We start from the raw sequence: 231,310 nt of genomic DNA on the forward strand, positions 1-231,310 counted from the left end.
TTTTAAGCCCTGTTTGTTTAGCCATAATAATAGAATAAGAATAGAAATTGAATTACATTAATTAACTATTTCATAATGGAATGACTTTTAACTTTCCATTCTAATATTTGGAATGGAAATTGAAAACCGGTTTACAATTCACATCCAACGTTTGATAACAATTGGAATGAATTAAAGAATTGAACTTCTTTTCAATTTTACCCTTGAATTAATATAGTCTTTTAATATGAATATCAGTCTGGGACTAGTTCATCCTTAATAAAAGAACAATCATTTTTTCTCATTCGCTTCCAAGGAATAAAATTTCGGGTTTCAAGGAAATTTCGATGAAAATTTCGACGGAAATTTCGAAGATTTTTAAATTTCGACAAAAATTCGACGGAAACGATGGAAATTATTATCAAAATACGGAAATTTTGAATGAAACTTCACAATATGTTTATTTAACATATTATCTACTACATTGATAAAAAATATTGAAAAAAACCAAATTATATGGTAGGTTTCATGTGATATGTGATGAATATAATGCGCGCTGGAGGCAAATACTGTTAAAAAAATGCTTCACTAATTAATAATTACTTCAATAACACCTTAATTTTATTTTTACTATAATATTGCCACATGAATTACAAAAGTAATCAATACCACATAGAGTTTCTAGGAGGTTCAAAATTTCCGCTGTCTTCAGTATCATCATGTCCAGAGTAGGTGTAATGTGAAGAATAATCATCCCAAGATACTTCTCCAGCATAATTTTGCATGTAATTGCCAACATGCCAACCATATGGATCAGGAACCTGTTGTGGTTGAATTTGCCCATAAGCATACTCATTTGAAGAGTTTGTCTCTTGTTGTGCCAATGAGTTACTATCAGACTCAACCAAGTAAGGCAGATGTGGTGGGTAGAATATTGGAGGGTTTTGCCCATAATTGTAATTGTCACTTCCTACCCCCATAGAGCCAAAAGTGGTGGATAATGAATCATCTTCTTCTTGTGCCAAACTCTCATGACCTCTTTGTCTGCGACTATAGTCTTTTCCTATGGCACCAATTCCTAGTCCGGCACGCCTACTCCCATGATCCTCATCTTGTGTTGCATGTGTATAGTGTGCTTCGACAGAAAATGGGCTTATATACTCTTGAGAATGTCCAGTGACATCTTCATTTCCACCACCACCACCACCACTACCTCTACCACCACCACTACCTCTACCTTCACTGTTGGTAGGAGTGCCCGATCTTGTGCTAGAGTTGCCTGATCGGGAAGGATTAGTGGGAACTGGCTCAGTACGATGTGTCGACCTTGGTTGCATAAGTTCATTCAAACTTGTAGTAGGGCTCACCTCCTCATTTAGAACTCTGTCCACATTGATACCTTCCTGACGTGCTTGAGCTGCAATATCAGGGTCTGGATTGCCTGCATCATCATCTAAATGGAGGGGCCTAATCCACTGATAAAGCTGGTTTTCCTTCACATCATCATCCCCTATAGCAGCATCATATATATCCAGCGGATCATATTCATCAACGCGATCCTCCTCTGCTTTCTTATCTCGAAGTGCAAGCCTCATATTATAGTAGCAATATACCATTTTTTCTAACCTACTATATGAGAGCCTGTTTCGTTGTTTGGTGTGTATGAGTGCGAAAGTGCTCCAGTTTCTTTCACAAGCTGATGATGACGCCGTTTGTGATAAAACTTTGATGGCTAACTTCCTCACAGTAGGCGCATCACTCCCATACATGATCCACCATTCACCTGAAATGAAAAATTTGTTTGTGTAAGTGTAACTATAAAAATAAATAATTAAGTTAATCTAACTAATACAAGTAAGATGTATACTCACTAGGAGACATTCGTGATCTAGCGGCCTTTGCAGCTCGCTCTCCGAACATTTTCCGGGCATCTTTAAAATATGTTAACTAGATACAAATACAATACAAATTATACAATATCAATCAAATATATAATTTAAGAAAATCAAATTCTATAAAGTATTAATATTTTTCGTAAGGATTCTTATGGGCCTTATGGCAAATTATTTTTACCTCATTTCCAAATTGGCCAACTTCTGGTGAATAGGGATCCAATTTGGAGAATACGTTGTGCACAGCCTGAATAAGTTCACCATCATCTCCAACGCCAGGTCTATATTGATAGCGATGATTCAAATAATAGGCTGCAATCATGCATCAAGTAAATATATAAATATATAATTAGTAATTTAGTTCATTAATTGAAAGCTAAATCAATTAAAAAAAATGCGGAACCAAAATAACAAATAAATTATTGGGTTACCTGCTGCGTGCAAATCGTGTTGTAACGTTTTAAACCATCGATCATTGATGATTTTTATTACCCACCGTGCACCCTGTTTTTTTTCTAGTTCTTCCTTCACGACACGCATTAACTCATAAATTGATCTCATTGTAGGATACACTTATGTGTCGACAATACGTAAAACTACGTAGAGAGGTTCAAACAGACCGCACACCTTATGCACCTGTTGCCAAAAAGAGTGATCAAGAATTATATTTTCAACGGTGATGCCTGCATCTGAACGCCGGAAATTGCTACGACCCCAATCATCACTGGTGAACAATTGCTTCAGCCCCATCATCTTACCATACAAACTATCCAATGCAATATAGTTTGTAGCAAATCGGGTGGCACTAGGACGAACAATATCTCCCTTCGTGATCTCTCGCATCTTTGCCAACAACCAGTTATGGTTGTAAATATAATTCGTGATCATTCTGGCTTTTTTAATCACATTAGCAACCTGCTCTTTCTTCCCCATCTCTTCAAACATTAGATCAATGCAATGTGCTGCACACGACGTCCAGTACACATTGTATTTGTTCATTAACTTCTTACCTGCTTTGACAAATGCGGAACCATTGTCGGTCACAACTTGAACAACATTCTCCTCTCCAACCTCCGTGATTACATCCTTCAGTAGCCCATAAATATATTTATGATCCTTTATGCAATCTGAAGAATCAACGGACTTAAGGAATATCGACTTCCCTCTTGAGTAGGCCATCAAGTTAATGATAGACAGTTTGATTGGACCTGTCCAACCATCGCACATGATTGTGCAACCATAAGTTGCCAAATCAGTCTTCAATTTGTTAACATGTTCTTGCATTTCTTGAAACTTCTGGTTCAAAAATCCGGTGCGTATCTGATAGGGTGTTGGAGGTTCCACTCCTACTCCTGCCTGTTGACATCTTATCACCAAATTTTTGAAATGATGAGATGCTGCTTTTGAAGGAGGAACATTTTCATATATGAAGAACTTGCTGATCAAGCGTTGCATCCCATCTTTGATTGACCCTCCAGAAAAGAGATTTTTAACACTCTTTTGGCGTGCTTGAGCTGCCTTGTACAAGCTTGGTGCCACTGGAGGTGTTGGTCGTGAATCTCGTGATTCCCTCATGCTTGATGCTCTTTGCATCTGTGCACCACTACTAGACCCAGAACCTTGTCCCCTATTTGGGACTTTATGTGAGTGTTCCTTCTCCCATTCTGCTGCTCTAGAGGCTCGAAGTGCAGATCGAAATTCTCTTCGCTCTTGAGGCCCCATATCATCATTATGATCTTCATCATCATCATCTTCATCATCATCACTCAGCTCAATCTGACCTTGTTCTCGAAGCTCTTCTCTGAGCTCTTCCATCCTTTGTATTTTTTTGCTTTTTTGGGGTTGTTTGTGTTGCATCCTTGCAATGATGAATTGTCTCACTTCTGGTGGGACACTATTACATCGTTGCACATTGTGTCAAGGATCTAAACCACTAAGGTGGTATTTTAATCGTGTCACTCCAACACCCTTCATTACAAGGCCACAATATTTGCATATTGAACCTTGTCTGCTACCTGGTAATGGATCGGCATAATCCCAAGCTGGATCACGTGATCTCCCTCCACTGGCCATTGAATCCTAAATTCCTAATAACAAAAAGACATACACAGTAACACAATAACAATAACAATTAAATTCCATGTTAATATCATATCAGTATATCACCAAGAAATTAATATCATATTAATTATTAACTTATTACTAATTAGTAATTTCTTATCATATTCATATTATCAATTGGCAATTCCATATTTCCATATTACTAATTTGTAATTTCATATCATATTACCAATTTCATTTCCATATTACTAATTTCATATTAATTATTAATTTATTACCAACTCCATATTAATTTCACTAATTTTAAATTACCAATTCGGCAAATCCCATACATGATACATATTAGATGCTATTAACAAATCATACAAATTCCATATTAATTATTAACAAATCATACCAATTCCAATTCCATATCATATCATATCATATCACCACTTTCAACTTCCATATCAATATTTATATATCATACAAATTACACAAATCATACAAATCAAAATCAACCTAAAATTATACAATCAATTCCAAAATTATACGATTAAAGATTCAAAATTAACCCAAAATCATATAATTATACAAATCAAAATCAACCCAAAATTATACAATTAATTCCAAATCTATATAAATCAACCCAAGATCAATATAATTTACATATAAACCCAAAATATGATATTGATCAATTGATGTTAGATAATATTTAAAAGTGGGTAAATCAGTAAATGATATACTTAGATATACTCAGATCAATTTAGATATACTCAGATATAATCATATAGATCAATTTAGACATTTTGACTGTCTAATGTCTATTACTCAAATAGACAAGTACTCACACACTTGAGACTTCGCACAAAGCTGTCAAAGACTTGAGACTTAGCCACAAGCCCACAAACTGATTTCAGAAATTTCAAGGGGGCTAAGCTTCGAGAAACGCCGGGGGCTTCGTGGTGGCCGGAGGCTTCGAGGGGGCCGACGTCGAGAACGGCGCTGCAAGCCGAGAAGACAGAGACCTCCGAGAACGGCGCTGCAAGCCGAGACGACGGAGGAGAGAGGCGAGAGAGAAAGAAGAGAGAGAGCCGAGAAGACGGAGGATGCGGCAGATCGGGTTTGAGATCGAAGGTGTGCGCCGACGACTGTGCAGGTGAGATTGTGAATTTGTGATTTGTGAGAATGTGAGGCAGTGAGGGACTTAGGGTTAGGCTGGGTATTTGAGCGAGGGTTAGACTGGGTATTTGAGATTTTGAGCTCGGGTTACTGTTACAGTGTTAGGCTGGGTTTTGAGCGAAATTTCGCTCAAATTCAAAAAAACTTGCTGTTGGGGCATTCGAAATTTCGAATATTTCGCCGAAATTTTCCGAAATTTAGTCGAATTCGTGTTAAAATTTTGGAACCCCTAAAAAACGAAATTTTCGGCGAAATTTCTCCGAAAACTTTGAAATTTAAACCCTTGTTCGCTTCTCATATTTTATGCATTTCTCATCATTTCCTCATCCAAGAAAATAAAAATTTACCCAAAAAATGTTTATTTGAGAATTTTGTTAACAGAGCTAGACAAATAATAGTTTCTAGTAAAATTTTCATGAAATCAACATATAAGAAGAAAAAGCAAGTGGCCGAACAAAAAAAACAAATGAATGTGGTCTGCAAAGCCATTAAACATTCAAGGCGCCCTACAAAACTCTTTAGAATCGACGAGCTCGACTGTGGCGCTTATGGGCACCTCATCCAGCACTGCACGGACCGCCGCCTGGTCCGCCAGGGCAAGCAGCTCCACGCGCGCCTCGTCCTCTTCTCAGTCAACCCCGGAAATTTGCTGGCCTTAAAGCTCATCACTTTCTATTCCAAAACCAACCACCCCAACCAAGCCCGCAAGGTGTTCGACCAAATTCCCGAGAAAATCGCTTTCTCCTGGAACGCTCTGCTCATTGGGTATTCCCTTAACAACATGCACGCCGACACCCTGAAGCTGTTTTCAGCTATGGTATGGTGTCTTCGTGTTCGGCTCAGGTGAAACTCGATAATTTTACTGCTACGTGTGTGTTGAAGGCGCTTGGGGCTTTGCTTTCTGGTTCGAGATTGGCTAAGGAGGCTCATTGTTTTGTTCTGTGCCACGGGTTTGATTCAGATGTCTTTGTTGCGAACTCTTTGATTACTTACTACTCGAGATGTGATGAGGTTGGGTTGGCAAGAGCTTTGTTTGATAGGATGCCGAACAGAGATATTGTGTCGTGGAATGCGATGATTGCCAGGTCTCAGGCGGGGTATTATGAAGAGTGTAAAGAATTGTATAGGGAGATGTTAGGCTTTGAGAGGTTGAGGCCCGATAAGTTGACAGTAGTTAGTGTCTTGCAGGCATGTACACAATCCAATGATCTTATACTTGGTATGGAGGTTCATCAGTTTGTGAATGAGAGTCAGATTGAGTTGGATGTTTTGCTTTGTAATGCTATCATAGGGTTATATGCAAGATGTGGTAGCTTCGATTATGCTGAAGAGTTATTTCGTTAAATGAGTGAAAAGGATGAGATTACTTTGGCTCATTAATTTCGGGGTATATGTTTTGCAGATTTGTTAACAAAGCGGAGGATATTTTTCGAGAACATAAGAGCCCAAGATTAAGTGCTTGGAATTCTGTGATTTTGGGTCTGGTTCAGAACAACCGGCATGAAGATGCCTTAGAATTAGTTCATGAAATGCACGCATGTGGTTTCAAGACAAATACAGTGACATTGTCAAGTGTTCTTCCTGCAATATCATATTTCTCAAATATGAAAGTAGGGAAAGAAATTCATGCTTACACTGTTCGAAACAATTTTGATTGGAATATATATGTTGCAACTGCTACTATTGATACTTATGCAAAGTCAGGGTTTCTTCATGGGGCACAACGGGTTTTTGATCATTCTAAAGGTAAGAGCTTGATCATTTGGACAGCAATAATCTCAGCTTATGCAGTTCATGGAGATGCTGATATGTCTCTTGGCCTTTTTTATGAGATGCTGAATAGTGGGATTCAGCCAGACCAAGTAACATTTACAGCAGTGTTAACTGCTTGTGCTCATTCAGGAGTGGTAGATGAAGCTTGGAAAATCTTTGATTCCTTGTTTCTGAAATATGGCATTCAGCCCTCGGTTGAGCATTATGTGTGCATGGTAGGCGTTCTTAGCCGAGCTGGGAGACTCACTGAGGCTGCAGAATTTATTCATAAAATGCCAATGGAGCCAAGTGCTAAAGTTTGGGGTGCATTACTTAATGGGGCTTCAGTTTCTCGGGATGTTGAATTGGGAGTTTGTCTGTGATCGTTTATTTCAGATTGAGCCTGATAATACAGGGAACTATATCATTATGGCAAATTTATATTCACTAGCTGGGAGATGGGAAGAAGCTGATAAGGTCAGGGAAAGAATGAAATATGTTGGGTTGAAGAAGATACCTGGCACTAGCTAGATTGAAACAACTGATGGATTGCAAAGTTTTATAGCAAGGGATGCATCAAATGGAAGAGCTGAAGAGATTTACGAAATACTGGAAGGATTGCTGGGGTTGATGAAAGAAAAAGGGTATGTTTTGCAGGATGAAATAGATGAGGAGAGTGTTAATGGTTGAGCCAAGATCATTTCTGGAGGATTTATACAAAAATGGAATTGGATAAGGGCATTTAGTTTTACCATTGTGGCTTCCATTGTTTTGCTGAGACTCCAAGAAATAGCCTGTTTATTGAAAATGCCCCTAAATTGAAGTGACAAGCTTCATTCATCTGAAGTGTTAACTGAACTATTATGCCTTGCAATTTAATTTATTAATTGGGTGTTTCAAATTACACCCAATTTATTGTTTTTCACATCTTTGAATAAAATTTTCATTACTATTTTATCATTAATGTGATATGATCACAAAGAAACAAAGAAAGACACTTTCTGTTGGAGAAATATTCCACATATAAGCTTTTTGAGGTCCAAATAGTTGTAAATAGCTTTGGGAATGCACCTGCTTTACTTTATTAAAGCCAGCTGCAAATCCTTTCTCGCTGTTAAAGAATCCAATGTTATGTACAATATTTTTCCAGCCTTTAGTCGGTCCCCAATCCTGTGATTCATGTTCATGGTTTGGTTGCTACAAGATTATCACTGTGCTCCCCTTTAAAAGGCATTCTATACTTATTAGACTTCACTGTGGTGACCCTGATTGTGGGGATCAGGATACCCATGCACTATGGAATTTACCACCATGCCCTATATACCACTGTTTGGGAACCATGTAGTTAGGGACTGTGACATTATTCAATTATACCAAATATTGGATAACATTATACACAATTCAATTCCAAATCTTGTTAGTCCAAATTAATGAGAAATTATTCTGTATAACTGATAAATTGACACGTGGTATAACCAGTCTATGTGTTATAATATGAGTGAATGTTATTAATACTATATCCTACTAATATAAACTCATCGTCTAATAATACCCTTATACGTTTGATTGGTTATATCACGTGACGGTATATCGATTATACCCTATAATTTTTCCAAATTAATAGTGCAATTTAGTGTTGTGTTTCAAAATATCCAAACGTTTTTGGAATTAAACTATTTATAACATCTCAACTGACAATCTTATATACATTTTTCTCATAAAGATCGATGAAACTTATTTGATCATGTAGGTTGATTCTCTATTAGAAATAGAATATACAAATTAGTCCATCAAGATAGTAAAAATAACATTACTCAAAGCTATTGTGGAAGTACGCGAGAGAATGATACGTCCACCACACTTAGGCTCAACAATTTTCTCAAGTTCCAAAGAGGATTAGTCGGAGTTGAAGGTGGTGGATGTAAGTGTGAAGGGTGACACAAATGCCTTGATAAGAGAAGAATATAAGGTATGGGTGCTATTTGCTAAGTTCCACCAGCTTTCCAATTGCATTATTGGTGGTTCAGGGGACAAGGAGAATGAGCCATGGATGGGCCATTATATTAGTTATATAGACAATGAAAGAGGAGTGATAAATGAGCTTGACCTGGACACAAACTTGTGGACAAAAAAACCTACATGCCCAGCCACTTTAATAGTCAATTCTACCCCACAGGCCACAGCCTCCTCACCCATATGGCTAAGTGCAAACTAACCAAAACTCCCTAGTAGCAAGTTTGTGTTATTTTGTAGAAGGGTTGAACCGCGGAAGTAGAACAAATAAAATCGACACAAAATCAACAGATCAAGTGATCAACACATGCTATGACTTGAGAATGACAAAAGGACATACATAACATGTCCAAAACAAGGTGTGATCAAGATTTCAAATCAATGTGATTGTAATGAGGTCCTTCACAAGATTTTGACCCATTAATTACAAGTGTCCATCATGGCTACATAATGATATAGCATTTATGGGAAATTCTAGCAAAGTCTGTTATAGACGAGACATTTATATGCATCAATATTTAATAGCTAGTCCACATGCATATGATAATTTATTTTTAATGGCTATTCACACGCGCGCGTATGGAGGATTGTTGAATGCAAACCTCATGCATGCATTCGGTAATGACTCACTAACATGAAAAGGTAGGTGCCTGTATGAAATTTTGGTCCCGATTCCTAATTTATGCAAGCAAAACAAAGCCATTCATGCATTTGCTAATGAGGCACTTAACATGAAAGGTAGGTACCTGCATGAAATTTTGGTCCCCGTTAATAATTTATTTGCAAGCAAACAAACCTATCGATAAATGCATAGTGATATATAGATGTGCGGAGAAAATGGTTTAAAACTTAAAATTAAACTACTTCTTCCATGTTTATTGATGACATTAGTGATAGAAATATAATTGCTGATAATATCTCACGTAAATGACTAAATATGATCCCCATGAGAATATGAGATTACCTATGTAAACATATCTTAATTAATTATGAAAAATGTGATCAACAATGTAATAAACAATGATTTCAATAATATTAAAGACACTAACAATTATTCTAATTTTAATTTGTTTATTAAGATGACATGATAGTTTTTTTTTTTTTGTGAAAATGAATCAAACTATTTCATTATTCTTGCAAAATAATTACATAAAAGTCTTTAGCTACACAGTTCATAAGCCAATTCGAATCATTCTCTAACCACAAAGAAACACTTTCAGTTCTTATACTAAAACGCGCATGCTAACAAATGATACATTATAAATAACAATTTTTACTTTTTGTAAATAAAAGAGGCCAAAAATGAGTTTAATTATTGAACAAATAAAATAATGATACAGTAATTGAATACGAAAAATTGGAATAATAGTTGGTGTGCAACATTATTCTTACACTAACTTGTAAAAAAGGTGTTAGACACAAGTCACACAACATAAATTAATTAATTTGAAGGGATAGGGTGGTCATTGAAAGAGACCAACATGGGCAATTTAGTGAAGCCAAAACTCACATAAAAAGCCACAACATTCCTCAAACTTTTCCACACTATATATAAATAAAAGTGGCAAAGTGAAAGTCAGTCGTCCAAGCAAGCACGCACACGATCCCATAATGGAAGAAACAACAACAACAACAATAATCATGGCTGCTTTGGCCACCCTCAGCCCACCCCAAGTCTCAGATCTCACCCACTCCGCCTTCTCCCACATCCACCACCACCGCCGTCGCCTCTCCACCCTCCTCTCCTCCCCCACCATCTTCTCTCTCACCCTCCGCCGCCTCAACTCCCTCTCTCTCCCCCACAAGACCCTCCTCATCGCCCGCCACCTCCTCCCCTCCCTCCGCCACCTCACCCTCCACTTCCAACCCCACCTCACCAACCCCCCACCGCCACCTCAGCGAGACCTCGACTCCGCCCTCCTCCTTCTCCTGCTCTGCGAAGTAAACCAACACAGTCCAGAAGCCCTCGAAGCCCCCACCACAAAATGGCGCGAAATACTAAGTAACTTGTACTCCGACACCATGTTGACAGTCTCCGGTATTGGGGCCCACAATGGGTCAGCTCTGGTTTCTTACATCGAGGTGCTCGCAAGGTGTCTGAGGTTTGTCCGTGCGATGATGGGTAGTAGTAGTAGTAGTTATGGCGGGAAGGTGGAGAGAGAGGCGGCGGCGTCTCCGGCGGTGGTGGTGGCGCTGCCGTCGGTGAAGGTGAGAGGATCGAGTGAGTGTGTGATATGTAAGGAGGAGATGGGATATCAAAACAGAGATGTCTGTGAGTTGCCGTGTAAGCATTTGTTCCATTGGATTTGTATCTTGGGGTGGCTCAGGAAGAGGAACACGTGTCCCTGCTGCAGATTTGGGCTCCCCACTGATGATGTGTTTGGGGAGATCCAACGGCTGTGGGAGGTTTTGGTTAAGATGGCTGAGAGAGAGGTTTAGTTTAGTCTATGGTGATTGATTAATCATTTAATCCTGATGATATGATGATCGATCAAGATGTACACGTGGTGCGATCAGAAGGGGGTTTGGATCTTCTGGCTGTGAATTGGTTTGTTTACGATTGGGGCCTTGGGGGTTTGCATGGATGTGACGAATGGGTTGTAGAGGATCACACACATAATTCTTGATATTGACACGTGTGGTTTAGGTTATGGGCATATGTGGAGTTGTATGTAGCTAAATAAATGAGGTTATGAGAGGGATAAACAGATATTTATAGAATTGTATGTGTCATCCATTGTCACACAATTCATTCAGATAATTTTCTATGGATCTGGATCCTTTTTTATAGACTTTTTTTTTTTCTAAAAAAGATGTACTATATTTAGCTAGCAATAGATACAAGTACTTCAGATAATTAAGTCGGATCACAAGTTTAACTCATACTTAAAATTCAGAAAATATAAGCACATGCGAGCAAAAGAGAAAGTAGATACGTGGTTAGAGTTTGATTGCACAATAAACCCAGTAATAAGCAACAACAAAATAGAAGACTGTCATTTCCCATTGAACATAATCACCCTCACTTGTGAAGATTCCTAGAGTTTGCTTTTTCTCTTTTCTTTTGTAACTTTTTTTTCTTTTTTGAAAATGGGGTATTATTTATAAGTTCACTTAAAGGACAAATTTTGATGCAAGTGGTGGTGGCATTGTTAATTTTTCATGGATTGTTTGCTGATGATCACCAGGACATGCATGTTAGTGGTTGCCTTATTTTACAGATACTGCAGGATGGATGATGTTGTCTTCTGATTCAATAATACTGAGGCACATGTTGGAAATCAGTGAAGGGACTAGCAAGTGTATACTAAGAATCAAGCAATATATATGCATTTTGCACCTTGTACATAATATTTCCTGTTGTATCTATCCATAGGGCCCTTTTTTATGGTACTATAGAGACCAAAGCCCAAAAGCTAAGAACCAACCGACCTTCGTCTGGTAAAACCAGCCCGACGAGTATCTAAAGACCCGGGCTAATTCGGATCACTCTAAATTCCTGAGTTGATCACCCTATTTTTAAATTTTAATTTTATCTTTAAATAAAAAAATTCTAATTTTATTCGTTGGGTCATTCGACACTTGTCTGTCAAAATGTCTGTAATTATTCAGCATCTAACTACCGAACATTGACGGAATTTTCGATAAGTAACCACCGAATGAAAATGAAAAAGGCATTCGGCAGTATTTTGTCGAACATTGTCATTTTATTCAGCTGTAAGTTGCTGAACTCCTTATTATATATTTCGGTGACATGCTACCGAATAAGTTTGGGTGATTCTCTAATTTTTGACAAAAAATGGTAAAATAAAAAAAAAATTGTTCAAAATATATTAGGGTGATTAGAATAGTCTCTGCCATATCTAAATAGTTCATAAGACAGCCATGCAGGTCCAACAAGACCTGACAACCTGGCCCACTATTTAGGCCCGAATTCACAAGGCAGTCAGCAAGCCCATTATGCATAGGGCTCTTATTTATAATACATTTTTTTGCAATTTTTTTTTCCCCTATTTAAACAAAAACAAGCTCAAGGGACATGAAAGAATTTTTTAGCTATGGAAATTCTTTTCCAAACATTTATTGATTATTGACCCCTCTTAATTACCCTTCCAATTAGGTTTATACGATGAAAATCTTGGTGGGATAATCCAGTACACTCCCTTGTGTGCCAAACACATGTCCCACTCACAATAATGGAACTGGTCCAGTTAATGATAATGAGTGTGCTTAAAGCTCTTGCATTCATCTACATATTCCATAGGGAACTGTAGTTGGGTAAGTAGCTAGATGCATGTATTGATGGCTCATGATCAATTAAAGAGTTGCTTAGTCATTTCTTTGAGTGCAGAGCAAGCCAATTTTGAAACCCTTAAAAACAGTAATAATGTTCCATTGTTATTTTCTATCAATTTATGTTTAAAATACAATGATTTCAATTTTCACACCAAAGCATACACAAGTAGGGATGATAATGGCGACTTGGCCACGCTTACTGAAATGGTAGTATGGTACTCTGCCTAGCTAGCTTGCACCCCACACCACATTGAATGCTTTCTCAATTATTTTAGTAACATATGCCTGCAAATTTTACTTTCAAATGAACAAATTCATCTGGCCAAAAGTCTAAAGGAGAAAGGAAATAAATGTATGTCCAACATACTACCCAAAAAAATGGTGCTACTATCAACTTTTTTCAAGGATATCCCATTTTGAAAACAAATCAAGAATAGAGGTTATGCAACGAAGACAGGTTGTTAATGTACCTGAGATTCACATACATCAACGAATGAATTACTCGTCCACGTGCACGTAGACCATTGTCATTAACATTCACCTAATTGGTTTGGTGCTTCCATAGTATGTGAGTAATTACTCAAGGATCTGTCATGAAGCCCAAAAGGAGGAAAAGGAAACAAGGAAGCAAGGATTCATCTACAATTGTATTGTTTAATATGCACTAAAGTCCAATTCATGAGCACCTATTTTTTTCTCACATGCACACACATTCTTTTCGTACTTGTGTCATTGTTGAGTCAGCATGCAATTGGAAGCTATGACAGATAATGTGACCAAAATATGAGCAAGGTGCGGGAGGAGGAAGACAATTCAGGAACATCACGTGACAGTAACAGCCAGAGGTAGCTGCATCAAAACATTTACTTCTGTGATGATGTCTTTCAAATTTCAAATTTTAAATCTATGCATATATAATACTACTACCTGCAATCAACAAATGTGTGCAATGTCATTTGAATGATTCAAAATCTCTGCTTATTAGAAAACCATTTTAACAATCTAAACACCTTAATTTTTTTTAAATCAAATAACCCAAAAACACTTTAACTTAATTACAAGTTTTCAGTGCTAGAAATATGAGTTCAAGTTTGTAGTACTGATGAACCCTGTCTTATCAAAGAGAGCCTCAGGGCAAAAAGGGAAAGTGACCTATTGTAAAGGAGTAAGGACCAAGAATGAGGTATAGTTTAGGTTTAACTTTATCAAAAGTGGTCAAGTGCTTAATACCAAGCAAACAAAATGAATGATTATGTGTACAAAATAACTTTGGCTGATGGGATAAATCAACATGGTAAAACTTTGGCAGTAACAAAAGGAGCTCGATCACAGTTACCAACATACTTTTAAGTAATGAGGCAGTGTCTCTCTTGTCAATGGATATATCATTTAAGGCTTTAAGCCCACCTGGTATGAGCAGAGAGAGTCCAAGCTCTGTCCTTGGTTTTCTAAACATTGACAGTAGCAACTTTGTTTTTGCACAGGTGTAGATTCTCCACCTAAAAAAAGAAAAACTTCCCATTTTCTTTGTTTCTCAGAAATTCTGTGCAGTATATGTATAGTTTATAGTTCTGATCTGAAAAGGGTGGTAGCTGGGGAAGAGGTGGCTCTTGAGTACAGTTGTATACTGAAGATTAGGATCAAGAAATTGCTGCTGTGAAAGACAAGTTGGAGAAAGACAATGATAGCTACTACCAAGGAAGATGGAAAATGGAGGTGGGTTCTCTCTCTCTCTCTCTCACACACACACACACACACACACACTCACACAGAGATCATTATTGACAATGTGATATGGGTTTTTGTGTCAGTGATAGGAAGATGATTGGAGATGATGGTTTGAGGACTGTAGAGTGCCTAAGAGGAAGACTACTGGCAGAGAGACAAGCTTCAAGGGTTGCAAAAGAGGATGCAGAACTCATGGGCAATAAGGTAACTTTCAACTACACTTGAAGGCTCTGAGTACTGTTCTTTTGAATTATACTACTAATTAATTGGTAAGTTAAATCTAGAGTATGTGTGTGTATGTGGACATTCACATTGTAATGCTTTAAATGTTGGGGGTAGGACAGTTGATAGAACTAAAGAATAGGCTCAAAGAAGAGATCAAGCTGAAAGACAGAGCAGAAAAGAAGCTTAAATTCTTGAAGAGTAAGCTTGAATCTTTGAAAATTTGTTCCATATCAGTGGAATCAGTGCAGTCAAGTTCATCAGAAAATAGTGAAATATCCTGCAGGCCATCCATGGCCAGTAGTACTTCATCAGGCTCCAATGACCCAGAAGCCCATGAGCCCAAGCCCAAAGTCACAGATTCAGAAATCTCAGAAGAATTAAGTCAAAATGTAGCAGATTTCACGGTTTCCACCACATCTGAGCAAAGCCATGAAAGTCTTTTCACTGAAGAAAACACAAGTACTGCTCAAAGTACTATTACTGCTTCCACTTCTAGTTCTAGCCTTGAATGCCCTTCCCCTGAAGGGTTTAGCCTCAATCCAAGCCATAAATCTGAAGATTCAAACAGGTATGTAATTCCAATTAACCTGAACAGTTCTATCAAGTTAAAGGCTTGTACTTAGAAACAATCTTGATATTCCATGTGGGATTTGTTTAATAAAGCTAATAAAGATAAAATTTGGGAATTGTTTCAGTTATTCAACCTTAAAACCTTCAATGGCAGAGATTGAGAATGAGAATGGTCGCTTGGATCATTATGTTGATAACACACTTGCATTAGTTCCAGCAAGTATGCCTGTAACCTCTCACACCAATACTGACCTGAAGCCAGTCAGTGAAAGTGTTAGACAAGTACTTGATGCTCTAAGGAATATTAGAGAAGAGCTTCAAAGCTCAATGGAGAAAAGACATGTGATTAGAGTTGGCCCAAATCAAACTCAAACATGCAAATAGTAACAAATAATGATGATGTCAAATTCCTTTTAGATGACATAATTATAGATTATTATACATTGGGGTAGGATGAAGCAGAGCATATGTATATGGATGGATTAATATGTGTGGATGGGTAATAAAGTTGTTTCCACTGTGGTTATTCACTCACAGAGAGCATGTGAATTGTGGGGTTTGCTTACCAATTGATGCTTTGGTCTGGGTCCCATAATTTCTCTTTTGGGTTTTCTCTGCTCGTGTTGTGTAGCTCGAGTGAAATTGAATTTTGGGAGGTGGTTGGATATGGTAGCTTGATTCTTGTGACCTGCATGTATCTAAGATTTTGTTGTTGAGATTTGGCCAAAGCTTTGGTCTCTGGTCTGCTAGCAAATCAATTTGAGACATGTATAAGAGCATAGCATACATGATTTGGACAGAATTGGTTCTAAATTTCCTGTATTTCTTTTTTTTTTTTTTTTTCTTTAGTCCAAGTTCTTAAAATTTGAAGCTAGATTTTTTTAATAGCTTTTGTTGGGTGCATAGCCTCGTAAACTCAAACATGCTTAATATGCACAAGATTTCTGAAACATGGAGTGAAAATTTCCCATAAAAAAATAAGGATTGCTCAACCCTAGACATGAATTCTCATAGTGTAGGCTTGCAGACTTGCAGTTGAGTCAGTGCTTTGGATTTACATGCAGCCTATCACATGTTTTAGTGCACACATGCAATACAACTTTGTATATAGTAATCTCTCAAGACGGCATCGTTTTTCTATTCTGAAGCAATATGGCATTCAGAGTTGAGAGCCACTCTCCCCATGAGAGGACCAATGGTAACTGACATATAGAGTGAACTCAAATACTCAATACTCAATCCAGCAATTGGAGGTTCTAAACAGAAATGGTCTTTAACTGACTTATTTGCACTTAATTTTGACCTATAAAAATCCAGGTAAACCTTATATCACAGTAAATAAAATCAAGCATCTCTTCATTCCTTGTTCACTAATTTTGCATTGTATGCTCCAAATTTAACATAAAATTAGAACACACACTTCATCCACACTTGTGAAGGGGTCTTGAATTGAATGCTTCACTTTAATTAACAAATACCACATAAACAATCAAATGTAGTTTTTTATTTACTCTTTACATATATAATTCGGTAAATTGCTGGGTCAAGTCAAAAAAAAATTTTCTCAACTTTCACCATTAAAAGAGAATTTTCACAATGCTTGGAAAGTCCTTATCAAAGGCCATATGGTTGAGCAAAAGGACCAGGAGCAGAGCTTTCCTCTAAAGAAAGTCACACATTTCAGACATCCATAAAAGTGCAGAGCTCAGTAATCTGCATAGAAGAGAAAAAAAAAAGGGTAACCAATACCTGAATGCCACCTACTTTGGTTGAAGTTAAATTGAAAATGTGACTCATCCACTACTAACTTTGGGGTTGCCATATATGGTTGAGCAATGAGCCGCCGTTATCAAATTCTTGTAAAGTTGTAATCAGAGTTGAATTGGGTACACACCGTAGACCCAACCATTTATGGGCGGCAACCAATTTGGTATTTTAGGCAGTGGACATGAATTAATGAGAAATTATTTTATGCGACTCCAACACCACGGTCATATATTGATATTGTGTTATGAATTACCTCAAATTATGACAAGTGTTGACATTATTAATATCTAAATCCTAAATTCTAAACTCTATTTTCAATAATTTTACATGTAGTATAGTTTTTTTAATTTTATTAAAACATGTAGTATAGTTAAAATGAATTTGTAATACCATTACCACACGATAATTTTTCGAATTAAACCAATTAATTAGAAGCAAGTCAATGTTGCCAAACATGCATGCGTACGTAGTAGCTCCATTATTGGTGTATAGACTACGTGTACCATATTATTTGGGCCAGACATCCTCGTGAGCACACAAGCTAGTCCGCTTCCTCGTGATGCAAGAAAATGATCCCAATCTTTACATGGAAGTGGGAGGTTGGAAATGCAATGAAATGAAACCATTTTTAAGGAGGTGACTTGAGAACTAGTTTATTTATTAGTTGCTAAACATCCAATCTTAGCAGGGAGTGAGGAGGTTTTAACTGGTGTGTCAAAGGTATAATGAATTGAACACAATTTGACAGGCAACAGTAACTTTTTCTTAATGGAAACAGGTGGATTGTAATCAATGAATGGTATTCTTTTGAAGTAGAACCTGAGCCTCTCCATGCATGTAGGGGCCTCCTCCATACACAAAACAGGGTGTCTCATATTGATGTGCCAACAGCCAACCTAGCTAGCATTAGCATGGGCATGGACCACAGGGTTTGCATAAATTTCTTCTCACTGCATTCAATACTACCATGACCCTCCATTAACAAACATTTACACATTACTTCAAGTCAACACACCAACTTCATAACAGCAATGCTTATGCAATAGAAATTATACTATTAAAAAGTAGATGGGGTTTCATAATGGTATTGGTCGCAATATAAAATTATATATGTGCGTGTCAATGTACATATTTAGAGTTTACTTTATCGTCTTGTATCGGCGAGATGGTGAGACATGGAGGTTTTTCCTCACTTATCCAAAAAGGAAAAAGAAATGAGCAAAAGTTGCCTAAAACGGTGGTTTAATGCTAATAAAGGTCATGGAACTCAAAATCTCAACCATGGAATGGGAAAGTCCTCACAAACCCACTAAGCCACAAAAAACATGAGAAAAACAAAAAAGAGACAAAGGAGAGAACAACAATGTCAGAGTTTGTAGTCTGAATCTCTCCCATTTCCCATCTTAGATCTCATCTGACAACAATCTGATGATCTTCTGCCAGAAAAATCCAAACCCTTCTCCTATCCATTGCTCCCTTTGATCACTCTGATCTCAGACCAACCTCTGCCATTTCAAGTCTCTATGTGCTTTTCCAGCTAAGTCTGCTCCTGAAATATGGCACACATGGAACAACCAAACGTATTTAACCCCAATTCAAGATACACAGAACCAGCAGACCTCCATATTCTCTGAACTCACATTTAAACAATTGCCTTTTTCGGTCCCAAAAGATTACATTTTTCCAGTTGACTTAGCCCATACCCCTTTTGGCCTTTCTTTATCTGAAATTTTGTTCATATTAATGGTGTCTGGGTTTGAAGGCTATAAACTTGAACATGGGGTTGTGGCTTTGAAACATAAGCAGAAACTGGAGGTGGGATTGAGTCCAAGTCTTGCTCTTGATCTGGATTTAATGAAATTTCTGATTTCTGGGTCATTTGGATGATGATGATGATGATGATGATAAGCACATTCTAGTATGATACAAAGGGGTTGCTTGAAAATGATTAAGTCCTGTTGGAGACCCTCGAGGGCTGATGATGATGGACCTCGCGACTCCAGTGGGCGTGTTGAAGGGTTGTTGTGGTACAAGGACTTGGGGCACCATGCTTGGGGAGTCTTCTCAATGGCTGTGGTTCAAGCCAATGCAAATTTGGAGGATCAAACCCAGCTCGAATCCGGGCCTCTGAGTTCAACCAAAGGTGGCCCTCAGGGCACCTTTGTTGGAGTCTATGATGGGCATGGAGGGCCTGAGGCTTCAAGATATGTCAATGAAAATCTCTTCATCAATCTTCAGAGTATGTTTCTTCAATCACTGAGAAAACAATTTCATTTTGCATTCTCTAGCATCTCTAGCATACGTTATGTTTCTTCAATTCACTAAGAAAACAATTTCATTTTGCATTCTCTAGCATCTCTAGCATATGTTGTGTCGTTAGACTGCCAATCTGAATCATTGATCGGGTAGAATCTTGTTTGAATGTGCGGTTCAGATTCACAGTTTGTGATAATAATATAGAAATGCTCATCAAGATTACTAATTTGAAACTGTTTGGGAAGCAGGAATTGCATCCGAGCATAAAGGCATGTCGGAACAAGTTATGAGGAAGGCTTTCTTGGCCACAGAAGAGAATTTTCTTTCTGTTGTCAAGAAACAGTGGCTAGGTAAGCCACAGATTGCATCTGTAGGAACATGCTGTCTGGTGGGGATAGTGTGCAATGGACTGTTATACACAGCAAATGTTGGGGACTCTCGGCTGGTTTTAGGGAGTGAAGAAAGGGCCACTGGGGAAGTCATAGCTATTCAATTATCCACAGAGCACAATGCAAATATAGAATCAGTGAGGCAGGAACTCCGGGCAATGCATCCGCATGATCCACACATTGTGGTGTTGAGGCAAAGATGTTGGCGCGTGAAGGGCCTTATTCAGGTACTAACCCAGACAATCTAATATGTTATATTGTCGTATTATCGATTTGAACTATTAATCAGGTGAATTTTTTATTTCAATGTGTGATGTCAAATTGACAGTTTAAATGCTTAATAACATAACATACCAGATATCCAGCGATCCTTCAGTAACTATAGATTCGAACCTCCTTTTGCAGGTTTCAAGATCCATTGGTGATGCCTATTTAAAGAAGCAAGAGTTCAACAGAGAACCTCTGCACCACAAATTTAGACTACCTGAGATTTTCCTCAAGCCAATTCTTTGCCCAGAACCATCAGTATCGGTACACAAACTGCGACCAGAAGATCAGTTTCTTATATTTGCTTCTGATGGACTGTGGGAGCATCTCAGCAACCAGGAGGCTGTCGACATTGTCAATAATTACCCACGCAAAGTAAATATTCCACTCTTACTGTATTATAAATGTACAGTAATAGCTAATGGCCAGTTGGTAGAGAATTTCCCAGCGAAAATGCTTTAAAAACCAGCTTTTTTTCTCCACTCTCTTACAAAGTGTGGCACCAATAAAAAACCAAATCTCAAAATTTTGATCCAACTAATGTAACTGTGTTTTCATTTGTTTTCGTTAGAGGCTATTATGAACTTGATTTGTTATTAACAAGTAGATTCTTTGAAGTTAAGTGGCTGACTTAAACAAGTAGATTCTATTACATCACTTAATAAAATTTGAGAAAACTCTTGGGTGAGTCTTGTATTATTGTCGTGGGAGAGTTGATGAACATTTTCATTGTCTTAAAATGCAGGGAATCGCCAGGAGACTTGTTGAAGATGCACTCGAGAGAGCAGCCAAGAAAAGAGAAGTTAGGTACTCGGACCTGAAAAAGATTGAGCGAGGAGTGAGACGACATTTTCACGATGACATCACAGTTGTGGTGGTGTTTCTAGACCCAAACAAGTTGAAAAATACAAGCTTCCCTCAGATACGTCCTTTCTCAATAAAACCCAGCTTCTCCTAGAAAGGGATTCTTCATCTCCTACATCCTGGTAGACTTGTAGTGAAGAAGATCAATCTTAACAGCTAGCCAGTCGGCGCAAAGGTAGATGCTTTGCGAAATGGGAGGAAAACCTGTTTCCAAAACATTTTCTGTAACCGGCACATACAACTCATAGTCACAGGTTTTTTTATTCTTCGTTACAAAGGAGGCCTAAGACGTGGAGCATGCGAGAATCAAACTTGTAATCATAGGCTTATTTCATTCTTGTAAATTGTAATCTATAATTTGAATATTAGGGTTTCTATTGTAGTCTAGGAATATTGCAGCCCCCTATATCAGACTTCAAAGCCCATACATAATTTTAATCATATGTGATTTGAGTGTGTAAAATGAATCTTCATTCATTTTGATGCAAAAGTAGACTACAAATTCCTTGCGCTTCACCATTAAGATTTGACACATCATCAAACAATATCTGGAATTTCTTCAAAAAATAACTCTGTTAAAATAATCAACACCCTAACTCCCCAGCCTTTTTTCTCCAAGGAGTAACCAAAAAGTGAATGCTAAAGTGGATCAAGGAATTAAACAACAAACGACCAGGAAAAACTAGTTTACTTGATCCATAAGTATTTTGCCAAAGACTTGCACGTAGATGCATATCTTCCGATGGCAAATCATAATTTTCTACATTCAGCTCAAAAGTGAGTCTTAGTTTTGGTAAAGAAACTGGAGGGTTCGGCTTGAGCTTAAGGATCTAGCTTCATTTATAATAACAATTCTTTATAATATATACATGCACTACACCAACAGAACAAAAAATATATACTTGTCCAACTTAAATTGGAAATCTCAGAAGCACCCATCATAACAACCATAACAGAAAAACAAATCAACACAATTGGAGAATGTAAACTAACATATTCTGATTCCCTTCAAAATAAGTAAACAGATCCTTCATCCACAATGTGCTAATAGAAAACATGAATTTCCACATAAGGTGGATGTCCTTACATTTTTCCAATGAAAGCTACATGTACATAATGCCAAAATTACAAAGCTAAAACTGAACAAAATATCAATGAGTACAGTCCATTCCCAGTATCCTACCTGTAGATTGCACAATTCACCCAGTAAGGCTTAAGAAAATCAACCACTACCTCCAAAGAGTTCACTTACCCCAAATCCTCAACCAAGAATATCAGAAATTCTAAAAATACAATCCAGGGAAGAATTTAAGTTTTCAGATCTCTGTTGAGCAAATCTGAATAATTATTACATATAATGATTTCCATCTAACAAATTTACCTTCAACTCAATTGAACCGATTTTGGACATGCTTCTCATGACACAGTGTTGGACAACAGTACTCAGTAGCATCTCATCTGATTGATAATTAACATCTAATTTGAATGAGCGGATAGTATCTGACTAATTGTTTGTGTACTAGATAAGTAGTCATGTGCTATTATCAAATAAGACTCCCCTCACCAAAAACAAAAATAATAATAATGACAACCAAAGCATAAACCGGAAAAAATAAAACACCCTTCACTTAAGCTAGTGCACACATACAAAAATTATATAAATATTCCATAACAAACTAGAGATCTTACTCCCTAATAAATGCCATGATTCGACTCTTCTGCTTTCATATATATTTTCACCATTCATCCCTACCATTGGCCACAAATAACCCAATATTGCAAAGATCAATTGATTAAGAAGCTAGGTATGATGTGGGTTCATTCTCAGAAATGAGTATGGTGGGTCCCCAGAGCACATCTCAGCATAACTAATAAAGGATCAGACAATTTAGAATTAACAGACCAACTTGGTACTACTGTTCAACACTGCATCATGAGTATGTAACCGTAAGCATTTATGAGGTGTTGTCCTTGTGTCGATAAGCAAATGGAAGAGTAACCACCTAACAGTCTCCACAAAAGCCTGATAGAGTACTAAAATTTTCCTAGGATGTTATTTCTGAATTTCTGACATTCTTAGTAGATTACAAGGTAAGTTAACACGAAGCAGGTGGTTGTTGATTGGTCAAAAGCCTCACCAGGTAAATTGAAATGAGACCAAATCAAGAATGAAAGAAAGCTCCTCCATGCCGCCAAATTTTGTTCAGTGACTTGTAGAAGATATCTAAACAGAAATGGAAAAATGCTGCACCTGATAATCCATACAATCAGAAGTAGATATGGGTATGGAAGCCTCTGGGGGAACCACAAAATGTTAGAACTCTAAACCTGCCAAAGAGATAAAAACAAAACCAAAAGACAAGATAAATTAGAACAGCTCACAGTAAAAACATTAAAAACAAATTTAAATCTTTAGGCAAGGGGAGGAGAATGGAAATAGATTTAAACTGGTTTCATAACTCCTAAATAACATACAAACATTAACTTACTACTAAGAAAGGATGCTTCCTTTCAAACGCCTCCTCCAGCACTGCCTGCGATCGCTGCCTTCTAAATTAGAAGGAAAGAAAAAAGATCAGCACTGCAAGAAGCTAATGACAAGAAAATATACTGTAATTCAAAGGGTTCTCAGAAGCAGTCTGAGGTCTTACTGGCTCAATATTTGCCTTCTCATTCACTTGAGAAAGAGAACCTGATGGGGCGTTCGAAAACCTAGGAAGAGAACATTAAGGATTAAAAGAAAAGAAACGAAACAGAATAGAACCTCAAGAAAAGATACGCATCATGCCTTGAATAATTTACTAGAGACATTTACATGATCTTTTTTTATGGCCTTTAAATTTAAATGATCTATTAACAAAATAAATCCAATAGCTTGCACTGATACATACCTGAGTGCCCTTGCCTTCCTTTTCTCTTCTTCCAGAGGATCAGGTTTAGAATCAGTTTTAGGATCAGGTTTAGAATCAGTTTTAGGATCAGTTTTGGAAATAGGTGCAAATCGGGCAAGACGAGCTTTCTTCCTCACATCCTCATCACTTGCTACAGATGGACCAGCAAGCCCAAACCTGATTAACAAGAAACAGATTGAGAACAATTTGCAACATAAATCAAACAAAATAACTGGAGATTTTCTATATTCAAATTCTTGAAAACTATTCAAGCACTGAATTAAAAGAGGCATGACTGCATGAGACATACCTCTCTGCTCTAGCCTTTCTCTTCTGCTCCTCTGATTTTTTAGATGCTTCTGATCCATGAGATGTGGAAACAGTACCAAATCTGCCAGAAGATCAGCCAACACTTTCAGAAACTCAATTCCCAGAAGAAAAGAAAAATAAGAGAAGTGGGAAAAAGAATAAAGATTAAGTCAACTCCTCTTGCATTTCAAACAAACAAATTTTCTTTAGTGCAGTAAAAAAAATTGCAACCATGAAATTTGGCCGCAACTGAAGCTTGGCCTTGCCACTCCATTCCTCAACAAACACCAAAAAATTGATTACAAGATTTTGTAACCCAGGAATCTAATTTCATGAAAAATTGATTTGATGGTGAGTCTTGTGTGATTATGTTACCACTCCCATGTGGTGAGACTTCAGACTTCACAGGACATAACTTAGTAGACAAGCAACTCAATTAAGATGCAACAACACAACATTGAATATAATAAAACCTCAAAGATGCAAGAACAACACAATCTTATATTACTTGATAATTAAAGCATTTTCATCCTTCACTTCGCATCATGACACATTAAACGAAAATTGAAACAAGAAAACAAAGAAAACAGAAAATGTAAAAACCCTAACCCTACAAATCCACCAAAAGAATCAATTTCAAATACCTCTCAGCCCGAGAGTTGCGCTTCTCCTCTTCGGTGAGCTGCACGGATATCCCGAACCGCTCGGCTCGGCGGATCTTCTTCTCAATAGCAGTAGCCGGAGCAGCACCATCAGCTGCGGCCGCGCCCACGGTGGCCTTCGGATCCTCGGGGTCCGATTTGGACCCGTTTTCAGCTGAGCCAACCGCGGCTGACGGAGGCGGAGAGGAGGGAGTGTTAACGGGTGGGTCTTCGGGGCGATCCGGGTTGGCGGTGGGTCGGACCGGGGAGTCTAGGGTTTTCTTAGGGTTTTCCAGGGCGGGGATGCCGTCGGTGGGTTTCTGTGTGTCGGTGGCCATTGGAGGACTGGAGGTTGGAGGTGGGAATCGGATGCTGCGTGAGAAATACGGCCAAGAGAGAGAAAGAGAGAGAGAGGGAGTGGGAGGTGGTGTCGGTGTGGCTTAGGTTGTGTGATTTTTAAGAGTCAAATAGTGAGTACCAACAAGAAGCGGTTGATGTTTGGGATAATTTGCCTGTTTATTATCCCATTTTCCTTTTTTTTTTTCTTTTCCCAAATTATAGGGTTTATTATTATTTTTGGTCGGGGCCCTTATTATGGGTCACTTTTTTCCGTGCAGTAATAAAATCGAGCCATTTTTAAGTTTATTTGTTGTCAAGGAGTAAAATTTTAAATTTTACATAAATTTCGATTAATTTTAATTTTGACAAAAATTAAACAGAAATTGTTATCAAAATATAAAAATTTTAAATGAAATTTTACCATATATTTATTTAAAATATTATATACTATATTGATAAAAAATATTAAAGAAATAAAATTATATAGTAGGTTTTATGTGATATAAGATTAATATAATGCGTGCTAGAGACAAATACTGTTAAATAAAAACTGTTCACTAATTAATAATTACAAAAATTTTATTGAACAAACATCTCAATTTTTTTTATACTACAATATTGCATCATGAATTACATAAATAATCAGTACCACATAAAGCTTCTATGAGGTTCAAAATATTCACTGTCTTCAATATTCTCATGTGCATAGTATGTGTACTGTGAAGAATAATCATCTCATGATACTTTTCCATAATAACTATATAATTGTATAATTGTATAATTGTTTAATTGTTCATTTGCTCATGGACTAATTGTATAATTTGTAAATTGTATTACATATTTACATTAATATTAAGAAGGCATATTTGTATAGTTTGTCCATATTATATAATTTGCATAATTTTCAAAGACATACATAATTAATAACAAATTATGTTTAATTCTTCATGGTGACATGGACTAATTGTATAATTTGCAAAGACATACATATTACATAATTTGCCCATATTCTAAATTATAATTTGTCCATACTCTATCCATACATAATTTGTATAATTTGTCCTTACGGATCATACTCTATTCATATTCAATTTCGCTCAATTAAATGATTTAAAGGGGAATTTGGAGAACTAGTAAATTTTTCAAAATTATACTCAAAATTTTTCGAGATTTCGGCTAAATTATCAACATTTTGTCAAAAAATTGATGAATTTGTGTTAAAATTTACATACCCCCAAAAAACGAAATTGTACTCATTACTTGTTGTTGAGTGTCTGAATGCTTGACTTTAAAATTTTGGTAACTCAAATGTATGTGAGTTAAAACTTACAACTTACAACCTATTGTTCATTAGTTTTAGAAATTAGAATAATACAAATGCAATTACTTAAAAAAAATATATATTAATATACAATCATAAGAAAATAATACACAACAGATCAAAGAAAAACAAATCTTAAACAATAGAAAATATGATTGTTATTGTTAGTTAGTTACAACCACATATACTTGTAATTGACAAACATTATTGTTGATCAGTTAAAACTACAAGTCCATGTGTTTTTTTTCTTGTGGTGGAGCAGGGCCTCTATGGTAAGAGTGTAAGACATACAAAATATTGACGATCAAATAATCCTAGAGCACTAGTGTGATGTTGACTAAACACTATTTAATTATTTATCATAGTATCTTACCAAAGGACATATGTTAGTACCTATTAATGGTGATAATTGCCCTTATTTACATGGGCATCTATTATTTAGGAAAATATAGATTTTCCATGTAGGATAACTAGAAGATTTTAAAGATTATATGTACAAAAAATCTACTAAATTGAAAAAATTTGATCAAGTAACTATTATCAAATAAATTGATAATAAATCTAATTATTACTAACAATTATTAAAATTATTTATTTATTTGTTAATAATTACGAGATCAAATGATTTATAATTTGGTTGATTTTTTTTACAAAAATAATGTGAGACTATATTATAAAATAAAATAAAAAATATAAAGATTTAAAGTTTAGTCTATTTTATGAGTTTTTTTAAAATTAAGATCGGTAATAATTTATAATTTATAATTAATTAATTTTTTTTTTTTGACGACTTTATGTTAAATAACAGTTTTTATTTTTGGCAAAGGAAAAGATAGCTACCTTTGAAAAAAAAAAGAAAATAGCAATAGTTGTTAAATTCTGTTTCCTTTTGTGCAGATATTTAAATTCGCACATTCAGCAAAATGGTAAAACAACGTGAGGCCACGGCTGTAGCTGAGGCGTTGAAGGCGACTGTGGAGTGTGGAGAGTGGTGAATAGCTGTATGCAGCCATTTATTCAGAAAGGATAAGATACCATCCAATACAAAATCCTTCTCTCTCTCTCTCTCTCTCTCTCTCTCTCTCTCTCTCTCTCTATATTTGAATTTGGCACCAACTCTCTCTCCCTCACAGTCATGGGCGTGGCTTCGGTCATCCATACTCCTCTGAAGTTCAATTCACTCCTGCCTAGGGTTTCATCACCATCTCCATCCCCAAAGTGGACTAGGCCTCACTTCATTTACCACCATATCCCTCGCCTTCGTACAGGTCTTTCCCTCTCTCTTTATCCATTTGCTATGTGTAACAATGTAGTAACAGTCTAACAGTCATAGCCGAGTTTACATATTTGTATACGTTGAATTTGGATTGCAGGTGTTCATCATAGTCGTCACGGCCAATCCGTCCCAATTGCATGTTCTCGAGCAACTGAGCAGGACGATGGCTTATCCACTTCAGGTGACTATGAGCTTCTACGAATTGAATGCAAAATTGAGATTCATGAACGAAATGGAGTCGAATTTTGAAGGGTTCAATTTGAAAGTACCAATCATATATTGCTTTGCTGGGGTCATGTTAATTGTAGCTCCAATGGACTGGCAATTGTAACAATTTTATTCAAATCATGTTAAATTTATGGATATTTTTTTCTGTGGGTTATTTGAATATTTGAATCTGCAGAAGACAAGAGAGTTGATTCTCGGCCACATGATGGCATTAGTAATGCAGACACCTCTCACACTTCCTGTCCAGAGAAAATTGACGGAGGCGAAGCTTATGTTTCCTCCGTGAGAACTGTCGCCTTGTGGGTGAGCACTGCTCACCTCTCAGCATAATATGAATTGTATACTTCAACAATGCTGATAAGTCTAGGGATTAATTCCTTTAGGTGTGCGCTGCGGTAGCATTTGGCGTTGGTTTGGGTTACAAAGAAGGAGTTGAAAAGGCAACAGAGTTTTTTGCCGGGTATGCAGAAATTTGCATTGTGAAAGCTTTCCAACAGTGGATAGAAAGTTGAACTATATTTTCCCAAGCATTAGTCATTTCTTTATAAATGTGAAGACATTTCTGGTGTCTAAATCAAAATAATAGGGAACAAATCTTTTAAATTGGTGATATTTTTCGTCTGACTGCACGGTTTTTACATGACATTTGTTTTGACTCTACATGCTTATATTTGTGCTGCATCTACTGAATTCTGGGACTTTACAGGTACCTTTTGGAGCAAAGCTTGTCAGTGGACAATCTGTTTGTCTTTGTTCTGATTTTCAAGTACTTCAAAGTGCCAATTATGTATCAGGTCTTTTATAAACCTTTTTAGCATTTTAATTTATGGTCGATAGTGTTCTCAAATTTTTACATAGAGATTTTTTTTTTTAAAGGATCAAAGCTGTATGGTAAATCATGGTTATGAAAAGTTTGCTCTGTCTTAACTATAGAATCGGGTGCTTTCATATGGTATTGCTGGTGCAGTCGTCCTTCGTTTAACAATAATACTCCTTGGAACAGCCACACTTCAGGTGACTTTATAGTTCTGTGTGCGTGTGTGTTTGTGAATCTACACTGCTTTCATGTTTGTATGTGCTCTTTCTGAAATTTTTGTGCTGTGTTTTTGTTTTAGAGGTTTGAGGCGGTTAATCTTTTCCTGGCCGCAATACTCCTTTACTCGTCTTTCAAGGTGAATCTTCTCTCTGAAATTGGTGTGGTAACTATCATCTCGTATTGACTTCTCAATGGATTGTTGACTGAGATTAGTCTTTGAGTTAACGATGGATTAACGTACTTAGAGACTATGATGTGTCTGAAAAACTGAATAAGAAGATGGTAATTGGCTCAGGTGGCTCTATTGGAACGGTACTGTAAAACCAGTTTCAATCTCTGCTTGAACTTGAAAGTCATTTTCACCTTCTTGCCTATATAAATAAGGACAATGAGATAGGGAACTGATTCACAATTTCTGATACTTTAGGTGCTTCAATCTGTCCCTATATGACAGTAGTGTTTTTTTCCCCCCATATCCCTGATTATTTTTTTTCACTTGTATATTTTCTTTTCTTTGTTTTTTACTTAACTCAGGTGTATTGCCACTCTAAATGTATATTTTATTGTTCTAGCTATTTTCCAGTGAGGAAGATGAAACTGATTTATCCAACAATTTTGTTGTGAAGACATGCCAGAGATTTATCCCTGTCACATGTAAGGTTTCACCTCTAAATTAGCTTGCAGAAATATTTTTTTGGTAGATTGTGGATTGAGCTAGCATTTGTTTGCATAGTTTGATCTCACTTTGCACTAACTTCTACTTCTGGTATATGATTTAATGTATACTTTTTTCTTTTTGGGTGTGTGTGTGAATTCTTGCAGCTAATTACGATGGAAATCAATTTATTACAGTTCAAGATGGTGTGCGGAAGGTAAGTTGTTGATGATATATTTTTAATGCACAAAATTTGTTGCACAGCAAAGATATGAAAGCCTTAAACTGCATAGAATAATTTAAAACTTTCTCTGGATCAACATGCAACATTTTCTGTTTCAGAAACTTGAAAATCACTTATTGTGTTAAATTAATGGCGACTTGATCTCTAACAGGTGTCAAACATTTTGGGCAGGCCACACCTTTACTTCTCACGGTAGCAGTTATTGAGCTCAGTGATATAGCATTCGCTGTAGGTTTTCCCCACCAACTAATAATGTCAGACATACATAGATATATAATGTACATCTATAAAATTATATATCTTAGCTTTGCCACTTAATGTTGTAGTGGAAATGATGATATGATGCTTCATTTTTCTTTAGGTTGATTCAATACCAGCAGTTTTTGGCGTTACTCGGGATCCTTTCATAGTTTTCACTTCTAACTTTTTTGCCATCGTAGGTAATTCTTGTTTAATGCAGGCAGGCTTAAATTGATCATTTTCTGTAAAAATAGGTCTAACTGCATGTCATACAGTTGCAATCTTATTTCTGAATGTGTGTGCATTTCTGCAAAAGATGATATTGACCCTTTTTCCATTGAATATAGGTTTGAGGTCGCTTTACACACTCATATCTGAGGGTATGTCAGACTTGGAGTATTTACAGGTACAAAGTTGACTTTCTCTACTTGAATTTGTAGTGCTGTCTGCACAATTTGTGCCAAATAATGATCATCTACCCAAAGAAGACCGTCATGACAGACTGTGTTTCCATTTGCACCTACTTGAAATGAGGCAATATGAACATGTGATTGGAATGGATCAAACTTGTAGTTGAATATTGAATGGCATCCTAATTTAAGGTTCTTTGTTTCCTATAAAAAAAAGACTAAAATAACCTAAGGTTCTTTGTTGTTCTGATTCTCTCATTTCAGCCATCAATCGCTGTTGTTCTGGGCTTTATCGGTTGTAAGATGATCCTGGATTTTTTTGGTGGGTATTTCAAATACTATTGTTTTTACACAAAATCTTCAATGCATCATAAATTCACATTTTCTCAACTCTTCCACAGGGTTCCACATATCAACGGAGGTGTCTCTTGGTTTTGTAGCTACAAGTCTTAGTACTGGGGTGCTGTTAAGTCTATTGAAGAAATCTGACTAGCTTCAGAAGCAATATAAGCTCAGGGCAGGTGAAATATCTATATTTTATCTTTACCTTTATTATTTCGTGGGAAATTAATTGTTGCCTTTTTCTATTGAACATAGCAATGACAGTTTTGCAATGGCTATCATTGACATTCAATGAGAACAAAATTTTCAGATAAACTTTGTTGGCACAAAATGCTTACTGAAATTACTGATAAACCATCACTAGGTAAGGAAAAACGTATTTTGAGTTGAAAGTCAATGATGGATTTAATCAGAAAGTGGGAAAACCATATCAACATTTTGATATTAAGTGGATAATATTCATTTGTAAAGGTTACTTTCTTTGCTAGATTAATATATTGTACAATAGGGGGAATAATGTGGCAGCAATCTTTCTTCTATTGGTCAAACAAAATCTTTGGATTTCTTCCCTTAAGTTTGAGAATGCTTGTCATTCATGAACTCATGCATGACATATGATTTTGTTGTTATTGTAATGGTGAGGAATGCAGTGCTGGAATCTTGTAAGGTTGAAAGAAGAAAGGGAATCTTGTTAGGTTGAAAGAAGGAAGGGTTTTATGTCTTGCAAAGCGTTTGACCATGGGTTATTGAAGACTGTCAATTTCTCTTAATCCAACAATGATAAACCAGCAAGGGCATCTCATCATCAATGATTATCTTTTGAGATTTGGGTGAGAATCAACTCGGCCATTTCTGTAAGAGAGCTTTCATTTGGTTGTGATATGAGAAACAGAGGGATGAGAAGAAAATCTGTAAAATTCATATATAGCCATATAGGATATACTATAGTTCTTTTTAACCAAATTATTTATTTATTTTTTCCTTTTGTTTAAGCTGGTTTGCTCTAATTGAAGTTATCCAATATATACTCAGAAATATCTTATGCCTTTGGTAGACTCATGGGTTCAAAATTCACTCTTCAGTGTTCATTGATTTAACATTTTAACATGCCCTGATCTTGATTCCAAAAATCAACTAGACCACATTAAACACTAACAGGTTAACAGCATCTTCCCAAGCTGTCCTGCATTTTTCTCTGTTCCAATTTATAAATTTTTTCAGGTTAAGTATTTCCATCAGTTAAAACTATGGAAAATCCATCATATGCTAGCAGACACTACAAAAAAACATTTCTTATTCTTCAAGAAATGTACAGTATTATATCAAGAAATTAAACTTAAAAATATTATTTTCTTCATATAATATCAGTAGAACATGTTTGTTGTATGAAAATAAAAAAGATTTTTCAAAATAGAGAAGTGGATGTCTGTGTACATAATCTTAGGAAAAAACAAACATGGAGTTAAACATGTTAATTAATGGGAGGAATGAGATTATTAGATCCTCAACCACCCAAAAAAGAAACTACACCACCCAAAAGTCTGGACTCTATGCGGTTGACATGTTGGATGGTTACGTTTTTATGTTTGGACTGAGACTGGTGGATGAAGAAAGCATACATCCTCGGCTCTCTTTGACCTTATGATGAATATCGAAATTCAAATCTACGAGGTATTCAAATCGGACGGCTAAAAAAGCAGAACTACGAAAACTAAACATCGCCTCACCACCAGTGCGACGTAAGTAGCCACGCATACATTTCGTCACTGCTTGCGCTTCACAAAATCATACTCTATCTCAGACGGTCCCCTATAAAACGATCACCAACTTTGTACATAGACATCATTGTGCACCAAATACTCACTGCCAAGAAAGCTCACTAAACTCTCTGCAAACCACCGCTAATGGCTTATACGTATGATTGGATTTTGATTTTCCATCTTTAATGTTCATCTGAATTTGTGCTTTTTTGTTACTAAAACTAGAGCTGGTTTTCTGGGTTTTACAGGCAGGAGGTTCTTCCACCACCGTTGGATTCCACTTCCAGCCCACCTGCTCTCTTTGATGGCACTACAAGGTTTATCTCTTTTATCTGCTTTGTCTTTGCTGGGTTGTAGTTTTAGTTTCGTTTGCTATGTGTTTGTTTTGATGTTTACATGCCCTGATGCCCTTGTGTTAATTGGTTACTTTGTATGTTTTGAAGGTTGTACACATATTATTCTTGTCCATTTGCACAGAGGGTGTGGATCACTAGGAATTATAAGGTTGTTTAACTTCTCTCTTTCACTCCTCTTTGTTTGGAATTTTTGACAAAGACCCTTAAAGGCATCAATTTGTCTTCTTTGTATCTTTCCGTAAATTGTTTTCATTTACTTTTTAGCAAGTACCCATATCCAATATTTTTTTCTTACTATTTGTTTTGTTGAATTTTTGAGTTGCAGGGTTTGCAAGATAAGATTAAATTGGTCCCTATAGATCTTTTCAACAGGCCTGCTTGGTACAAAGAAAAGGTCTACCCTGAGAATAAGGTGATTTGTTTGAACAAAATTATGTTCTTGGTTATCTTTGTGTATCTGTAGCAAATTTGGTGGAGTTGTTTACATTTCTTGATTGATTCATAGGTGCCAGCGCTGGAGCACAATGGAAAAATCATTGGAGAGAGTCTTGATCTGATCAAATATGTGGATAGCAACTTTGAAGGGCCTTCACTTTTCCCCAATGTAAGATATCCAGAATTCAATTGTGCCTCTGCTAACCTGTGTTTGTCTTTTAGAGATTTGACCAAAGTGATGCTGTGAAATCATTTTAGGACCCTGAAAAAGCAAAGTTTGGTGAAGAATTAATATCCTATGCTGGTACCTTTACTGGGGCTGTTTTCACTTCATTCAAAGGAGACGCAGTAAAAGAAGCTGGTAAGGCTTTGAAGGTTCTCCCATTAGGGACTGCTTTTGTTATTAAATTTACACTGACCAAAATTGGCTTTCTGCATCAGGTGCTCAGTTTGATTACTTGGAAAATGCTCTTAAAAAGTTTGATGATGGGCCATTTTTTCTGGGTCAGTTCAGTTTGGTAAGTTGAATATACCATTATTTACATGCCCATTGCTGATTTCATACGAATAACATTAACTAGAGGAATTTTTTGTTTCTTCTTCTTTTCCTTGAGCAATATGATAATAACCAATAAAGTGGTTAAGCTGTGGTTTGAGTATGAATTTTTGTTTATTGATCTCTGATTTATGATAGAAATATTTGATCTTCAGGTGGACATAGCCTATATTCCGTTTGTTGAGAGATTCCAAACCTTCTTATCCGAGGCGTTTAAGTATGACATCACAGCAGGCAGGCCTAAATTAGCAACATGGTTGGAGGTACACTAAAACACCATATCTATAGAGAGTTATGAATTCCGGTGACTAAGTAGTGCCTGTTGAAAATTTTTTCAACTAATTGAATAGTTTCTTTGGCATACAGTAAGGTAGACAATAATAGTTCTTGGTGGTATAGTATAGCAGGGATGCAGTAACATCTCATGAGACTAAGCTAGCTTACCGGCAATAATTATAGTTGTTTCCCAGCAAGCATTCTATGAAAACATCATTCAGTTATCTATTATCTTAAACATGGATTTGATTAGAGAGACACGTTCTATGTATCATAGTTTTTGGTTACAGATGGTGATTATTCTGGTTATTATATCCTTGTGCAGGAAATCAACAAGATTGATGCTTATAAGGTGACCAAAACTGATCCAAAGGAGCTTGTTGGATTCTACAAGAAGCGCTTCTTGGTACAATCTCTTTGGCATACCCAAATATGAAAGTCATGGACTCATGGTTTTTCTTTCTTTCTTTCGTTCTAAATTGGTCAAGCTGTTTGGTAACCTCCAAAATTTGTTTGCATTGCAGGAGCAACAGTGAATGTGGGAATGAGTAGTGCTTTGGATATGGTATAAATAAGTGGCTCACTCTAGAGAGTGTTTGCCAGATTTTATGTTTATGTATGCATATGTAAGGTAGTGTTATAGTCTTACAGATATGCACTTGTCTGGAGGTGGATGTATAAGGGTGTCTTGGTTATACATAATACATTACATCAATAAAATTCAGGTCATTTGGTGCTGTGTTAGTACGTTTAATGTAAATTATTGTTATTCTTTTGTGAAAACTAAAGGGGAGAGAGCTCCGATTTCTGGTAATTCTTTACTTAGCAAAGTACTGGAAATGGGAAGACATTCTCCTACATACAAATTGCATTATCAGATAAATTTGAGTGTTTTTGCGCCGTGAAGGTCAAATTTTGGATGTTTAATTTACAGTTCACTTCATGCTCTTCATCGGTAGCCACCTATAGCCATCTACAGTTAGAAGAGATGCGACAATGACAGTTGAACTTAACATTTGAGTTTATTACTTTCTCTAAGTTTGTTCCTTTACCACTAGCCATGTAGAGTTGGAGATACATAAAAGAAAGTAAGGCTTATTGGATGAGAATGATTGATTAACTATAATTGGTTAACCAACGCCAGATAATATGAATGACTAAACACAACAGTTGAAATTAATAAATATTAACAAATATTGACGTGAATTAGATACATTGTCTCTTATCAAAGAAATAAAAGTATACTAGAAACTTCTTATATGATGGGTGTCAATGTGAGATATAGATTCTAGAGTTAAACCAAGCATTTTACATTTATGTAGAAAATAAATATTTATTGGAGTTAATTTCATAAATACTCCCTGAGATTTTAAAAATTACAACGAGACCTCTTGAGATTTTAAATCGTTTTCACATATCCTCTTCCGTTAAAATTTCATCTAAAAATATTTCTAAATGACAAATTTAACCTTATCGTTCATTTACACTAACATCTTTTGAGGTTTATAATATTTTTACATAACCTTGAGATTTTAGCCTTTTTTATGTTACCCCTTAATTACTAACATAAATAGCATAATCTTGTAATTACTAAAATAACATTTATGAAGTTAAAATAATGTTTCTCAATAGTTATATTTCTTTTTTATATATTAAAAGATATTATTTTTGGAGATTCAACTATTGCATTTTATTTGTCTTAAAATATATATCTATGAACCAATATATGAATTATTTTTCTAGAATATCACAATGAAAGAAATGAGTTATTTTTTCGACAAGAATTCTTTATACAATGAAAGAAATGGATTATTTAGCAAATAATTGAATTGCATAAAAAGAAACACTTATTTGGTTTAACAATATTTTCATACAAGAAAAATAAGATTAACAATATTTTAAAATTTCAAAATCGGAATATTTTTTCAACATATAAGGAAGATATATTATATTAGCCACTTTTTCTTTTTAATCAAAATAATATTTTTAAAGCCAATAACCAAACATTTTAGGAAACTTAATGATACTGAGAATACTCCCTCCAAATAAATAAAAAATATTCCCTAAAAAAAAAAAATGATATTGAGAATACTTGTACAAATATAAGGTGGCGTTATGTTTGTCAGGAATTAATTAAGTAGTTATTTTCTAGTAAATAATTTATTTATTTGACTTTCTATCAGTTATTTATAGTGGAAAACACAATCTGACTTTGCAATTAGTACACATCATAATTTTCTGTACGTTTGACCCCAAAAGGGGTCCACGTCAATAAACAACTGTAACGTGTCCCCTCAAAAGCGTCCCCAAGATTCCATACGAAGAGGTGCACCCGACTAACGTGGGCCGCAGCTGCAGCATATCTCCTTCCCTCCAATGCCCGCTAAAAGCTCACGTGGCCATCAAAACTGGCAGTTTCAACGTCTAGAAGTAGCACAAAGCTTTGAAACTTGCAAATGGCGGAACTCTGAGAGCTCACAGAGTGACACAAAGACCGAGAAAAAAGAGGGAAAACGTTTCCGTTCCGAATCAAACGCCCCAAACACCAAATTACCAATCTCTCTCTCTGAGCTATGATGGCAGAGAAGAGCTTGACTGACCTCCACGCTCGCAAGCTCAGGAGGTAAAGCGTACACCCTCATACAGTTTTTGAATTTCGTCGTTTTCTCTACGTGTCCTCAAACCCTACGTTTTCGCGTTTTCTCTAACGAATTATATGTATTGGACTCACTCTAATCCTTTATCTCGCTGATACTTCGGAACAGAGAGTGACTCAGTCATGTCACACTCGAATTCTTCTCTTCCATTCCACTCGTAGATCATCGATTATCTATTGCTTTTGTTTCTTGAATTTAAGCTATAGAATTAAATTCGTTTTCTTTCTTTTCAAAAATTTAGATTCTGCTTCAGGATTGGTTGGTCTTGAATTTGATGAGGTTCAGGATTGGCTAGTCTTGAATTTGATGGAGGTTGTGTGGTAACCTCTGGTATTGAGGGGAATTAGGGTTAGGATTCGTGTTCGAATGCGTAATGTGCAAGGTTGATCTCTGTCTTTGCTTCGAGTGTGTAATGTGGCGGGAGGTTTAGAATTCTTAGTTTTGGTTGTAAAGAAAATGAGAACTATGGGAAGTAGAATTGAAACTCTTTGTGAAGCATGTTGTTGTCCTTGTTGAGTAAGCGCTCGTTGGAGGCTGATTGCAGGTCTGTAAAATTTCCGAAAATTATTTCATATTGGGTTCGTCCAATTTAAGCTTTTTCCTTCTCAATGCTGGTAGAGTGCAGCCTTCATATTTGGTCCTTATATTCCCCCATTACGGTTTCATGTTTCATATATGTTAAATGCACGGTGTATTCGTTCATGATGCTGTCTTAGATTAATCGTTTCTGTGGTGGAATCTTAACTTCTAATTTTTTTTTTTTCATCATTATGATTGTTATATTTTGCATTTAAAAAATCCTTAGATAATTTGGTTTCAACAGGGACGCCTATGGATTTGCTTTGAGACCTCAACATCTACAAAGATATAGGGAGTACGCTAGTATCTACAAGGTACTTTTTTTAATCTAGGTTTTCTCCTTTCAGTCCTGAGTAGAATAGGCAAATGTTATACGCATTTTTGTGAGATTAGAATGACTTTGTAACTATTTTAAATATGTTCAACCTCTGTCTTGTATGATCAACTAGGTCTGAATTCAATATGTAGAGACGTGGTAAAGCCATTATTTTGATTTAAACTGGTATTATCTGTTTTATTGTTATAGGAGGTTTTATCTGCTGAAACTTTTGCAAGAGAGGAAAATTTGATTTTAAATCAACATTAAGCTTCATTGAAAACTAAAGTGAAATGATAATTTATCCTTGGGTTCCAGTTTTGTAAAAGTTCTAAATAAATGGAGGCTTTACAAATGTCTTTTTCTGAGACTTTTTTGTTTCTTTTCAAAAAAGTATTTCCATCAAAATTAACAGAGCCAAAGGACTAAAGTAAGAAAATTTGATTGTTCAGTTTAGTGACATATTTATGGTATCAGGAGGAGGAAGAGGAAAGATCACTTAAATGGAAGAACTTTCTTGAACACATAGAGCAATCTTCTGAATCATGCTCTCCTGAGAAGAAATATAAAGAGGAATTGCAGACTGAAGCTATTGAGCAGAAAACAGAGACAGTTTCCGAGAGTGGTGAGGAAGGGAATAATACAAGTTGTAGGAAATCTGTTTCTGATGGTGCATCAGAAAGAGATCCCGAAAAAGAGGTTCAACTGTCAAAAGAAACAGAAAAATGTAAGGTCCAAACATGGACTCTCATTAGATCATCTCTTGGTTCCATTGAGAATGTGATGAGCTTTCGTGTTAGGAAGGGAAAAAGTATGAAACAGGAGCATATAAATGCGGATAAAGACCATCTTTCATCAGTAGAAGAAGCAACCTCTTCACGAGGGGCTTCTGAGGATGATGTTGATGTTGGGGGAGACAATTGTCTTCACGATGCTTTGAACAACAGTATGAATGCCTCCACTGCAGAAAGTTCTGTAACTGATGGGCTCTCTGATGGTGTGAAATTTGCTGGGGCAGAAGAGGCTGTGGGTGATGGTGTCTCTAACAGTGTGGATGTTATTGGGACAGAAGAATCTGTGGCTAATGGGGTCTCTCAGGAGCCTTTCTTTCCTTGGAAACAAGAACTGGAGTCCCTTGTTCATGGGGGAGTCCCAAAGGACCTCAGGGGAGAGGTAAAACCGATATTTCCAACTTGACTGATTCGACCAAAATAACTTGTTTGAGTGGAAGTGCATGTTTTCTAAATCTTGGCATTGCAGTTATGGCAAGCTTTTGTAGGTGTGAAGGCTCGTTGGGTGGAGAGATATTACCATGACTTGCTAGCTCAAGAAACAAATGCTGGTGAAAGCATGGATAATGACAATTCATCTGGTGTTCCGAGAAAATGGAGAAGGCAGATTGAGAAGGTCATTAGATGCATGTGCCTTGGACTTTATCGTTTCAATTCGTAGGTGCTACTTCTTTTGCTTTGTATTGCAATCTGGGTTTCTCCCTAGACTAACTTTGTTTGCATTCTATTTCAGGACATACCACGTACATTTCCAGGGCATCCTGCATTAGATGAGGATGGTCGGAATTCACTGAGGCGTTTGCTTTTAGCTTATGCTCGTCATAACCCCTCTGTTGGGTACTGCCAGGTAATTGGAGCAATTCATCTGACATTTTGTTTTGTATTTGCTTCAATGGAGTCTTACTTTTGATCTTGCATGGAAAGTCCTTTTTTTAATTTTGGGCTAATGACAACCCAGGAAAAATGATCCCTTAAATCCCAATTGCCATTGCATTAACCAAGCTTTGAAGAACGTTTGCAAAAGATCATTCCTGGCTTGTGTTTGACCTTAGATTCTTTGTTGTTCTCTTGATACTTCTATGTAGACTCTCTCTCTCTCTCTCTATTTTCTTCTTTACTCGTTCAACATGAACTCTTAAAAATCCTACATAGGAATACATCAGTTTAATTCTCATTTCCCTGGCTTTTTTACTTTAAAAATAAACATTTCTAAGTTTTCAAAGGATTGTATATTTGTCTAATTAGAAAAATTTGATGTTGGGCTTCTGTTAACTACAACTCTAGCAACTACTACATCACATGCACCAACCTACAATGAGTTTTTTTTTTAATCAAAATCTAACATGATAAATATCTTATTTCTAATTATTTTTGTCAATATTATTATTACTTTGGTATGAAAATATATGCAGGCAATGAATTTCTTTGCAGGGTTATTGCTGCTTCTGATGCCCGAGGAAAATGCCTTTTGGTAGGTTTTAAGAGCTCGTATCCCCCTATCTCTTCTGATGGTATTTTATTTCTAAAACAAAATAGACGCTCTCTAATAACTTCTGTAGAGAAATGGTTTTCTGTGGAGCTGAATATGTTTTTATTTCTTTTTTAGATTGCACAAATTTATATTGTATTTGTTTCAGTAATTGAGATGAAAGAGTGGTCTAGATTTGCTAAAGATAGTTGTCTCTTTGAACATTACAGCATCTAAATTTTTACCAATCTGTACACATGCTCTATTGTAACCTGGCTCATTTTATACATGTCTCCTTTTTATGAAATTTCTTATAGGACCTTGGTGGGTATGATTGATGACTATTTTGATGGCTACTATACTGAGGAAATGATAGAATCTCAGGTCTGATTTCAAGGTTTAGAGTTCTTGAGCATAAACATTTTTCATTGCATTTTGATTCACCATTTTATATTGATTACACTTCCAAGATTTCTAATTCTTATAAAGATTCTGTTATGTTTAATCTTTATGCAAATTAATTTTTCTGTTTTATCAGGTGGACCAACTTGTATTTGAGGAGTTGGTGCGAGAAAATTTTCCAAAATTGGGTTTGTATACTTCTAATACCTGCTACGTTAATCATTTTATTTTGTGGTTCCTTACATTACATTAAGAGGTGCAGCAATTTTTTTGTTTCTTTCATTCCTTCTATGCTTATTATGGCAGTGAATCATTTGGATTACTTGGGAGTCCAGGTGGCATGGATCATTGGACCTTGGTTCCTTTCCATTTTTGTAAATATGATTCCTTGGGAAAGTGGTGAGATTTACATGCCTTGTGCTTTCTGTTATTTAAATAACCATTTTCTTTAGTTGAGTTTCAAGATTGACTTTGATTTTTGTTATAAAATATCTACGAGATTTACGTGCCTTGTGCTTTCTGTTATTTAAATAACCATTTTCTTTAGTTGAGTTTCAAGATTGACTTTGATTTTTGTTATAAAATATCTACCTTCTTATTACTTCGTTGATCTTTAGTTATTAGAGTATGGGATGTGCTCCTGTTTGAAGGAAATCGTGTTATGCTATTTCGAACAGCACTAGCATTGATGGAGCTATATGGTATGCTGTAGTGTTACTAAATCACAAGTTCATAACAGACATGATTTTATCCTTTTTTCAATTGCATCCAAAGAATTGTAATTTTATTATTTATATGTTCCTGCAGGTCCTGCATTAATTACCACTAAAGATGCAGGGGATGCTATTACTTTGTTTCAGTCCCTTGTTGGCTCAACATTTGATAGCAGCCAGCTTGTTTTGACTGCTTGTATGGGTTTTTTGGCTATAAATGAAACTAGATTGCAAGAGTTGAGGGATAAGCATCGGCCAGCTGTATTAGCAGTAGTTGAGGAAAGATCTAAAAGTGGTCAGGTTTGGAAGGATTCCAAAGGGATTGCATCTAAGCTGTATAGTTTTAAGCATGATTCTGCTACAATAGAAGAACAAAGTACTATTAAAGAAAGCAGTGCAGATGGAGATATATCTCACTCGAAATCTCGCTCCTGTAATCTGGATGAATTAGTTAATGGCATATCTGCTGATCCAGAAGTAGATTCTTTACAGGATCTTCAGGAAAAGGTTGCTTTCTTACCACTATGATGTGCCATTATAATTTTTTGAGATAATGTAATCTGTGAAGTAAATTTTTTGATAAATTTGGAAATTTCATTTAATACTGTGGAATTTTAAAGGGGGGGGGGGGGTTATGGATGTGCTGTTTCTCTGTGGCTTTAGGCCTGATCAAAATTTTTCTCATTTGGAGGTGTGTTCTCTTTTTCATTTTATAGCCTAATTGGCGTGGATGAATTTTCTGGTTATAGGTAATCATAATATAATTTCACTTGTAATTAGTTGGAAGATATAAGCAACCCCCGTGCAACTCCTTTTAAATTTCAATCATTAACAGCTTTTGTGCAGGTGGTTTGGTTGAAGGTTGAGTTATGCAGGGTGCTGGAGGAGAAAAGATCTTCTGTACTCAGGTTACTAGCTACTAACTTTAGAGGTTTAAAATTCTGCACTTCTGGGACCTGCTTTGTTTGTCCCTTGATAAAAGTGAAAATCTTTTTAGATAAACTAACTCATTTGAGAATGTTAGTTTTTGGGCCTGAATCCCTTGCAGTTGGAATCCTGCCATGCATTGTCTACTTCATCCACACTGCACTTTTTGACGTTAATGTACATCCATGAGACTACTTAAACATTTCCTTTTCTGGAAGCACACATCTTGTTTAGCTTTTTTAATGCTGCTGTCTTCTGTCACATATTGCATTTCTTTCCTTTTACCTTCATCATTGTGAAACTTCAAAGGATTACTCTCCATGACCAAACTCCTAATTAGACCTGTTTGATAATGGCCTCAGTTAGGGATTTGATTCAAAGATCAAAAGGTGCACACAAACATCCATAGATGGCCTTCAATATTTGTGCATGTAATTACTCATGTAATGAAATTCTCAATTGCCCTTTTGCCTGGATTATTACTATATTATCTTTATGCCTTGTGAAAATAATCATTAAAACTCTGTTTGCGGTGCCTATTCTTTTCCAGAGCTGAGGAGTTGGAGACAGCACTTATGGAGATGGTCATGCTTGATAATCGACGACAATTAAGTGCAAGGGTAATTGTACTGTTGATTTAGCTGACTGTTCTTGCTGTCTTATGTTTGCCTATTATGCTGTGTTGAATAATAAATATGTTATGTTTGCCTATTATGTCATTTTGAAGAAATTTGTACTATGTTTGTTTGAAAGATGGTAATGTTCACAGTTTCCTCAGTGCAACACCCTCCCCAGAAGTTCAAAGATTATTGAAGAAATAGGCATTTGGGATCAGTCGACACAATATATCCCTCAAGTTGTTGCATTATGTTCAATCATCTACTCTAATTTATTGTTCTGACATCAATGCTATGGTCTACTGATTGATATTTTGGAGTGAAGGATGAATTCTAGGGTTATCTTCAATAATATGATTTATATTAATCAAAAGGGTTAGGATCCATGACCCCTTTTAATAACACAATTTGCGACACAATTTTGAGGCCCTTGTCAATGGTTAGGATGAATTGTGACATTTATTCCTTTTGTTACCAAGGTGAGAGAGGAGTTGTATATATTTTTCTTCTCACCTCACCTCAAATTTTTCCTAACCGTAGTAAGTGATTGCATCCAACGGCCTCAAAATTGTCACAATTTGTAACCAAAAAAAGAGATGGATCCTAATCCTAATGAAAATGCTTTACAAGTTTGTCTTAGTCTCCTCTCCAGTGTATCTAGTTGAACCAATTCACGTAATTTAGTTGGGTAGCCATCATCTGGTCATCTAACAACGTAAAAATTGTATTATCTTCTCTTTGAGATAGTATTTAGCATTGCCAATACAAAATTCTCCCGTCCCTTCTTAAATTCATATCCTTGCAGGTTTACACATTTACTCATGGTCCTGCAGGTGGAGCAGTTGGAGAAAGAGGTGGCTGAGCTACGGCAAGCCCTTTCTGATAAGACAGAGCAAGAGGCTGCAATGCTTAAGGTTTAAATTTTCTTGTTGTTTTCTCCTTTGTTTGGGGACGGAGGGGAGGGAAGATGATCTCTATTTTTTGTTATGTTTAGGTCTTGATGTTGGTAGAGAAAGAGCAAAAGGTAACTGAAGATGCCCGAATAAGTGCTGAGCAAGAAGCAGCAGCTCAGAAACAAGCAGTTCATGTGCTTCAGGTCCCTTTTTTCTCTTTGATGTCCTGGTATATTAATGTGCTCATGGGATGTATCTTATCTATTTTTTGAATCCCTCTCCTAACATTTTGGAAATCAAATGAGGCCTATTGAAAATTCAGTTTTTATTGGGATGCATATGCTTGACCAAGGAATCATGTAATATGATTAAATTGTGCTCTGTCATTTTCTCCTGGATATAGTATTCTATATCAATATTTTGTATTTTTAACAACATTTGGTCTTTCTTCAATTCAACACTTAGTTGCCTAACTTGCCTTTTGGTGCCAGATGCCAGAAACATCTCAAGCACTCTCTACACTTCCACTTATAGTGGGAGTTTCTCCTATATTCTTTTTGATAGCTCAATTACTTTTCTTTTTCCTGATTTTGACATCTTGATCTTGGTTATTTTATAATTCACACAGTAGTTCCTTATCTTTTTCTGACTTTCCTTGCAGTTATTAATTAAAGGATATTGTTCCCCATTTCTAATAATTTTTGGAACATGCACCATTTCCTTATATTATTAGTTTTCTAAGAAACCCACATCTTTATGGAAAATTGCATGACTGTGAAAATATGCTTACCTGAGGCAAGCTGAATCTATTTTCTTGGCAGGTTGTTTCATTTCCTTGTCTTGGTATTGGGGCCTCATCAAACTCCAGATCTCACAATCTGGATGTCACTTTTTCAATCTTTGTACAACATGAATAAATCTATTTCTCAACAGAATAGCATATATGCAGGAAAAGTATGACAAAGCTATGTCTTCACTTACTGAGATGGAAAAGAAGGTAAAAGTGGCAGAATCAATGTTGGAGGCTACATTGCAATATGAATCTGGCCAAGCTAAAGCGCTATCTTCTCCACGGTACATGAAAATCTGCATCTCTGCTTCCAGAATGAGCTCTTGATGGCTTTCTGTACAATACACAGTCCCAAATATTTGTATCTATTTGTGCATAATCCCATTTAGGTTTAACGATGAGATTCTCAATCACAATCATCTCTCCTGTATACATTTGTCTGTGATAAATAATATAACTGCTCTTTCATTGTTGTGTTAGTGACCATGTGCTTCTGTGGTAGTACCTTATCAAAGTGGTCTGCTTTGTAGGGCTGTGCTGGGCCCAACACAGGCAAACTCCACAAGAAAGGGTCTTCTACCGTTTGGACTTGGTTGGCGTGACAGAAATAAGGTATATATAATTGTACATTTTCTGCTTGTTGATTGCTAAGTGACCGTCATGTTTAGACCAATAGTCCAGTTGAGTCGATGGTTATCAGGCTTCCTGATCTACTCCTAAGCAGTAACCAGTGCATTGAGAACAGTTTGAAGTGCATTTCCTGCTATTCTCTAACCCATGCATGCTTCTAAACCTATTCTGATTTTTGTTTGCAAACCTTTCTCTTTTAACAGGGATCCAATGAACACAGAGAGACGACGATTCTAAAGGAGAAAACTGGTGAGAAAGAGCAGGACTTGTAGTGTGAATATTTGATTGACACTGATGCCACCCCAATTTTTACTAGATGTCTTCGCTCTGCCCACTTTCTTCTTTGTATTTATACACTGGTGGTTGAGGGAGCCATCAATTAGTAAACTTGTTAGTTTTAATGGTGGGCTCGGTTCACCCCTAGACAGTCAAATTGTAAAGCATATTATTAGTTTTTATTGTTTATTAGTCATTTATTTACAATAACCAGTCACTTTATTTATTTTTATTTTTTTTGAGAAAAAGTCGAGCACACTCCAAATGGCCTGTCACATCAAACTCTTATTAACAGCTCAATCTAATTCATTCAAATTTTTTACCTCTTGGAAAGAAATGGAGTGAAACTATGTCAGATGTGTTAAAAGTTTAATGATTGGGAAATAAAATTTAACCTTATGTATACAGACGGAGATATTTAATGGTAGTTGTTTGCTGTCACTTGTAGGCGACCAAGCTTTGGAACATGTCATGACTATATATGGTTGAGTTACTTGAGTATTATGATCTTTGAAGGGAAAAGATTAGAGTTGCTCCAACATTTTCTTATCTGGTTCTAGCTATTTCTTTTAGAAAATCTTAAATTGTTAGTTGTGATAATTATTGTAGACAAATGGCCAAGAGGCAAGTCAGGCAACTGCAAGAAAGGAACTGAGTTTTTAGAATAAATATAGATATATTACCAATTTTTGTGCTTGTTTTTGTGTTGGGAATTTGGCTATTCTTGAGTAGGAGGCAGATAAGCATCATTTTGCCTGCTTAGAGTTGGAGATGTGAACTTGGATAATATACTGATTTTTAATGCTTCATAAATTTAAAGGCGATAGCTTTATATTTCACTTTGATAATCAGTCTCATGGAATTTGCAAAAAAGTTTAAAGAAATGGATCTTCACGAAAACCACTACATTCTTTATTAAACAATGGCCAATTTTAAAGAAAACTTGAAAATGACATTTCAGAGACCAGATGTGTATTCAGGAAATAATATTGGTTATTCCCAAATCTGTTCAATCATTGTTGCTGTTTGTTTTTCTCTAAATGTGAGTGCTTTGGTGTTCTGGCTAGTTGTTAGCACATAATCTGGTTTATGTCAATTTGTAGGTAATGATAACAAAAACCCGAGCAGAGGGACTTTTCTGAGACCATTGTCTAATTACACAAAACCAAATCCCAAATGCAGCCTAAGGCTCACTTTGTCAGGATTGATATTTGATAATGAATGCATAAAGCCAAAGTGTTATCTTTCAATGTGTGTGTTTTAATAGTAATTTGCTCTTCTTCCCTCTTGTCATTTTATTATTTTATGTTAATATTTCTATATAATCCGGTATTATGCAGATTTGAAGAAGATTGTGCTTTGCAAAGGTGGAACCAACACTGGCATAGCAGCTCCTCAGGCATTCGTTAATTATCAATCCATATCAAGCTCATCTCCCGAAAACTTTGTAATTTTTTATTCCTCTCTGGAGAGAGATATACTGAGTATTCCATGCATAAGATGATTGGACTTCTATGTTTTTCTTTATCTCACGCTGGTATGGTTTGCATAAAAAATATCTTGATTGGAACACAAGAAAATCATTGGAAATATGGTCAGTAGCTAGATATTGTGTGTTTGTAATTTGACTGAACCTTTATTTTCTAGTACAAATGTGGGTTTTTAAGTATTCCATACTAGCTGCTCATGAACCTATGGCTTATCAATAAATGTGCAAAGACACGGACTTGGAAATGTGGAGAAATATTTGAAACCTCAAATTTGAAATAACTCTTTTTTATTTTTTACCAGGGAAGCTTCAATACCAGTTATCAACAAACACAATCATCAGTTGAGGCTGGAGTTGTACATCCAAACCAAGATAAATGCTTTAGATCCCAAATTAGCTCAAATCTGCACCAGAATAATCCATCATGTGCTGAGACATATAGGACAATAGAGCCTTTAAATATAGCATCACAAAACATAGAAGAGGATTCAAAAACTATACCATCCACAGCCAATAGTGCTAAGCCTCCTTATGATGGATATAATTGGAGAATATATGGACAGAAGCAAGACAAAGGAAGTGAGTACCCACGAAGTTATTTTAAGTGCACACATCCAAATTGTCCTGTGAAAAAGAAAGTCGAGAGATCTTTGGATGGACAGATTGCTGAGATTGTCTACAAGGGTGAACACAAGTACACAATCACTCAAAGCCTCAGCCTCCAAAGCGCAGCTCATCAGGGGCACAAGGGTTAGGACTTGTACCTGATGGAACTGCTCAAAATACCACCAACAGGTTATGGAATAATCATCTTAATGAAAGAAATGAAGGCTCTCAAGGTAGAGTAGAAGATTGCAATGAAGTTGGACTACCTGTGCATTCTTATCAAAGCAAAGCTCCACTGCCTTATGATCCCGTTGCAACTGGAGCAATAAATGCTGGTGGTGGAACTCCTGATAATTCATGTGAGGATGGAAGCAAGGGACTTGAAGCAGAAGATTATGTGCCTAGAAGTAAGAGAAGGTAAGATCATTATCAGAGACCTATCAGTTTTAGCTTAGAAAGTTGGTGCACCTAAATTCAAACTTTTATGTGGTACGTGTAGAAAATTAGTGTATGAAGAGAATATAAGTAGAAGAAAGTAGAAAGTAGCATATTGTCCTTGCATTTGAAATCAATTATTAATACCCTATTTTGATATTTATGCAGTTCCATTAATAACAAATATAAATTAATTTATCCATGTTTAACATTTTTTGCTTTGGTTGCGTTAAAGATAATTGAACCATGGTCTCGTCCTAACTTTTTTTCCTACTCACTCTCACTACTTGAGCTAACCCTAAGGACATCCATGTTTTAACATTTCATCTTCTATAAAGCCTCCATATGTTTGTATTATTTCAAACAAGTTTACTATTTTATCCCATTTGACAATTTAATTAACTAAGGGCATTTCTTGGGTTTTTGAAAATTTCATCTAGATTATGATAGGAAACACTCCAACAACGCAGGAAGAATCAAATTGTAACCGCATGCATCTAGTATCTACTTTCAACTAGATTATCCTTTCCTGGAGATTAATGAACATTTTATTTGAGATATTAACTAAAAGGACCTAGACAATCGAACCAAATGGAAGTCAATTGATCTCATTCATCAAACATTCAAACCCAACCAGTCCCATATATAGATGTCAAGGGAAAGCAATCCATTTAAAGAAACGGCATTCAAACTTGTTCATCCACACAAAATTTACAATTCATCCATTCTTGACCAAATCAAACAGACCTATGAAGAAAAAAGCACCGTTTGCATAACTCCTGAAATCCTAGAGTTCACACTAACCTCGGCAGGTTCAGCCAGCCTTGCTGTTTCGACATCAAGTTCAGATACAGTTTGAGGTGCATTTCCTGCTATTCTCTAACCCATGCATGCTTCTAAACCTATTTTCATTTTTGTTTGAAAACTGGTGAGAAAGAGCAGGACATGTAGTGTAAATATTTTGATTCACACTGATGCCACCCCAATATTCACTAATGTCTTCGCTCTGCCCATTTTCCTCTTTGTATTTACATACTGGTGGTTGAAGCAGAATTGCTAGGGTCATCAAATATGTTCAAAGAATTTTGTTCGTCAAACAATATGGTAGGTTACCATCTGATCCATGTACTAATAGATCATTTGATAAAACAAATTTGATGATCATATTAAAGGTGGTGGCTATTATGGGAGTAGGAATAAATCAAGTACTACCTAAATAAATAGAAGCAAATTGAAACATTAATTAACCAGCTGCAGAAACGAGTGGTTATACTGGTAAGGCGTAAGAAAATAAAACAATTAAGTCAATAGTCAAGCACACTCCAAATGGCGTGTCACATTGAGAAATTACAACAGTGCACATTCCAATTTAATATTGACACGATTTGAACAACTTCCCATTCTACACAGTTTTCATAAGTTCAATACAAAGCAGAACTATACATCAGTATTAAAGGAAACCAAAGAAACCCACGGTTATTTAAACAATGCAAAGGAAAAATTCAAGCGAAAAACCACTGCATGAAGGTATACAAGTATTTTATACAGCCTTCTGGCACTATAAATTTTCAGAAAAAAGGAGGTAAAAATTTTTCTGATGAGACACAACTGGGAGATGGGAATTGGCCTTTTTATGTGTGTGATGGTACAAAATTTAAGAACTGACAGCAAATAAACTGCAGCCCTGAGGCATTGTTATCATCAGCTGTAAAAACCAGTCCATTACCGAAGGAGCATCTATCAGGCAGTATCACAGCAGCACTATGGCCGGCCCGTCTCAAAACAGCCACCAGCATCCAGAGGGAACCCAACAACTTACAACCAAGAACCAAGTAGCCAAAATTTAATCTTTTAGTCTCATGTCCACTACCGCCATTGGGCTTTCCTTTCACTCTCCCTCTTGTTTCTAGGGGGAGTACAAGGGGCAAGACGGGAGCTTTGAGCTGGCTGTGTTTCAGGGTCGTACATTTGTGCAGCAAGGTAAGTCAAAGCAGTGACAACATCAGCTATAACCGGCCGCATATTAGGCTGCTCCTGAACACACATTGCTGCAACAGCAAGAGCTTGGTACAATCCCCTTGGGGGATATTGACCCTGGAGCATTGGGTCTGCCATTTGTGAAAATTTCTTTCGGTCTTTAAACAAGGGTCTTGCCTGAAAACAAGAGATATGTGTTCTTTATCAAAACACGAGTCAAAAAAAGTAATATGTCTATCACACAGATGTGTGCTTGCAAATTACTTCAACAAGACCTAAAAGCCTCTTTATTTATTTATTTTAACTGAAAGGCCACATTACTTGAAGAATTTGAAAGAATGGACCAAACAGGATTTCTTACCCATGCAACCAAATTCTGCTCTCCTGTAGCTCTTGAATTGTCAATTGCTTTCCTGCCTGTTATAATTTCCAAAAGAACTACCCCAAAGCTATAAACATCTGATTTAAGAGTCAATTGACCTGTCATTGCATACTCTGGGGCACAATATCCATAGGTTCCCATAACCCTTGTAGATACATGGGTGTTATCCCCAACAGGCCCAAGTTTGGCTAAGCCAAAATCAGACAGCTTTGGATGATACCCTTCACTAAGCAATATGTTGGAGCATTTCAAATCTCTGTATATAACAGGAGGACTTGCTTTGTCATGTAAATACTCCAAACCCTTTGCTGCCCCAGCGGCTATTTTCATTCTCGTATTCCAATCAAGTCGTTTCTTGCCTGGTGAAATATCTGCAAAACAAGCTTATGAAACCAATGTGCACTGAAGAACTATTTACATCAATATTAAAGATTAAGAAGCATGTGGAACTAATGTAATATATACCATGTAGATGGTCCTCCAAAGATCCTAGGGGCATATATTCATAAACAAGCAGCCTCTGATCTCCATCAGCACAGTAACCAATAAGATTAACCAGGTTGGGGTGGTGAAGCAGGCTTAACATCAACACTTCAACCAGGAATTCCCTGTTCCCTTGCAACCCATTACGATCAAGTTGCTTGATAGCTACAACCTACACCAGACATAAGAAGTTTCAAATTCCATGACCAACTACATCGAACACATATTAGAAACACAATCTCCTGGTAAGCTAGAATCTTCATCCAATAGCTATGAAGAAATTTCTGAACACACAATATTTTTGTAATGCGCATGTGAAACTATTTCTAGCTGCTTGGATTTGTTTCTCCTGTTCAATCAAAATAATAAGATAGCCATGACTAACCTGATTAATACATTCTAAGTGTCCTTTATATACTCGACCGAAGCCTCCCTCACCCAAAAGACATTCTGCTCTAAAATTTCTAGTTGCAGCTGCCAACTCACGGAACACAAAAGTTTGTGCTGCAATGTGATCAGACCCTCCATCTTTGGAAGCCTCCTCGACACTCAAGGAGAAGTTCATCTTTAAATTTTCTACAATCAAACATGGAAAGAAAAAAAAAAAAAAAAAAAAAACGTAAGAGTCTTTGAAAGAGGAAAAGTAAGAATTTAAATAATGTACCAAGAATGTAAAAGACACTTTAAATTGCAAGAAAGATGGAGCAGGATTTTTCTGATGATGCCAAGCAAACCAAAAATGATATATGCATTAACAGGAGTAGTATGTCGCATTGCCTGTAAAGTGATTTGAATACTAGTTCATGCCTGTAAAGTGATTTGACATCAGAGATACATTGTATATGTGCCATCATAATTCAATTCTGTGTGCAATACGTTCAAGCAGAAACACTCTGTTCTGAACTGTAAGGGGATTTTGCTATTTTTTTAGTCATCATATTTAAACTCCAAAAACAGTTCATAGTGTAGGAAATCTAAAAGTAGATGCAAAACCATAACATGAAAACTTCCCAAGTCAATTCAGCTGATGGAGAACAAAACAAAAATCTAATCACAGAGTAATCTCAAAATATGCACATAACTTATCCTGAAAGACACTTAAATCCATTCTAAAAACTGATCAAGATAACCAACCAAGCAATCAAATCCCCAAATTTTCCCTCTTGGACCTTAAACTTCATAAAATATCTAATTTCTGCTCATATTAAAACAAACCCAGATGAGGAATCAAGAAAACTTAATATAAAAAAAACAATCAACCCGACAACTACATCTGTTCATCATCAGCATATCATAACAAAGATTGAGCCCAAGTTAGATTCAAACAAAAAGGATCACAATGTTATGTTATGGCCCTGCAACTAGTAAGTACCTGAAGTGGGTTTGATCTGATCAAGTGGCTTTCCCTGAAACTCTATCTTATTCTTCTTTTTCTTCTTGGTCTTTGCTTTACTGTTGGAGTCTCCAGAACAAGGAATCCAACCCATGTTGTTTTTAAGACACACTCTTATTACTCTGTGAAAAAGCCAAAGACTTTAGAGAGAAAGCAGCAGACTAGCAGAGCACTATCCAGAGAGACTATAAAGATAAAGAATCAACCATCCCCAACTCCCAAACAAACCAAAAGAAACTACGATCGACAGACTGATAGCGAGAGCTACAAGCCCTTCGTAAACTTAAAACTATGTATATTGAAAATTCAGCAAACGCAGACAAACTCTCTCACTTTATTATGGATTCATTTGTGTGACGTTTTCCCAAAAGTCGTGATCGACGCTACCGATAACATTTTCAATAAGCTGAAAAAATATGGGAGCCCAAATGGACGGACCAGATTGAACCTTTTTGTGGGTTCTTCTAGGGCTCACCAGTCCAACGGTGTAGATCAGATTTTCAGTCACAGTCACAGCCACAGCCTCTCAGCCTCACAGAGTCACAGGCTCACAGGTGGACACAAATGGCTCGTTTTGGACCCTCCATTTGGTTCACTCTTTTTGTCCAAAATATAAAACCCAATCACAGAGTTTTTTTTTTTTTTTTTTTTTTTTTCTTTCAAAGGTGACTTTGATTTGATGGTAGGGATCACGTTCGAATATTATAGAAGTTCTTTTAGAACTTAGAAGTAAGCACATTTTCGATTCCACCCACCCTAAGTTTTTCTGTGATGATATATTATTAATATTATATATTATATAGTTAAGACTTCGACCCCAAGTTTAGGTAAAAGATTCGGCCACTACTAATATTGTTTTTTTTTTTAATCAAAGGAAGCACAAATTCACAATGTATGTATATATTGTGTGAATGTGGGCTCTGATTTGTCTCATCCTTCCTCAACTTATAGCTATCATAGTGTGCAACATAAGGAAAGAAACTAATGCTTATGTTTAATAGGTTATAGGCTTATAGCTCATACTAATACATTATAGAAAGACGGGTATGGAAAAGTAGGACTCTAGGAGTACGTTTTTACCACATGGAATCAAATTATTTAGGGATAAATGTTTTACTACTGTAAAAGGAATGTGACTATTTAGATCTAGTATTATTTTTCTCTATTTTTTTCAAAACAAGTAGCAAGTTCAAACCTCTCCGTCAAATAAAAAAAGTAAAAAACACGAAATCATGTAAGAAATAAGTTTACAATTGAGTTTAGAATAGAGGGTATAATTATAAAAAGTATTTTTATAATTATAATATATATTATTTATTAGAAAATAATTAGACTTAAGTCTTTTAGAAAAATAGTTTTTGAATTTAGATCGGGGGTATTTTAAAATTTATAAGTAAATTCTTTTAATTCATAATAATTTATAAGAAAATTATTTTAATTCAAAATAAAGTATTTCTCCGATTTGAAGGGTATTTCTCTTTATTTGAAAAATATTTCTTCTCTTAGGGTGTAGAGTGGGCATTGTACAGGCTGCTAAAAAAAAAAAAAATTAACTTAAAACCTTAAATCACTACCGATATTAGTATAAAATGAATTAAGCTCTGAATCTCCTTATTTATTATTATGTGTGTTGGTTATTTGGGCTGTAAAATATAATGACTTTAGGATCAAGACACGCATTATATTTGCATATGGCATAATCAGGCATATGGTGTGTTGCGCTAATGTGAGGATTGTTGTTCTCAATGAATTTGTTTATGCCTCAAAATTCATTAATCTTTTGACCTTGGTCGGCCCCTGTCCAGACTCCGCCCACAAATTATGGCTTGGCAACCGCTTCTGAATATTTTGGGGGAAGTAATACCAGCAATGCCAAGAAATGGTCAGGACAACAGAAAACTTCCAAATTTGTGAGCTCAATGTGGAGAAATATCAACAAATTACAAGAACCCACGTCAAATCCAGAAGTCGTATATTTGGCTAAATTCAAGAGTGAGAGATCGTCTTAGTCAAACGACTTCTGAATTGTTTCCTCAAACATTCATCTCTCTATTGTGCTTCCCTGAACAACGGGGACATATTTTCCCACTTCGGAGTAGTTTCTGCTTCATTTTCGTATTTCAGGGGTGCAGTGTATATAAATTTATAAAGATTTTTGTAGATTTTTTTTAAGTGATAAATTTTTGTATAATTTACAAATTTTCACAGAGTTTTATAGAATTATACAGAGTTTATAAAAATTCTTAAAAATCTTTAAAAATCCACAAAAAAGAGGTCAGATTTATAATAACTTTGAAATACATATAAAAATCTTTCAAAGTCTATTAAAATTCATTATTAAATGAATTTCATAAAAGTCAATGACTTTTTAAATACACATAGATTTTTACAGACTTTTTAAAAGTCTTTAAAAATCTTAATTAAATACCACATAATTTTTATAAACTCATTAAAATTTATAATTGAATACGAACTTTTTAAAAATCTTTAAAAGTCTATATGAATATAGTAAATAATTAATAACCCCCAATTAGTAGTATAGTTATTTTAAAACCTCCAGTGTTTTTAGAATTTATTGATACCCCTAAATCTTAGTTGCCGCCCCCTAAATCTCTGATCAATATGAAAACAATATTATGCTGTTTAATCTTAGTTGCCCATGCGTGCCTTGGTCCACGCGCTGCTCACTAGCCCATGCATTACTTCTCCATCCTAGCCCACATGCTACATAGCCTACATTGCAGTAAAAATTAACTAAAGAAAATAAAGCAGTTATGGAGAATCGAACACAAGACAAGTGGAATAAACATACAACTCCTAACCAACCCAACTACACAACAAGTTGTACAAATAAATGGATTAGTTTAATTTATAGAGTTTAACAAATATTAAATAATTACAATAAAAAAAGTCTATATACTATCATATATTTATAATAAAGATTGTACACAATTACTAAACAATAACATGCAATTAAATCCCATAAGCCTAATAAAACCTAAAACTAAAATTCAGAAAAAAAAAAAACAAAACAAAAAAAACAAAACAAAACGAAAAAGCCGAACATACAATATACAAGCTTGTTACAAAACAATTACGATTTTTAAAATTTCAACATTTTCACTTTCCCAAATTTCAATTTCACACATATCATAATCAATAATAATGAAATTGGATTGATCACAATGAAACTGAATCAATCACATTGAAACTGAATCTCACACTGAAACGGAATCGATCACACTGAAACTGAATCGACCACACTGACATTGAATTGATCACACTGAAACGGAATCGATCACATTGAGATTGAATCAATCACACTGAAACTGAATCGATCATACTGAGACTGAGACTGAATCGATCACACTGAAACTGAATCGGTCACATTGAGATTGAATTGATGACACTGAAACTGAATCGATCACACTAAAACTGAATCGGTCACACTGAGATTGAATTGATGACACTAAAACTGAATCGATCACACTGAAACTGAATCTCACACTGAAACGGAATCGATCACACTGAGATTGAATCAATCACACTGAAACTGAATCGACCACACTGACATTGAATTGATCACACACTGAAACGGAATCGATCACATTGAGATTGAATCGATCACACTGAGATTGAATCAATCACACTGAAACTGAATCGATCATACTGAGACTGAATCGATCACACTGAAACTGAATCTCACACTGAAACTGAATCAGTCATATTGAGATTGAATTGATGACACTGAAACTGAATCGATCACACTGAAACTGAATCGGTCACACTGAGATTGAATTGATGACACTGAAACTGAATCGATCACACTGAAACTGAATCAATCACACTACTATATAACATGCCTTTATATGTGAAAAAAATTATAATAATTTGCACACAATTAAAGGTGACTCAAACCCAAGTCAAGCACGAGCAAAAAATAGTTACACTAATTTTCAATAATAAATTAATTACACTAATTTGCAATAAAAAATAGTTACATTAAATTTGCAATAAAAAATTAATTAAACTAAATTTGAAACAAAAAAAATTACACTAAATTAGCAATAAAAAAATAATCACACAATTTTTAAAATTAAAATAGAAATAAGAAAGATTTCTTATCTTTTAAAATGTGTATAAATATCATTAAATAACTATCTTGGCACATCAAAGTCTTCGGTCCAGGTGGTAAGGTGTTTGGGTAATCTCTTGAAACCTTTGTGTCTTGGGTTCGAATCCCCTTTGAAGCCAAATATTTACTTTTTACTGAATTAAAATAGTGGGTGGGTGGGCTGCATCGTATGTTAAGGTCAATTTGGCATTATGTTATAGGGGTTAAAAAGGAAATTGTAAGTATTAGGGGGTTTTAAAAGAGTTTTTAAATGGGTGGAGGTTTAGGCAAATTTTGTATGTAGTTAGGGGGTTTAAAATTAGGTACTACAGACTCGGCTTTTTTTTTTTTCAAGCATCAAAAAGCTTTAATTACATAGATTTCTTGCGAGTATCAAGCTGTTCCTGCAGTAACTTCAACCTTGACTCGAGCAAAAACTTATTTGATACAGCTTGGTTATTATATAGCTCTTCCACATTCTGAAAATCAATAATAAGTATGAAAATGAAATTTTAGATCAATAAATACATAATAAAATACGAAATGGTAGGGCGGTGTCAAGAAGTTGGCATGACATGAAAATGACAAGACACAGAATTTATCTGATTGTCTTGGCCTACCCTTGTCTTAGAAGAAAGCTCTAGAACTTACAGTTCAGATATGGTGAAATTAGTCTTGGACTGCGAAACAATAAACTTACTGTTCCCATATTTTTTTCAGCTTATTGAAAATGTTATCGCTAGCTAGCCCATGACTTTGGGGAAAACGTTACACAAATGAATCCATAATACAGTGAGAGAGATTGTGTCTGTGTTTTCTGATTTTTCAATATACAAAGTTTGCAAAGGGATTGAAGCTCTCGCCATCACTTATCAGTGTGTAGCTGGTGTTGTGTTAGCTCCTTTTGGTTCGTTTGGGAGTTGGGGATGGCAGCTGATTCTTTATCTTTATAGTCAGCCTCTCTGGATGGTGCTCTGCTAGTCTGCTGCTTTCTCTCTCTAAGTCTTTGGCTTTCTCACAGAGTAATAAGAGTGCGCCTAAAAAAACATGGGTTGGATTCCCTGTTCTGGAGACTCCAGCAGTAAAGCAAAGACCAAGAAGAAAAAGAAGAATAAGATAGAGTTTCAGGGAAAGCCACTTGATCAGATCAAACCCACTTCGATCAGGTACTTACTAGTTGCAGGTCCATAACATAACAGTGTGACCCTTTTTGTTTGAATCTAACTTGGGCTCAATCTTTGTTATGATATGCTGATGATGAACAGATCGATGTAGTTGTTGGGTTCATTGTTTTTTTATTGGGTTTTCTTGGTTCTTCATCTGGGTTTGTTTTAATATGAGCAGAAATGAGATATTTTTATGAAGTTCATCTGGCTTGGAAGTTGTTCTGGTTATGGTTTTGCATCAACTTTTAGATTTTCTACATTAAGAACTGTTGTTGGAGTTTAAATATGATAAATAAAAAATGGCCAAATCCCCTAACAGTACGGAATTGAATTATGATGGCACATATACAATATATGTATCTCTGATGTCGAAGCACTTCACAGGCTTGCATTAGTATTCAAAGTATTTTATTAACATTGTAATGGCAATGCAGCATACTACTACTGTTAAATTGCTTGGAGAAAAATATATCCAAGCAGCTATATAAGTTTCACATATGCATTACAAATATATGTGTTGAGAAATCTCTTCATAGAGACTACAATACAGACTGCAAGCTATGGGATGAAGATTCTAGCTTTCCCGGAGGTTGAGCTCTTAATAAGCGTTTGATGTGACTGGTCGTGGAATTTGAACCTTCTTGTTGTGTGTGGTGTAGGTTGTAGCTATCAAGCAACTTGATCACAATGTTGGAAGTGTTGATCGGAGACAATTCGCATCCGAATTGGGCAGAAATTGATCAGCATTTAGAGAATTTAAGAGCACAAGTGGAGGCTTGTGGTTATGTGCCTATTACAAGTTGTTGTTCTTAGTGATGTAGATGAGTATATATAAGGTATCTATGGGGGCCATAGTGAAAGATTTGCCATTGCATTTGGGCTTCTAAGCACACCTGCTGGAAGCTTGATTAGGATGGATTTGATGAATTTGTTTGAATGAGATTAATTGACTTCCATTTGGATTACTTTCTCTCTGTCATTCCCTCATAAAAAGGGGGAGAATGGATTACAGGATTAACTGACCAGTTCAATTGTCTAGGTCCTTTTTAGTTTATATCTCAAATTAAATGTTCATTAATCTCCCAGGAAAGGATTATCTAGTTCAAAGTTTATACTAGATGCATGCCATTACGGTGTTACCTGGTACTACTAAATTGTTACTGGTTTGGAAAAATAATTTGATTCTTGCTGCGTAGTTGGGAGTGTTTCCTATCATAATTTGAGAAAATACAAACATAGGAAGATTTGAAAGAAGATGAAATGTTAAACATGGATAAATTAATTATTCATTGAGCAACTGAAATATGGCCACATTATTTGATGAGCTAGCAATACTCTTGATTTCATAGTTCATAAGACAAATAACTTTGGATGCTAGATATGGAACTAGAGATTTTAAAAGATTTGAGCAGGGAATCATCGTTTCTCAATTCATGAGATAAGCAATTTTTGTTTCTGATTTAAGACTAGATTTACAATTTATTGGCATAAGAGTGAAGAAAACTAGCATGACATACTACAAGTATAGTTCATGAAACTCATTGGAAGGATGAACATAGCTTAATTTTACATGTTGAATCCTGTGGCATCTAATAAAGAACCTGGATTTATCAAGGTATCCAAAATTTCAATGCTGAAAGAAAATCATAATCAAAATCTAAGATATTACAGTGTAATTGTTCTTCTAAAAACTGATAACACAACCATTCCCCACTGGGAATTGAATCCTTAAACTTAATCTCTATCCTTATATTTTAGTGGGAGGAGTGCTATCAAGTTATCAACCTAACTGCCATTAACATGTGTAAGAAGTTTTATTAATTAAAAAGTGAAAAAATGCACTACTCATGAGCTAAATGAAGGCAGCAGCAATAGGGAAAATTAGTCAAAACATTTTCACCCATTCTATGTATCCAAAAACCCACATAAAACTGTCTCCATCAAGCAGCCTTCAAAGAGATTCCCATTGCAGCACACCATTCAAGGTGGCCATCAGAACCACTGCAGTTCTTTGGTGTCTGATATGAATTAACACGGGTGTATACATTATATATGTCTATCTCTCATCATGTGACCTACCACAGGATGAGATAGATAGACACGAGTCACATGAGGAGGTGCATAAACCTGTGACATGGGAGTTTGTTTGATCCCAAAGTGTGAGTGTGATGGATTCATGGCTTTTCTTTACTTGTAGGGGCCTGTGTGTCCTTTTCGGATGCTCCTGGATTTGTGTTCTTGAGTGGCATGTCATGGTTGTGCTTTCCCTCGTATGTTGTGATGAAAGCTTTGGGATCATCCGAGACTCTCTCTACATGCTTACGCACACTGCATTTGAGACTGGTGCATCTGTAGTAACTTCTGCAAGATAGAGAAATCCAGAGTGTAAGGAACATTCAATCATTCTTGGCAGCAAGTAATATGCAACACATACTAGCCAAAGAGAATCTTGTGTGGACAAACTATTTCACATACTAGCCATTGTAAATGTCTTGAATGTACTTTAAGACGATGGCATATTCTAGATAGTACCAAGGAACTTTTTCCCTTGAGTGGACAAACTATTTCAGCACTTAATGAACATCTTAGTCAACTAGCTGTATCTTAACCTAATCCAAAGGGGTTAGTTTAATGGTTGGAAGCTTATTCTAATGCCAATCACTTTGGACCAATCCTTGTTGGAGGAGGTGGCTAGATTAAGGCCATATATGTAATCCCGTGGAGGAGTCATTAGTTGATGCATAAAGAAGGAAAAAACACCACAGTAATGACAAGGCCTTCTTTATCACAACCCCAAACTCAATTGACAGAGCGGGTGGTTAAATTGGGGACAATATCTACATATGTGGTGTGTGTGGGTCTGTGAAGGTGCATGATCGGACTCATCAATCAGCTACCGCACAATAATCATTACATATGAATATATGATTATTATGAGACACATGCAAGATGATTATTAGCCAATTGTTCTAAGAGGTCCAGAGACATTGACCAAAAAAGAAACAAGAGTCTTTCTAACCTGGGATATGGATTTCCCTTAACAACCTTCTGCCCATATTTCCTCCAGCGAAATCCATCACCTGTAGTATCAGATTCTGCAGAATTTTGCACCACAACACGGGGCTCTTGCACACCTTCCCCTGATATGCCTGCTTCATTGGATTGATTCTCACTTTTTCTGAAGGAAAAAGCATAGTTCAACAAAGATCAATGACATTAACCTTGAATGGAGAGAATGATTAAAGTAGAAATGCTCATTTAGAACGAAAGAATCAAGATATTTTTAAAGCATATATTATCCATACGATCATGGTCAAGGAAGGAGAAGGGAAGAGCAAAGAAAATGGATAAGAAACAATCATTTGTTTTTTTAAAATATCAAGGTGCACCAACTTTCTAAACTAAAACTGGTAGGTCTCTGATAATGATCTTACCTTCTCTTACTTCTAGGCTCATAATCTTCTGCTTCAAGTCCCTTGCTTCCATCCTCACATTCGCCGCTAAGACCACAAGAATTATCAGGAGTTCCCACACCAGCATTTAATGCTCCAGTTGCAACAGGATCACAAGGCAGTGGAGCTTTGCTTTGATAAGAATGCACAGGTAGTCCAACTTCATTACGATCTTCTACTCTACCTTCAGAGCCTTCATTCCTTTCATTAAGATGACTATTCCATAACCGGTTGGTGGTATCTTGAGCAGCTCCATCAGGTACAAGTCCTAACCCTTGTGCCCCTGATGAGCTGCGCTTTGGAGGCTGAGGCTTTGAGTGGTTGTGTTCACCCTTGTAGACAATCTCAGCAATCTGTCCATCCAAAGATCTCTCGACTTTCTTTTTCACAGGACAATTTGGATGTGTGCACTTATAATAACTTCGCGGGTACTCACTTCCTTTGACTTGCTTCTGTCCATATTTTCTCCAATTATATCCATCATAAGAAGGCCTATCACTATTGGCCGTGGATGGTATAGTTTTTGATTCCTCTTCTATGTTTTGTGATGCTATCTTTAAAGGCTCTATTGTCCTATTTGTCTCAGCACATGATGGATTATTCTGGTGCAAATTTGAGCTAAGTTGGGGTCTAAAACATTTATCTTGGTTTGGATGTAGAACTCCAGCCTCAACTGATGATTGTGTTTGTTGATGGCTGGTATTGAAGTTTCCCTGGTAAAAAATAAAAAAGAGTGATTTCAAATTTAAGGTTTCAAATATTTCACCACATTTCCAAGTCCATGTCTTTGCACATTTATTGAATAGGCCACAGGCTCATGAGCAGATAGTATTGAATGCTTAAAAATCCACATTTAAACCAGAAAAGAAAGGTTCAGTCAAATCACAAACAAGCAATATCTAGCTACTGACCATATTTGCCAAGGCAGAAACAGTTGCCCTTGATACAACTTTTGCCAATGGTTTGTATAGCACAGATGATTTGCTATCTGATTTTGAGACCTTCTCTGATGAATTACTAAGTGCAGCACCAGAGACCTCTGCCTGAAATTTTGGGCACCAACAATCAGAAGAAAAGAACTTTCAAAAAGAGGAGCACTTATTAGAATTAAGGTCACCTGGGAAGAAACCAAGCCAGTGACAGCATGATTCACCATTGGCTTGAACCTCACAGTCTTTGGTCTGATGGCAGGAACAGCAGTTTCAGAAGATACATTAGAGGGTGAGGAATCGATAGCACCTGCAAGAAGCTCCGTGAAGGACCTAAAGTTGGAACAGGTAGGCCTTGAAGCAACAGGTTTAGCTATAACGACCCGCTCTGCCTCCTTGACATCCATTTCCAATGATTTTCTTATGTTCCAATTAGGTATTTTTGATGCAAACCATACCAGCATGAGATAAAGAAAAACATAGAAGTCCAATCATCTTATGCATGGAATACTCAGTATATCTCTCTCCAGAGAGGAATAAAAAATTACAAAGTTTTCTGGAGATGAGCTTGATATGGATTGATAATTAACGAATGCCTGACGAGCTGCTATGCCAGTGTTGGTTCCACCTGCGCAAAGCTCAATCTTCTTCAAATCTGCATAATACTGGATTATATAGAAATATTAACATAAAATAGTATAATGACAAGAGGGAACAAGGGCAAATTACTACTAAAACGCACACATTGAAAGATAACACTTTGGCTTTATGCATTCATTATCAAATCAATCCAGACAAAGTGAGCCTTAGGCTGCATTTGGGATTTGGTTTTGTAGAATTAGAAAATGGTCTCAGAAAAGTCCCTCTGCTCAGGTTTTTGTTATCATTACCTACAAATTGACATAAACAAGATTATGTGCCAACAACTAGCCAGAATACCAAAGCACTCACATTTAGAGAAAAACAAACAGCAATGATTGAACAGATTTGGCACTAACCAATATTATTTCCTGAATGACCCATCTGGTCTCTGAAATGTCATTTCAAGTTTTCTTTAAAATTGGGCTATTGTTTAATAAAGAATGTAGTGGTTTTCGTGAAGATCCCTTTCTTTAAAGTTGTTTGCAAATTCCATGATACTGATTATCAAAATGAAATATAAAGCTATCACATTTAAATTTATGAAGTATTAAAAAATCTGTATATTATCCAAGTTCACGTCTCCAACTCCAAGCAAGCAAAATGATGCTTATCTGCCTCCCACTTAAGAATAGTCAAATTCCCAAAAACAAGCACAAACTTGGTAATATCTCTATATTTATCCTAAAAACTCAGTTCCTTTCTCGCAGTTGCCTCTTGGCATTTGTCTACAATAATTATCACAACTAACAATTTATGATTTTCTAAAAGAAATTGCCAGAACCAGATAATAAAATGTTGGAGCAACTCTAAACTTTTCTCTTCAAAAATCATAATACTCAAGTAACTCAACCATATAGTCATGACATGTTCAAAAGCTTGGTAGCCTACAAGTGACAACAACTACCATTAAATATCTCCATCTGTGTACATAAGGTTAATCTTATTTCCCAATCATTAAAACTTTTTACACATCTGACATAGTTTTACTCCATTTCTTTCCAAGAGGTAAAAAATTGAATGAATTAGAAAAGAAGTAGAAAAAACACGCAAAAAATTTTGTGAACTGCAAATGAAATGGCAAGAGCACATAACCAAAAACCAACATATTTTCTTCCAATAGACAGAAAAGAAAAAATAAATTAGTCCAAAGAAAAGAAGTAACAGATTTGAAAAAATCAACAAAAGATGCAAAATAGCATAGAACTTCAGACTTATAAGACATTAAAAAAAATAAAAATTCAACACAAACCCCACAAAATTTAAGAATCAAAAGAAGAGAAAAAGAACTAGCAACTGACCAGAATGGCTTCAACTCACAAACTCAGAAATTTGGTGGTTCCACTGAATCTTATATGCCAAGTATATAACACTTAGCTAGGTCTGCATTACAGAACCACCAAATTCATAAGAAAACAAAATTAAAACAATAACTTTAATTTTATGAATACAAAATTAACAACACAAACATAAACGTGGCATTAAAACAAGAGCTTTACCTTGGAGAATGGAGAGAAACAGAGAAAGAGAAACCTTAAGCAGCTTTGCACATGAACACCAGGATTATCTAAACAAAGAGAGTACTGGGTTTGTCTTTTTTTTAACCAAGTACGTCCAGCTGCAGCACAAAAATCAAAACGAGTCGTTTTTGCTGGTCTCCTTGAGTTTCCCAGAGAGTTTTGAACAGTACCCTTTTAATGGAGAAAGAGAGAGAGATATCCAGAGTTCTGAAACTAAATTCTAGCACCCAGTTCACACTTGGACACAAGGAAAAGTTGCCAAGAAAAAGAAAAATGAGGGAACCCAACTATTTTTTTAACTATATTTTATTGTTTTGCATTATAAAGTTTTCGTTTTTTTTTTTTTTTTTTTCAAAATCTTGCTCTTTTGGTTTACTGTTTAGCAGCTGCAAATTGGGTTCTATAAGCCAAAAATAAATAAAATTAAAAACTGCAAATTGGGTTCTTTTCTTTTATATATTTATTGTTTTGGGTCTCAAAAACTGGGATTAGTGGCTTGAACAATGAGCCCTAATGCTACGTCCAACTAACTGTCTCTATTTCTCTTTTGACTCTCCGATCCTCTATGTATAGGCCGATACATAGCGCGTGTACTGCACTCGAGAGTCCTCTGGGACCAACTGATGCTTGACAGATACATGGGAAACGGTCATCAACAAGGAGACACGTGGCCAAGCGGGATTTGCTGGGTTTCAAAGCCCTATTAAAGCTTTGAGGTCCCACTCTGGTTGTACTTATTGGTGAGGGGAAGAGACATGATTGCCCATAAATCTTGAATGTGGGTGAGGGAAATGGTAGGGTGAAAGAGTAAAAATGCCACCTAAAGAATCATATTGTGCAATTAAAAATGGTATACATGTCATGAATGGGTTACCATTTTTAGATTTTCCCTACATTTTAAATTTTTAAGTGTATCTAATATATGGGAAATTGGTAGATGGGTTGGGGTAGGAAAACAGTGAGGCAAAGAGGGAGTTAGGTGAGGCTTTGATGGGTGTGAAGTTTGTGAAAACTTCTAAGAGATTTGTTTTTATTAAAAAGTTCAGAAAAGTGGATAAGATTTTTTTTTTTTTTTTGGTATATGTAGAGTCTTTAGTGGAGGTTAGTAACACACTAACAATAGATAGATCTTTCAAAAAAGTGTGGATCTCAAAACAAAAAAACAAAAAATGTTTGTTTTTTTTTGCTTAAAAAAACGTTTGTTATTTGATTGTTAATAAGAGAAGTGTGGTTGGCTTCAAAATTGTAGAAATGGAGAAATTATTATGTATAACCGATTTACTGTTATTTGTTAAAATCAACTTATGTGTTATAATATAGGTAAATGTTATTAATATTATAACTTACAAATATAAACATGTTGTCCAACAATACTCTTACACGTTAAATTGGTTATACCACATGACGGTATATCGGTTATGCCCAATAATTTTTTGTAAAAGTGTTACTGGTAGTAAGTAAATTACCAAAAATAACCTTTTTTTGAAACTTTATTAAAATAGCATTGCATAAGAGCCATCTTTATTAGTAATTATGTAGTAAAAGTATTATTGTTATTATTATTTGCTTACTGAATTACAAAATACAAGAGCCATTACTATGGTTCGGACTTTGAAGTACTAAACCTAGACTGAGAGAAAAATTGACTCTTAAGCTTATAACCATTTGGATGTGCCAAGGAACTATTATCTACAATCTATAGTATTATTAAGAGAATCAAATTTGTCAATATCTTATACATATACATGCACAAATGTTGATTACTATATATTTATTGCATCAAAAAGATTTTCTTATTTTTTTTTTTATTAATCAACTATCGTACATGAGATTTAAATTTAGGATCTACTCCAACAAAGGGGGATTTGATGTCATCAACTAAACTAAATGGTCATTATCAAATTATTTTCTTATTTGAATTTTAGTAATTTATAAATTTTTTAGTAAATACACATTATCTCTTTTTCTTGTTGAATCATTATCTCATTGTCTATGTGCGCATTATTGATGCTAAATGCACAATTGCACATTAACTTCTAGATTGAGGTGAACACTTGGGTCAATCAGGGAAAATATTATTGGAGGTTAATCCTTCATGATTAACTAATCAAATTGTGTAATTAAGCAGTGATCTTGAACCATTTCGTCTTTTACTTGTTCTAATTAATATATCTCTAGTGAGTTAATTAATGAAAACTCAATACGTACTTTGTAGGCACTTTTTTTTTTGGCCATTATTTTGGAGGCACTTAATTATTTACAATTCTCTTATTTTTTGGGTGCACCGTGCACTTATCATTTCCATATAATGCAGAGACGCCCAATTGATTACCTTTTTGAAGTACAAAAAGTTTCCATCTGTACAACCATAATTTTCATGGAGACCATAGACTTGGCAATGATGCCTTACCAAGAAAGTACTTTCTTTTAAATATTAGTAAAAAAAAAAGTACCCTTTTTTAAGTATTGGTAATTAATTAATAATAACATACTTAAAAACAATAAAGAAAATGAAAAACGCTATTTTTTCTAATTTATGTGATATTACATCATTGTATGCATATTACGTCATTGTATGCATATTACGTCATTGTAGTAGAACCCAATGTGAGAATAAAAGGCTGATAACAAAAAGGTGGACTATAAATACAATTTTATAAGAAATTAAAATACATATAGTAATTAAATTGGTTCTGCTGGATGAGGATCATTGTAAACCAGGTGTTTAATTATATTGTTTATTGAGAGCTATTGGTTCTAACAAACTTCTCTTAGCTAGATTATATATTGTCATCTAATTAAGAAGAGCAAATCCCTATGGCCTATATAGTATATACCAATTGAGAAGATTGGGTACACATGTACATGCATCATGCATGTACGTAAAAGTCACCCTTAATTTATTGTGGGGGATGTGATCGAATGCATGAAAACCAAGTGTGGAGGTTTTGAATTGAATGAATGTTGTTGTTGTTGCTGAGTCCACAGCCACATTGTTTGTCATGTAGCGAGCAACAAGCATTATAGCCTTATTCGGCTTTTGACAGTTTGAAGATCAATTTCTAGCCTTTGGAAAGTTAGTTGGGAAGAGATGAGATTTGAGGACACGTGGGGGTTTTCTTCCTCATTCGATTTCCCAATCACTAAACTAAAATTCTCAGCCCCTGACTGGTAGTTGTGATTGCACCGCACGTGCCAATTAATGCATGCATTTCATTATGTTTATTTTTAATTAAATATTGTTTTTTTTATTTGTTGATACAGGTGCCCAGTGGATTTATTCCTTGCGTACATTATATATTTATATATATAGTTTGAGCATAATGAATATTATGCAAGAATAAATATTTATATAGTTGGCTGTGACAGTGACCTCAAACTTCACCAAATTTTGCCTGCTTATCGATGTTGGACAGTTGCATTTTACAATGATCTAGATGAGTCACGTGCACTGCATGTGACTAGTGATCTAGCAACCCTGCAACATTCGATGACTTTGTCATTGTAAGGTAGTTTTCATCAGCTTACAGAGCATCTCCAAGGGTGTGAGGTGCTATGTATAAAATATAAATTACTAATGCCATATTTTAGCATATACGTAATAAAAGCAACTTCAATGTATGATCATCATTTTTTTTCTCTAACTAATTATTGAAAAAAAATGTTTCAAGTTCAGATCTCTTATTTTCTAGATAAAAAAAGTATATTTCGATCATGACATACTTAAATATGATAAAAACAAAATATAAGACCTGTTTGGTAATGTTTTCGTTTTAATTTTTAGTTAAAAGAGATAGAAGGAAAATATGTGAGACAAATCAAGGAAAAAAAGAAAGGAGGAAAAAAAAAAACAATTTAAAATTATATTTAGTTTTCATTTTATGTACATTTTCTCCTATTTCCCCTTGTACTTATCACCTATCAAACGGATGATCGGCAAATGCACTCCAATGATGATGTGTCGTATTAGCAGTGGGGACTCCAACTTTCTTATGCATTGAATAATTGTCCAAAGATTCAAACCATTTTTTCAACATTAGTACTTTTCTTTAATTTAGTAAAATAATTGTTCGACAAAAGGTCAAATTTTTCTATAGGGGGAGTTGACATTTTTGTTGTTGTTATTATTACAATGAGGTTTCAATATGAACTTCTACCCTCACCCTATTCATCCTATACCACTTGAACTAAGGTACATGAACAAATCCACATATTTTTTAAATCATCAAATACTAAAATTTAACAGAAATCTTTACGTCAAATATGACATAACTTTTGACATTGTCAAGATATGACACACACAATATTAACCCATTAAAGAACACAAAATTCAATTTCTTTTGACATTAACAGCTCATTTCACACCTATTAGAAATGCTAATTCTAGCTATATAAATAATAATAATAATAATAATCTGAATATCTCGTAATTAATAATATAAGACAAGCCATGACAAATATATATTGTCGTCTAGAAACTTTTCTGTCCAAAAATAAAAGGGAAACATTCTATTGGTGTTTAGGACAACATTGCATGCACATCTCTCTCTCTCTCTCTCTCTCTCTCTCTCTCTCTCTCTCTCTCTCTCTCTCTCGCATTTTAGACATGACACCTTTTGCAGAAAACTTTAGATTGTGATAGATATACTTCTTATTGCAGAAGAATATATATTATTATTATTAATTTCTAGTTAAATTCTCAAAGGCCACGTACATTTAATTTTTAGAAAATTAAAATTAAATATTAAATTTTAATAATTTTTTAGAATAGCATGAACACCATATAATATTTCAATTGAATTACCAAATTTAAATGTAATTTTTTAGATTATGTCACAAACATATTGGCCTCATTGATTTGGGCATTTTCATTTGAAATTTTTGTCCTTTGACTTATATCTTACGAGTGTTAGTTAAAATTTATAAGGTTTTGACAAAATTGCCCTTGAGGCTTTTATATTGTTTTAAAAGTTTGCTAATATAGTCTCAACTTCAGATTTAGTTATAACTGTACGACACTCATAACTTTAAATTTAGTTGTGACTGAATGACAGTCACAGCTAAATTGTGAGACAGTCACAGTTAAATTGTGACTGAATTGAATTTTTATTTAGAGAAATTGTACTACAATATAGTATAAATAGATGTCAAAACAATACTTTTTCTCCAATTATAACCAACTTTGGTGTCCTAGGATGCCACTGCCACCATGGAATCATTGCAAGCTCTCATTACTCCAATTATGAACCCTTTCCCAATCCAATTCTTCCACCAATAACGCTGGCTTTCATTTATTGAAATTAAAAGCAGGGTAGAAAGAAAAGAAAAGGAAAATAAAATAAAAAACAGAGGTCTGTTGATCAAAGAGATGGCTGTCACACAGATCATATATATTAGATGTCGTACAAGCTCCACATACGAGTGAAATAATAATCTTAGAGTTATTAAATTTATTTTACCAAATTAATTTGTTCATCAATAATGTGTCAATATATATATATTAGTACATATTTTATTTGTTAGAAAATTAAATAAATTTAAATTAAGTTATATCATGTCGTTTCTGAATTGATAGTCTCTTCTTGTGTGCTTCATAAAATATTTGTGGGGGTGCAACTAACATGGGCCTAATACCCTTTAGCGCTTGGTAGAGAGCACACTCGGATGAGTAGTGTGGCCTCAGCTGGATGAGGTGATAGTTCTGACATTGGAAAACAATGCATAGTTGTAAGGTGATGAGACTCGTTGGGAGTAGTTTGTTGGCAAACCTCGAGCAACATATACATGATCGATTTAGATCACAAACACATTAAATCCGAGTGATAGTAAGGCTGGACTTGACTTGGTGAAGTCTTGGTGTGGCAATCTTATCCTCAGACAATCTCTTGAAACATGAATAATAATATCATATTAAACAATTATTAAATTTTAAAAGTTTAAGTTATTAAAAAATGAACCAACAATGTATATCAAATTAATATATAACACGAATAAGCATTAAAATTAAATTATTTAGAAATATAAGCTAGCTAAGATTACCAATCTAATAATAACAAGTAGTTAATTCGAGTAATAACATTTTAACCTCTAGATAAAACATGGACAGTCAAATGCAATTGGATTCATCTTAGATTCTTAATGGTCTACATATGATTTAAGGACCGAGATAGTATTTAAAATCATACAAATTTTCTGGTTTGCATTCAAAAACTCAGATTGTCATAAAATTCTTAGTGGAGCATCCGAATTTCCACTCTTTAGTGCTTTATAAATCTGTTGAACTTTGTGCACTTAACTACTTTTACTTTCTTTCTTTCTGCAAGGCCCACGATGTTGTTGTTGTTCTTGTTGTTAGTGTTTCGTCCTTTCTTTCTTTCTGACTTTGTTTTTTAGCTGTTAGGTTTTGCTAGGTTGTTTGTTTGTAGGTGTTGGCTTGCATTTTGCACTCGTTCTCTTTTAAGATCGAGTTTGATTGATTTGGTGGAAGTGTGGAACAAACAAATTAATGTTATACATATGATATATCCTCATTTGTTAATTTCAAAAAGATTCTTAATACCACCAATGAGCAGTGAGCTGGCCTTGTAAGCTCTGCTATCTGTCTTGTTTTGCGATTTGGATTTTTTATTAATGTGGCACAGGAACAGTGCACATTCATTCCTGGTCATTCCGACCAATGAATAGAAACTTTAAGACATTCCCACATACAAGGAAGAAAAAAACAAGCAAACATCTTATTTTGTCACTCACGAGTGCTCAATTAACAACCTACTTTCCTGAAACCCCAAAACTCACATTCCTTCAAGTTCAAGCAACCCAAAAAAGAAAAAGAAAAAGATGGACTAGGTAGCTCAAAACTATGGCAATGGCAACATGTATGAGAAAAATTCAATGGCCGTATTGCTCTGCGAGTATGCTTATGTAGGCATTTTTCCCAAACATAACATGATAAATTTCAAGCTAAGCCTTATATGTCGGGTTTATATCTTTAGTGATAGAACATTTACCACCCACATCCATATGTGGGTTCTACTTTCTTTACCCACTTCCCGAGAATTTCGCTTCAATGCTGGGACAGTTATTGTGTGAGGTCTACCCAATACTAGATGTAGAAGCACATAATAAATTGATATGAACATTATGAGTTGGGACATAAAAAAACTGGTTATTGCTGATACTTTCTTCTTGGTTGTGCTACTTCCTCCATAACGTGAGCTCTCCGAGAAGGAAGAAATATGAGGACCCCATCGAGAATGCGGTAAAAAATTCATAATACATAATAGAGGCTCGTATCTTTATGATAAATTGTCTTTATATATATATATATATGTTAAGTGAACACTGCACACCATTAATTTCCACAGATTCATGTAAATTTCTGTTCAATTGAAGAAAGAGCTTTCTAGGACTACCCCGCAGAAGGAAATGAAAAGGAATTTTGAAGATCTGATCATTGCCAGGGTCATCAAGTAAATCACACACCAAATCAAAAAGATTCTGATCGCATAAAGCTTATGGTTTCTTTTCTAAAACAAGAGATTGAAATCCGCAACAATGGAATACAGTTCAAGGTGTCTGTCTACAGTTCTCACACAGTCCTACACCTCCAGTTCTCTACATGAATATTTACGTAGCACTCACTACAAGCACCTTGCTCATAAGAGTTGCAAGAATTGTACATATACATTAACCGGTCACAAGCACAACAAACTTCCAGGCAAGGTTATGGAGAGTGTTGAATTAGCTAACTGTGGTCCATTAGCTATCTGTAGTCCTGCTTGTGTTCTCGCTCACTGTCTGCCGCACAAACTGTCCCCGAACACGAGGTCGTTGTTCTGCCAGTTTCTTTCTGCTTTGATATCGAACCTGGAAAACCAACCAAAAACTAAATTCAGTAAGGTTGGTCTTAATTTATTTTCGGTTTTTTTCTTCCTTTTTTTTTATGAATGCCGTTCAAATTTTCCAAGGGAAATCAAGCATGCAAGAAAGGAAGTATTTGAACTTACTCATTTCATATCAATGTTGCACATACAGAAGAAAGGGAAGGACTCATTTTACAAACCTTTTATGGAAAGCCAAATAGGGAGAAGAAATGTGTAGAAGTGAATGAAAAACAATAAAGAAAAGAAGGAACACCTCAATTATTCTTAAACCACTTATTAAGACCTAGCATTAGGATGCAAACAACTGAATGTTAGTTACCTTTTTCCGGAAGCATCTCTCCTTTCTTTTCCGACGAAACTTGGTCAAGGCAGCTTCTCTCTGAGTGAACTTGTTTTCATCTCCTCTATTTCCACTCCGGCTTCCACTACCATCACCACTTCCACTTTTCCCAGCAACTCCATGATCACTTTCCATGTTTGTCCCAACATTTATTGCAGTGCTGCTTCCATTTGGCCCATTACTCCCATAGTTACTGCCCGAAGTACTTCCATTGACACTGTAATTTCCAGGATTACCTTCAACAGGCCCACCCACAACATTGGATGATCCACAATGTGGAGCAGCTGCAGCCAATTTCTTTAAAGATAAATCATTATAGTCAGATAGCTGCTGTTGTTGCATGGTGTGGACAACGTGGTGATAGACAACATGGTGTTGGACCTGCTGGTGATCATAATCATGATGGAGGTTCTGAATTTGGAGCTGCTTCTGTGCACCTCTTGCCTGTGCCCGTACTGTAGTTGTTGCTACACCATCAGCATTATCTGTTAAAACTTGCTGAGTAGCACTCGTAAGGTCCTTTTTCACAGGATGGAAAGCAGACGATGGATGCAAACGTTGGACTGTGGATGCTGCTTTTGACTTGCTTATAACTAAAGACTTGGAAACAGCATTAATAGTTGTGGAGCCCATATCAATGTTATTGCTGCCTCCATTTGAGCATTGATTGGGAGGATTGTCAATTGACTGAGATCGAAGAATATCACAGAACAATTCCTTTTTGGGAACTTCTCCACTATTATCATGTGGAGAATTGCTTCCAACATGCCCAGAAGGAGCCCGGTTAGCATTTGAGGCTGCATTGTACCTGCAAAGGAAATAATATAATATACAAATGGAAACTATATAAAAAGCTCAAGAGAATGTAAGACAACAATGATTTCCACCTTCCACCTTATCAATAGAAAATAATACTTTCCAGGCCCTTATGTTCCTCATACCTTGAAAAGGCTGAAGAGTCTGAACGTCTCAAGACATTGCGGTCATCTTGTACTGTTGTCTCAGTGTCTTTAACTCCTCTAAGTCTTTTCAAACTGAGCTCCAGGGCTGGTAGTTCATCAGTATTATTATTGGCTTTATTGCTAATGTCTGAGGCCTTAAAATGTCTGTTAGAAGCTTCAAACTGTGTGCTGTCCATCTGGGGATCAGTGGGATTAGTGACAACACCTGTTAGAGTAGCACCATCATACTTTAGCTTGCTGGAAGGACTCTCACAATTGAAGTTCATCTGCCCCTTATTAATTTGCTCGTCAAATTTACTGGAACCTATATCAAGCAGTTTATTCTGTCTTGTGCCAGCTGGTTTGGTTGGAAACTCATAAGGGTGCTCAAGCTGTAACTCTATATTACTGGTCATGCCTATCTCCAGATCATTTCCCATTGAAAAGTTGTCTGAAAAAAAGGAAAATGCGGCCTCACCATGAAAGTAAAATAAGTATATATACATCACACATGCACACGGCACACGCATGTCTGCATATTAGGAAATTACATAAAAGTATTTGAATTTAGCACAAACAGAACCACACAGGTTTAGATAATTTCAGGGATGGGATACCATGTTGTCCCTTCTCTTGTTGGCACTCCCTTGTTGCAGTTGCAGGAACCAATTTATTACCAAATGTTTCAGCGGTTGAGTGAACTACTTGGGCACAAGTACTATCAGGACACTCAGCTAAATGATGCCATGAAAATACTTTTCGTGGACTGTCAACTTCTATAGCTTGTTTTGTCCAAGAACTCTGGAAATGAAACAATGAGACTACATTATACATATCTATGAGTCTAGGTCATTTTATGAATTTATTTTCTTATTTTTTTCCTTTAAGGAGATGAGCATTTATTTGATTTTGGCATACTGTAACAAAAAGTGTATCAATTAAACCCAAGTGTTATTTCATAATTACTTGGGTAGATCTGCAAATGCTTTTGATTGCCCAGACACAGATTCAGGTAATGTGCATAATCGATAATCTGATACTATCTCTACATGAGCATACGTAAGTGCATCCATGCATATATTGGAATTTGGTAACAGCTAGAGGGGAAAAACAATACAACTCTCAAGATGATTGGTGGTTGGCTATATATTCTCTGTAATAGGTTCACCACAAGATCTAAAGTTCAGGTTTAGTTCTGCCCCTAATGGTGCTTCTATATACATATAATATGTATATATGTGTACATACATATCTTGATCCATCAAAAAGAAAAATGTGTATTTACATATCTTGGTCAGTTAATCAGTGCCTGTATATGCAAAAACGTATGTACATTGTGGTGGATATATCCAGGTTATTAAGATAACAGAAATAAGCATGTAATATTTTTTTTTTCCATCAGTAATATTTAATACTATGTCAAACATATGCTCTATAGCAAAAGAATGGGCTAATCCTTGAATTGATTAACAACACTTGCTCCTTTACTGGTTGAGGACCCATTCGCAATTTGAAAGACACGAGACTTGAAACTTCCGTAGATTATCCATTGGCTATGTTTAGAGGTTGACTTAACTAGATGCAAGAATAGTAATCGGTACTTTCAAGGTTTTGTAATAATTAAGTATGGACTTTTACGAGTTAAGAGGCAAAACAAGCTAAAGGCCATTACAAGTGATCTTACAAGCTAATAAACCCTTCATCACTTCCTTAAAACCTAAAATCACAGATCACAAATGCAATTAAAAAGGATTGATTCATATGCCATTCACAGGATCAGCATCATCAATCCATCTAGTAAGTGAAGATAATATCACAGCTGCAAAACCAGAGTAGTAAATGCACAGATCTGAAAGGAAGTAAAGCTGCAAAGTACGAGCTTAATCTTTTGAGAAGAATATATTTTCTGCCCTTCTCCAAACTAATGTGATATTTTTTTAATTAATTAATAGGTATGCACCATCCAAGATCTTGTTATTATATAATAACTGCCGTACCTGCGTGCCACTCCCATTGTCACTTCCACCTCCAACATTCAAACCCATGCTCCCATTATCTTCCTCATCATTGCTTCCGCTGTTGTTCTCAGACTTATCAACACTTTTTGATCTTACCGACTTTTGAGTCTGTGTGCCACTTTCACTTCCAGTTCCACTAGCACTAGACTGAGAGAAAAACTAGATAATAGTCATAAAAAAATAAAAAAAAAACAAAAAAAAAACAATGTATTAACCATTAATGAGAATAATACAATAATGTATGTATTAACCATTGAGAAACCATATTTAATATCACAGTAACTCACACTATGGCATCTCCTCCAAACGTGCTGCCAGAGGTTCTTAAGCTCATTCTTTCGTATGGGCTTCACTAAAAAGTCAACAGCACCCTTTGACAAACACTTAAAGACGACACCCATTGAATCATGAGATGACATCACTGCACACAATTCCCATCAGAGGGCATAGTTAAACATTGTTACTTGCTAAGCTGTCATAACAGAGCATTGCTACTCAGTACAACTGTTAATGATGGGTATGTGAAAAAACTTACTAATCACAGGAACATTTTTCCGTGTCTTATGGCTCATAATCTTACATAAAAGACCAATGCCTGATAAGCATGGCAGGACTACCTCAGTCAATACCAGATCAACATGATTAGTCAAATCTTCAAGAATCTTCCAGGCTTGTAATCCATTTGCTGCTTCTATCACTGAAAATACAAAGATTAGTTTTATAATAATCAAGGATCAATCCTGGATTTAACAAATGAAACAAAAAGAAAAAAAGAAGCAAGTGCTATACACGCACCAAGTAGATATATAATGTGTGCAAGTGCGTGTGAAATTCAAAGAGACACTTGGATGCAAATATAAGATAGTAGTAATTTGATGTAAGGACAGAAAGCTTTGCCAACTTTATTATTTTTCCAAATGTAACAACATAATATGCAAATTACAATATGCATAATATTATTACAAGTTGGTTTATGCATGATTTTGAAAATATTGAATAGAATGATCTAGGTATTCTGTTTTCTTGTTTTTTTTTTTTTTTGTTTGGGTACAAGTTGGTTTCTATTTCTGGAAGTTTAAACAGGAATTTTAATTCCAGATCAGTTTCAAGGCTATAACAAAGTCAAATGGGAATGTAAGCCAGGAGAATTCGCTCTGGTTTGAACTCATCTTGTAATGGTTGAGGTCTTGAAAAATTAGTTGGGTATCGAGATTTTGCTCATGGTCATACATATGAAGCATTTGGTGTTTCAGAAGCAAAGTCACTACTAACCTTCATAACTGCAATTATGAAGCAGTGCAGTCACAACATGGCGAGTAGAATCATCATACTCCACCAGCAAAACCTTGAGAGATCTAACATGTAGAAACCTCTCCCAGCGAACCGATGACCCTAGAGGCGGTTGCATAACAACCTGGGATTGAACAGCCCCTCCTTGCCCACCTTTTACATCTTCGGCTGTTCCATTGTTTTTCACCTCATCTTCCTTGACTAACCTCTGTTCCCTATCCACCACTCCATCCTTAACCCTCTTCTTCTCATCCCACGAACGGTGATTCAGCTGCAGTAGTTGTTTGTCCTCATCACTAACAACACTCATCGGAACACTCCCTGTCAATCAGACAAAAGACTAATAATAGTAAAGACGGCCCAAGTTCACGAAAAATCCTCTTGAATCGGCTAAAAGAATAGCGCATAGCGTAGTCCTCGAAAACCAAACCTCTGCAACTACAAACCTTTCTCAGCCTAATACAAAGTGTATTAACCGAGTACAACGCGATGCCAAAAGCAAATCCATAACTGATACAAGTGATGCCAAATTTAGGCCGAATTGTTGTCAACTAGCTAAAAATGGCTTGAAACCCAACAAATTGCAAACACCCTGTAAGACCAGAGCATTATGTCAGACAAAGAATCCGCGCTAAAACATTGACATCAATTCTTCCTTCAAAGAAAACTTGCTTCCCCAGAAATAAAATTACCATTATGCAGAAAATATAAAACATTTCCAAAAAGATTGTTATTCCAAATCCCAAGTTAAGCAAGAGCATAGGTTGATAGCTTTGCAACATTACACACAAATTTATCCAAACGAATAATTGAAATATGTACAAAATTAACAGTAAAGCATAAGTTAGATTACAAAACATGCCACAAACCATTCTTCAACAGCTAAAAATGATTTAGAATTATTCAAATGAGCTTGCAATTATAGAAATCAAAGTAGACAAACAAAAATTCCAAATAAACACAGTAGTATAAAATCAAACAAATAACATGAAAGAAATCACCTGCAGAGCTTCATCAACCGCCATAACTGACCTAGATCCGGCGGTAAGTTACCAAGAAAAACATTGTACTAAAAAAATCGTACTTCCAAAAAAGATTAATTTTCACGTCTCAGTTTCGATCTTCAATAAAAATCTTAATTTATATTTTTTTGAGATTTTTTTGTTCTTTTTGGATTTTGATTCTTGCTTGACTGGACCGAGAAAACGTTCACTAAAACAGTTATAAGACAGATAATCGGCGATGCTTTCGTTGAGGGAAGTAATGGAAGGAGGAAAAAGATGTGAGATATGAGATGAATCCAACGCTGCTGACGTGGGGAAATGGAGGGTGTGGATTTAGTTTAATTAGAACGTTCCAGAACGCCACGTCGGATGAGATATTTACAACTCGACAACAACTTGGGCCCGGGGATTGCTGAGCTGGACGAAATCTAAAGCAGTGAGCTCAGGGACTCGCTTGGGCTCTCTGGAGATCTTGGAGATCTGGTTGGCGACACGTGGTGGTGTTGGATGGCGGGTACGGGGAGGAGAAATGTCGTTGTCGCGGATCAACTACTCGCCCGGCTTTCCACTATTTGGTTGGGTATTGATTGAAGAGGCGGTGGTGACGTGTTGAAGTTTTTTTTGCGAATTGACAATAGTATCCTTTCACATGCTATTGGAAACTTGGTTTCATTTGCCGTCGCATGTCATTTTGGTAAATATCTCATAAAATATCTAAGTGAGTGCGGATTGGGTGTTGCAAGTTTGCAACTTGCAAGGAACCCCTAAAACCGGTTTAAGATTTTTTTAGGTTTCTAAAGTTTTAACGTGATTAGATAATACGACTCGAATCTAACACAAATCTTAATTATCATATAATATGTTACTATCAAATTAGTCACAATTACGATAACTCAATTTAGACAACAACAAACTTATTTACAAATATTATATAGAGAATATGAGAATAAATTATCTATTTCTGTTATAGGGACATGTATTATCATAATCAGAGAGAAAGAAAAAGAATAAAAGTAAGAGAGAGATACTAATAAATAATAGAATGATACTACATGTCCTTATGTCATTGAGACATGTAAGTTCCTCTTTAGAGAGGATAATTAGTTTTCCCCATTTCTTAACATGCGTTATATTTTCATAATTTTGCTAGTAATGAGATTAAGTAGATTTTTATTTTAGGAATAATGTAATGTAGAAGTCATGATTAAATTTACACTAAAAGCTACTTACAGGTTAACCACCCACTCTATAATTGTTGTTTTTAAATTTTCGATTTTGGATTGCATTTTGCTCTATTTTACTACCCCGTACAAACAGCGCGAGAGTTCACAATGCAATTAACTGTTTTAAAGCTGGTTCTATGAAATTATTTAAAAGACTACTTAAGTAAAAGAAAAATAAACATTGAGAGGAGCTACCAAATTATCTCTATCAAAAAAAGCAATTAGCAATGGTTAGAGTTAAGGGAAATGTGGAAATATTATTAAGTGGATTCAGTAATAATATTTCTTTTGGCCGTCTACTGCTCACACTCTAAATTTAATATATTATTATTTTATAATACACATAATGAGTATGGGATGCTAAACTGAAATTTGAATAGCATTGCCCTTCTTTTAAAAGGAAAATTTTGAGACGAGAAAAGCATATTAATGTGAAGCAAAGTTTAGGCAAAAGTTAGGATCAAGTCTAAATCAAAGTAAATCTAAAGTCTACTCCAAATGCTCAATGTAAAATATATATATATATATATATAGAGGAGTGCTTTAAAACTAACTGGTTAGCAAGTTAATACGAAACTAACCATGTTTTTGGAATCATCACATAATTAATCTCATAATCTGAACCGTCAATTATTTAGGTCATACTTCAAAGATCATCATTGCAAAAAATCAACTAAATTGGAAATTATTTAGTCATCTAATTGAGATCAAATAAATAGACGATCAGTGTTTTCGATAAAAGTATATAAATAGTTGTTGTTATAATCAAATGACTAAATGACTTCTGTTTTTAGAAATTTTTTACAAGGATGATCTTTGAAGTAGGGCTTAAAAAATAGACGGTTCGGATTTTGAGATTACATTGTGCGGTGGGCTCAACAAGGTAGTTAGCTTTATATTAACTTACTAACCAGTTAGTTTTAGAGCATTATTGTGTATATATAAAAAACTAATTGGTTAGTAAGTTAATACAAAGCTAATCTCTATATTGGGCCCACTTCACAATATAATCTCAAAATTTGAACCGTCTATTTTTTAGGTCCTACGTCAAAGATCATTTTTATAAAAAAATCTCCAAAATCGGAAGTCATTTAGCCATTTGATTATAATAATAACTATTTATATACTTTTATCGAAAATATTGATCGTCTATTTATTTGATCTCAATTAGATGACTGTATGATTTTCAATTTAGTTAATTTTTTGCAATGATGATCTTTGATGTTGGGCCTAAATAATTGATGGCTCAGATTATGAGATTAGTTATGTAATGGGCTCAAAAGAATGGTTTGTTTCGTATTAACTTGCTAACTGGTTTTAGAGCAACAATTAATATACTGTTTTTTCTTTTTTATTTACAACTTTAACAAAAACCTAAAATTAAAGCAATTATACACGCATTATAATTTGAATGGATCTATAATACATTTTATGTTAGAAACAAATACATTTTAGGCAATTAGAATGGGCTGAACTTAAAGCTCAAGTAAAGTTAGAGTCCGGTTTCTTTTTAGGATGCTTTAATTAGAAGAACAAAAAATGTGATTTCAATAACCACAAGGTAGAAGAACAAAAAATTATTGTAGCTTAACTGCAAATGCAGCTGTCGAGTGCTTGGCAAAAACACTGATTGCGCAGAGGTCTAATTTACGTGACGAACGCGCTTTACGCATATAAATTGTCCTTTAGTTTAATTTTTCTATTAACTGCATTTATGGTTGATGTAAATATGTTTTTATCCTTAATAATTAATTCTTTTTTTATTCCAAAATAAAAGTACTTTATCATTAGAGTTATAAACTCCAAATTACAATGGTTTTTTCTTTAAATATATTACTCTCATGTTCAGTTTTTGAAATATTTTTAACAGGAAATTCAGTCAAATAAAAAATAAAATTAAAGCCCAATTTATCCGTGTACGGGCGCGCGGAAGGGAAAAACACACTACTGAGAACTTGGTGGATGCAGATGCATCCTCCATCTGCATCTACACATTTTTTGGTTGAGGATGCATCTTTCAGGTTGCAGATACATTTTTTTAGGTTGCAGATGCATTTTTTGAAGTTGCAAATAACATATTTTAAGTTGTAAATAAAAGTTTTAGGTTGCAAATACATTTGCCAAGTACTTGACAAGAATTGTCTAGCGCTCGATTTTAGATGGTAGACAATTTAAACTTTTACTTAATTTTTGGAGCGGTTAAAATATGGGTTAAATTTTTGTCACATTTTGGGTTCTACTTAAAAGTACCGTTTTTCTTTTTCACCATCCCACTTATTTATTTAATATTCTGGATAATAGAGATAGCTTCTTTGTCTTATCCGTAAATAATAACACCAAAAAAAATAAAAAAACTTTCAGGTGGGCACGCTCCTCTTCAAAATGTCATAATATGGTTTTGAACTTTTGACAAAATGACAGATAGCATGAATTGACTTCTGGATTTGCATACGCAGCATACCTTTACGAGAATATTATTTGCAAACGTCATATATCTTCTTTTGGGAGCTGGGCCTACTACATTCAAATCTTGTCCAACATTAAAGATGCTAAAAGCCTAAAAGATAAAGGAAAAGTAAAAATATACGGACCAAAGAGAGCTGTATTCTGATAATTCATGCGATGCGAAGTATGAAGTATATTCTTGCTGTTCCATGTACACAATTTTTCTCCACACTAGCTTCTATAGGAACCTTGCAATGCATGAATGTGGAAGAGGAGGAATATGCATTCTTTGTGACACAGAATTCAGGGTTTACCAGCCTTTGATATTCTTTAATCTTTATGAGCAATGTCAAGTATCAACTCTAAATTTTAACTTCACTTTTAATGTGTAAAATTGTTTAAAATCCATCAATATCAACCTCAAACTTTGAATTTGTTGTTAATAACTCGTTCGATCTGATCGAACGAGAAGACTTTCTCGTTCTTCATCCACCACATCACCTAGTCCTACTTCATCATTCACCTTCAAGTACAAGTGCAGCAATTGTGAGAGAGGCGGAGAGGTGGGTGAATAAAACCAGAAATTCAGAATATAATGGCTGGAATTATGACGATGAACAAACATAATTTAACAGACCCAGTTGCCAAAACTGAAACTATCTAATCGAATAATTGGAGCTGGGGTATAGCAAAATATAGATGGCGTGTGTGTGTGTGGTGGTGGCAGAAAGGCCTTTAATTTTCTTTGATAAGAGATTGAGAAAAGTCAGCAACATTTGCAGCTTTCAGCTTTAGTCCTCAAATATTCCAGAAAGTTGTTTAAGCTTCATATGAATCTTATCATGTTTGGATTATAGCGAAGATTACCAGGGAAAAAAAAAAAAAAAAAATTGGAATAGAGGAGGGAGCCTGAAGAAAGACAAGATAATTTTGGAATGAGGAAGAAAGAAAGAATTAATTAATCTATTTTTTGATAGCCAGAAAGATACGATGGTTTATAATTTCATAATTTACAATGTGACTCCAAGGACATGTACATTGTCTGCAATGGACACATTGGCAGTGCTTAAGCACTGAAAAGTCCATGCAACGCAGCTATCAACATGTTAGAATGGAACAATAGCTAGTCACAACCAAAATCCAAAGAGTGCCCCAATAATTAAACACTAATCTTCTGCAAAATGTGATTTTTTTCAAGCTAAATTAGTTAATAAATGCAAACACGCACAATCATTCACCATACCTAATAGACCCCATAAATTCTAACTACATGGATTTACAATAAAATCACTATAATTTAATGTACAAGATCATGAAAGTGTGAAACAAATTTAGTTAAGTAAAATGTACTGCACATTCTATCTTGCACGGCTCAAACTTCTGCGGTCAAGAGCTGGTATTGTGCCGCAACTCAATATCTGCAGCTGATAACTTGCTGATTGGCAGTACAAGAGCCAGCCAGCTCAGCCAGCTGAATAGTTGACACCATAAATTCTAACTACATGGATTTACAATAAAATCGCTATAATTTTATGTACAAGATTATGAAAGTGTAAAAAGAATTTAATTAGGTGAAATGTACTGCACATTCTATCTTGCACCGCTCAAACTTCTGCGGCAAAGAGCTGGTATTGTGCCGCAATTCAATATCTGCAGCTGTTAACTTGCTGATTGGCAGTACTAGAGCCAACCAGCTCGGCCAGCTGCATAAGAAATCTGATAAAGAATAGGTTTAACGCATGTGCATAACAACCAACGACCCTGCCATAATGGGCCTGTATCCTGCATGACTAGTTCATCTTATACTAAAATACAATAGAGAGGAAGTACCACGTTTCAAAAACTGATCTGAAAGAAATCTTATAAAGTCACAGGGGACAGAAATGAAAATCATAGGAGCAAGTTTCAATTGAGGGGCATCAAAAAATTCTCAGTCAAAACCTTTAGAATATTTTTGAAGCCCCACAAGATGCAATTTGATATATTAAATTATTAATCAATCATAAGTTATTAAGTTACAACAATAGAGTGTCATTAGCTTCCACTAATGAAGCTTATTGCTGCCACAAAATTGTTAGTAAATGAATCATCCCTCAACCAAACAATACAAATAGAAATACTCTCCCAATACAAATATAACAGAATTCTCAACCAGACCAAAAAATCGAAAGAGTCCAAGTCCCCAGCACGCACCTTACATGTCCAGAGAGTGGCATATTCACCTTTAAAGGTGAATTATAATAAATTATGCTGCAGCAGACTGCTTCTCCTTGTAGTCATCAAGATTAAGAACTTCAAGCAACTTTGGCCAAGATTCCGGGATCCCTCCTGGTAAATCAAACTCCAACAGTTTCCCTCGACTACAGTAGAATTCCTCTACAGGCCGACTCTGCAAGAACCATTAGGAATACAAATCATCAAAAATGAACAATTAAAGAGAACATGGAAATGAGATCTTTTCTTCTTTTCCCAAAGAAACCAAATATACCAACACCAGAAAATAATGACAGGCACTGCTCTTGTGAAACTTTTTGTATTTACATATGTTATTCAAATGTTTCCAAGATCAATCACGATAGGAGTATAGGGCAATACCTTTTCATTGTATACATGCATCCGATGTTTAACCACTTCTTCAGTATCATCCGACCTAGTAACGAGCTTTGACATACAATGCGGAGGGGGAAGAAGCGGAGCCATGCTAATTGCAGGACTCCCATTCGCGCCCTTGACATTAATGGAGGCCACATTGAAATTCCCCCCACACTGACTACAGATTCTTCTACCTAGGCATTTCTCAAGCAACACATCTTCCCGGAGCTTCAGATTGAGCACCAAGTCAATCTCTGTCACCCCTTCCAATATTTCCTATGACAAATACAGAGCAATCAACCCTTGAGCACATTTTCACCAATTCTGTATCATGCAATAGTAATAAATCCACGATTTTCGACTCACAATTACTCATTTGGTTCATACCCACATAGAATTTAGGCATTTAAGAGCTTCACCTTACTTTCTATCACATCATACGACCTGAACCTGCTATATGATACAAGTCTACAAGACTACAACAACAGCTAAGACACTCACCGCTTGTCTTATGGTTCTCGGAAACCCGTCGAGAATGAAACCCAATTCGCCTTTAGCTTCCCCAGCCTCCAATCTCTTCGACAACAAGCTTATTATAATCTCATCAGAGACCAACTGCCCCTGGTTCACAATCTCCGATAGCTGCAAACAGTAGCGAACAACCGAACACGATGAATACAAGTGACGATCATAAAAAAAACGACAAAGTTTTAGATCTGAGAAAAAAACAGTGAGCAATTAAAACAAGTCAAAACCTCTTGAGAGAGGGGACCGGAGGAAGCGAGCTCTTCGCGGACGAGATCTCCGGTGGCGATGTGAGGGACGCCGAGGAGGTTACAGAGGCGGCTAGCGTAGGTGCCTTTGCCGACGCCTGGCGAGCCCAAGAAGACCCACTGCACGTTCCGGTCCTTGGGGTCCTTGGGCGCGAGATTGGGCTTGGGCCCCATGTGTGGGCTGTAAGACGAAGCTCCATGAGAATTGGGCTCCGATGCTATGCCTGAATACAAGCACCGCCTTAGATATGTGAAGGAGGAGTGTGATGCAAACGAGGGTTTTGATAGGCGGGTTAAGGCCGCCATTGGAGAAAGGTTTCAGTTTGCAGAGAGAGTTCGTTAAGAAGTTGCCAACGACTGAAAGCATTGAATGGAAGAAGTGTTTCGTTTTATGCCGCGCAACCCTAACGTCGTTTTTTCAGTTGACTACGAACGACGTGTCGTTTCAACAGTTTTGTCGGACGGATTGCTCAGCGAGTGCCACGTGTGGTCTCGTTTCCCACAAATAAACTAACGGTCATAAACGTCGCCACTAAATGCACACGGCGTCCAACGAACTCGACAGCTTCTCTCTGCTGAGAAAGCATGGCGGTTACTCTCTCTGCTGCAACACTCTGGTACAATAAACTCCAAGTTAACAGGAACACCGATAGCAATTCGACACGTGTACTCTTCTCCAACCCATCTCCGAATCGCAATCTCAGTAGCTGCAACGGACTTGTCAAGTTCTCACCACGGCATAGCCAAAGCCACGTCGTAGCATCTGCAGTGTCTGGCTCCCCAGGCAAGTTTTTCTTTTCTAATAACCTGTTTGGTTTCCTAGAAAATGACGGAAAAGAAAATAATTACATTTCTTATATATCTTGTCGTAATCCTGTGCAACAGGGATCGAGTCTACTTTGAACGGTGGAGATACAGCAAATTTATTAGACGCAGTGAAAGTGTTTGATTTGAATGGAAAAGAAATTCCAATTTCTGATTTGTGGAAAGATAGGAAAGCTGTCGTCGCATTTGCACGCCACTTCGGGTCATTTTCTATTTCTGTAATTAAATTTCGATTAGCAATTTGTTCTATATTCCTTCAAGATTGTTAATTTTTTATTTATTTCAGATGCGTCTTTTGCCGCAAACGGGCTGACTATCTTGCCTCAAAGAAGGTAATTACCTATTACATAAAAATTGATATGCCACAACTTGTTTAACATAAATTTTATGAAATATTTCTAGTAAATATCTTTTTTTTTCATCATAATATAAAGATGCAAATTTATATGTCTTACAAATTTTAGTATGTGTAAATTATTGGATGGGATCTTTGTCAATTCCACAAGGCATACTGAAGCCTTTCCCAGAAATAGGAGATGCCTAATGACCTTATTACCAGCAAAAGGCTACTGGCTCTCTAGCTTGTTCATCTTGGGAAATTTTTCAGCAGACTTTTTTTATTTTTTATTACATGCCTCTTTGGGAACACAGTTCTAACTTCTAACACATTTCATATGTTGACAGGATGTAATGGATGCATCTGGTGTGGCACTTATTTTGATTGGACCTGGTAGCATTGACCAGGTTTGCCCTGAGAAAGCACATACAATTAACTGATACATAGCATTGACCATTTACACTTTGTAGTTTATACTAGCTAGATTGTGAATTGAACTTTGCTAAGGCTCACTAGCCAACGCTTCTTTATCTATTTCTAATTTTGATATACTGTTTGATGCAAATCCAATAAATCTTTGTTGTAACCATGAGCAGTAATTTGGTGCAGGCTAGAGCATTCTCTGAGCAAACAAAATTCAAAGGAGGTAAATTTCAAAAGAGCTTTTAGTACTCTGTAAGTTCAATTCTCTCCTCCCTCTTAAGGCATCACAGTCATAAAACTTTCTCTTGTTGTTTCAGAAGTTTATGCAGATACCAGCCACTCATCATATGAGGCATTGAGATTTGTTTCTGGGGTCTCAACCACATTTACTCCCAAAGTAAGTATGAAACATTGTATGTCCTTTATTAATGTGACAATGCATAGTAGTGTTTTATAGCTAGAAGTGGTGCTTCTGAAGTTTTTTGTATTTTCTTACAGCAAGTAGGATTTCTCATTTAAATTGCTTCCATGACACTCTAGGCAGGTCTTAAGATAATTCAGTTGTACATGGAGGGTTATCGACAGGACTGGAAGCTTTCTTTTGAACAGGACACCGTGGCCAGAGGTGGCTGGTATATCCGTATATCCATCTTGCTACAAGTAGTGTGTGTATATCTACATATATATATGTGGAAGATTTACAAGTTGTCACCTGCTGACCTGCTGTTAACATTTTGTTGTTTAGCAGTAATTAGCACTGTTTTTATAGATGTGAAATTGTTTGTTTGACAGGCAGCAAGGTGGAATCTTAGTTGCAGGTCCTGGTAAAAGTAACATCTTGTACATTCACAGGGTAAGTCTCCCATCTTTATGTGTCTGAATGAGAATTGATAACCTTTTTGCTTCATCATGTGTGAGTAACCAGTTCAGATTGAAAAATCAAACCCACCAGATAACATAAGGCCATCCAATTTTATTTTGATTAGGAGAACAGAATAGAGGAAAGCGCATATGGTTTTCAAAGCATACAAATGACTCAATATAGCACAAGTAGAGCCATTGAGAGATTCTCTATTTCCCATTAAGACAGGAACTTACTCATGAGTTTTGCTAATCTGTAGATTCTCATGCTAGTGAATTGTGGCTACTTTGTAATTTCATGCTATTTATGATTAAATTTTTCTCGTTGGAGCAGGATAAAGAAGCCGGGGATGATCCAGATATCGAAGACATTCTAAAAGCATGTTGTTCGTGAAAGAAAGACACCAGTCATCTGACTCATCTCTCCAATTCTTTTTAGTGTTTACCTTTGCCAAGTGGTTTTAAATTTACTCATAAAGTCACATACAAAGAACCTTTTCAGAACCCAGGAGGGAGTTCATCCAAGTTGAGAGGTGGTACATGTTCCAATCACATTGTATTGCAATACAGAAGTACTCATTACTCGTACGCAGTTCATAAAATAAAAATTCACTTATTCAGCTCAAAATCTATAATTCCATTCAAGCTGTGTAACTCGTGTTATTATCTAGTTGAAGATGTGGTGTGACAATTACCACACCAAGAAAAGAATAAGTGTTGTGTGAATACTCATAGGTCAGTTTATTTTGGATACTCATTCATAGGTGGCTAGGCCCAACTTGTTGTGGAAACCTTTGTTTTGGGCCTTGGGCCTCCACTGAGCCCAGAAAAGTGTGACCCGGAAGAAAAGAGTAAAACGACCAAAGAGTCAAAGACCTCAAACAGACTTGTGTTCCCGCGGCTCACCCTACTTTCTCATTTTCCCTCCAATGGCCACCGACAAGAAGAAACGCCGGCGACCCGACCCGAGCTCCGACGACGAAAGCGGGCTCCACTTCAAGCGCCTCCTGAAACCCGACTCCACCATCCTCCAAATCATGCAGGACCTTACCAACTCACTACGCTCGACCTCCACCTCCACCACCTCCTCATCCTCCTCCTCCTCCGCCGCCGTCAAAACCCTAGCTGACCTCTCCATCTCCTCCTGCCGCGAGGTCCGAGACCTCTCCCTCTCGTCCGTACAGTCCGAGATCGAAACCCTAATGGTCAAGGTCGCCAAGTCCATTCTAGCCGGCGACGGCTTCGCCTTCGACGTTCCCTCACGCGCCGCCGCCAACCAGCTCTACGTCCCCGAACTCGACCGCATCGTGTTGAAAGACAAGTCTTCACTCCGCCCCTACGCTAACGTCTCCACCGTCCGTAAGGCCACTATCACTGCTCGTCTTCTTCAGCTGATTCACCAGCTCTGCTTGAAAAGCATTCATGTCACCAAGCGTGACTTGTTTTACACCGATGTGAAGCTGTTCCAAGACCAGTCGCAGTCTGATTCGGTCCTCGACGACATGGCGTGTATGGTTGGATGCACTCGGTCTAGTCTTAATGTTATTGCCGCCGAGAAAGGTGTGGTTGTGGGTCGCCTTCTTTTTAGCGACAACGGTGATATGATCGATTGTACTAAAATGGGCATGGGAGGAAAAGCCATTCCACCCAATATTGATAGAGTTGGTGATATGCAGAGTGATGCTCTGTTTATACTGTTGGTTGAGAAGGATGCTGCATATATTAGATTGGCTGAGGATAGATTCTACAATCGTTTTCCGTGTATTATTGTGACTGCAAAGGGACAGCCGGATGTGGCGACCAGGTTGTTCTTGAGGAAAATGAAAATGGAATTGAAGCTTCCGGTGCTTGCCCTTGTGGACAGTGATCCATATGGGCTGAAGATTTTATCAGTTTATGGTTGTGGGTCGAAGAACATGTCCTATGACAGTGCCAATTTGACTACCCCGGATATAAAATGGTTGGGGATCAGGCCGAGTGACTTGGACAAGTATAAAATACCGGAGCAGTGCAGGTTGCCCATGACTGAGCAGGATATTAAGACTGGAAAAGATATGTTGGAGGAAGAATTCGTGAAGAAGAATCCGGCATGGGTTGAGGAGCTGACTCTGATGGTGAAAACCAAGCAGAAGGCAGAAATTCAGGCTTTGAGCTCGTTTGGTTTCCAATACTTATCTGAGGTATATTTGCCACTAAAGCTACAGGAGCAGGATTGGATATGAGTAGTGGCTTGAGTTTTCAGGCAGTATGGTAAGTCATGAATTGATTTGTTTGTTGATGTTAAAGTTGTGTCCATCGTTTCACTTCACCAAGATATTGACATAATTAGGCTATAAGTGCTGTTATATCTTTCAAATTCTTCATTTGAACAGAAAAGGAATGAAAGGAATGGGCAATGATCTTATGACCTTGTTTTTGTGTGGATTATTAATCTTTAGAGCATATTCAAATCCCATTTGTTGTAATTTTGGTAGGTTGATCAATCCTGTTGTTCTAAAAGTAAAAAACGAAATTTTGCATATTTCGAAAACTAAGTCCTCTGTGGACCCTAATGCTTTAACCTCTCACATAGAAGCAGTCAAAGTTTGTAGGTGGGAGAACATCCTTCTGGTATCAATGTTCTACATGTTGCATCAATCTCCAATAAAAAATAAACTTTTTTTTCTAGAAAAAAAAAAAAAAAAAGGCAATCCAGGTCATCAGCTGCAACCACAAAGGGGAAAGGCTCAGCTAGATTGGTGTAGTTGAGGTACAAAAAGAAAACTCAAAGAAGATAGTTGGGATGAAGGACGAGCTATTTTTATTGCTTCTGCAGATTGCATTTGCCCTTTGTATATAATTTACATTTGGCATCAGTACAATTCAGGTTTATTCCTCGTCAATAAAATATACACGGGGAAAATAATTATTGTTCATTTAATAGCATGTACAAGGTCCTGCATACTTACATATGAAGCTTCACCTTCTAAAGGCGCTTCTTTTCCGCAGCCAATGTTGCAATGATTTCCTGGGTACCTTTAGCCTTTCCAGAAGCATGGGTCTTCTGGAATATATCAGCTCCGTGGGTAATTCATTCCTGCCTAACATTTCTTCTAAGTTTTGATCTGAATCAATAGTGTTCTCTGGTTCTATTGTAGTATCATGTGCAATTTTAGGTCCTGTTGTGAGGACCTTGAGCCGCAATTCATCCTGCAGAAGTTTGGTTATTGCATCTTTCACCTCTAAGTTGTGTGTGGTTGAACCTCCATCAACCTCGTGGACTCCTATGATGATCAGCATGTCATCTTTTACTGAATGTCCTGTAACCATAAATAAGTTTTAAACATCAATATGCTGAAAGTTAGAAACTTCAAAGTTGGGTTCTGGATTCTAAGTTCTTCCTTATCTCATCTGCTTATGTACTTTGAGTCTGACTTTTACCCTATCTAAATTCTGTTTGAATGAATGGCTTCTCAAGTAAAATAAAGGCATTTGAAATGCAATGCCCTTGTAAAGCATCATGTTCATACCTAAGGCATAGTTCTCTTTGATCATCCGCAGAACTGCAAGAACTACGATTCGAGCTTCAACCTGTTAACAAATATTGCGGCGAATTGAAAATATATTAGCACGAGAACAAAGAGATGATTCCTTTTAGAAGGAGTACACCCAAACACAATCACATGTTAGCCGAGACTTGTCGGCAGTAGCTATTCTTAGAGCATGTATAATATAATCATTGCTTTACAACATTCTTTCACCCATAAATGTAGCAAAAATGCGTTCAGACTCATTGGCTGGTATAAGCATACCTTTGTAAGTCCTTGGAGGTCAACTGCCAAGGTTTCAGCAATATGCTTTTGCAAGTGTTCTGCCACTTTTTCTAGCAGCAGGCTTTCAGGTCTCCCTATGTCATTTTTGTTGCAGGAAGTGAACTCTCCTTGTTTGGCATCGCTGTCTTGTATAACTCCTTCGCACCACTCCTCAATTAGTTGCTCAAGATAATAATCATTGGCTTTGTAACTGCAAAGTAAAATTCTTAATTAGTAAAATGTTGATGTTCATGAGAAATTGAATGCGTGCTGCTGATATACCCTGCTTTCCGCATATCCTGATAGATAGCCAGGCATTGTTGTACTTCACCTACAGAACCATATCTGCTACGAGCCCTCAGAAGTGTATTATATGTTACCTGAAATAAAACAGTCCAACATTTACATGTTGAATTGAGACTTTTACAACAATGATATAAAAGGAAAAGAAGAAAAAACCCCAAAAATTGAACTGAAGTTATTTATTGACTTGATTGTAAATTCATGCTTATTCATGGTAATACTTTTCTCAGTATGTGTGAGGATATATGATTTGAAATTAGAACCTTCAATTCTTAGAACTCACCAAATTTGGGTATATCTGATATCTTTTCATTTCTGCAAACAGTGATAATGCTAGGTCCAAATTTTTATTTTCCACGCAGACCTATGAACAAAGGGCATGATGCATCAACATATAGGTCAAAAAGAATGCTAATTAAGCATACATGGGATGGGAAGAACAGTGGTTACAAAACAAGCTAAGATAGTGTGACAACAAGGCTTTCAAACCTTGATGGCTATTGTATATGCAACAACATCAGGTTTGATCCCAGCTGCGCGCATATTTTTCAAAATCTGCACTGAAATAAAAATTTGTTATTGTTATCAATGAACTTATATCCTAATTAAGATTTTAAACAATGACAATGAAGGCAAGAAAACGTGGAGCCAAAAACACAAGAAAAGAATATTAATACTATTATAGTATATATTTCACTTCTTCTGATAATAATTGGAAATATATAAATTCATATTGTTGGTATAGATATCGGATTCATAGTTACATTTATATGGGACATTAAGGTATAGAATAGTTATCAAAAGAGGGGAAAAAAAAAAAAGATCCTCAGTACATTTCTCTGACCCTTAATGGCTTACAGCTTTACATGACAACACAAATACACAAGTAACTAATTTCAGTGGTAGATGATAAACATCATGAGAAAATTTCCTGTTGTATGAAGAGCAAGGTATTATTACAAACTTGTAATGTAGCCTTATCCTAATTTAACCAGGAATAACCATGACATTTTAAAGTGCATGAGCTGAAGTTTTGAGTCTGAAAACTATGCAGATCGCACAAAAATATGAAGAATATTGCAAACAGAACGAGCAATATTAATGAACTTATATGTTACCTGTAAAGCACCCTCAACATTTCCTGTACCTCCACAGATATCAGCCAAAATTGACCAGCTTATTTGATTAGGAAAAAGACCTACTTCTTTCATCTCATCCATCAATGTTTTTGCATGGTAGTAGTCAGTACCACAGGCCTTCATCAAAATATTGTATGTTGAAGTTGTGGGTTTAAAAGAAAGCCCTTTAGCAAAGTTTAGATGAAGTCAAATTAGAGGTGTGGTAATGCATACTAGTAATCCAATGTACATAAGTATGCTCTGCTCGAACTGCTATCAGTATTACCTTTGTATTGTTTTCCAAAAGTCTCCTGGACTTTATTACTCTTCAGAGACTGGAAAAGGCGAAAAGCCCTATCATACTGGGAAGCCTCAACACAAGCATGTAGAAGGATGTTAAAACACTGTGAATTAGGTTCGGAGCCAGCCAAAAGCATCTCTTCAAACAATTGGATTGCCTTCTCAACAAGACCTGCATTTGCACAGGCATTGATCAATGATGACCATGTAACTGTATTAGGCGTAACACCTGCTGATAGCATGTCTTCTTTGACTTTTAGAGCCATGTGCCACAATTTTGCATCTGCAAATACCTGGAAAATTGTTCATTAGTTGTGGAGATAGTAAACTGTCTCCCTATATGGAAATCTATTGCTACGAAGTAGTAAATGAAGCAAAACAGTATTTTTGTGCGTACACATACTTCCCATTAAAAGCAAAAATATAGCAACTCATAAGCAGATTCATATGTACCTTTACAATAGTGCTGTATGTGAAGACATCCAATTTCAACACTCCTGTTGATTCCAAATGCTGTACTTCCGTGTAAATATCTTGTGCCAGATCAACTCTTCCAGCAAGACAGCATGCCTTCAAAAGGATATTATAACATGCCATATCTGCTCTGACACCAAGATTCTGGATATGGAAAATAAATAGATTTAGATAATTGTAGCAAAACCAATTATGCATTGCAGCCAATTGCACACAGATAAAGCAAAATGTAATATCAATTCATCTATTGAGTAATTCATTTGATGCTATTACAAAATTTCAGTGGGAGAAAGACATAGCAAACTATGATCTTGGCATTTTACAATAAGGAAAAGGAAAGAAAAGATAAGATAAGAGAAAAAAGGATAAAGCCTAAAAATTTGCCCACTAATTGTAGCTTCTTGATAATAAAAAGGAACTCTGTGAACTGATTTAAGAATAGCCACTCTGAGGTTTTACCAAGAATGCATATTTCCGAACCTGAGGAACTAAAAAATGGATCTTCAATGGAAATCCACCATAAAGGAGAAAAATTCATGTGGGTGAATTATCTGTCTGCGCGCATGCTTGAGTGAACGAGTGAGAGAGAGAGAGAGAATTACTTGCATACTCTTGTACACATGAAATGTGTAGCTCAAATCATGCGCATTCACATTCATGAGACTGTTGAAAACATAAATATTCGGAGTGACCTTCTGCTTCATCAAGTCCTGCAGCAAAAATCATGGGTGAAGAATGATAATTACAAAATAACATCGCATAAAATACAAGTAATGAAATTATTGAAGGAAAATTTCCCAGTAGCCAGTAGCCACATACCCCAATAGAGCTCAATCATTAAAAAAGAGGTATTTAAAAACTCAGTTCTGAGCCATAGGAATAGAAAGTTATTGCTATTTAAAAATCCAACCAAGCAAACCACTTCCAAACAAACAAGAGAGTCAGCATGGTATTTACCTCATAAATGTACCTAGATTTCATGTAGTCTTTGCAGAGACCACATACATCAATTATTGTGCGGTAGACGTACATATTTGAACCACTCAAGTTCTCCTTGGATGCTTCATATGCTGTCAAAGCAGACGCCAACTTCCTTCTCTTCCCAAATTCATTTATAATGTTACAGAATAAAATGTGCGCATGTGGAAAAATACAAGCATACCTGCAAAATGTGATAACCAAAGCATAAATAGTGACTAACACAGAAAAGAGTGAAGATTCAATGTGACCCAAGAACCAAACATTAATTGAGACTACAGTCAACAAAAACCATAGGAAGAGTATATAAGTCTGTTTAAAACTCATTTAAAAAACATGTCTGAATAATGCAGATAAAATAGAGAAACCCCCAGAGCAACTCATAAGAGAATAGTCAATTATACCTTATGGCCAATTTCGGGCTATGCTTATCAACACACATTGTGATAACATCAGATGGCTCCAGCAGTTCTTTGATTGGGAAACGAAAACCTGAACCAAGTATTATCTGTTACCAATGCGAAGAGTCTCAACCATGGCTGATTATATGCTTATTCTTCCAAGACTGAAATTCTCATTTGGCTCTTCCCTCCCATTCACATGACAACTAATGATCACATTTTTTTAATATTTCAACAGCTTTTTCTCTAAAAACCAGGTAGTCTTTCAAGTTGCATTACTAGACTGTAAATCTAAACCACACACACACACACACACACACACACACACACACATATATATATACATATATATATATATAATCCAATTGCTCATGTATTGTAAAATGTATATTATGGATGCAACTTACAATGCTAAAGTGTTATATTCCAATTAATGCACTCCAAAAGTTGGGTTCCACTTCACCATTTCTATGACAAATTGACATCTTTGAACATAAACTATGACTGGACCAAATATTAGTCCAATTCAGGTTTATACTACAAGAAGTTCAAGAACTTGAACAAATTAATCAAGAAATTATTGGAGCATTACCAGCAAGAATCTCCATTAGCTCAACAAGTTCCTGCACTTGCCCACATTCCAAAAGGCTGCTACAATGTCTTCCCAGCAACACCATAGCGTACGCATCAAACAGCTTCAACGGCGGAACCCCAAGCTCTTGAACTTTTTCCAAGACCTCGACGACACTCCGGACCTTCCCCTCCTTCAGAAACCCGGAAATCCCCTTCGCCACCAGCTCAACCCTGAGCGCCGCGGCGAACTGCGAGCCTTGGACGCCCGAAACGACGACGCTCTCCACAATCATTGCGAAATCCTGGAGCTTTCCGTCTCGGGCGAGCTTGGAGGCGAGGTCGGCGAAGTAGCCGAGGTGGGTTTTACTGGCCGGGTCCCATCGGACGGCGAAGAGGGGAGGGGGGCGGGAATGGAGAGTGGAGATTGGAGGAGAGGAGGAGGGTTTGGAGGGAGAGAGCTTGGGAAGTAAGGTCTTGTGGGGTTTGGTGGAATGGCTGTTGCCATGGGGATTTGGAGGAGTGGAAATGGAGGAAGAAGAAGAAGAGTAGCCATGGATGATGAACACTCTCATTTCCTTGGGCTACCGTTGGGTTCTGTTTTGATGTTGGGTTTGAGGGAGAAGGTGGGGTTGGGGTTTTATATGGGTTTTGAGGATTGGATTTGGAAGGCGGGTATTTTTGTGGGTATTTTCTTCATTTTAAACGGTTTTTCAAAGGTGAGGCGCTATAAGATACTTCTATAATTCTATTTGGACCTTTTAATTTGCTAAAATAGCCTCTTACCACCAATGCTATATTGCTATATTCCCCAAATCTGGTTTACTAAATTTTTATCATTCAGATGATGTGAAAGTGTTTTATTTATTCAAGTATGGATCTACTCTGGATATTATTTAATTCAAATTAGACATGTATCCTTATACATTATTTGGTGAACAGATTTGAAAAATAAATTTTAGTGTTTCTAATATTATTGTTATTGTTCTCAATATAAACACATCACGAAGATTCTTGTACAATTAGATCAATTACATGACAATGCAAGGTGTTAAATATCTTATCCAACGGGATATCTCATAATTACACCATTTGAACTTAATATTTAAATGTTGTAATACATACTATAAAATGGATCTTGTTTTCGAAGTTTTATACCTTTGTATATTTATAAAGCTTCTCAAACGGTGCATTGAAATTTTGTTAATGACTAATGAGTTTTTAAAGTGAACATACGCAATTTTTGCACATTAGATCATATCAAAAAGGCTTTGGTTTAGCTCAAATGTGTTTTGGTTTCGAATACATTCATTAATTTCAGAATATTCAAATGTCATTTGAGAAAAACCATTAAACTTCACCTCACAATCATAATTCTTCAAAGTAAATCGAAGGGATTTCAAATTGGTTCATAAATTTATAATCTTCTTAGAAATTCACTTTTGAGCTTGCCTAAAAGATCTTAAATCGAAACTTTCACAAACATAAAAACATCCTAATTTAATTGATAGGAGCTAGCTATCACTTAGCTATAATGGTAATTCTTTGTTCACAATGTTGAAGAAGTTTTCATTTTAAATTCTCTTACAAAAAAAAAAAAAAAATTGATAGGTGTCGTTTGCATGTGATTAAACGGTTAGGTAGGTAGTGGCTTGGTGATTACCGTTTAGAAACGACATGTAGTGCGTACGCAAAAGTCTAACATTTTTTGTGCCTCACCTTACGTGGCGCCAATTGTGTTGAAATGCGGAGGAATTTACATAAGAGTACACCCAATAGCCCCACAATGAACCGGCACGTCGAGTATTCCCAGGGGCAAATCGGGAAATCCATAAAGACGTAAACTTCTGGAGCCCGTCTTGTCCAAATGCAAAGGGGTCCCCTCTAACCAGATTACCAGACCGGTCTGAGTGGCATCATTTCGGAACTTTCGGACGGAGATCAACGAAGCTTTCCGAATCCGAAACTTTTGAAAAAGCGAAATTTGATGCCGATAAGAGATGCCGCCGAAGCAGCAATCGAAGGCCGATTTGGCGAAGAAGCAGAAGATCGTCGAGGACAAGACCTTCGGGCTCAAGAACAAGAACAAGAGCAAGAATGTCCAAAAGTACGTTCAGACCCTCAAGCAGTCCGTACAGCCCAAACCTGATCCTTCCAAAACCGCCTCCAAGGTCCGATTTTTCGATTCTCTGTTAATTTTTTTAATGATTGATGATTGATTGATTGATTGATAGGCTCTGTTTGGTTTCCATGAAAATCGAAACGTTTGGTTGATAGAGAAAAGGATATTTGATTGGTTTATCTGATTTTGTTTTTATTGTTTTTCTTTTCTAAAATGAGCTGATTTGGATAAAACCACTTATAGTGCTTTGATTATAGAAACGATGGAAGGATTATAAATTAAATTTTTGATTGAGCATCAAAAGTTAGACTTTCCATACTTATGCAAACGTTTGAATCCCACCTGGACCCAACACAATTAGCATAGATGAGGTGCACACCATTAGAAGATTCTACAGGTGGTCTAAGATTGCTTCGTACTGCGTTTTCTTAGTTACCAAAATGAGAGAAATTTTGTTTGTGAAATTTGTATCATTAACAGAAAAAGAAGGAGGAAGAGAAGGCCAAGGACAAGGAACTGAATGAATTATTCAAGGTTGCTGTTAGTCAACCAAAAGTACCAGTTGGTAAGTAATATTTTCCTTTTTCGTGCCCAAAGGATTGAAGTTTCTCATGTGTATATCTTGTTGAAACTTAGATATGACATAATGCTAAATGGGTATGTGGTTTTAGGTGTTGACCCCAAGTCTATACTATGCGAGTTTTATAAAGCGGGGCAGTGTGCCAAAGGTTTTAAATGCAAGTTCTCACATGATTTGAATGTTCAGAGGAAAGGAGAAAAGATTGATCTTTACAGTGATAAGCGTGATCATGGTACCAGATAGACGTTTTACTACACTAGGATGCTGATTTTTATGCAATTTTGTGGATTTCCTTTTGGTTTATCTTGTTCTGAGTTTGATAGTTATATCTTGTGTATAAGAAACAATGGAGGACTGGGATCAAGAGACTTTGGAAAAGGTGGTGGAGTAGAAGAAAAATGAGTACAAGCAGAACAAACCAACTGATATTGTAAGTTTTCTCTCCATGGTAGTCTGTAAAATACATGTTCTAGTTCTCAACTTCATACGTGCTCATTGAATATAGATGTTTGAACCATCAACGTGCTTGGTAGACTTCAAATGACTTTTCTTTTGTTGTTTTTGGATATATATATATATATATATATATATTTGTATATGTGTGTGTGTGTGTGTGTGTGCAGGTTTGTAAATATTTTCTGGAAGCAGTGGAGAAGAAACAATATGGTTGGTTTTGGGTCTGCCCCAATGGTGGTAAACATTGCCATTACAGGCATGCTCTTCCTCCAGGATATGTTTTGAAGTCTCAGATGAAGGCTCTGCTGGAGGAAGAGACTGAAAAATTACCCATTGAGGAGGAGATCGAAAATCAGGTTACTTGAACAAGCCTTTTCATCCAGTTTAGAATTGCCTGTTTGACTGTCTGAATGCCTTTCAGAATATCATTGCTATCATTTCCTAATATGTCACCAAACAAATATTTGCTTTTTGGTTTTAGCGCACTAAATTGAAAACTGCAACTCCTATGACTCCTGAGTTGTTCATGCAATGGAAGAAGAAAAAGAAGGCAGAAAGAGATGCTGGCTTAGATGCACAAAGGGCAGAGCGGGCTAAGAGTGACCATATGAGGTGTATCCTCTCTTCCTCTTTCTCCAATATGTGACCCCCAACCCTTCCCCCCTTCAAGAAGAGAAAATAAAATGGATTCAACCATGAAGTTTCTCCTTGTAAAAGGGAGGAAATGTTGTTTGGATACAAAGGGTAGTTGCTAGCTTTTTGGACATTGTGTACTAATTGTGTTATACATTTCACTCCATTGCAGTGGCCGTGAACTATTTTTGTCAGATTCTAGCTTATTTGTAGATGATGCTGAGGCATACGAGAAGTACCAAAGAGACCCAGAACCTGCAGTTGCTGAACAGAAGGTTAGTTTTCACTTATTAGTTCTTACCCTTTTATTTTTCCCATCTCAAAACTCTCTATTCTATTGCACTGGATGTATTTTATGAGATAGAAGTTATGCCTGCAAAGCTTAAAATTACTGTTTTTATATTGTTGGCCATAAACTCCAGTGAGGGATTCAGGTTTCTTTTCTTTGGCATGCTAATATGTGACTAGTCCTGAAGAGTGGAGTATGTGTTAATTGTTTCGCTCATATGTTCTTTGGTTCAACTTCAGGTCAATGGACATTCTAATGGAGATGGACCAAGTAACTCAGCATCAGCTGACGGTAATGCTGAAGTTACCAATGATGATGATGATGACGATCTGGACATAAATGAGTTAAACGAGTTGGAAGCAAGCTTATCAAAGGCAACAATTGAAGAGCCGGGAACCAAAGCTTAGTCCCAAGAGAGGCATTCTAAAGTCTGCATACTTTTTGGAGTGTGGGCTCGATATTTATTGTCTGTACACTTATGGCCCCCTCAGTTATAGCAACCTCTGATGTTTTCAGAAAGGTTACAAAGTTCATTCAATCAATGATCTTACTATCCTTATGGATCATTAGGTGCTTTTGCGCATTGTATTATACTTTCGATGGTGGATTGTCCCTTGAAGGACACAAAAAATAATCGTGGTGTTGTAATCTACTTGAGCATCATGGGTTCAAGTAATGTATCTCCTTTTAGTTTATGCTATATTAGTTACCAATATTAAAGCAATGTTTCTCCTGAGATTAAGCTAGTCTAGTTGTAGTGCTAGATCTTGTGTTTTCAGATGCTTTGTACTAATCTTTCTTATATGGTGGGTGAGGTTGCCTATACGGTTTCATTAGGTCTCAACAATCGGGTGCTGGGTAGTGAATCATAAAAGTTTCATCCTCCAGTCCACCATTGCAAGGGGTTAATCTTCTTGGACTTGAATTACATACCTTACCTTCTATTATTATGGTACTTTAATTGTAATTACCATCAAAACAGAGGGGAGTCATTATCTATACTATTATATGGATCTGCTTTTCTGCTAGGCTCGTAATATGAGCTTTGCATTACAACTTTAAGGCTATCTTGTATCTTTGCATTCTACTATTAAACCTTAAAAACCTGTGAATTCTTGTAATATACAATTCAAATTAAAAACTAAGCAATGCCAATACAAATAGAGAATTCAAATTCTATATTAACTTTGACCCCTTTTTTTATCTTTTGATTCGGGGAGGGGTAGTCATTTGGGACCTCTCCAACATTATGTGGAGAGAAATACCGCTAGACCAATTGTTAGTTGAGACATTAAATTTGACTTTTTGTGTGTTCTTTTAAGTATTGTGGCTTTTTGTTCGGATAAAAAACATAACTAACATATGATCATTTCATAAATTTTGAAGTCATTTCTTCAATACAAGAAGAGGGCAACTAGCTATAGTAAAGTCAATGTAAATCTTTAGCCTAAAGAAATGAGTCATTGTAAATTCTAAAGAAGCAAGGTGTCTTCAGTTCAAACCGTACTTCGTATATTTTCATGGAAGGTCCCCATTTTTCAATGGAAAATCACGATGTACGGTTCCACAAGTACCACAAAGATTATGGAATCAGCATTGTGGTCGGCTACAATGCCTATAAGGTGACCAACATGAAGAAATATAAGTCCAAATGTCCGTGAAAGGACATATAAAAATCCAATTGACCCTGCCTAACACAAAGATGTTCCACTTCCATTAAGGGAACCAAGACACTCATCTCACCTATTCGTGTTCCACCAGAGCCTAACATATTACATCATGTTGGGCAAGACAGGCTGCAAAATCAAACTATTAACACACGCCTTGAATAAGCAAACACCAAAATGGGACGCCACCAAAATTACATGGTTTCAAACTTTTGTTAATTATCTTTCTGATATAGACATTAAATATTAAATTGTAAATATCAAAACCACGTAATTTTGCCAAAAGCACGATATTAGTTTATATAAACAGGAGATCCTTTTTCATGGAGATGTGTGTCTAAGCTTTGTAATTCTTTTTTTTTTTGGGGTCCAATAAGAATAAGCTTTGTAATTCATTTCAGTGAATTTGTGGCAAAAGGCAACGCAAGACAGATCCTTGAAACGTATCTCACAAGAACACTACCTTGACCAATCTGGAGTAACATGACTTTTGTGGTCTTATTACGATAAAAAGCCTCTTCTTTGGGCAATGCTCATCTTGATGAATGAAATTTTGTACCGGAAGTCAACTTTTGTAGATGCATGAACTTGAGAAATATTCTTGTACCATTCTCAATTATAATTGCAAACTACAACCTATTAGAACTTATCTAAAGATGAAAATGTAACTGCCCTGAAATTTATCTTATCTTCAATGATATATGACATTATTCAATAATAGAGTTAATTATAGCAATAGTCCATAAATTATACCTCCAATATCACTTTAATAGTTTAGTCTATAAATTTCATTTTGGAATTCTAAAGTCTATGAATTATTGCAAGAGTATCATTTTAGTCCTTTTTGTAACTTCTTTTACATTTTTCGATTAAAACACTCATGCACCACGCACGTAACCCATATTTAAGGGGTATTTTCGGTCTTTTAGTGCCCTACCTCTCCTTCAACCTCTCATTCGGCCTTTATACATTCATCTCGTCCTTACCCATGTGTTGGTTGCTTCCTTATTATTCTCAATAATTTTGAAAATTATCGTATAAGGGTGGGATGAGACGTTGAAAGAGAGGTAGGGCACTGTGAAAAACAAAAATATTCCTCAAATATGGGTTACGTGCGTGACACATGAGTGTTTTTTACGAAAAATGTAACATAAGTTACAAAAGGACTACAATGATATTCGTGCAATAGTTTATGGACTTAATAATCTCAAAATGAAATTTATAGACTAAAGTGATACTTTGAAATATAATTCATGTATTATTGTTATAATTGACTCTAATGAATACTGATAAACCAAATTTGACAATGAATAGTGCTGCGTTACTTTCCACAGTAAAACATATGGGGGGAAGGATTGATAAACAACATAATGAAGGGACTGTCGCTTCAAATGATAAAGTTGTCGTGCTTTATGGTCACAAATTCTGTTTAGGTCAAAGCGAGCTTCGCATTTGCTTGCATCAACCTTGTTGCCCATATAATTGAACTCACTAAAAGTTGCTAAAATTGGTTGAGAAAATAAAAACAAATAAAATAAAATGAGAGAAACTTTTCGATAAAGCTGATTTGGTATCTCAATATAATATTATGATGATATCTAAGCTCTTAAACTTCATTACATCAAAAAATATTTAATTTAAAAAAAAATTTTGACTCTTAGGATGCCAAGCCAATTTCTATCATTGTTAATATAAGTTTTCTCAAACAAAATAAACCAAACAAAAACCCATTTCTAAGTCAAAATATGATTCTTTGCTAATATGTTTTCCTAGTGATTTTATATTTAGGGATAGGCTCTAATGTGAATGACAGTAAATAAGTATAAATGAGGGTGTCGACATGGTGCAGATACGATGTCAATCCACGAAATCAAGATGTGTTGCAGCCATTTGATGATGTGTCAACACGTGTCCGCACCCGCATTCATGTTTATTTACTGTTTATCCGCATTAGAGCCTTACCCCTTATATTTATGTTTAAAATTAATTTAATATTTAAAGTTTTATAAACCCTAATTGTACTATCACAAAAACTTAAAATCGATGATACTATTTGGTTGATACTCATACATCTAAAAAATGTATGATTATTCTATACCCAAAACCTATTTATTTATTTATAGTTTTAGATCAAGAATTCATTCTATTTTAATGTTTCTTTTGATTTAGAAATTAAATATTAATCTTAGGGATTTAATTTAAAATTTAGGAATGAATTATAAGATGAATATAAGATTCTTTTTCTTCTATTTGGAAAAAGATGGGTGAGTAGAATAATAGTTAAGGGGAATGAAAAAAGTGTTTAGTAGGTGGGTATTTGAGTGGTATATGAGAGAGTATTGTAAGAATAATGAGAGGTAAGAATAATGTTTTTTTTTTTTTTTTTCAAATTTAATGATGTGTGTAAAAATAAAGTGAATGGAGAAATATGACAGATGTGAAAATATAAGCACTTTTTGATAAATTGTCTCATCATTGTGTTATAAGTTATAACGTCTATCGAATTTGCATTATTGTCTTATATCATACAGAGGTCTGTTCCTTTTCCTCTTAATGGATAACAGAAAAGTTTCATACCCACGGATTATATTATCACAATTGTATTGGGTTACTGAAAGAAAGATAATTGATGTTCATTCAATTATAAGCAAGCTCACAGTCACATGTAAACCTGCAAAGACATTTTTAGTATGGCAGCAGAACTTCCATATGTAAAAAAGAAATAGGATTAGCTCAAAACTTGTGTTCATTAAGCAGGCTAGCTTGAACAATAATACTAGAATCACCAAAACGTTTCCTAAATTTTGGTCACCAAATGATGTAGTGGTGAAAGGATAGTATCTTAATTATTAGAAAAAAATGAAGTTCGAAATGTGTTCAGATATGAACAAATGAAACATTTATCACATCAGTTGGGATCTAAAATTTGGAATTTGTTTGGGTCTCAAGCATTACTTGTGGTTGAATTCCTAAACCCATGCAGAAGAAAAACAAATAGTTCTGAGTTCATCAACAATTTCTTGTTGAAACCATTGCAGCAATTCAGATAATATCACCAAATAGCAGGACACAATCTTTTATGGAGTACAAGCACTTCATAAGATATGTAATAAACTACAAATTTATTATGATATATAGGATCAATACAGAAATGAAAAGCACACCCCTAACCCTTGAATTGGGAGAGTGGTAAGCCATTACAAACTTTCTCATGCATTTTTATGAGGAGGTTGTACACTAGTCACTACTGCATATATATACTGCAGTACTGCTATAATATTATGCAGCTAAGACATAGAAGAAGGTTAGAGACATCAATGCCCTTCTGAAGCACTATATGTGGTTTGAGCTATGAGGCTGCAGAGGCTGTGCTTCCTGTGTTGCCACCTTTCTATGGCGGCTCAGTCCTTTCCCAACTTTCGAAGCTACTCTAACCACCAAGTTGACAAGCGTGGACACCATCTTAACCTTGATCTGGCCTCTCTTTGGAGGAAGCCTAACCCTGTTTGTGTTTGAAGGCTTGGCTTGTGCAATAGATAGAGCCATTGCTTTGGACTGGAGTAATACAATAACAGAAAGAGCCTATGTTTTGTTTCCAAGTGAAAGAAAATAGGAATGAGACAGCTTTTATAGTGTTGATGTGGAACAGAGCAGAGTACTGAAGAGAGGCTGATAAGGCATGCACTCAAGTACTGTTTGATAGCTGAGAAAAACACATGCACGAGGAAGATGCACTACTTTTAAAGGTTGATTTTCAATCCCATTAATTATTTTAATATGAAGGTTTCAAAATCAACATAGAGATTGCTTCCAAGTAATCTGCATACTCAGTCAGTGAAAGGGATCTAACCACACTGTTCTATTCTATAATATAAGCTTAATTCCCAGGAGATGACATATTAAAAACTCACTGTTGGATGTCAACTAATGGAGTCATATAGTTCATCTTGAAACTTTCAATTGATAAGTTGGTTAAGCTGATAATTTTATTTTAATTGTGTTTAATAATGTGCACAATTTCAGCACTACATCCACACAAGTTGAAACTATTGGTAAAAGTAGAGCTATTACTACCATTTTTAAGCATATGGGTGATGGGTCCACTCCAAGATTAGAAAATCAAGCAAGGAAAGTAGTACAAGAAGATGAGGTAAAACTGTACTGATGGCCATGTCTGGCTAAAAGACTCAAAGCTAAGCAGTCAAAGTCCATGGTCGGCAAGACCTGGCAAGCACCAAAAATTCATGAACAAAACAATTAATAAATGGTCCAATTTCTTTTGTAATAAATCTCCATTGTCCCCTATGAAAAGGACTCAGAAAACCTTTATGGTGCAGAGAGCAGACCAAATCCAACAGATGTCCTCTTCTGGTGAAGGGAGCACAAAAAAGTGGAAAGGGAATAGGATCAAACCATATAATTGAGACCCAAAGTCACCATTTATGGAGAAGCATAGAGATCTATCATGTACTATAAGGAGTTAAGGACAAGTACGACACTGAGTTTGCATAGGCTACACATTTGATGGCAAACTTGGTGATGCTGCTGGGCTTTTCTCTTTTGAGCTGAACCTTGAGACATAATTATTAAGTAAGGCAGAGCTTGTGCTCATCACTATGCTAACATGGGTTCCTCTGCATCTCAAGGCTAACTGTCACATCTTTCTTGTCAGCATCTCCAGCAGTTGGGGCATATATAGCAGTGGGTTATAACCTGTAATTCTACAAGCACACGTGTTTGTTACTTTGTCTGTATGTTTTCTTTTCTTTTCATTTGGCTGTAAAGACCAATCACTAGAAGGGACATTAGAGGCTTATAGTTCAACAGAATCAGCCCTTAAGAAGAAGAAAATGCATATTTGGGGAAAGGGCATTCCTTGTAAACAAACTAAGATCTTCAGAACTTGACCTCAATTCCTTCCAATAATGAATGACATACAGAGTTTCTGTGATCCAATGCCCTACTCAACTAAATACATAGTACACTGGCCAAGAAAGAGGAATGCATGGGCCTTTCATTCAACAGTATTTGAACTGAAGACTTTGGGGGGAAAAAAACTTCAAAGCTCCAGCTACTCTTAAGAAGACATTCCCAAGAAAAATGAAAGTAACATAAAGAATCAAGCCCAAGCATTGCTTGTATTAATCACACTGTAATTGGGCATATCAACGACAATCTGATTCTTAATCAATATCAAAATAAAAGAATGTTTTGCATAAATGTAAAATTATGTTTGGGATGGATAGAAGTCAACAACAGCTGAAGAAATAAGTAACTGCATTCAGAATTCCTTCCCCTTGAGCCATTTCCTCATAAACACCATCAATATATTTACAACAACATGATCAGCCCTGTTTGCTTGGAGTACAGAAATCACTTAACTGGTGCAAGAATGGTGTAGATCAAAAGGAAGGTGACAATTACAATGGCTCCTGCTAGAGTGAACCTTGGACTAGTCCATAACTTGAGGTTGGACCTCTCTGTCCTCTTGATGGGATCAACCTCCTCAGAAAGTGGGTAATTGGAAGGCCTAGGATTCCAGCTCACATACTTGTTTGGTGAGAACTGTGAGAAGAAACTCTTCTTATTCTTCTTCTTATTTCCTTGCTTCCTCATGCTTTTCCAGGCCTTGTCCCAATCTGTTGAGAATTTGTCACCTGAGGTACAATGTGGACCAACATTAATGAATATGAACCATAGTGAACAATTTATGATCGGTAGCAGCTAATTAATTAAGTTAATTAACCATGATATATCACCCCTAATATTGGGGCAAATTAAGCAAAAATTCTAGAATGGGACGGTCGTATATGTCATCTCTCTCTCACAACAACCCATCGTGTGTTGCTCGTGTAATTAGGTACTGATTGTGAGAGAGAGAGAGAGCGCCCATTGAAACTTTCTCCAAATTAAACCCTCCTTTACACTTTGTAAACATTGGTAATTAGTAATTAAGATATAAATCTCTCTACCATCACCATGTATTCTTTGTTTTAAAATTTGGCGCGTAGATCCCATGCAACTCGCTATACGTGAATGAAACCTCTAACATGAGATCATGACTATTATAACCTTGATTAGAGGATTTATGGCGGCGGCTTTAACCGCAGCAATTTTTGAAATCAAAGACAAATTGTTAAATTTTGTCGGGAAAACCATAACAATTAGAAGCATATACATCATACATGAAGCTCAAACACTAATCATTTTCATTAAAATAAAAATTCATAACACTAAAAAATAAAATAAATAGTTGTAAAAACTAAAAAGAAATCAATTAGCTGTAGGAAGCAGAAAATACTAGTTTATAATTACCATTGGTGTCACCGTTTTGTTGGGGTTCTTGAGAGTCCCTCCTCGAACAGAAAGGTTTCAAGCTTGATGAGGATGATGATGATGATTTATGCTTTGGACTGGTCCAGAAAGTGTGAGAAAATATGCTTCCTATTCGAGCTTGAACATCCATTTGAATCCCAAACCAAGATTATTCCAGTATTGTAATCCAGTACTACTGCGTTTGCTACCTCTCATCATGGCCAAGAGTCCAACACTCTGTTTGGTTACGAACCAAGGTGGAGTCCGTACGTCTTATCGCACTCGGACATTGCCAGCCTCTTATTCTCCCACGAGCTCTCTCAGTTCCACACGTGCCACAATTTTACTAAATAAGAGCATTATTCATCCCAATGGGTATAAACCAATAATAATTTTACACTTGTCAATTTTCTAAACAAATTCACCAACCAACTATTTATTTTTTTTTTTTCACTTTTCTATTATTCAGGCCAAAAAAATATGGAAATAAGAAAATATGGGTGACCTGCATGGCTGCATCCCCTCTACATCCCTCCCCCACCTGCCACTACTGCCGAGGCCCCACTCGAAGATTCTCTGGCTAAGACCAAAACCAATCTCTTCACCTCTCTCCCCTCTACAGTCACGTGTCAACTATTTGAATGTGACTGGTTCACATTTCTCTCATAGAGTATTTCTTGATTTAGGGTTGTTATTTATTTGGTCGGTTGTTGTGTAAGCCTTGAAATCTTTTTTTTCCTACAAAAAAAATATATATATATATATGGTAAGAGTTATTTGACATAGTGATGGCAAATGAGTTGGGCAATTGCCCCCTTCTTACCAAAAACAAACAAAAATATTATTTTCACTAAAATAAGAAAAAAAATATTGTGATGGTCATGTGCTTGTGACTCATCCAAAAGAGCTTGCAAATGTAAACTAGTAATGGAATGAACAAATCGGGTACAACTATTTCTATTTCTTGATATTGAAGTGTGCTTGAGGAGACAAACCATCGTCCACCAATCAAAACAAACACGTGTAAAAAAGTTGTAGAGGTTGTTGCAGACAAGACTCCAATCCTCCATCAGCATTCAGCAGAGAGACAGCAGCATCATCGAAGTCGCACAGGATTACCTCTCTAGGCGAGGAAGCCAAATACGCGGGACGATTTTAATCAATAAATCGGCGTAGTGGTCCTAGTGGAAGACTTCCTACTTCCAAGTGGTCAAACAATTGCGCGGCCTCAATTCACTTACACGCAGAGAGCCCAGCGCGCCACAGCCTTCTCTTTTTTTTTTTTTTTTGGGCTCTCTTTCTTTCACATTCATTCATTCTGTCTATGCCAGCCTTCCAAAGCCACTACATGAACTCAATGGAAACATCGTCAGCAGCAACGCCCTCCTCAGATGGGTCGGGCGGGTCGGGCAAGAAGGTCCGAAAGCCTTACACCATCACCAAGTCCAGAGAAAGCTGGACCGAAGAAGAGCACGACAAGTTCCTCGAAGCTCTGCAACTGTCAGTCACTTTTTTTTCTTTTCTCTTTTCTCTGTGTTTTTTTTTTTTTGCTTACTTTCTATTCTCTTACAAGCTGATAGCAAAATATTTGTTGGGTTTGTTTGATATCTGTGGTTTTGATTGCTTGTTGGGTTTAATAGCTGTTTTGTGTAGTTATTTTGTGGTATAGTTTCACTTTTTATTTTGTTTTTGTCTTTGTATTTTTCATTTGGAATTTGCCAATTTATGACTTTGATATTCTGCTGCTCCAGTTTAGTTACTAGTGGTGATTATCTCTGAGAAAATTGAGTGATGTAATGGGAAAAGTGTGGGGAAATTTTATGGCTTATAAGTTATAACAGAACATCCATTGAATACCAGTTTTGAAGTTTTGTGAAATTTTCAGGTTTGACCGTGACTGGAAGAAAATTGAAGATTTTGTGGGTTCTAAAACAGTTATTCAGGTTTGAAGCAAGTAATTCTACTTTGTGGGTTGAAATTAGTTTGAATTTTGGGGACTATTGTTTGCTTAAGAACTGCGTTTTGCAGATTCGAAGTCATGCCCAGAAGTACTTCTTGAAAGTTCAAAAGAATGGGACAACAGCACATGTGCCTCCTCCACGGCCAAAGCGCAAGGCTGCTCATCCTTACCCGCAAAAGGCCTCCAAAAATGGTTTTCCCACGTTAAAGATAGTGGCATTGTGTCTTTCTAAAGCTTAAAACTTAATTGTTGTCATCCTTAATTGTTCAATCTCGGATTGGCAGTTTTATTTCCGTTGCAAGCATCGATTGCTTACCCTTCTTCAGTTAATCCCATTGCATCTGGCTATTCTCCGTGGGATGAAACTTCCATTTTGATAAATTCTGCACCAGACCAAATTGTGTTGTCACATGAAGAATTTAATCATCTTCAAGGAACTGAAGGCATGCATACTCTCTCTTTTGTATTTTGCTTTGCTAGATATACTTGGGGTAGAATAGTTTTGTTGAAAACTTTCCAGCACTTATTATGGGGTATGGTGTTACTGATTCAGCTGGTACTGGATCAAAGGGGGTAGCGAGGATTGGTAAATGCAGTCATAGCGGCATTGGAAGCTCAAGTAGAACGCTACTAAGTTCTCATATACCAAATCAAGGTAAACAAGCTCCTGCGCTTCATGGTAATCCTCAGACCATAATTGCTGACTATATCTGTCATTGACTTGAACTTCTAGAAAATTTCTGGTGGACTATCTTTCATATATATATATATATATATAATATTTCATATGTTGCAGGTATTCCTGATTTTGCTGAAGTTTATAGCTTCATTGGGAGTGTTTTTGATCCAGACACAATGGGCCATGCTCAGAAACTCAAGGAAATGGATCCCATCAATTTCGAAACTGTGAGTTGGATTAAACTATTTTCACTTTCAGTGATTTATTCTTGCAAGTTTTAAAATCTATAATGCTTGAAATTGTGTAAGATTTGCCTGTCTAGCATTTTTACAGAGAAAAGTTTATTGTCATCAGATAGAGCAAAAGACCCTGTATAATGGTGGTTTTTGGCCAATAAATAAATAGCGAGGGGAGGTGTGCCTATAATAATTATTATAATTGTGCGAGGTGATGTGACTGTAATTGTAATTGGTTATTTCTGCAGGTTTTGTTGTTGATGAGAAACCTCAGCATGAACTTGTCTAGTCCAGACTTTGAGCCAATTGTAAGTATTACTATTTCTTGTTGTTATAATTGTAATTTTCATTTGAGCAAGTTATATGTTTCTATTGTTTCTCATTGAGGCTATGCTTATTCTCATCAATCCCCAATCCCCTTCTAGATTTCGGTAACAAAAACAATGTGGTTTTGATATATTGCCTTTTTCATAAAAGTGGCACATATGACTTGCAATGTTTAGTTGTTTACATGAGTTACTTGTTTTTTGGGTTGCTAAAGGATTTTCTGTTCTAGCATAATAAAGCTACATTTTTTTATTTTTTGCTTACATGTTTTACAATGTCAAGCAGTATTAAAAATAAATACTGCTAGGCTTTGTGGATAAATCATACATGCTGACTTAGAGAAAAATGATAAGTGTAAAATATAGAGGATAGTAAATGCTCTAATTATATGTTTAAATTATTTTTTAGGTGGACTGTTTCTTTTTGAGATAACAATTCAAAATCTTGAGACTTAATGAAAAATGCAATATGGAAGTAAAGGCCTAGCAACATTCTCTCTTCATTCTCCCTGATGTCCTGACTTCTCATTTAATTTGACATCACCATACAAATATATTTCTTTTTTATAAAATTTGTGACATTCTCTAATGTTGACTGGTTAGTCATGTTGTTTGGTTTAGAGGAAGGTCCTGGTCAATATGAAAACAGTTACTGCAGGAATTGTTGCCGAAGCTCAGATTAATGATTCGTCATGCTGAACTTCTTAGTACTTAAAGTTAACTGGTATGTGCTTTCCATTTCTTATATCATCTACCAATGTACCCTCGCTTATGTTTCCTCCTCTTATCTTTTTCTTCCCCCCTTCTCATTTTTGGCCATTTTTACCTTGTGAGTGTTTGTCTTCACAACAACTTGGTGACATTTTACTTGAAATTTCTGTCATTTACTAGGTATAGTCTTGGAGCAAAAGTGTAATAGTTCCAGAACAGCTGGCCAAATCTGATCTTAGGGATGTGGTTTTGCAGCCACAGCCCAGGAGAGCATTAGAGGATGCTGAATGGAAGAAATATTCCTATCAATTTTCAAGCTGTACAAGGATCTAATGTCTGATGGCCTCAATGGATAGTTATTGATATTGTGATTTTATTCTACTGGCCCTCCTGACGAGTATGTATATCTTGTAAGATCTGTTTAGTGGTAGTTTTATCTTTGTTTGCGAAAACCATTTTCAGTTTGCAGCCTCTGTACCACCGAAGAAGTGTGTAACTACGAGAGTTTGAATTCTTAGACAACGAAAAACTACAAGAATTTGAATAAAGGTGAAAATTGCTTGCCACATGGTGTAGTTACTTCTTGCACTTCATACCATTGTCACTTTAACATGAATAACATAACATTGACAGTTCGATATTGTTTTTAAGTTATGAAACCTGGAAAAAAATATATTTATCAAATTGTTAACAAGGTTTTGGTGGAGCAACCAAAATATGTGTATGCATACTTGTGTGAACTGTTATATATTCGAGTTAATTACACATACACCCTGAGGTTTATTGTCTTTTCACACACCCTCTGGAGTTTTAAAAATTACACATACATTTCCTGAGATTTTAAAACTATTGCATATAACCTCTTACGAGAGAAAAAAATAAATAAATAAATAAAATATTTATATTAAGGTTGGATCTTACATCTTGAGTAATCTTATTAGGTTATTTAACCTCTTAGCATGCCTTTTTGTATAACTTATCATTTTTGTCTCACTATAGGGGGTTATATGCAACAATTTTAAAACTTCAGGGAGTGTATGTGAAAAGACGATAAACCTCATGGGGTGTAAGTGTAATTAACTCTATATATTCACACTATTCTGATTTCTTAGAAAAGCAACAGGATAAACACTAATACTTAAACTCCTCCTTTGATGATTCATGGTTGTGATGAACTGGTTGAAAATGTTAACTAGCTTTGGTATGCCTAGCTTCTGCTACTACTGCTTGACGTTTTTGCTATTGCATTATTTACTACTATTCTGATCTCCCTACTTTGCTTCCTTTGATGATTTCATCACCATGCAATTTATCTTCCAAATCTAACACTGGTCTCCTCCAATATCTCATCGTCTTAAATATTCCAAAAAATTATTTACACATACGCGCAATGCCTTCTATCGTGGCAATACTGATATAATGATATGCTTATACAAAAAAATCTCAAAATGAAATATCATATTATTAAAATGGTTAATTAGGAAATAAAATTCTGAACATTTAATGCGATGAAATTTTTTTTTTCCCCTTTTTCTGGCTGGTTAATGTAATGAAATTTGAAATATGATTTGAAACAATTTAAAGACAATGTCGGTCCCAAGTTACAATACATGGTGATGACAGAAGAAGAAGCAATTCATTACATGATTTTTTTTTTTTTTTTAAATAAGAGAGGAGAGAACTCGAAATTGTTGTTGTGACTTGTGAGGTATGAGTGAAAGTAAAACTCTCACAAACTAGAGCATTTACCTATGCATATCATTATTCCAACTTCTCTCTACTCAAAAATAAAAAATAATTGGTCAAAATTCCTATTCAAAAATTAAAAAATTGTACGAATTTCACGAATTCACTATTCGTTTGAGTAAGGCCCGAATATATACACTATATATAATAAGGCGAAATATTATTTGATATATGTTTATTTATTTTTTAGAATGTATTTGATATTTTTTTTAAATTACCAATTTAATAATAAAAAGTATAAAATATATTTTAAAAGAACATTACACAGAACTGAATATACTGAAATTAACTCTTTATTTTATTTCATTTGCAAAATTGCAAGTAATGTTCAAAATAAAAAAGAAAAAGAAATGCAAAATAAAATGTTGGTCCGACCTGTAAACCCTACCTAAACATTTCAGGTATAAAAAGGAACGCAAAACTGTTGTTGTTGGACCCTAAACCCTAGAATCGCATATCCCCTCACTCTCCCCCAGCAGTCTCTGAAATGGCCGCTGCAGCTCGTCCACTGGTCAGTGTTCAGTGCTTGGACGGCGACATGGCCACCGACCAGGCCCAAACGCTGCCCTTACCCGACGTGATGAAGTCTTCGATCCGACCCGACATCGTGACCTTCGTCCACTCCAACATCTCCAAGAACAGCCGCCAGCCCTACGCCGTCTCCAAGAAGGCCGGCCACCAGACCTCCGCCGAGTCCTGGGGCACTGGCCGCGCCGTTTCGCGTATCCCACGTGTCCCCGGCGGCGGGACCCACCGCGCAGGTCAAGGTGCCTTCGGCAACATGTGCCGCGGCGGTCGCATGTTCGCTCCCACCAAGATCTGGCGCCGCTGGCACCGCAAGATCAACGTCAACCAGAAGCGGTACGCCGTCGTTTCGGCGATTGCTGCTTCCGCTGTTCCCTCTCTGGTTTTGGCTCGTGGGCATAAAATCGAGTCTGTTCCCGAACTGCCCCTGGTGGTCGGTGACTCGGCCGAGAGCGTTGAGAAGACTTCCGCGGCGATTAAGCTGCTGAAGCAGATTGGCGCGTACGCCGACGCTGAGAAGGCCAAGGACAGCCACTCGATTCGGCCCGGTAAGGGTAAGATGAGGAACCGCCGCTACATCAACCGAAAGGGGCCTCTCATTGTGTATGGAAATGAGGGGGCAAAGCTCGTCAAGGCCTTCCGGAACATTCCGGGCGTCGACATTGTCAATGTGGAGAGGCTCAATTTGCTCAAGCTCGCTCCAGGTGGCCATCTCGGGCGGTTCGTGATCTGGACCAAATCGGCTTTTGAGAAGCTCGACTCCATTTACGGGTCGTTCGAGAAGCCCTCGGAGAAGAAGAAGGGTTACGTGCTGCCCAGGGCTAAGATGGTCAATGCTGACTTGGCGAGGATCATCAACTCCGATGAGGTTCAGTCCGTTGTTAGGCCGATCAAGAAAGTGGTGAAGAGGGCGCCATTGAAGAAGAACCCGCTCAAGAACCTCAACACTCTGTTGAAGCTCAACCCGTACGCCAAGACTGCCAGGAGGATGGCGCTGTTGGCTGAGGCGGAGCGTGTCAAGGCCAAGAAGGAGAAGCTGGACAAGAAGAGAAAACCCATTTCCAAGGTAATCAGACCCACTTCGTTTATATGTTTTTTGTTTTTGTTTTGCTTTTGATGCTGAGTTAGGTGATGGGTTTAATTTGTAATGTAGTGTTTTTGGTTTTAGAGGATATTGGTAGAGATTGGTTTCAGTATAGAGCACACGATGATTGTTTTGAACCTGTGACTAGATGGCCTGCTTGTATTAATTACTACATGATGAACAACTTGAGTTTGTATCTAATTATATACAAAATGAACTAATGTTAACATATCAGTTTATGTTGTTTATCATGTACTTACATAGTTATATTTCATATGCTATACATGTGTTTGTATTTAGTTTATGTATTTTTATTAGAGAAAATTCTATTATCTATTTATTTTAATGTTTATAACAACACTTCAATCACTATCATTTGCAAAGCAAGTCCTAGAAAGACTTTGAAAATCTTACTCATAAAGTTCTGTTTAGTAAATTTTTCTTGCCAGACGATATTCCTTACAATTCTTTTGGTAATTGAAAACATTCACTATAGTGATACATTGTTATTACATTTTGCTAACTTTTGCTATTTCTTGATTTAGATTTTTTATACTGATGTTAGGAAATGTTTAATTCCTTTATGTAATACTGCTTTTCATGAAAATATCATGCTCAATTTTGTTTGAGTTTTTCTATTTTTCTTTGACATCTTTTTGTGTACTTTGTTACAAGATCTTGGGCATATGTGATAATGTGTTTGTTGATCGTTTTTTAATGCAGGAGGAAGCTTCAACCATTAAGGCAGCTGGAAAGGCTTGGTATCAAACTATGATCTCTGATAGTGATTACACAGAGTTTGAGAACTTTACAAAGTGGCTAGGTGTGTCACAGTGATTTAGTTTATTGCTTTAAGAATCAAAGACATTGTTCTGTTAGTCTAATTTGTTGTGGTGTTTATCTGCGTCTTTTGTTACTTTGAGTCATGGATAAGAGGTTGCAGGAAAATGAGTGTAATGAGTTTTCCTCCTACTTTTTGTCCTATGGAAGTGTTTTTATAAATTGGTACTGGAATTATATTACTAGCTTAGTTTGTCAATTTAATTTCATGACAATGTTAGATACTTTGGTTTGCAATATAGGAGTATTTTGTTTGGCTTCCTTTAATTTTATGTGCTTCTATGGTGGCTGCTGGTGCGTTGGTTTTGTTATTTTTCTCATGGGATTCTGATGATAAAGTGTTATTATAAATTTATACTTGATTTTTATTATTTTTGTTTGGTTGAACACATTTTTTTTTCTTTTCACAATGTCCATTTATTATGGTAGGTAATAATGACACACTAAAGTGTCCCTCAAATCCTTGATAACCAATATTAAGCAAAATTAAGTTTAACAATATTCTTAATGGCCAATCGTTTGGAACTGCCTTAAATGGAGCACTCAAATCCTTTGACTGGACTTCTTGTGAGTGATAAAATTCCTCCACTCGTTCCTCTGAAAATAGAAAACCAAAGAATTCTAGATGGTCAAGTCAGAGCCTGTAAACCCAAGCGTGAGTTTCAACTAGAATCAGTTTCAAGCCATTTACAAAGTTGAAGAAAACTACGAAAGTAAATCCCAACTTGATTTCATTTAGAACCAATTACTGTTTTGGACTTGTTTCTAGTTTGTATTGCAATGCCTAACAAAATCAGTTTCAGAAGCGCACAATGCGTTCGCTCACAAACAAAACTCACACTCTCTTGGGCATTTTGAATGCCAATTCCTACCAGCAACAATTCAACCCAATATAAAGAGGCACAAACCCAATTTCTCTTTGCTTTACTCTAGCACACCAAAGAGAGACAATGGCGGGCTGCTGTGAATTCCTCCGTTTTGTAGTGTTTGTGGTGAAAAGCCGGTGGTTCAGCTTTTTTGCTTCACTCATCACGATAGGCTGTTCTGGTTCCTATTATGGAAACTATTCTATGGGTATTGTCACTTTTGGTTACGAAAAATCAACCCTTAAATTGTTGGATTCTTTTCAAAGTTTTGGGTCATCCTATGGTGGCATTTTCGCTGGCCTAATTGCCGAGGTTACACCTACATGGTTCGTTCTCTTCCTTGGTTCAGCCATGCACTTGTTTGGCTACCTCATTTTATGGTTAGGTCTTACTGGAAAGATTGTCCAGCCAGCAATCTGGCTTATGTGTGCCTACGTTGGCATTGGAGCAAGCTCTATACACTTCATAAGCACAGCAACAATTGTGACATGTGTGAAAAACTTCCCAGAAAGCCGTGGCATTGTCATTGGTATTCTCAAAGGGTATCATGGGATGACTGGGGGTATCATGACCCAACTATGGCTTGCATTCTACGGCAATGACAAGAAGTCTATGATTCTTTTCAGTGGGTGGTTCCCAGCAGCCATTGCAGTGATGTTTGTGTACTCAATCCGACCCATCAAGATTGAAAACCAAGAAAATGAGCTCAAAGTGTTTTTCCAGTTTCTCTACGCATCAATTGCTTTTGCCTTGCTTTTCATGGTTATAAATGTCACTCAGAAATACATTCATTTCTCCCAAGGAACCCAAGAAGTGATAGCCACTGCTATTTGTGTTCTGCTTCTGTTTCCTTTGTTCGTTATCATAAGAAAGGAATTGGTGCGCTACAAGCTCAAGCAACGCCCTCCTCATCCTCTGAGTTGCATTGAAACAACACAAAAACTGTCATCAAAACCTGAAAAATCATCTGGCTCATCCTCTCCTTGTTCCGCACCCAAAACACCATCATCTTTCTTCTCCAACTTTTTCAACAAACCACCGATTGGAGAAGACCACACCATTCTACAAGCGCTCTTGAGCATCGAGATGTTGATTCTTTTCGTCCTAACGCTCTTCGTGCTTGGCTCCAGCTGGGCTGCAAGGGACAACCTAGGCCAAATCGGCGAGTCATTAGGCTACAAACCCCAAACCATCAACACCTTTGTGTCACTCAAAAACATATGGAACTTTTTAGGCAGAGTCTTTGCAGGGTTCATCTCAGAAACCCTCCTCATGAGATACAAAGTCCCTCGGCCCCAAATGATCACAATGATGCTCCTCTTTAACACCATTGCACACCTCCTCATTGCTTTTCCCATGCCTGGTTCTCTCTACATTGCCTCGGTCATCATCGGGTTCACTTTCGGGGCTCAGATGTCATTGACTCAAACAATCATATCCGAAATCTTCGGCTTGAGGTACTTCTCGACCCTCTTCAATTGTGCCCAATTGGCGAGTCCTGCTGGCTCCTATTTGTTCGGCGTTAAGGTGGCTGGGATGCTATACGACAGTGCGGTTAACAAGGAACTTGCAAGGCTCGGTCAGAAGAGGATCGAAGGCCAGGATCTCAACTGCATTGGACCGCATTGCTTTCGGATCGTCTTTACAATTTTGGCTACAGTCACATTGTTTTCAGCTCTCGTGTCCTTTATTTTGGTGAAGAGGACGCAGCAATTCTACAAAGGTGACGTATACCAGAAGCTTAGAGAGAATGCAGAGAAAACCAAAGCTGTACAGAGATATAAATGACTTCATTGAGATCATATGTACGTTAATGGAGGGAATTCAAGTGATCATATGGATACGTAGAGTGTGGTACACATTCTGATTGATAGAGAGGTTTTGAATCGTTATGTTTGTAAATTTGGAAAAATTACTGTATGTAACCATAACACCGTCACGTGATTACCTAATCCATGTGTTATAATAAGGGTGGACGACGAGTTTATAAATTTAGGATATAAAATTTTAGATATTAATAATTGTATAATTTTAATAGATTTGTTATACTAGCTATGTAGTGTTACAATTACACAATAATCTCTTGTAAATTTAATATCCATACATATATGGTTGCCAATTCTTTAACAGCTTAAGATTTTTGGGTTCAAAAATTATATAACTTATCATTAAAAATTTAAAACCTTAGTTTGGATAAGAATTGGCAAATTGGGTATAGCCGTATAGGGGAAGATTCAAACTCTAGCCTTGGGTATAGAGGTAAATGTTTTTAACCACTAGAGTTACAAGTCCATGGTCCTTGAACTTTTACCCGAGTATCACTTTGATTCTCTAACTTATTTATTGGTTCCCCTATAGTTCTCCAACTTTTGTCCGTGTGTCACTTTAATCCACTCTATTAATTCCATCTATTTTTCTATCTCTTTTAATCATGTGTCCTTTTTAATAACATCCTCTACTTCTTTTTCTTCACTTCTTTGTTAGTTTGAAAGTGTAGGATGAGGCTACATGTATATTTTTTCTATGTGTAAAATGAGACTGTACCTGAGGAAGAAGAAGTCGGTTCAATATACTTTCTTGGCTTTTTTCCTAGCAGTTTAAGCATTTTGAAGTTCAGTGATTACCTAACATAATTCTCTCATGTTGACCTCAAATTTGTAGTTGGTAATCCTATTTGAACCTCTATTATCTTCTCATGTGGACCTCAAATTGATACAAGGAGTTAGGCCCCCGAACTATTGTTGGTTAATTAAGTTACAATGTTATCCTTTATTAAATTTTTAATTCCTTAGCAGTTTAGTCATATCAAACTGCAATTAATCGATCCCACAATGTTAGGTGTAGACTGTGTAGTATACCTATTTCCAGCCCATGATACATCATTGTTCTTTGAAAGTTTAAACTGTATAAAATGTATGAAATCGTTGATAACAGTCCGTGCCAAGCTTTCCTACTTGGAAGTTGGAATGTATTTCTTTTATGAGTTTTCTCTACAGTACAACTCGTGGGCTCTGAATGAGGATTTACTTGGCCCATTTAATTAATGGGCCCACCTACTTTGACCACTGGCGAATTTGAGTACTTGAAGACGTGTACGGGTACTGTTCATGCGACGTGAATATGCATACAGTATTACAAATATGTTGAGGAACGCGGAATACAATATGAATTGCATTTCTATGTCACACTGTATGTTGTAATATAGAGAGAAAATTGAAGAGTTAAAGTGTATATTATTCCATTTAGGTTAACTCCTATTTGGCTATTTATACTAATTACAAGAATAGTAGAAAAAGTAATGTCCCATAATCAAGCAAGCAATCGTATAAAATTAGAGACAATTACATAATATTGCTCTAATCACTAACATGATTAAAGAGTGTTCATTATATTTACAACATTGTAAACTATATTAATATTAATAGATGTGGTCCAAATAGTTTCGTAAGTGAACAACCATGTGTCATTTTTTTTTTTAAACATCCTGTTGATGCTTAAAATTGACTCAACTTAGGCCTTCCACTATGCTGCCGGATTGTGTGACCCAAAACCCATTTTGGGCCACAAATGGGTCACACCCTAACACTATGGGCCGGAAAATGTGACCCAAAAGAGGGTGTAACCCAAAGTGTAACCCAAAAGAGGGTTTCAGTGTGACCCATTTTGTGGTGTGACCCAAATCCACTTTATCAGCCCACATGAAGAGAGAGAAACCGGAGCTGGGTGAAGAGAGAGGTGGGCCCCGCGCCTGTTGCTGCTGACGCAAGTGTCGGCTGCTGCTGCTGACGCACGTGACGCCTGGCTTCCTCGGTTGCAGCGCATGGCTTCCTCGGCGCTTGACGCGTGGCTGGCTGGTTGACTCACCAACGGTCCAGATGAGATGACCGTTGGTGATCAACGGCTGCTGCGTTTTGCCTTTTTTTTTTTTTTTTTTTTTTTTTTTTAAGATGGGCCGGAAATGGATCAAAGGCGAGATTAATGGACCGTTGATAATCAACGGTCCAGATCGGCCATATCTTTTTTTTTTTTAACAAATATTTAATAAATCATTTAAAATAGATATAATATCCAAAAAATTGCCAAAAAATTTCAAAAAAATTTAAAAAATTCCCCAAACCCTCCAACAGCTATATTTTCAAATGGGTCTATATATATCACACAACACTCATATGGTTTCATCACAATTTAGAACCATGTCCGACCGGTGCCGCTCCATCATCATTACCTGAGATGAATGTTCGTCGGAATTTGTTTAGGGACCGAAATGTCAACGAATCCCTAAAAACTAATTTGATTGAGCACATCTGGATCCGAGAGGGGAACCCACCACTTGCCCCAACATATTGACCGAATAAGAAGTTCGATTTATTTTCTGTCATGTCGAATGCAGTTGTTGTTGTTGTTTTTTCTTTAAATCCTCGTATTGTTCTTGTTTTTTCTTTTAGTAATCATGTTATACTTGTTTTTCCTTTAAATCATCGTGTTGTTTTTCTTGTTTGTGGTTGTTGAAGTCCCGATGTTGTAAGGCTTATGTTGTCTAATTTATGAAATTTTCTTATTTTAAATATATTCAATATTGACCTTATTTTAAAGATCTCATTAAAATAAGATCACTAGAATCATTTTTATTATACTTTAAATTTAAAATTATCAATTAAATATCACTTAATCAATATTAGGCATATTTTAAAATTGTATAAAACACTGTGACCCAAAATGGGTCACAGCACCATAAATGTGAGAATTGGGTCACAGCACTATTTGTGACCCAAAATGGGTTTTGGGTCACAAAAAATGGATTTACCATAGTGGAAGGCCTTAGAAAGATAGTAAAATCACACAAACACAACCAAATTTATAATCCAAAATTTTCGGGCTACATTTGCATTGGTTGTTGGTTTTCACTGCGACAGAGAAAGTGTTAAATTTCACATATTGAGATTTGTAAAAAGAAAATAAAGAGTGGATGATGGAATGGGTATATAGTGAAGGGTTTTAAAGCCTTTGGGGTAAGGATTCCTTTTATAGAGAAATAAGGAGCCCTCCCTTTTACATTTGGGCCAACGTATTAGTCCCACACACAATCACATCTAAGTAAAATTTAGTGTTTTTTTTAGGTTAGTGTTTGATTAACTCTAATCTGTCATTTTATAGGCAGCAACCAAAGGAAAAGGAAAAGAGAAAGCAAACAAAGCCTAATTGAGCTAGCTACCTTAAAAGGTAGCCAAGTCGGCCAACATTTCATATCTTATTCTGATGCTTCCAAGTCCCAAGTCCCAACCAAAAAAATTACTAAGTCATAAATTATAGATATTCGACCAAAAAAAGTCATAAATTATAGATCATATTCTTTATGGAATAGATATGTGGAGGGGTATGTGTCATCCAAATGAAAGGGTGGGTGTGGGGGCAATACTAACCAGGGAAAGGTCTAGTCACCCACCTATGTATGAGATATGACATGCACACAGCCTACACAGCCTACACAGCCTACACAGCTACACAACCCCATTACTCCACTAGCCTGACTGATTGAACCCTCCTCTCAGCCCCTCTCAGCCCACTATGCCACCCTCAAAATTTTCACCCCAAAGAAAAATACGACAGTCACTCTTATAATAGAAGGTAATCCGAAATTTTAAGAAAATTAAAGTTGAGAGTGTATCTGACCAAAAAAATAAATAATAGAGGGTAATGACTTAATGTTAGGGCCTTTTCCCAACTGCTAATTTGTATTATAGAAGTTAGAAAAAACCCCAATGAGAATTCAGACATTTTTGTTTGGCCAGGGAAAGAGAATTCAGACATTAACTGTACAAATTAACACTCTAATCACAGTGGTAAATCATCATTAAAAATAGAATAATCCAAGTGTTGTTCTAGAAGGCTAGAAGAAGAGGCAAAAAAGAAAAAGAAAAGGAGAGAATAGCATAGGATTATAGGAATAGAGCTTAATAGGATGGGGTACTAGGAGAGGCCTGACCTGACCTTTAATTATTATTATTATTTTATTATTTTTGGTGAGGACCTGTCCTCCTTAATCTTTGTTCTTTGCTCCATCACCAAGCAGGCAAGCAGTCAAGCACCAAATCTCTCTCTCTCTCTAACAACTTTATTAATTTCTCTCTCTCACAGGCAGTCACAGCGGGGTGGTGTGCTGTGTGCATGAAATGAAAGTCCCACTCCCACATAAAGCCGACCTCAGTCTCACTATGATTCCTCTACGCCGGCGATTCTTCAACTTCAACTTCAACCTCTCTTCTTCTGCCACCCTCTCCCTCTCTCTCATTCATTACATCAAACACGTACAAAACGAAGCTCAATGAAGCTCTCCCACTCTCATTTTCTTCACCACCACACAACCCACAAAAACCGCTGCTAATTTCAACCCCATTGCTCTCAATTCACGTACTAAACCACCCACCAACCCAATGTTGGATCTCAACCTCTCCGTCCTCTGCTCCAATTCCACCAACATGGAAAGCTCTGGAAGCTTCAGCTCCGCCGACGACAACGACTCCTCTTCCACTCTCAACTTCCTCACCCCAAACGACGTCGTCCTCGCCGCCGCCGACAACTACGATGGCCCCCGGACCATCCAGCTCTTCCCGCTCGCCGACCAATCCGTACGCTCTTCCTCTTCGTCATCCACGAGGCAGTGGCTGGGGCTCTCCTCCAGTTACGGTGGTGCTCCTCCTGCGGCTGCGGAGCAGAGGATCGTGCCCCAGCAGCACCAAGTCAAGAAGAGCCGGCGAGGACCCAGGTCCCGGAGCTCGCAGTATCGGGGCGTTACGTTCTATCGAAGAACTGGAAGATGGGAATCGCATATTTGGTTAGTGTTTGGTTGCGGTGATAGTGATCCAGTACTCTGTTTGGAAACTTGGATTGTCTTTTCATTTGAGCTCTCATTCTTTTTTTCGTGCAGGGATTGCGGGAAACAGGTGTACTTGGGTAAGTAAAACGAAAATCCACCACATAATCGCTTTTTTTTTTTTTACCCTTTTTTCTTTTGTGCTTATTATTTGATTTTTCTGCTTTTAATTCTACTTTATTAGGAGGATTCGACACTGCCCATGCTGCAGCTCGGTAAGAACTAAGAATCTGAGTGTGTAATATAAATGGTAATAATAGTTTTTTAGTGTTTGATTTGGGTTTTTTCTCTTTCTTTTTTTTTTTTTTTGGGTATTTGGTGAAATGATTTTATAGGGCGTATGATCGAGCTGCGATCAAGTTCCGTGGAACTGAGGCTGATATTAATTTCATTGTTAGTGATTATGATGAAGATATTAAGCAGGTCAGTTTTAGATTATGATTTTATGTATGTGCTGTGGAGCTTTTTACAGTGCTGGGATTGTTTTTGTTTTATTTCGTTTGTGGGGTTGATTTAGATATTGTAATGCAGATGAGTAATTTTACAAAGGAAGAGTTTGTTCATATCCTGCGTCGCCAGAGCACTGGTTTCTCAAGAGGAAGCTCAAAATACAGGGGAGTCACACTGCACAAATGTGGCCGCTGGGAAGCTCGTATGGGACAGTTTCTGGGAAAAAAGTGAGAAACCCTTTCTCTTTTGCTATTATTGTTTCATTTTTCGATTAGTCACTTGATTTTTGAATATGAGTTTTTAGTATTCTTTCGTGTGGTCGTCTAAATAATTATGATAAGTGAACAAGGGAACAAAGAATTTTGTTCAGCAAGGACCACATAAATTATTGTAACTTGGTTTTTGTGAATTTTTGGATGAGTTGAGAAATTGGTTTTCATTGGGTATGGTATTTCATTGCTTGCCTGCAGGTATATGTACCTTGGCCTATTTGATAGCGAGATTGAAGCTGCAAGGTCTTTACGATAATAAATAGGCACCATTTTACCCGATGTCTAAATTTTGAGATCTTATTGACCATTGGATTGCATTTAAGTCGGTTTAGTGTTGTTCTTTTGAAATCAGGGCATATGACAAGGCTGCCATCAAATGCAATGGAAGAGAAGCGGTCACCAACTTTGAGCCAAGCTCTTATGATGGGGAGATAATGTCTGAGGCCAACAATGGAGGTATTTTTGTTAGAGAATCCATTTTATATGATGTTTTTATGTAATCTGTTGCTAATTCAGTTGAGCTAAACACTTCTCGAGCCTTTTGTTTCTATCAAGTATCAAATATCTATAACCCTTTTAATACAGGCAGTGACCAAAGTCTTGATCTGAACTTGGGAATTGCTCCCCCTTTGGTTTCTGAATTCCAAAAGGAGAACATCAATTTAAGCAGCTTTCCTTTGCAGCTAGGCTGCGATAACATTCCTATTCACATGAGAGCAAGGGTAATCTTCGGATCAACTTTGAAAACCCCTCTCAGCTCAATTCCTATCTTCCATTGCACTTCACAACTTGAGTAATTAAGCTTGTCGCTTTAAAGCACTTTGTTGTTCTCTTTACAGAATGAGAACTCTGCTTCAGCAACTTTGAGGGCTCAACTATCTCATGGCTCAATGGTGGCGTCTGAGGCACCTCCTATAATGAGCAGCGTGAATTCCAGTTTCTTTCCCATACATATGGTAATTTGCATTCAGTCCTAGCCATTATAATAACTTTTTATAAGAAGCTCTTAAAACCTTAATTTTCTGCCTTCAGTATTTCTTGTTGACCTTTGCAATATATTCATTTGATCATGTACATGCACTTAAGTTCTTGTGTTAAAACGTGTTAGAAGTTAGAACGTCTGTGAAAAGTTACTATTTGGGTTTATATATCTTTCTATTGTTAGAAAATACATCACCTTGTGATAGCTGGTATGCCCTGGGCGGGTTCAGGCTTCCTAATGTGACCAAATTTTCACTTTAGGAGGCCCTTGTAATTCCATTCCTTGTGTGCAAAGAGGAATTATCACCTCTTAACCATCAATCACTGAGAATTCTAGTTTTCCTGCTTTAGCTAACAACTTTAATTGTCTTTGCTGTTTCAGGAAAGAGCAACAGAGAAGAGTATGGATGCTAACTCCTTCCCTAATTGGGCATGGCAAATCCAAGGCCATAATGGTGGAGCAACTCCAGTGCCACTCTTCTCTGCTGCAGCATCATCAGGATTCCCTTCTTCAACAACCACTTCATCATCAGCTGCTGTCACTCAACTTCATTTCCCAAATACGACAATTCTCCACCACCATTTTTCACCATCAATCACCAACAACATACCCCATTTTTATTGCAGGAGCTGAAAACCAGTACCAGGTAGGATATAACCACTATACGGTAATATTAAGTATAGAATGTAGTCTCCGTGGGCAGGCGGGGGGGTTAACTAGGAAAGACAGGAAGATTAGTAATGGAATTTGTTTTCTTTCATCATGTAAAGCTCCTATGACACTTAAGCATCTGAGTATGCTGGCATGGAAAAATTCAGGTAGTTTTGCCTTCTTGTGGTCACATTCTTTTACGTGGCCCTCCTTTGATGTGCTGATTTGGCATTGGCAAGGTTCACTTTAAAATGTTGTTTTAATTGGTGGTGTCTTTGTACTTTAACATGCATGGTATCCTATTTCTGATTGTCAGATCGCTAATTTGGGCATAAATCTTGTGATTATTTAATGAATTAGGTACAGAATGACAGTCCCACCTTCTCTAAGCTAAGTAACCTATCCTAGGGTTAAAAAAATTGAACTTGGACCTCTTTTTAAGTTTTTAAATAAGAGGTATGGCCTTCAATTGAGTATTATCTTGATTAGAAAACTGCATTATTCTTTGGATGGTAACACTGAAAATAAATTAATTAATTAATTATTGGGTTTTCATATTCCTGGTTAATGGTAGGAATTTTGAGATTATTTAGATTTTAATATGTGCATAATAATTATATATGAGAAGTAAATTGGTATTATCATATACGTGATAAATTATCACATAAATTAATATGATATTATAATTACATATAAAAATTTTAAAATTAAAGCCTTCTTTTGTTTCCATTAAAGATTTTAACCCTTTTATTAAAACTTTAGAAATCTAAATCATTTAATATTGTTCGAAGTACTCAACCTCGAGCATTACTTAGGGAGTATGAATATTATTTGAGGGTTAGATATATAAATACTTTTTAAATCTAAAGGCTAAAAGTCTTTTTTTTTTTTTTTTTGTCGGTCTTTAAATTGAAAAAACTTTAACTAATTTTCCAAACTTGTCAAAAGTTTCCCATTGAATTGTGGCTTGTTCTTCTATTGTTAACCGGGCGCCACGTGGACAAGTGGGGGTCTCCTCTGGTTCCATATCTTTGCTAAAATAATAAGTATCCGGATTCCTCGGCTTTGGCTTTGATCTGTGCAGTACATCTACACTGCAAAACATGAAAGAGAGAGAGAGGGTCCTACGGTCCTACCAACTGTAATGTGTATATATATTAAAGTATTTATTATGAGCAGCATGAAAAGCCTGTTGTACTTTTTACCTCTCAAGTCTCAAGGGTAAAACCATTCATGACTCCACCAGCCTTTTCATACCCCCATTATATCTCCCTTTTTCATATTTTTAATTATTTTTATTATTCTACAAAAAATATTATTGTTTTATTACTTCTTAGAAACTTAACAATATTATTAGGGTCATTTCATGTAAAAAAGTGAGGAACAAGTTTATCCCTGAGCCCCCATATGAATTGTACACAAAATCAAACAACCCAAATGTTTTGTTTATTCATGTTATATTGTCAAAGTTACTATTCTAAATTATTTACTTAATAATGTCTTTGGTATAAGCTTAAATGATAAGTGGGCTAATAGATTAAGAATATGTTAAGTCTAGTGTTCAATACTTTCCAATGTAACCCAAAAATTAGTTGTTTAAAAATAGAAACTAACTTTCATTCAAATTTTATAAGTTTTAACAAAATCTTAATTATTATAATATATGCTAAAGCATTTCACAATATTTGGTGTGTCTAATATTATTGGGACAATAGTTAGTGACTCTAGTAATATTTGTTGGGGAATGTTATCCATCTTGATCTTCTATTTTATTATTCTTATTATATAATATATTTTTATTATCGGAGCTGTTCATTTTTTAGATAATTATTTGAAGATTATTTTTGTAAAAAATTAATTAAATTGACAATCATTTGATCATATAATTATTATCAAATAAACAAACGTTGAATCAAATTATTACTAAAATTATCTATTTATTTGATTACAATTACATAACTAAACGATTTTTGATTTAATTAATTTTTTGAATATATGATCTTCATAATTAAATATAAAAAATGAATAATTTTAATCATAAATTTACACTATAAAATTAAAATAATAAAAAATAAGATCGGCAAAGATTGTTTACAAAATATTTTATGTATTTTCAGGACCATCTTCCTTTACTCACCTGTGTCTCTGTGTCTATGTATTTTCACAATCTGTGTCTTCACTCTTTTTCTTTTGCAGTTTGCTGTACGTACAAACTTGAAGGGCTACGAGGCTGTCAGCATGTCACCTATGACTGACTGGTGCTGTGGGTCCGGTGTTGGTACAATAGCTGATGGGAGCTTTATTTTGCAGTACTCACAGAGCTCGTGATTTGATGTGTAGTACTGTGCATTACATTTTATAATATGTATGCTGTTTCCACGTTGGGTTTTCAACCAAACTTTTTCAATACTATTTACACCAACTCAACTCACCTGACTCCATTTTGTCTTTCATTTTTCGAATGCTTCACTCATTTGTCACTATTATTTCTATATATGCTTTTCTGCTCCATCTCCTTTAAATCTTCACCCCCGACGTTTTTGTTCTTATCCAATTAGCCATTAAATCTTCATTATATGTATGATTTTAAATAAATGAATAGTTATAATTAATTACGGAATCATATACTGAAATGAGGACGTACGTACGTACACACTTTTTACATCCTCTCTTCATCGTTCCTTCATAAAGTGAAACTAGCTGGATCACCCTAGCTAGCTAGCTAGCTTCTTTGGGGAATTTTCTTCAAAATGACACACTGTACGTATATTCACACGCCTACTGGCTACTGCGCGTGGAAGTGATATATCTCTCTCTCTCAAAAAAACAAAACACGTACAATGCTTGTCTGGAATGCATTACTACTACTACTACTATTACTAGTTTACTGCAAGTACGTACATATATAGGTCAATTCATTAAAACAGCAAGCAATACCATGAATGATATTGAAAGAGCTGAGGGTAAATGCAGTCTTTACTAGTCTCAATTATCTGGCAGAAGATGACTATAATTATGACTACGGATAGTTTGAGAAAAACTTGCATATATAACAGGTGTATACACTATATTCTCACAACACCTCTTCATATATTAGTCAAAATACATACACGAAGTCACAGTGGGTAAAACCTGGGTTCGTAGGTTTCCTTTCACCACAATACACACTATACAACACATGCATGCATGCAGCTAGAGATAGATACGTATTCATATATGTACCTTTCGGATGGAACGAACTGTATGTCCTCGAACCTTCAGTGGAAGATGATAAGATTGATGCATACACTAGTCATAATCAAAATTCAAAGCAAGCTAGCCTCGGCCTCCTACCTACCTAGCTACCTATGCTACCATTCTAATTTTCACTGTATAGCTAGCTATCACCTTTTTAAGGCAAAACCAAGTTTCAATACCTTCAACCTAGCTAGGGTTTAGCTGTCTGTCGACTATGCGTCGCATGAGCTCAGTTGTTCTAAGCCTATATAGCTAGCTACCCAATTCGGTTGGGCTAAACAGATCTTGTCTTGTGTACCAACTGCATGCGTCTTAACCCTTAAGACTTGATTTTATGTACCATTTGGTCCATTTCTCTTTCATCGATGAGCATTTTACATTATATTTTTCTTTAAAAACTGCCAAACATTTTTTTTAGGTCTAGCAGAAAAGATGAATTGATTAGACACCATATAACTGTGCCGGAAAAATACCACACAAGATGTACGTACTGTTGTATATACACACTACTAGGCAGATTTTGGGTCGACCCTAGAAAAGCAACCTAAAACCAGAAGCAAACAAACCCCTAATATATAACTCATAGATAAACATAAAATGGATACATAATTATGATTAGCATCAATAACATAGGTAGACATCATCACCTACCATGAAGCTTGGTAGCTGACTTAAATGTAACAACTAATTAACATGCGTCAATTGCAAACAGCCAAACGCACAAGCCATGCAATTGAATCTTCTTGCTTGTGTGTATGCCTCTAGCCAAGAGAGGTAGAGAGAATCCTCTTAAGGATCCCCAATTTGAGTTTCTCACATCCCTTTTCAACTGATTTCTACATTTATTCGCACTCTAAGGCCACCCAAAACAAGTTTTCATCAGATCATCCGGCGAGCCTTCATTAACACGAGCCTGACTTTCAACTCAGTATTCAATCATTTAGTCATTACATATTTAATCATTTAACTGTCTTCAGGCATTGGGTAACATTATCCACTAAGTTGAGCAAATAAGAAAGAAGAACGTTTGTCAATACCAGTGCCCTCGACCCTACCTGCATACAGAAAACATTTAACTTTGTTAGAGTAGTGAGGACCATTTTTCTGGACATGCCAACTTTAATTTGTTCTCCATGAAAACAAGACAACTAAACAATTTACAGCACTGTGGAACATTTTTCTAAACATGCATAAATTTATTTGTTCAAAGAGAAATATTCCACCTGTGCAGCACAGATACCTCTACATGGTAAAAAGCATCTACAATCAATTCCAATACTTCTCAAATACCTCATTATACATATCAAGTACTTCCTATACTGTACTTATCCAAAATTTAAAATAAGATTTCTAACCTTTGAATTGTATTCTCATTTTCTTTAATACATTTGGATAGATGTCAATACATGCATTAAGCACAGACAGGACACGTACTGCAAGTATAGAAAAAAGTTTAATAAAGAAGTTTTTGACTACTAATATTTAGGAACACTTTGTGTGATTTGACTATGATATGTTCTGGTATATATTACTTATCAATTTAAAATTATCAAAAATTACAGAAAATGGACATTATTTGTTTCAATATCTGTGATGAGCATCTTACCTTGCTTTCATAGTTGCATCAGCAAGTCCATGTTCCCTCCTACCCATCGTAGCATATCCAATCCTTCCTACTTTGCCACTCAAAAAATAGTGAAAACAGGCCTCCCTCAGTAGCGTATGCCTCCACTAAATGGAGAGTCACAGTCAATGCATTGAAATTTACCACACAGGCAGGGAATGCCAGTGCTCTAGGCCTCTCACTAGCAAATGAATGCATAAAATTCCTCCCCGCTCAATGTTTTCTCTGCCAATGCAGTACCCTCAATCCCACTTCTTTGTCTTTTCCAGAAAAGTCAAATTCCCACAAAGAGAAAGACAGGTTGATCCTTACAAGGTGATTCTAATCAACTGTGGATAGAACTCAAAAGTTGAAACTCCCTCAGAAGGGAAAGTTAACATCAACCGAGTCATCCACTCAGTCATAAAAGAGAAACTCGAGCTACACAAAAACTCACATTTCAAATGCTCTGTTGTTTGTATCACTTAAGTAACTTGTTCAAGGCTTCATATCCTCATAACAGGGAATGAACTTGTTATATCCCAGTCTCTCATTTCTTAGTAGTTCTGATATACCAAGATCACTTACACTCTCAACTCCATTCCATTGAACCCACTGGCTGTTTGATGCATGCACATCACTGAACTGTTGAGTGGTGCATTGTACAAATGCAGAAGGATTGTTGGGTTGGAATTGATCGCGATGCTGTGGAGGAATTCTATGTGCATCATTTAGGTTAGAGTATCTATTCCTGAAGTGGTCTTGAAATCCTAAGTTCTGCTGTGTAGAAGTTGACTGCTGTCTCAGCAGATGGAGCCTTGTATCAGGCTCAGAAGAATTAAAATGAGATAAAGTTGCTCTCCTACTCAACCCTCTTGCCAATATTCCTTCACCAGCTTCTAAAATTGCTGGATCAATGAGCTCAGCATCCCCAGTGATGCCAGAATTACCAGTTGGTATAGCAGATGGTTGCAGCAAATGATTCACTGGAGGATAGAAGCAGGATTGTTAGAATAAATCTACAAAAGAAAATCCACAAAACATCATAAATAAGAAATAACAAACCAGAACTGTCAAAGGCCTGGAACACCCTCCCAGGCCTCCCATGAGAAGGAAATCCTGGAGGTGATGCCTTGCTTGGCATTGAAAATCCTGGCGGCAGGATCAATCTAGGAACTTCTGTAACTGTCAGAAAATGCCACAGCAAAGAACTCAGGGAAATGGTCAGAAAAAGCTTTATTTTATGTATTTATATATGCTAAGATAAAAAAGGAGACGTAAACAATGCTGAAGGGGGAGTAAAATTTCAACAGTAAAGTACCATAAAAGGCTAAGAAATTATTATAAATCTCAGGCTTTTGTGGAAATTTGAGATAGAGATCCAAGAGAAATCACAAATCATGAACTAGAGAAGCAGATTCTACCACAAAGAAGTGAAGAGGCGAAAAAACATTCTAGACAGAGACCAAGCATCATTACAAGAAAGGGTATAAGCATACTAAAAGATACAGACCTGCAACTTTAGAAGTAATAGAGCGACTCTTGAGAAATTTATCAGGCTCCACATCTATGAAGGAATCCTTATTGTCCATTAAATCAGATGAGGCAAAAGAGTCCTTAGGGGCATGCCATAGATTATCACTAGAATCGTCTTGTTGGGCAAATGAGAACCTGGACTGCTTTTTATCATGCTGTTTTCGTGAACTAGGTACTTTGAGGAGACTACATTCCTTATCAGTTTCACCCAACAACTCAACTAGATTGTGAAGCGAAGTTAGATAGCCTTCAGGTGCATCCAAGTCCATCGTCAAAATACTTGAGATTATGCCACTCTCTCCTATATCTGAAGCTTGATTGCAGTCAATACTGGCTTTATTGTTTTCACACCCTCTCAAGTACTTCCCTAATCCCATATCAGGTAACACGCTGGATGGTTCAAATGTCCTATCCAATTCAGAAATGCTATTGCCTTTGTTATCACTGAATTTATTCGATAAGTTCGGTGATAGACAACATAAGTTTTTGTTGCTGATCAAATCCGTGGATGTTGCTTTAATATCTCGATCAGTTCCATTGTTTGGTGATAGACACCATAAGTTTTTGTTGGAAGTTAAACTGACAAGATTTCTATCTACTACAGCTTCTGAAGTTGTATCTGATACAGCTAATTGACCATTTTCAGCAATACTCTGTCTGGTCAGTACCAGTGGATCCAGACCATTAAAATGCACTTCACAGCTTTCTTCAGATATAATAGATCTTCCGTTGTGGTTAGAACTTTCAGTGCTTACAACTTTTGATGAAAGGGGATGAAGATCATTAGATGTCTCAGGATTTTGATGGAGAGGCCTTTCAGCACCTGAAGAACTTGTTCCTGGGGGAAGACTAGGGGTGTCTTGCAGGACCCTGATAGGGAAAATCAGAGAGCATTAGTTCTCAAAGCACACAATCAAAGGCAGTGTCACAGGTCATGAGATTAAATACCAAGATGCTTTTGTAGAAACAGATCTTCTATCACCATCTGCACAAGATCCCTTAACCTCATTCCCAGTACTCTGTTGAAATAAGATAAACCAAAGGTTAATATAATTGAAGAGCATTGCAATGCTAACATCCAGAGCTAATCCGCATAAATCATGCACTTTATTGCATAAATAACCAAAACACAGAAAATATATGCAGAGTCCTACATTTGAAGGATGTCTAACAATAGGTTTAGCTGCAGATGATAGTTTATATTTGCTATACTCATCCATTGGGGGAGGTAAACCTTTCCCTGGACGCCAATGCAGATTATTTGTAGCACCGATAATTTGTTGATCCTTACTCCTGTGAAACCAGTAGAGATCAAGTTACAATATGATACTGCCAAAGAAGAAAGGGTGATGTAGTGCCAAGAACGGTAAATGCATTCTCGAAAAACAACATAAAAATTTACTAACTATTTCAAATGCACAGAGCACAAGTGAGATTGCTCCTCTCATATGGCCCGGACCGCTGGGTCACAAAAATAAATTTGTTTAAAAAAAAAGATGAAATAAACAAGTGAACGATAAGAAAGTGAGATAGTTTGTGGTAGTATTAGCATAGTTTAAGGGCATAGTTTTATTTCTTTTATTGTTTTGAAATTATATTAAGAGACAATATCATATAATTAAGTTCCTTCTTATAATGAAATGATAAAAGTAGGTCTTTTAATGGTGAGAGATATTTTGGAAATAGAAAGTGTGAGTGTGTTGGAAAAAAAAAAAATGTAATTATTTACTCTTTGTTATTACTATTTAAAAAAACTTGTATTCATATTACAATCTAAGATCGTGTTGTTATCTGTTTCCCATATCTATATCAAAACTTATCCACTGTCATTAGAGAGAAGGGGAAACAGTAGTCAGCAGATTGTTGCTTGTATGACTTTGAACAAGCATGTGGATGCAAGAAAAATGGCACACATCCACTGTCACTTTTGTGTGTTTAAGCAGGCATGTAGATGAGAGAGAGAGAGAGAGAGAGGCAGAGAGAAGCACATGCATCTCAGTAGATGTTAATACCTTGCAAAGGCTGAAACTAGTTCATCTTTGGAAAAACTATCATCCTGAGAGCCAAAATCATGCAAATACAAACAATCTGGATTGCTGCAAGGCTGAACCAGAAAAATAATTGTTCTCAATGATCACAAAACTAAGTTTTTCCTTTGCAAAGAGACTCACCCAGGATGAAATAAGTTAAGTAATTACCACATTTTTCAACCAAGCATGGCAGTACTTTGTGGTTCCAAAACATGCCCTGCAAATGCAAACCCATAGCAGTCACAATACGATAATCATAGCACATGGTCTCAATAGATAACAAGACAAGCTTACCTCAAGGAATTACCATCTAATACAAAACTGTGCACCGATTGAATACATCGAGCTGCTTCATATTCTTTTGAGTATGTTATATACCTAGCAGAATGGATGTAACCATTATTACAAAATAAACAAATATATTTGTACCCAAAAATAGTTAAAACAAATATAAATCCTAACTAGCCACCATGCCTAATAAAAAATTTTACCCTCTTGAGAGAAATCTATACCGTAACCAACATTTTCAATCACATATAAAAACGTAAAGTGATATCATGATAAATTAATAAAGATGGGTGAGAAAGAAAATGTAAACTAAATACAGTGTGTTCCACATCAAGCAGGTATAAATTTATAGGCATTGAAAGTGGTAAGCCAGCTTACACACAACAACTGTTGTTCGGAGAATGTTGAATAACCCCATTCGCGGTACGAGAAAGAGAAACCTTCAATACCTTTCCATACTGGCCAAAATACTCCCTACGCTTAAGAAGCTAGTAAACCCCAAAAAAATGTAGTTCAGAATCAACATTAATGAAAGTAAAGATCTATATATGTTCAATAAAACATCAGATTATGCCTGCACTAGGTTCTACTTAAATAGCAAACAAAATGAGACACACAGTGAGATAAAAGCTACTCACATCTTCATTTGCAAGGTCAAGAGGTAATCCAATTACATATACTAGGTTCCGTTGGAGAACTCTAACATCAGTAAGATGCTTCTTTGCTTCAGATCCCTTGGGCTTTTTTTGTTTCCTCTTCAGATTAATTTCAGTCACCAACCTGCTCAAGGAGGGGAAAAGTTAGAATCCTCAACTTGGCACAGAATTTTACATTAACAAGAAAATCTCCCAGCGAGCATAACAACTTTTTACAGTTTTCTGCCACCCCCACAATTTTTTTTTTGTCGTATGGTGTTCGGCACATTGGACAACGACCCTCCTTTCCGTCCTTCTCTGCCATTTCCATAATGTGATGCCAACACCAAACACATACCTGTTAAGAAGCAGCGAATCAAGAGTAAGTCCACATACCACAGGGAAGTACCACAAAATTAGAATATTTAGAACGCCAAAATACCCCAAAAAATAAAATGAAAGAGAAAAAAAACCCTCCCTATTTATATGGATTACAATGTCATCACATTTACACATTCACATTGTCATATTGTCACAATCACATAAAGAAGCAGCAGCAATGAAAGAGAGTCAAGTTGATGTGAGCAATAAGAGTAGAAATTATAAATAAACAAAACGAGCAAGAAAACAAGAAGAAGATTAGTGTTCAGACCTCGTAACCACATTTGCATGGCTTCAGTTGCTGATCCGTAAAATCCATCTCTTCGGCGCATATGGGACACGTTTTTTCTCCCATGTCACTCATGCTTTTTTTTTTTTTTCCTGAGAAACAAACAACACCATAATAATTACATACTCAGCACCCACCTCCACCACATTTTAGCACATTGACATTGTATAATCCAAACCCAAATTTCTTGGCAGTCCGAAAATGCAGCTTGGATTAAATAAAAACAATCAACCATGAAATAACACAAACATCATCTAAGAGATTAAGAGACTTACAGAGTGTGAGGGAGGAGGAGCAGGAGCAGCAGAGGCTGCAGAGGAGTCGGTGGATAGGATAAAGCAGAAATGGGGAGAGAAAGAAGAGAGAGAGAGAGGCTTTGAGTTTGAGCCTTGGGGTTTTGGATTGAATGTGTTGGCCAAAGTCCAAACGAGCTTTTTCAGTGTGGCTTTTTGCGGTTTTGAGTGGGCTTCCTCTCTCTCCTTTTCTATTTCTGTTCTTTGTGCACGTCTCATGAGTCATGACCTGTATCACTCAACTCCTGACGTGTCCTCTAACGCCCTTGGACTTCATGCAAATTTCAATACCACCCCTCCACCGAATCACAATGTCATTTGTTGCCCTAACCGCGCAAGCCAACTGTTTCTAGCATGGGCTTTCACTGGAATTATGGGGTTCAAGTTTGGGCTGGGTTGGGCTTCCGGTTTGTGGAGAAGTTTTGTGATCGCATGTAGGGTTGTGGGCCCAAAAATAAAAAAACTTCAAAGATATTTTAAAAGTAATTCGGTGTAAAAACAAAATGAAGTAATTTGGTGTAAATTGTAATAAAGACTAATTACCATGGTGATTAGGATGAAAATTAGCTGGCTCAATTACATATTAGATGTTTTCTTAGCAATGGGAAAATTATAGGAGGAGATTTTCATTGAGGGCTATTAATTTTACTTTCTTTAGACTAAAGCCTTATGACTTTTATAATTTTAACTAAACTCCAATAATATTTCACGTCACATAATATTGGTCTATTAATTTTTATTTGTTTTCATGCATATCAGGTGCTGAGTGTTTGGTGGCACTGCTGAGTGTTCGACATTACATTTTTGCTTCTTTCTCAAGCCATCGACACTGATTTGTCAATTTTATATTATATTTTAATTATGAGATTTTGGGTCTTTACAAACCTCATTATACACTCTAGAAGAGAATAGAGTGAACTCATACTCTATATCCTAAAAAATGGGCGAAGGAAGCAACGGTGAGAAAGATTTAAAAATATAAAAAAATGATGACATATCTTGTATTGTTTGACGTGATAGTGGTCAAAGAGCTTCATTTAATAATAAAAAAACCCCATAAAATTTTAGTCCGAATAAGAAACATAATAAAGATTAAACTCTAATTTTCTAAAATTATAGAGAGTAATGTTTCATGCCATTTCTCAACCCTAAGGGCCTGAAGTTCTGAACTTATCTCTAATAACTAATAATTTTTATATATGCGATGTATGTATGAGAGAATGAATTAAACTGATTGAACTGCATAGATAAATAAATGTAACAAATGTCTATTTCTTGGAGAATTTGAACTGTTGTTCTGGATATACATTATCTTGCTTCCTGATATAATTTGGATTTAGTGTGTGTATCTTTTGTTATCTAATCCTAATTATTTGTATTTATTAAATTTATTCTAAAATTCACTTCAAAATTTAGGGATATAGATATGTTTTTATCATCTCTCAATTGATAAAGAAATTCTGGGACAATCTAGATATAATATCCACGTGTCGATGAGCATTTGTTCCTCTCTAGAAGTCGCTAAAATGATCCACCCCATCCAAGTCACACTCGAAAGTCGAAACGACTGTAGCAACTACCACACCTTGACCAAAGCCAGCCCAGTCAACCTTTACACCACTCTCCGTCGCACACGTGGCCATCTTAAATTCCAAGTTCAATTTCCCGCTTCTTGGGCACACAGCAACCGCACATCGCCGACAAAAGAATGATCCTAGCCGTCCGTTATAAAAAAGAGCGCCAGAACCTTCGTCCCAAAACGCTTCCTTCCCATATATCTTTGCTCTGTGTCTCTGCACCGAGACTTGTCCAAAACGTTTCGTTTTAACTGTTTCTAGCTACAATTCGTAATCCAAACGACGTGTAAGAAACCTTTTCTATTCTGTTAGTTTTCATATATTAATTTTCTCAGTAACCAAGCAGAGGATACTCGAATCCTATTCTACATCGTTAGCTTTGAAAGCGTAATTTGATTTGAAGGTGCGAACAGATCATCGTCGTCGATCAGCGATCATGGTTGCGAAGCGTTACCCAACTGTGAGCGAGGAGTACCAGAAAGCAGTTGAGAAATGCAAGAGGAAGCTCCGAGGACTCATCGCTGAGAAGCACTGCGCTCCTATAATCCTCCGATTGGCGTAAGCTCTCTGTCTCTCTGTCTCTCTCTCTGTTAGTACTTAAATCACTGTTTCTGTCTTCTGAGTTTGGCGATCGATGCAGATGGCACTCAGCTGGTACCTTCGACGTGGCAACGAAGACCGGAGGGCCGTTTGGGACCATCAGGCATCCAGATGAGCTCGCTCATGAAGCAAACAACGGCCTCGATATCGCGGTCAGGCTTTTGGAGCCGATCAAAGAGAAGTTTCCGATTCTGTCATACGCAGATTTTTACCAGGTTTTCATTAATAAAATTGCCTTGATTTTTTATGTAATTTTTTTTTTCTTTTCTAAATTCATGTTATTGTTTTTAATTGGATTTGGTATGTGTTTGGTATTGTAGTTGGCTGGAATTGTTGCTGTAGAAATTACAGGAGGGCCTGAGATTCCTTTCCACCCTGGTAGACCGGTCAGTGAACATTCTTTAGTCTGTAGCTTTAGCATTACTATTTGCTATAATTTTTTAAGTTGTAGCTATTAATTTTGTAATATATGATTTTCTTTTCACCAAATTTTAAAAATTGAGTAGGATTAAGGAACTTAATTGGCTAATAACTTGGTGGGTTTTGTAGTTAATGACATTGACAAATGCACTATATGATGGTGTTTAGAATAGAGTATTCTTGATGCAGATTGAGCCTTTCCTCATTCATACAATTCTCAAAGAGATTGTTTTAAAATTATATAATATTATCAGAACTTGTACTCATTGGTACTCCTACTTAAATCTTTGAATCATCTAACCTCATGTACTAATTTTAGGACAAACAAGAACCACCACCCGAAGGTCGCTTGCCTGATGCCACCAAAGGTCAGTTTAGAATCTTCAACTTCAGTGATGATCATCACAAAGCCCTTACAAGTGTATGATTGTAACTTGCAAGATGAATGTTTTGGTTTTTCATTTTGTTGGTACTCTATACTCTATAGGTTCTGATCATTTGAGGGATGTTTTCGGCCACATGGGTCTCAGTGACAAGGATATTGTTGCATTATCTGGTGGACACACCTTGGTTAGTGCATGACCATGAAATTCTTTTGTCATGTCTTAGTTACTGAAAGTCTGAAACTGCCTAACAATTTAATTTATCATTCATAGTTATTAATTATTGTTTCTTTTGAATTTTTTTAACAGGGTAGGTGCCACAAGGAGCGCTCTGGATTTGAGGGTCCATGGACAACCAACCCTCTCATTTTTGACAACTCCTACTTCAAGTAAAGATTCATTCATCCCCTTCAGTATAATTGTTTAATTGGTATCACTTTGTTGATCAATTTGAACCTTATAACCATCTCATTTGTACTGTGTATATGCTAGTGCTACTACTAACTATTTTGCAAATGTGATAAGGAGAGGATGGTGAAGCATCAATCATAATTAAGTCTGATTGTTTATTTTTTATTTTCCAAACAGGGAACTTCTTAATGGAGAGAAAGAAGGTCTTATCCAGCTGCCATCAGATAAGACTCTTCTGGAGGATCCAGTCTTTCGTCCTCTTGTTGAGAAATATGCTGTGGTTTGTATCTAATTGTGTTTTACACATTTAATATCAGCAAATTATAGCTTGGCTGTTTACAGAGTATTTATGATCATTTAATCCAACTTTTGGTTGCTGTGATTTTGCTTTGATTAGGACGAGGATGCCTTTTTTGCCGATTATGCTGAAGCTCATTTGAAGCTCTCAGAGCTTGGGTGAGTATGAAAAGGACCTTCCATCCTTCTCACTGTTACCCTTATTTTGCTGTTTACTTTATGGTTTATGCTTTTTTGTCTTTCACATTTGTTTATCAATCTGAAAATTTTACTTTATATATCATCTTTTTCAGATTTGCAGAGCCTGAGTAAAGGGATTGTAAACAAGGCAAGTGTGTTAATACTCCTAGATTGGATTGGATATTTGTTTGTAATAGTTATTGGTAATTTGGTATTTGGTTTTCTGGCTCTGCCAAAGATGCCTTTATGTTGATGAATGTGGTATAATATTGGTAGCAACATTCAAAATAGGTGTTCAGTTCGTCTCTAAATGGGCTGGTTTGGTAAGATCTATTAATTGGACTCAACTATAGCTGTAAAAGATTGTATTATACTGTACTGTGTGAAAGTTTTGGGACTTTTTAGCACCACCTAAACATCTTATAATTTCCTGGCAAACAAAAAAAAAAAGCGTATAATTTAGATTTATGCCTTCGAAAATTGCAAATACGATTCATTCTAGTACAATTAAATACAGTTCAGGTTTTCTTTTGAACAAATGGGTTTTGTGAGAGTTGATTGGTGCACTCATCTAAAAGAATTAGAATTCCCAATTTTGTTAGTGAAATAATTGTGATTGAAGGCAAAGTTTATCTAGGAACCGATATGCCTTCAAAGTATTGATAGAAATTTACTTCTTTCACGTAAAGATGATGTGATTGAACTATTGAAGTAATGCTAGGTCTCTTGTTGAACTGGCCTAAAAGGTTCAGCCATTTGGCCAAAGTGTTTGCAACGAGACTAATGATGAGAATACAAATTTACAATTAACTAATTAAGTACTACTTTATTCACCACTGCTAGACTGCTAGTGTTGCATTATAGCATTTACCATTCCATTCAAACAATAATGCTACGACACTTAAAGATTAATGTTTTAATAGAGCACTTATTTTATCCTAAACTATTGAATGAATTGTATATAAAAAAAAAAAAACTTTAGAATGAAATACATATATGATAGGGGAAAAACGACATGTGTCTTATTAATAGTTGAGTAATAATGTTGCACCATAGTTAAAAAGTAAGGATTAATCCATCTGAATATTCACAATTTACCCAAATTACCTTTTCTATAGTTGGTTCTTCAATTATGTGAATGTATATAGTACTCAAGTGGGTGGTATAGTATAGTCTAATACTTAGACACTAAGAAATGTGTTGGTATATTTTATATTTGGACTGTCTGTCTGAGTGTGTCTCTAGCTTTTGATTCCACTCCAAAGTCCAACAAGTTTAAGTATGGAGGATGGCATTAAAAACAGCTATCTTTTTGTAAAGTTTGGACAAAGCTCGACTTACACTTTGTTAAATCATAAAAGGCAAAGGAAGGAGCCATGGAGCTTCGTTTTAGGTCCATTATTGCTGCTGTATATGAGCATTATCATCTACGCCCAACTAATTTTAACATTTTATAGTGAAATTGAAGAACCTATACTTTGTTTGAATTAGTTCAACTTTGTCAATATTTAGATTTGAGTTGCTTAATTCCATCTAATCCACTAAGATGCCTTCAAAAAAGAAAAGCAGAGAATACACTAATTGAATGATTGAATCTTCTTTAGACTGATCTAACATCCACAATGCCATTGAAAGGGTTGACTTGGCACTTTGACTTTGCGAATAACATATGCAATCAATCAATCAATCCAACCATACATCCACACACATTATATATATCTACACTACTCTATTAAACGACTATCAACTATAAATACATGTAAGCTTTACAATAAAATCCACATGTATTAACAGTGAAAATCCGCTTACACATATGGTCAACCATTTTTAACCAACCTCTTATTTCAATTATACAATCATGTCAACGACTTCCTTAAGCAATTCTCCTCCACCCCTTAATACCCTCTTAATTACCTAAGTATGGTAAAATAAGTATAAAAACCAAGCTCAAGTCTTCTATCACATATTAATTTAAAAATAATGTTTCATGAAACTCTGTTTATAACTTTATATATATATAGGGTGTTGAAAAACCCAATTCTTATTAGTCTCAATATAAAAATCATAAATCCTAGTAAAAAAATAAGAAAATAAAAACATAGACCCTCTGTTCCATACATGGTCAATGATTTGGTCAAGCCGTTGTCCCGGCACAAGCCTGAAGCCACAAGGAGTTGCACGTTTACTGCAGTCTTCGAGCCACTAAGAAAGAAGTAAAAATGTTTTGTGCCAACCTAACACCATTTTTTATTCTTTGATAACAACATTAATTTAAGACCAAATTGTTTTCTTAAGTTTCATTTTCATTTAATTTTGTATTCCCATAGTTGCGTTTATGATCAGCTACATATGGAATGGAACGGTAGGTACCATACAGCACAGGTAACAGGATATTAAACGACAACAATAATGAATGTTTGGTGAGATGGTGATGAAGGACGTACTTACTTACACAAATCATGTGTTTCATTTTTGTTTTGGCATTGCACGGCTGTTTAATCTTAATATATAAAGTTATACAATTGTAGGCACACCATCTTCTATCAAATTTAAGATTACTGTTTATTCTTTGATTAAATTTTCGATGTTAGATTTACACATTTTCACGTGTGATTTTCAAGTATAAAAAAATTTAAACTTAACATGTACAAGATTTATATTGAGTAACGTGAAATAAGTGTTGTTGTTAGTCTTGTTGTTTGTTGGAGCTAAAAGATGAATTGTCTTCTTTGATATTATATTGAAGTTACAATATTTAAGCTTTTGAGGTTAATTTAAATGGTGAATGTAACTAGGGTAAAAATTAAGATTAGACTAAATCCGTTTTGAATTGCATGACATACAATTACTTTTTATCAATAATTCTTAAGCGGAATTTTTTATAGATTTATTATTAAAATATAATTATATAGCATATAACAATTATATCTAAGCCAATCAATTACTTATTGATTTAGTGATTTTTTTTTATATTAAAAGAGATTTTAAGTTGAACTCCCATTCCGAGATAAAAAGACGAGAAACAACTATCCCCCAAGTCGAATTCATTCACGTTACATGTCATGCTATGATGATTAAAATTTGGAAAAAGTTGTAGTAACTCCCTTATTATTGATGAAAGCGAAGCAAAGGGCGATGTAAATGTGAGAAGTGAGATGGGTGCAAAAACAAATGGCGGGACCCACAGGCTCCTCAAATCCTTCCTGACGTTGTGGAATCTCTCTAGGCCTTCCCACTCTCACAGTCTCACTCACTTTGCAGTCGCCAGTTGCGAGCCGCCAACTCGGAAGAAGAGGCTTCTTTTTTCTCCTCTGGTGGGCCCCACGCGTCAACCCATTCCCTCTTTCCCAAACACCCAACACTTCTTCTCCCTCCAAATCACTCACTTCCTCACTTCTGTTTTTTATTTTTATTTTATTTTATTCTGATTATTCGCTCGGGTTTGTTGGTTTCACACTTTCACTTTGTATTTTGTATTTTGTATTTCATCTTTCTCACTTTCTCTCTCTCTTTCTGTGTAGCTCACACACACTCACTGAGTCATTTGCATTCTGCTTTTTTCTCAGAGACCCATTTTTATGGTCTCTCTTCTTCCTCTCTCTTTCTCTTTTCACACCGCCATGGAGATTTCGCTTCTTCTTCTTCTCTCTCTTCTTCTCCTCCTCGTCGCCTCCTCCTCAGCTCAAATGCCAGGTACCCCTCTCTCTCTCTCTCTATCGTTATCTGATTTATTTATTTATTTGCTTAATTTTTGTTCCAACTCTTTTCGTCGTTGAATTCAATCCCAAAGCATCACCTTTCGTATCATTTTTTGTTTGCTTTGTTAAAGCTTGCATTTTTATACTATATTTTTTTCTTATTTTTAATTGGGGAATTTTGTTCATAGATGGTATAAAAAGACTTTTATGAATAACAAGTTTCAAATTCTAAATAAATCGGACAGATACTAAATTTAATTACTTTCCATGCAACTATGCAAGACTCCAAATTCTTTGTGTAATATTTATCATATAATGTGAAGCAGGGTTTGTGAGTTTGGATTGTGGAGGTGACGAAGTGTTCACTGATGAACTGGGTCTGGAGTGGACTCCTGATCAGCTTAATTATGGAGAATCGAGCTTCATATCCGTTGCGAATGAGACGGGGAAGCAATACACCACACTGAGGCACTTTCCTGCGGATTCGAGAAAGTATTGTTACACAGTGAATGTCACAAGTAGGACTAGGTACCTTCTGAGAGTGACATTCTTGTATGGTAACTTTGACAACAATAATGTTTATCCCAAATTTGACATTTCTCTCGGGGCAACCCATTGGTCTACAATTGTCATTTCGGATGCCAATACTATAGAGATGCGAGAGCTAATATTTCTGGCTACGAGTCCCACTGTCAGTGTGTGCTTGTCCAATGCTACAACTGGGCAGCCTTTTATATCCACGCTTGAGCTTCGACAATTCAATGGTTCGGTTTACTATACTGATTTTGAACAACGGTTCTATCTCAGTGTCTCTGCTAGGATTAATTTCGGTGCAGATGGTGAGGCTCCAGTCAGGTATGTTCACAATATCTGCTTAGAAGGGCTTTGAAGCCTGCTCTTTAAGTGTGTATTTATCTGGATGTATGTTTCAAAGTAATGCAAAATCAAACTTTATAATTGGCATTGGATTAGGAAATTTGAGCAAAGAAGATGCACATTTGTAGTCTGAACTCTGTTGATCTTGAAAAAGGATTTTCCATTTTGAAGGATATATATTTCTGTAAATTTCAGGTATCCTGATGACCCATTTGATAGAATATGGGAATCAGACTCTATCAAGAAAGCGAATTACCTTGTTGACATTGCTGTTGGAACCAAAAAAGTGTCAACCAAAATGCCAATTGATGTTAATAGGGATGAAAGACCACCTGAAAAAGTTATGCAGACAGCTGTAGTAGGCACCAATGGATCATTGACTTACCGGCTGAACCTGGATGGTTTTCCTGGTTTTGGATGGGCAGTCACCTACTTTGCAGAAATTGAAGATTTGGCTCAAGATGAGTCCAGAAAGTTTCGGCTAGTACTTCCGGGAAATCCTGAGCTTAGCAAAGCTATTGTTAATATTGAAGAAAATGCCCAAGGAAATTATCGTTTGTATGAACCAGGATTTACAAACATATCCTTTCCATTTGTATTATCTTTTAGATTTGGGAAAACGTCGGATTCTTCCAGGGGGCCTCTCTTGAATGCAATGGAGATAAATAAATATCTGGAAATAAATGATGGTTCTCAAGATGGTAAGTTCAACAGTGGTATCTAAAGTGACACTACGTGCTGTTACTGCTAATTTTGCATGGTTTATGCTCTTGTTCACCATTCTCTGAAATGAATCTTTTGAAGCTGTACATTTATTTGTGAATCTGGGTTTGTATGAGTTGCAGGAGCTGTTATTGCTGGTTTAGTTTCACACTACTCATCAGCAGATTGGGCACGGGAAGGTGGTGACCCATGCTTACCAGTTCCATGGTCTTGGGTTGAGTGTAACTCAGATCCACAACCAAGAGTAGTTAAAATGTAAGGATTAAATTTTATTGTTTAAGTTTTTGGATCAATTGTTTCTGCTTCTGCATAGGTCTAGTCCCCTGCATATCTAAATAAAACTTTCACAGATATACTGACAACTGCTTTTGTACACCTTTGCTTCACAGTAAATTATCTAGTATGAATTTGACAGGGAATATCCCTTCAGACTTGGCAAAGTTGAGCGGTTTAGTTGAGTTGTAAGTTTGATGTTGCGTTCTTGTTTTTTTGAATGGTGTCAACTGTTTCCAAGTTTAATTCTATAAACTTGATGTTCCCTGCAGTGTCATAATTAATTTGTCTTCTAATTACAGATGGCTTGATGGGAACTCGCTGGCTGGTCCTATACCTGATTTCACTGGATGTGTGGACTTGAAGATCATGTAAGTCAGATGACTTCTTTTATTGATGCTTTTCCTAAAGAGTTAACACTAATCAAAGGGCTTTGCATTATACAGTCATCTCGAGAAAAATCAGTTGACGGGTGGACTGCCTTCCTCTTTAATGGATCTACCAAGTCTGAAGGAACTGTAAGTTTTCTGAGACTTGTATATCATTTACTTAAATTGGAGAGAGAATGTGTGTGAAAGTATGTTGCAGTTGTCTTGCCATGCAATGAGTGACATGACCCTCGTTGTGTATTCTAAGTGGGTTGCATATAACTCATGGCTCTACATGCTTTTGTGCACAAGTTATACAATGACAAACTTCAGTATCTGTACAGCTTAAAAGACCTTCCATATGTGGGGTGTGGATGTGTTGTAACTCTTAGCTTGATATACATTATTGGTCCATTCTCTAATAAGTTAAGCTATCCAATGGTTGTCTAACAAGAATTTGATAAATGAAAATTTTCATATGAATAAATAGATTCTAAGATATATCTTATCATAAACTGCGTGCCTATTTGAGACGAAAAAGACAAATGATTATTATAATTTTAAACTTGGAAAAGAAGTAACCCATGAAATTATTTATGCTGCTCATTTTGCTTTTAATCTTTGTTTTGTAATGGATGTTTGACATGTTGCGTTGAGTAAAAGATCTTATATACTTGGTGAATCTCATGTTTGCAGGTATGTGCAAAATAATTTGCTATCCGGAACAGTGCCATCAGGTCTTCTCAATAAAGTGATTGTGGAGTGAGTAGTACTTTATAGAGATAAAGCTGAAATACATAAAAAAAAGAAGCCATATGTTAATTGTGAATTTTAAAATGAGTATAAACCTTGCAGTAAGTTTGTCTGCTTCAATTATAGTAATAATCAGAATGTCCTATGCTGAGTGCACATGATTTTCCAGTCTTAAATTTGATCTTGCATGCTGATTATATACAAACATACATCTTTATCTTGGTTCATCAAATCTATCTCTCCTCTAAAGATGTCCAATTTTTATCTTTATTCTGGTCAACTGGGCCTTGTATTCATCACAACTTTCTGCGCTTGCTTCTGACAGCTACAATGCAAACATTAATCTTCGAAAAGGGAGTACAAGTAAAAGCCACGTAAATATTATTATTGGGACATCAGTTGGGGCTGCTGTCTTGGTAATAGCTACCATTGTATCTTGTGTACTTTTGCGCAAAGGAAAGAAGAAATATGATGTGCAAGGTATGAGTCTGAAACAATCTCAGGGATTATTATATATTTTTTTTTTCTTTTAACTCTCAGTTGCTCGAACATGATGATGTAAATCTAACTTGTTATAGACCAACTTGGACGTCCCCTACCTGCACAAAGGCTAGTTTCTTCCAAGAATGATGCTCCCTCTGAAGCTGCACACTGCTTCACTTTCTATGAAATTGAAGAGGCTACTAAAAACTTTGAGAAGAAAATAGGTTCTGGAGGTTTCGGAGTTGTTTACTACGGGAAAATGAAAGATGGAAAGGAAATTGCTGTCAAAGTTCTAACCAGTAATTCCTTCCAGGGAAAGCGAGAATTTTCAAATGAGGTTAGTATTTGGTATTGAACCTCTTTTTCCATTTTGACATTGTAATTATCTTCCCCTGCCCTTCAGGTTGCTGTCTCTCCTCATTTATGATGCTTAACCCTGTCTGTTTGCTAGTGCCCCTTTGCATCTTTCTATTTTTATGGAACTGTTGGTGATTCTTCTTTTTTTGTTTTCCTAAATTTACATAAATACATATGGAATATGAAATGTAAACTAGTGGCACATGCTTCTATATGGTCTAGGTAACTCTTCTTTCAAGGATACATCACAGAAATCTGGTACAGTTTCTTGGGTATTGCCAAGAAGAGGGAAGAAGTATGCTTATTTATGAGTTCATGCATAATGGAACTCTCAAGGAACATCTTTATGGTAAGCTCACATGTTCTCTTAAGAAAAAAAAAAAAAAAAAAAAAAAAAAAAGGAGCTAAGCTCACATGTTATTGAACGAATCTATTAAAATTTGGATGACCAATCAGTTTTAAATCATTTGTAGGCCCATTAACACGTGAACAAAGTATCAATTGGATCAAGCGCCTTGAGATTGCTGAAGATGCTGCAAAAGGTCTTATAAGCTAAAGGATTTTTACTAATTATTACTTATTTCTGACGCAGAAAAGCTCTTCCTTTGGATGAAGTATTACATTGATTCTTGTTGTTTCTCATGCTTTTTCAGGGATTGAATACCTTCACACAGGCTGTGTTCCAGCCATTATTCATAGGGATTTGAAAAGCAGCAACATTCTAATTGACAAACACATGAGAGCAAAGGTTTCAGATTTTGGTCTGTCCAAACTTGCAGTAGATGGAGCATCCCATGTGTCAAGCATAGTTCGGGGCACTGTAGGGTATCTGGATCCTGAGTAAGGCCTTCTTTTCTATAAACATTTCTGGTTTTTTGTTAATTTCAATCTAACATCATATTAAGAGAAGTTAAATATGTTACTGATGCTGTTGTCAATTGTGAAAAATTTAATGTCTTGCTTGGTGAGTGCTCCATTTTATCAATCATATGTGTTATAAATAGACAACAAAGTTAGGAGATAGGTTTATAAGGGTGACACAATAGATGTACTTTATTACTCTCATTCCCAAAAGCCATCTAAATATACTCTGCCAGAGAAGTTTTTGTTTACTGCCATTATCACATAATGTTTTCCTTTTCAGTGTTTTTTATATTAATACTTAATAATGAGAGCTCTTTTGGTCATACACATGCGACCAAAATGGAACCCTTCAGGTGTTAGACAGTGAAGTTTTTGTTTTATAATTTCATATTTTTTCCCCAAATTAGTTAGTTTTAAAATTAATCCTTTTTTCTTCTTATGGTTCAGGTACTATATCTCCCAGCAGTTGACAGACAAGAGTGATGTTTATAGTTTCGGGGTCATTCTTCTTGAGCTGATATCTGGTCAAGAAGCAATATCTAATGAAAACTTTGGTGTTAATTGCCGTAACATAGTCCAATGGGTAAGTTTGCTTTGCATTGCAAGGGTAGTTTATTTGAAACTTTTTTATCACTTACCTTTCATTATTGATTATTTTCCCTAACAATTCCACTAAAGTCACTACATGCCCTGCATGCTGACAGTCAACATGCGCCCCAATTTTACCTTTTGATTTCTCCACTTTCTACTTTAGTTTGGGGGAAAATTGTCAGAAACTATCAATACAAATACTGAAATCAAACCTTGGAATAGAAGTACCATTATTGCCAGTGATTTGATATAATTGTGGAATTGTATAAACAACCTTTTCTTAATGATGTTTATAACTTTTTCTTCATTTAATCATGTGAACTTGTTAATAAGCGTTTATTGCCTGAAATGGTTGTATCACAGGCAAAACTACACATTGAGAGCGGTGACATTCAAGGAATCATCGACCCCTCACTGCGCGATGAATATGACATCCAGTCAATGTGGAAGATAGCAGAGAAAGCTTTGATGTGTGTACAGGCACATGGATATATGAGGCCATCAATTTCAGAAGTCCTCAAGGAAATCCAAGATGCAATCCTAATGGAAAGGGGTGCTGCAGCAGCAAGAGAAGGTAACTCAGACGATACATCAAGGAATTCAATTCATTCTTCCTTGAACTTGGGTTCCATGGATGTGGGTGCAACTGAGAATTTCCTGTCAATTGATGAGTCTATTGCACGGCCAACTGCTCGATAGTGATTTGGTTGGCATGCATTGATATATAATTTTTTTTTTCTCATTTCATATTCTTTTGTTGTATATTGGGTGGCATTACTATGACTCTTAGCCATTTGGGCACATCGTGTAGGAAGGAGAAAGGATAAATAGCTATGATGTCAGGTTGCAAATTTTGATCTTGCAAATTATTAGCATAGTGGATGCTGTGTTGGTTTTTTCTTTAAGTGGTCATTGTAACTTTGGGATGTAAAACCCTGAGTCCCTGATGATGGGTTCTCAGCTACCTCAAATCTTCAAATATCAGACAAATGAGTCCTTGGTCATGGGGTTTTGTTGAAGAGTTTGGATCATTTGCTTTTGTTTTCTGTGTTAATGTTGCGCTCATGTCCAAAAACAACGTTGTTTTAGGCTTTAAGGTTGAGTCTAAGATTGTCTTTAAGTAGTTGTTCCGGGATGAACTCGCCTTTCGCAAATGTTGACACTCTAACATTCACAGTAAAAAAAATTATGTATAATAGTAACACTATATGACATGTCAATATATTATTACGAATTCACTCAAATCATAATGCTACAATTTATGTGAAAGATGAGAGTCCAATTAGTTGTCACGTAGGGAAGCCAGAATGACATGGTCCTCGATCTGTAGTGAAGCGTCCAGAAATGGCTATTATAGGCCTTGTCACAGGTGATTCCCTCTTGACTGCTTCCAAGTTCCAACCCCGACACAGTATAACCATAATGTGACCCACAATCACAGAATCACTGCCCGTCTGAGTCGAGTCGGGCCCGTCCTGAATCAAATCACATGGTCAACAGTAAAAGTTTCTGGCTAAATAGTAGGGAATAGGGGGACCTGACTCGCCGAGTCTGGTTTGCAGGTTGGGTCTTTTATTAGAAGCATTGCACCGATTGAATGCAACACCATAAATGTGAATACTATAGGTAGTAGTAGAACCATCGTGGTCAGATTAGAGTTTAGACTGCCAATTATAAATGAGAATAAAAAAGTCACATGATAAAGCAACTAGCATTTCTTAAAAATTTTAAGTTGACAACAACCATTATTGGTCTTACTTTCTTGAGTCCATTTCTTAATAAGAGATAGTTTGTCTCTTTATGAATCTTAGAAATGGTTTGTCCCTTTTTTAAATTTTCTCGGTTTGTCCTTTTATTGATCTTAGAGAGGGTTTGTCTATTTTTTTCATCAAAAACTATAGTTTTATTTTTGCTTGTGTGTCATCATGCCTCTTGCAGTGGTCGTGGTCATGTTTTTTTTCCTAATCCTATGTCATATTCTGTAACTTTGAAGCGAGAAGGAAGAAAGGTTTTTGGGTAAGAAGCATATCGACAAGAAGTCTATTGTGATTTTCTCTATTGAATCAAGAATGATTATGGTTCAATTTATCAAAAATTACGTTATTAATTGGAGATTTAAGGGTTTTTTGTTTTCGATTTTTTATTAGTCAAATAGAGCGTACAACTTGACGTTGATGCTGTTTATTTGTCTTTTATCATGTAGTTAAACTTTCTTCAAATATGTTTAATGGTTAATTATCCGGTAGAAGTCAAATTATTATTGACTCTAATTAATCACTTGAGTTATTGTTATTTGTTGAGAAAGTATACGTTAAATAAATATGATAAATTTATTTAGTTAAATGATGACCTTGTATGAAATTTTAAAATATACTTTCATAGTATGCTATTTTATAATACTAGGAATGAAAATAGTATGCTCTTTTAAATTTCATGTGATTTACTAAAATTATAAAATAGTACTTTTAAGTTACATGAAATTCAATCAAGGGAATTATCCTGAATTTAGCGATCACCGATATGTTGTCGGTTAGATCATTGGATGGATATTTGATGGTAAGCCGTAGGCCCCACATGGAAGGCAGAGGCAATGCTTATCGCACCAACACAACAACGATGATGACCAGTCTCAACAGAGGCCAGAGAGGGAAGTTACAACGACGTCGTCTTGCGAAGTAGCGAGCAAATAGAGCATCCACCCGCAACGCCCCAAAACACGTGTTGGAATCCGATTCAGAAACCAAAGCCAGGGGCGTAAATAACAGGGAATCTCATATCTCAAATACAAAATATAAAAATAAAAACAAAGCAAAGCGACCCCCAAAATTAAGAAAGCGAAAGCCAAACAAGCAAAACCAACGGTGCTGATAAACCTCGCTCTCTCAATCTCAGTCGTCTCCTCTCTCCTCACTTATCCAGCGTCCGATCCCCCATCGATCCAAAGCCCCTCGCGCTCTCGCGCCCAAATAATAAACCAACTCAAAAATCCCCAGGTAACAACAATCCCCCACTCTCACTTTGCTCACTCTCTCTCTCTCTTCCTCTCTTTCTTTCTCTCTCTTTTGATTATGGCGGGGACGGGGTTTCGGGTTCGGATTTTGATGCGGTTCTGTGGTGGTTGTAATTGCTGTGTTGTTGGGCTAGGGTTTCCATGGCGGAAGGTCCGACGAGTCCCGGCGGCGGCAGCCACGAGAGCGGCGACCAGAGCCCGCGTTCAAACGTTCGTGAACAAGATCGCTTCCTTCCGATCGCGAACATCAGCCGCATCATGAAGAAGGCGCTTCCTGCTAACGGCAAAATCGCCAAGGACGCCAAGGAGACCGTCCAGGAATGCGTGTCTGAATTCATCAGCTTCATTACCAGCGAGTACGACACCGTTTCTTAGTTTTTTTTAATTTTTTTTTTCTAAATATGTTTACATATATATATTTTGTTTTTTATTTGGGAATTGAATTTATTTGTAGGGCGAGTGATAAGTGCCAGAGAGAGAAGAGGAAGACAATCAATGGTGATGATTTGCTTTGGGCAATGGCGACTTTGGGGTTTGAGGATTATATCGAACCACTCAAGGTGTACCTCGCAAGATACAGAGAGGTAACACTATCTATCTGCTAGTTTGGTTTTCGATTTTTCTTGTTGTATCTGCTTGGTTTAGGGGAAGTTAGGAAAAGGAAGAGAAAACCCATTAACTTGTTCTATCTATCGGTCCCTAGTATTAAATTATTTATTATTCAATTAACCGCTGTATTTCATATTTTTTAGGGTACTGAGCCTTTGGTCATCTCATTAGTACTGTTGTAGGTTTTGGTTGGTTTGACTTATTAGTAACTGATTTTCTTATGGGCTTTGACTGAGACACTGTTGCTTTTGTTTTTATTGGTTGTCTTCTGGGTCGATTGGATATTGCAGATGGAGGTGAGTTAACATTTCTTTTTTTCTATTTATGGGGTTGTTTATTCAATTTTCTATTGTTTGTTTTGATTTATCTTTCTCACTAATTATTGGGTTTTTGCTCGTGGCGTCTAACAGGGTGACACCAAGGGCTCAGGGAAGGGCGGAGATGCATCTGCTAAGAAAGATGTTCAGCCAAGTCCAAATGCTCAGGTTGAGTATGATTTTATTTTATTAATTAAGCGAGGTTCATTTTCTTTTGTTTTTGTGTCAGTATAAATCATGCTTACTTCTTTATAGAGGGTTGTAATTTATATGAAAATTTGTCTTATTGTCTTATGGCAGATTGCTCACCAAGGTTCTTTCTCCCAAGGAGTTAGTTACTCAAATTCTCAAGTAACCTCTCTCTCTCCCTTTCCCTCTAGCTTCAAATATTACATTGCAGTCTTTTCATTACCAACATATTTTCCAATTTACTTATAATCAGTTTCATCTCTGTATATTAAAAATACAATTTAGTGATATTTTCCTTTGCATATTTTGGAATGTTAATTGCATTATAGATTGATGACCAAGTCTTGATTGTGTGTCTTCCATTTAGTTTCCTTCTGGGGTGACTTGGTATTTTACTAAAAGCCTTGTAGGTATTGTTTTTAGTTGATGTCTCTTTTCCCATGTCAACTTAATTAATGAGGCAAGAAGTGCATGATTGCCTCATTAAGGATTCTTCAATTCCAATGGAAGTGACTGAAAAACCTTGTAGTAGCAGCTTTTTGGCAAATAGCACTTATTTCCATCATCTTTTAATCTTATTTCCATCCTTGCCAAAGTCGATGAGGCAATGAGGTACTCGTGACTAACAAAATTACATAAGGATTCTTAAACATAAGGATTCTTCAAACTCGTGACTAACAAGCTTTTTGGCAAATAGCACTTATTTCCATTAAGGATTCTTCAATTCCAATGGAAGTGACTGAAAAACCTTGTAGTAGCAGCTTTTTTGCATGAATAGCCTTTGTACACAATTTGTTTTCACATCATCTTTTAATCTTATTTCCATCCTTGGTTTTATCCACTTTGCTTAAGATACAATTTTGTTAGTCACGAGTACCTCATGTTTAAAAACTTGTGCCTTTCAAGTTTATGTAATTTTGCATGTTCTTGGTAGAATTGTAAAGGCATGTTTGTAGAATTGCAACGATATGTTGGATGATGATTTGTCTATGGAGAAGTGGGTAGCTTTTTTCTATGCAGAATGAAGTGAAAACTGCATAATAGCAGGGTGCATTAAACACTTAAGCATACATGGTTACAATGGGGTGCACTCGTTTGTCGTAGTTGTTTTATATATTAATGTTTGCATGCCCTACTGGTTGTGTAATTTATGGAATTTGTCCCACTTGGAATATCTGTTGAAAAGTTCCATGCTTGCTTTTCTCCAAAGCTTTTACTTGGCACTTTTCTGCGGAGTTTTTAGTTGGTGCTTTTCTGCCGAGTTTGTAGTTGGGGACTTTGGATCAACAATAATATTCTTTATGCTTCTTTCACCCCAATGTAATGTATATTAGGTAAGCATGTGGTGGTAGTACCATCAAAGTATGCAATGTTAGTGGATCAATCAGCCCCATTGTCATTGTGTTTCTAACTCAGTTTTCCAATAGTTTGTGACTGGTTGACACTAGCTCTATAATGTTTTAAACATGTGGTTAGTGAAACACTCAATCTCAGTCGTCTCAATCCCAATCTATGATTTTTTTTTCAGTTTTGGAAAAGTGCTACTATTTTTATTTTTAGAAAAGTGCTACTAGTTTTATTTTTAGAAAAGTGCTACTAATTTTATTTTTAGAAAAGTGCTACTATTTTTATTTTTAGAAAAGTGCTGCTTATGAAACTATTGAAATGTTATTGCTAGTGGTGAGTATATTGGTTTGCTGGTTTTTGTACTCCATACAACAGGCTAATGAATAATTTGTCATCACAGAGCCAACATATGATCGTTCCTATGCAAGGCACAGAGTAGATCCAGTCTTCTTCAGCCAATGCCATAACTTAGTTGCTCAATTGAGGAGATCTTGTTCAGTGTCCAGAACGAATATTATATTACATTATTTTTCTAATGTGAATGCTAAAATGTGAGGTTAGTTTGGTGCTTGTGTCCAGTGATATTTTCTTTTCTGGTGTGGTTTGTACATTAAGGAGTTTCTTTGAGTTGAATGTCTATTTCAAGTTGATAGTGTAGAATCTGAGGAGGATTATAAGTGATCAAACCAAATCATGTCGCGTATGATATGAACAGGCTATACACATGAACAGGCTCTGTAAGATCTAGTAGAATAAATGATTGGCATAATTTAGATTATGTTTTATTTTTATATATTTCACTCACTACATAGGATAGAAATGTATTCATTTCCTTTGCATTGACTACTCAACGCAACTATTTTTGAACAACTTGGAGTCGGGCCTTATTTTTGCATTATTACCAAATAATGGGAAAATTTTGATTCAATTGTCAACTGTTCATTTCTTGAAGCTCGATCTCTCTCCCGGATGAACCACATAGCCAAGAGAAACTGTGAACCATAATAGAAGAGCTTGCCGCACCCATGATTAGACCGTACATCTTTCTTGGTATAATAGGTAGGAGCATAAATTGAAACATTTTGGAAGTTACAAAGATAGTTATTAAATCGTTAACACGGCATAAAAACATTCCTCCTAGATATTCCCCTGATTTGTTAGCTGTTATTATCATTGCTAGGACATCTGTTATGAAACTGATTAGGAAATTTCATGCACTTCCAATTTCTATTTTATATATTTTGGAAAAGTTTATAATAGTTTTTATTTTTGGCCAATTGAAAAGTTTATAATAGTTGAATGCCTATTGCTGCCTTCAAAAGTTTCCTAAGATTCCCATTGCAATGACGGGAAAATGTTTATTTGCTTTTCAATTTCTATCAATCTTCAAATTGAGAATAAATTCTTGCATATAACTATTGTATATAACTTTCTCTTCACAAAATTGTCCACATGTCTAGCATGTAACAAGTTGAATGTATGAGCTATATATACAACAATTGTATATAAGATGGTGGTAACAGCAGTTATTATAATACTTGGGCGCGCATTAACATTCTTAGTCCACCCAGTGATATTTTAAATTTAAGTAGAGATGTAAAGCTCATTATTGTGATTACCGTTTATCTTTTTTCTTTTGAATCAACAACTATCATTCATAAGATTTGAAATTAAAATTTTTATCTCAAATAAAGCAGATGATAATTGACAGTTACTATTTACCAGTGTCCACCAGTTCTTTTTGTTTATTTATTTGGAAGATGATAGATTCGAGCTTATAATTCTTTCAAAATATCACTAATAATTTAAATTTCTGTGGAGTTTGTAAGTAAAATGAAAAGAAAATCAATTATAAAGTAGAAAGAAAAAGGTAGAGAGGGCCGTGGGGGTGGGGGTGGGGGTGGCTAAACTCCACGTCAAATGGACTTTGGCTTTTGCGCTTGCGCGCGCTGCACCAACCACCAATCCGGCTGTTTTCGTACTCTCTACGTAGTCCAATGGACGATGCAAATTACAATCCCTTTCTTCTTTTTAGATTGGTGGAATATAGAATAGGTGGACGTGTGACTGTGTGAGTGTGTGAAGTTTCCTTGCCTACTACTATGTCTTGTGAAAAAGTCATTGGAAATTATTATTAGTGGACTGTTTTCTAATTGGGAAAAATGGGTAGTTGATTGGAAATGGTATAGTTCATGCACCTAAGAATGATTCATATTAACAAAAATTTATGTCATTTCATAGTGTAAAATGTTGGGTTGTTAGTGGCAAATGGGGCACAGCTTTGTTCCAAATCTGTACTAGTTAGGACATTCTTGGTATTGTTCCTTGAGATTCCAACATAGTGGCAATGGATGATGGACCAACCTAATATTAGTTCTATTATTATTGCCAATGGTTCAATAGAGTGATGAGGTTGAGTTGATCAATCATAAATATCATCAAAATGTTCATATATGTGCGTCTAATGATATATTATCAAAACATATATAGAAACTCTCTAGTATGAATTAATCGCATGTAGGTTAATGGATTGGCCAAGACGTTTTGCTTGTTTTAACACTAGTTGTGGAATATAAATTAAAAGGATTTATATATTTTATTAATATTTAAAAAGTGTTACGAATTCATTTCATTATTTTTTCAACACTTTTTGAATAATAAATACACAATTATCATTAGCCAAAGAATACCGCTAGGATCATTGTACATGTTCTAATTTTGAGTACCTAAAGCATCTAAATTAAGGCTAATTTAACAGTGCTTTAGAATGGTCAAAAGCACTTTTGTTAATTTAAAAGTATTTTTTTGTAGCATTTAAATAAATAAAAGTATAAAAACACTTTTAAAGAGTTTTTTGAAAAACATCTAACATTTTCTTATAAAACACTTTAAAGTACTTTTACATAAATCACTTAAAATTTTTATAAAAATATATTTGTGCTTATTAATAGAAGTACTTTTAGTAAAAACGTTATTAAGTGAAAATGCTTTCAAGAATCAGCGTTAAACGAGACTAACACGATAGCTATTATCATCTTTTTCTTATTTGTACTTTTTTAATCTTTTTTTTTTTTTGACGTGATTGATTATTTAAGAGGTAAAAATTGTCGTTTATCGCTTTAGTTTTTGAATTTTGCAGTTAATTGCAATAGAAAAAGACGAGACAATTTCTGCTCTATTGTCAATTTGTCACCGAGCTTTGGAGTGGGGCCACTGGGCCCATAAAAAGGCACACAGAAGCCGGTAATATTGAAGCTCATTAACCGACGGTCCTAATCCATTCCATCCACCATCCACCATCCACCGGCAACTGCAGAATGCTATCACTACAGTTTGACGTTCGAGCCTACATCACCCATAATGCACCTCATGCACACAATATATCTAACTGCCAGCATTTGAAGTCTAATTAAATAGGGAACATGGGATAATCTTTCATTTCTTTCCTTAAAGTCCCCCATATGATAGGAGACCCACAATGAAATATTAAAGTGCAATCCTTTCATTTTTGGCAAATAGTGCAATTCTTATAAAGAAAATATATAAATAAACAAAAAAAAAGTGCAATTTTTGGTATATGCTTTTCATTATAGCATAGAATTTATTTAACCCACCTAGTAATTAGCATATATTACACAACTTTTTAAAAAACGATTATCATAAAATACGAAAACAATACATTAAGTGGTTGAATTCACTTCAATGCTTATCAAGTTTAACTATTGTGTTAAATCAAATCAGTAAATGTATTGTGCATTTGTGGCTCACTTATTCCTCATTTTTAATCTCTGAAACAAGCAATTATGAAGATATAAATTAGTATCCTAATTACTAAAATTAAGTATTATCACCTCACTTGATCATTGGTATTTAAAATTTAATTTGATTTACAAATTACAATATATGGATCATATCTCAATGTGAAAAAAGTTAGAATATATTCAATAAAAAAACAATTGGGCTTGGGCTGTTTTTTTGTCGAAGCTTGGCCTCTACGATATCTTCCCGATTGCACAAATTCTTTAATAAGAAGATTCACTACTCCATATATATCTCTAAGCTCCCGTACGCTCACACCCTCATCACCATCATCATCGTCATCCAGGCCTTCGTTTCTCAGAGAGAGAGAGAAACGTTTCGGCAGAAGACGCAGGAGAAGGAGACCATTAACCCTAAGAAAAAGCATAGACTTTCCTTTATAATTCAAGGTCTTCGATTCTCCCTCGAAGGCCGATTAACAACAGAGAAAAACGACTAGGTACAATTAAACAGCCATAATTCCCAATTTCATCGATTAATTCATCAGCTCGTATATTATTTTCTTATTTTCTCTTCGATTTTTTTTTTTTTTTTTTTTTTTTTTTTTTTTGTTGAGGATTTTTGATGAGTCTGTAATAGGCCTAAGTTGTTGGGACGTGAGGTTTGTCATGTGTGAGATACAAACGCACACTTTCACATACATAACACATTTTGCTTCCAGCTTTTTGTTTTTGATGATCATTTGGGTTTGGGTTCGGCATTTCTGGGTTAAAATATACATCACATACTTGCTAAAAGTGTTATCTAATGCTAAAGTTTTTTTTCTTATTGTTTGGTAATTCTGAATTGAATTTCTGGGTTGAACTCAGTTTTAGAACTAGAGTTGAGGATGTTCAGTTTCTGAATTCATGCGCTGACCATGCAGGACTGGATATTTATTGGATTTTCTGTGAAAAGTTGAATTATAAATGGAAAATCGGGGCCAAAAGCGTACTGAGATTGTGGATGAATTGCCGGCGGATAAGCGGGCATGCAGTTCATTGGAGTTTAGACCGAGTTCATCAAACTCGCCAGCTCAAACCCATATGAATTCTATGAACTCCACACCTGAAAACAATGACCATGATATGGACACTTCATCATCTGCTTCTGCTTCTAGCCGGTCAGAGGGAGAACCTGAGAAGGATTCAGCATATGGGTCTTGTGATTCTGATGATGCTGAGCAAGGACACAGTGATCTCCGCGACTACCAGAGACGGAGATCTTCTGGTGATCATGAAAAATTTAAGACGATCTTATCATCTTTGAGTGAAGAGACCGAGCCTTCTGGGCAGTTAGCTGTGCTCACCGAGCTATGCGAAGTATTGTCATTTTGTACAGAGGATTCACTATCTGGAATGACATCTGACTCATTATCACCGCATCTTGTTAAGCTCGCAAGGCATGAGACTAACCCGGATATCATGCTATTGGCTATAAGGGCTATAACTTATTTATGTGATGTGTATCCTCGGTCATCGGGTTTCCTTGTCCGGCATGATGCAGTTCCTGCTCTTTGCCAAAGACTAATGGCTATTGAATACTTGGATGTAGCTGAGCAGGTAATGTTTCTGTATTTGGTCATATTTATGTTATCCTGGTAGTAAATTTATGATATTGTTTAGACAAGGAAAGATTGTGGTTACAAGGGATTATTGTATTGTTCTTATGCAGTGTCTACAAGCATTGGAGAAAATGTCACGGGAGCAACCACTTGCCTGCTTACAGGCAGGGGCAATAATGGCTGTTCTGAATTATATTGACTTCTTCTCAACAAGCATACAGGTAAATGTCCAATGTCTTCTTGCTTGGAAATCTGCGCTGTTATCTTCATGAAGATGTTTATCTTGTTCTGTATTACTTTGGAACTTCAGTTTCACAAATTTTTTTCATTGTATGATTCTCATATTATATCTTATCTGCATCAGAGAGTTGCCCTTTCCACTGTGGTGAACATTTGTAAGAAACTTCCTTCTGAATGTCCTTCGCCTTTCATGGATGCTGTTCCCATATTGTGCAATCTTCTTCAATATGAGGATCCACAGGTATGAACTGAAGGATTTTATGGTTTTAAGAAATTTTTTGGATCCTTTATTGTCCTTACAACTCATATTTCTGTTTGAATTTCTCAGCTTGTCGAAAATGTTGCTGTTTGCTTGATTAGAATTACAGAGCGAGTGAGTCAGTCTTCTGAGATGCTGGATGAACTTTGTAAGCACGGGCTGATTCATCAAGCCACACATTTTATGAACTTGAATGGCCGATCTACTTTATCCCAACCAGTTTTTAATGTAGGCAACGCAATATCATTTTTCTGTGATCTGCTTCTTCTGTATTTTACTGCCTTGGAGGATGTTCTGACTATTCTACTTTTGTTGGCAGGGTTTGATAGGACTACTTGTCAAACTTTGTTCTGGTTCAGTTGTAGCCTTCAGGACTCTATATGAGCTTAATATAAGCAGCATATTGAAGGATATATTATCTACTTATGACATCTCACATGGTATGTCCTCTACTCATGTGGTGGATGGGCATTGCAATCAGGTTTACATCTTGACCTGTAAAAGTGGGTCTTTTGTCTTATTTTTTTTTTCAAGGCTACTCATTCTGATTGAGTCTTTAGAATGTCAAATTTTCTTTATGACAATATTGTGCCCTTTTGTTTTGGCCAGGGGACAATATTGTGCCTTAACTACCCTTTGTTTCTATAAATAAAAATACAAGATTATTATTCCTAAGAAAATCCAAGTATACATGTATAAATTCATGTGTGACTTACTAAATAAGTATGCGTTTTATATTTCCTCCTCAGGTATATGAAGTTCTAAAGTTGCTAAATGAACTTCTCCCTACTTCAGCCAGAGAACAAGATGCTCCACGGTTGTCAGATAAGGAATCTTTTTTAGTTGATCAACCTGATTTTCTGAAAAAGTTTGGGATGGATATACTTCCCTTGTTGATTCAGGTTTGGTTTCTGATATATAAAGCACTTTCTTTGCACCCCACCCAACCAACCAATAGTTATGTAATGTTTCCTTCATTTGTCAACAGGTTGTGAATTCTGGTGCCAATTTATATATTTGCTACGGATGCTTATCTGTTATCAACAAGTTGATTTATTTGGGCACATCTGACATGCTTGTTGAATTGCTCAGGAAGGCCAACATTTCAAGGTGACTTGTTCTCCTTTTTTTTCTTTTGGTTAGTGGCTAGCAAATATTGAAGGAATTCTAATGCTAATAAATTCTGTCAATGTGGCAGTTTTTTGGCTGGAATATTTACACGAAAGGATCCCCATGTGTTGATATTAGCCCTACAGATCGCCGATTTAATCCTGCAAAAGCTTTCTGATTTTTTCTTGGATTCTTTTATAAAAGAAGGTGTCTTTTTTGCCATTGATGCACTGTTAACACCAGAAAAGTGTTCGCTGGTAACCCTGGAAAAATGTTCGAGGCTGGTGTTCCCAGTGTTTAGTAGCACAAAGCTTTCAATTGACCCTATTCCGAAGTCTGTTTCAAGGGAGGTCCTGAGATGCTTATGTTATGCTTTTGCTAGTGGTAGGTCAGTGTCAGAAAAAGGAAGTTGCATGCTTGAAAAGGATTCTGTTTATAATCTTGCAAAGCATATAAGAACCAAGTACTTTGCACCAGAATTATATGACCCCGAGAAAGTATTAACTGATGTTCTTCAGAAACTTCGAACTTTCTCTGCTGCATTAAGTGATTTGATGAATATGTCCATAAATAATGATGCTCTTGATCAGCATGAAGAAAGGTTCTATGGTATAATGCATCAAGTAATGGAAAAGCTAAGTGGAAGAGAACCCATTTCCACCTTTGAATTTATTGAAAGTGGAATTCTGAAATCCTTAATGACTTACCTGTCTGATGGCCAGTATTTGAGACAAAAGGGGGAACTTAGTGCTGCTAAAAGTGATATATATGCTGTAGAAAAAAGATTTGAGGTGTTTGCAAGGCTTTTATATTCTTCAGACCTGCTCTCTGGGGACATGCCCATGCTAACCTTAATTCGGAAATTACAAAATGCTCTATCTTCTTTGGAAAATTTCCCTGTTATATTGAGCCATATGCCCAAGCAAAGGAACTCATTTGCTACAGTTCCATATGGAAGCTGCACAATGTATCCATGTATTAAAGTTCGTTTTGTGAGAGACAAAGGGGAGAGTTGCCTTTGTGACTACTGTGAAGATGTTCTTACTGTTGACCCTTTTTCTTCATTGGATGCAATTGGAGGATTTCTGTGGCCTAAAGTCAATGCAAAAAGGGCCAGCCACATTAAATCAGCTACGCGAGTTAAGTGCCAATCAGAAAGTCTACCGCCTCAGTCACCATCAAAAGCAAGCTCTAGTCAAGGAAGGAGTCCAAATTCTATGGAGCCAGAGAGTGTGCCAACGGAGCCAGAGAGCATGCCAATGGACTTGCCTGAGTTGCAGGTTTTTCTTTTGTGATCTTTCAATTGATTATAACTGATAGTGGTTCTTTTAGAGAGAAAAAAAAAAAAACTCTTTATTTTCTTTTTATTTTGTGAGTTCCTTTTGGTTGCATTTCTTTATCCTCAGTCATATTTTTCTGCAGGCAGATGAGGCTCATTTAACAAAGTTGGTACCTGAACAAGCAATAGGTTTAGGACAGACAAGTCCTGGAACATCTTTAGATGAAACTTACGTTGTAAGTAAATCTTTCCATCATTCATAGATTTGAACTTATGTATTTCCTTTTGATATTTCCTATTGGAATTTAGTGGTGGTTTTGATCAGACTTGCATGCTGTAATTTCCACCAGACAAAGCTTTTTCTTCATTTCTCCTGGAAATGAAAAAAATTTTAGTGTAATTTTTAAATCCTTAATAACTAGTTTACTGTTTTAAATATCTATATTCTCTCTCCCTATTATCAGCTCTAAGATGGTGCCAATGCCCTTATTTTGGTTGGTTGTGTAATGTTTCAGGAAACCGTGGAGAAAGAACTTCAATGTCCATCAGAGGAAGACACTGAGATGGAAGAACAGTGTCCTGCATCTTGTAGCAATGAAGATACTTCACCGAAACTGTTATTTTACCTTGAAGGGCAACAGCTGGATCCGACATTGACACTATACCAAGCAATTCTGCAACAACAAATGAAAGAACATGAAATTGTCATTGGTGCAAAACTGTGGAGTCAAGTTTACACATTAACATATAGAAAAGCTGTAGGTCAAAATGGTACTCAAGAATGTCTTTATTCAGCAGAAAATTCTGCTGTATCAGATAAATCTGGGGTGTATATGTTGTATACTTCATTCTTCTCTAGCATGTTTGTCTGTGAGCTTGCTTCTGACTTGGAGAAGTCAAGTCCTACTTATGATATAATACATCTGCTTAAAAGCTTGGACAGTATGAACAAGTTTATATTTTATCTGATGTCTCGTGAAAGAATATGTGCTTTTGCTGAAGGGAAAATCAATGACTTGGATAATTTTCAGATAGCAGTTACTCCAGTGCCACAGAATGAGTTTGTAAGCAGTAAATTGACAGAAAAATTAGAACAGCAGATGCGGGATGCTTTGGCTGTGTCCGTTGGTGGTATGCCATTGTGGTGTAATCAGTTAATGGCATCATGTCCTTTTTTATTTAGTTTTGAGGTCAAATGCAAGTACTTCCGATTGGTGGCATTTGGTCCACTACTAGGTCAGCCTCATTCACCATCTTATAGTGATTCAGGAGTGACAGGTGACAGGCGACTAAGCTCTGGTGGCTTGCCTCGAAAGAAGTTTTTAGTTTTCCGCGACCACATTCTGGATTCTGCTGCCCAAATGATGGACCTGCATGCCTGTCATAAGGTACTTCTTGAGGTGGAATATAATGAAGAAGTTGGTACCGGTCTTGGTCCAACATTGGAATTCTATACCCTGGTTAGTCACGAATTTCAGAAGTCTGGCCTGGGCATGTGGAGAGAGGATCATGGATCTTTTAGTTCTGGTACAAGCCATGCTGGGAATACTGGAATTTTGGTACGTCCTTTTGGTCTTTTCCCTCGTCCATGGTCATCTACTTTGGATGCATCTGATGGGATACAGTTCAGTGAAGTAATTAAGAAGTTTGTCCTTTTGGGGCAAATAGTAGGAAAAGCGCTTCAAGATGGGAGGGTCTTGGATCTGCATTTCTCCAAAGCCTTCTATAAACTTATTCTTGGGCAGGTGCTCTCCCAATTCTGAACTATTTAATATTGGATTTGTATGTTTTGCACGCTAGCAATTATTTATTTCAACATATCTTTATTTGTTTTGTAGGAACTTGGTCTGTATGACATCCAATCATTTGATCCTGAGCTGGGCAAAACACTGCTAGAGTTTAAGGCTCTTGTAGACAAAAAAAAGTTTTTGGAATCTGTGCATGGAGAAAATACAACGTTTGGATTCAACTCATGCTTCCAGAAAACCAGAATTGAGGATCTTTGCCTTGATTTTACACTTCCTGGGTATCCTGATTTTGTTCTTTCTTCCAGGCCTGATCATAACATGGTAAGTCTCACCTGACCACGATCTCATTCTTTTTTTTTCTGATGAAGTGAAAATTCAACCCTCTTCATGTTCTAGGTTGATGTAAGAAACTTGGAAGATTTTGTTTCACTTGTGGCGGATGCAACTATAAATGCTGGAATTTCTAGACAAGTGGAAGCTTTTAAATCTGGTTTCAACCAGGTCTGTACTGTCATGTACTCTCTTTTTATGCAACAAGGATGGAGTCTAAATTACCTTGATGCTTTTTTCATTTCAGTATAATTGAAATGATTTGTTTGATCTTTGATTCTTCAGGTTTTTCCTATTGAGCATCTTCAGATTTTCACTGAAGAAGATTTAGAGCGTTTACTATGTGGAGAACGCGACTCTTGGGCTGTATGTTTACAACCACTTTATTATGAATTGTTTTAAGGACTGCTAACTATATTCCTAATTTATATTATTTATCTTGGCAGTTCAATGAGCTCCTTGATCATATCAAGTTTGACCATGGCTACACTGTTAGCAGTCCTCCCATTATTAATGTTAGTGTTATTTTATCTTAGTTTGTGTTGATATTTCACTTGCATTCAAGAAATTTAGATACTATCAATTTCTCTGGAATTTTCAGTTGCTGGAAATCATACAAAAGTTTGACCAAGAACAGCGAAGAGCGTTTCTGCAGTTTGTGACTGGGGCACCTCGCCTGCCTCCAGGAGGTTTTGCATCTCTCAGTCCAAAATTAACCATTGTTCGAAAGGTCAATACTAGCAAAACATCTTGTTTCCTGATTTCTGTTTATTCTTTGCTTAGGCATCATCTGATCATCTCATTGTTTGATTTGTCTCTTTTACAGCATTGTAGCGACTGGGCAGACTTGGACCTACCAAGTGTGATGACTTGTGCAAATTATCTTAAGCTACCACCTTACTCTTCAAAAGTGAACTATATTTTCTTTATAGCTTTATCTTGTTATTAAAAGTTAGAGAAATATTGTACAAACTAGTTGCTTACATATTTTCATTTCCTTTTTCAGGAGAAGATGAAGGAGAAGCTCTTATATGCCATTACAGAAGGGCAAGGATCATTCCACCTTTCATAGCTTTCAATCTCTCTCAATCCAAAGGAGCAATTCAATTGTGAATTTGTAATTATTAGAGTAGAAGTCTTGCTGATGTAGATAAAGAGGTGGTATTGATTGTTGAAAGAGAAGCTAATTGTGGTGAAGAAGCAAGAGGAGGCTCATCTGACTGACTGATTGGTTGGATCTGTATATAACTGGTGAATCTAGGTAGTTGACTTTAGTTCATGGTGGGGAGCTGTACAAAAAAGAAAGATGGGGACTTTAGAAAGATGGATTGCACATTAAACATCTCTGTACAATGTTGTGTACAGAGATCTTGATCATTACGTAGTTATCTTTTAGGTTGCAATGGAAAATGGTGTTTAATCAACTTTGAAATTTCTTTATCGTCTATTAAATGGGTTTCATCCTGTTTGATCAAATGCTTGTTCTGTCAGTTCCTGCATTTTGGTTGCCGTTCTTTACAGAATCTACTTGAAAATTCTTGCTATATGATTTGATAATACCACATTGAATCTTGTGTTAATTTTGTTTACGCCTATCAATAGTTGGTAGATGAAGCAAGTAGTTTGGTTGTGTCAAGTTCGCTCTGAGAATAGGAATTTTCTTGAATAGATGCACATCTATTTTCGGCAAAACTTGTGAATTTATGAAAGTAACTCGAGTGGGCTCAAGACGTGATTTAACACACCTCAAACCTCATATTAACTTTGGGAACACCTAGTATCAAATTCCACTATTCATCCCTCATAATTTTGTTAAGAATTCTTTTTTGATACGGTGTTCATAATTTTATCAAGAGTTCATCTTTGATACAGTGTTCATTTTCTCATTTTTCAATTCAATTATTTTTGTGTATGACATACAAATACCTCTCTCATTTTATCAATTCAATTAATGTAGTTTCTTTTTCAATTCTTTACATAAAGAGCATATTCTCTTAAACTTTTGGATTTAGGCTTATTTGCACATTTGATACCTGGCTTTAAGGTTTTATCTTAATTTATCCCTTTACATTTTTTTGTCTCACATAACCTCCTGAGCTTTTATGTCGTGTCCCACATTGCCTGATTCCATCAACTCCATCTACACCACCATTAAAAATGCTGACGTGTGGCATCTACGTGGCGAGGTAATTTTGTCTTTTTAGCCACAGAGGACCAATCTTTGCCATATTGGCAACCCTCCCACATTTTTTTAATTAAAAATATAAACACTGAAATTTTATCGGGGCAGATTGTGGCAGAGCGAGGGCTGGGAGGGGCATATCGGGGCAGAGCAAGGGTGTGGTGGGGTTGATTAGAGCAGAGCAAGGGCGGGGCGGCTCAGGCCAAGGTGAGGCTGGGAGGGGAGGGGGTGTGGGAGGGGCTGGGTGGGGGCGGGGGAGGAGTTGAGGGAGGGGCTGGTTAGGGGTGGGCCGATCTGTAGCTGGGCTGGGCTGGGCTGTGTGGGGAGGATCGGGGAAGGGTAAGGTTAGGCGGGGCGGGGCTGGGTGGTACGGAGCTTGGCTGGGTAGGGATGAGTTGGGGCTGACAGGTGCAGGGAGAAAGAGAAAGAGTGAGAGAAAGAGAAAAGGAGATATATATATATATATATATATATGATAGGTGGGGCGTGGCTGGCAGTTTGTGGGCATGTGCAGCGGGTGGAGAAGGAGGGGTGGCCGAAATGGTGGAAAGAGAAGGGACTGGCATGCGCAGTGGGTGGGGATGGAAGGGTTTGGTTTTTTGTTTTTTGTTTTTTGTTTTTATAAATAATTTAATTGAATTTTAAAGATTCTATTTTTAAAATATTATTTTAATTTAAAGTTTTATTATTTTATTAATTTAAATATTGTTTTAAAAATATTTTTCGGCTAAAATGACAAAATTACTCTTCCACATTAGTATTTTTAACTGTGGTGTAGACGGAGTTGACGGAATCAGGCAATATGAGACACGATATAAAAGTTCAAAAGGTTATGTAAGACAAAAAAATGTAAGGGGGTAAGTTGAGACAAAACCTTAAAGTCAGGCACCAAATATGCAAATAAGCCTTAAAAAAAAAAAAAAAAAAAAAAAAAAAAAAAAAAAAAAAAAACCCATATCTAGACCTTAGTATACAACTTGGCTTGATTGCAAAAATCGGTACCAAGCCGGTCCTAGCATAGGAACAACGCGATGGTCGATAACTGGCCTCCCTCTTTTCTCTCTCTCCCCCTCTCTACCTTTCTCACTATTCCCTCTCTCCTCTCTCTACCTTTCTCACTTTTCTCTCCTCTGTCTCTCACCCTTTCTCCGATTTGCTGCAGATCTCGGCTAATATGGAGGCTGGCAAGCTCGTCCGTGACAACGGCGTCGCACAGTGGGGTTGAGGTCAGTGTCACATGGAGGACTGGTGTGGCTGGGTTGGTGTGGCTATGTTGGTGTGGTTGGGTTGAGAAGCCAGATAGATAAAGGGAGAGAAGAAGATGGTTTTAACAGTGATAATCATTGTTACTGTAAGACAATAATTATTTAAATTGTAAAAATATTCTAATAATTGTTAGCGTGCGACAATGACAATCATTGTCGGCAGCAGGGTCGGACAATGCGATAGTGGCAGTTTGTTTAGTTTAAAAAAAAATCTATGAAAAAAAATTATAACGTGGACTTATTTGTACTGGATTTTTTTTTAATGAAGGGCTCTAAAATAGATTTTTTTTAGTAATTTACCTTAAATTTTTTATTACCTATTAAAAAAGAAACTTAACTGTAAAACACTAATAACACCTTATTTTTTGTATGGAGTAGGATCCCCTACCAGTTTTTTGGTACCCGTTTGGTACCAGGCTAAATCTTAGCCATTGATCTCCTTACTCTTTCTCTCTCCACTCTGTTTTCAATGACTAAGATTTAGCCTGGTACCAAACGGGTACCAAAAAACTGGTAGGGGATCCTTACTCTTTTTGTAAACTGCAAGTTGCACTTGCAACAAGAAATAAACAAGAGGAATTCACCAAAAAAAGAAAAAAAGAAAAAAAGAAATAAACAAGAGGATAGAACATAGTCGACGTAGTTCCACTTGTTCCACTCACACAAACACCTGCAACTCTCTTTCCCTCTCTCTCACATTATCTTCGATCTTTTTCCATTAGATTTTCAAGTAAATTAGAAGAAGACCTTCTTTCTCTCTGTGTCTCTCACACACACAGACACACATTCACTCTCTCTCTCTCTTCCCAAATGGACCAAACATGAACCTCAAACCACCACCGTCTTCACCATTAACCTCCAACTCCAACCCCTTCCCCCTAACCCACCAAACTCTCACTCTCCACTGGGTCTCTCCCCCACCCTATTCCTCCACCACCTCCAAGCCCACGCGCCCCTTCCGCCTTCACGCCACCGCCAACCCCACCAACCCCACCAACCCAACCGACCACCTCTCTCTCACAACCACCGCCGGACCACCACCACCACCCAGTTCAGACCAAGCCCTCCTAACCCTCCTCCGCCAGAGAAAAACCGAGGAGGCCTGGACTGCCTACACCCAATGCACCCACCTCCCCAACCCCACCTGCCTCAGCCGCTTGCTCTCCCAACTGTCCTACCAGAACACTCGCACCGCCCTCACGCGCGCCCAGTCCATCATCACGCGCCTCCGAAATGAGCGCCAGCTCCGCCACCTCGATGCCAACTCCCTCGGCCTTCTCGCCGTGGCTGCTGCCAAGGCTGGCCAGACCCGCTACGCCACCTCGATCGTCAAGTCCATGCTCCGCTCCGGCTACCTCCCTCACGTCAAGGCCTGGAGCGCCGTCGTCAGTCGCCTCGCCGCTTCCGGCGACGACGGTCCCGCCGAGGCGCTCAAGCTCTTTTATTCCGTCACACGCCGCGTCCGTAAGTTCGCGGAGCCGGAACTAGTCGGCGACTCGCGCCCGGACACGGCGGCGTTCAACGCGGCGCTTAATGCTTGTGCGAATTTGGGTGACACTAAGAGGTTCTTGAAAGTGTTTGACGAAATGCCTGAGTGTGGTGCTGAGCCTGATGTGCTCACTTACAATGTTATGATCAAGCTGTGTGCCAGAGCTGGAAGGAAGGATTTGCTTGTTTTTGTGTTGGAGAGAATTCTCAACATGGGAATTACGCTCTGTATGACCACATTGAATTCGCTGGTGGCGGCTTATGTTGGTTTCGGTGATTTGGAAACCGCCGAGAAAATGGTTCAAGCAATGAGGGAAGGAAGGAGAGACCTTTGCAAGATTCTAAGGGATTCGAATTTGGAGAATCCGAATTCAAATTGGAGTATAAATGATGAGGAGGAGGGTGTGTTTCAAAAGTTGCTTCCTAATTCGGTTAGACCGAAGGAATGTGAGCCTCCGTTGTTGCCCAAGGCATATACCTCCAACTCTAGAATTTACACTACTCTAATGAAGGGTTATATGAATGCTGGCCGTGTTACTGACACAGTTCGGATGCTAGAGGCACTGAGGCACCAGGATGATAGCTCTAGTCAACCTGACCATGTGACATATACAACTGTTGTTTCTGCATTTGTGAAGGCAGGATCAATGGACCGTGCTCGTCGGGTGCTCGCAGAGATGACAAGAGTTGGTGTGCCTGCAAATCGGATTACGTATAATATTCTTCTCAAGGGTTATTGCCAGCAGCTGCAGATAGACCAGGCCAAGGAGCTGCTTAGGGAGATGGCTGATTATGCAGGGATTGAGCCTGATGTGGTTTCCTATAATATCTTGATTGATGGGTGCATACTGGTTGATGACAGTGCTGGGGCTCTTGCCTTTTTCAATGAGATGAGAGCACAAGGGATTGCTCCCACCAAGATCAGCTACACCACTTTGATGAAGGCTTTTGCCTTGTCAGGTCAGCCAAAGCTGGCCAACAAGGTGTTCGATGAGATGCTTCACGATCCTCGGGTGAAGGCTGATTTGGTTGCTTGGAACATGTTGGTTGAAGGGTATTGTAGACTGGGGTTGGTTGAGGAAGCCAAGAAGATCATTCAGAGAATGAAAGAGAATGGGTTTCACCCTGATGTGGCTACTTATGGTAGCCTTGCCAATGGGATTGCATTGGCTAGAAGACCAGGAGAGGCACTTTTGCTTTGGAATGAAGTGAAGGAGAGATGTAGTAAGGTGAAAAAGGAAGGAGAAAATTCTGATGATCCCCCAACACTGAAACCTGATGAAGGGCTGTTAGATACTTTGGCTGATATCTGTGTTAGGGCTGCTTTCTTTAAGAAGGCTTTGGAAATTGTGGCTTGTATGGAAGAGAATGGGATTCCTCCAAATAAGACCAAGTTCACTAAAATCTATGTGGAGATGCATTCAAGGATGTTTACTAGTAAGCATGCCTCACAGGCCAGGCAGGACAGGAGGAGTGAAAGGAAGAGAGCAGCTGAGGCTTTCAAATTTTGGTTGGGTTTGCCCAATTCTTATTATGGGAGTGAATGGAGGTTGGAACCTATAGATGGAGATGAATGATGATATTTATGCTTCTGATTCAGTTTAACCACTTGGAATGTCACTTTATACGTTGTTACTCAAACAGGAAAAATGAATAGAATTTTAGTGTATTTACAAAACCTAGGAATTATGGACTTACAGCTTTCTCATGTAATTCTGGTGAAAAAAAAACACAAAAATCCTATGTAATATAATCATTGTGATCATATAGAAAATTGAAAATCATGTTCTACTTGTCAAAATTCACTGCTATGTATATAAAGAAAAAAGATAAGAAAGGAACCTGTTAGCTAATCTGCATATCCCTTAAGAAGAATGAGACATTCATTCAACATAGGCTGATTGAAAATTAATTCAAGTATCAACAATGCTACAGACGGCTGAAAAAATCAATTACAGAACTGAGTTCTTGGGTTCCTCCAATCGGCCATCGTTAAGATTCCATGACATTGTTTAGATTAAAAAATTATATACAATTGAAATTACAGATGATGGCATGAACCCACCAATATGTTGCTTTTGGCATTAGATTCAGCCTGTACTAATGACTCTGAAATGCTGCTGCACTAGTTTCATCCTCTTGACCTTGATGATGATTGACTTCGAGAATAAGATGATGATAGTACCTTAACATAAAACAAAGGTTAAATAAAAGCTTGCATGATATAATACCCAAATGACTGTATCCAAACCCCTATGAGAGAGGTGGTTGACTTTTGAGTTTTGACCATGCAAGGGTGTCGATAGAGTCATTTAGAGTGAGGAAATAGTGTTATCCAAATAACAATCAATTATTAAAAAAGAAAAAAAGAAAACCCAACTGGGGAGAATTTTAACATGTAAGCTAGGTTAGGATCATGCTTTCGCAAGTACTAGATTTTCACACCTGCCATAAATATATTTTTTTGAATCTTAAAGTTACAGTTCTAAATGATTTGCTTATGGTTATGCGGTTGTACCCAGGTTGCAGTACCTGGTATGTCTTTGCCCCTTTCTTGAGTAGATAACCAACACTATTTAAGTTATCAACAAATGTGTCAATGTCTGGAACATTTAGGCCAATCCTATCTGCCAAAATGTATATTTCCTGAAATAAAGTAGTACATGAAATGTGTGGGTGAGACTAAAGGAGCATGAATAATTGCAAAAACACACAAAAGCATGTAGACATACAGAAATTGTAAAACAGTCTTTCTGTTGCAACTCTGATTGCTTATTGAGGGCACTTAAAAACCGTTTTGCTTCTTTTTGTTGGCTCATCCCTCCACTCCGACCAAAATCCACAAACCCATGCTCATCAATGTACTTGTCATACAAGGATTCTCTCATGATTTCAACCACATCCTGCAAAATAGGTACTCTAGTAGAATGATCCAGCAAGTCTGTCCAAACTCATTTGCCTTATATTGATTGGGAGTAGTCAATTGCCAACCCAATAAATAGCAACCAAAATCCATTCCAAAGCCATGAAGTAAAAAAACAATGGAAACATTCAGCCAAATGCTACAAACTTTTTCTTGTTTGGGGGGGGTTAGGGGGTTGGATTTAGAATATTTTTTTGCTACATAACAGAATAAGAACTAACCATTGCATCTTGGGCTGTAATTTCTTCTCTTAAATCCAGCCTAGCTCGAGCTTCTGTCAGCCTCACCAGACTCTCCAGTTGCCTTGCAGTTATTGGTGTGCTATCAGCAGATGTAGCATGATCTCTCAATTTCAAGTAAAATTTCTGCAAGATTTCTGCTGCAGGCTTTGACATCCTGGTTCACCCAAAAATGAAAATAGAGAGCAAAAAAAGTGAAACCAAACAAAAAAAAAAATCGCAATTCTTGCACCAGCAATCAGATGCACAAGAGTTACAAAGCAAAGGCCATGTGAAATCACCTAGGGAAGACAAAAGTTCTTGCATAAGCAATATACTTGCGGAGAAGCTGAACTGGTAATGGAACAAAATCAGCATCCTTCTTTGGGTCAAGCCTCAACCTTGAAACCAAAGAACCACCTGCTCCACCAATATCTATGTCTTCTGTATTCTGTGATGCTGCATTTTGTCAAGCAGAAGGCATTATCTTGTTAAAGAGACAATCTTGTAAGTGGAACTGTGTTTCATGATGTGCAATCACTACCTTACGTGGCAAAAAAGAATTAATAAGTCTACCTCTACGCATCTTTTTTGCTGCTGGCGAATGTTCTCCATATCCAGCATGAAGCTGCATAATAGACACCCAAGTCCTTCAATCACTGAACACAGAAGATTACCCAAGAGTCTAATATCATTTCTTTTGATTTTTGGGCAATTGGCATTACAAGTTCCTTAGACTCTGTTTACTAATATTTTTCTAGCATACTAAACCAATTTCATTACATTTATAAGAGAAAAAGAGACTAGCAAAGATTCCATTGTTCGAGGACAACAATTGCTTGTAGTTTCTTGAAGAAATTTGGTTTTTCCTTTTAATGTTGCTTTTGTATCATCATTTTTCAAAGGTATTGTCTAGATAAATTTCCAAACTCCATTTAGTGTCAATATGAACAGTTTTCAGTTGTCACCATGACTTTATGACAGGCTTTATGTTAATGATGAAGTGGGTATGTCTTACAGTTACCTCAAATGAGATAAAAATAGCATGTAACAAATAAAATATGTACTAATATGAAGGGGCCAGAGAGGATAACTTACTGACATAATGTGCTCTGACACTCGCTTATCCAGAAGTTCATCAGGTTTGTCAAGTAATATGAAAACCAAATCAAACCGTGAGAGGAGAGCAGCACTTATTTTTAAATTTTCATTCACTGTTTTTGCACGGCTGCAATTTGGAAACGTTAATGGTCTCATAAAATGTGTGATTGAAATGACATGAATCAAAGCTACAGATATGTGCTCTTATTAGTGAAGTATGCCCTCCACATAAACAACTGATTAATGGCACTGCAACAAGAGAATTGGGTGGGGGATGGAGAGTGGGCGGGAAAGAGAGAGGTGAAAGAGTCCACAGATTGAACTATAAGGGGTATGATCTGTGAGATATAATTCAGTAAAGCATAAGCATTGACAAAGGCATATATGATTAAAGTCTACCACAAAATAACATCTTATCTATTACCAGAATCATAATAGTCCACTGACCAACAAATTTAAATTAAAAAGGATTACTTATAATGACCGCCAACAGGGTTGGCTGCTGCTAAGACAGAAGTTCGTGCTGACAAACTTGCCACCAATCCAGCTTTTGCAATAGAGACACACTGTTGTTCCATGGCTTCCAGTAGGGCCTGCGGCAATCTCAATATAAGTAAAAACAACCCTTGGTATTTAGAAGTTAGATAATAGAAAATTATATAAAACTAATGGAGACAAACCTGATGCTCTGAAGACATTTTGTCAAACTCATCAATACAACACAATCCACCGTCTGCAACCACCATGGCACCTAATGCAAAATTTGATTGTCATAAGCACTTTATACTTTAATATTCTCTTTCTCATTCTCTAATATGATAGTTAAGACTATAACAATAACACATATGGGAAGATGAATATTTACTGTTTTCCTTCAATGCAGGGGGGGGGGGGGGGTCAACTAGTTAAATTTCACCAATCAACAGTGAACTTTACTGAGAAAGAAGGAAAGAAAGAAATGAAGAAAAGAACTACCAGCTTCAAAACCATAATCACTTGTCATGGGATCCTTTACAACAGCTACAGTGAGGCCAGCTTTGGTTGTGGCATTACCACATACATAAATGCCTCGTGGAGAAACAGCTGCTGCTGCTTGCAGTAGTTGACTCTTGCCTAGTCCCGGATCACCTAGTAATTTGAGGAGGTACAAGTTCATCTTCTCTTTTCCGCAAACAAATTTCCGGGTTTAGTTCCATTAAAGAGCATGATGGAGTTCAAGCATACCAACAATTATGACATGGATGTCTCCTCTAACGGGAACCTTGTTCTGATCATTTGAATGCTTCCGCGCACCTCCAAAGAGTGCCAGTATTATCCCCGCTATCAGAAAGCAAGTAAATTAGCCTCAGTATAGCACTTCTTATCAGTTTCAGAAGATATGCTTAGTGAGGAGAAAATCAAATGTCAAACTTGAGATTTGACAAACTGGGTGTGTAATCATCATCCATAAGTTGACTTTTCTAATAGTTGGCATCTGATTTCTATCAAAAACCATTACTCAGTGATTTATGAAGAACTAGTACTGGTGGAAGAAAACTATGGTCACATTCTATACATAAATTTTTTTGAATGTTACCCTTTTCAGCTAGTAAATCAATGAGTTGATGCATTTTTATCACTATAACATTGATGAGATACAAAAAATTGAGGAAACTGAATTAGGAGAGCCAAAAGATGAACTGGCACAAAAATTTTAGACACACTGTAACATGAAGAAATAGTATATGTATCAGGTTACCTTTAACAAGTTCATGACCATAGATGGATGGACAAATGGATTGAAGTAGTTGCCGGAAGGTATCTGGACCATGTTCCTCTGAAAACTTCACAATGAATTCCAAATCTCTTGGAGAAAACGAGTCAACAAGAGCATTTGAATTAGAATCTTGTACATCCTCAGGCATAGACTGTGACTTGGAGTTTTTAATTGAAACGGCTTCTAGATACAAATAGTAAATTCCTTGACTTTTGCCTTTCGATTTACCTGAAACAATCAAAAAAATTTATCCAATTTGCATTAGTGGTGGGAAATAGTTCAAGAACTGCAATTAAATGTGTGGTGTCATTCATCATGAAGGAAGGTGTTTTAGTCACAAACCAACAAAGCCATAGTATATACTTCAAGATCACATCTCCAGGTACCATAACATAGATCACATTCATATGAGTCATGGTACAATTCTAATCAATTTGAGAAGTTCCACATGGTCCCAGTTTCTTTTGGGATTTGAAGCATACCCTTAATCCCTTATAGAGTAACATTTACCTACTATGACCATCTCAAGGAAATGGAACCTACTAGGGTCCAAACTTTGTTTTTTTTTTTTTTTTTTTTTTAAGCTGGCTCTAACTAGAAAATCTTCCATAAAATAATTGGAGCAGTCCTCTTCTCTGATCAATGGCATACTAAAGAATAAGATATAAAGTTATAAGTTATTTCTAAAGGCATAGAAGGTTGAATATACATGCAGGAAATTGAAGTGAACTACAAAGAATTTCTTACCTCCCCCAATGTCCATGTAATTGTTAATGACTCTGATAATCCCAGTGACAGTCACCACATCTCCAGGGATGCATGCATCAACAAGATCTTCAAGAAGTTCACATTCTACTGTTCGAGGCATCCGACCTTCTTCATGATCTTCAGGCTTTAGTAGCTCTTGTACCCTTAAGTAGTATCAAAGAATAAATTTTAACAATAGAAATAAATAAATAAAAGTGCCTACCTTATTTTTTTGAAAATTGTGAATTCCATTACTACTCAAAGTGCCTACCTTATTTTTTGAAAATCTATTGTTTGTGCAGTAGATCGAGTTGGATTAAAATTTCTGCTCTTGCAACCATTTAGATCACAACTTGATGGTGGTGAAAATTTCCCATCAGGAAACATACGTGTAATGGTTGTCTTACACTTCACACAATCAAAATCCATTTGCACCACAAGAGGTCTGACAGTGCTAACTTTTACCACAGTACCACGCACAGATACAAGCTTGTCTGCCATGTAACCAAATAATCTGATCAAATATTACCTTGACCTGGTTCCAAATATGTAGTAAATGAAAAATAACAAAAACAAAAAATAAATAATAAAAACCTTCTACTATTTATACCTATATATGCAGCCTTTAAGTTCTTCAAAGCAATCATGGATTCAGGGTAGTTATGCAAGCGAATATTAACTTTGATACCATCCTCCACCCTATGATTCTCCCATTGGGTCAACAGAACCTTGTGAACTGCAACACTCATGCATAAGAGGGTTATCTTGGGTTTATCCTCCAATGCTTCATAAAATTCCTCAATGTCACATATTTTCCGAAATTGTTCAAAGTCAATCGGCAACACGACGACACCATCGTCGTCGTTCAGCTGCAAAAATTCAAGGTTCGATAAACGCAAACCCTAACGCAATTGATGGCCAACAGCAACTCAATGCAATTACATATTTTGAATAGTATTAGCAAATTTCATACGAGGTGAGGAATGAGACCTGAGAAATCAGAGCTTGGCCTGGTGAGCTCGTAAAGAAGCTGATGAGCGAATGCGTGAGATTGAGCCAAGGCTTTTCGTCGCCAAGCTCGATTTGAGCCAAGTACGTGAACCAGATGAACCCGAGCCCAGCTGTGTGTGCAGAGCCGTGGTTCGAGCTCGTGCTCTTCCCCGGTGTTCCGTACATGGCGATCGATTCGAGTGCAGGGGCTTCGCTCAAGCGCTTGTGGGGTTTGTTCGCGGGTTTTGGCGGGAGAAATGAATGTAAAAATGCTGAGCGATGCGCCGACACGACGGTTGTTTAATGTCGTTTTGAACGCCCGCAGAAATCAGACCGACATGTCGTTTATATAAGAAGGCACACTTAAGTCCCGCGGATTTCCGCCACGTGTTCTCTTTTACATTTCTGGGTCTCGATTTGAAACGGAGAAAAGCCGCTTCTTCTTCTCTAAATGAAACCCTCGATTAATTCCCAAATTCAAAATCAAAGACTTGAAGCAAATAAACCGGTCAAGCGCGAAAGGTACTTCATTTCTACCATATTTCAACTCGGTTTTCTAGATTGTGCACAGTTCACATGCTTAGGGATTGTTTTAGACATATTTGTGATTTTGTTCTGCTTTCTAGGGTTTTATACGGTTGACTAGACCTGACTGTATGGACCTGAACTCCGACGTCGTTGTGGTTGACCCGAATAAGGAGGTTCATGGGGTTAATCTCTCTGAACCGGTGGAGGGAGTAGTGGGAAAAGTTGATGGTATGGGCTGTGAAGTAGTGGATGGTGGAATGGATAAGGGTTTAGAGGAAAAAGGTGGATTGGTGGTAGATGGAGTTGATGCTGAAATGAAAATAGGGCCTGCAGATAGAGATGTTGATGAGAAAGGGATCGTTGTTTCTGCAGAGGCGGTGATTGATCGTGGGGATGGTGGAGTTCGAGATAGAGAGGGTTTGGAGGGACCTCCATTTGGTGGTGGGGGTGTGATTGCAGCAAATGATAAATGGTTGGTTTCGGAATCCAAGGATACAAGGAAATATGGGACTTCAAGGGAATGCGTGGACGGTGGAGTTGTGACTGCTGTGGGTGGAGATCATTCAATGAGTTTTGAGGCGAAGCTGAATGTAGAAATTCATGGAGGGGATGACTTGATGAGAGGTGACAAGGTGGAGGAAGTTGCTCAAGTACCTGAGATAGCTTCTGAGGGAGGAAGGGATCAAAATGTGGAGCGGGTACAAGCTGAAGAGAAGAGTCTTGATGCTTCATGTTCAATGCTTGACAATGTGGAGCTTGAGTCTTTGGGAACTACAGTGGCTGTTGGACAAATAACAGATGGCATCCCAGCTGTGGAAGTGAAAATTGCCAATAACAATGAGTCTTTGAATCACAAAGACCTGAATGTCACTCATTCTAAGATGGCAGCTTGTGATGGACTGGAAAATCAGGCCTTGGAAGTTGATGTGGAACCGCAGACCAATGAAAATAAATTGACCCTTGATTATGTTGCAGAAACAGGGGTTTCTGAGAATACTGAAAACAGGCCTACTTTGCTCAATACTGTTATTGATTTGAATGCAAATATGAGGAAAGATAGGAATGTGTCAAATGATGTGAATGGAAAATCTGCTTCCTCAACATCAGAATTTCATGTTTCTGATCTAGTATGGGGAAAAGTAAGGAGTCATCCCTGGTGGCCTGGTCAGATTTGTGACCCTTCGGCTTCATCAGAGAAGGCAAAGAAGTATTTTAAAAAAGGCAGTTATTTGATAACATATTTTGGGGATCATACATTTGCTTGGAATGAAGCACCAAGGATTAAGCCCTTCTTGAAGCACTTCTCACAAATGGAGAAGCAGAGCAATATGGAAGAATTCCAAGATGCAATTGCTTGTGTTTTGGATGAGGTCTCAAGACGGGTAGAGTTAGGACTGGCGTGTTCATGCATATCCGAAGAAGTGTATGCAAAGCTCAAAACTCAGATAATCATAAACGCTGGAATTAGAGAAGAAGCAAGTAGAAGAGATGGTGGTGACAGTTCTTTAGGTGCAGCTTCTTTTGAACCTGTGAAACTCATTAAGTTTGTAGAAGAGTTGGCTCAGTTCCCATATGGCGGAGCTGACAGACTAGAACTTGTAACATCACGGGCCCAATTATCAGCCTTCTATAGTTGGAAGGGTTATTCTCAGCTGCCAGAGTTCAATATGCTTGGTGGGTTGCTGGAGAACGATGCCGACATTTTAGTATTGGGAGAGAAGCACTGCGATGAAGTAAGTGAAAATGCACTTCCAGTAATTAAGGATGAGGAGTTGGTGCAGAAATCAAAAAGTAAAGATAATTCATTGCATAAGCGTAAGCACATATCTGGAGATAGTATGCATCCGAGTAAAAAAGAGAAAATCTTGTCAGATTTAGTGACCGAGAAGTGTTTGTCTAATCCAATGAGTGAGAATAGATCAGAAGGGAGAGCTGGCTGTAAATTGATTACGCAGTCTTCCAGTAAGAAACGAAAAGCAGTTGATGCCATGGCTGATGACTCGACAGTGAAACACAGTAAAAGTAATTCATCAACAGGGGTTGATAATAATTCTACACAGAATAAACAGACTTTTAAAGTTGGAGATAGAATCTGTAGGGTTGCAAGCCAGCTAAATGGGTTGAGTCCGATACTCAAGCATCAGAATGCAACATCCAGAGAAGCTGCAGTTCAGGATGAAGGCAAAGAAATAGAGTACCCTTCTCCTGATGAGATGTTGAGCCAGCTCTGCTTGGCTGCCATAAATCCCATGAAGGGATATAGATTCTTGATTACCATGATTACTTGCCTCTCGGAATTCAGGAATGCTATATGCCTGGACCGTTCCAGTCCAGAGGAGGATCAACTGTCTCTGGAGCAAATGTATGGTGGTAAGCTGGGTAAGAAATTAACCAAGATGGGGAAGAAATCAACCAAGAGTGGGAAGAGATCAGCCAGCTCAGGCGATACTGAAAAATCTGAGTTGGAGCTGATCAAAGACTCGGATTGTTCTGATGGGATGGTTCTGAGCATGCCTCATGAGCAACCATCACTCAAGAATCAAAATGAAAATGGAGAGATAGTGCCTGGAGCTCCAAGCGACAAGGATACCTCTGCTGTTGAAGTGCAAGCAAGTCATGAGTTGAGTCCCAATTTGGATTCTGAACAGCCAAGCGCTGGTGGAGATCTGGATTTGGAAGCAGTGAAGCCAGTCCTTGGCTCGAGTGAGAGTTGTGAGGAAGATGTCTCTCCAACAGCTCTGATCTTGAAATTTTCAGACTTGGAGTCTGTTCCTTCAAAAGCAAATCTCAACAAAATATTTAGCTGCTACGGACCTTTAAATGAATCAGAGACCGAAGTGCTGAAGAAGAGTAGCCGGGCCAAAGTGGTTTTCAGGAGGCGTTCTGATGCTGAAATAGCTTTCAGCAGTGCAGGGAAATACAGTACCTTTGGACCTTCACTTGTCAGTTACCGCCTCAAGTATATGCCACCTACACCAAGTAAAGCTTCTCCTTCTCCTTCTCCTTCTCCTTCTCCCAATGTGACAAATCGAGGTAGAAAAGATGCAACAGCTCTGGAAGGCAATGCAACTAGATGCCTCGAACTTTGAGATTCACAGTTTATGTTAAAGCTCAAGAATGAAGCTACTGTTCAGTTTTTTTTTCTTCTTTAACCAAGCTTAGAATAACGACACGATAGGGTCGTTGACTGGGTATTTTTTGTGGAATTTGTAGGACGAAGGCTAAACAAATAATATGTATATGAGTATATCCAATATGTAGCTCATTTCTTAATTGGCTGTAAGAAGTGCATTTTCAGTTGATCTGGTGCAAACAGTAGAGTTTTCTTGCTCTGCCTAACAGTAACAGATTTAGACCCCGTCTCTGACTCTCGGTGCCATTACATAATAGACTAAATTTCTTATATTAAACCTAAAATATTGTATTAAGTAAAAGTTATGGTAGATTCATTAACACTTCTGGAAGGTTTTCAATCATGGACACCCAGAGCCTTCTTTGTTTTATCAAGAAAAAAAAAATTCTTCTTTTGTTTTGAGTCTTGTGACTCATTTAGATTTGTTTTCTTTCTTCTACCCGATTGTTTTAAGAGTGGTTGTGTGTTTACCCCTTGTACCACTCAATACCCCCATTAAATTTCTAAATATGTATTCTTTCTTAAATTTCACTTACTTTTATGATGATTTTATCTATAATTAAATAATTCAGAAAAGTAAAAAAACAAAAAGAAGTGATATTAGCCATGGCCATAGCCAAATCTATCTCTCATAAAACTGGTCAAATTACTATCATTTAAGAGAGATTGTATGCAACCATTTTATAAATATTATACTTTTAAAGTGACAAATGGGATAAGTAAGGTGGAAGTAGGAATGAATGTTTGGCTCCTCACTTGAGAAGCCATTAGGGGTGGGCACGGGATGGAGGGGGATGGGACTTACCTCATCCCGTTCCCATCTCATGATTTGAGTTCGGGATCGGTACGGGATGGGATGGAGGTTTGGGATTATGGTACCATCTCGTCCCGTACCAAAGTGATTCGGTACGGGTTCGGTACCATCCCGATCCCAAACAAAAAAATAATAAAAAATTAATTATTCAATTTTTATTCAAGATTCATCTTCAAATAATAACCTGTAAACAATAAACATAACCTATTTTTATTCAACTATACAAACAAAACAAGAATTCAAGTAATAAACTGTTTTTATCAGTTCCAAATCGTTGAGCAGAGAAGATAAGGATCAAGATTGCTATAGAAATCCCCACAACAGCATCTGGAATATAAACATTAATGTCACTCAATTAATATTGTTAACAAATTAAGTTTCACTAAAAAGTAAAAACCAATTAATATACATACAAGATATGGTAGAAATTAAGTGCGATGCCTGGTGCGATGGCCAGAGGCTATGGCGACGGCGACAGAAGCTGGTGCCTCGATGACCAGAGGCTATGGCGACGGCGAGGGGAGAGAGGCTGCCAGTGGTGCGACGCGCAGTGGTGCGATGCGACTCGATGACCAGAGGCTGTGGCGACGGCGAGGGGAGAGAGGCTGTGTCGACGGCAACGATTAAAGTGATCCCAAACCCAACGAGAGACGGCGACGGCTTCGAGGGTTGCGATGCGAGAGACACTTCGTCGAGAGGCACTTCGTCTGAATCTGAAGTGGGATGCGAGGGACTGAGGGAGAGTGGCTGCTGGGAGAGGGTCGGGCTGCGAGGGCGAGTGGCCGGTGGGAGAGGGTTGGGCTGCGAGGGCGAGTGGCCGCTGGGAGGAGTCTCTGAAGTCTGAGAGAGTGAAACTGTGAGAGTGATTCAGATTTCAGAATTGGGGATTAGTGGATTACTGTAGAGTGTAGTCTGTTTGAGTGTTTTCGAATTTTAGGGATCAGGTGAGGTGATTCAGATTTCATTTCAGGCATTTAGGAAATAGGTTACTGAATTAGGATTGTTAGCCTGTTAGGCCATTTGGGAGTCTTGGGCCATTGGGCCGTGAGCGGGTGTGGGTTGGGTTTTTGGGTGAAAGACTGAAAGTTAAAAAATAAAATGGGTTTAGTGATATTTGCCTATTTGGGCCCATTAAATTATTAAATAATTAAATTTTTAATTGTTCGGTACGGGACGGGATCATCCCGGTATTGAACCTTCAGGACCGATCTCATCCCGTTTAAGATCGGTACGGGACAGGATCGGTACGGGATTGAAAAAAAAAAAACAGGATGGGACCAAATGATACGGAATGGCACGGAATGGGATGGTTTCGGTATTTTCGGTCCTAATGCCCACCCCTAGAAGCCATCATTCCTCCTTACTAGGTTAATGACATGTGTTCTCGTGCGTTAATATGCTAGTTAATTACAATTTGATATGTGTTTAATTTTTATTATTTTTGTAAATTAATACGTGTTAAATTGTAATCCATTTGTATTGCAAGTCAGGTATGGTGAGTTGGAAATTGGAATACAGCTACTTTGTTCTAGACTTCTAGGCATAGGCTTCTTTCTCCTTCTACTTTGATGTGTTTTGGTTAAAATTGATAAAGAAAAAGGAGGTATACCTAACCGTTGATGGCCTCCCCATCAGGGGCCCAACGCTTATTATTGCGCATGCAATAGGTAAATACCATTATTCCGGTCCGAGCACAGTACACACAAGACGCTCCCATTTTCTTCCCTTCAAAAATATATAAATGAATAAATAACTTTCCATTTCTTTTTCTTTATTCGTTTGTTTTCCAAATTTGAACCGGCGCTTCTTCGTAGTTCAAAATACTCATCATCCGCTCCACAAAAAACGACCTACGCTTTCGCCACTGCAACCTCCGATCGGAGCCGAAATGGACGAGTCCGAGTTGACGAGTAAGCCGAGACGACTCAGTCTCATCGACGTCTCGGCCGAAGACGATTCCCTCATCGATTCGTATGCTGGAGGCCTCGTGTTTCCAGGTACTCTTGCAATTATATGTTTTTCTAATTTGTTGTTGCTTTTCAGAGGAATTGGAGTAGTTTTTCGTAATCTGAAGCTGAGTGATCTGGTTCTCTGTGTGGTTTCGATTTATAGAGCGACCCAAAGAAAAAAGATTGTTGCTTTGTTGAATTTATCTAAATTTTGGAATGCTTCAATTGCTTTCTTTGTTGCTTGAAAAGTTATTTGGATTTTCAGACGCGGGTCTGGTGTTTAATTCATTTCCCATTTTGGATACTTGAAAAATGGTGAATTGTTTTTGCATAGTACATTTTTAGGTGTTGTTATTAGGACATGAAACTATGAAAGCCTCAATGCAAACTTGATTTGTTCTCGTTTTACTAGACTGAGTTAGTGGGTTCATTATTAACTAGCTTAACAATTCTATAATGCCAGGTTGATTACCTGAAGAGATTTGGTTTGGTCAGTCAGTATTTTGTGTTTTTTTTTTTTTAGTGGTTCATATGAGAGAAGCAAGCAATTTAGTCCGTAGCGCAGCAACACCTATGTTTGTTGGTCCTCTATCTGGTCTCAAAGTGATTTTTCATAAGTCTTGCATTTATAATGCTATACAAGTATGTTGTGCCAAATCTGAGTTCCCTTTTGTAATTTTATAATTTCTAGATTTGCTGTCCTCTTTTACCAATTATTCTATGGTTTTTGTCACATTTAATCTAATTATTCATGATATGGTATTCAGAAGAACTTTTTGAGGCTGGTCTTGCTAGCAAACTAGAGGTCGTGCCTGAAAACCTCAAGCTAAGGGAGCAAGTATCTCAACCTTCTGAGTCGATAGAACCAGAAATGACAAAAAAAAGTGGAAAGTATAACTTGCGCAAAAGTTTAGCTTGGGATAGCGCTTTTTTCACCAGTGCAGGTAGCCTTCTGTGTGGATTTGATGTTCATAAGTTTATAAGTCAATGTCATTTTTGTGTATTCAAATTCATAGTGGGGGATATTTCGTGAATTCAGGTGTTCTGGATCCTGAGGAGCTGTCTAGTATGATTGAAGGAGATAAGAGTGGAAAACAGATATTACCTGGAATTCAAGAGGAAATTTGTAGATCCACTGATTCAATTTCCACATTAGAAAGTGATACTTTGACATTAAAAAGTGTTGAGGCCAATTTGTTTGGAGATATAAGAGCTTCAATCCAGAAGTCCAGTAAGGCAGCCAATGCAGTGGATGAAAGTATTAAAGTGGGTTCAGGAGTAACAGAAAATGAGATTAGCCGTGGTTAGTATACTTCTATAACTTGTATGTGGTATATATAACAAAAAGAGATTGTTGACTTTGTCTGGTTAATATGCCAGAAAATTTTGTGCTTGGCTGCAGAGGATTGGAAACAGAAACGGATATAGGGCCACAATTTACTTTTTTTTTTTCCTTTCTATTCTTGAAGCAATATAACTGTAGAAATAGAATGGAAACTTAACAGGATGGAGGGAATTGCACTGATTTCTTTACTTGAGTCTCTTTAGAGGAGTAATAGTGGTGTGGGTATTGATAATACCTTTATATAGGGGGAACATAAATAAAATATTGAAACCTTTGTGGTGCCACTGCCTCCAAACATCTAATACCAGCCCATTTTCTTAGGAGACTTACTTCTTAAACTAACAGGGCCTTGTTCTTTTTTCAGCTTCGAAGGGCATAGATTTTGCTTCTCAAGATCAGGTAATTTTAGTTAATGCCTGGAAGCTTCAATTTTATTCACAAGATCATAAGAATATCTAAGATAATGTTGTCAATTTCAGATGATGCCTAGACTTGCTTCTAAGAAGCCAAGTATCGATGTGCAAAAACCTGGGAAATCGAAAAGGCAGGCTTATAGATGTCCACAAGTCTCACAGGTATGTAACACAAATATGCTCTAAAATATCAATGTTAGTTATGCTATACCATGCAAATGACTAACCACTAATTATATGAGTAGTTAAAACTGCAACATATGCTACTTTGATATAACTTTATTTGTAAAATATAATGTTGATTCAACTAATTTATAAAGCTATTTGTGTTATTTGAACCCAACAATGCAGAGATAATAAATGATCCTTGATGCTGATTAACAAATGGTTAACATAATGAAAAAAAGTTCTGACCTTGATACTTGATAGTGTAATTGACACAACTTTATCTTCTTGAAAATGAAGTCTGTTTCCACAAGTGGAGAGTCAACAAAATCTCTTTTGAAGCAACCAAAGGTATTAGGGAATCCTAATCCTAACTCAGCAGCATTAACCAAGAGGACTTCTATGGGTGGTAACCCTGTCAAAATGGAAAAGGATAACACCAAAAGCGCAACTGGTAACAAGAACTTTCATTTGGTCAGATTTATTTACCTTTTTTCCTTGAAAGGCATAGCAGTTTCTACTAGTTTTCTAAATTTTCACTCTGTAATCGTAATTATATCACTGCAGATAGAGGGGCTCCAATGTCAAAAATACCCTTAAGTTCACGAATTGTGCCTAGGCCCAGGCCATTATCTAAATCTCCTTCATTGGATTCTTCACCTGCAACCAAGAGAGAAGCAGCTTTTTCCTCATTTAACTGTTCTGGCAGTAGTGCATCTGGCAACATTGGTAAATCTCCCTTCAACTCCAAAAGAAAAACTGATTCCAGGACCAGTAATCTACCTTCCTCTGGTTCAACCCTCAAAATAGCATCACGAATTGAACCAAGAAGTAAAAGTCAGTCTGGGAAATCTCATCTGACGTCTAATATGATGCCTGGGACAAATCTGCGCTCTAGCATATCACCTGCCAGCTCTGTTAGTGAATGGTCCTCAGATTCATCATCAACTTCTACTTTGAAGAAAACATCATATAGTTCAAGAGCCAGCCTTGACACGAGCTATTTCAAAAGCAGCTCTGTGGATGGTGATGTACCTCAGATTTTGGATTTGCAGAACCATGCTTATGATCAAACCTCAATTAGACATGAGACTCAGGTAACCGGGTTACTCCAATCTGTGGTGAAAGCTCCGGTTGAAAAAAATGGTGCACTTCCTCCTGCGTCAAAACCTTCCGGACTTCGATTGCCATCACCAAAAATTGGCTTCTTTGATGGGGTTAGTTTTGCCTTCCCGCTTTTGATTATTGTGTTGTAGATGGGAAGTTATTTTTTCAAGTCAGTTCATAAGTTAAATAAGATAAATATAGCTAATAACTTGAAAGAAACATTTGTTGAATGTGGTGAAACTTAAGTTGGCAAAATCATGTTATTATTTTCCTTTTCTCTCATCTTTTAAGTAACCCGTCTGGTTTTTTACTTTATGTAGGGGAAGTCAGCAGGGTCCACTCCCAATGGAAGTAAGCAGCCTCATCCTGTCGTACCTAGTAGCTCGCCTAAAACTGGTGCAGGAAATGTTAGCCTGAGTGGGGGCCAAAACAAGGCAAAGCTGGGAAAGCTTCAACCTGCCAGAACGGTAATGAAATTGGGGAACAAAAAACCTGATTCTCAAAAAACGTCTCTTAATATGAAATCTAGATCTCCAGTACCACTTCAGCAAGCATCAAATGCTGCAACAAAGGTTATTAGTCCTTCAAGGAACAGCATAACTCCAAAAGTTCAAAGTAAAGTGCCTCCTAAATCTGGCAGAGAAAATCACTTGAAGGATGTGAAAGTTGGAACTGAAGGACATGGTATTGACATCGATGAGCAAGAAAACTGTTTCGCAGAGATGAATGACAGCCTTGCTTTTTCGAAAGATAAAGTGAGCCCAGAATTGAAGGGTAATTCCCATGTAAATGGTATAAAAATAACCCCTATTAATGAAGGGTTGTCTTCTATCTGTGATTCAAGTTCCACTTCTGATGCTGGCAATATAGCGCCTACTGATCAAGTGGGTGAAGAAGCAACACATGAACTACCTGATTTCAAGCAGAGAGAAAGATCCCATTTTGAAGATCAGGTTGATGGCTTGAGCAGACAAGTTGGAACTATGGACATAAACGCAGAGACTAAGCAAATGCCTTCTGAGCAAGTGGGTGAAGATGCAACACATGAACTACCTGATTTCAAGCAGAGAGAAAGATCCCATTTTGAAGATCAGGTTGATGGCTTGTGCAGACAAGTTGGAACTATGGACATAAACGCAGAGACTAAGCAAACGCTTGCTGGTGATTCTCACTCCTCAGCTCAATTTCAGTAGTGAAGATAATGCTGGTCTTCTAGAGTTGCAATACCAGAGGGAGTTTCTTGATTGTGTTTGGGGGTAGACACTAGACAGAGATAGCCACCTTCCCTTCGCCGAAGGGTTTCTTGATAATGTAGGATACTAATGTATTCAGCATGTGTGTTACTTGTAAATACATTTTTTCTTCTCTTCTATTCTACTCTTCTCATGAACATTACAGTTAAATTAATTGCCACCTAACTCAACCTCGCAACATCATTTGGATATATGATCCTTATAGTTATGGGTGATACGAGTTTATTTATTTATTTTTTTGTATTTAATTGATTAATAGTGCTTTTGTTTCTTTGTTAAGAGTGAGTTTAATAGAACACAATTATTTTGTATCTTATATAACTTGGCCCAATTTTTTTTATATAATTTCCTTTTCTCACATTTACACTTGCAAAAAACTGAGGGATTTATTCTTGTAAAATCTTTTGTTTTAAGAACCTTCAAAGCCCAATTTCTTAAAAACCCTCTTAACTTGAATAATAATGTAACATAATCAGCTCATGAAAAATTATGCATTATAGAAAAATAATCAAGTATACAATTAAATCAAACAAGAAAATCAATGTTTAAGAATTAGGTATGATAGAAGAGTCAAAGACACGGTGATGATCATTAGTCAAACAGATGTGTAAACTAATATTCCAACACTAATTCTTTAACATGCTTAAAATAAATAAACTCTAATTGTAGATATCCAAATGAATGCACAAAATTGGTATGTATATTTTAGGATGTAGTGTCATTCAAATAATCTGTCATACTATTTATACTAATTACATGAGGATTTGATATATGCATATTTGTATATATACACAATCTGGCAATTTCATACTTTTTTTTTTAATGATGGAAATTTTTTTTCTTTAAAAAATTCTTTTCGACACTATTGACATTATTTGGAAAATAATTTGAGACATAAATGATAGATGTATATTCTATATATAAAGGCCTATATTTTAATGTTTTTGGCATTGATGATTGGTGAGAGAATCATATGTTTTTGTCTCTCATGTTAGAAGGCTTTTTTATTTTGGTCGAATCTCATGTTAGAAGCTTAAATAAAGACTTTACTATGTTAAACTTTTGGAATTAGCTTAAATGGTGAAGGTAGGTAAGCAGTGACGAATGCACGTTGTGGGCTGCAGCCCATGCTCTTTTTCTGGTTTTTTAGCTTACCTAGGTAGCTTAGCCCATTCAATTTCCATCCCAAGCACAGTAGCCCACTACCCACAGTTTAAGTATTTTTTTTTTCTGCTGAGGAACAACTTCTCACATGCTGCACCTACTGCCTCTTTGTTTAATGAAAAAAAATTACTTTTACTTACTTCCACTCCCCCCAAAAACAGCCCATAGATCCGCACTTGCTCCAACTTCTTTCCTCTACAGCTCCAAAACTCATCTCCCCGGCCCCACACAAATAGCTCAACCCTCCAATCTCCAAGGGGTGCCAAGCCGCCAAGGTATTATATATGTATTTGCACCCAATCTCTATACTTTTTTTTTGGCTCAACTATCTATTAAAATTAGAAATTTTTGCAATTTTAAAATTAGAGCTTTGATTATTTTTTATAATTAAATTAGGGTTTGATTCTTTTTTTGATTAAACTATAGCTTGATTATTGTGATGGTTAAATTACAAATTGATTGGGAACATATAAAACAATATAAAATTCTAAATTGGGAACCTATCAAGTTGGGATTTGAAAAATTGGGAACATATAAACAATAGACATGCAATTCTAAATTTAAGTTGTATATCTTTTATGTGCAGATATTCATTTTCAAGGTATTAACTAAGTGACTCATACTTATAGGTCTACAAGTTATTATTGTATGATCATCCACATTAAAAGAGAATTTTCTAATAGTATCGATACTTAATGATTTTTGCTATTTGAAGAAACATATGACCCAACTTAGATAGTATTATATTGTATTTGCATTGCATATTTAATTGTTGTATTGCTATCTTTTTTTTGTGCGATTTTTTTCATTTGTTTAGATATGCATTTTTAGGGTAAGGCTCATTATGTTTCCCCTAATTAGGTGTAACTTTTTTTTTTTCTAATGAAATTCATTTATACGGTCGAGTTTCACTCGTAAGCTAAGTTTAGCCCACCCCATTTTAAAATCCTAGATTCGTCCCTGTAGGTAAGGTTAAGATTAAGATAAATCCATGATTTGATTCATTCCAATATGATTTTTTTTTTTTTAAAGACTTTGGTAAGTTGTATTTTGGTATCCATAAGTTCAAATCCCGTCTTCACAACATTTTTTTCTACAAAAAAAAAAATATAATAATTAAATACCATTTTCCTTTTGTTTTAGGTGGGAGGAAAAATAGGGAAAAGTAGAACCACTATACTGGTGAGAGAAGCATTTGCTTTTGTCTCTCATGTTAGAAGCATGAGAGAAACTTGCATGTCTTCGTTATAGGGGGATGTGACATCACAAGCAAGAGAGAGAAAGAGGGGGGAGAGAGAGAGAGAGAGAGAGAGAGAGAGAGAGAGAGAAAGGGGCAAGTTTTTCTCTCTTTCTCTCTTCTCTCTCTTGCATGTGAGGTTACGTTTCCTATAGCGAGGACATGTAAATTTTTATTTAGAAGCATTATTAACGTTATGTTCCACTATAGGGTCCTCTTTACTTACAAGGAATGAGAGTGGAATGAATATGAGTCATTCTCATTCCACTTCAATCATGTGTTTACTTACATTGGGAAATAAAAAAATAAGTGGATCCCACTCCAAAAGTATGAATCACACTCCTTTTTTTAAAGCAATCTCACTCCTTGAAGGGGATTAGGTATTGATTCTCATTCCACTTGCAGTCATAGTTTCATACCAAAATTACCCTCAAACTTTTTTAAAAACTCAAATACACATTAAGAAAATAATATGTTTTTTTCTAACTCTTAAACTTTTTAGTAATTAAACTAGTTTTTATTCTGATTCATGATCATTAGTAAACACATATGAGTGAGAACCAATTTTTTTTTTTCATTGTGATTCCATATAATTAGTAAACAACTTAATGAAAATTACAGACTCCTCACTTCAACTCCTTCTCACTCCGATTCCTCTTCTATGTGAGTAAACATGACCTAGGAGAAGGTTGTTTGAAGCTGACCCACAAAAGATTTTCTCTCTTGTTACTATCTTTTGTTATATCATCTTTGTCTGTTCAACTTCTCTTGGAAAACATGCTGCTATTGTTTTCTTTTTCAGTTGAACAGTAAGTTTTTTTTTTTTTCCTTCTTGATAAATAAGATTATGTTGAACCTTTTTCTACGCAGCTAACAAAATAAGCTGAATGAATTTTATAGCAAAACAAAATGTTTCTTTCCATTTTGATGTCGTTTGTCACTGATTCATACATGATTACCTGAATTTAATAGCAGAAAGACCAGCTTTAATAACATAAATGAAAAGACTAAAAAATAAGATACAATGTTTATCAAGTCTATCCTTAAGCCAGGCATGCATCAAGTGAGAAAGGGACTTTTCAAAGTTAAACAGTTTCCACACACCTATACAGTCTTTTAACTCCATCTGAAACTCATCCAAACTACCTGTCAACAATAATTTTAAAAGAACCACAAAATAACAGACCATACTGAATCCAGCACCACAATAATAACCAGTAATGATAAGCAACCTGCCACATATAATTCCATCTACTTTTGGCCCTTCTTCCATAACACCCCAATCTTCTTCAACATGTTCCCATTTTTCTTCTTCGGTGAGTCATCATCCATGTCTTCTGAATAAGGTGAACTCAGGGGATTGTAGTTGCTGTCGAGAGAACCTGTTCTCTCGACGAATTTCCCATTGTTTCCTGTTGAAATCATGGCAGCAGCCGCCTCAGCGGCTTTCCTCCACTGATCTGACTGCACCTTTAGCCTCCTTAACTCGGCCTCCATTTCAGAATTTGCAGCCTGTGCTGCATCCAGCTGCTCAGTCACCCGAGCTGCTCTCCTTGTACTTTTATCTGCTTCCTCAGTTATATAGCCAAGTTTCATCAGAGCCTCTCTCTCTGCAGCCCTTGCTGCTTCTGCCAAAGCAACAGACTCATCATTAACTTTAGTCCTCTCCACTTCCTTATTTTTAAGTTCCATCTTGAGCATTTCATTTTCCTCAGTTATATTCTGCAGTTCTGTCTCCTTATCCAACAAACTTGCCTTCAACTCTACCAGTACAGTCTCTGACTTCTTTAGCTCCATTGCAAGTTCAGATTCCCCTTCACTTGAATGGTTTTTCTCAATTTTCAACGCCAACCTGTCATTTTCCTCTGATAAACTCTGCAATTCAGTTTCCTTATCCATCAGCTGTGCCCTCAAGTCTTCAATATGAGCCCTTGCTTTCTTTAGTTCTGCTGCCAATTCAGCTTCCCTCTGGCATGACTCAGATTTTGTAGAGTCCATTTGGTCATATGCATTTCTAATCTGCAATGTGCTCTGAATATATTCTTCCTGGTACCTCATCTCAGCTGCTTCTAATGCAGATCTTAATTGACCCACTTCAGATTTCAAAGAATTTAGCTCAGCTTTTAACTCTTTTGTTCCTTCATTTTCTTCATCTTCCTGAACAAGTTTTGTATTGCCTGCAGAGTTAACCAAACAATTGCTGTTACTATTAGTCAGTTCTGCCTGGAGTTCGCTCACAAGACCCTCCAGTGATTTAACTCGAGCTTTGGATTGCTCCAACTCCACTGATAAGGAGTTGTAAGACTCTGTAGCTTTGATCCCATCTGATTGGAGCATTTCTATGGTTGCATTTGCTGTTTCCAATAGCATACGAGTACTTTTTATAACTTCAAGGGCCTGGGATTCAGATTCTTTGCAATCATTGAGCTCAGTTTTCAATTTCTCAACCAGGGAGAGAGTTTCAGAAAGTTCCATTCTCAAGGTATGGATCTCAGCATGTGCTGACTCTGCATACCTGCTCTGGTTGGCTTCAGACTCAGCCACCCTTTCCAGCTGACTCTTTAGCTTCTGAATTTCATTTATGGCAGAAGCCAAGGCAGTAGAATCCATTGAACGCTGCTTCTGGACAGCCTCAAGTTCCGACTCCCATGCTCTATCTCGATCCTGAGAAATTTCACGGAGCTCTTGAACACGAGCATCTTCAGAAGCTGAAATATCCATCAGTTGCTGCTGGGATTCTTCAAGCTTTGCAGACATGGCTTTTAGCTGGTTCTTGGCTTCTTCCGCCTCCTGCTGGGATCGCCTCTTCAATGTCTCAGATGAGTTCAACTGGTCCTTTGCCCTCTTCAGATCTTCTTGTAGCTTAGCAAGTTGTGATTCCAATTCTGACACTCTTTTTGGGTTCTTCTTCTGAAGCTCAATACCAGAAAATGGGACAATACATGAGCAAGCAACCACTAAAATAATAATGCATAAGAGAAACTGCAATTTTTTTCGAATTTAAAAAAAGAAGGCTAGATGATCATGCATTAGCTATGGTTACTCATTATCATTAGTTATCATGGAATACCTCAGCTACTGGACTTCGCGGAGACCTGCGTTCAATGACTTTTGGACTTCTGTCTTTTGGGGTCCTAGTTGCCATATTTGGAGAGGATACTGAATCAGGATCTGATCCAGGCGTCTTGAGTTTTCGAGGTGTTGCTGGAGATTTCCTTTGAGGAACTTCCAAAGAGCCAGTTCTGTTCTCAAGTAGGAAAGGCAGTTAAACATTAGAAGGCATACATTGAAATTTAAAAGTAGAGGATAATTGCAACAACTGATGCCAAACATTCATCAAGAACAAAAATGATATTTTCCGTAATTTCTACTTTCAGAAATCATATTATGAGGGCTAAACTAGGAAACTTGTTAGATGCTAATACAATTTTGTTTCAAGTGGACACACTCATGCACCATATCAGTACCCAATAAAGCACAAGTTCCACAAGCATTTGGCGAGCTTTCTCTTAGATATAACAGAAAATGACAACCAAATTCCATAGCAGTTTCATCCCCACAGGGATAGGCCGCATAGTAGCACATAACCAACATTTTCCAAGCAATCCCTCTTTAGATTTGTCCAACTTACTTTTCAGATACAAAAAGAGAGATTTAATTCAGGTAGGGAAAAATTACATTTTTACAACATTATAACTCATAATTCAGCATTTTAATTTTGGTGATACTAGCAAATACCACTTATATATCAGCAGTTAAATTTTACCTAATGTTCCTAAATTTAAATATAAAGACAAAGAATTTGAAGACTAATAGAGAGTATTAGAACAGTACAAAATTATGCAAACTAGTGTTGATCTTCCTATAAAAACACCAATTAAATGTTAATCTTACTTTGCTTTCGGTGTCTGCATCTTCTATATCTATTTGGTAACAGTACTGCTTCCTTTTCTAATGCCCCTGACCCACAACACCTGCAGCAGTTCAGAGAAATCTTTGGCTGAGAGAGAAACATAAAAGAGAATCTCATATATATGTACAAAAACACAAGGGTTCATAAAGGATGGCCACCTTAGATCCGTATTTAACACAAAACCTAACAAACAAACAAACAACACACCTGCCTTAAAAGAAAGTCCATAGAAACTACCACCACTACCACCAACCCAAAGCCAAAAATATTCAAAAGAAAAATAAAGAAAAGCTGCACCTGCAAGATTCATTGAGTATCATTAAGCAAACTGTCTCAACCTTTCCAATTTCCTTTCCCCTTTTCCCTCCTTTTTACTCGGTACTTATTGAAGACACAATGGGCCAACAGGAACTAGGAAATGACAACAATAGCCAGGTAGGATGGCCCTTTTATAATTTTTAATTTTCATAAAGGTTCATGATACAAACAGGGTTTTTTTGTTAATAACTAATTGATTGTGGGCATATTTGACCTAGCAGAGCACAAATGAGCCCTATTTCTGTTTATTTGATTTGATGAAACCCAATTTTTCTTATTCAAACAATAGCAAAATATTTTTGGACATGCATCAATACAAGCAAATAAAATTGGTGTTCTTCAATGTTCCTAAATTACCCCACTGGGATAGATACTAAAATGAAATGCATGTACCACAGAACCAATACATATACATTGAAACGCTTGGATCTATGGAACACTGGGTTCATAACACAGATCTATAGTAAACTAGCACATGAATAGCTTAAAGAGAGACTGTGGAAATAGAGCTTTATGCTTAGCAAAATTGGAAAAAAGAAAATATCTTTTTCGTTAAGCCAAAATACTTAAAAAACAAAACTTGAAAAGAAAGAAACTTTGTACCCAAAAAAAAAACAGAAGAAGAAGAAACTTCAGCTCTTCTTCTCTGCTAACCCTTCGAAACCAGAGGTTGCAATGGAAACAGAGATTGCAAAATAAGAGCCTTTCTGCTCAACCACCAACCACCATTTTCATTCAAAACTCAAAAGCACGAATTCCCCAGACATTCAAATTAGAAAAAGAAAACGAAAAAACAAAAGATTCCACAAGAACAAACTAAAAGTAGCAGAACCCAGAAATTGACAGTGTCTAAAACAAAAACCAGTTGCACCAACAACAAAAATATCATATTTTTAATAGAACCAAAAACAAAGAGTAACACCAAGTTAAAAGAGAGGGTGATATAAAAAGGGAAACGTATAACAATGAGAACGACAACGTTTGGGCTTACCAGAAAGATCTCTGTGTCTGGCCCAGGTGGCTATAGGTCTGGTTGGCTAGCTAGCACTAACTAGAAAGGAAGGAAGGAAGAGTCTTTGAAAATGGCAGAACAGAAAACCCTAGTTTTGAGCTTTGAGAAGGAAGAGGAAGGGTCAGGTGCTTGGTTTGTCTGGTGTTGCAGCATTGGGGAGGGTTTGGTAGAGCTTCTTCAGCAGCTGCTTCTGTGCCGACCTCCCAAGTGAGTGTAAGACTCTTTCTCTTCGTCTTTGTTTTTTGTCAGTGGAGGGAGTGAGCAAAAAAAAAAACAGAGGAAAGCAATGGGCCAATGGCCAATTGGCTACCACAGATGTTTTTGGTGCTACGCGACTACTAATCCACGCGCTCTCTCACGCGCTCCCAATCACATGGGTCACTGGGTATGGTGGTGGGTCTACCTACGTGATTGATGGATTGATGATCTCTACAGCTGCCCACTTTTTTTGGGTGAAGAGCAAGCTCACTGCCCACTGCTCGATTTGCTCGTCCAAGTTCCAACATCCAAAAACAAATGTGTAATTTGCTAATTATATAGTGTGCTCGGTGCTCCATCTTAATAAACTAATCCCCATGAATTTGTTTAGGATCTGCCTATGCGTTAGTGTTAGTTACTAACTTCCTTTGTTTTTTAGTTGTTTAGGTGCAAACGAATCTTAGGTACGTTTTATGATATAACATTAAAAAATGGTAATGTCAATTATACATATGTATACAAATAACTGAATCGTTAATTGTGAGTTATGACAAGATTTCAATTAACACCGACAAAGTTCTTCATTTTAATACAATTAGAAATTTTTTAATAGAAAATAGTAACGTCAATTATATACTACACATGATTATTAGTGATTGTTAAGTGTGAACGTCATAACAAAGTTTTAAAATTTGAACAATTGACAATGCGCATGCTAACAAAGATCTTATCTTTGAATACAGTTAGGAACTCATAATTACTGGAATATTAAAAGTTTCAGACTTTCAAGCTATACTAAATAATATAGAGTTGGGGGGTTTTTCTCGATTCCCATGTTTTAAATTTGGTTCATCGAATAATAGTTGGTTCATTAAATTAAGCATCCTTGATATATCTACCTCTTACAGCTGGTTTACAACTTTACACAAGCGTAGGGACAGACTTGGGCTTTGTCAATGCTTCCGTTTTCTAGTTTTCTTTATGACTTTGGATTCCAATGGAGACGTTAAAGTTTAAACTAACTAGCCAATGTGCATATCACAGTTATGTTGATCCCCTGACTTTACCTTGGAACTTTCTCAACTTCCCCTTGACTTAGGACTCATAGTGGGTCAATGCAACGGCTGCAACCAATATGTAATGACTGATGAGACATGAGTTTAAGTGTGTCATGGACCTCATGGTCCTATTTAAAACCAAGACATGTGCTAAAGCCCCTTACTCGGGGTTACAGAACAGTAGTAATGATTGTTATGAGTGAGGTCTTTGTGCAACTTACACCAAGAGCTATGCTAAGCACAGTCATCCTAGGGCCGACAGACTGAATTTTATTGATCACCGACCCAATTCGAATTGATCAATTCGGTAGTTGTTCACTTGTTCCTCCTCCATCGGTTTCGGATGTACGATCAAACCACACTGCCACGATCAGGATCGAAATTGGTCTGACTACTACCCCCGCGAAACACCATAAAGTCTAACTGCACCACCAAATACCGCCGACTGAACCCACCTAAACATGAAAAGTCAATAACCGACGGTTGTCAGTTCAACAGTGGTCCTTTTTGTGCCTTTCGCCTTCTGTCGGTTTAGTCTTTGGTCTTGGTTTGTCGGATCGATTACCAACATCGACCCAACCCTAGTCATCCATGCGCGTAGGTGATTAGCAGTCATTTTGTTTTTTGGAATAAAATTAACGGTCGTTAAATAATGTAAATTGTGTGGCGAAATCAATAGTTCACAGTCATTTTTTGCACACATATATAAATAATTGATGGTAGTATTATCCTTTGAACCCCAACAGTTGTCCATGCACATGTGATTGATTGACAATTCTTCATTAATATGAATATTATAGTGAGATTCACTTCAATCAACCGTTAACAATTATTCACATATGTGTTAGATGAATGATCGATACTCTCCATTACACCAATGATCCATCAAAACACAAATATAGCCGAACCATTTTGTACTTGCAATTATTTATGTACTCAACCCTTTTATGGAGAAAAATGCCTCTGGCTTAATTTGTCAAGCCAGTGCAGTTGTTAAGGAGAAATGTGTGTGTGTGTGTGTGTGTTGTAAAGGAAAAAGTTCCTTCTGCAGAACCAATCATATTAAGAGTATTGTGCATGTCAACTGCATTGATAAAAGAGTGCAAAACAATGGAGGAGCTAGGATGCCTTCATATGTTAACTAATAAGCCTCTTTGCTTTGTTTGCAATGAAAGCAAGTTGGTATATTGATGGCTTATAATTCTGATCATTTCCTTGAACAAGAAGACATCTAAAAATAACAGGATAAGCAATACCTTATCCCCTTAAAAGCTTTAAAATTAAGCAAGGCAAAGTCACACTCATTGCCGAAAGTGGATTGGCTAATATAGCTTTGGGATTGGTTGTTGTAGACTTCATTGATGAGAGCATGCTTAACACCTACTGGTCCACAACTTGGCCATCAATTACATAGTTACTGTTCATATATAGCATCCAATTAATTTGTTGCTTCTACGATTATCAAAAAGAGAGAAGGATCTTTGTCTCTAAATGTACACCATTTCTCAAATTGCAATGGATCATATATATAATGCCTTGCTTAATTCACAGACTTGCATTTGCATTAATAACAGCAGAAGAGTAAAAAGGATAACATGAAAATTATTCATAGAATATAAAGTAAATAAATATTCATAGATGATTCCATTCTTACTCAAAAAGTTTATCAACACTCAGTTACTAAATAAGGTCCTACTTCTTGACCCATCAAAGCCATGAAAGTCACATTTTCTTCACATCTAAATTTCAATTTAAATACTTTAAATTTGACTCTATACACCCTAGCTATTCTTAAAACACCCTTAAAAGAATTTAACTTTATTATTTCTTTCAAGGATACAATAAACAAAACTAAAACCAGGAGGCCAACCATAGGGGACTGGCTTCCATCTTGAAAGCCAATGACTGGTCTCCACTTGTTTTTTTTTTTTTTTTTTTATATTTTAATTTTTATATTCTTTTTGAATAGTCATTTTGAAGTGGAATATAATTCTCACTAAAAGATTTCATTAAAACTTGATTGTGTTTGATAGTTTCTGGGTGTAATTAGACCCTAAGGTCTCTTGTGGGCCATGCAATGTTAACAAATTATTTGACCCATCTTGGTCATATGACCTGTTTATGAAGCTACTTTCGGCCTCTTTCTATATGAGCTTTTCATCAAAATTAAACAATCAAATCAAACAATGAACTCTAAGCCAGATCATTCCAATAGAATCCTCTAATGCGAAATGAAGTTTACGAAATTCGTATGCTCTCTCACATTTCGCATTTTGTATTTCAGCACCAAAGAATTGCTCAACCTTTTCATGCATAATAAAATATTTAAGTGATTTGTGAGCTGAGAATGATCTATATAAGATTATGATAATCATGTGATAAGATTAAGTACTAGGGAAAATACAAAAGCAAAAATGGAACTATTAAAAATGACAAAAGCAAAGACAGAGATCTCAAAACATATCTGTCACATCACACAAACAGACAATCAGAACATATAAGATGTAAAAAACAAAGGCAATTTCATGAACAAATAGAAAAAGCTAATCATCTAACTAACACGTAAACTGCATACAAAATTCCTGGAATATACCCCAACAATGTCAACAACAAGCAGATCCAAAACTCCGGCTGCAATTTCACAAACAAGTGGTGTTTGCAATTAAACCCCAAAACCCAAACACATAAACAAAGCAGGAATTGAATTAAAGGAGCACATTACCCCAAAGCCATAGCGAAGGATGACACCCAATGGTGGAAAAAATATGGCAAGAAGGATTTCTATGCATGACTCTGCGTTCATGTTAGCCTGCTCTGCTCTGTTCTGCTGCATTGTCAATTTGTTTATGAATTATGGCATTAGAAGCTGCTTTCTTTCTAATCGGAGCTGGTGAAATGATGATGAGAAACTTGTGCAATTAGTTGTTGATAGAAAACCTCTGAGTTCCAACTTCCAAAAGCAGGGCTGGAGGCCACGTAATTTAGCATTTATTTTTCGAGTTATTTACACTTATGCACTACAAGAAAAATGTCGATAGATATCAGTCGTGGACTGATATCTATTTGGGTAGCCGTCTGATATAGGGCGTCGTGATATCTAATGTATGGTATTTTAGATATCAGTTTTAAACTGATATGTAAACATTGTTTATTATATCATTTTTCTTTTTCAACCTGATATCCTAAATACAAAATGGATATCCAATTTGATATTATTTCTGATATCTATAAAATCCAAGTACCAACAGAATTGGTCAATAGATATCGTATTGGATACTAATACTGACATATAACTCGATATCAATATCAGGTTTGAGGTAGAATATGATATAAAATTATAGTATCAATATCAGGTCTATAGTAGAATCTGATATATATAATCTTGATATCAATATCAGGTATGGAATAGGTTCTGATATCTAAATATTGTTTTTATATCAGATCTGAGAAAGAACCTGATATCAAAGCGTTATAAAATATCAATTATTAGTCCAAAACTGATATCAAAACATCCTTTAGACCAGTTGTTATGTACATTATATATCAGTTTTTTTTCACCTAAAAAGGATATCAATACATAAATTTGAGCCAGTAAATTGAAATGGCCAGAAATTTATGCAGACACAAAATCTTTCATTCTCATTCCATATATATATTTCAATAATTACCAATAACAATATTCAAAGCTGCCCCAAAAGGTTTACAGTACAAATATCTAATAAGATAACCAAAACATGCTTGTGAAGACCTTTACAAAACCAAAACACAAGTTGTAATATACCAAATTAAAGCTGCCCACATGTACAAAATATTAGCATGGCAGCACCTAGGCTAATTAATCTGCAAATCAGCACTATGTCTCTAGCTAGTTCTAACTTTTGCCACCATTTACAAAATATTGGCATGGCAGCATGTATTCTAATTAAAAGCACCAATCTTCAATCTTCTTCCATGCTTTGCAAAATATGAACATGCTCGACAGCAAATTCTATCCACAAAAAAGGCAAACGTACACCACCTACCAACTTGTCGGTCTCAAGATAATTGAAGTTCACAAATCTCCCCATTCCACCCGCACCTCATCTATTTGATCTTGTGTGTATCCGCTTCGCTTGATCTTCAGATTGGACCACTGAAAACATCAAAGGAATATATATTCTCAAATTTAACCACAAATTCATTGATCTCACAAGTCCTATATACTGACTACATGCATGCCTTATTCATCTCAATTTTCAACTAAACATGCATAAAGAATAAATAAGGTTGCCTTTTTACTCCAGCTGCAGTTTGGACCAATAACTAGGGGGCTATGGTACAATTGTACATAGATTGGTCTTTTCTGGCAAGCCAAGCCCGATAAACTATATAATATAATTACGAGGGTAGTAATTCATGGTCATAGACTAGGCAGGTATATATAGCCTAACGATTCTATAACTATATAGCTTAGCAATATAATTTGAATTACTAGGTCACTACTCACTGGCACACAGTGGTTGAATGGAACTACACCACACTACAAAATGAGTTGATGCCTAACTCCCCTCCCATTTCTCTACTTCATGCATCCGTGTACTTCTAAGAAAATTGCTATTTGGTCAATGTAGAGGAAAGAGCGAGAGAGAGAGAGAGAGAGAGAGAGAGAGAGAGAGAGAATTCAACATACGACTTACCAAGTATGGGGTGACATTTTCGAAGTTCAGCAAGTATTTGAGTGTATTTTGGACTAGAAGCCCAGCAACCACTCCCTAAAAAATCATATCAAATTAATTGCTATAAGAATAACAGTTGTGGTATTGTCCATGCCACATAATAAATTGACATATCAATCAACCAATTATAGATTGTCTACAGTGCCTGTATACTACAGACTACAGAGTAACTAAGCCAAGTGTCATCTTCAGTTGAATTCAAAATGACAATGTCAAGATTTTTGTTTTCTTTTTCTTCCAAATAATAAGTAGCAACATCAAGATTTATGTGGTCACGCTATGGATTTTAAGCAAACTAGCATTGAAAACAAACACTAGCAAGTTTCAATAATTGAACTCCCCAATAAGGAGAGCCACCAAGGAATTGGAAGAGAAGAACTTTTACCATAGTGGTAGGTAAAGATGCAGCACAAACCCCTTCACACTTAAGAGTGAGTTCATCTACTCCAAATGCTACAACCTAAGAAAGAGATATAAGGAAAAAAAAAAGATCAATCTTCAATTCTTCATGTTTTGTGTTCCTATATTGAGAATCCTCCAACATCATCAAAATTTATATAAATGGTAAAGAAAGCATACCAAGGTGGTGCACATGCAAAACATGCAGTTTCACCAGGAATCAGCAATTGAATATGACCTGAAACAGCATCCTCAGACACACCTGCCAATTTTTATGTTCTTCATGTGAATTTCCTTGACTTTACATTCCTATGTTATATAAATATTCACTAGGCAATCAAAATTGATTGGATACCACAATGATTTTCCACTATGATTAAAAATGAAAAGCAAATCATGCAAAAGAAAGTTTGCATGTCTAACAAATCATTGTATGCTTGACTATTCATCTAAACGTATGGACCCACATAGATAAATAAACACAGACATAACCATATATATACGGCTGAAAAGATGAAATCTCACCACTGTGCATCTTAACAGTTTATATCTGATTAAACAGCTAAAATGTCTATCCTTAATTTAGGTCCTTATTAGATCTCACTCACAGCGCATCTTAATGCAGCTCACTCGATATAGGTCTCTTAATATTACACAATTTGCACTTAAGGTAATACATATATAGGAACAACTTTGCTTACCAGACTCCATCCATGTCTGATTCAGTTCATTGCAAGCCTGTATAACAGTTAGCAAAAACCTCTATTTGCAATTATTTTCTTGGAGGCAGAAGAAACAAATAGATAACATAAGAATAACCTAGTACCTGATTAACAACCATCCTTGCTTCATAATTATCAACACAGCTTAAGACAAGGTCCACTCCACTACCTTCTTTATTTGGGTGAAACGATTTATTTTTCAAACTTGACATAAAGGTTTCAAAACCTTGCACTATTGTGATATTCAGTGTATAACTCTAGACACAAAATAAACTGGTAAGGATGGGGAATTTGCTTAAAAAATATGGCCAGTACGATTGAACTATCATATATTCAAAGGTCCATACTAGTGGCATTAGCATACAATCAAGCATCTATGCCTAGAAAATCTGGAAGGAAAATGAAAGATGGAATGCACTCTTACATTTGTGATGAGGTAAGATAGGAAAAATCCTCAGAAATGCTTACCTCAAGCACAACATCCGGATTTATGTCTGAAAGGGTCTGTATAGCAGCATCTGTCTTTGTCATACCACTTTGAAAACAAAACCACATCACCTTAAAATGAAACTTTATAAATCATATAACCTGAAATTCTTAGAAAATAAAATTATCTTTGGTCTCTCGGAAAAATTTGAAGAATTAAAGTAACAAAACAAAGGCAGTCAAGAAGGCCTTTGGTACAATCTTAAATGCAACAGCACCTTACTTATGAAGCATATAATGACCTGACTGAGACAATATATACCAGTAAAGAGAAATTTCCAAAAAGAAAAAAAAACACAAAAGAGAATAATAAGGATGAATACCTGCTCTGGACGAAAAAATAAACTATTCATGTTAGCTAACTCTACTTTGTCATAATCATACAATAAAAGGCGGCCAATACCACATCTCATTAGCATCTCATCGCACCTGCTACACTTCCCACACTACCTACTCCCTGCAATCTCATGAGAATGACCAATCACCAATTAAATAAGCAGAGAGGACATCAATACAAGCATTTTATGGCAAACACACATCCATATCAACCAGAATGGACAAACGAATGCATATGCATAAAAGACAAAACTTTGAATTGTTTTTGTGGGAAAACTAAATTTTGTTCTGCAATAATGAAAGGAGCATTGGAAAGAGAAGATAAATATAGACAATGATGGCAACAGAGAAATCCTGTATTCTTTCATAGTTTTCCACAATACCCATCCTCTAAAGTGCCATAAGGCTACTGTAAGGATTGCTATCTACCACCTCAGCACTCATATCCTGCCACCATTCCATGTACTGCATGAACGAAAAGTACAATCATCACCTAAGCATACATAAAAACAATGACAATAGGAAAACCATAGAATTACGTGTAAGACAAATACCTTAACTTTTGAACGTCGAACAGGTCCATAATTTGCAAGACTAGTGAGGCGTTCTACATGCAATTGTAGATACAAATTAAATTGTTCATTTAAAAAAAAAAAAAAGAGTCATCAGTTCAACAAGTAAAAATTAGTAAACTTATCAGTATTCCGTTATTGGAACTTAAGTTAACAATAAATAATGAATTACTTAATTATCATTTATCGATTGGAGCACGAAGAGACGGATCAGTTAGCTATTGCTTCAGAGATTCAAGGTCGTTAAGCATCTCCTTCAGTTCCATCTCCACTGCCTCTCTCTCTCTCTCTCTGAAGCTTGATCTATTTTTCGAGAATAGACTGTATTTTATTATTCCTAAAACTCAGCAAATGTACCAAACAGAAAATCAGTGGAACCTAAATCCACCACAAAATCAAACAAAAAACTGCTCTAAGCCACAGACCCATCCCAAAACTCAGCCATAACCACATTCAGACGCACAATTGATGTGGAAAATTCTTAGAAATTAAAAAAATTAAAAGCTTAAAATCAAAGTACACCAAATAAATTTGAAACCCTAAATGAACAGAATTGGAAGACACATAAGAATTGAAGACAGAGAAGAATGGAAGACAGAGAATGCAGGGAAACCCACATGCCTTTCGAACCGGAAGTCGAAGCTGCAACCTTAAGCCCGAAATTTGGAGAAGCTTCTATGGCGACCAACGACAGCCGCTGGTAGATCGAGCAGGAGTAGGAAGGCGTACTGGGTGCGACTCTGAGTGTGGGTGCGTTTGAGTGAGGTGTTGTGCCAGCGTGCGTGCTCCTAATTTTCCTTTTAGGTCAACTTTTTTTTTTTGTTTTTTGGGTCAAAGGTCAACTGATGCAGTTAAGATATCAGTTGACTGTTACACTGATATGTTAACAAAATAATAAAAAAATAAAAAAATAAAAAATAAAAAGCAAAAACATTTTATATCAGGTTCATTTAGGTGTGTTTAAGTGGGGGAGGGACATGTAAACTTATGATATCAGTTGACACTTTAGACTGATGTCTTTATAAATTCTTAGAAAAAAAAATATATTATATATCAGTTGAAAAAAAGCATATGATTTCTAATAAAGTTTAGAAATCAGATAAAAAATTATCTGATATCATAATTTTTACAATATCAGTCGATTTCAAATCTGATATAAAAATGGTGATATCTATTGACAATTTTGTTGTAGTGATGTCACATGAGATTTATCATTTTTTCACATACATCTACTGAGGTTTCAAAAATTACACATACACCCTATAAGGTTTCAAAACTGTTGCATATACCCTACAGTGAGACGAAAAATGATGAGAAAGTATGTTGAAAGGCTTACTAAAGGGTGAAATGACCTAATAAGATTAGTCAAGATGTAAGGTCCAATCTCAATACAAATATTTTCTTCTTTGTTTATTTATTGTTTTTTCTTGCAGGAAGTTATATGCAACAATTTTGAAACCTCAAGGGGTGTATGTGTAATTTTTGAAATCCCAAAAAATATATGTGAAAAGACAATAAATCTCAGAAGTGTAAATATAAATAACTCTTTATTTTTCATGTTTTTGCAATGCTGGGTAAACTCACTTTGGGATTTGGGCTGATGGACTTTGATCCAAGCCTTGGCCCAGATTTGTCCAAAAGCAAGGCCCATTCATGGTTTGACACATACCATATAGTGATATATAGACATGCGATTTTCTGGGTGACCATAAGAAGAAACAATCGCCCAAAAGATTTGAACCATGCAAGCGTTTAATATTGGCAGTCTGGCACGCACAATTTAAGCAATTTACATGAGCGAATTTCCTATTTTGCCTTGAAGTTCACGTAATTATGGGCCAAAGTTTTGGATTATGAGTTTCTCATTTTTGATATACACTTTGCAAAACTGCAATAGGGTCCACTCTTACACATACTCTCACAGAGAAATTAGCATAGCCATGGTGGAAAAGTGCCTAATAGCAGCTTCTCTGGCAGCTTTGGTGTGCCATCCAAGCGCCACCATCACTTGTTTCAAACCCAAGCCAAAAGACAAAGACCCAAAACCCCCTTCTCATTCTCCAACACCAAAAGATTCAAAACCACATGTCAAGAAGGAAGAGCCTTCAAAACCACATGTCAAGGAGGAAATGCCTTCAAAATCATATGTCATGAAGGAAGTGCCTTCAAAAGCCAACAAGAAAAAACCCCATCATCCCCATGCAGGCTCTTCTTCTTCGTCTACATCTACATCTGCAAAGACTGCAATTGCAAATCGATCCAACAAAACCCCAAAGCCCATTAACGTGGTCTCGGAACTTGTTGGGGGAGACCCATCAATTGGTGTTGTGGAGTCCATTATCCGATCTGGATGGGCTGGCGAAATGGGCCTCACGATTGAGAAGGTGTTGAGGGTGAACCATAGTTTGGATGTTTTTCATGGTTTTGAAGAGTATAGGGAGATGATCAAATCCAAGTATGAAAAGGGTCGTATTGTTAAGAAGATGGAGAGGTTGGTGGTTGATGGGAACGAGCTATTGCAATTCCATGGTGCCATTATCACTTGTTCTTTAGGTAACAATGGGGTCTCCACCATTTGTCAAAGGAAATGCTGCCAAGTCTGCAGAATGATAGCTTTGGAGTTTTGCACTGAAGACGGGACGGTGTCGTTTTTCGAAAACAGTTGGAGGGCACATGAGAAGGTGACCAGTGAATGCTTGGCCAAAAGGGTGTGCACGAGGAAGGCTATTGTGGTGTGCAGAGTGATTGCAGGTCGCATTGCTCATTACCATGCAGATAGGCTCACGGACAACGAAGAGGGTGGCTTTGATTCTGTGATGGAATGGAGTGGGGATCAGTTTGGTGAATCCAAAGAGCTCGTGGTTTTCAATTTGGAGGCTGTGCTCCCTTGCTTTGTGATTTTATACAAAGTCAAGAAGAATCTTTCGTGATCACGAAGATTACTGATTTTGTCATGTTTTTTTAGTTGACTCGAGATGTTTTGCACAAGCAAAGATATTTATATGCAATTAATCTATATCTTCATTTTCAGCTTCTATGGAACTTGCAATTATCAATTTCTCGTACATGTTCTGAAGTTTAGAGCCCATATTTTTCAACCACATTGTAGCTACCCTCTCTAATAGAGGTGAATCTCGTGTCTATTAGAGATGCAGTTCAAAAAATGAACAAATAGCATTATTGTTTCTGAAACGAGGATGCCATACATGTGATTTTTTTAATAAAATAGATTGCATAGATGTCTTAAACTATGATCTTAATAAACAGCAGTGCTGATTCTCATTTTGTATTTAATGACAATGAATCATCTAGCGGCATATTGAAGAACACCTAGCACCTGCAAGAGTCCAGTCTCCTTCCTGTCCTGATCAATCCTCTTTCTGAATGTTAATGCCAAAAGCCGTCTCAGCTGTCATCCGCTAACCAACATTCCGAATCAACCAACCACCCTAGAGAGCACCCTGTCTTCATAAAATTAAATAAGGTGTCTTTAGTCAACTCTTCACCTATAAACTCGACATTTCTGAAGAACTTGTCTCGACTGAATGTCTGATGTGATTGTCAATGACATAACTTGAAAGTCTGATTGTTCTGCAGTTTAGCATGGTTGGAATCTAGCAATAAAGTTATCTCAGTATCTTGAATATGAAAAAAAAAAAAAAAAAATCAATTGTAATAAAGTTGATTCATTATCAAACAAGTGATTTTAAGGCGGTAATCAATAGAAGTCAATGATGCCCTGGAAGGGATACAACGCGGCCAATTCTTGAGCTCAAAACATAAATAAGGTGAAGAAGATCACCTGAGGTGAAATAATTATAATCTTGAAGTGAGTTTGTCCCCATGCAAGGTAATCTTCCAGCGATCAACTTGAAATATAAAAACAGAAAACCTTTTGGGCACCACTGCAAATAAGCCCCAAGCAGAAAAATGAAATAAACCATCAGTATTTCCAGTATGTAATCACAGTATGCGAGGAGAAGCAATCATCATCATTTAATAATAATATAAAATCACTGCAACCACACTTTCAGATACTGTTTACATTTACAGCTCACAAAGAAACTCGATAAGAAACCGCAAGCCATGACTTGAAAACTGAAATACTTATTATCAAGCATAAAACTGCCAGGTTCTTTTAAAGCACAAAATCCAACCGTAATGCATAAATCAATTTAAAGTTTGAATCAGAAGCTGAATTACCTCGAAATTTGTCATCTTGTGTAATTATCCCAAATGTTTCTGCTGTTTCACGAATCATGATGCCACTCACTCCAGTGAAGGAAGTTACTTTACAGTCAGCAACTGCCAGAAAATAGAGAAGAAACTGTAAGTACTTAAGGGGAAGGCGGGATTGCCATTGCCAACTGCACATGCTAAGGCTATTCAAGAATCAGTCCAGAAAGTTCAAATAGCAGGTCAGCCTTTCAACAAGCCATTGCCACAAAGTTACTACAGAAGAATATATCCTCAAGCCATTCATATAAGACCAAAAGAACAAAATTAACTCAAGGGGTAGGGCTAGAGTCCTATAAATATATCCTTCCTATAAATTTCCAATTTTGTGACGTTTGGACATGTTGGCACTTTGACCAGTCATGGCACATAGGTCCTCTACATGTGGTGCCCTAAGAGTTCATGATATGGCTAGTTCAAAGGCTGATTAGAGGTGGGTCTACAAACGTATATCCATAAAGTTTACTTTCTTAGCAAGTAAATAAATATAGTCTTCATGGGTACTCTTAATGATATGAATTAAGAAATAAGTATATATGACCTGAAATAATAGCACCATGTAGATCTGCACTAAGAAGACACTGAGCCAGCTGACTTTTCCTGCAATATTAATTGAAATTATGGTTACATCATCAAAGGCCAAACAGATGCCAAGCATATATCCCCCTGAAACTAAGATGCTTATGAAAGAAAGAAAGAGTAACCATTAAAAATGAAAAAGTGCATAAATGTGATATTGGAGAAGAACAAGACATTCTCACCCTGTAGTTTTAAGAAGTTGCGTAATATAGCCTTTCCACATTTCATGCATTGGCTTAAATTTATCAAATCTGTAATTCAAACAAAAGCAAGTATTAGAGCAAACCATTGAAAGTAGAAGGAAAAATAAAACAAAAAGTTGTGAAATTGTTTAAATATTATTGTCAATCACAAAATACATCTGGAAGATTTGATTAATTCTATACATCTGAAATTGTAATGGTAAGCATGGAAGAATATAATCTAAGCCTAAACTCATGCCTACAATCAGTCTGTAATTGTAATTGTAATACATGTGATTGATACAATTACAAAATATTGGCTAAAGATTTGTTCGCTCTAACGTTTAACAAACTTCTCCAGCTACTTAAAAAGGAATGATGTGATGATCAGCAGTTAAACAAGCCATTCCAGTTGAAACCTTAAGCTTGTGACTGTTGTTTCATTCAAGCCTAATTGCTCGAAATGAATGACAAGAAAATTAATTACTCATAAGGAAGCAATACCACACACAAAAATATCACAAATGGCAACCATATACTAAACTCACTTAAGGAAATCTTGAGGCAAATCAAATGTTCCATTCTTTTTTTGTTGTTTCATTGACATGTGCTTTTTAGAGCGCTTTGAATGAATCTTCAACGCCCTGGCGCAGGAGCCGCTCAAAACACCGCGCCCTCCTTGCACGTAATTATCGAGGAGGACCCAATTGTCAATTCTCTTGCTTCTGGATCCCTGCATGTACTTCTGAGCCGAATCACCACTCTGAAGAAGCTCGTGCAAAACGTTGTCTACTTTGCTTTCTTTTCTACCAGAGACCTGCATTTTGCAAGGCAGATGCTGAGCCAACAAGTTAAAAGCAAAAATTGCTTCAATCACAAAAGCAAAAGTAAGTACCTCAACACTGGTTGCCAGCAGATTCTCATGTACAGGTTGAGAGAGTTTTGCATATGTTGGACCACTTTCGTCAATATCTACGTATAGAATTACAAGTATAACGCAACAAATTCACGCAATCAATTCAATCCTATTTTCTCATATTAGATTAACAGAAGCTTACATGCAGAAAACTGAAATAGTACCTTGTGAATTAACATAACCCGAAAATGTAAAAGCTCCTGAAAGAGGAACAACAATTAAGTAAATTCGAATAAATGCACAAAATAACAAAAAAATCGGAGTGAAATCGAAGCTGAGATTTGCAGTGAAAACCTTTCTTGGATATGGTTGTGGATGATGATGCATTGGCTAGATTTTCTGAAGAATTAGCAGCCGAAGAGTTTGCGATACGCGGTTCTTTTACAGCTTCATCGGTCCTTGGTCTCTTTACACTCTTCTTTTGCTGTAAAAGCTGTTCGGCTTCGAACCTTCGCTCCAATGCCTGCAAAGTGCGTTGGCGCTGATCTTGACCAACCGTCTCACTAGCCATGGCAGCTAGAAAAGCAACTTTAGAGAACTTTCATCAAACACCTTGCATGCATTCACAACCAGAAGCTTTAAATATACCCACCACAGAGTCGCGCTTCAGCGGCGCGCGCGAAGAAGTTGAGAGCTGAAACGCACCGTATTGAACAAGATGGCGATGTGGCTAGGGTTGTTATGAGTTTGCCATTGGTTTTGGTTAATAACTTAATATTACTGATATTACCCTGATTGGGCCACCAGGGACCACAACTCGAAAAGGTAAAAGGGTAATCGGGCTCCGGTTCCAATACAATTCTCGTCCCTGTAATTCTATTTATTTAGTGGTGCGAAAGACAAACAACCACTCTCAGCTCCACGTCATCACGAACCACTACACAATCCATTCCTCACCGTTTGATCGGACTACAAATGGAGGAACACTGTACATTGACCAAAATCAACGGTGGAGATTGAACGTAAACGTACACCTCAGCGTACATTAACCAAACCTGAATAAAGCTTACTAGAAAGAATAAAATAAAAAAATTTTAAAAGGACATTCCCGGGTCACATGCACTGATGCACAGTTGCACACACACAGCCACCCACCGTATATTACTCACTCTTTACTGAATTACATGCGCCAGCCTTCACTCTTCAGCGTCGTACACCGAACCGGCAATTACAGGTAGACACTGCGCACACGACCGCGCGACACGCACCGGCCGAACCGGTTGCCAGCCGTTAAATGCACGGCGCAGCAGTTGGTGACGTGGACAGATCCGAACCGTCCATGCCCCTTCACATCCAAAAGCGAGCTCATCAAAGCGCTCGTCGTCCTCGTCTTCAACTTCAAGCAGTGAAATGAAAGAAGAGCTTGTAGAGGACCAGTGATGGCGAAGGAAGGAAGAGAAGTCAATAAGTCAATTTCAATGAAAAGTTGAATGCTATATATGTGCGATTCAGATCAGAGTTTCAGAGAGAACCAACGGTTTCAGTGTCGGAAAGTAAAAGATAACGCAGCAGAGGTGCTTTTGGCTTTTTCTTTTTAATTTAAGCATTTTTTTGTGTGTTGGTTTCGATTCGTTTGAATTGTGGTCGGTTTGGTTTTTCCTATTTTTTTGATAAAATAGAATTGGGATTAAACAAAACCAGCTTGAATGTCACGCTTGAAAAGTTGCAGTTTTTACATTATTACCTGTGCAAGCAGCTCTCTCTCTCTCTCTCTCTCTCTCTCTCTCTCATAAGATATATGTATACATATATATGTGTGTATAAGCATATAGCTTTTTCTCTAGTGCTCAACTCCATTGAAGCTTGTCAATGATTCTGAGCTAGCTCTCCTAATAGACTGCGATTTTTCAGTGAAAATGTCGGAGGTAAGAGGAGGATCGAACACGTGGCGGGACGAGCTAGCGAGTCTGGTGGGCGACACAGGGATGCGGTACACCGCCGCCGATCCTATCGGAATCTCGTCGGCGTCGTTTGAAGCGAAAACGGCCGGATACGTCTCCGGCGAGTCGCCGAGCCACGAATTGGAGCAATCCGAGAGCTTCAAGGATCAGGTGAAGGGCTTTGCGATCGCTTGGGGTGAGATACTGCTAGATTTGGGCAGAGGCTGCAGGGACATTGTGCAGCAGAGCCTCCTAACAGAGGATTCGTACGTGGTGCGGAAGCTGCGGAAGCCGTGCGCCAAAGCCTCGGCGAAACTGAGTTACTTGAACGAGTTTTTGCCGGAGGATCGTGATCCGGCTCACGCTTGGCCAGTGATACTCTTTGTTTTCATTCTTGCACTTGCAGGTATATTGGGTTCTAGTTTTTGTCTGTCAAATATTTGATAATATTTGCAGTAGTTGCAGTCAGCACCATTTTGATGTTCAAAAAAGTATGGTTAGATTATACATGAAACCCAGTTACTCCAATTGTAGACAGACAGCTAGTTCTGTTGGCTTAATCTTCAGTTGTAATTGGAGGACTATGTCAGATGTTCTTGTTCATTAACACCCAGGATATATTTATCTTTAGAATTTAATCTGCTGTGCTGTATTTTAAGTTCTATTTTAATATTCTACTGTCCTGGAACAGTTGTTTTAGATTGGTCAATGTTCTTCTATGAACTATGACACGTGAGTGGGAGCTCCAAGACTTGAATTTTACTGCACTATACACTCTTCTTCCTTCATCGTATAAGCTTGATATGTTTTGTATACATTGCTAAACATGTGCAGCTATGAATTTAAATACCAAGCATGACAGCTTGGTTCGACCACTGAAGAAAGTGCAAATACATCCTCCAAGTGCTAGACATGTACTACTTCCTGATGGGAGACGATTGGCTTATCATGAGCAAGGTGTCCCAGCTAAGAGCAGTCGATTTTCACTGATTGCTCCACATTCTTTTCTTTCATCCCGGCTTGCAGGTAAAATTTTATTTGAGGTGGTAATAATCTTGGGACCATAATGTACGCTCTTGATGATAATTATATGAAACTGACTCCCTTTTCCCCCCAAATCTTTCTCTTTTTTTGTCAAAAGGTATACCAGGAATTAAAATATCATTGCTTGAAGACTTCGGTATCCGCTTGGTCACATATGATCTTCCTGGTTTTGGGGAGAGTGATCCTCATCCCAGCAGGGATCTTAACTCGTCAGCATTGGATATGCTGTATCTAGCCAATTCTATTGGTGTTGATGACAAGTTCTGGGTGATGGGCCACTCGGGTGGAGCCATGCATGCTTGGGCTGCTCTCAGATACATTCCCGACAGAGTTGCAGGTATATTTATTTCCTACAACTTCGTGGTAGTGATTTAATTACTGCTTGGGTCCTGCACATGATCAGCATAATTTTGCGTAAATCGTTTGGTTTCCTAAGCTTTTGCTCTCACCTCTTATTCTAAAACTTTATAGGACATAACTTATTTTTTTATGAATCTTGTGTGAACTTGCAGGTGCAGCCATGGTGGCCCCAATAATTAATCCCTATGAGCCGGGCATGACTAAGGAAGAGATGAAAAGAACTTGGGAACCATGGGTTCTAAGAAGGAAAGCGATGTATTTTTTAGCTCGTAGATTTCCAAAGTTTCTCTCCTCTTTTTATCGCCGAAGCTTCCTGTCAGGAAAGCATGACAGAATTGATAAGTGGTTGTCTCTCTCACTGGGGAAGAAGGTGAGTTCATTGTCATCTTGAAATACTCTGCAAGATTTAAACCTTTTTCCCTTCTTTTTTGAATCGGGGAACTGAGATGGAATTACTACCAGCTTTTTATAAAGATTTGTCTTTATTAGTAATGCATGATCATTACATGCCAGGGATTTTTTGTGTTGATGAGATTGCTTTTCTGCCTTTGGGAGAGTAGAAGTTATTTTCATTTCATATTTGAGACCTGTACTCATAGACCACCTTGTGCACGCCCAGTTGAGTCCACATGATTTCAACTTCCATAATATTCACATGTACAGGATGATATTCTAATTGAAGAGCCAATAATTGAAGAATATTTGCAAAGGGATGTGGAGGAGTCAATCCGCCAGGGGAGTACCAAACCCTTCATAGAGGAAGCTGTGCTACAAGTATCAAAGTGGGGTTTTAGTGTAGCAGATCTTCAGGTGCAGAAAAAGTGTCAACGAAGAGGAATTCTTCCTTGGCTCAGGTCCATCTACAGTGAAGCAGAATGCGAACTGACTGGATTTCTAGGCCAGATACACATATGGCAGGTTTGTGCATACATTTCTTCCTCCTTATTGTTTAGTTATGTGTTTCAATGTTCACTGCTCTAGTGTTCCCCTGGTATGAATCTTCTGACGATTACTGTAATTATGAATTCCGTTGGTTTCTGGGGGGTCGGTTATAAATTCATTGTCCATCATTATATTTAGAAATGCATATTCTTCCTGTGTGCTGCTTTCTGAAGAGTATATACATTCATGTTCTCAACGTGAATCAGTAGGACATGTTTTCAGTCCCCAAAGTTCCCAACCAAGGACAAAGAATTCATCAGATTCATAATGCATAAAATCACTTTGACTTTGCTTGAGATTTTACTGATGATATCTTTCTAATGAATGCTGAGCAGGGAATGGATGATGAGGTAGTTCCACCAGCAGTAACTGACTATATAGCGCGGGTTTTACCCGGAGCTTATGTGCATAAGCTCCCAAACGAAGGCCACTTCTCCTACTTGTATTTCTGTGATAAATGCCATAGAGAGATATTTACCGCTCTTTTTGGAAGCCCTCAAGGTCCAGTTGTCAAAGAAATGGATATAGATATAACTCCAACTCCATCGGAAGGCAATTCAGAAGAGATTTAACCAAATGCTGATTCTCCCACATGAGTGACACGTCGTTTCTGATATTCTAGTTTTTTCAGTTTAAGATTCGGATGTAAATACCACAGGTTGCTCCTCTGCGCGGCGGAGCATGAAAGATGAGAGATCCAAAAGTTTTGGAGGATTAACACTTTTGAGATAGCTGCTGCGAAGAAATACCAATGATGCCTCAATTTACAAGATTTCTTTTTTACTTTTTTCTGCTGATATGGTTACTCTCACTAGCCATCACTCAAGTATGTTGGACTTGGCAGCAAATAATCAAATCAATGGCCTCCTACCATTGAGTTGTTTGCTTTTTGTGGGTTTGATGACCCCTTTATGATCTTTTGTATTGAACTGTGAAACAACCCAAGGCCAAGTATGTCTGTGGGTGCTTAAGACCGGAAAAAAAAAAATGCAAAATACAGTTTCTGTGGGGACATACACCACGAATACGGATAATACTTGGTACTGACTGTGCAAGATTCTCACTCATTCTTTTCATGTTGATGCAAGTCTAATATAATATTATATGTGTTTTTCTGTTTTTAACATAACTCAGTTTAAACAAACAACCAAATACGAACTGCTCTTGCTAACCCGGTAACCAAACAACCAAACTCTTTTGGGAGTTTGAAGAGGTCATTTAAAGTGGAGGAAAGCTTAGTTCATGACAGCGATTTTTACAATAATTGCAAGTCCCTTGCAGTTTTGTTAAAAAATTATTGTAATTTGGTGTTTAAGCCTAATTTTCTAAAAAATTAGAGTGTAATTGAATAAATAAATAAAAAGAAAATGAAGGCTTGAAAATAAGAAGAAAGAGGGCAAATGTATTCCGGTGAAAATCAATACTCTAGTTCATTGATTACAATTAAATTTGTAAAATAATTCAAGCCAGTGGAGTGTTAAACAGTTATACCTCTTGATTAGTTTCTTAATCCAAGTTTGAGTAAAAGTTGCAAGGAGTGAGTTTATTAGCTTTGAACCCCATAACATAAGTATGATCTTGTATGAATATATGCTACAACATGGTAGCACACAGGATGACACGAATTACTAGCATTTCCCAAAGAATAGGTTCTGTTTGATTGTTTGACTTTTGACATGGTTTAAAAGGGTTGAGAACCTCTAAATATTTCCAACGAACTTCTTCCTGATGCTCAGCAAATTCGTGCAATTAAACATACAAGACAACCAAAATGGGTCCAATCATAGGATCCTTATAATATGGTTTTACTTCTACAGAGATTCCCCACCAATGTACACCATAAATTATCAATCCGTAACAGAGATGACACTCCTAAAACTCATTCACAACATTGGCGCATTAGAACGAGTTGGTACCATCAAAATGCAGAGCCGCTTCCCCTGGTTCTCCCAAGCATGATATCTTTAGCTTCATTAATTTTAGATGCAAGGTAATGGCTACCCCCTGCATCTGGATGATTAGCTACCATCACCCTCCTATGTGCTTCCCTGACCTTGTCCGTGGGTGTACTCTCCCTAAGGAAAATAGATATAAAATACATCAGGTATAGAGGACAACAGACAACTGCAATAAGACTATAAAACAGCAACCTACAGCTTGTACTTTGCCTCAGACTTACAGCTTGAGACTTGTTCTAATTGAGCAGGACCAACCGTAGAAATAGGGCTCAGCTCATGTAAGGTGTAGAGGCAAGTTCATTCAATATATTGATAAAAGAATGACCTACAAGCTTAAGATCAAGAATTGGGCTTATTCACTTAACAAGTGAGCTTACACTAATATAGTTTAAGGCATTAAGCTAACGAAGACTGATAATGGGAACCCTGCTAGTAACTATAGTGATAGCCCTCTAAGAAGATGTCAGAAGCATGGCACATATTAACTTTACCATTTAATTTTTTAATTTGAGAAATTGTAACTTCCTGTCTTTTACAACTACTCCAATCAAGAAACTTTTTGTAAAGAATAAGGGAGGCATGTACTTGGTTTAAATACTAAGGTTGAGTTTATTCAGGTGTTACAGAGAAGAACTCTAGCACAGCCCAATTTTGTGCTAAGCCTAAAATCTATTGCACGTGACTGAGCTGCAGTGAAGGCTCAAGCAGTGAAACACTCAGTTTCATACCACCACTATGAGTAAAAGACTAGCAACCTGACAAATAATTTGACCCATACTTTCAGACTGATCTAAGCTTGATTTTAACAATGATTTAATCATGTTCATCCAATTAAATATCAGTTGGGCCCAGGATCAAACCTACCTAGGCCAAGTCATGGCTTAACTAATTCTAAGGGTCGTATAACCCTAACCTCATCCATGGATCCCATCCTAAACATTCATGGATGCAGAGTTGCTATTGTTTGAGAAACTTCAGACCCCAATAATATATCCAAATTTGTGGAAATATTAGTAAAGGAACATTTGAAAAGAACGCTGTGTCATCAGAGCTATAAAGTACATTAAACATAGTTGCTACCACATACTCTATTCCAATACAAATTTCACGACTTGAAACACAATATAGATTCAGACTTCAAAAAAAAGGCCAGGTGGTACCTGACTCCAAGTATGAGAGCTGCTTCCCTCCGAGTCATGGTAGGTTGAAAACCACCCTCATAAAATTTACGCAGTCTAGCTGTAGGTGGTCTTGCCTTGAATGCCTGCCAAGCTTGAATGCCATATTTACCAGCATAAGCAACAGCAGCAACAGCAATTCCTCCAATCAAAGGGGCGACCTGATGCAAATTTATACATAAGCTTGACTGAAAACCGAGCAATTTGTAACTATGTGCAGTTAACTCTTCCTTGAAGATTTAGAAATCGAAGTACATAGTTGTAAATTCAAACATAAATGCCTTGATAGATACAAATATTCCATAATTTCCATACAAATTACACAAACCACCCAATTCCCAACTCAAACATGAAAGGTAAAATACCTAGTTTTAGTGAATCGAAATGGAAACATAAAAATTGCTCCATAACCAGTACCCAGAGCTCATTAACAATTTAACAATAAAAAAAATTAAACTCCGAGTTCATTAGACACGTATGAGCGGAAAAGTTTGAAAATTTTCACACGATATGAAGCCTTTAATTAAGAAAGTTAATTTCTTTTATAGCCAAAATATTCTAATTTCTTCAGCTCCCATGCTTTTTCTTGGAAACCAAAGAAGGGTTTAGCTAATTAAGCCCTAATCTGCATCCAGGATAGATGCTAAACCCTATTTCATAATCATCCACACGATCAGAACCCTAATAACGAATCCTCCTCCATAGCTCCCATAACGTGATCATGATTTATAATTTTCTATAATTACCATTGAATATCCAAATTTTTAGAAAGAGAGAGAGATTAATATATCGAAAGAAAAAAAAATGAGAAAGAGGAAAGAATATTGAAAGGATTACTCACCATTTCTGTGATTCTTTCGAGGTCGAAGAAACAGTTCGGTAGTTTGATGCGGTTTCGGAAGAACAATCTTTAGAAATATGGGTTTCTTTTTTTTTTTTTTTTTTTTCTTGCCACAACCAGAACCAGGGTCCAAGTCAGTTTTTATTGAAAATATAAGTACGACGGTGCGGCATCTCATATCGTGACCTATTTGTCAAAGGATTTTTATTTGACTTTTTTGCACTAGTAGCACCCAAATTATTGAATATGTGCAAATATACCACCCAGAAATTTCTTTTTGCGCATATACCACTTAAAAAAATTTCAATCATTTTTTTTAAGGACAATGTTTGGGTTCTCATGTTTGTGGGTCAACCTTATTCTCGTGACCAAACAAATGAACTCATCATGAGAGAGAAAAGAGAGTTGAGATGCTGGATCTCATCATAAGTTAATTTGATTGGTCATGAAGACAAGATTAGTCCTCAAACATGATAATCTAAGCATTACTCTTTTTTTAATGAAATAAATATTTTATTGTAAATAAAACCATTACTCATCCCCGTCTCCTTCCTCCTATCACATATTCACATCTCTATTGTTCTCACCACCCACTCACCCCGCCAAGGCATGGTGTGAGGGAGTTATCTTCACTCCAAATGTTGTAAATATCAAGTCTGATATGAGGAAATCAATAAGATCGTCGTTGATTGGAATCCCGTTGCTAGTCGTCAACACAGCGTCACCGATTGCCAGAGCCACTAGGTGAACCACTTGATTGGAGTATGTTTGGTGTGCAAGGTACGAAAGATGAAAGGGTGCTCTACACTCTATTTGTTTGTTTGCTTCAGACCTCACGTCTCTAAACATCGTTACTTATCCAACTATTTGGGTCTTTTGGATTTTTTTATTGAATAAATTATAGTAGTGCTAAATATACGGATATACCACATTTTTATATCATAATTTTATATTACTTTATGTGGCAACTTACATGACATTCATACATTAGATATTAAAAAAAAAAAAAAAAACCCAAAAAGGAAAAAAAAAAATCATGTCCAATAAAGTAATGACACGTGAAATGGTATAAGAATGTGGTAAGTATAGCATTATTCAATCAATTATTCCTAAGAGCAAAAAATGTAAGATTTTTAACTAACAATAAAGTTAAAAAAATTAAGCTAAAGGATATTATGTGCGTATACGCACGTTGTTAGAGTAAAAAAATGTTGTCGAACATTTTGCAAATGGAGATAAATGACATATTTTAGGTTATAGATACAAACTGAACATGCAGGTTTTAAGTTGCATATGCATACTTTGGACTGAGTAAATTATGAGTTAAGTTTTTTTTCTTATTTTGACCTATTAGGTAAAATACATTTTTTTATTTTAAAACAACTGTCAAAGAATTAGTGATCCACATCAGAATCTCAGGACAACCATGTCTTCGGTCTCCAATCTAAGCACCCAAGTAAATCCCATTACTCATTGTATAATCTCAAAAAACCCCCCCTTATGTACCCAAATACTACTTAAAGCACAAAGCGATGCACTAGAATAATGTAGGTGATCATAGAATCAGCTAACACACACACGCACATTTGTAAAATGGCAAACCTGCTTCGTGTTCCATGTAATCAACGACTGTAAGTCTGGTGATATATTCATAGTCATGCTGACCTTCGTAAAATGAAAATCAATTTAGTTCATATCAAACTGTGATTTGTTCCACACAAACAATCATGACTTTCAATCACCATCTATAAGGGCCTGTATAAGTCACAAAAAGCAAGTCCCAAGTTGATGCTCCAAAGTGTCACTAATTTGGAAATGGGCAACAGTTCATGAACCTCTGGAGCAGATGAACTGCTGCCTCAACAGTTCATTGACCTTTTCTATTAGTCAATCATCAGGCAAGCCTTCAAAGAAAGTAAGCAAAACATGGATTTCATCCAATTCCGTCAATTCTTGCAAGTCAGGAATTGGACCAGGCGCCTCAAAAAGAACCTCATCATGATCATTAAGAACTTCGAAACAGGATGATATTGCTGATGACCCATATTCCTTATTCTCCTCCACACGAACCACTTTGAACCTTGGCTTCAATATCTTTTGGTGTGACCCTTCTTGACCTTGTTGCTGGCATTGTATTTGTTGGGAGCTTCGAATTTGGAAAGCAGCTAGTCACACGAATTTTAACCTATCACTTTAATTCTATTACACAACTATCAAACAAAATTTACCTATCATATGTTGCACATTTATAGGGGTTATAAGGAATTTACCTACCATTTCTGGCTTGTTAATTGCTAATTGCTAATTGCTAATTGGTTTGTTGGCCAAAAAAAAAAACTGCTAATTGGTTTGTAAGAATACATAAATCTTGTGAGTTACGGATGAAAATGTTATAAATAATTCAGATGTTGGAGGAAATTAATAGTAAAATTTAGTATTATATATGTTTCTCGTAGTATGATGTTATCGTCTTCTTTTGGTTTGCCGACAACCAAAATTGAGTCAATATATTGTATTAAAAAATATGACAGTGCCACATTTCCGGCCTTTCAATAATAATGTGTTGTGATTGCACTTCATGGTTGTAGCATAATTCAACTTCTTTCTTGAATATGTACTAACTAATTATTTGAGTTTATCTAATAAGTAAATTAGTTAGACGGTACTATGGTTATATAGAATAATTTTTTCACTTCGAGGCTCACCTATTTACGATTATCATTATTGTTTTTAAAAAAGAGATTTTAAGTTTAAATATTTCATTTTTCAGGATTTTTTTTTTAAAAGGTCAATATCTAGCAGCTAATCTTGTGCGACGGTCAAGGACTTAAACATTACTTTCTTGTAAGAATTTTGATTATTCCACAACTGTTTCATAAAAACAAATAAACAATTAGGATTAAATTGATAAAGGATCATTTAATTAATAAATAAATGAATTATTTTTCATCCCATTACTCCATATTCTCTGTTCTTCCCTCCCCATTCATATCCAACTAAAACAAAACTCTTTCTTTTAATAGATTATTATTTTATAATATTATGATTATTATCAATAAGCCTTTTTTTTTTTTTTTCAAATCTGATTAACAGAATAAGCAGATGATCAAATACATATCACATCCAGTTGTAACTTGTAACTTGTCAGTGCCATGAACAAGTTGTGGGCCTTGTGGCAAATATGGATATGGCTGCAGGCCTACAGCTCAAAACAATAGTAGTTACCAACACAATATAGACTATAGAGTATTGACTACCACCAAATAAACAATAATCCATAAATTATATAAATATAAAATACTCACCAATTCGAGAAATCAATAAATTTAACAGAACTCTATGAGTTCTCTATGTCTCTGTTATGTTATCACAATGGTAAGGACCCAGACAATACAACAGAGATAGAATTATAGAACATATAAATAAACAAATATGAATAAATAACAACAAATGCCCATAGCATGCAGCAGCATGACAACCCCTTGGGACCAATTTCACCCCACACCAACTTTTGAGGATCAATAAATTAAAGAAATTAACAATTCACAGATGGAATAATAAACCTTTATTTTCTTTCCCATTCATGAAACAGCTCTTCTTTCAGTCTTCTTGTGCTGGATAGTGGATATGGTTAGCTTTCAACTCCAACATTGTTCACTTTGCTTTCAGAGATTATGCTGCTGTCCACCTTTGGTGGACCAGAATGCCGCCTTGGTCTGGCCGGGGAGGCTGGGAAGGACAGCCGTTTCTTAGCAGACTCGGGCAAGTAGTCCCTCTCGGGGATCCCATTCTTCTCTGCTGAAGCAGGGCTTTGTAGCCTGGACTTGGCTCTTGCAGATTTAGTGGGTACCATGTAGCTTGGAAGTGCTGGAGAGCTATCCAGGCTCTCATTATCTCTCACCGATGACCCAGCAATGCTGTGCCTCCGAAACTGAGTTGACTGCACACTGACCATGCTTTTTGTGTCATCATCAGGGACCCGACTACCCCTTGGGCTTGGTGTTGGCTTTAGTTTTCGAGCTACTTTTGGCCTGGAAGGAGTTGAAGGGGACCGGAATCCAGGATGGCTTGGCTTTTCACTGGCTATGGGGGAATTCTTATCGGAATTGAGCAGGTAGCGAGCATAAGACTTGTTGATTTCTCCACCGGAAATGCTGCGATTTGCACTCTTTACTGATGAGTGGTCGTCGTGCAAGTCTTTATCTGTCGTGCCACGACTCTCAAATGGCCGGGCAGCCATCCAGCGTTCCAACCAGCTCCAACCCCAGGTGGGATTGGTTGGATCCATGAACATTGGGTTTACAGACCTTGAAGAATTCTTCCCGTTTTTCTGCAGAGTGATCCAGGGGTTAGACCCAGAATGAGGCCCATTCAAGATTCAGGAAACTTATATGAATTAGAGACTTCAAATTCTTTTGGTTTAGTAAATGGTAACCACGGAACATGTGTTAACTGGTCCACCACATGTATTTAATAATAGGGTGTCATATATAACCAATCAATCAAGCAGATAAGGAAATATATTATTCAAACAGATTTTCCTAATCTTGACTCTATAAACCTTAATATAGCTCATTTAGCTGCAATTATGAATCCTTCATGTCATCTTACATGCATACAGTCAACCATGAAGTTAATGACCAAGCTTACAGCTTTTGACTCCAAGTCTGGAAGATTATGTGATACAGTGAAATTGTCAAGCTAGTTAATAGGTATGAAAACAAAAAAGGAAGGCCAAAGCAATCGAATGAAAGCTGGAGGAAATTGTCCTGAATGTTGCTGAATTGGAAAGAATTTGTGCAATACTAAATATTTGGTTTCAGGCTTCGCAAAGGATAACATATAAGTTCATAACTAATCAAATAGCATAGTAACATAACTATTTGAATGTCTCATATGACCTCCATCATTACATCATATCTTGACAGGGAAGATATGTAATACAATAGAAGTTAGGATACCTGATGAGAGAATGCATAAGCAAGTGCTCTTTCCCTTCTCATTGCTGCCTCATGCTTGCTTAATAGGTTTGCTTCGACTTGCTCCTTCGACTGTACGCTATCATCCCATTCCTCCCCAATCTGTACCAACTTTTCAAAATGAATTAATGGCACACTAAGTAAGGGTCTTCTAGATGAAAAATTATCTCGATAAAAATCCAAATATGGAACTGTTGGGGAATCTGAACTTTGGTATGAAAACCTTTGCAACTGTCCCATTGGACTAGTCTTGAGTGAACAATGCAATAATCTTATTTGCATTTTGCCACCAGCTCGAAGAAAAATTTGAGCCCACACTTTCAAGTTTAATTCATAAAAGAAATTTTCGGAAATTGGGGTTCAAATTAAACCTGGCCACCAGAATGTCTCCCAAACAGCTCACAGGATTTCAATTACTTTGGAAACAGAAATCCAAACAACAATTTAGACTTTGTAACACACTCTAATTAGCAGAGCATTGTATATAAAATATAACAAAATAAGAGTAGTAAAAGAGACCCGCAAAGTCTCAAGCTCTTTGGCATGTTTTAGCAGGAGTTGTCTTTGGAGAGCCTGATTCTCCTCTAACATCCTAACCCTCCTGGAACGTATCTGCGATTGCACACGAGATAGAGTCTGCATGCATCGGAGGGTATTTGTGGCTTGCCGTTTCACAACAGATCCCTCTATCAATGCTTTCAGCCTAACCAGCCCTCTTAAAGCCCTCAATGCCCTTCTTGCCTGAAAAGTACAGAACCCAACTCATCACATATCCAAAAATTTCCTGCAGGCTAATGTTTTAGCATCTGTTGATGAACTTATAAACATTGACGTCAAAGATGTCAAAGACCAAAATATAAATTTTCATAAACTGATACCAGGTATCCTCGAAATGCTGTTTGAATTTTGATTGCAGCCGCTTCCTCCCTCGATTTTCCAGCATACCGAGCAACTGTAGGGAGCCTGACCACCTCTGGAGCAGCTTGAGCCACAGGAGCTGCAGGAACCTCGACCTCAGCAGCTGCAGTGGTGGTGACTGCAACAGAGTAAGCATGATTTTGCTGCTCTTGCTGCTCCTGCTGCTCATTCACCACATTGGTTAATTTTACCTCTTCTGGTGGAGGAAGAGGAGGCAATGTGGGAGGTTCTAAAGAGGTAGACTCGGATTCCGGGTATTTTTGCTTCCCAAACCATTTCTTTTTTGATTTATCTGATCTCTGGAGAAAAAGTTACTAAAAATATCAGAAATCCCATTCAAAAGAATGCAATAAAACACACTGCTAGCAAAACTGGAATTTCTTCAAACCTGTTCTTTCTTCTCCTTGGATTCAGGGCTCAGAGCTTTCTTTACTGACGAAAACCAATTTCCTTTCCTCCCCATCTCCTTCTTATCATTCCTCTAATTGACCCCTTTGGGAAAAAATTCAGAAGTTCAAATTTCAAAAATCTATTGCATAGAATAATGAATGACATTTCAAATTATACAAATTTAATGGAATTAAGGAGAGAGTCTGAGAAAGTGAACAAGGCACATCCCTCAAAACAAGCATTTTTAATGATCAAACTAATTACAAAAATCTAGGGGAACAAGAAAAGGAGAGAATGGCTGAACACCCAGATACTAAATTTGCTTATTTCTGACCAAAATTAGCAACTCATTGCAAACTGTAGAAGAACTACAATGAAAAATCTACAATTCACAGAACCCCATTATGAAGTGAGAAACAAAAATCTGTAATTTGGGGTCCATGGAAAGAATTAAACCTGTAAACAAAGTGGGCAGATCTCAAATGGCTTGTTAGCTTCACAGATGGCCCTCCTCTTTCTCTTTTTCTCCACAAAACAAACAAAAAGATATCAAGGCTTGAAGGAAACAACAACAGCCAATGGGAAGCCACCTGCCCCCTCCTCTCTTTCTCTTTGTAAAGGTGAAAGAAAAATCAGATCTTGACAAGAAAGTTTCAAGGATTGGTAGCAAAAGAATATGATATGGGGAAGACCAGCTGGGTTTTGCTAGTGTGACCCCACTTCTTGGGTCTGGCAAAAATGGGCCCCACGCAAAAATTTAACAAAGACTTTTATTATCGTGCTGTGAGTGGTTCAGATATTGTGTCTCTCCGACACTTCTCTCTTCATTCAGTTCCTCAATTAACGACCTTACCGCAGGTAAATGTGTCTCTCACTGTCCGAGTGTCTGTTTGTTAACCAGTTACCACCGCGTAACAAGAAGACCGCCATTGTAGCATCTTTGCAAGGCTTTAACTACAAGACTACGAGTTGTCATTACAGTTTGCACATAAGCAAATGTTAAGGAGAGGAACAAACGCTGTTACATTTTGTACGTAGCAAACGTTAAGGACAGTAAGTTAACTGAAACAACTGTCTTTTGTTGATGTGTATAGAACTAATAAAGGTTTACATGAATTAATAATCATCCCAAGAAAAACTCTTAGTACAAATAACTGAACGAAATTACATATAATAGACGGTCTAGTTGGAAGGACCGTAAAATTTACTTTATGCACCTAAGTTTGATTTCCTCTCCTCTTAAATTTAAAAATAATAAATAAATAAATAACTGACCAAAATTATTTTTATGTTTTTTATTTTGCCAGGAACCAAAATTGTATTAAATTATCAATACTGTTATTTTCTCAATAATACTAGGAGGTACTAAATTTGTCACACAATTTGTCTTTGATGTGAATATGTGACATATATGGTAACTTTCCACTTTAAGATATAAAAAAATTTGCAATGCAAACCTTAATTTTTTTTTTAAAGACAATCCTCACATGTTTACTTCGCACTATTAAAGTATAGATTCTTCATCATTAGATGTGTTTGTATGACAAATATTTATATGATAGATGTTCTATTAGAGTATAAATTATATACTATTAGTTATGATTGATTATCCTACCGTCATTTGTACTTGATGAATTTTACGTAATAAATTAAATACTATCACATTTGTTGAGATACAAAAAGATAATATAAAAGTTCCTTTAATATTACTCCTCACAATGAAATATATCTTAATGCCATTAAATTTATAAATGATTTATTTTTCTCCTCTTTAATGCGCCAAAAAAAAAAATAGACCTAGTGTAACAAACTCACAACAAAAGACTTCATTTAATTCTTTAGGAATAGATACAAGGCTTCTAGGGCATGGTCCAAACTCCTACCCAAAACGAGTAGACTTGGTGCTTAAAAGTTTAAAACTCACAGCTAATCCATTATTGAAGCTGCAGGTTCAGGATTGGACCCCCCCATTTGCTTCCAGTTAATTAATCCAACTTTGAAAGCGACATGTTTGTTAGCAACCCAACATGACCTCCATAACTAGCATGTAAATGCGTTGCATGTCAAATAAAACACTTGAGCATGAAAATTGAATATGTTTTTTGGTCTTTTTTTTAAAGGAGATGCAGAGCTTAAAAAAAAAGAAGAAAAAAAATTAAGAATCGAACTCTCGAATGTAGAGAAAACTGTAAATTGAATTCATGTTTTTTGTTGTTCGAATAGCTACAAAATATCTTTAAAGAAAATTCGAATTTGAGATACATTTTAGAGAGAAATTAACATTGACAATTCACACTTTATATTAATAAAACCACATAAGTTTGCACAGCTAACGATTTCAGTTGGTGGCTTAATAATATGAAGTATTGATCTATTAGTGCTTTGAGCACAATTATTAATTTTAGGTTCAATTACAAAATGCACTCACCAACTATGATGGGTATTTTATATTGGTACATGAATAACAAAAATGTTTCAACTTAATACACTAACTAATAGAAAGTTACAAAATAGCGCATACGTTACAAATTCCGTAAAAAATGGCGTTAAATGCTAATGTAGACAGTGCTAATATGAATTTTTAAATAATCTGGACATTAAATTTACACCACATGGATTAATGATAACAAGTTTAAGGGTTTAAAAGTTTTTTTTGTAGTTTTTTTTTTTTTTTTTATCAATATGACATTATAAATACATGTATAGCAAATTTGGTGTCCATATTATTAAAAAAATTTACGTCATTGTTGTCAAAAGTGGCATTTAACTGTCTTTTTTGACGAAATTCATGACAAATGTGCTATTTTGTAATTTTTTTATTAGTTAATGTACTAATTTGAAATATTTTTTTGTTTGTGAATCAATTTGAAATACTCCTCATAATTGGTGGTTCCATTACAAATTGGGCCTTAATTTTAAGATCCAAGCTAATATTACACCTCAATAATGCAAAAGCAGAAGGTTGGGCCGTTGGGGGAATGTTCATTCTTGAGCGCAATGGCACGTGTGCCTCAACATATATGAAAGGCCGTGTACTGGGCCTGTGGCTTTGTTGGGCCTAGCATCAACTTCTTTTTTCTCGCGAATGAAATTCTAACTGCACCCTTATATTTTATCATACCCAGCTCCATAAGAAATTCTAACATCTTCAATTTACTCCTGGATGTACTGGCTAAAAAGGATAAAATAAAATTAAAATTAACTCAAATAATAATGAAAAAGAGCTAGACATGGTTGGCCAGCCTCTTGAGATAGGAGAGATATGTACACCTAAAAAACGATGTCGTATTGTTGTAGAGTTGCTATAAATTGAACAAAGGTAACTCGTATAACATGAATTTTTAATGATTTGATTTGAATAATACGAAGGTACCCACGGTATAAAATGTATTAAAAAATTTAGTAAATGAAAAAAAAAAGAATAATAAAATTATAAAAAATACATGACCAAAGAAAAACAAAATGCTCAAATTTATCTTTTTGGTAATTTTCCCACCGAATTAAATTTCTTTTCGTTAATTCATTGATTAATGGTTGGTGTGGCTCAGGTATGAACATGAAGAGACCAAAGCATGATCCTGGAGCAGTCTTCTGGTGGGATCCCCTTTAGTTTTGTTTCATCTTCAAGAACCACTTGTTTGACAAATTTGATTGAATTCTGTTGAGGAAACAGCAAAGAAAAGCCTGGTTGATAAGGAACACACACACATATATATTCTAAAAAAAAAATTTACAAGTATGCACATGCTCACAATGATTTTATTGATTTGAATTTTTAAATAAAATAGAGACATTTATTATTTAATTAATTAGGTCAATGGCATATACTGGTGTACATGATTATAAATTTGATTGGTTTAGATGCCATCAAATGGTTTATGCCTTTTTAGGCATGATTAAAGAGTATAACTTGGCTTTCATACTATTTTCGATCATCCACAGTTCCACACCTAATGTCTCTGCAAGTGATCTGTAAATGATTTTAAAGTTGTTGGGGGGGTTTGCCAAACCTCTACTAAACCAATTAACTTATTCACAAGTGCATAAATGTTCTAACAGCTTGGTGTGACAGGACCCAGTTGCACATTAGTGAAATAATTAGCTTCATAAATATACATATACCCCCTAATCATAATGATATTCTTCCTTTTCTAATTTGAAACTTAAAAACAAAAGTGCATGATATATGTTTGCAATTTGCATGGATGTATCATTAATGGTTCAAATCTCCAAAAATTCATTTATTATTACATGTTATATATGTTAGATTATGAAAGAGAATTGTATATTCGGACATGATGTCACTAAATCAACAATCATGATTTAAAATTTGGCATATCAAAATATTTGACAAGAGAATGTACAACACTATCAAACTGATAATTTGAATAATTAATTAGATGGGTTCTTATTTGAACATGTGATTCAAATTATTGGCAATATAACACATAATATTAATAGATAATATTATCCTGTATAATTTTTAAACAACCATTTCAATTAATGCTTGATATAAATTAGATGGAATTAATAGTACCTGAGAGCTGCTTTGGAGTGATGAAGTGCGACCCCATCTCTCAGGGTCCCAAAGAATTGAACTATTGAAAGCAAAACTTGAAATATGAATGGGAGGTTTAGTGTCTGTTTCATTGTTCATTTTCTTCAGATGCCATCCGATCACTTGTGAAGAATCGCATACAGGCCCTTCAATGATCACCTTCTGCTTGTTTGCTGCAAGTAGTGCCATAGGCCATGTCCCAAAAACCCTGCAAATTATACAAATGAAGTATGTTTCATAAACAACACAAACAAAAAGTTCATAGAAAGATAAAAATAAAAGGGAAAAGTTGTATCTTTCTTTGTCAAATACTAATGATCAGAATCTTCCCTAATTGTAATGGTTTTATACTTTTATATGATGACAAGAAAACACAAATCAACAATAAGTTGGACATAGAATTCATAAAATTTTAAATTAAAATCTTTTGAGTTTCACCAAATATAACTACAAGTGGTCCTACCTCACCTACCACTCTGTTGCATTAGAGATTTTTCTAATACCGAACCATTTAGTTAATCATTTTAGTTTGCTTAAGTAATAAACTAGAAATTTATATGGTTGAGTCAGCAAGATCAAGTAGTCAGAATCAAATGATCAGATAAATAGCTTCTTCCTTGACCATATATCTTAGAATTATTTAGATGAGAAACTCAAACTCTGCACATATGAATGATTGTCAACAATTATATATGTAAATATGTCAAAAGAAATCTCGAATTTAGGAATATTAGAATCGTTTGGAATTGGCCAAGAATAGTGAGGTTGCATAATGGAATATGAGAGAGGGAGAGTCGATTCATTCGAACTTCAAAACTGGTATGCAAAGGTAAGTATTTAACCACTAGAACTACAATTCCTCACTCTACAAGCCTACAATTCTCTTAGCAAAACATTAGATGATAAATTTTAACTCTGCACGTATGAATGATTGTCAATTATTAATGTACGTAAATTCCGTTGTAACTGACATATAGATCAACATATGTCAAAAGCAAACCTTGAATTTAGAAATATGAGGAGTTGTTTGGAATTGGAAAAACTAGGCATGCGGAATATGAGAGAGGGAGATTCGATTCAATTAATTCGAACTTGAAAACTCAGGTGCAAAGGTAAGTATTCTTAACCCTTAGAACTACAATCCCTCACGTCCAAGAACTAACCATGTTTGAAATTCATTTTGCACCATTTTTTAAAACCACAAAAGCAATTTCTTAGTTAGAGAAAAAACAATTGAACAAAATTAAAAAAGCAGAGAAAAATGATTAATCACATACTCAATGTCTCTGAGCTGGTCGAAGAACCCAAGATCATAAACATTAGAGAGCCCAGCAAAGTGAACGATCCCACTAAGCTTGTGCTGCTCAATGTGCTTAAGAGCCACATTCCTCTGGTGGTCCATCTCAGCCTCTGAGTCTGTGAAATTCTCTTTGAAAACCAAATGCCTGTACATAACACCTGTTTTCCGAAGCACTTCTGACACTTCATTTGAACCTGTTTTAGCTTCCACCACAACCCACAACAATGGTGGAGGCACCAATTTTATAGTGTTAGCTAACCTCCTCAAAAAGACACCTTTAAACTGGTTTTTGGTGCTTGTTGGTGTAACAATGATAATGAATCTTCTTGGTGTCATACTGGGTTCGTACTCTTCTTCTTCTTCTTGTAACGAAAGTCTCGGGTTTTCGGGGTTTTCTTCTTTAGGCCTTGCAGGGGCTGCTGCTGGCAGTGCCACAACTGGTGTTTCTGCTACCAAACTCCTATTGACATCTTCCACTTGTTGCGGCGATTCTACTGGTTGTTGTGGCAAAAACTCTGTTTTACTGGACGAAGTTATTGCAGCTGCAGGCCTATAGAAAATGGAAGCCTTCCTCGTTGGAGCAAAGCCTGTGAAGAACCCCATGACAAAACACAAAGCGAAATGGACCACAGCTTTCTTCCACAACTGGACCCTCTTCTTTGATCTCTCTGTTGTTCCCATAATTTTCTCAGAACCTTAAAACAAGACTTGAAGCTTTGAAAACTGGTGTTATGGTTACTGAATTTAGGTGGGGTTGGATCATAGATTCATAGGCAAATTGTAGTGGATGATCAGTATAATATATAAGGTGGGAGAGTTTGTATTTGAAGGTTTAGAAGGTTATGAACAAGTTGGTTTAATATTTACAAAAGAGGTGGGAGCTAATAAGGTGTGCTTAATTATGATTGGTACTGACAAACCCAAAGTGCATATATTGCTTTGTTTTTATATTGAGTCGTATGATCGTTGGTCAGGAATTGCTTCATTTTGTTGTGACTTCAAGTGAAAGCAAGATGGGAGGGAATATAAGTGAGGGGTTGAGTTGCTGTCTGTTGCTGTCTGCACCAAATAGCTGTTGGGGATGGAACCTATCAACTAATTAGTATCAAAATTCAACTGGGGTTTGTTTTGTAATATGGGGACCAAGTCTAACAGATTCTGTAAAGTAGAAAAATATAGAAGGGATCAACGGGGGAAAGAAGAAAAATCAATGACGGAATTAACTTAAACATAAAAAATTACAGGAGGATTAATGGGACCTTTTGT

General features: G+C 36.5%; 41 protein-coding genes and 1 pseudogene across 78 annotated transcripts; 24 read left to right on the forward strand and 18 right to left on the reverse strand.

Annotated features, from left to right (window-relative positions):
- Positions 1-605: 605 nt before the first annotated feature.
- On the reverse strand, positions 606-2,447 carry LOC147281731 (uncharacterized). The gene is made up of 4 exons (XM_086247418.1): positions 2,303-2,447; positions 2,053-2,183; positions 1,851-1,926; positions 606-1,762 (listed from the first exon to the last, which is right to left on the reverse strand). The coding sequence occupies exons 1-4, from the start codon at positions 2,430-2,432 to the stop codon at positions 642-644; spliced, it is 1,458 nt and encodes a 485-aa protein (XP_086103544.1). The 5' UTR covers positions 2,433-2,447; the 3' UTR covers positions 606-641.
- LOC147281732 (uncharacterized) lies at positions 2,445-3,686 on the reverse strand. Its single transcript, XM_086248133.1, has 2 exons — positions 3,288-3,686; positions 2,445-3,227 (listed from the first exon to the last, which is right to left on the reverse strand). The coding sequence occupies exons 1-2, from the start codon at positions 3,684-3,686 to the stop codon at positions 2,445-2,447; spliced, it is 1,182 nt and encodes a 393-aa protein (XP_086104259.1).
- A 1,781-nt stretch (positions 3,687-5,467) lies between these two features.
- LOC147281733 (Pentatricopeptide repeat (PPR) superfamily protein) lies at positions 5,468-7,765 on the forward strand. The gene is given in 5 exon segments (XM_086248791.1): positions 5,468-5,623; positions 5,626-5,907; positions 5,910-6,459; positions 6,462-7,215; positions 7,217-7,765. Coding segments are annotated over 5 exon segments (1,965 nt in total). The 5' UTR covers positions 5,468-5,563; the 3' UTR covers positions 7,536-7,765.
- A 2,572-nt stretch (positions 7,766-10,337) lies between these two features.
- On the forward strand, positions 10,338-11,650 carry SGR9 (RING/U-box superfamily protein). Its single transcript, XM_086249311.1, has one exon. The coding sequence runs from the start codon at positions 10,470-10,472 to the stop codon at positions 11,295-11,297; it is 828 nt and encodes a 275-aa protein (XP_086105437.1). The 5' UTR covers positions 10,338-10,469; the 3' UTR covers positions 11,298-11,650.
- A 2,917-nt stretch (positions 11,651-14,567) lies between these two features.
- On the forward strand, positions 14,568-16,469 carry LOC147281735 (uncharacterized). Of its 2 annotated transcripts, none has more exons than XM_086249309.1 (4): positions 14,568-14,870; positions 14,966-15,086; positions 15,227-15,675; positions 15,803-16,469. In XM_086249309.1, exons 1-4 carry the CDS (start codon positions 14,836-14,838, stop codon positions 16,059-16,061), a joined length of 864 nt encoding a protein of 287 aa, XP_086105435.1. In that variant the 5' UTR covers positions 14,568-14,835; the 3' UTR covers positions 16,062-16,469. The 2 variants fall into 2 exon arrangements, with proteins under 2 accessions (XP_086105435.1, XP_086105436.1); XM_086249310.1 differs by having other exon boundaries at positions 14,972-15,086.
- Positions 16,470-18,690: 2,221 nt separating this feature from the next.
- On the forward strand, positions 18,691-21,665 carry LOC147281736 (Protein phosphatase 2C family protein). Its single transcript, XM_086247919.1, has 5 exons — positions 18,691-19,318; positions 19,364-19,683; positions 19,949-20,316; positions 20,495-20,731; positions 21,102-21,665. Exons 1-5 carry the CDS (start codon positions 19,188-19,190, stop codon positions 21,312-21,314), a joined length of 1,269 nt encoding a protein of 422 aa, XP_086104045.1. The 5' UTR covers positions 18,691-19,187; the 3' UTR covers positions 21,315-21,665.
- A 534-nt stretch (positions 21,666-22,199) lies between these two features.
- Positions 22,200-25,534, reverse strand: MOS11 (Protein MODIFIER OF SNC1 11). 3 transcript variants are annotated; one of them, XR_015123110.1, is made up of 7 exons: positions 25,065-25,533; positions 24,422-24,502; positions 24,112-24,288; positions 23,872-23,932; positions 23,710-23,770; positions 23,359-23,548; positions 22,200-22,403 (listed from the first exon to the last, which is right to left on the reverse strand). XR_015123110.1 is itself a non-coding variant. In XM_086249274.1 (6 exons), exons 1-5 carry the CDS (start codon positions 25,397-25,399, stop codon positions 23,732-23,734), a joined length of 690 nt encoding a protein of 229 aa, XP_086105400.1. In that variant the 5' UTR covers positions 25,400-25,534; the 3' UTR covers positions 22,200-23,548; positions 23,710-23,731. The 3 variants fall into 3 exon arrangements, 2 of the variants coding, with proteins under 2 accessions (XP_086105400.1, XP_086105399.1); XM_086249274.1 differs by having other exon boundaries at positions 22,200-23,548; positions 23,710-23,767; positions 25,065-25,534; XM_086249273.1 differs by having other exon boundaries at positions 22,200-23,548.
- A 2,199-nt stretch (positions 25,535-27,733) lies between these two features.
- On the forward strand, positions 27,734-32,198 carry PDE149 (integral membrane TerC family protein). Of its 3 annotated transcripts, none has more exons than XM_086247916.1 (15): positions 27,738-27,989; positions 28,095-28,178; positions 28,404-28,528; positions 28,609-28,685; positions 28,932-29,019; positions 29,159-29,239; positions 29,341-29,397; positions 29,834-29,915; positions 30,084-30,133; positions 30,332-30,388; positions 30,522-30,600; positions 30,748-30,806; positions 31,075-31,132; positions 31,212-31,331; positions 31,803-32,198. In XM_086247916.1, the coding sequence occupies exons 1-14, from the start codon at positions 27,857-27,859 to the stop codon at positions 31,301-31,303; spliced, it is 1,122 nt and encodes a 373-aa protein (XP_086104042.1). In that variant the 5' UTR covers positions 27,738-27,856; the 3' UTR covers positions 31,304-31,331; positions 31,803-32,198. The 3 variants fall into 3 exon arrangements, 2 of the variants coding, with proteins under 2 accessions (XP_086104042.1, XP_086104041.1); XM_086247915.1 differs by having other exon boundaries at positions 27,742-27,989; positions 28,401-28,528; XR_015122896.1 differs by lacking the exons at positions 31,212-31,331; positions 31,803-32,198 and having other exon boundaries at positions 27,734-27,989; positions 28,401-28,528; positions 30,522-30,596.
- Positions 32,199-32,923: 725 nt separating this feature from the next.
- On the forward strand, positions 32,924-35,279 carry LOC147281739 (glutathione S-transferase L3-like). 2 transcript variants are annotated; one of them, XM_086247918.1, is made up of 10 exons: positions 32,924-33,067; positions 33,161-33,229; positions 33,356-33,416; positions 33,594-33,680; positions 33,774-33,872; positions 33,962-34,064; positions 34,145-34,221; positions 34,415-34,522; positions 34,861-34,941; positions 35,060-35,279. In XM_086247918.1, the coding sequence occupies exons 1-10, from the start codon at positions 33,057-33,059 to the stop codon at positions 35,069-35,071; spliced, it is 708 nt and encodes a 235-aa protein (XP_086104044.1). In that variant the 5' UTR covers positions 32,924-33,056; the 3' UTR covers positions 35,072-35,279. The 2 variants fall into 2 exon arrangements, with proteins under 2 accessions (XP_086104044.1, XP_086104043.1); XM_086247917.1 differs by lacking the exon at positions 35,060-35,279 and having other exon boundaries at positions 34,861-35,053.
- A 1,128-nt stretch (positions 35,280-36,407) lies between these two features.
- On the forward strand, positions 36,408-48,110 carry LOC147281740 (uncharacterized; annotated as a pseudogene). The gene is made up of 20 exons (XR_015122828.1): positions 36,408-37,158; positions 38,016-38,085; positions 38,565-39,260; positions 39,348-39,494; positions 39,612-39,725; positions 40,291-40,349; positions 40,664-40,730; positions 40,885-40,936; positions 41,055-41,147; positions 41,366-41,449; positions 41,556-41,968; positions 42,308-42,369; positions 42,939-43,008; positions 43,839-43,919; positions 44,000-44,101; positions 44,848-44,972; positions 45,219-45,300; positions 45,522-45,567; positions 46,935-47,041; positions 47,386-48,110. The product of XR_015122828.1 is annotated as an uncharacterized LOC147281740 (transcript).
- A 1,353-nt stretch (positions 48,111-49,463) lies between these two features.
- Positions 49,464-52,637, reverse strand: CDL1 (Protein kinase superfamily protein). 2 transcript variants are annotated; one of them, XM_086246595.1, is made up of 5 exons: positions 52,339-52,637; positions 51,352-51,542; positions 50,949-51,138; positions 50,463-50,866; positions 49,464-50,278 (listed from the first exon to the last, which is right to left on the reverse strand). In XM_086246595.1, the coding sequence occupies exons 1-5, from the start codon at positions 52,451-52,453 to the stop codon at positions 49,991-49,993; spliced, it is 1,188 nt and encodes a 395-aa protein (XP_086102721.1). In that variant the 5' UTR covers positions 52,454-52,637; the 3' UTR covers positions 49,464-49,990. The 2 variants fall into 2 exon arrangements, with proteins under 2 accessions (XP_086102721.1, XP_086102722.1); XM_086246596.1 differs by having other exon boundaries at positions 50,463-50,854; positions 52,339-52,631.
- A 6,803-nt stretch (positions 52,638-59,440) lies between these two features.
- TTG2 (WRKY family transcription factor family protein) lies at positions 59,441-64,689 on the reverse strand. Of its 4 annotated transcripts, none has more exons than XM_086246960.1 (7): positions 64,159-64,689; positions 63,961-64,042; positions 62,209-62,648; positions 62,003-62,134; positions 61,074-61,804; positions 60,659-60,817; positions 59,441-60,000 (listed from the first exon to the last, which is right to left on the reverse strand). In XM_086246960.1, exons 3-7 carry the CDS (start codon positions 62,482-62,484, stop codon positions 59,814-59,816), a joined length of 1,485 nt encoding a protein of 494 aa, XP_086103086.1. In that variant the 5' UTR covers positions 62,485-62,648; positions 63,961-64,042; positions 64,159-64,689; the 3' UTR covers positions 59,441-59,813. The 4 variants fall into 4 exon arrangements, with proteins under 4 accessions (XP_086103086.1, XP_086103084.1, XP_086103085.1 ...); XM_086246958.1 differs by having other exon boundaries at positions 62,209-62,675; XM_086246959.1 differs by having other exon boundaries at positions 62,209-62,685.
- Positions 64,690-71,665: 6,976 nt separating this feature from the next.
- PRR7 (pseudo-response regulator 7) lies at positions 71,666-77,898 on the reverse strand. 4 transcript variants are annotated; one of them, XM_086246722.1, is made up of 10 exons: positions 77,653-77,898; positions 77,098-77,243; positions 76,634-76,972; positions 75,897-76,058; positions 75,649-75,782; positions 75,341-75,520; positions 73,961-74,144; positions 73,344-73,794; positions 72,382-73,210; positions 71,666-72,045 (listed from the first exon to the last, which is right to left on the reverse strand). In XM_086246722.1, exons 3-10 carry the CDS (start codon positions 76,959-76,961, stop codon positions 71,938-71,940), a joined length of 2,376 nt encoding a protein of 791 aa, XP_086102848.1. In that variant the 5' UTR covers positions 76,962-76,972; positions 77,098-77,243; positions 77,653-77,898; the 3' UTR covers positions 71,666-71,937. The 4 variants fall into 4 exon arrangements, with proteins under 4 accessions (XP_086102848.1, XP_086102849.1, XP_086102846.1 ...); XM_086246723.1 differs by having other exon boundaries at positions 75,341-75,508; positions 76,634-77,243; XM_086246720.1 differs by having other exon boundaries at positions 76,634-77,243.
- A 4,634-nt stretch (positions 77,899-82,532) lies between these two features.
- Positions 82,533-85,056, reverse strand: LOC147281744 (adenylate kinase 1, chloroplastic-like). Its single transcript, XM_086249372.1, has 4 exons — positions 84,671-85,056; positions 84,417-84,557; positions 83,919-84,191; positions 82,533-83,712 (listed from the first exon to the last, which is right to left on the reverse strand). The coding sequence occupies exons 1-4, from the start codon at positions 84,992-84,994 to the stop codon at positions 83,569-83,571; spliced, it is 882 nt and encodes a 293-aa protein (XP_086105498.1). The 5' UTR covers positions 84,995-85,056; the 3' UTR covers positions 82,533-83,568.
- A 157-nt stretch (positions 85,057-85,213) lies between these two features.
- On the forward strand, positions 85,214-87,754 carry LOC147281745 (thioredoxin-like protein AAED1, chloroplastic). The gene is made up of 9 exons (XM_086249373.1): positions 85,214-85,472; positions 85,574-85,715; positions 85,800-85,845; positions 86,198-86,257; positions 86,460-86,496; positions 86,591-86,670; positions 86,814-86,905; positions 87,066-87,126; positions 87,469-87,754. Exons 1-9 carry the CDS (start codon positions 85,274-85,276, stop codon positions 87,526-87,528), a joined length of 777 nt encoding a protein of 258 aa, XP_086105499.1. The 5' UTR covers positions 85,214-85,273; the 3' UTR covers positions 87,529-87,754.
- Positions 87,755-87,869: 115 nt separating this feature from the next.
- Positions 87,870-89,808, forward strand: RHL2 (Spo11/DNA topoisomerase VI, subunit A protein). Its single transcript, XM_086249371.1, has 2 exons — positions 87,870-89,384; positions 89,707-89,808. Exon 1 carries the CDS (start codon positions 88,064-88,066, stop codon positions 89,354-89,356), a length of 1,293 nt encoding a protein of 430 aa, XP_086105497.1. The 5' UTR covers positions 87,870-88,063; the 3' UTR covers positions 89,357-89,384; positions 89,707-89,808.
- A 215-nt stretch (positions 89,809-90,023) lies between these two features.
- Positions 90,024-95,690, reverse strand: LOC147281747 (Tetratricopeptide repeat (TPR)-like superfamily protein). The gene is made up of 13 exons (XM_086249370.1): positions 95,092-95,690; positions 94,503-94,590; positions 94,078-94,282; positions 93,723-93,830; positions 93,100-93,264; positions 92,633-92,939; positions 92,347-92,531; positions 91,718-91,783; positions 91,512-91,592; positions 91,208-91,305; positions 90,926-91,136; positions 90,644-90,704; positions 90,024-90,433 (listed from the first exon to the last, which is right to left on the reverse strand). The coding sequence occupies exons 1-13, from the start codon at positions 95,642-95,644 to the stop codon at positions 90,093-90,095; spliced, it is 2,469 nt and encodes an 822-aa protein (XP_086105496.1). The 5' UTR covers positions 95,645-95,690; the 3' UTR covers positions 90,024-90,092.
- Positions 95,691-96,981: 1,291 nt separating this feature from the next.
- Positions 96,982-99,998, forward strand: LOC147281748 (zinc finger CCCH domain-containing protein 11-like). 5 transcript variants are annotated; one of them, XM_086247528.1, is made up of 8 exons: positions 96,982-97,240; positions 97,672-97,756; positions 97,863-98,003; positions 98,113-98,201; positions 98,395-98,583; positions 98,709-98,839; positions 99,033-99,135; positions 99,389-99,990. In XM_086247528.1, exons 5-8 carry the CDS (start codon positions 98,521-98,523, stop codon positions 99,554-99,556), a joined length of 465 nt encoding a protein of 154 aa, XP_086103654.1. In that variant the 5' UTR covers positions 96,982-97,240; positions 97,672-97,756; positions 97,863-98,003; positions 98,113-98,201; positions 98,395-98,520; the 3' UTR covers positions 99,557-99,990. The 5 variants fall into 5 exon arrangements, with proteins under 5 accessions (XP_086103654.1, XP_086103653.1, XP_086103655.1 ...); XM_086247527.1 differs by having other exon boundaries at positions 97,863-98,201; XM_086247529.1 differs by lacking the exon at positions 97,863-98,003.
- LOC147281749 (zinc finger CCCH domain-containing protein 11-like) lies at positions 97,070-98,162 on the forward strand. Its single transcript, XM_086248134.1, has 4 exons — positions 97,070-97,240; positions 97,672-97,756; positions 97,863-98,003; positions 98,113-98,162. The coding sequence occupies exons 1-4, from the start codon at positions 97,070-97,072 to the stop codon at positions 98,160-98,162; spliced, it is 447 nt and encodes a 148-aa protein (XP_086104260.1).
- A 6,078-nt stretch (positions 99,999-106,076) lies between the features above and the next one.
- Positions 106,077-107,411, reverse strand: LOC147281750 (2,3-bisphosphoglycerate-independent phosphoglycerate mutase). Its single transcript, XM_086246381.1, has 2 exons — positions 107,132-107,411; positions 106,077-106,473 (listed from the first exon to the last, which is right to left on the reverse strand). Exons 1-2 carry the CDS (start codon positions 107,280-107,282, stop codon positions 106,190-106,192), a joined length of 435 nt encoding a protein of 144 aa, XP_086102507.1. The 5' UTR covers positions 107,283-107,411; the 3' UTR covers positions 106,077-106,189.
- Positions 107,412-108,440: 1,029 nt separating this feature from the next.
- On the forward strand, positions 108,441-111,609 carry LOC147281751 (protein REVEILLE 8-like). 2 transcript variants are annotated; one of them, XR_015122806.1, is made up of 9 exons: positions 108,441-108,631; positions 109,017-109,074; positions 109,160-109,283; positions 109,376-109,534; positions 109,645-109,746; positions 109,888-109,997; positions 110,255-110,314; positions 110,936-111,056; positions 111,224-111,609. XR_015122806.1 is itself a non-coding variant. In XM_086246380.1 (9 exons), the coding sequence occupies exons 1-8, from the start codon at positions 108,456-108,458 to the stop codon at positions 111,029-111,031; spliced, it is 867 nt and encodes a 288-aa protein (XP_086102506.1). In that variant the 5' UTR covers positions 108,441-108,455; the 3' UTR covers positions 111,032-111,056; positions 111,224-111,609. The 2 variants fall into 2 exon arrangements, 1 of the variants encoding a protein (XP_086102506.1); XM_086246380.1 differs by having other exon boundaries at positions 110,954-111,056.
- A 1,592-nt stretch (positions 111,610-113,201) lies between these two features.
- On the forward strand, positions 113,202-115,606 carry LOC147281752 (large ribosomal subunit protein uL4-like). The gene is made up of 2 exons (XM_086246816.1): positions 113,202-114,380; positions 115,122-115,606. Exons 1-2 carry the CDS (start codon positions 113,277-113,279, stop codon positions 115,233-115,235), a joined length of 1,218 nt encoding a protein of 405 aa, XP_086102942.1. The 5' UTR covers positions 113,202-113,276; the 3' UTR covers positions 115,236-115,606.
- Positions 115,607-116,188: 582 nt separating this feature from the next.
- Positions 116,189-117,892, forward strand: LOC147281753 (protein NUCLEAR FUSION DEFECTIVE 4-like). The gene has a single exon (XM_086248135.1). It carries the CDS (start codon positions 116,189-116,191, stop codon positions 117,890-117,892), a length of 1,704 nt encoding a protein of 567 aa, XP_086104261.1.
- A 4,396-nt stretch (positions 117,893-122,288) lies between these two features.
- Positions 122,289-125,401, forward strand: LOC147281754 (APETALA2-like protein 1). Of its 2 annotated transcripts, XM_086246330.1 has the most exons (10): positions 122,289-122,936; positions 123,030-123,055; positions 123,160-123,190; positions 123,311-123,398; positions 123,507-123,652; positions 123,896-123,940; positions 124,050-124,153; positions 124,283-124,419; positions 124,537-124,653; positions 125,061-125,401. In XM_086246330.1, exons 1-10 carry the CDS (start codon positions 122,536-122,538, stop codon positions 125,310-125,312), a joined length of 1,347 nt encoding a protein of 448 aa, XP_086102456.1. In that variant the 5' UTR covers positions 122,289-122,535; the 3' UTR covers positions 125,313-125,401. The 2 variants fall into 2 exon arrangements, with proteins under 2 accessions (XP_086102456.1, XP_086102457.1); XM_086246331.1 differs by lacking the exon at positions 123,896-123,940.
- A 3,988-nt stretch (positions 125,402-129,389) lies between these two features.
- On the reverse strand, positions 129,390-135,751 carry LOC147281755 (uncharacterized). The gene is made up of 14 exons (XM_086246764.1): positions 135,605-135,751; positions 135,312-135,421; positions 134,890-135,017; positions 134,663-134,804; positions 134,403-134,512; positions 134,031-134,114; positions 133,905-133,953; positions 133,719-133,810; positions 132,861-132,999; positions 132,655-132,725; positions 131,684-132,576; positions 131,236-131,355; positions 130,174-131,156; positions 129,390-129,622 (listed from the first exon to the last, which is right to left on the reverse strand). The coding sequence occupies exons 2-13, from the start codon at positions 135,402-135,404 to the stop codon at positions 130,669-130,671; spliced, it is 2,409 nt and encodes an 802-aa protein (XP_086102890.1). The 5' UTR covers positions 135,405-135,421; positions 135,605-135,751; the 3' UTR covers positions 129,390-129,622; positions 130,174-130,668.
- A 1,639-nt stretch (positions 135,752-137,390) lies between these two features.
- APX2 (ascorbate peroxidase 2) lies at positions 137,391-139,812 on the forward strand. Of its 5 annotated transcripts, none has more exons than XM_086247239.1 (10): positions 137,391-137,485; positions 137,613-137,757; positions 137,840-138,014; positions 138,120-138,185; positions 138,539-138,587; positions 138,707-138,789; positions 138,912-138,991; positions 139,191-139,293; positions 139,411-139,469; positions 139,604-139,812. In XM_086247239.1, the coding sequence occupies exons 2-10, from the start codon at positions 137,636-137,638 to the stop codon at positions 139,620-139,622; spliced, it is 756 nt and encodes a 251-aa protein (XP_086103365.1). In that variant the 5' UTR covers positions 137,391-137,485; positions 137,613-137,635; the 3' UTR covers positions 139,623-139,812. The 5 variants fall into 5 exon arrangements, 4 of the variants coding, with proteins under 4 accessions (XP_086103365.1, XP_086103364.1, XP_086103367.1 ...); XR_015122861.1 differs by having other exon boundaries at positions 137,422-137,485; positions 137,603-137,757; positions 139,191-139,297; positions 139,604-139,638; XM_086247238.1 differs by having other exon boundaries at positions 137,422-137,485; positions 137,603-137,757.
- A 3,172-nt stretch (positions 139,813-142,984) lies between these two features.
- On the forward strand, positions 142,985-149,495 carry LOC147281757 (Leucine-rich repeat protein kinase family protein). Of its 2 annotated transcripts, none has more exons than XM_086247556.1 (15): positions 142,985-143,183; positions 143,512-144,043; positions 144,260-144,765; positions 144,910-145,042; positions 145,177-145,248; positions 145,363-145,431; positions 145,507-145,578; positions 146,125-146,190; positions 146,507-146,661; positions 146,760-147,001; positions 147,244-147,370; positions 147,495-147,563; positions 147,675-147,861; positions 148,333-148,468; positions 148,840-149,495. In XM_086247556.1, exons 1-15 carry the CDS (start codon positions 143,069-143,071, stop codon positions 149,173-149,175), a joined length of 2,817 nt encoding a protein of 938 aa, XP_086103682.1. In that variant the 5' UTR covers positions 142,985-143,068; the 3' UTR covers positions 149,176-149,495. The 2 variants fall into 2 exon arrangements, with proteins under 2 accessions (XP_086103682.1, XP_086103683.1); XM_086247557.1 differs by having other exon boundaries at positions 143,096-143,183; positions 143,515-144,043.
- A 1,800-nt stretch (positions 149,496-151,295) lies between these two features.
- Positions 151,296-154,739, forward strand: LOC147281758 (nuclear transcription factor Y subunit B-8-like). Its single transcript, XM_086246314.1, has 7 exons — positions 151,296-151,469; positions 151,621-151,842; positions 151,941-152,070; positions 152,386-152,391; positions 152,506-152,580; positions 152,713-152,763; positions 154,349-154,739. The coding sequence occupies exons 2-7, from the start codon at positions 151,628-151,630 to the stop codon at positions 154,385-154,387; spliced, it is 516 nt and encodes a 171-aa protein (XP_086102440.1). The 5' UTR covers positions 151,296-151,469; positions 151,621-151,627; the 3' UTR covers positions 154,388-154,739.
- A 3,278-nt stretch (positions 154,740-158,017) lies between these two features.
- UPL4 (ubiquitin-protein ligase 4) lies at positions 158,018-165,841 on the forward strand. Its single transcript, XM_086247977.1, has 18 exons — positions 158,018-158,206; positions 158,633-159,308; positions 159,421-159,531; positions 159,675-159,791; positions 159,879-160,037; positions 160,129-160,290; positions 160,559-160,711; positions 160,798-160,919; positions 161,008-162,199; positions 162,342-162,434; positions 162,714-163,943; positions 164,037-164,267; positions 164,343-164,447; positions 164,562-164,642; positions 164,723-164,791; positions 164,878-165,006; positions 165,103-165,186; positions 165,283-165,841. Exons 2-18 carry the CDS (start codon positions 158,676-158,678, stop codon positions 165,346-165,348), a joined length of 4,737 nt encoding a protein of 1,578 aa, XP_086104103.1. The 5' UTR covers positions 158,018-158,206; positions 158,633-158,675; the 3' UTR covers positions 165,349-165,841.
- A 2,570-nt stretch (positions 165,842-168,411) lies between these two features.
- HCF152 (Tetratricopeptide repeat (TPR)-like superfamily protein) lies at positions 168,412-170,910 on the forward strand. Its single transcript, XM_086246917.1, has one exon. It carries the CDS (start codon positions 168,545-168,547, stop codon positions 170,786-170,788), a length of 2,244 nt encoding a protein of 747 aa, XP_086103043.1. The 5' UTR covers positions 168,412-168,544; the 3' UTR covers positions 170,789-170,910.
- Positions 170,911-171,072: 162 nt separating this feature from the next.
- Positions 171,073-177,189, reverse strand: MCM8 (minichromosome maintenance 8). The gene is made up of 16 exons (XM_086246915.1): positions 176,947-177,189; positions 176,567-176,825; positions 176,228-176,450; positions 175,957-176,120; positions 175,192-175,437; positions 174,678-174,773; positions 174,429-174,581; positions 174,134-174,204; positions 173,928-174,046; positions 173,451-173,580; positions 172,929-172,980; positions 172,655-172,811; positions 172,356-172,530; positions 171,944-172,114; positions 171,744-171,857; positions 171,073-171,396 (listed from the first exon to the last, which is right to left on the reverse strand). Exons 1-16 carry the CDS (start codon positions 177,130-177,132, stop codon positions 171,343-171,345), a joined length of 2,370 nt encoding a protein of 789 aa, XP_086103041.1. The 5' UTR covers positions 177,133-177,189; the 3' UTR covers positions 171,073-171,342.
- Positions 177,190-177,357: 168 nt separating this feature from the next.
- Positions 177,358-180,747, forward strand: LOC147281762 (PWWP domain-containing protein 5-like). Its single transcript, XM_086248335.1, has 2 exons — positions 177,358-177,468; positions 177,573-180,747. The coding sequence occupies exon 2, from the start codon at positions 177,603-177,605 to the stop codon at positions 180,561-180,563; it is 2,961 nt and encodes a 986-aa protein (XP_086104461.1). The 5' UTR covers positions 177,358-177,468; positions 177,573-177,602; the 3' UTR covers positions 180,564-180,747.
- A 2,418-nt stretch (positions 180,748-183,165) lies between these two features.
- On the forward strand, positions 183,166-187,869 carry LOC147281763 (uncharacterized). The gene is made up of 8 exons (XM_086248336.1): positions 183,166-183,418; positions 184,138-184,314; positions 184,410-184,673; positions 185,080-185,114; positions 185,195-185,290; positions 185,594-185,747; positions 185,861-186,510; positions 186,721-187,869. Exons 1-8 carry the CDS (start codon positions 183,310-183,312, stop codon positions 187,591-187,593), a joined length of 2,358 nt encoding a protein of 785 aa, XP_086104462.1. The 5' UTR covers positions 183,166-183,309; the 3' UTR covers positions 187,594-187,869.
- Positions 187,870-191,014: 3,145 nt separating this feature from the next.
- RIP2 (ROP interactive partner 3) lies at positions 191,015-195,536 on the reverse strand. 2 transcript variants are annotated; one of them, XM_086246900.1, is made up of 4 exons: positions 195,277-195,536; positions 193,949-194,028; positions 193,125-193,296; positions 191,015-192,964 (listed from the first exon to the last, which is right to left on the reverse strand). In XM_086246900.1, the coding sequence occupies exons 2-4, from the start codon at positions 193,966-193,968 to the stop codon at positions 191,306-191,308; spliced, it is 1,851 nt and encodes a 616-aa protein (XP_086103026.1). In that variant the 5' UTR covers positions 193,969-194,028; positions 195,277-195,536; the 3' UTR covers positions 191,015-191,305. The 2 variants fall into 2 exon arrangements, with proteins under 2 accessions (XP_086103026.1, XP_086103025.1); XM_086246899.1 differs by having other exon boundaries at positions 191,015-192,970.
- Positions 195,537-199,100: 3,564 nt separating this feature from the next.
- LOC147281765 (low temperature-induced protein lt101.2-like) lies at positions 199,101-199,370 on the reverse strand. Its single transcript, XM_086247130.1, has 2 exons — positions 199,276-199,370; positions 199,101-199,184 (listed from the first exon to the last, which is right to left on the reverse strand). Exons 1-2 carry the CDS (start codon positions 199,354-199,356, stop codon positions 199,101-199,103), a joined length of 165 nt encoding a protein of 54 aa, XP_086103256.1. The 5' UTR covers positions 199,357-199,370.
- An 877-nt stretch (positions 199,371-200,247) lies between these two features.
- On the reverse strand, positions 200,248-204,541 carry LOC147281766 (ubiquitin-like modifier-activating enzyme 5). 11 transcript variants are annotated; one of them, XM_086246616.1, is made up of 9 exons: positions 204,405-204,541; positions 203,766-203,818; positions 203,199-203,676; positions 202,858-202,947; positions 202,369-202,405; positions 201,848-201,929; positions 201,654-201,728; positions 201,230-201,304; positions 200,248-200,685 (listed from the first exon to the last, which is right to left on the reverse strand). In XM_086246616.1, exons 3-7 carry the CDS (start codon positions 203,292-203,294, stop codon positions 201,722-201,724), a joined length of 312 nt encoding a protein of 103 aa, XP_086102742.1. In that variant the 5' UTR covers positions 203,295-203,676; positions 203,766-203,818; positions 204,405-204,541; the 3' UTR covers positions 200,248-200,685; positions 201,230-201,304; positions 201,654-201,721. The 11 variants fall into 11 exon arrangements, with proteins under 11 accessions (XP_086102742.1, XP_086102741.1, XP_086102744.1 ...); XM_086246615.1 differs by having other exon boundaries at positions 203,956-204,538; XM_086246618.1 differs by having other exon boundaries at positions 204,401-204,532.
- Positions 204,542-205,539: 998 nt separating this feature from the next.
- Positions 205,540-206,752, forward strand: LOC147281767 (uncharacterized). Its single transcript, XM_086249268.1, has one exon. The coding sequence runs from the start codon at positions 205,637-205,639 to the stop codon at positions 206,711-206,713; it is 1,077 nt and encodes a 358-aa protein (XP_086105394.1). The 5' UTR covers positions 205,540-205,636; the 3' UTR covers positions 206,714-206,752.
- A 232-nt stretch (positions 206,753-206,984) lies between these two features.
- On the reverse strand, positions 206,985-210,327 carry POP4 (ribonuclease P family protein). Of its 2 annotated transcripts, none has more exons than XM_086247128.1 (9): positions 209,991-210,327; positions 209,861-209,896; positions 209,676-209,752; positions 209,329-209,597; positions 208,781-208,849; positions 208,561-208,619; positions 207,987-208,088; positions 207,586-207,688; positions 206,985-207,248 (listed from the first exon to the last, which is right to left on the reverse strand). In XM_086247128.1, the coding sequence occupies exons 1-8, from the start codon at positions 210,205-210,207 to the stop codon at positions 207,600-207,602; spliced, it is 918 nt and encodes a 305-aa protein (XP_086103254.1). In that variant the 5' UTR covers positions 210,208-210,327; the 3' UTR covers positions 206,985-207,248; positions 207,586-207,599. The 2 variants fall into 2 exon arrangements, with proteins under 2 accessions (XP_086103254.1, XP_086103253.1); XM_086247127.1 differs by having other exon boundaries at positions 206,985-207,397.
- Positions 210,328-210,820: 493 nt separating this feature from the next.
- LOC147281769 (alpha/beta-Hydrolases superfamily protein) lies at positions 210,821-214,936 on the forward strand. Its single transcript, XM_086247016.1, has 7 exons — positions 210,821-211,210; positions 211,548-211,982; positions 212,411-212,602; positions 212,718-212,957; positions 213,133-213,350; positions 213,644-213,898; positions 214,258-214,936. Exons 2-7 carry the CDS (start codon positions 211,553-211,555, stop codon positions 214,492-214,494), a joined length of 1,572 nt encoding a protein of 523 aa, XP_086103142.1. The 5' UTR covers positions 210,821-211,210; positions 211,548-211,552; the 3' UTR covers positions 214,495-214,936.
- A 758-nt stretch (positions 214,937-215,694) lies between these two features.
- On the reverse strand, positions 215,695-218,050 carry LOC147281770 (mitochondrial import inner membrane translocase subunit TIM14-1-like). The gene is made up of 3 exons (XM_086247603.1): positions 217,900-218,050; positions 217,041-217,219; positions 215,695-215,997 (listed from the first exon to the last, which is right to left on the reverse strand). Exons 1-3 carry the CDS (start codon positions 217,900-217,902, stop codon positions 215,841-215,843), a joined length of 339 nt encoding a protein of 112 aa, XP_086103729.1. The 5' UTR covers positions 217,903-218,050; the 3' UTR covers positions 215,695-215,840.
- Positions 218,051-221,153: 3,103 nt separating this feature from the next.
- On the reverse strand, positions 221,154-224,842 carry LOC147281771 (protein IQ-DOMAIN 2-like). The gene is made up of 6 exons (XM_086246784.1): positions 224,643-224,842; positions 224,185-224,288; positions 223,757-224,095; positions 223,398-223,619; positions 222,861-222,980; positions 221,154-222,229 (listed from the first exon to the last, which is right to left on the reverse strand). Exons 2-6 carry the CDS (start codon positions 224,257-224,259, stop codon positions 221,531-221,533), a joined length of 1,455 nt encoding a protein of 484 aa, XP_086102910.1. The 5' UTR covers positions 224,260-224,288; positions 224,643-224,842; the 3' UTR covers positions 221,154-221,530.
- Positions 224,843-227,564: 2,722 nt separating this feature from the next.
- On the reverse strand, positions 227,565-230,919 carry IRX9 (Nucleotide-diphospho-sugar transferases superfamily protein). Its single transcript, XM_086248586.1, has 3 exons — positions 230,022-230,919; positions 228,724-228,952; positions 227,565-227,844 (listed from the first exon to the last, which is right to left on the reverse strand). Exons 1-3 carry the CDS (start codon positions 230,723-230,725, stop codon positions 227,731-227,733), a joined length of 1,047 nt encoding a protein of 348 aa, XP_086104712.1. The 5' UTR covers positions 230,726-230,919; the 3' UTR covers positions 227,565-227,730.
- Positions 230,920-231,310: the final 391 nt, after the last annotated feature.

Source organism: Dryas octopetala, chromosome 6 (genome assembly GCF_963921425.1).
Source record: "Dryas octopetala chromosome 6, drDryOcto1.1, whole genome shotgun sequence".
NCBI classification, from domain to species: domain Eukaryota; kingdom Viridiplantae; phylum Streptophyta; class Magnoliopsida; order Rosales; family Rosaceae; genus Dryas; species Dryas octopetala.

Coding starts and splice junctions, on each gene's coding strand:
- LOC147281731 (XM_086247418.1), bottom strand. CDS start 2,432: ATGAGATCAATTTATGAGTTAATGCGTGTCGTGAAGGAAGAACTAGAA. Junction 1,927..2,052: donor TTGGCCAATTTGGAAATGAG/GTAAAAATAATT, acceptor ATTTGTATCTAG/TTAACATATTTTAAAGATGC. Junction 1,763..1,850: donor TAGATCACGAATGTCTCCTA/GTGAGTATACAT, acceptor TTTTCATTTCAG/GTGAATGGTGGATCATGTAT.
- LOC147281732 (XM_086248133.1), bottom strand. CDS start 3,686: ATGGAAGAGCTCAGAGAAGAGCTTCGAGAACAAGGTCAGATTGAGCTG. Junction 3,228..3,287: donor AGTTCTTCATATATGAAAAT/GTTCCTCCTTCA, acceptor AGATGTCAACAG/GCAGGAGTAGGAGTGGAACC.
- SGR9 (XM_086249311.1), top strand. CDS start 10,470: ATGGAAGAAACAACAACAACAACAATAATCATGGCTGCTTTGGCCACC.
- LOC147281735 (XM_086249309.1), top strand. CDS start 14,836: ATGATAGCTACTACCAAGGAAGATGGAAAATGGAG. Junction 14,871..14,965: donor AAGGAAGATGGAAAATGGAG/GTGGGTTCTCTC, acceptor TTTTTGTGTCAG/TGATAGGAAGATGATTGGAG. Junction 15,676..15,802: donor AAATCTGAAGATTCAAACAG/GTATGTAATTCC, acceptor GAATTGTTTCAG/TTATTCAACCTTAAAACCTT.
- LOC147281736 (XM_086247919.1), top strand. CDS start 19,188: ATGGTGTCTGGGTTTGAAGGCTATAAACTTGAACATGGGGTTGTGGCT. Junction 19,684..19,948: donor TCTCTTCATCAATCTTCAGA/GTATGTTTCTTC, acceptor TTTGGGAAGCAG/GAATTGCATCCGAGCATAAA. Junction 20,317..20,494: donor GCGTGAAGGGCCTTATTCAG/GTACTAACCCAG, acceptor CTCCTTTTGCAG/GTTTCAAGATCCATTGGTGA.
- MOS11 (XM_086249273.1), bottom strand. CDS start 25,399: ATGGCCACCGACACACAGAAACCCACCGACGGCATCCCCGCCCTGGAA. Junction 23,933..24,111: donor AGGAAGGCAAGGGCACTCAG/GTATGTATCAGT, acceptor TTCTCTTCCTAG/GTTTTCGAACGCCCCATCAG. Junction 23,771..23,871: donor AGAAGGCAAATATTGAGCCA/GTAAGACCTCAG, acceptor CTTCTAATTTAG/AAGGCAGCGATCGCAGGCAG.
- PDE149 (XM_086247915.1), top strand. CDS start 27,857: ATGGGCGTGGCTTCGGTCATCCATACTCCTCTGAAGTTCAATTCACTC. Junction 29,916..30,083: donor GAGATTTATCCCTGTCACAT/GTAAGGTTTCAC, acceptor GAATTCTTGCAG/CTAATTACGATGGAAATCAA. Junction 30,807..31,074: donor CAGACTTGGAGTATTTACAG/GTACAAAGTTGA, acceptor CTCTCATTTCAG/CCATCAATCGCTGTTGTTCT.
- LOC147281739 (XM_086247917.1), top strand. Junction 33,230..33,355: donor CTCTTTGATGGCACTACAAG/GTTTATCTCTTT, acceptor TATGTTTTGAAG/GTTGTACACATATTATTCTT. Junction 34,523..34,860: donor AATTAGCAACATGGTTGGAG/GTACACTAAAAC, acceptor ATCCTTGTGCAG/GAAATCAACAAGATTGATGC.
- CDL1 (XM_086246595.1), bottom strand. CDS start 52,453: ATGGGTTGGATTCCTTGTTCTGGAGACTCCAACAGTAAAGCAAAGACC. Junction 51,139..51,351: donor ACTTAGAATGTATTAATCAG/GTTAGTCATGGC, acceptor TGTCTGGTGTAG/GTTGTAGCTATCAAGCAACT. Junction 50,867..50,948: donor TTTGGAGGACCATCTACATG/GTATATATTACA, acceptor TGGTTTCATAAG/CTTGTTTTGCAGATATTTCA.
- TTG2 (XM_086246961.1), bottom strand. CDS start 62,484: ATGCTGGTATGGTTTGCATCAAAAATACCTAATTGGAACATAAGAAAA. Junction 62,135..62,208: donor CTGGCTTGGTTTCTTCCCAG/GTGACCTTAATT, acceptor CCAAAATTTCAG/GCAGAGGTCTCTGGTGCTGC. Junction 61,805..62,002: donor TTTCTGCCTTGGCAAATATG/GTCAGTAGCTAG, acceptor ATTTTTTACCAG/GGAAACTTCAATACCAGCCA.
- PRR7 (XM_086246722.1), bottom strand. CDS start 76,961: ATGAGTGTTGTTAGTGATGAGGACAAACAACTACTGCAGCTGAATCAC. Junction 73,211..73,343: donor GACTCTTCAGCCTTTTCAAG/GTATGAGGAACA, acceptor TTTCCTTTGCAG/GTACAATGCAGCCTCAAATG. Junction 72,046..72,381: donor AGAGATGCTTCCGGAAAAAG/GTAACTAACATT, acceptor TTGGTTTTCCAG/GTTCGATATCAAAGCAGAAA.
- LOC147281744 (XM_086249372.1), bottom strand. CDS start 84,994: ATGGCGGCCTTAACCCGCCTATCAAAACCCTCGTTTGCATCACACTCC. Junction 84,558..84,670: donor CCGGTCCCCTCTCTCAAGAG/GTTTTGACTTGT, acceptor TACTGTTTGCAG/CTATCGGAGATTGTGAACCA. Junction 83,713..83,918: donor TGCATGTATACAATGAAAAG/GTATTGCCCTAT, acceptor TGGTTCTTGCAG/AGTCGGCCTGTAGAGGAATT.
- LOC147281745 (XM_086249373.1), top strand. CDS start 85,274: ATGGCGGTTACTCTCTCTGCTGCAACACTCTGGTACAATAAACTCCAA. Junction 86,258..86,459: donor GACCTGGTAGCATTGACCAG/GTTTGCCCTGAG, acceptor AATTTGGTGCAG/GCTAGAGCATTCTCTGAGCA. Junction 86,671..86,813: donor CAACCACATTTACTCCCAAA/GTAAGTATGAAA, acceptor ATGACACTCTAG/GCAGGTCTTAAGATAATTCA.
- RHL2 (XM_086249371.1), top strand. CDS start 88,064: ATGGCCACCGACAAGAAGAAACGCCGGCGACCCGACCCGAGCTCCGAC.
- LOC147281747 (XM_086249370.1), bottom strand. CDS start 95,644: ATGAGAGTGTTCATCATCCATGGCTACTCTTCTTCTTCTTCCTCCATT. Junction 91,784..92,346: donor ATGTTGAGGGTGCTTTACAG/GTAACATATAAG, acceptor ATTTCAGTGCAG/ATTTTGAAAAATATGCGCGC. Junction 90,434..90,643: donor CAAAGAGAACTATGCCTTAG/GTATGAACATGA, acceptor TTATGGTTACAG/GACATTCAGTAAAAGATGAC.
- LOC147281749 (XM_086248134.1), top strand. CDS start 97,070: ATGCCGCCGAAGCAGCAATCGAAGGCCGATTTGGCGAAGAAGCAGAAG. Junction 97,241..97,671: donor CTTCCAAAACCGCCTCCAAG/GTCCGATTTTTC, acceptor TATCATTAACAG/AAAAAGAAGGAGGAAGAGAA. Junction 97,757..97,862: donor TCAACCAAAAGTACCAGTTG/GTAAGTAATATT, acceptor ATGTGGTTTTAG/GTGTTGACCCCAAGTCTATA.
- LOC147281748 (XM_086247527.1), top strand. CDS start 98,521: ATGAAGGCTCTGCTGGAGGAAGAGACTGAAAAATTACCCATTGAGGAG. Junction 98,840..99,032: donor GCTAAGAGTGACCATATGAG/GTGTATCCTCTC, acceptor ACTCCATTGCAG/TGGCCGTGAACTATTTTTGT. Junction 99,136..99,388: donor CTGCAGTTGCTGAACAGAAG/GTTAGTTTTCAC, acceptor GTTCAACTTCAG/GTCAATGGACATTCTAATGG.
- LOC147281750 (XM_086246381.1), bottom strand. CDS start 107,282: ATGGATGTTCAAGCTCGAATAGGAAGCATATTTTCTCACACTTTCTGG. Junction 106,474..107,131: donor ACAAAACGGTGACACCAATG/GTAATTATAAAC, acceptor ATTGTACCTCAG/GTGACAAATTCTCAACAGAT.
- LOC147281751 (XM_086246380.1), top strand. CDS start 108,456: ATGCCAGCCTTCCAAAGCCACTACATGAACTCAATGGAAACATCGTCA. Junction 109,284..109,375: donor GCAAAAGGCCTCCAAAAATG/GTTTTCCCACGT, acceptor TCGGATTGGCAG/TTTTATTTCCGTTGCAAGCA. Junction 109,998..110,254: donor ATCCCATCAATTTCGAAACT/GTGAGTTGGATT, acceptor TTATTTCTGCAG/GTTTTGTTGTTGATGAGAAA.
- LOC147281752 (XM_086246816.1), top strand. CDS start 113,277: ATGGCCGCTGCAGCTCGTCCACTGGTCAGTGTTCAGTGCTTGGACGGC. Junction 114,381..115,121: donor AGAGAAAACCCATTTCCAAG/GTAATCAGACCC, acceptor TTTTTAATGCAG/GAGGAAGCTTCAACCATTAA.
- LOC147281753 (XM_086248135.1), top strand. CDS start 116,189: ATGGCGGGCTGCTGTGAATTCCTCCGTTTTGTAGTGTTTGTGGTGAAA.
- LOC147281754 (XM_086246330.1), top strand. CDS start 122,536: ATGTTGGATCTCAACCTCTCCGTCCTCTGCTCCAATTCCACCAACATG. Junction 123,941..124,049: donor AGCGAGATTGAAGCTGCAAG/GTCTTTACGATA, acceptor TTTTGAAATCAG/GGCATATGACAAGGCTGCCA. Junction 124,654..125,060: donor GTTTCTTTCCCATACATATG/GTAATTTGCATT, acceptor TTGCTGTTTCAG/GAAAGAGCAACAGAGAAGAG.
- LOC147281755 (XM_086246764.1), bottom strand. CDS start 135,404: ATGAGTGACATGGGAGAAAAAACGTGTCCCATATGCGCCGAAGAGATG. Junction 132,726..132,860: donor TTGTTAGACATCCTTCAAAT/GTAGGACTCTGC, acceptor TTATTTCAACAG/AGTACTGGGAATGAGGTTAA. Junction 131,356..131,683: donor TATTACTTCTAAAGTTGCAG/GTCTGTATCTTT, acceptor ATTTTCTGACAG/TTACAGAAGTTCCTAGATTG.
- APX2 (XM_086247239.1), top strand. CDS start 137,636: ATGGTTGCGAAGCGTTACCCAACTGTGAGCGAGGAGTACCAGAAAGCA. Junction 137,758..137,839: donor CCTATAATCCTCCGATTGGC/GTAAGCTCTCTG, acceptor CGATCGATGCAG/ATGGCACTCAGCTGGTACCT. Junction 138,186..138,538: donor CTTTCCACCCTGGTAGACCG/GTCAGTGAACAT, acceptor TACTAATTTTAG/GACAAACAAGAACCACCACC.
- LOC147281757 (XM_086247556.1), top strand. CDS start 143,069: ATGGTCTCTCTTCTTCCTCTCTCTTTCTCTTTTCACACCGCCATGGAG. Junction 144,766..144,909: donor AAATGATGGTTCTCAAGATG/GTAAGTTCAACA, acceptor TATGAGTTGCAG/GAGCTGTTATTGCTGGTTTA. Junction 145,432..145,506: donor TGTGTGGACTTGAAGATCAT/GTAAGTCAGATG, acceptor TGCATTATACAG/TCATCTCGAGAAAAATCAGT.
- LOC147281758 (XM_086246314.1), top strand. CDS start 151,628: ATGGCGGAAGGTCCGACGAGTCCCGGCGGCGGCAGCCACGAGAGCGGC. Junction 151,843..151,940: donor ATCAGCTTCATTACCAGCGA/GTACGACACCGT, acceptor ATTTATTTGTAG/GGCGAGTGATAAGTGCCAGA. Junction 152,764..154,348: donor TTAGTTACTCAAATTCTCAA/GTAACCTCTCTC, acceptor TTGTCATCACAG/AGCCAACATATGATCGTTCC.
- UPL4 (XM_086247977.1), top strand. CDS start 158,676: ATGGAAAATCGGGGCCAAAAGCGTACTGAGATTGTGGATGAATTGCCG. Junction 159,532..159,674: donor TCTTCTCAACAAGCATACAG/GTAAATGTCCAA, acceptor TATCTGCATCAG/AGAGTTGCCCTTTCCACTGT. Junction 164,792..164,877: donor GCAGTCCTCCCATTATTAAT/GTTAGTGTTATT, acceptor TGGAATTTTCAG/TTGCTGGAAATCATACAAAA.
- HCF152 (XM_086246917.1), top strand. CDS start 168,545: ATGAACCTCAAACCACCACCGTCTTCACCATTAACCTCCAACTCCAAC.
- MCM8 (XM_086246915.1), bottom strand. CDS start 177,132: ATGTACGGAACACCGGGGAAGAGCACGAGCTCGAACCACGGCTCTGCA. Junction 176,826..176,946: donor GCCAAGCTCTGATTTCTCAG/GTCTCATTCCTC, acceptor GAATTTTTGCAG/CTGAACGACGACGATGGTGT. Junction 174,047..174,133: donor AAATGTCTTCAGAGCATCAG/GTTTGTCTCCAT, acceptor AGATTGCCGCAG/GCCCTACTGGAAGCCATGGA.
- LOC147281762 (XM_086248335.1), top strand. CDS start 177,603: ATGGACCTGAACTCCGACGTCGTTGTGGTTGACCCGAATAAGGAGGTT.
- LOC147281763 (XM_086248336.1), top strand. CDS start 183,310: ATGGACGAGTCCGAGTTGACGAGTAAGCCGAGACGACTCAGTCTCATC. Junction 183,419..184,137: donor TGGAGGCCTCGTGTTTCCAG/GTACTCTTGCAA, acceptor TATGGTATTCAG/AAGAACTTTTTGAGGCTGGT. Junction 185,748..185,860: donor TAACACCAAAAGCGCAACTG/GTAACAAGAACT, acceptor ATATCACTGCAG/ATAGAGGGGCTCCAATGTCA.
- RIP2 (XM_086246899.1), bottom strand. CDS start 193,968: ATGCAGACACCGAAAGCAAA. Junction 193,297..193,948: donor ATGCAGACACCGAAAGCAAA/GTAAGATTAACA, acceptor ACTTGAGAACAG/AACTGGCTCTTTGGAAGTTC. Junction 192,971..193,124: donor CGCGAAGTCCAGTAGCTGAG/GTATTCCATGAT, acceptor TCTGGTATTGAG/CTTCAGAAGAAGAACCCAAA.
- LOC147281765 (XM_086247130.1), bottom strand. CDS start 199,356: ATGAACGCAGAGTCATGCATAGAAATCCTTCTTGCCATATTTTTTCCA. Junction 199,185..199,275: donor TCCTTCGCTATGGCTTTGGG/GTAATGTGCTCC, acceptor GTGAAATTGCAG/CCGGAGTTTTGGATCTGCTT.
- LOC147281766 (XM_086246616.1), bottom strand. CDS start 203,294: ATGCTAATGAGATGTGGTATTGGCCGCCTTTTATTGTATGATTATGAC. Junction 202,948..203,198: donor TATTTTTTCGTCCAGAGCAG/GTATTCATCCTT, acceptor TTTCATTTTAAG/GTGATGTGGTTTTGTTTTCA. Junction 201,930..202,368: donor TCAGACATGGATGGAGTCTG/GTAAGCAAAGTT, acceptor AAAAATTGGCAG/GTGTGTCTGAGGATGCTGTT.
- LOC147281767 (XM_086249268.1), top strand. CDS start 205,637: ATGAGTTTCTCATTTTTGATATACACTTTGCAAAACTGCAATAGGGTC.
- POP4 (XM_086247128.1), bottom strand. CDS start 210,207: ATGGCTAGTGAGACGGTTGGTCAAGATCAGCGCCAACGCACTTTGCAG. Junction 208,620..208,780: donor CAACTTCTTAAAACTACAGG/GTGAGAATGTCT, acceptor TTAATATTGCAG/GAAAAGTCAGCTGGCTCAGT. Junction 207,689..207,986: donor ACAAGATGACAAATTTCGAG/GTAATTCAGCTT, acceptor GCTTATTTGCAG/TGGTGCCCAAAAGGTTTTCT.
- LOC147281769 (XM_086247016.1), top strand. CDS start 211,553: ATGTCGGAGGTAAGAGGAGGATCGAACACGTGGCGGGACGAGCTAGCG. Junction 212,958..213,132: donor CATTCCCGACAGAGTTGCAG/GTATATTTATTT, acceptor GTGAACTTGCAG/GTGCAGCCATGGTGGCCCCA. Junction 213,351..213,643: donor CTCTCTCACTGGGGAAGAAG/GTGAGTTCATTG, acceptor TCACATGTACAG/GATGATATTCTAATTGAAGA.
- LOC147281770 (XM_086247603.1), bottom strand. Junction 215,998..217,040: donor GCTCTCATACTTGGAGTCAG/GTACCACCTGGC, acceptor TATTTTCCTTAG/GGAGAGTACACCCACGGACA.
- LOC147281771 (XM_086246784.1), bottom strand. CDS start 224,259: ATGGGGAGGAAAGGAAATTGGTTTTCGTCAGTAAAGAAAGCTCTGAGC. Junction 224,096..224,184: donor CCAAGGAGAAGAAAGAACAG/GTTTGAAGAAAT, acceptor CTTTTTCTCCAG/AGATCAGATAAATCAAAAAA. Junction 222,230..222,860: donor CTTATGCATTCTCTCATCAG/GTATCCTAACTT, acceptor ATCACTCTGCAG/AAAAACGGGAAGAATTCTTC.
- IRX9 (XM_086248586.1), bottom strand. CDS start 230,725: ATGGGAACAACAGAGAGATCAAAGAAGAGGGTCCAGTTGTGGAAGAAA. Junction 228,953..230,021: donor GACCAGCTCAGAGACATTGA/GTATGTGATTAA, acceptor TATAATTTGCAG/GGTTTTTGGGACATGGCCTA. Junction 227,845..228,723: donor CACTCCAAAGCAGCTCTCAG/GTACTATTAATT, acceptor TTTCCTCAACAG/AATTCAATCAAATTTGTCAA.